Here is a 283,485-nt window from a genome sequence, read left to right as displayed (position 1 = left end):
TTTATCTCACTGTGTTGAATTCTTTCACACTCCTTTGCTTTATTTTTCACTTCACATTTATTCAGATTCTTCCTCCCCACTCACTCCTCTCCTCTTTCTCTCTACCTTTGCATCCGTCTTTCAGACACTGTTTTTATCACTTCTCGCCCACTCTTAATTTCTCGATTTAAGATTCAGCCCTAGGTTTTTTTTCTTTTTTTATTCCCTTTCTCTGTCTTTATACAATTGTCATTGATCAGTTCTCAGAGTTGGCAGTTATACTTGTTTCTTCTATAACAGAGTAATCACGTTATCAAAAAAGGAAATTATATTTTATTAGAAAAAGTCATTGGGCTCAGATGAAATATGATGAAAGTTATTACTGAATCCAATGAGAAGATCATTCAGGGAACACCTCCCCCTGTACAATAACAACTCTGCATTGACATATCAAATAACCCAAACCAGCCAGAATCCATTGCTACAATCCCAATGTTGTTATTTTTTTCATTCCTGGGAATGCTTGACTATCCAATGCCTTCAGCAGCTGTAATCCTGTTCTCTTCTTGCTAGGGGGTTGGTTCTGATTAGATTGCAAATTGTCTGCAATTCAATTTTCTAAAACCGAAGTCCCAATATCCTTTTCTAAAGGTTCCTGTGAGGACTACCTTTCCCCAGGTAATGAGTGTGAACCCCTCAATGTTAAGCACACACTAACTCTGGCAAGTAACATGTGCAACAAGTACAGTTTTTCAAAAAGTGTTGGTATGTTCCACACAAATACCCAAATAGCAAACACATTCAATATTTTAATTGCTCCTGGTTCTGTGCACCAGCCAACACTAATCTTGAACCCCTCAAAGAAATGGATCCACATTAAAGACAATATGGACATTAGAATGTGGGATCTTTGGGGCTGTTCTCTTCTTTAAATAAAAATCTTTGATATTAGAACAGCACTGGTGGATTGGATAGAGGGCAGTGTAAAGTTGGAGATCAGAGACTCCATGCCAGTACCAAGGTATTCAAAATAGAAACATACTAAATTACACAGGCACTGAGCTGTTTTCATCCTGCAGATTCTCATATCTCTAGCTCTTAAAGAAAAGGGATGGCAACACATGTGAGAACCCAACCAGTCATACCATGGATAGCCCCTCAGGATGTTCGACTTTCACAGTCACCACTTTAAGACCACCAGCAAGCAATCTCAAACTGAAAAGTTGTTCTTTGCTAATGTAAGTATTCTTATAAATTACTTTTCTTCGAAGCTAATGGGGAAATTGTCCAATTGGGTAATCACAGCTGCTCCTGGAATCTACATCTTGTGATCATTTAGAACAAGTTAAGGGTGCTAGGATTTCAAAGGGAGACTCAAATTCAGAGTAAGGAGGATTATTGGAAATATGAGACTGTTATACCTGGCAGTGAAGCAAGTCTCATTGATACTTTCATATTGCAAATGGCAAACAAAAATAGAATGGAAGAGTGTGAATTAATGGAGCCACCAGTTGGAGCTGAGCTTCTTCACAGTTTCCAATTCTGAAAGGGAAGTTTGGACATTGCAGCCACATTGTTGATGTTAATGTTGATATCAATCCTGTGGAATTACTTCTCAATGAGATGGTGTAGTTAGAGACATTTTCTAATCAACTTGCTCAGGGATGTTCTTACACACCTCTGGAGAAGGTGGAACTTGAATACTTGTGATGCATTGCCATTGCAGTACACGAGTTATCCAGGAAGCCAATATCCATGCTCATTTTATTTTTTGATAGAATGTGGGCATCATTGACAAGGTCATTACTTGTTTCCCATCCATAACTGCACTTCCCTTGAGTGATTTGCCCTATCATTTCAAAAGGCAGTTATGTGTCAACCACATTGCTTTGGGTCTGGAGTCACATGTAGGCCAGACCAGAGAAAGAGGGTAGATTTTCATTCCTTAAAGAGATTTGATGAACAGGTTTAAAAAATGTAGTTTCAGACCATTAAGAAATGATGAATTTACATCTCACCCTCTATTATGGGTGGGATTTGTACCCATATCCCCAGAACATTAACCTGGGGTTGACTAGATTGCTAACCCAGTGACAGCACCAATACACCATCATCTTTCCTCCGTCATTCAGTCTGCTTTCAAATTATAATTGGAAAATCTAGGATCATGTAAACATACAAATCTATAGAGGAGGAGCTGAATTAGACTATTCAGCCTCTGGAGTTTGTTCTACCAGTCAATAAGATTATGGCTGATCCATTTATGATTCAATTTCTATATTCCCATCTATCCACTATAGCTCTTAATTCACTATTAAGAATTAATGCACATTTATCTTAAAAATATCAATAATTCCAGCTCTCCCACCTTTTGAGGCAGAAGCTCCAAAATCATACAAGCCTTTGAGAGAAAAAGAAATCCTTATGTCTGTTCTGAAAAAGCAGCCAATAATTTGAAAATGGTGCCTCCCAATTCTGGACTGACCCACAAGAATAGACATCCTTTCTGCACCGACATTATTAAATCATTCAGGATCCTACACACTTCAGGATCAAACCACCCCTCCCCCAACTACTCTACAATAGAAACAAGCCCACCCTCTTCAATCTATCCCCATGAAACAACCTGCTCATTCCAGATATCAATCTAGCAAAACTCCTGAGGACTACATCTAATGCCTTTACATCCTTCCTTAAATAAGGAAATGAAAATTGTGCACAGTATTTGAGACGTGGTCTCACCAATACCCCATATAACTGAAGCATCTTTACTATTATGTTCAATTCCTTTCATAATAAAAGATGGCATCTCATTAGCTTTCTTGATTCGGTACACTAATTTGTTTTGCGGCTAATGGATGAAAACACCTAGATCCCATTAAACCTTGGAATTCTGTAGTTATTCTCCATTTAAGAATACTCTGCTGTTTTATTCTTAATGTCAAAGTGAACATCTTGACATTTTCCAACATTATATAGCATTTTCCAGATTTTCTGCCCACCCACTCAACCTACCTCTATCCATATGCAACTTCCTTGTGTCCTCTTCACAAATTTCTCTCTTTCCTATCTTGAAATCACACTGAATTTTCCCAAATAATCTTAGTTTTGCTAAGTGCACAGCTGCAATCTCTGTAGACAATATGATATAAGGGAAGAAATCTGTCATTCAAATCATAATAGATATTCTTCTCAACCCCGTTCCCCTGCCTTCTTACCATAACCTTTGATCCCCTTATTAATCAATAACTTATCTATGTCTTAAGTGCACTCAATGACTTGGCCTCCACAGCTCTCTGCAGCAATGAGTTCCACTGAATCACTGTCTTCTGGCTGAAGAAATTCCTCCTCATCTCAGTTCTAAAGGGTCATGCCTTCACTCTGAGGCTGTGGCCTTAGGTCTTAGTCTCTACTGCAAGTGAAAACATCTTCTCCACATCCACCGTATCCAGGCCTCTCAGTGTCCAACAAGTTTCAATCAGATCCCCTCCTCATCCTTCTAAACATTAATTGACCACAGACCCAGAGTCCTCAACCACCCCTCTTATGACAAGTCCTTCATCCCCAGGATCATTCTTGTCCACCTCCTCTGGACCCTCTCCAATGATAGCACATCTTTCCTTAGATGCGGGGTCCAAAACTGCTCACAATATTCCAAATGCAGTCTGACAGGAGCCTTGTACAGTTTCAGTAGTGCATCCCTGCTCTTATATTCTAGCCCTCTTGAAATGATCAATTTAAACCATGCCCACAAGCTAACTGACTTGCTTTCTGCCTCCTTCCCTACTTGATATATTTGCTACTTGCAGTCTGAGGGATTTTGTCATGGATCTGGGGAATTTTCAAAAGTTAACATCAATGCATCTACTAGATCATTAGTCATCTCTTTTAAGACTCAAGGACAAAATGCATCGTTTTCCTTTGATTATCCGCTGATGGGAAAATATGAAATTTTGAATCAGTGATCTTATCCTCACTCACAGCAGGATTTAAACTGTTCCAACATTGTGTCAGCAAATTCCTTCCTGGCTAGTGAAAAGAGATTGACCCTCAGTCATTCTGACATAGTTTCAGAATTGATCATTCACTTGCTGCACTATTCAATTTTTGACAGAATTACTGCCCTTTCCGTAAATGAACCTTCCTTCTCTGTCTGAGATTGCTGTGCTCCTCCTGCATCTTTTGCCCCTCCTGAATTGTTTAATGCCATTGTTTGATGAAGAACTTATCCCTTATCCTCTATGAGGTGATTCATTTCTTTTAGTGAGGCTGAGATTAGGAAATTCGAATGGTAACAACCCATATTTTTCCAGCTGGGCCACATCAAGAATTAAGGTACAAATATTGCACTCTCAACACTACCGAAGCATTTTATTCAGACATTACGATGTTTTTGTTGTGGTATCTTGCTGTTTGAAAATTGACTGCAGCATCTTCTAAATTACACTAGTGACTACACTTAAAACGTAAACCATTAAAAATTGTCCTGGTGTCAGTAAATGTGTAATATGAATGTTCAACTTTAATTCCTTGAACACAGTCCTCACCTTTTCAATCTCACTATGTTCCAAGGAATGAGACTCCGATTATAAAGTCACTCAAAAACAACAATGCACCTTTGATAAGTTAGTGACTTACTCGGAACTTGCCCAAGAACAGTTTGCAACTAAGGTATCCATCAGGGTCTTCCGAGTTGTACACAAGACAAATGCGATATTACATTGACAGACATTATCTACATTCATGGACAATTATGCTTAATTAAAACAGTTTATCAAGTGATTTCAGAACTGACCTTGATGTGGGCAAATGATTGGTAGTGCATTAATATATAAAAACAGGTATTCAGTTTTGCTACTTAAATAGTGCTGAAAATCTAATCTATTATGTGACAAAGAAATGGAGATTGAAGTGCATGTGACAGATGCTAAATTGATAATAAACGTGTGAACTAGACTGAATATATAAGGATTAGAGGCAAAGTGAAAATGGACTCAGAAGCAAACAGTAAGTATGAGAAGAGAATGACAGCTTTAATACAAGGGAATCCAAAGGCATTTAAGTAGAAAAACAGTGCTCAAAGGAGTATGGAGGATTAGCGATAAAAAAAAATGGAGATTTAAGCACGGATGAAGAAGGCTGAAATTCTAAATGATTATCCTTCATCTGTACCAAGAGATGCTGCTGAAATGATGGTGAAAGGAGATGATTGCAGGCTAAAATAGGCAAAGAGGGAGTATTAGAAACATTAACTTTACGTAAAGTTAATAAATCACCAGGACCTGATGGGATGCATTAGCGCACATAGGATGAATTAAGGTGAAGTCATCTTACTCTCATTAGAGAGAGATGACTGGCAGTGAGCTTAACCTAAGGGTCACCACACCTCAGGTCAGGAGAGAGTTTAAACAGGCAGAACCTGTATAGTAACCTCAGCTGATGTAGGAATTGAACCCAAGTTATTGATATTTCTTTGTATCAGAAACCAGCTGCCGAATTAAGTGGAGTAAATGAGGACAGGAATTGTAGAGGCAATAGCCATGATTCTCTGCTTTTCTTTGGATGCAGGGGTGTTACCAAATCATTAAAGGATTAAAAATGTCAGACCACTGTTTAAAAAAATGACTTTGAGAATAAACCAAGCAAATGCAGGCCAATGAGTTTAACATTGGTGGTGAGAAAGCTTTTATAGACTATAATCTGGGATATTGCCTACAGTTCTGGTCACCACACTACCAGAAGTGGGTGGATACTTTGGAAAAGGTACAGAAAAGGTTTAACAGGATGTTGCCTAGTATGGAGAATTTTAGCTATAAAGAAAGATTGGATAGACTGGATTTGTTTTCACTGGAACACAAGAAGTTAAGGGGCAACCTGATAGAAGTTTATAAGATTGTGAATGGCATGGATAGAGTGGGAAGTATGAGGCTTTTTCCCAGGCTTGGGGGGGCCAATTACCAGGGACATAGGTTCAAGATGTTGGCGGGGGATGATTAAAAGAGATGTGTGAAGGAAGGCAATAGAGGGATACAGATCCTGTAAGTGAAGACAGTTCTGGTATGGAAGGGCAAAATGTGTCAATGCAGGCGAGGAGGGCTGAAGGGTCATTCATGTGCTGTATTGTTCTTTGTTCTTAATTTTGTTCTAAAAAGAAACAGACCCTCGGACAAGCCTCGATTCAATAAGGAAAGACATCAGGAATCTGTTAAGGTTGGAAAAGGTTTTCATGGGTTTTGATTAGAAATAAAACATTTTGGAGAACTGTCCTTTGCTAATTGACAGTTGAATAGGTGACTGAGATGAGATAACAATCAAACCGTAGAAATAAGGTATATAAATGGCTGATTGAAGACAAAAATCTTTTTGGACAGAAAATAACATCTTATGGTGATTTCAGCCGAACAATGGAGCTCAAGACAACAGAGAAATCATCAGCCACAAACATTAGCTTCACCCACTTTGTTTCTGACCTGAAACCATCAAGTAATAGTAGTCTCAGGAGACCACCAACTCCAGAGATCAGCAACTTTTCTGAACCGGTAAATTTCTGAGGTCTTTTCGGCAGATTTACCTTGCACACCACATCTAAACGTTGCTTCTTAATCAACTGCTTTAAAAGCACTTGCAATTTCAACCAGCTCAAATCTTACAGAAAATACTTTTGAAGGCACTTTGATGAGTGCATTTTCTGACACTGGGCACATGTAGAGAAGAAGATGAGTGTTTTAAGCGAATGGGTATGAGTGCTAATCAAGATAATGTCATTGTCTTCATGGTGTCAAATGTTTGAGTGCTGGTCAAGCTCACGCATCCAGGCAAGTGGCAAGTAGTCTATCACTCTCCTGACTTATACCTTTGTTTCAAAACAAAGAACAGCAGATACTGGAGATCTGAAAGAAAAGCAATAATTGCTGGTGAAACTCAGTATATCTCCCAACCATGGTGGGGAGAAAGCAAAATTGACATTTGAGTCCATTCTGAAAAGTCACCAGACTTGAAACATTAACTCTGCTTTCCTCTCACAGCTGCTGCCAGACCCATTGAGATTCAGCAGTAATTTCTGTTTTTGAATGTTGTAGATGTTTGACTTTCAGGAATCCTGGGGTGAGGTACTTGCCTCAGGATTCCCAGCTTCAGACCTGGCTGTGTTGTCACAGATGGGATGGTGGATCTACATTTTGAGGTAATAATATATTTCTCAGACATGCAAGAAGTCTCTGTTTTAAAATTGAGGTTTAGAATGAAAATGAATGCATCTTCATTTTATAGTTTGGAAATTCATGCATTCTAACAGAGTCATATAGCATGGACTCTTCAATCCGACCAGTCCATGCCAACCATAATCCCAACTAAACTAGTCCCACCTGCCTGCACTTGGCCCATATCCCTCCAAACCTTTCCTGTTCATGTACTTATCCAAATATCTTTTAAACATTGTCACTATACCTGCATCCAACACGTCCTCTAGAAGTTCATTCACACACAGACCTCACTCTGTGTAAAAAGAGTTGCCCATCATTCTCCTCTCACCTTAATAATTTCCCCAAGTCATGAAATCCCGCACCCTAGGGAAAAGATGCCTTAGCTAGGCCCTTCATTGATTTTAAAAACCTTTATAAGCTCACCCCTCAAGCTTCTATGTTCCAGTGAAAAATGTTTTAGTCTCTCCAGCCTCTCCCAATAACTCAAACTCTCCATTCCCAGCAACATCCTGGTAAATCTTTTGTGAGCCCTCTCCAGCTTAATACTGCCTTCCTATAACTGGGCAACCAGAACTGGACACAGTACTACAGAAGAGGCCTCAGCAATATCCTATACAATCTCAACATGAAGCCCTAACGCCTTTTCCTGAAAAGTCTGAGTAACGCAGGTGAGCATGTTAAAAGCCTTCTTAGCCATCCTGTCGACATGTGACACAAACTTCATAGAATTATGTGTCTGAACCCTTAGGTCTCTCTGTTCTACAACACTACCCAATATTATTGGATACCCACATACCCACAACCACAGCAATAATATTTTTATACAAAATAAGTAGTCAGTTTTACACTTGCCTCATGTTGCTTAACTGGAGACTTGTAAACTAAAATATTATCCACATCATCAGGGTTATAAGGTCCTCTTACAATTGATGTTGAATTGAAGGAAATATCTGCCATAAAACCCCAAAACTAGCATTGAGATAGTTTATGTAAAAAAAAATATGTGAGCATGAATGTAAATGTGTGTGAGCATCTATGTGTGTACATTTGCATCGAGTGATTGTGTGTATGTTTGAGAGAGAAAAATAAGATTATATTTATACCCCTAAGCATGTGCACTTTATAACAGTATAATGGAGGTGAGGCAAATCATTAGTTTCTGCTGGAGCAGACTGATGTAAGAGATGCATGATAGATCCTGATTTTTATAAAGTGTTGCTGTTCTGGGGGAAAAAAAAACTCAATCATTAATCATTCCAAGGTCATGAAAAGTTAAGAGTATAAGAAATAGGAGCCTGAGTTTCTTGTGTCTACTCCAGCTTTCAATAAGATCATGGCTGATCTTTTGCCTCCGCATCACTTCCTCAGCTTCCCCTCATATCTATTTGATGTCACACCTGAAATGCTGCTATCTATATCTAAGGAATGATGTACTTGCCTGAATGCAGTATGTTAAAGGTTGACTAAATTGGAACCTGGGATGAAAGCATTGTCCTATGACTAAATTGGATCCATAATCTCTGAAGTTTAGGAGGAAGAGATGTGATTTCATGGTGACACACAGCTTCTGAGTGGAGCAAAAGCAGAAATTGCTGGAAAAGCTCAGCAAATCTGGCAGCATCTGTGGAGAGAAATCGGAATTAATGCTTCAGATCGAGTGACCCTTCTGAAGATTATCCATTGTTAGCCAATAATAGTCCCATTGGAAGCCATTCATTCCCCTAGGCTGATCATTATCAATTCCTTTGACTGTCCAATTGTCTTCTCTCTCTGTTCTGAGGAAGGGTCGCTGGATCGGTTTGAGCCCAGGATTCTTTCAAGGTAAATTGGAAAGTTGAGTCAATATTTAGGAAGACAAACGCAATGATGATATTTATTTTGAGAGGACTTGAATGTAAAATCAGGGATACACTTCTGGGGCTCTGTCATGCTCTGTATAGACCACATTTGGAGTAATGTGTGCAATTTTGTGACCTATATCTCAGGAAGGATGTACTGGCCCTGGAGTTTATTCAGAGGAGGTTCATGAGAATGGTCCCAGGAATAAAAAGCTTAACATATGATAAATGTTTGAGGACTCTGGATTTATACTCAATGGAGTTTAGAAGGATGTGGGAGGGATCTAATTGAAATGTACAGAATACTGAATGACCTGGACAAAGTAAGTGTTTCTAAGCTGTTTCCATTACTAAGAGAGACTTGAACATGAGGGCACAGCTTTAGAGTGAAGAGAAGACCTTTTAGAACAGAGATAAGGAAAACATTCTTCAGCTAGAGAGTAGTGAATCTATGGAATTCATTGCTACAGAAGGCTTTGGAGTCCAGATTATTGAGTATATTTAAGACTGAGATAGATAGGTTCTTGAGTCTCAAGGGGTTATGGGGAGAAAGCAGGAGAATGGGGTTGAGAAACGTATCAGCCATGATTGAATGGTGGAGTAGGGCTGAATGATCGATGGGCTGAATGATCGATGGGCTGAATGATTAATTTCTGTTTCTATGTTTTGTTATAGTCTGATGGTCTCATGGACCTTAAACAGTAACTGATTTCTCTCCACAGATGCTGCCAGGCCTGATGAGATTTTCTGATTTTGTTTCTGATTTACAGCATTTGCAGTTCTTTTGGTTTTCATTAAGTTTCTGAAGGAACCTAACACAATGGATACTGAAACATTGGTTCCATTGGCGACAGAACACAGAGCACAGTTTTAGGACATTTAAGAGAGACATGAGGCAAAATATTTGCCGTCAGAAATTTATGAACAATTGGAATTGTCTGCCTGAGAGGGTTGTGGATCTTTGAGTGTGAGATCTTTCTGATATCAGCATTTCAAAGTTTTGCAGCTTTTAAAAATGCATTCTGCTTTCCGATTCATAAGCAATCTTACAGTTTCCCACATTATCCTCCATCTACTGCCACCTCATTAACATTTCACATAGCCAGCCTGTGCATTTTACAGACTCGTTGTATCCTCTTCACAGCTTACATTCCCATTTAGCCTTGTAAACATTTTCCTAATCAACTCTGCAGAGAGATTTTAATCTCTTTTGGAATTGGTGGGATTTGAATGCAGGCTTACCATGGTAGGAACCCTACCATTCCACCATAACAGCCCTCGCATCTTTAGCAGACTTAGAGACATCATTCTCAACCTCATAGAACAAAGAACAGTACAGCCCAAGAACAAACCCTTTGGCCCAAGATGCTGTGTCAGACATGATGCCATGTTAAACTGATCCATGGTTCATATCACTTCATTCATTGCTTAGTTATGTGCTTACCTCAAAGCCCCCTGAATGCCCCTAACATATCTGCCTCCACCACAACCTCTAGCAGAGTATTCCAGGTACCTACCACTCTCTGTGTAAAAACCTTGCCCCTCACATCTCCTTTGAGCTTCCACCCCCTCCCCCCACCTTCACCTTAAATTCATGCCCCTGTTTTTTGACATTTCAACTCTAGGAAAAACGTTCTGACTGCAGTGGATGTCTTGAACACGTTGCCAGCAGTGGTGGGAGAGGCAGACACGGTAGATTCATTTAAGATGCATCTGGACAGATGCATGAGTAGGTGGGGAGCTGAGGGAAACAGATGCTTAGGAATTAGACAACAGGTTTAGATAGTAGATTTGGATCGGCTCAAGCTTGGAGGGCTGAAGGGCCTGTTCCTGGGCTGTAAATTTTCTTTGTTCTTTCTTTGTCAACCCTATCTATTTCTTTTATAAAGTTATAAACTGCTATCAGCCTCCACCACTCCAGAAGAACCCAAGTCTGTCCAGCCTCTCCTTATAGCTCACACCCTCTAGTCTAGGCAGCATCCTGGTAAAACTCTTCTGCACCCTCTTCAAAGCCTCTGCATCTGTCCTGTAATGTGGAGTCTAAAATTGAATGCAATTGTTCCCAAAATCATTAATATAGATTGTAAACAGCACTGATAAATTGCAGCACTGCGTTGATCACAACTTGTCAACTTGAAAATAGCTTGATTTTCACTTGTACTTGCTTTCTATTAATTAACAATTTCTCCAGCTATGCTGACAAACTACCCCTGCTCCCTGGGCCTTAATTATTTTGCATTCTAACCTTTTGGTTGACACCTGTCCATTTGTTGACCAACCGTGGCCACATATCCAAATATTTCCAAAATCTGTAAATGTACTAGACCTACCTCTGACATAACAAGAATGTGTTTGTCATCATTATTTTTGTCAGCTTTAGATTCTTCCATTGTCAATTGTCTGCTAAAGTAAATTGTCACACACTAATCCATCTAATGGTTCTGCATAATTCTCTCAACACTAACAATAAATAATATTCTCTTGGTCACTGAAATTTCTAATGTCCAAAAAAAGCCCACCAAAATTTTCAAACATAAAATATCTCGCAATAATATAATCACATGTATTTCATGAGTTTGTTTTTCTGTGTCCCATTTAGTGCCTCATTTATTGTCTTTATTTGAAGGCCTCAGTTATTTCTAAAAGCTGGGGTTCGAGTTGAAATGTTTTCTTGAAGCAGTGAGATGAGTTATGACTGCGCAGTATGACTCCAGGATACTTCTGTAACACTCAGTTAGCAATCCTGAGGAATAGTTTTATTTTTCTCCTTGTAGTTTCTGTCAACAGTTTACATTATTTCATTGTCACGTAGCTGATGTCAACATTTTTTTTTGCAGAGGGAATGTGCGTTTTTGCTTCTGCATGTGAGAGAGAACGAGAAAGTGCGATTTTTCTGGTTACACAATTTTCTGTGCTCTGTGAACCTTTTAGGAAATAAAAGAAAAGGAAATATGAAAGGTTAATTGTTATGGAAAGTGAAAGGAAGATTGAATTCAGAAGAGATAGAGAGAGTGACTTCAATCAGCAAAATAGAAATGAAACTGATATTGAACAGATCAAGAGGAACAAAAGTCAAGATGGAGGGAGCGAGGAAGAGGGAGAAATAAATCTCATCTCTGCAGACAACTGAAACTGCAAGGAATATAACAAGACCAGCAGCACGGCTATTTAAGCGATACTAGTGTTAAAGCACAAGACAGGCATAGGCAATGATTCAATGTCCATTTCAGTTTGGAACTTGCCCTTTCAAAAAAACCTTCTGAACTGAATGGGTTCAAGTTTAAAACAGATACCCTCACACTTTAAAATCACCAACATCCAACCTGCTTAAGCATTTCCAGAGCTGAATCAAAAATATTGCTCTTCACTTCAAACACACTAGACTTGTTTCAACATTAATGGGCACCATTTGTGGAATCAGTGGTGATTGGAGCAGCTAAGCTCTGACAAGGAAGCCTTTTCTGAAACAATTGTCTGAATTATAGAACGTTCGCAGCGATGGGTAATCTGCCTGATAGTTGGATGCATTCTTTTCTTTCCCATGTTTGTTGCATGCAAGGTGAAGGTTAATCTGTATCTGTGTCCTGGAACTTGGATGCTGTATCAAGCCCTAAACTAAAATGAGAACATTGTTGCCAGGGGTTACCCTTATTTGCAAAGAGGACATCCAATAATTCAGTGCTGACAAGATTCATTGGACAACAAAAGTTCAAATTTAATATTTCAGTAATCAAGGTAATAAAAGAAGATACAGATGTACAATTTCACTGCAGTTTGTCTTCTCATGGATTCTAGGATTTCTGGGCTCTTCTTACTTTTGTGAGCAGTTTTGGGTCCATCCTCTAAGGAAAGGCATATTAGAGGTGGCCCAGAGAAGGTTCACACAGTTAATATTAGGTATGAAGGGAGAGGTTGAGTAGGTTGGACCTGCACACATTGGAGTTTAGGAGAATGACATGGAGGTGCCAGCGTTGGACTTGGGTGGACAAAGTTTACATCTCGCAATACCAGGTTATAGTCCAACAGGCTTATTTGGAAGCACTGGCTTTCAAAGCGCTGCCCCTTCATTAGGTAGCTGTGGAGAAAGATCATAAGACACAGAAGTTATAGCAAAGCATCACAATGTCATGCATGAAACCAATATGATATATTGAACAAATCTAGATTAGATTAGATTCCCTACAGTGTGGAAACAGGCCCTTCGGCCCAACAAGTCCACACCGACCCACCGAAGAACAACCCACCCAGACTCATTCCCCTACATTTACCCCTTCACCTAACACTGCAGGCAATTTCTCATGGCCGATTCATCTAACCTGCACATCTTTGGACTGTAGGAGGAAACTGGAGCAAACCCACGCAGATACGGGGAGAACGTGCAAACTCCACACAGGCAGTTGCCTGAGGCTGGAATTGAACCCAGGTCCCTGGCGCTGTGAGGCAGCAGTGCTGACCACTGTGCCACCGGGCTTTCCCGTGCTGTTCAGTCTTCCTCCTTTTAAAATGGGATGCTCAATTTATCATCTTAGGCGCATGCATGACACTGCTCTATTGCTATAATTATGTGCCTTATGATCATGCTCCACAGCTACCTGATGAAGGAGCAACGTTCCGAAAGCTAGTACAGGTCGACGATCCTTTATCCGAAAAGGTCAGGACCAGCTGTTTTTCGGAATTCAGAATTTTTCGGTTTACGGAATAAGTGACGGTTTAATTGTGAAATTTTTAAAAATCTTACCGGAGGAGCAGACTTCTAAAGAAGAACAGGATGGTCGGTGCTTGGCCACATTACATCTGAGTTACAACTTGGGTTAACTGTTTGCATGCCAAACAACCTTGTTAATGAGAAAACAATTCACAAAATAAACCTTCAGGTTTCGGAGCTTTTCGGTTTTTGGATGTTCGGATAAAGAGTCTTCTACCTGTGCTTCCAAAATAAAACTGTTGGACTATAACATGGTGTTGTGTGATTTTTAACTTTATTTAAACATGAAAGAATATTTTGGGATATAACAGGGCAGATACAGAGAGATTGTTTCTCCCTGAGGGAAGAGTCTAGGACCAGAGAGCATAACCTCAGAATAAGGGATCACACAATTAAGATAGAGGTGAGGAAGAATTGCAGGAGGTTGTGAATCTGTCCAGTGCTTTACCACAGAGGGATGTCGAGTCATTAACTATATTCAAAGCTGAGACAGATAGATTTTAATCAGTGAGAGAATCAAGATTAACCAAACCAGAAGTTGCTGGAAAAGGTCAGCAGATCTGGCAGCATATGAGAAGAGAAATCAGAGTTTATATTGCGGGTCCGGAGGCCCTTCCTCAGAACCCTAGATTACTGAGGAAGAGAAGGGAACAAATCACAGAGGCATTGGCAAACATTTTCCAGGTTACTCTGAACACAGCATTAGTCCCGGGGGATTTGGGGGGGGAGGCGGATTGCAAATGTGACCCATTATTTAAGAAATGGACAAAGGATAATCCAGGAAACTACAGAACTGTCAGCTTAACATCAGTCATGGGAAATCTAATGGAGGCCACAACACAGGATAAGGTAGACATATACTTAGAGAGAAAAGAGTTAATACAAGACAGTTGACCTGTCTTTGCCAAGGGCAGGCCATGTTTGACAAAATCAATTGAGTTCTTTGATGAGGTGACATAAGCAGTCAATGAGGGAGGTTGTATAGTTGGACTTTCAGAAATCATTTGATATAATGTCAGTTGGTAGGTTGGTTAGCAAATTGTAAATGTTTGGGATGAATGGGTTCTTGGTAGCATGGTTTCGAAATCAGCTAAAAGATAGAAACAGAGAGTAGGTATAAATGGGCATTTCTCGGATCGGAGATGCACTAAAAGTGTTCTTCCCCAGGGATCAGTGTTGGGACTCTTGCTTTTTCTGATTTAGGATAAAGAAGAATATCTAATTCCTCTAGTTGGTATGTCAGGAACCAGCGGTCACAACTTCAAGCTCGTCAGCAACAAAGCTCAGCGTGAGATGAGGAGAAACTTACTTTATTCAAAGTTAAAAAATCACACAACACCAGGTTATAGTCCTACAGGTTTATTTGGAAACTTTAGATTTTGAAGAACTGCTTCTTCCTCTGGTGGTTGTGGAGAATAGGATCATAAAACACAGAATGCATAGCCAAATGAGTACAGTGTCATGGGGATATGATGATACATTAAACAATTTTAGATCGAGTCTTTCATCTTTTAGAATGGTATGTGTTGGTTTCTGTTCTTTGATAAGTAAATCTCAGAACTTCTTTTAAAATACATTTTCAAGAATTTTCTAACAATAGGTGCCATCTCAGCACAGACAATGCACTAAAGAATGAGGTCTGCCTGTGTCCCAATATTAAGTTAGAAGCAGCAGCGCTTCAAAAGCTAGTGTTTCCAAATAAACCTGTTGGACTATAGCCTGGTGGTGTGTTATTTTTAACTTTGTCCAACACCAGTCTTTACTCAGAGAAGTTGTTAGGATTTGGAATGTGCTGCCTGGTAGAGTGGGAGAGGCAGATTCCATTGGAGATTTCATAAGAGGGCTGGATGTATATTAGAAAGGGTGAATATATCAATTAGAGGACTACAGAGACAAGGCTAGAGGGTGGGACTAGCTGGGTAGCTCTTTGGGAGCTAGTACTGACATGATGAGTTGAATAGTCTCCTCTACCTCAAAATCCGATGATTCTATGACTCTAACTCTGCCCTGCTCACACCAATGCAGAGCAAAGATGCAGCAAAGCTGTTGGAAATGACAGAGTTTCCCGTCAATTAATATAATAACAAAAAGTGCAAATATTAGGTCATATGAATATTAAGGCCGCATTTGAGGTTTCTGGAATTACTCTACAGAAGCTGGTTTCTTGTCATCAAATCGCCCTTTATTTATTAATGAACAGTCTTCACTCGAGTTACTGCCTCGTACAGAGTCAGCTATCCGAGTGTCAGTATCCCTGACACTCAACCTTTTTGTCTGTCAGCCAGGGCTCCCTGATTGGAACAGATTAGCAAGCTCCGATCAAGGGACTCTTATTCTCTGATGTCCCGCTGGCTGATCTCATTGTAATCTCTCCAGGTTTCTTCGCACAATAGCTAAAATTCAGGCCAGTCCAGATGGCTGCAAACTGAAAAGGCAGAACTCCCTTAAAGTTGGAAATGTTATAGCAATGTTTTATTTGGAGATAGGGAATGAGTCTGATTTTCAGTTAAATTCAAGGCTTAAGATTCTAGTCTGGTCTAGCTGTTAACCTAGAGTCCTGCCTACTGCTGCTGGTTTCATGACAGACTGACTCAAGGGTTTAGAAGTACACTATTAAAACTCTTCAAATACCAAGGCTTTTTGGATCCTTGCCCATTGATGAATCATTTAGTCCAGCATGTGAATATCCATCCCTCTGGTCATAATCCATTGAGACTTTAGGAGATGGATAGTGACTATTCGGTCCAGTGTAATGAGTTTCAACGTGTCTATTTGTGATTGATCCAGGCTCAGAGACAGTGGATCTGTGACTTCATTGTCTTGCTATTTTGGAATGCATTGAAACAATGATGAGTGCAAAGTTCCACCTGTGAGATTAACCTGCTGTGAATGTACTAGCGAAGCTTTTCGCCAGCTTGTCATTCATGAGATCTGCAGCCATCGTAAAGTCCAACAAAGTCCATTTTTAAAACAAAAATAAAGTATAGGTTTTAGAACAATCTGTACACCTCTTCACGTCTGTGGGCGTGATCTGCACACTTCAAAGTGACTTGCTGAGTACTTCTTTCATTCTTCAGCAATACACTTCACTGTTGCTGAGTGAGTGCTCTCTGCTAGAAAAAGCTTTCTCACAAAGATTGCTCACTTTCCCTTAAAGCAAATTATCTTCAGCTAAAATGCTGGATTCTAAGACTCATTCTAAGAGTTCCTTAAAACACGCCCTCACAAATGCCAACTATCTGGAAAGTACTTGGAACTCCCAACTTTGTGGTGAGTGTATCATATGCCCTTTCTGTGGGCAAATATTACAGTTTCTAATCCAGCTCAAAGCACCTGCATCAAAAAAAACTTAGGATATTCACCCAAATATTTTCAATAGTTTGCCAATAGGAAAGAAAGTTCACACAGCTTCCTTACAACATCCTAACATTCACCCATCCTCTATATTTATATCTTGTCCAATCAGAACAACACACAATGCATCTTTTCACCAACCGAACATTAATTTCAACCTCAAAACAACTACAGAACTTGCTAGAAAAACTCAGCAGGTTCTGACAGCATCTGTGAAGAGAAATCCAAGTTAACACTCTCTGAGTCCAGTAACCCTACTTTTTAACTGATTTATTTCAGTGTTATGTTTGCAATTCTAGCATGAGGCAGTTCCCTTAGCCAATCCATATGACAGCTTTGACTTGTTTTACTACGAATGCTAATCTCACCAAAGGCCAGATTCAAGATATATATGCCAACTACAATCTCAGTTCGCTCCTCTGTTTTTTTCCCTAAAGTTGTATTTGATACTTTAAAAATAGGCAACTTAGAGACTTCTTAACATCATACTGGTAATGCTGGAAAATAGGATTTCAATATTCAGGTGGTTATTTTTGACTGGTACAGATTTGATGGGCTGAAGGGCCTTTTTCTGTGCTATAGATGTCTATGACTTGATATTAATTAAGGCTTTTCAGCACTGATTTTATATGCAGTACAATTCATGACTTAAGCCTTATTAGCAACACAACCTGGTGAAGTCTAACAAGTAGACACAGAAAGTAAATGGAGCAGTTATTAATTGGCATTGTATCTCAGTCAATATCGCTACTGGAGTAGAACTGAAAACAAGCAAAAGATCTTTTATATTATACATAGTTACTGGAGAGTGATGGGAAGCTCTTTCCAATTCTGTAGTGGATTCAGTATTCTGTAAGTTTCAATAAGTTCCCATCTCATCCTTTTAAATTGCATCAAATACAGACCCAGCGTCTTCAACTGCTCCTCATATGACAAGCCCTTCATCCCTGGGATCATTCTTGAAAACTTCTTCTGGACCCAATGCTTACTTCTTTAGATATGAGGCCCAAAACTACTCGCAATATTCCAAACGTGGTCTGATCAGAACTTATACAGCCTCAGCAGTACATCTCAGCCCTTGCATTCCAGCCATCTTGAAATCCAGAAAACAAATCAGTTAGTTTGTACATAGCAAACTCCCATCAACAGAAATGTGATAATGATTGGATAAAAAACTCAAAGAATTGCCGATGCTGTACATCAGAACGAAAACAGAAATTGCTGAAAAAGCTCAGCATGTCTGGCAGCACCTTTAGAGAGAAATCAGAGTTAACGTTTCGGGTCTGGAGGAAGAGTAACCGGAGCATTAACTCTGATCTCTCTTCACTTCTCTAACTTCTGCGAGACCCGCTGAGCTTTTCCAGCAACTTCTGTTAACGATCGGGCAGTCGGTTTGAGAGATGTCAGCTGGGGGATAAATTTTGACCGGGACAGCAAGAGAAATTCAAACACAAAAGGCAACAAAGGAAAAACAGTGGATTCTGGAAACCTACAATAAAATCAAAAATATTGGGAATATTCAGCAGATCTGACTGCATCGATGGAAAGGCAAACAGAATGAACATTTCAGATGCTGGCCTTTCATCAGAACTTCAAACATCAGATGTGGTGAAAGGATTGAAACACTAAAGCTGCATGACTAATCAAATGCTCCACTCAGTGTTTCCAAAAAGCAAAGTTTTTTACACCAGACACAATTCACTTGGTCTTCCTCGAAATATCACCATGGGAGCTTTCACATACACATGGGAAAACCTGGGAGGAGAAAGTCAGGACTGCAGACTATGGAGATCAGATTCGAGAATGTGGTGCTGGAAAAGCACACCCGGTCAGGCAGCATCCGAGGAGCATGAGATTCCATGTTTTGGGCATGATTACTGATGAAGGGCTTATGCCCGAAGTGTCGATTTGCCTGCTCCTCAGATGCTGCCTGGCCTGCTGTGCTTCAGCTATCTGGACAGCTGTACAAAAGGGCTATCACAGGCATGAGGGGCTGCATGGTCTTATTTGATTCCACATCATTTTACAATTCTATAGCATGATTCAACAAAGCTCAAGTCAGTTCCTTTAGCCTGTGTATCACACACCCAACCCGCCCCGCAGCATGAGAAAATTGCAAAAGTCAGTACACTCACTGCAAAGGACAGGCAGTAAAAACCTGAGGAATGAAAAGCTTATAAATAGGAGCTTGAAATAGCGAAATTGATGTTGAAAGTTTGCTGAATAAGCTGGAGAAAAGTAAAATCAATAGCTCAAGAGGATACAACTTTCTGTCCACACTTGATAACTTTTATGAATCAAAGTTTTTTTAATTATTGAAGAGTATGCAATGCTTGAGAACAGGAATACAAGTTTGGAATGGGGAATGTAGGAACTGGAGAGGCCACTCAGTCCCTTGAGACTTGGTATACCTGCTTAGCATTAGTCCCCATCCACATGTACTTCCCTGAATTTATCTAACACTGATGTCATCTACTAGATGGCTGTTCTTTCTCTCCATTGTGTTAGAGCTAACAATGTCACCTTTTCTTATCCAAGCTCCTAAGTATTGCACGGATATTACTCTCATACACAAAGATGATTACAGAGGAGTGCAGCACAATATGGGCCAGTCAGTCCAAGTCATCCATGTTATAATCCATTTAGTAATCTTCCATCATTCCTCATTCAAACTATTTTAAGTCTCTATTCCTTTCCCCCCTCATATATCTGTCTACCTTCCCAAAAATTGTAAACATATTGTTTGGTTCACACACTTCCTGTAATAGTCAGCTTCATAGTGTCAGCTCTCTTCAGTAACATTAATTCTTCTGAATTCTCCTCCTGAATTTCTCAGTGAAAATCTTATATCAATGGTCTCATGTTTTCCCATGAAATGAAATGTTCTCTCTATAACCATGAAAATCATGTTAAAATCCTCCATAACCCCTCAGTCTTCTTTCTTCAGGATGCAAAGGGACCCAAAGTGTTCAATTTTCCTATCTTCAAATTGTAAACAGTTCCACCAATGTAAGGTATTGACTATTGTAAGAGAATAATGGACATGTGTCCATATGCCAACCATATATAACACTCCCACTTGCAGCCGGGATTACGCCTGTATCCAATTCGATGCTGTGCAACCTCATGCTAAATACAGGACCCCGCAGGAGCACTCCAATGGATTTCTTACTGTTTGAGTGAGCTCAAGCTGTAGGAGAAGGTGAGGACTGCAGATGCTGGAGGTCAGAGTTGAAAAGTGTCAAAATGTCAGTCCTGATGGCGGGCTTATGCCTGAAACGTCAACTCTCTTGCTCCTCGGAAGCTGCCTGACCTGCTGTGCTTTTGCAGCAGGTGAATGATATCGTTGTCTTTTATGAGTCCTCTTGTGAATGAAGAATCTGACGCTGGATCATCAAGGACATACTGTTCTCACTCTTCTTGTCGATGTTTTGGAAGGTTTCAGCAGCTGAACCACCTCTGGCCTTCCCCTGGGTACATTAGAGGGGTTTGGTTTGGAGATGATCTATGAACCATGCTTCAGGGCTTGCCTCCAGTTGGACTGACAACTGCAGGGTTCTCCTAGGACAGAGGTGGTCGGTGACAAAGATGTTAGGAAACTTCTTATTTAGAGTATCCAACAATCATTTGCACTGACCACCTTGTTGTCGTTTGTCCTGAGACAGGTCCACAAATAAGACCTGGCCGACGATTCTATCAACAACTTCCTTGGGCTGTGTGCCTTACAAAAAAATGTACATTACAAATCAACAGAATTGCAAATATATTGTGGCACATCAGAGTGTGACACTTTCTGTTATTTCCAATTGGAAACAGTTTTGCCTGTGGGCTGTGTACCTAACGTGGAATGTATTGCATACATATTGAATCTATTACAATTGTATCAAAAGGAACATGATGTTAAGTTGAATTTTCTAACAAATATTGCAATGAACAGAATAGAATATCCGTTATTGTCACGAGTACTCAAGTACAGCAGCAGAGGGAAATGTGTATTATGTCACGCAAAATGGAACCATCTTAGGTTCAAAGAACTGAGGTACAAATGTGAGATAAATATCATAGAAATAAAGAGAAAAGTAACATTACTTTAACATTATTCAAAGCATAAGCTAGAAAAATGAGAAATAAAATTAAAAAGACAAACATTACAGTCTGTCTGCGAAGGGCCTGCAGTAGATCAGAGCAGGGAGCTCCCACACGTGGCCCAACAAGCCACTCACCACCTGCATCAGACCCCAGTCAAACATCCGTCCCCACTCCATCCCAGACTCCAGCCAACAGACCGTCCCCACTCGCCTCCATCCTCCAGCCCACTGACCATCCCCACTCCCCTCCATCCTCCAGCCCACTGACCATCCAAACTCCCCTCCATCCTCCAGCCCACTGACCATCCCCACCCTGCTCCGTACTCAAGCCACTGACCATCCCCACTCCCCTCCATCCTCCAGCCCACTGACCATCCCCACCCTGATCCATCCTCCAGCCACTGACCATCCCCACACCTCTCCATCCTCCAGCCCACTGACCGTCCCCACCCTGCTCCATCCTCCAGCCAATGACCATCTCCACTCCCGTCCATCCTTCAGCCACTGACCATCTCCACTCCCCACCATCCTCCAGCCCACTGACCATCCCCACCCTGCTCCATCCTCCAGCCAATGACCATCTCCACTCCCGTCCATCCTTCAGCCACTGACCATCTCCACTCCCCACCATCCTCCAGCCACTGACCATCCCCACACCCCTCTATCCTCCAGCCCACTGATCATCCCCACTCCCCTCCATCCTCCGGCCAATGACCATCTCCACTCCCCACCATCCTCCAGCCACTGACCATCCCCACGCCCCTCCATCCACCAGCCGACTGACCATCGCCACTCCACTCCATCCTCTAGCCCACTGACCATCCTCACTCCCCTCCTTCCTCCAGCCCACTGACCACCCCCGCTCCCCTCTATCCTCCAGGGCACTGACAATCCCCACTCCACTCCATCCTCCAGCCCACTGACCATCCCCATTCCCCCCCTTCCTCCAGCCCACTGACCATCCCCATTCCCCTCCATCCTCCAGCCCACTGACCATCCCCACTCCTCTCCATCCTCCAGCCCACTGATCATCCCCACTCCACTCCAACCTCCCACCCACTGACCATCCCCACTCCATTCCATCCTCCAGCCAGTGACACTCACCACTCACCTCCATCCTCCAGCTCACTGACCGTCCCCACTCCACTCCATCCTCCAGCCACTGACCATCCCCATTCCCCGCCTTCCTCCAGACCACTGACCATCCCCACTCCCTTCCATTCTCCAGCCCACTGACTATCCCCACTCCCCTCCATCCTCAAGCCACTGACCATCCCCACATCTCTCCATTCTCCAGCCCACTGACCATCCCCACTCCACTCCATCCTCCAGCTCACTGACCGTCCCCACTCCACTCCATCCTCCAGCCACTGACCATCCCCACTCCCCTCCTTCCTCCAGCCCACTGACCATCCCCATTCCCCTCCTTCCTCCAGCCCAGTGACCATCCTCATTCCCTTCCATCCTCCAGCCACTGACCATCCCCACACCTCTCCATCCTCCAGCCCACTGACCGTCCCCACCCTGCTCCATTCTCCAGCCACTGACTTTCTCCACTCCCCTCCATCCTCCAGCCCACTGATCATCCCCACTCCCTTCCATCTTCCCGCCCACTGACCATCCCCATTCCCCGCCTTCCTCCAGACCACTGACCATCCCCACTCCCCACCATCCCCCTGCCCACTGACCATCCCCACTCCCCCCCATCCTCCGGCCAATGACCATCTCCACTCCCCTCCATCCTCCAGCCACTGACCATCCCCACTCCCCTCCTTCCTCCAGCCCAGTGACCATCCTCATTCCCCTCCATCCTTAAGCCACTGATCCTCCCCACACTTCTCCATTCTCCAGCCCACTGACCATCCCCACTCCACTCCATCCTCCAGCCACTGACCATCCCCACTCCCCTCCTTCCTCCAGCCCACTGACCATCCCCATTCCCCTCCTTCCTCCAGCCCAGTGACCATCCTCATTCCCCTCCATCCTCAAGCCACTGACCATCCCCACACTTCTCCATTCTCCAGCCCACTGACCATCCCCACTCCACTCCATCCTCCAGCCCACTGACCGTCCCCACCCTGCTCCATTCTCCAGCCACTGACTTTCTCCACTCCCCTCCATCCTCCAGCCCACTGACCATCCCCACTCCACTCCATCCTCCAGCCACTGACCATCCCCACACCTCTCCATCCTCCAGCCCACTGACCGTCCCCACCCTGCTCCATTCTCCAGCCACTGACTTTCTCCACTCCCCTCCATCCTCCAGCCCACTGATCATCCCCACTCCCTTCCATCTTCCTGCCCACTGACCATCTCCACTCTCCACCATCCTCCAGCCACTGACCATCCCCACTCCCCTCCATCCTCCAGCCACAGACCGTCCCACTCCATTCCATCCTCCAACCAGTGACACTCACAACTCACCACTCCCCTCTATCCTCCAGCCCACTGACCATCCCCACTCCCCTCCTTCCTCCAGACCACTGACCATCCCCACTCCCCTCCTTCGTCCATCCCACTGACCATCCCCATTCCCCACCATCCTCCAGCCACTGACCATCCCCATGCCCCTCCATCCTCCAGCCCACTGACCATCCACACTCCACTCCATCCTCCGGCCCACTGACCATCCCCACTCCTCTCCAAACTCCAGCCACTGACCATCCCCATGCCCCTCCATCCTCCAGCCCACTGACCATCCACACTCCACTCCATCCTCCGGCCCACTGACCATCCCCACTCCCATCCATCCTCCAGCCCACTGACCATCCCCACTCCCCTCCATCCCCCAGCCCACTGACCATCCCCACTCCCCTCCATCCTCCAGCCCACTGACCATCCCCACTCCCCTCCATCCCCCAGCCCACTGACCACCCCCACTCCCTTCTATCCTCCAGTGCACTCACCATCCCCACTCCACTTTGTCCTCCAGCCCCATTCCCCTCCTTCCTCCAGCCCACTGACCATCCTCCCCCCCATCCTCCAGCCCACTGACCATCCCCATTCCCCTCATTTCTCCAGCCCACTGACCATCCCCATTCCCTTCCTTCCTCCAGCCCACTGACCATCCTCCCCCCATCCTCCAGCCCACTGACCATCCCACTCCCCTCTATCCTCCAGCCCAACAACCGTCCCCACTCTATTCCATCCTCCAGCCCACTGACCATCCAAACTCCCCTCCATCCTCCAGCCCACTGACCATCCAAACTCCCCTCCATCCTCCAGCTCACTGACCATCCCCACCCTGCTCCGTACTCAAGCCACTGACCATCCCCACTCCCCTCCATCCTCCAGCCCACTGACCATCCCCACCCTGATCCATCCTCCAGCCACTGACCATCCCCACACCTCTCCATCATCCAGCCCACTGACCGTCCTCACCCTGCTCCATCCTCCAGCCAATGACCATCTCCACTCCCGTCCATCCTTCAGCCACTGACCATCTCCACTCCCCACCATCCTCCAGCCACTGACCATCCCCACACCCCTCTATCCTCCAGCCCACTGATCATCCCCACTCCCCTCCATCCTCCGGCCAATGACCATCTCCACTCCCCACCATCCTCCAGCCACTGACCATCCCCACACCCCTCCATCCACCAGCCGACTGACCATCGCCACTCCACTCCATCCTCTAGCCCACTGACCATCCCCACTCCCCTATTTCCTCCAGCCCACTGACCACCCCCGCTCCCCTCTATCCTCCAGGGCACTGACAATCCCCACTCCACTCCATCCTCCAGCCCACGATCACCTCCACTCCCCTCTATCCTCCAGCCCACTGACCATCCCCATTCCCCCCCTTCCTCCAGCCCACTGACTATCCCCACTCCCCTCTATCCTCCAGCCCACTGACCATCCCCACTCCCCTCTATCCTCCAGCCCACTGACCATCCCCACTCCATTCCATCCTCCAGCCAGTGACACTCACCACTCACCTCCATCCTCCAGCCCACTGACCATCCCCACTCCCCTCGATCCTCCAGCCCACTGACCATCCCCACTCCCCTCCTTCGTCCATCCCACTGACCATCCCCATTCCCCTCCATCCTCCAGCCACTGACCATCCCCACACCCCTCCATCCTCCAGCCAGTGACACTCACCACTCACCTCCATCCTCCAGCTCACTGACCGTCCCCACTCCACTCCATCCTCCAGCCACTGACCATCCCCACTCCCCTCCTTCCTCCAGCCCACTGACCATCCCCATTCCCTCCTTCCTCCAGCCCAGTGACCATCCCCATTCCCCGCCTTCCTCCAGACCACTGACCATCCCCACTCCCTTCCATTCTCCAGCCCACTGACCATCCCCACTCCCCTCCATCCTCAAGCTACTGACCATCCCCACATCTCTCCATTCTCCAGCCCACTGACCATCCCCACTCCACTCCATCCTCCAGCTCACTGACCGTCCCCACTCCACTCCATCCTCCAGCCACTGACCATCCCCACTCCCCTCCTTCCTCCAGCCCACTGACCATCCTCATTCCCCTCCATCCTCAAGCCACTGACCATCCCCACACCTCTCCATTCTCCAGCCCACTGACCATCCCCACTCCACTCCATCCTCCAGCCACTGACCATCCCCACTCCCCTCCATCCTCAAGCTACTGACCATCCCCACATCTCTCCATTCTCCAGCCCACTGACCATCCCCACTCCACTCCATCCTCCAGCTCACTGACCGTCCCCACTCCACTCCATCCTCCAGCCACTGACCATCCCCACTCCCCTCCTTCCTCCAGCCCACTGACCATCCTCATTCCCCTCCATCCTCAAGCCACTGACCATCCCCACACCTCTCCATTCTCCAGCCCACTGACCGTCCCCACTCCACTCCATCCTCCAGCCACTGACCATCCCCATTCCCCTCCTTCCTCCAGCCCAGTGACCATCCTCATTCCCCTCCATCCTCAAGCCACTGACCATCCCCACACCTCTCCATTCTCCAGCCCACTGACCATCCCCACTCCACTCCATCCTCCAGCCACTGACCATCCCCACACCTCTCCATCCTCCAGCCCACTGACCGTCCCCACCCTGCTCCATTCTCCAGCCACTGACTTTCTCCACTCCCCTCCATCCTCCAGCCCACTGACCATCCCCACTCCCTTCCATCTTCCCGCCCACTGACCATCCCCACTCCCCTCCATCCTCCAGCCCACTGACCATCCCCATTCCCCTCCTTCCTCCAGCCCACTGACCATCCCCATTCCCCTCCATCCTCCAGCCACTGACCATCCCCATGCCCCTCCATCCTCCAGCCCACTGACCATCCCCACTCCTCTCCAAACTCCAGCCACTGATCATCGCCACACCCCTCAATCCTCTAGCCCACTGACCATCCCCACTCCCATCCATCCTACAGCCCACTGACCATCCCCACTCCCCTCTATCCCCCAGCCCACTGACCATCCCCACTCCCATCCATCCTACAGCCCACTGACCATCCCCACTCCCCTCCATCCCCCAGCCCACTGACCACCCCCACTCCCTTCTATCCTCCAGTGCACTCACCATCCCCACTCCACTTTGTCCTCCAGCCCCATTCCCCTCCTTCCTCCAGCCCACTGACCATCCTCCCCCCCATCCTCCAGCCCACTGACCATCCCCATTCCCCTCATTTCTCCAGCCCACTGACCATCCCCATTCCCTTCCTTCCTCCAGCCCACTGACCATCCTCCCCCCATCCTCCAGCCCACTGACCATCCCACTCCCCTCTATCCTCCAGCCCACCAACCGTCCCCACTCTATTCCATCCTCCAGCTCATTGACCATCCCCACTCCACTCCATCCTCCAGCCCCCTGACCATCCCCACTCCCCTCCATCCTCCAGACACTGACCATCCCCACCCTGCTCCATCCTCCAGCCCCCTGACCATCCCCACTCCCCTCCATCCTCCAGCCCATTGACCATCCCCACTCCCCTCCATCCTCCAGCCCACTGACCGTCCCCACTCCACTCCATCCTCCAGCCACTGACCATCCCCACTCCATTCCATCCTCTAGACCACTGACCATCCCCACTCCCCTCCTTCCTCCAGCCCACTGACCACCCCCACTCCCTTCTATCCTCCAGTGCACTCACCACCCCCACTCCACTTTGTCCTCCAGCCCCTGACCATCCCCACTCCACTCCATCCTCTAGCCCATTGACCATTCTCACACCCCTCCATCGTCCAGCCCACTGACCATCCCCACTCCCCTCCTTCCTCCAGCCCACTGACTGTCCCCACTCCCCTCCATCCTCCAGCACACTGACCGTCCCCACTCCACTCCTTCCTCCAGCCCACTGACCATCTCATTCCCCTCCTTCCTCCAGCCCACTGACTATCCCAACTCCCCTCAATCCTCCAGCCCACTGACCATCCCCATTCCCCTCCTTCTTCCAGCCCACTGACCATCCCCACTCCCCTCCATTGTCTAGCCCACTGACCATCCCCACTCCCCTCAATCCTCCAGCCCACTATCCATCCCAACTCCCCTCAATCCTCCAGCCCACTGACCATCCCCATTCCCCTCCTTCTTCCAGCCCACTGACCATCCCCACTCCCCTCCATTGTCTAGCCCACTGACCATCCCCACTCCCCTCCATCCTCCAGCCACTGACCATCCCCACTCCCCTCCATCCTCCAGCCACTGACCATCCCCACTCCACTCAAGCCTTTTGCTTAGTCTGCCTCTTACCTCCAGCTCTCTCTACATCCTTTGCAATGTATCTTTACAAATGGTATGACTACAGCTTATTTTGGAATAGACTCCTAATTGGAGGCTGTCTCTACACTGTTGGGACATGGGTGATGATTGGACCTCAGTGTTTGTGGTCAGATGGTTGTCCTTATGGGACAGTCCATAACTAACCAGCACTCTTGTAAAATTAAGGATCACCCTTCCTGGACAAAAATGAGGAGAACGTACATTTTCTTGTTTGATTTTGAAACTCCGCTTCAGAAGTCAGTAATATGATTGAATATTTTTGAGATCAAGGTGGGTAGTTTCTTGGAAGACCCAGGAATCACAGATTATCAAGGTAGATATGAATTTAGAATTTAAAACACAAGAAGATCGACTAAATGGTAAAGGAGACCTGAGGGGCTGAATGGTCTACTTATGCTCCTATTTCATATGTTCTCAATAAATCAGCTACCATCCAAGATACTTCTAGCAATAGTTTATTTCAGGAGACGATGCTTACAGATTGCAGTGTATCCAGACTGTCATATAAATTGTAACCAATGGTTGAAATTAAGCTAACAATGTTCCTTCTGTTTTTTACCCTTGTGAATGCTGACGTGGTCTACCTAATGTCTGCATGAACAATTGCCCACTTAGCACAGAAAGGTCCTATTCCTTTGAGCACCTTGACAAACACAGCCAGATGTTCTAGAGAGAAGGAGCCCGTAGTGCCTTTCACAATCACCGAAAGCAATTTGCAGGTTTGTAACTGCAAGTTTTGAAATCGGAGGGGCTGTATAATGCAGCTAATGGCAAAGCCAATTTTCACTCAGCAAATTTCCACATACAGCAATGTGAGAAGGTAGCTAGGGAAAGGTTAGGTGCACTCAAGGTCATGGGAGGGAATTTACACATGAAGCCAGAGGAAGTGGGTGAGGTCCTTAACAAATACTTTGCATCAGTATTCACAAAGCAGAAGTACATAGTGGATGGTCAGTCTAGAGAGGGATCTGTTGTTAAATTCTGGGACATGTCAATAGAACACAGGAGGTGGTGTTGGGTATTTTAACAATCAACAAGGTAGATACATCCTCAGATAGATCCCCAATAGGTACTATCACAGAATGCTGAGGGAGGCGGGTCAGGAAACTCTGAGCCCTTGTACAAAATTATTTGAAACACTTTACTCACAGAGAAAGTCCCAGACAACAGGAGAATAGCACACATTGTTCATTTATTTAAGGAGACCACAGGGCTAATACAGGAAATTTGTTAACTCAACCACATTAGGGAGATTTAAACAATCCTTGGAAAAACACATGGATGATAATGGGATAACATAGGGGGATGGGCTTAGATTAGTTCACAGGCTGGCGCAACATCGAGGGCCAAAGGGCCTGTTCTGCGTTGTATTGTTCTATGTTCTATGTTCTACGTTTCTGCGTCAGTGGTAGGGAAATTATTGCAGAAGGTTCTTAGGGGCAGGATTTACTCACATTTGAAAAAAAATATAGACTTATTTGTAATAGGCAACATGGCGTTGTGTGGGGAACGTTTTGTCTCACAAACTTGATTGTGTTTTTTGAGGAAGTGATAAAGATGATTGATGAAGGTAGGGAGATAGATGCTGTCAACATGGACTTTTGCAAGGCCTTTGACAAGGTCCCACATGGCAGGCTGATACAAAAAAAGGTGAAGTCCATGGTGAGCTGGTAAGATGGATACAGAGCTGGCTTAGTCAGAGAAGGTAGAGAGAGCAGTGGAAGAGTGTTTTTCTGACTGGACATCTGTGACCAGTGGTGTTCTGCAGGGATCAATGCTGGGACCCCTGTAATTGGCTATATATATGTTGGCAAAAATATAAGTGTTCCATTAGTAAATTTGCAGACAATGCAAAGATTGGGGGAGCTGTGGATGGTGAGGGGGATTGCCAAAGGATATGGCAGGCTGTAGATAGGCTGGAGGCTTAGGTGAAGAAATGGCAGGTAGAGTTCAATCTGGACAAATGTGAGGTGATGTATTTTGGAGGATCTAATGCAGGAGGGAAATATGCAGCAAATGTCAGTACCCTTTGTAGTATCACCATACAGAGAGATCGAGGCATACAGGTCCTCAGCTCCCTGAAAGCCACAACACAAGTGGATAAAGTGGTCAACAAGGCATGCAACATGCTTGCCTTCATCTGTTAGGGCATAGAGTATAAAAATTGTCAAGACATGAACTTTAGTTTAGGCCACATTTGGAAAATTACGTACAGTTCTGGTCGCCACTCTACCAGAGGATGTGAATGCTTCAGAAAGGGTACAGAAATGGTTTAGCAGAATGTTGTTTGGTTTGGAGGTTATTGATTATGAGGAAAGCCTGGACGTATTAAGTTTGTTTTCACTTGAACGTCAGAAGCTGAGGGGTGGCCTGACAGATGTTAACAAAATGATGAGAGGCATGGACAGAATGCACGGTCAGAGTCTTTGTTCCAAAGTAGAGATGTCAATTACCAGAAGACATCAGTTCATGGTAAAAGGGGTGAGTTTAAGAGAGATGTGAAAGGCAGTTTGTTTATACAGAGGTTAGTAAGTTCCTGGAATGCTCTGCCAGTGGAGGTGGCTGCAGTAACAACATTTAAAAGACATCTTGACAGATATCAGTGATAAGTGTCGAGAGTGTGTTGCTGGAAAAGCACAGCAGATCAGGCAGCATCGAAAGAGCAAGAGAATAGGAATTCCTGATGAAAGGCTCTGGCCTGAAACGTCGATTCTCCTGCTCCTCGGATGCTGCCTGACCTGCTGTGTTTCTCCAGCAACACTCTCGACTCTGATCTCCAGCAACTGCAGAACTCATTTTCTCCCAGATATCAGTGATAAGCAACATGATTTTGTGCAGGGGGAGATTGTGCCTTACCAAATGAATAGAGTTCTTTGAGGAAGTGACCAAGTTGTTAGATGAAGGAAGGGCTGTAGATGTCATATACATGGACTTTAGCAAAGTATTTGATAAGGTTCCCCATGGTAAACTAATGGAGAAAGTGAAGTCACATGATTTGCAGGGATTTCTAGCTGGGTGGATAAAGAACTGGTTGAGCAACAGGAGACAGAGAGTAGTAGTTGAAGAGAGTTTCTCAAAATGGAGAAAGGCAACCAACGGTATTCCACAGGGATCAGTTCTGTGGTCACTGCTGTTTGTGATATACATAAATAATCTGGAAGAGGGCATTGGTGGTCTGATCATTAAGTTTGTAGATGAAACAAAGATTGGTGGAATAACAGAAAGCATAGAGGACTGTCAAAGAATATAAAAGATTATGAAAAGACTGGAAAGTTGGGCAGAGAAGTGGCAAAGGGTGTTCGATCCAGGCAATTGTGAGGTGATGCATTTTGGAAGGTCTAATTCTAGAGCAGACTTTACTGTAAACAGAAGAGCCTTGGGAAAAGTTGATGGGCAGAGAGATCTGGGAGTTCAGGTCCATTGTACCCTGAAGGTGTATACACAAGTGGATAGAGTGGTCAAGAAGGCATATGATATGCTTGCCTTCATTGGACAGGGTATTGAGTATAAGAGCTTGCAGGTCATGTTAAAATTGTACAAGACATTGGTTCGGCCGCATTTAGAATACTGTGTACAGTTCTGGTCGCCGCATTATCAAAGGGATGTGGACGCTTTGGAAAGGGTGCAGAGAAGGTTCATGAGGGTGTTCCCTGGTATGGAAGGTGCTAGCTACAAAGAGAGTTTGAGTAGGAGATTGAGGGGGGATCTGATTCAGGTCTACAAAATCATGAAGGGTATAGACAGGGTAGATAGAGATAAGCTTTTTCCCAAGGTGAGGGATTCAATAACGAGAGGTCACGTGTTCAAGGTAAGAGGATAAAAGGTTAAGGGGGATACACACAGAAAGTACTTCACACAGAGGGCAGTAGGTGCCTGGAACGCATTGCTAGCAGAGGTGGTAGAGGCAGGTACGGTAGATTCATTTAAGGTGTGTCTGGACAGAGGCATGAGGAGGTGGGGAGCAGAGGGATACAGATGCTTAGGAATTGGGCAACAAGTTTAGACAGTAGATTTAGATTAGCACAGGCTTCGAGGGCGGAAAAGCCTGTTCCTGGGCTGTATATTTTATTTATTCTTTGTTCTTTGTGTATATGAATAGACAGGATATAGAGAGAGTAACTTTCTGCAAATGCTGGAATCTGTACTGAAAACAAAATATCTTAGAGAGCACAGTGGGTCAGGCAGCAGCAATGGAGAGAGAGTAAGCTAACATTTTGAGTCTTCAAAAGGGAATAGAGGAAGGTGGCCCGCATAGAGGCAACAGATTTGTAGTTCAGAAGGTACTGTGCTGTCTTTGCCTCTTCCTGTTCTGTACTGTTCTTTGTTCTTTTACAATGACTGCTGGGTTTTTTTTATGAAGTTGATTGAGAGATAAACATTAATCAGGACATTGGGAGTTCCTCACTTGCTCTTCACTGAGAGGTCAGACATCTGACATCTCCTCTGAACAGTGGCACCTGCAACAGTGTGACACTCATTCAGGACTGCGGTGGAGTACCAGGCTTGAGGTTTTACACACAAGTGACAGGATAGAGTCACTTTATTCCATTGAAGATGACTTCTGGATCCAATGTAACTGCTTCCATTCTCTATGTTTGCAGTCGAGTGAAAGACCTAAGATGACACCTACCTTTAGATGGCAATTTGTCAAAATATATTGGCCCTTAACAGAGGAAAACATCCTCTTCAAAGAAAGGAGTTGATGTAAGTGTTTTTCATAAAATCGTGAGCTGCGTTTTCTGCCTGTGACATAAACTGTATGGTGAGAGAGTTTAAAGGATGCATTACATCATTTTAATGTCCAACTATGTGTGGTAACTATTGTTGTAATGACATAATTAAGTGAGTGAAATTTTGGTTAGGTGTTAGACCAGGAGGATGGTTTATTCACTATTAAATTTGCCGTCACTTTACTGTCAAGATGATTACTGCCAGAAAATTAAACCACAGATGATGAAAACCCATTAGTCTTACTGCTGGAAGTGCAGACAGCATGCCTCACAAGTAGACTGCATACTTAACTCAAACTCCCGGAGAAGAAGCCAGTTTCCACTTGCTAACTTGTTCGAGAATATAACAATATTAGTTTGCCATTGACCAACCCATCAGTCACTATCGGTCTTATAAGGATTGCTGAACATAGGAATTAGGAATGGGAGCAGACAATTCAGCCCTTCGAGCCCGCTCTGCTATTTAACATGACCATGGCTGATCTAAACATGGATCAATCCAACTTTCCCTTAGATGCTGGGAAATCTGGGAGCCTTCTCTTATTGGTGATTGAGGCCTGATCCCTTGAGATTTTGGCTCAGTCAACTCAACTCTAACGTGCATTCAGATCTGTTTGCAACTTTAAGATTTGAACTCTTGCAGATCCGTTTTTTAATTAACTCACAGCTCCCCAGTCTAAATGCATTTGTTGGCGGCAAGGGGGCACAGTGGTTAGCACTGCTGCCTCACAGCACCAGAGACCTGCGTTCAATTCCTACCTCAGGCGACTGACTGTTTGGAGTTTGCATGTTCTCCCCGTGTCTGCGTGGGTTTCCTCAGGTCAGGTGAATTGGCCAGGCTAAATTGCCCATAGTGTTAGGTAAGGGGTAAATGTAGGGGTATGGGTGGGTTGCGCTTCGGCGGGTCGGTGTGGACTTGTTGGGCCGATGGGCCTGTTTCCACACTGTAATCTAATCTAAATGAAGTGCTGAAGTTGCACAGATCTCGGATGCTGATATTACATGTTTTTCCCAGTACCTCATAAGTCAGTAGACAATAGACAATAGGTGCAGGAGTAGGCCATTCTACCCTTCGAGTCAGCACCACCATTCATTATGATCATGGCTGATCATCCACAATCAGTATCCTATTCCTGCCTTATCTCCATAACCCTTGATTCCACTATCCTTAAGAGCTCTATCCAACTCTTTCTTGAAAGTATCCAGAGACTTGGCCTCCACAGCCTTCTGGGGCAGAGCATTCCACACACCCACCACTCTCTGGGTGAAGACGTTTTTCCTCAACTCTGTTCTAAGTGGCCTACCCCTTATTTTTAAACTGTGTCCTCTGGTTCAGCACTCACCCATCAGCGGAAACATGCTTCCTGCCTCCAGAATGTCCAATCCTTTAATAATCTTATACATCTCAATCAGATCCCCTCTCAGCCTTCTAAACTCAAGCGTATACAAGCCCAGTCGCTCCAATCTTTCAGCATAAGATAGTCCCGCCATTCCAGGAATTGACCTCGTGAACCTATGTTGCAGTCCCTCAATAGCCAGAATGTCTTTCCTCAAATTTGGAGACCAAACTGCGCACAATATTCTAGGTGCAGTCTCACCAGGGTCCTGTACAGCTGCAGAAGGATCTCTTTGCTTCTATACCCAATTCCTTTTGTTATGAAGGCCAACATGCTATTAGCTTTCTTCACTGCCTGCTGTACCTGCATGCTTGCTTTCATTGATGTACAAGAGCACCTAGATTTTGTTGTACTGCCCCTTTACCTAACTTGACTCCATCTGCCTTCGTGTTCTTGCCACCAAAGTGGATAACCACACATTTATCTACATTAACCTGCATCTGCCATGCATCTGTCCACTCACCTCGCCTGTCCAGGTCACCCTGTATTCTCCTAACACCCTCCTCACATTTCACCCTGCCACCCAGCTTTGTGTCATCAGCAAATTTGCTAATATTACTTTTAATACCTTCATCTATATCATTAATGTACATTGTAAAAAGCTGCGGTTTCAGCACTGATCCCTGCGGCACACCACTGGTCACCGCCTGCCATTCCAAAAGGGAGCCATTTTTCACTACTCTTTGTTTCCTGTCAGCCAATCAATTTTCAATCCATGTCAGTATTTTGCCCCTAATGCTATGTGCCCTAACTTTGCTCACTAATCTCCTATGTGGGACTTTATCAAAGGCTTTCTGAAAGTCCAGGTATGCTACATCCACTGGATCTCCCTTGTCCATCTTCAGAGTTACATCCTCAAAAAATTCCAGAAGATTAGCCAAGCATGATTTCCCCTTCATAAATCCATGCTGATTCTGACCTATCCTATTATGCTATCCAGATGTGACGTAATTTCATCTTTTATAATTGGCTCCAGCAAATTTCCCACCCCGAGGTCAGACTAACTGGTCTATAATTCTCTATTTTCTCTCTCTCCCTCCTTTCTTAAAAAGTGTGACAACATTAGTCACCCTCCAATCTGCAGGAACTGATCCTGAATCTATGGAACATTCGAAAATGATCACCAATGTATCCACGATTTCTAGAGCCACCTCCTTCAGTACCCTGGGATGCAGACCATCAGGTCCCGGGGACTTTAGCCCTGGCAATCCATAACACTAGATTTTTATGGCATTCTGCAGTTCTGTAAAAGTTACGTTAGATCTCAGCTAAGCATAATATTGGGTTCTTATGACAACTCCTCAATGTGTAGCAATTACTTTATCCATAAATGAAACCAAATCCTCGATTTTTTGGCAATTCCTTAACCCTGCAATTATATACATTAATGGGTACTGTCCTATGCAAATGCTAATATCCTAGCCACTGTTCTTTTACAAATTCCTAACTCTCTTGCTCTCTTTCTCCCCCCCCCCCCCCCCTCCAACAAATAGCCCTTAACAAATGTCCTGTAATGAATGGCAGCCCTTGGCCAGTGCAAAGCCTCCAGTGGTGCACTTTGTTTGCAGATAACTTTGCTACGCTTAATCCAAGCCCATGAATCAACATAATTAGCAATTCCTAAACCAATAGTTGCAACATTTGACAAGCCTGAAAAGTGCTCCTAGCTTCCCCACAATAATCTAACTTTAATTTGTACCCTTAATCAAAGGCCTTCAGTACATTTAGTGCACAGGCAATTCTTCCAGCTAATCAACATTGCAGTTTTGATTTCTGTTTACTGATGAGCTTGACTTGCTGGTGCTTATGTGTGTCCTCGTTACACCTCCACGTGTTCTATATTAAAGCTACATCACAGTATTTAGCACTTTAAAAAATGCCAACTTTAAGATTTTCTTAACAAATTGCTCAAAATTCACAGATTTTATACATATATATAATAAAATACATATAAATTAAAGCCTTTCATCACTAAGCTATGTACAATATAATTTGATAATTTAAAGTTATTAATTATGCAAATTTGCCTGGATGGAGGGAGAGATGACTAACAGGATTGAACTGTAGAGATTCCAACTTTCTCGCAGAGTCCTAGCATATAGCTACTGAAATTGAAATGCAGGAGACATGGGACACTTAACAAACTTTCCCAATCAGCCATCTGATTTTGACTAGAAAACCTGGTTGTGAGACAAATGTTACACAGGAAACATGGGGGAAGTGCTCTAGCATAGGGTCTTTGGATTTTCATACAAGCTCTGGTCAGACACCTGAGTTGTGTTGTGATAATGTTTGTTAACTGTACATGATGGTAAGGCTGCAGAGCAGCATGCACTGAGTTGTACAGTTTCCAACCTCCGAGCAGAGACGTGTATAACTATCGAGGCCATCATTACATCACAATTTACTTTGGTGGCTCATTTATGTATTCAGTAAAACCCCTTCTTTGCAGAGAGCTCTCCTGCTCCCTTTGAAACAGCATCAGAAGATCTTTACTTTCACCTGAGAGGACAGAAGAGGCCTGGATTTATACCAGGTTTTCCAGATGTTCCAATGTTTGATTTGCACTTCGTCCAAAAGACAACTCCTCCAACATCTCCCTGGGATTACACTGGGATATCAGCCTGGACTTGGTGCTGAGATTTGCAAATTTGTACAATTTGCTTTTCAGGATTTTGCACAATTTGTCAAACTCATACTGAGCGAAGATCTTTAGTTGAGGAAGTGTGAAGACATTTTTTCTCCTGAAGGATGCATTCTTTTATTGCAAGTCCGAGTTGTGTTCAGGGATCCATTAAGAAATGTGAGAGAAGTGCAAAGTCCTTCAATTATCTGATATGGCATTCAGTTACTGTAAATGCTATTATTTCTCTGCTACTTAATCAACTCCTGCTCTTTCCAAGTGCTGTTTGTGTAAATCAAGACAGAGCCACCTAGTGATGATACCAGAAACTGACCGTTTTCCCAGAAAACCAAAATTTCAACTAAATACCAAAATAAACGGATGATGGAAATGAAAAACAAATGCTAGCTTTCCTTAGGTGTACATCCCATGAAAGAGGAATCTTAAAAAAAATGAAATAAAGTGAAAAAGTGCTCAAAATACTCAGCTATGTGGTGAGCAGCGGTGGTGAGATGAACAGTGTTAGTGCTTCAGATCTGTGACCTTTCATCTGAATGGGGAAAATTTGGAAATGTATGAGATCCTGGAGCAGTGAAAAGAGGGAAATCATAGAGTCATAGAGATTTACAGCATGGAAACAGACCCTTCAACCCAACTTGTCCATGCCAACCAGATATCCTAAACTGATCTAGTCCTAATTACCATTATTTGGCCTATATCCCTCTAAATCCTTCCTAGTCATATAACCATCCAGATGCCTTTTAAATGTCGTAATTGTACAAGACCCCACTACTTCCTCTGACAGCCCATTCCACACACACACCACCCTCTGTGTGAAAACGTTGCCCTTATGTCCCTTTTAAATCCTTCCCCTCTCACCATAAGCCTATGCCCCGTCATTTTGGACTCCCTAACCCTATGTTATGAAGATGTGGGTTTACCTTTAAGAGAGTTAAAAGCAATAGAACTTCCAGACCCAGCATCAAGTGCACTCAAAAATGGTAACAAAGTAATACTGGGTCAAACCACTCAATTAGCTTGTTGCTTGGAGACTAAAGCAAGTTTGAATTTGGCCCATCCATTTAAATTATACCTGAAACATAACAAACTCCAATTAAGTTTGAATTGAGGATATTGGCAATCTTAAAAGCCAATGACACAATCCAATCTCTGCAGTATAAGACCGGGGGAAAATTGAACGTTGAGAGGAGATCTGCCATGCCGGAGCATGAAAGAGACTGCTTGAAAAAAATCCCTCTTAAAAGTCCCTTTTCGATCAGTAACCTGTAACGCATAAATTCCTAACAAGGAGAAAAGAAGACACAGGAAGATCTGTAGACCAGAACATACAGCTGCCTGGTTTTGAGGTAAGAAGTGTTATTTTGTAAATTTTAATTGGGAGTTTTATCGGAATAGTATTATAGAAGGGAAGCTAAAAGATAGGTTAGAGAAAGAAATTGTAAATAGTGGTTAGTTAATTATTCTCTGTTATACTTTAAGAAATAAAATTGTTAATTTTTACTTTAAATAGTTCTTGGCCACTCGATCTTTACAGATTAGTGCACGGTATAAATCTTTCCTGTGTGACTGAGTGTAAATTAAGCAGGAGGGTTTAACCCACGCTGTAATCATTTGGGGGCTCGGGTCTGTGATCTGAACTGGTTTCAACAGATTTGAATAGATTTGGGGATATGAAAAATCCCAACAGATTTAAACACTTGCAGGTTAGTGTCCTAGATCTTTAAATAAAATGTAGGTGAGACAATTTGTTTAATTGCAGTGACTTGTGGCTGACTAAATGAAAAGTGAGAGAAATGACTCTAAAGATTGCTAAAGGGGTTCTGGGATTTGAAGATGATTCTCAAATTTGCCAAGCAAGTTTAGAAGGAAAGAAAAAGTCCATACTTTTAGAATTTGCAAAGAAGTTAGATTTGGGTTTAACCAAGGACAAAAGTAAAGCTGAAATGGTAAGGGAGTTACTCAAACTCTTAGGTCTGTCAGAGACACAGACAAGTACAGTAGAGGTAGAAAAACTTAGATTACACTTGAGGGAAATGGAGTTAGAAGATAAACAAAGGGAGAGAGAAAGAGAAAGATAGAGTGAGAAGAAAAGGAGGGAGAGAGAAAGTTCTTGGCTGAGCAAAGAGAGAGAGAAAAAGTTGAATCAGGTGAGCTATTTAGGAAAAGTGCCAGTTAGGGAAAAAAAAGGCATCGGGTATATTATGTGAACATGTTGAAACTGTATTATACCAGAGAGAAAGAACTGGAGAAACAGATGTTAGTTTACTGCCCGCAGAATGAGGAATCAAATCCAGATGGTATGGATTTTGAAGCGCCTCAAAAATAGATTAAAAAATAAAGAAGTGCTTGAGGATAGATTAGTAAGCTATCTGTCTCAGGAGCAGAGAACAGAGTTGAACTTTTTGCGACTGCAGTACAAGGACATATGTAAGGATCATATGGGGAGGACTAATGCAATTGTACATAAAGTAGATGTAGGGAATACTGTTCCGATAAAACAACACCCCTATTGGCTTAATCCTCACAAAGCCAGAGAGGTCCAGATGGAGGTGGAGGCCATGCTTGATGAGGACATCATCAAACCAAGCCAGAGTGAGTGGAGTTTGCCAACTGTCTTAGTTCCCAAACCGGACAGGTCTCAACGAGTCTGAGTGGATTATCGGAAGATCAACACCATTGCAAAATCCGACTAATATCCAATTCCTAGATTAGAGTACTGTATCGAGAAAGTTGGACAGGTCAGTTACATCACCAAGTTGGACTTAATTCATGGTTACTGGCAAGTATATCTATCAGAGACGGTGAAAGATATGTCTGCGTTTGTGACCCCAAATGGACTATATCAGTTTAAAGTGATGCCCTTTGGAATGAAGAACGCACCCACCACATTCCAAAGACTCATGAACAGAGTTGTGGCTGGGTTAACAAACTGTGCAGTCTATTTTAATGATGTAGTGATCTTTAGTAAATCCTGGAAAGATCACTTGGTACAGTTGGCAGGGCTCTTTGAACGACTGCAAGAAGCAAAATTGGTGATAAACTTAAATAAAACTGAATTCACAAAAGCAGAGGTGACTTTCTTGGGACATAACATTGGTCATTGTTGACCCCATGGAATGCAAAGATGAAGGCCATTGAGGAATTTCCCTGACCAACCTCGAAGAAAGAGGTGCTTCGATTCTTAGGACTCCCTGTATTCTATTGGAAGTTTGTTCCAAACTTCAGCAGTGTAGTAGCACTGTTAACCAATTTTCTGAAGAACACAAAGTTTCAGTGGACAGAACAATGCAGAACAACCGGACCCATCACCAAGTATCCTCAAAAATGGTAACAATGTAACTCTAGGTCAAACCACTTGATTAGTGCATTGTTTGGAGACAAAAACAAATTTGAATTCGGCCAATCACATTAAATTACATTATACCCGAAACATATCAAACTCCAATCAAGTTTAAATTGAGTGTATTGACAGTCTTGAAAGCCAATGACACAATCTGGAATATAGGACCGGGGGAAAATTGAACAGTTGAGAGGAGATCTGCCATGTCCTAGCATGAAAGAGACTGCTTGAAAAACTCTCTCTCTTAAAAGTCCCATTTTAATCAGTAACCTGTAATGCAGAAATTCCTAACAAGGAGAAAAGAAGACACAGGAAGATCTGTAGACCAGAACCTACAGTTGCCTGGTTTTGAGATTAGAAGTGTTGTTTTGTAAATTTTAATTGGGAGTTTTTTCAGACTCATATTATAGAAGGGAAGCTAAAAGATAGGTTAGAGAAAGAAATTGTAGATAATGGTTAGTTAATTATTCTCTGTTGTATTTTAAGAAATAAGATTGTTAATTTTTACGTTAAATATTGGACATTCGATTTTTATAGACTACTGCATGGGATAATTTTTTTCTGTATGGCTGATTGTAAATTAAGCAGGTGGGTTTACCCCGTGTCATTACACCTGGGGAAAAAATACCTTGTCTCTTCAACCTATCCATGCCCCTTATGATTTTACAAACCTCTATAAGATCACCCCTCAGCCTCCAACCCTCCAGGGAAAACAGCTCCAGCCTATTCAGCCTCTCCCTATAGCTCAAATCCTCCAATTCTGGCAACATCCTTGAGAACCTTTTCTCGAGATCCTTTCAAGTTACACAACATCTTTCCTGTAGCAGGGCGACCAGAATTGCAGGCAATATTCCAAGATGAAAAGAAGAACAAATGGAAATGACTAACTGATAAAGCGTTTGATGCAAGATCTAGTAGAATGTGACCGTGATAAGTTAAAAGGCCATGCGTCTCAAGGACCACAAATAGCAAGTTGTGAATAGTTACTGTCTGAAAGGAGAGGAAAACAAGTGAGGGGGGGTAAAACAAACCAGCAAAGAAAAAAGGAAATAAAATAATTCAATTTAGTATTGAGTCTGGAAAGATGAGATTCTGTTCATTAATTTTATATTGATCCTAGTTAGCACAATGCGGGATGTCAGACTTGGAGAGGGCAGCGTATTAAAATGACTGGTGGGTCATTAAGTATACTCAAGGGTGAGATACATTTTTTAGTCACTAAGGGAATCAATGGAGAAACAGCAGAAAACTGAAGTTGAGGATTATCAGATCAGCCATGATCTTGTTGAATGGTGGGCTGAACGGTCGCCCTTTGCTCCAATGTCTTATGGGTTGTCAGTATTTCTGTAGAGCTATCAGGTGGGTGGGGTTTTGTTTTAATTGCTCGAAGGATGTCGCTGGCTGGGCCAGTATTTATTGGCCGACTGTAGTTGCCTTTGAGAAGGTGGTGATGAGCTGCCTTTTTGAACCGCTGCAGTCCACTTGTAGGAGGATAGTGCATTAGCATCTCTGAGCGAGGATAAGAGTTATCTGAACAGCAAGAGACAACCACATTGCTGTGTGCCTTGAGTTACATATTGGACTAACCAGATCAGGGATGATTTGATTGCCTTTTCTAACCTTGTGAAGCAGGTAGGTTGTTAGGGCAAGCATTTCAGGCACACCATTAATGCGGCCATATTTTAATTCCAGATTGTGTTGCGCTTATATTCCGTCAGCTGTCTGAGTGGGATTTGAACCCATATCCCGAAAGCATTCTAGCCTGAGCTTCTGGAACATGTGGCCAGTGACTAGACCACTGGTTGGTTAGCTTAGTTGGCTGGATGGCTTGTTAATGATACTAACAGTGGGGGTTCAATTCTTGCACCAGCTGAGGTCATCATGAAGGTGCCACCTTCTCAACCTTATCTCTTGCCTGAGCTGTGGTGACTCTCAGATTAAACTCTCCACTCTGGACTTTCTCTGACCATAGGTTGTTGACTTTGGTCTTACATCACCAGCTTCCTGTAAATATTTGATGTTGCTGCTTCTGATCCTTCTGGATTTTGTGTGCAGATAAATCTCCTGACACAGGTTGGCAGACCGGAAAACTGAGAACTCCTGAAATGGCAATGGGGAATCACTGGAGAAACTCAGCAGGTCTGGCAGCATCTGTGGAGAGAGAAACAGTTAATGGTTCAGGTCCAGTAAACCTTCTTTGGAATTGGCAATTGGTGGGTTTTTTTGAATGCTGTAGAGGAGAAAGCACATGGAACTGAGAACAGACAGTTTCTGGTTTGTTTGATTTGCACTGTTGGGTGCCCGAACATCATTGAGGATCCTGCCGCCGACAAGCCCAATTCAGTACTGGAGGAAGTGGCACTTGCAGCTTGGCACATTGAGGTTGAATGTTGAGGTTTATTTCTGGTCGCCCTGTTATAGGAAGCTGGAGAGGGTTCAGAGAAGAGTTACCGGAATGTTACCAGGAATCGAGGGCTTAAAATAATAAGGAAAAGTTGGACAGGCTGGGACATTTTTCACTGGAGCATAGAGGTTGATGGGTGACCTTATAGAGATTTATGAAATTATGTGGGGTATTAATAAGATGAATGGCAGGTTTTTTTCCCCCCGTGCAGGGGTGGTGGTGGGGGGGAGCGGTGGTGGATTTCAAGAAGGGGTGTATTTTTAAGTTGAGAGGAGAAAGATTTAAAAAAGACAAGGGGGCAATGTTTTTACACTGAGAGTGGTTTGTGTGTGGATTAAACTTCCAGAGGAACTGATGGATGCAGGTACATTTGGATTAGTACATGAAGAAAGGTTTGGAGGAATATGGGCCAAATGCAGGCAATGGGACTAGTTTAATTTGGGGTTATGTTCGGCATGGACTGGTTGAACCAAAGAGTGTGTTTCCATGCTCTATGACTCTGTGACACTAACAATTATTGACTTGTAAAGTAGGTGCTGTTGGGGTGGGATTGTGTCCCGTATGGATGCAGCCTCAGATCAGTCTGTGTGTGATACCTAACAATCTCCATTTTGGGCAGAGAGAGAGAGAGAGAGAGAGAGAGAGAACTAGAGAGAGAATAGTGAATGCCAGATGATCAAGTGCTTTATCCACGTTGCTCTGAGAATAGGCAATGAGGAGGGGTGTGGGAGTTACATGGGAAGGCATCAGCTCCTCGTTTGGACTCGGGTTGGTGTGTGCATTTTACTCCCTACACTAGTGATGTTACCCCAGTCTATGGTGATTGATTCTAAAACTGTTTTGGGTGGGAGCTGGACTGATATCAATAGTACTAAGATATCAATATTGAGAATTAACAAAGAATTTCTGTCCAAGATCCTGGGGAGTGCTCCAGACGCAGGCTGTGATCTGTTATTTATCAGATTGTGGTTTTCATTACACATGATTTTTCTTAGCTGAGTTTTAAATTCAGACTATAACTCAGGCCAGTGGATGTGTTTTATTACATTTTAAATCAGCCGTTTTGGACCTGCTATTACATTCTCTAGGTCAGCTGTGACTTGAAACCATATACTTTCACATGAAGGCAGAGAGCCTGACTGTGATTGTAGGTATATTTGTTCAGTGATGTTATTTCACATCTCTGGAGCAGGTGGGACTTGAACCCAAGTTCCCTCACTCAGGGAGTAGGGGCACTATCACACTGTTCCACAAGAACCCTAGCTATGTTGGTATATGATGGAACTGAACTGTCTGCATTTGCAGTGAAGTTAATGCTAAGGGTGGCGGAGATGTTATGAATGAACTGTTGATACAAGTATTTCATGAGTTGCAAAGTATTCAAGAAGCTCTTGTTGAGAAGTGAAAGGCCTGAGACCATTCTTTCTCTCATGTCCAATGTCAATCTACCTGGCGGTGACACAACATGTAGTAAAGCAGCGTTCTGAACTCTCGGTCTTCCCAATAACTCCCCTTTCAGGAGTGATGCCCAGTGAGATGAATGTGAGCACAGGTTTACTGAGAGTTTGCTGTATTTTTTTTTTGGTTTGTGGTGAGTTTTACAGGTGGCGAGGGGCAGACAAATATTCAAATTATGAAGGGAATAATCACTTTACTGGAGCTTGAAAGACTCTGGGGTGCAAGCCATTTCAATAACATTTCGCTTCATTTTGATCTCTAGTCAGTAAGAGTCCCTAATGCTCAATGCCATCTCTCCCTCTTCCACTGTGGACCTGTGCTGACTGTTGGAACAGAATGAATTAGGGGAGAGACCACATAGTCCTCTACCCTTTGTTTCCATCCCTCTGTTGGGCTATGTTTTGTTCTTGATTCTTTTTCTCTCCTGAGAGGATATGGCTGGGCTTAGAACTCTGGCTCACTCCCTGTCTTCTCTCTCCCTTTCTGGGCAGAGAGAAATATCAGATCAGGAGCTTACTGCTACAGCTGTAGAGAAAGTGTTCAACTTTTTCTGTGGCCAGTCCACCAGCCAGAACTGGTATCTGGATCTGCTCCATTATATTTATGCTGTGACAATATGCCCTTGAATTAAATCAGAAATTTCTATGTAGGATGTCTAAGTATGAAAAACAACTAGCATATCAAATGCCTTCAATACCCATTAGTTCATGTCCATTGTTTGTCTTTAGAGAGTCTCACAGTATGGAAACAGGCCATTCGGTCCAATTCGTACATGCTGACTGAGTTTCCCAAACTAGCCTCACTTTCCTGTGTTTGGCTCATATCTCCTCAAATCTTTCCTATTCATGTACCTATCCAAATTTGTTTCCAATGTTTTAACTATACCTGAATCTACCGCTTCCTCTGGCAGTTCATTCCACCTGTGAACCATCATTTGTGTGAAAAAGTTGCCCCTCAGACCCCTTTTAAAACTTATGATTTTATCAACCTTCATAAGGTCACCCCTCAAACTTTGATGCTCCAATGAAAAAAATCCCAGCCCATCGAGCCTATCCTTATAATTTAAACACTTCATTCCCGTCAACATCCTGGCAAATCTTTTCTGAGCCCCTCCAATTTAATAATATCCTTCCTATAGCAGGGCAACCGGAACTGTACACAGTACTCCAGAAGAGGCTTCACCATGGTGTCCTGCACCACTTCAATGTACCGTCCCAACTCCTTTACTCAAAGGTCTGAGCAATGAAGGCAAGTGTGCGAAATACCTTCTCAACTATCCTGTCTACATGTGATGCAACTTTCAAAGAATTACGTTGATACTCGGGGAGAAGCTTTTCAGCTCCTGGGAGGGGATGGTTGAAGAGGATGCTCACGATGACCATTCCTGTGGTGGATGATGGGAAATTCCTCTGGAATTTCCACAGTCCGACCTGTCTCTTCTCTCAATGATGATCACAATTGTGATGATGATGCTCCTTTACCAAGGTTATGTTGTCCTTGGGTTTTTTTTCAGGAGGTTGTAAAGACACAGGTTCCAAAATGTCTGGGTTTGATCTACTTGAAAAGGCTCTTAAGTTTTAAAAAAGGCATTGTACAATGAAAGGTGAATGGCCAGTTCTTCCAGTTCAGCTTTTCTCTGGTTTGGTTTGGCATTAGCAAACAGTCAGTTCTGAAGCTGCTGGAACTAAAGAAGCCAGCCCACACTGGTCCTCCCTCTCTCCAATATCTCTCTTGCAAGACCCTATGTTGGATTTTTCCTTTTTTTGCCAAGGGTTTATGGGGATTATCATAAGCATTTGGAATAGCATCATTAGGTTGGGAAAATCTGTTAGGTTTTCGGAGAGGTTAAGTTATTCTGTATTCTGTTCTCTTTTGTTTGTGTTTCATTCGGTAATCTTGCACATAAATTCTGATTGGTTTTGAAAAGTGATTATTTTTTCGTAAATTGTAATTGGGATTTTTTATTGGACTAGTATTGTAGAGTGGGAGGTAAAAGATAGGTTTAAGCAGGTGTCATCTGACTCTGGCCATGTACATGTGAGTCTTTCTTTTCTCTGTACAACCTCAGGAAGTCTCCACAGATTGGAGCTAATTTGTCATCTCAACTCTTATATTGCTTCTCAAAACAGTTGGTCTAGTCACTTGTGGGAAGCATGCATTGTTGACCAGGCCCTTGTTTATTGGCCATCTCTAATTACTCTTGAGGAGTTAGAGGTGAATCAGTCACTGAACTGAATGGGTTTACTCAACTGTTACAGAGAGCAGTTAGAAGTGACTCTTATCATTGTAGGTGTGGGGTCACATGTAAACTTGACTGGGGAAGGGCAGAGGGTTTTGGTGAACTAGTCTTTTATGGCATCTGCTTCTTTCATGGTCTCTATTTCCCAGCATTAGCCTTTTAGTCCAGGTTTATTTAACCAATTGCATTGAAATGCACCCCAGCATCTGTGGTGCAATTTGAACTCATCTCTCTAGATCATTTGTCCAGCTCTCTGGATTGCTGGTCCAGTAACATAAGCTTACAGTAATCCCAATTAAAAGGGTTTGAAAATTTAAAACTTTAATTTTCAAGAAAAATTCTAAGCAGGATTACATTTATGTGGATTTTATTGGTTTAGAGTAATTACAAATGGCTCAAAGTACTTGAATTGTGCCAATAGGAGAGGTGGCAGAGTGATTCAGTGATTAGCACTTCTGCCTCCCAGCACCAGGGGCCTGGGTTCAATTCCGGCCTCAGGGGACTGTCTGTGTGGAGTTTGCACATTCCGCGTGTTTCCTCTCTCAATCAAAAGATGTACATCCTGGTGGATTAGCCATGCTAAAGTTGTCCATAGTGTTCAGGGATGTGCAGGCTAGGTGGGTTAGTGGTCAAAGGTATAGGGTGGCTCTGGGTAGGGTTGCCTTCGGAATGTTTGTGTGGGCTGAATATCCTGCTTTCACACTGTAAGAGTTCTATTAAACACAAACAAAGCTGGAGTAAGCCCTTCAAGCCTACTATCACATTCAGTATGATCAAAGCTGATCAGATAACTCAGTCCTCAGTTCCTGACTTTCTCCCCTTACCCATGCCAGTGTCAATATCTGTCATTACTTAGTTTTGTGAATATCCATCGATTGAATTCTCTTTGCTTAGTTTTTGTATGTGCAGTGGAACTGGAAAACTCCACAAGTTTTTGGTTAAAAAAAAACCAAATGATTCTTTAAAATCTTTTGCCCAGGTGTTTTTGGGCTTTATGGCTGGTCTCTGTTCTATTCCTCAGAGTAGGTTTGCATCTCCATGCTGCTTGCCACATCACTGATCCTCGAGAGGCCAGCCTCCACCACCTCCTGCATCTGTCCTGTCTATGATCATCTTCAAGGCACCAGCTTCAGTCACCTTTTTGGGTTCCAGGTTCATCTAATCTTCAGGTGCAATGCCACATCCCTTGACAAGCATTTCACCGTCACCAGGTGTATGGTCTCTGAGCACTTTGAGAAGACCATACCCCTCAGTGCCATATACAGCTTCATTGCTATCATTTTTCTGGTGTGTACTGCAGACGTCATTGAGCTCCTTCGCAAGAGACTGGGTAACTTGACCAGCCTGTGATGAGCCCACTACCAGCCCACATCCATGCCATGGTCTCACCAGCATCAACATGCCTCCTATGTGCCAATTAACTTAAGAGATGCAATTGAAAACACCTTTATGTACTTGAAAAGGAAACATTTTCAGGACTATGTGAAAAAGGCTGGGAAGGGGTGTGACTGTTTGGATAGCACAGCACAGATTAAATGGGCTGACCAGCCTCTTTTTATGTTGCATGACTCTATAATTTTCATCAGGAATTGGGAACATTAGCAACCTCTTTTCCCCTTCAAATAGACATCTACTGTCAGAAGATGATAATTTGTAGTTCCCCTGGTACATTATCCATGCAATGCCTGTGACTAGTCAGAGTTGACTTTCCAACCAATTAGCATTCTTTTTCTCATGCAGTGGACACTGTTGCTCTGTTTGGCATTTGGCATTCTTGCAATTATGTCCTGATGAGTGAAATACTCAAGTATCAGACTGCCAGTCATTTTTCACTTTTGAAAAACTACAACATTTTAAAAAATCATCAGTTTACATTAAGCAGTCAGGAAAATAGTTTAAAGAGTGTCAACCCGGGTAGAATTTGGGATTAGTACTGATAAAATTCTCTTAACAAAATGAAGTCAGATCATGTGTGTGCATAATATTAAAGGGACGTGATGGCCTAGTGGTATTATTGCTGAGACCCAGGTAATGCTCTGGGACCTGGGTTTGAATCCCACCATGGCAGACAGTGGGATTAAGATTCAATAAATATCTTGAGTTTAAGTGTCTATAATGACTATGAATCCACATTGATTGTTAGGAAAAACCCATTTTGGTCACTAATTTCCTTTAGGGAAGGAAACTGCCATCCTTACCTGGTCTGGCCCAAATGTGACTCCAGACCCACAGCAACGTGTTTAGATTAGATTAGATTAGATTACTTACAGTGTGGAAACAGGCCCTTCGGCCCAACAAGTCCACACCGACCCACCGAAGCGCAACCCACCCATTCCCCAACATTTACCCCTTTACCTAACACTATGGGCAATTTAGCATGACCAACTCACCTAACCTGCACATCTTTGGACTGTGGGAGGAAACTGGAGCACCCGGAGGAAACCCATACAGACACAGGGAGAATGTGAAAACTCCACATAGTCAGTCGCCTGAGTCGGGAATTGAACCCAGGTCTCTGGCGCTGTGAGGCAGCAGTGCTAACCACTATGCCACCGTGCCACGTGGTTGACTCTTAAATGCCCTCTGGGCAATTAGGGATGGGCAATAAATGCTGGCCTCGCCAGAGATGGCCACATCCCATGAATGAATAAAATAAAGTTCCATATGTGGACTAGTGACTGGGAGTAAGGCAGCGGGATCAGCATCAGACAGTGTTTGTAAGGACCTCAGATGATTCTTTCCGTTCCTCTGTGATCCAAAGAAAAACCTTATTTTTAAAAGTGTTTGTGAAACATTTCACATATGGAACTCCAGTTTGTGTTCGAAGGCTGTGGGATTGGAACCTTCCAGAGTGGTGCTGGAAAAGCACAGCAGGTCAGGCAGCATCCAAGGAGCAGGAAAATTGACGTTTTAGGCAGGAGCCCTCCATCAGGAATGCCCTTCATCGGGCAGCAGCCCTCATCCCTGATGAAGGGCTTTTGCTCGAAACGTCGATTTCCCTGCTCCTCGGATGCTGCCTGACCTGCTGTGCTTTTCCAGCACCACTCTAATCTTGAGTCTGACCTCCAGCATTTGCAGTCCTCACGTTCACCCAGTTGGAATCTTCCATCCCAGGGGCAGCCTGTAGTAAAAGTCTGGCTCAGTCAAGGTGATGCTGTCTCCACGTTCAAACACCCAGTGATCATGGCATTATCATTGGCTGGACAGAATCTCCTGTGCACAAAGTTGCTATTAGTTAAGCAATATCTCCTTGGAGTTCTGGAGTACAGAGGGAAGAAAAAACAAATAGAATTAATACAACTCCTCCCTCACCCCAACCACACAATGAAAAAGATAGCTCAAGTTAACCATGGGATCATGATGAGCCACAAGCAATTTGAATACACTTTACTAACTTAACCAGTTTGACTCATTCAGTATGCTGAGGCCAGTAATCTATTCCCAGGCATCAGTCAGAGGTTACCATTGTTCGATTTCAAAATAGATGCTGCTGTTAATAGGTAGAATTTCCACATAAATAAGTAAAAGCTCCCTTTAAAGAAGAACAATGTGGCATGATGTTGGCAATCACGCTCAAAGAGGCCATGCAATGGCTGGTACTTTTTCTTAGATTATTAGATTCCCTACAGTGTGGAAACAGGCCCTTTGGCCCAACCAGTCCACACCGACCCCCTGAAGAGTAACCCACCCAGACCCATTTCCCTCTGACTAATGCAACTAACACTATGGGCAATTTTTCAGCATGGCCAATTCAGCTGAGCTGCACATCTTTGTACTGTGGGAGGAAACCCACGCAGACATGGGGAGAAGGTGCAAACTCCACACAGACAGTGCCCATGGCTGGAATTGAACCCGGGTCTCTTATGCTGTGAGGCAGCAGTGCTAACCACTGAGCCACCATGCTGCCCAACTGGGGCTGGAACGTTGTAATACTAATGTAATGGAGGATGCTCTTCTGAGATGGAGAGATAATGGGGGCATATTTGGATTAAGAATCCCTCTGAGAGTCCTGTTTTATGACATTGTAATTTATTTCTCTATTTTTGCTTGTGATTGTGATTCCGCTGGCATTCCTGAAAGAGTATTAACTTCAAAGCAAAGGAATATTGAATTCCGTAAGTGCCCACATGAGTAAGTTACCATGTCATGACACATGGACCCCAAGAATCTGAGACATCTCCTGGCATGCTGCTTTTCTCGAATTTACCCATATCTTTCACCTCAAAAGCCTTGATTTTTTTGCACCATCCATTGCTGGAAGAATGAACTGATAATGGGGACAATGAGGCATCAGGGCATTTGGTGATTGAGTAGGCTCTTATTCTTGGAGAAAGTGAGGGCTGCAGATGCTGGAGATCAGAGTCGGGAGTGTAGTGCTGGAAAAGCACAGTCAGTTAGGCAGCATCCGAGGAACAGGAGAATCGATGTTTTGAGTACAAGCCTTCCTCAGGATGATGAAGAGCTTATTCTGGAAACATCAATTCTCCTGCTCCTCGGATGCAGCCTGACCTGCTGTGCTTTTCCAGCACCACACTCTGACTAATACTCCAGCTTGTTCACCCATTAAGATTTAAAGAGTAAGTAAGAACAGGAATAATGGAGAAGGAAAGTTAATTACGTTCAAGCTAATTACAGAAAGAGCAATAAAGCAAGGGGAATAAATGATTGAAGCAAGTGACAGAAAAAAAGAAAAATATAGTAAATTACAAATGTACAAAATTTCTCAGATCAATTTACACCTGAATGAGGTGGTACAATTTCAGATGGTTACTTTCTGCATCAGAGAGGTTGAGTGACATTTGCAGGGATAAGTAATTCATTGTTAAAAGATCTTTGTGCCATTGAATACCAGCCACAAAGTTAATGGATATCCACAGGACAAATGCAGTAATTGCCCGAACCTGATGGAGAGGTTAAGAATTGAGCTTCATTTCTTGTTGGGCTAATGGCATAGTGGTACAAATTGTCCAGCAATTTGTAGCAGTTTGCAACTCATGCTGTTTCTCGCTGTGAAATTGTTTTTTTGTATGATACAATAGCAGTACGCGCAGCATTATTTGATCTGTAAATTCTGGGCTGTACTGATGTCAGACTTAGGGTGGTGCAGAGGGAGATTGATTCCTGATGAAGGGCTTTTGCCCGAAACGTCGATTTCGAAGCTACTTGGATGCTGCCTGAACTGCTGTGCTCTTCCAGCACCACTAATCCAGAATCTGGTTTCCAGCATCTGCAGTCATTGTTTTTACCTCCAGAGGGAGATCTACTCTGTCCCAGATCTAGAGAGCTTAATACTAACACCAGGTGCTCAACTGGAACAAATTCCATTTCCCAAACCTAGCCTAATGAACATAAACATTTCACAGGAACATAGGAGGCAACCTTACAGAGGTTTATAATATAATGAAGGGTATGGATAGGAATAATGGTGGTCGTGTTTTCCCTAGGGTTTCAAGACTCGGGGGCACATTTCTAAGGTGAGACGAGAGAAATTTAATAAAGACACGAGGGGTAAATTTTTATAGAAATGGTAGTTTGTGTGTGAAATGAACTTCCTGAGGGGTGAATGTGGGCTCATTTACAACATTTAAAAGACATTTGGATAAGTACATGAACAGAAAAGGTTTGGAGGGATATGGACCAGGAGCAGGCAGGTGGGACTAGTTTAGTTTGGGATTATGTTCGGCATGGACTGGTTGGACTGAAGCGTCTGTTTCAGTGCTCTATGACTCTATGAAACAAAGCATCACTGGGTAAAGAGTCACTTAGACCTGAAACATTAACTCTGCTTTCTCTCCACAGATGCTGCTAGACTTGTTGAGCTTCTCCAGTAAGTTTTGTCTATGTTTCTGATTTCCAGCATCCACAGCCTTTTTTTTTCAGTAGAAACGAAACTTACTGAGAAATATAGAAAATAGGAGCAGGGTAAGGCCATTCAGCCCTTTGAGGCAAAAGTGGGCACTGCAAATGCTGGAGATCAGAGTCAGCATTAGAGTGGTGCTGGAAAAGCACAGCAGGTCAGGCAGCATCCGAGAAGCAGGAAAATCGAAAGGGCTCCTGCCCGAAATGTCGATTTTCCTGCTCCTCGGATGCCGCCTGACCTGTTATGCTTTTCCAGCACCACTCTAATTCTGACTCTGATCTCCAGCATCTGCAGTCTTCACTTTCGCCGAGTTGATTTTAACCTTACTGTGAATCCTCTTGCAAGGATGCCTACCTTGAGGAAGTTCTCCTCCTCTCTCTACAAAGATCTCAGTGGGTGTCTCTCTCACTGCAACCCCCAGGTCATCTCCTCTGCCATTCCTCCTTTCTGATGAAGGGCTTTTGCCCGAAACATCGATTTTCTTGTTCCTCGGATGCTGCCTGACCTGTTATGCTTTTCCAGCACCACTCTAATCTTCATTCAGCCCTCTGAGTCTGCTCCACCATGCAATATGATCATGGTTGATAATCTAACTCAGCACCCTGCTTTCTCCCCATACCCTTTGATCCCTTTAGCTCTAAGCCCCCAATTTACAAAGGCTTGTTGTTATGAATTTAAACCATAGGGGAGTGTAATTTTAAAGATCTGACATGTAACTAGTTCTTGTATTTATGAGCAGTTACTTTATATTGTCCTGCATTGTGTTTTGACTTGTGCGAATCAACTTGTGAACGGACTCCAAAACAGAATCTGTTTGCAACCTGGGGACTGCCTGTCCAATGCATTTCCTTCTTGTTTTTGCCTCAACCACTTTCTGTTGTAGAGAATTCCGCAGGCTCACCACTCTCTTCAACGCAAGCAAGCAGCGACAGCAATATTCAGGTTGAAATTCAATTTTAGATGCAAATTTTTATCTTGAGTGTTTATAATAATCCCCTGTATAAGAGACCACAGTCTCAAGGACAAAAAGAGTCACAGAGTTCACAGCAAAGAAACAGACCCTCAGTCCAACCAGTCCATACCAAACATAATCCCAAACTAAACTAGTCCCACCTGCCTGCTCTTGGCCCTTATCCTTGCAAACCTTTCCTATTCACATACTTATCCAAAAGTCTTTTAAATCTTGTACCTGCACTCACATTCACCACTTCCTCTGGACGTTCATTTCTGAGTAAAAAAATTGCCCCCATGTCTTTTTTAAATCTCTCTCCTCTCACCTTAAAAATGGTTGTCTAGTTGAGAGTGAGATGAGGAGAAACCTTTTCACTTGGGTGATGTGCATCATTGGGATTCCCCATTCCATTGAGTCATGGATGTTCAGTTATTGACTATATTCAAGATTGAGATGAAAAGAGTCATAGAGATGTACAGCACAGAAGCAGGCCCTTCAGTCCAACTCGTCCCTGCCTACCAGATATCCTAAACTAATTTAGCCCTATTTGCCAGTAACTGGTCCATTTCCCTCTAAATCCTTCCTATTCATGTACCCATCCAGATGCTTTTTAAATGTTGTAACCCTACCAGACTCCACCACTTCCTCTGGTAGCTCATTCTATCCACGCACCACCCTCAGTGTGAAAAAGTTGCCTCTTAAGTCCCTTTTATATCTTACCCCCTCACCTTAAACCTACATCCTCTAGTTCTGGACTCCCCCACTCCAGGGAAAAAACTTTCTCTACTTATCCTATCCATGCCCCTCATGACTTTATAAACCTCTACAAGGGCACCCCTCAGCCTCCAACTCTCTGGGAAAACAGCCCCAGCCTATTTAACCTCTCCCTATAGCTCAAATCCTCCAACCCTGGCAACATCCTTGTAAATCTTTTCTGAACCCTTTTACATTTCACAACATCCTTCCAATAGGAAGGAGACCAGAATTGCATGCAATATTCCAAAAGTGGCCTCACCAATGTCCTGTACAGCTGCGACATGACCTCCCATCTCCTATACTCCATGCTCTGACCAATAAAGAAAAGCATACCAAACACTTTCTTCACTATCCTATCTCCCTGTGACTCCACTTTTAAGGAACTATAAGCCTGTACTCCAAGATCTCTTTGTTCAGTAACACTCCCTAGGACCTTACCATTAAGTGTATAAGTCCTGTTCTGATTTGCCTTTCAAAAATGCAGCACCTCACATTTATCTAATTTAAACTCCATCTGCCACTCCTCAGCCCATTGGCCCATCTGATCAAGATTCTGCTGTCCATGACACCTCCAATTTTGGTGTCATCAGCAAACTTACTAACGATACATCCTATGTACACACCCAAATCATTTATATAAATGACAAAAAGCAGTGGACCCAGCATTGATCCTTGTGGCACACCACTGGTCACAGGCCTCCAGTCTGAAAAACAACCCTCCACCACCACCAGTCTTCTACCTTTGAGCCAGTTCTGTATGCAAATGGTTGGTTCTCCCTGTATTCCATGAGATCTAACCTTGTTAACCAGTCTACCATGAGGAACCTTGTTGAATGCCTTACTGAAGTCCCTATGGATCATGCCCACTGCTCTGCCCTCATCAATCCTCTTCATTACTTTTTCAAAAAACTCAACAGATTCTCAGAATCAAAGGGAATGTGGCAGAAAAGTGGAATTAAGGATAAAAATTGATCACAGTCTGTGCAATGGTGGGGCAGTCTTGAGGTGCTTTATTTCGACATTATTTTGATTTTTAAAACATTTTTAAGCTTGGGGCTGGGGCATAGGTCTTGGTCTGTGATGTGGCATACCCAGAAACAATCTTCACTTGATCCAGCTTCAGTAAACGATTGCTAATGCAGGTAAAGTCATTCAACTGCATTGGCATTTCAGCCATTAGCTGAACATTCTCTCCATTCAACAAAGGCACACAGTAGATTCATTGAGTCATAGAGATGTACAGCATGGGAACAGACCCTTCGGTCCAACTCGTCCATGCCGACCAGATATCCCAACCAATCTAGTCCCACCTGCCAACACCCGGCCCATATCCCTCCAAACCCTTCCTATTCATATACCCATCCAGATGCCTGTTAAATGTTGCAATTGCACCAGCCTTCACCACTTCCTCTGGCAGATCATTCCGTACATGTACTATTCTCAGCCCCTTAGGTCTTTTTTATATTTTTCCCCTCTCATCCTAAACTTATGCCCTCTAGTTCTGGACTCCCCCACCCCAGGGAAGAGACTTTGTCTACTTAACCTATCCATGCCCCTCATGATTTTATAAACCTCAATGCAGCGTGTACCATCTATAATGTTAATGTAGCAACCCACCCTCCAAGGCTCCTTCAATTGCACCTTCGAAACTACCATTTCCAGCACCTGGAAGACCAAAGTTCAGACATAGCGACTTCTAAGCACCTCTCCAAATCCTGGATCATCCATTTCATCATTATCCTTGGGTCAAAATCTGCACTCCTTGTGTCATGGAATACTCTCCACTTGCCTGGTTGAGTGAAGCCCCAATTATATTCAGGAAGCTTGACACCATCCAGGACAAAGCAGCCCACTTGATTGGCACCACATCCATAAACATCCTCTCCCTCCACCACCGATGCTCAGTAGCAGCAGTGTGTACTATCTATAAGATGTTTTGGGCAAAAGCCCCTTCATCAGGAATACAGGCTGTATTCCTGATGAAGGGCTTTTGCCCGAAACGTCGATTTTCCTGCTCCTTGGATGCTGTCTGAACTGCTGTGCTTTTCCAGCAACACTCTAATCCAGAATCTAGTTTCTGCATCTGCAGTCATTGTTTTGACCTACTATCTATAAGACGCACTGCAGAAATTCACCAAAGATCCTTAGACAGCACCTTCCAACCCATGACCACTTCCATCTAAAAGGATAAGGGCATCAGATATGGGAACACCACCAGCTTCAAGTTCCCCTCCAAGCCACTCACCATGCAGACTTAGAAATATATCGTCATTTCTTCACAGCTGCTGAGTCAAAATCCTGGACTTTCCTCCCGAATCGCATTGTGGCACAACCCACAGCAGGTGGACTGCAGGGGTTCAAAAAGGCAGCTCACCACCACCACCACCTTCCCAAGGGGCAACTAGGGACAGGAAATAATCACTGGCCCAGCTAACCATGCCCACATCCCACAAATACTGAACTTAAAAAACTCCTCACTCAACAGCACGGTGAGTGTAGGTCAACTACATGGAGTGCAGTGGTTCAAGATGAAAATCCTCAAGCGGCAACTCTAGTTGGGCAAAATAAACTGGCCTTGACAATGGTACCCACATCCAAACAGTGAATAAAGTATGTGGAAAATTGTGGATGAAAGGAATCACATTTAGGCCTGACCAGAAAAGGGCAACAGATGTTTTGAAGTTGTTCATCTGATTTATAATCTCTCGCCATCCACTGTTCACCAGACTGGTCAGGGCTAAAGATTGATGTGGTCTCAAAACCCTGGATAGATAAGGTTTTGTATGGATTATAAGAATACTCCTCTGATTGTATAACAATTGAAGGGTCTGCGATTGTCCCTGCTTTCTTGTCTGAACGGTCACCATCCACATCCTCTTTGCCAGACAAATTGTGTTGTCCCATAATGGGGCCTCAAATGCTTCAGGCCTCCTAGCATGGGGCAGCCTTTCTGTATGTTACCCATCTATTTTACCCCTGGAATTTACAACAAGCCATCGCTTTTGAGAGCCAACTGAGAAAGTGGTTGAAAGGTGCCATGAATTAAATTGTTTATCTTCTAGCTGGAGACCTGGAATAACCTCTGTAGGCAGATAGTTAACTCCTCGCTGTCAGGAGAATCTTTATTTTCATTATAGCCAAGGTTGGAGGGCTGATTTCAGCCTCCATGCTTGCCCACAACAAAATATCAATTAACAAAGGGCAGTGATATTGTTAATTATATAATGACCAGATGGTACTTAGTTTAATTTCATTAACAAATCAGCCAGGTTTCTGTCATTAACAAATAAGAGTTTGTTTTACAAAAATACTTAAACAAAGGGGTAAAGCTTATTGACAAAGGGAATAAATAGGGAAAATCTATGAAGCTACCCTCTATGAAAACAAGCATGCACACACACTGATTAACACACACATACACAATGGTACACACATCCAAATAGGTGCACAAACACAAATATGTGCACATATATACACACGTGCACATATACACACAGAAAGACACAGTGACACACACAGGCACATACAGACATGCACATGTGCATACACATACACACAGAAACACACACAGGCGCATACACACACACACACACACACAATCTATTAGAACAGAATTATCAGAACTTCCCAGTTTTAAAACTGAACCACTGCAGATGCTGAAAATCTTTAAGAAACAATAAAAAGCTGGACAAATGTGTTAGGTCAAGCAGCATCAAATGAGGCACAACACCAACGTTCACCATCAGAGCCAGAAATATTTTAATTTATTTCTCCCTCTGTCAATGTGGCCTGACCTTCATGAGTATTTCCAGCAATCTTGACTATGTTGTTATCCACCTCTCTTACAGGCAAATTCAGGAAAAAGTGATTGACCAAAGCTCCAACTTTTATAGATTGACAAGACAACAGATTTACAAACAGCTTAGCAAGGGCATAAACATTGCAAACTAAAATGGATTTTAAATTGAGAGGATTAGAACTGAAATAAAACAAAAAGAGAGGGTTATGTTGGACTAATAGAATATTGTGAAACTGTGTTATCTTGGAGTATTGGAAACAATTCTGTTCTTCATTTAAAGTACTGGTGAAATTGCATAAAGGATTTATTAAAATATATTGACATATATTTGTTTTTTAGAGAATGTGAGAGGGTAGGTGCATAGCGATTGCTGCCCCTTCTGAAAGGGTTAGGGGCCAAAAGGGTATAATTACAGAATAAGGAGTCAGCCATTTAAGACAGAGATGAGATGGAATTTCTTCTGTCAGAGTTTGGAATTCTTTATGGTAGAGGGCTGTCGAGTCTGGCTCATTGAGTATATCCGAGACTGAGTTAGATTTTTAATCCATGAGGGGATGAAGAGTAATGGGAAAAAGGCTCAAAAGTGGAGTTGAGGATTAACAGATCAGTCATGATCTGATTGACTAGCAGAGCAGACTGAATGGGCTGAATGGCCTACATCTGTTCCAATATCATATAATCTTAGGGTCAAATGGACACTAGAATTGAGAGGTTTCATTTTTGAAAGATTAAAGAGCTTGAGCACTTGAATAAGGAGGGCTGTTGCATAATCTAACAAAATCTTTGAAATGATGCATTAATTTTTAAAAATGGATGCTGAGGAGACTTTCTGCCTGAGGGAGAAATTTCCAAACAACTGCTTTGTCCTAGTCGTATATTAGGCAGGCAGACCGCACAGTAATTGCTGTTTCCAGAGTTGGATTTTACCTGAGACAGGTCACGAGCCGTAAACTATGGCTTGAGGCGTGAGTGGAGCAATAATCCATATTTCTTTCCTTTTACCCAACCCCTACTTTATTTCTCATCATCCATTCTGAAAAAGGGCCCCGTAACCTGAAACATTGACTCTGTTTTCTCTCCACAGATGCTGCCAGACCTGTTGTGTTTCTCCAGCAATTTCTGTTCTTGTTACATCTCATTCCTCAATGCAGATGTCACTGGTTAGGCTGGTGTCCCATCCTTAATTTTCCATTACAGTTGATCACACTGCTATGGGTCTAAAATCATGTGACGACATTAGTGAGCCAGACTTTTTTTTAAATGGTAGCCCTTAGTCTAACTTTATTTCCAGATTTTCATTGAATTCGAACATCACCTTCATATCATGGTAGGAAATGAAACCATGGCCCCAGACAGGAACATTGTTCTTGATTAATAGTCCAATAACATTACCACTTTACCACCAGATCCCCTCAAGACTTGCTTGCTTTTACCACCTGCCATCAGAAGGATCAATAGGTGGTTGGTCAACATGTTTGGGTACATTAGATTACTTACAGTGTGGAAACAGGCCCTTCGGCTCAATAAGTCCACACCGACCCGCCGAAGCGCAACCCACACAGACCCATTCCCCTACATTTACCCCTTCACCTAACACTACAGGCAATTTAGCATGGCCAATCCACCACACCTGCACATTGTTGGACTATGGGAGGAAACCAGAGCACCCGGAGGAAACCCATGCAGACACGGGGAGAATGTTCAAACTCCACACAGTCAGTCACCTGAGGCAGGAATTGAACACGGGTCTCTGGCACTGTGAGGCAACAGTGCTAACCACTGTGCCACCGTGCCACCCATTATCATAGAGTTCCTACAGTGTAGAAGCAGGCCATTCATTCCTACAAGAAACACCAACCCTTCACAGGGAATCCCACCCAAACCCCTATCTCTGTGACCCTGAATTTCCTATGGCTAATCCAACTCACCTGCACATCACTGTGGGCAATTTAACATAGCAAATACACCTCACCTGCACATCTTTGGATTGTAGAAGGAAACCAGAGGGCACCCACGCAAACACTGGGAGAATGTGCAAATTCCACACAGTCACCCGAGGGTGGAATTGAACCTGGGTCTCTGGCGCTATGAGGCAGCAGGGCTAACCACTGAGCCACCATGTCTTCCTTATGGCCTATTATGGAGGCGCGTTCCTGGGCCATCAAGTGCTGGATTGGGTCTTGAACCTGGAGCCGGATGGACATTACCCATTGTGCCACAAGACCTCACATTATAAAATAAGACAGTCACTAACAAATCCAATAGGGGACTAAGGAGGAACTTGGTTAATGCAGGGAATGGGTAGAATGTGGAACTCTCTGCCGCAGGGAGTGATTGAGCTGAACATGGCGGAGAAGTGGATTAAGCACAGGAAGGGAAGAGGAGTGGAAAGATTGAGTGTGATAAAGAGGAATGAGTGGAGGTGCTGGTGGAGAAGAAATACCATGGGAACGATTAGCTAGAGTGGCCTGGTCCTGTGTTCTAAATGGCACGTAACATCAGGAATATCAGTCAGAAGGAGCTTGGCTGATGTGAAAGCTATCAGGGCAAGTGACAGAAGGAAGACAGCTGTCTGACTGTACCTCAGAAATGCTCAGCAATTTCTCTTGGGAGAACAGCAAAGCAATTTGCAAAACAAAAACTCGAAGCCAGCCCTGCTTGACAAACAGATGGTTCCTGAACAAACACAAAATGGGCGTCTGCAAGGTGACAAAATGCTCAATCAGTCACGAGGCAGGACTGACAGCCCTGCCTTCCACAAAATTGGCTGAGTTGCAGTACACAAACTGAGTGAAGCATCAGTGTGGGGGGGGAGACTAACTCCTTACTGCCGTGCTGTGCTTAGCAAGTATGACGTTTCACTTTGTGACAGTGCAATATGCTGGCACTTTGGGGCGTTGGACACATCTGTTGGTACACCTATGATTATTCATAAGGAGGAACCTAGTTGCCAACTGAGCAGGTGCTCAAATCTGCTGGTACAGACAGAGACTAAAATCTCTGTGCAGCTCTCAGTGCTGATAAATGGGATATATCCATCCAACACACAATGACAGAGCACAAGTGATACGAGGTGACACTCGTGATTTATGTGCTGAGGAATTTTTAGAGTTGGGACACAACAATTTTATGAGGGAATCATAACAACAATAACTCTTCCATGTTCACCATTTATAATCCTGAAATCCCTTGATTGAAGAGCTAGCAGTGGGGCGATTTATCGAAGGTACTTAAAATGTTGACAAGATTTGACAGGGTAGTTTTAAGGAAAAGATATTGCCTCCAGTGGGGGAACATCAGAAGTAATGGGTGGACTGCACAATTTTACAGTCAGGCCTGGAAGCAAACTCAGGAAGCACTTCCTCACACACAAGGTCGTGAAAATTTGGAATTCTCCTCCTGAAAATCAGTCAATTGAATTGAATTGAATTGAATTGAATTAACTTTATTGTCACATGTACTCAAATGAGTACAGTGAAAAGTTTATAAGTCACCACTTACAGAACCATCTTAGGTACAACAATACCTAGGGACAGTTTCTTCAGTTACAAGGTTAGTTATGACAGAGGAAATTAGATTTTTTAGGACACATACCAAGGCAACTCAGAGTAAAGGTGAGAAAATAGAGCTACAATATGATCGAAAACAGTGTTGGAAAAGAGACTGAAAGGCAGCCTCCTGTTCCTGATGCCCTCATCATTCATTTTGAAGAGTATGGCTGTGGGAAGATAATCACTGTTCAGCAATGTGGTGCTCCCTATCTTCATCAGGCCACTGAGCATTGAGGATCTCAATCACTTCTGCCCCTCACCAGCATCCCCAGGATCAAGAATCAGTAGAGCACCATCTGTCTTCCTGCAACTCTGCACGATATGGGGATGCAACATCAATGATTGAGACATGAAGCTGAGGTTCAACATGTTGATTGTCGCACCAACTACAGGGCATGGAAAAGAACATCAAAAGGGTGGCATTAGTTGGATGACTTCCACCAGCGTTGCTGACAAAGACCCTGGGCATCACTGCGCAATGAGACAAAAGCACCATTGAAGAAGTAAATGTGGGACTGGTCAGACACTTATAGAGCATATGGGAGACAGAGAGACTAAGACTGGCATGTCACCTATTTACCCCTCAGAGATCCACTGTACCAGAGTGGTGATAGAATATTTACCATCAGGTGGGAAAGATGGGCCAGCCAAAGGAAATTTGGCAAAGTACAATTAAGGAAGACCTTCAAAGGTGGGACACTACTGGCATGGAGCAAAAGAGATTGGGATGGACTCAGGCAAATGGTGGAGTCTTGCTGGCCATTGTCCCACATAGGAACTAAATCTCAGTCAGTGAGCAGTAGACACTCAAAGTTGTAGAGTGGGTGAAAAGATCCACAGACTAAGGGGTGTAAGTGATGAGGACTGATGCAGTGAGTGTCTGCACAAAGGGAATGCAATACTGCAACCCAAAGAATGGAAAAAGGCAAGACTGATTAAAATCCAGAACAGCAAAAAGTGCAGGAACTGGAATGAACCACAAGTTCCAATGGACCTGCTCACTAATTTTTATGATTTGATTGTTCCTTCTTATTGTGCCCACTGAAGTGGTTTGGTGGAGCAAAGACCATGGAGAAGGGGCAATGCAAGGGTCCTTCACTCCCACCCCCCAATTTTTCCTTTTCTAACCCATTTTACTGCAGCTTGCTACTTTGTTAAATACACTCAAGCCTATCAGCAGCTTCAAAGGGGCTTATCGTATCTTCCTTTTTTTTTGATTAGATTAGATTACCTACAGTGAGGAAACAGGGTATTGGGCCCGACAAGTCCACACCGACTCTCCGAAGAATAACCCATCCTGCCCATTCCCCTACCTTATACTTATCCCTGACTAATGCACCTAACACTTTGGCAATTTATCATGGTCAATTCACCTGGCCTGCACATCTTTAGATTGTGGGAGGAAACCAGAGCACCCGGAGGGAACACATGCAGATTTGGGGAGAATGTGCAAAGTCCACACAGACTGTCGCCCAAGGTGGGAATCGAACTCGGGTCCCTGGCACTGTAAGGCAGCACTGCTAACCACTAAGCCACCAACAGGTACTAAATGCTGAACTGACAAAAAAAAATCATAAAATATTATTTGACAGAGATGCAGTAACAGAAGAGTGGACAGAATATATGAGTGAACTGTCTGATGATCCAAATCCAGGGAGGCTTCAAGATATTGAAATAAACAATAGATGAAACCGCACAATATCAGAGTTTAAAGAATGCTTTGAAATTGATGAGAACAGGAAAAACTCCAGGCATAGATGAAGTAATGATAAATGCCTGTGGAGGAACAGAATTTGAAGTGATTACAGAAATTTATGATCAAGTATATACCAAAGGATATACTCCAAGTGAATTCAGACCTCTTTATTCATTAAGTTATGTTAGGAAACTGAAGCATTGCAGTGCAATCATCTTAGGAAAAGAAGATTAAGGAGTCACCTATTTAAAATGGTTTTGAAAATCAGAATAGAAAGAAACAATAACATTTTTCATGCAGAGATTGATGAAACGCAGTCTGAATTTCAACCTGAGGTAGGAACAAGTGATGGAATGACTAACCTAAGAACATCTGGAAAGTGGGCAGCACAGTGGCACAGTGGTTAGTACTACTGCCTCACAGCGCCAGAGACCCAGAGACACTTTGTTCTTTCACCAAAGTGTGACGTTGAAAGTAAAGATATGGGATTCATCCGCAGCAAGAAGAGGAACAATGTTTCCAGTGGAGAGAGGAGCACTGTCACCAAAACTATTCCAAATCTGTACACAGAACAAATGTTCAGAGAATTAGATAAACCGCTGGGCTAAAATATTAGAGGCGGGAATGTAACAAACTTACCGTACACCAACAACACCACAAAACTTGCTGTCAGAAGGGGCTCTGCTAAAAGAAAATTCTAATAGTTTAAGTAAATTCTAATAGTTTAAAATAGGAATTGAGCATGAACAGCAAAGCATCAAAACTAATACATAGTGATTGGAACTAGGTGGATCTTATTGACTATGAGGTCCTTGATTGGATTGTTAACTTGGGGGCTAATCAGGGAGCCCTGAGTGAGATATAAACAAGAGACTCCGAACCTCCGCATTTCAGGGATTGACTATGAGCTGGCTGGCCACAGCCCATTTACTACATACATGCTGCCTTATCTGCTGTGCTTTCCCAGCACCACACACTCACCATGTAAGTAACGGGTGACTTAATGATGGGATACCAGCCTCTGTGCAGTCATTTCGTAATAATTGTTGGAAAAAATAGAACACAAACAACTAGAGTCAAGATTGAAGTGGATGGCATCCCACTGGAACAAGGAGATAGGGACAAATGATAACAGAAATTGGAAGGTATGATGCTGAAGCTTTCAGGAGGACAGAGATAGTCAGGAGTTATTTTATGAAGATGAAGGATATGTTGATGACAAAAAAAACCTGAATCCCGTAACAAAGAAAATACTCAAAAATTCCTTCATTTCCTCGCTGCCTCAGAAGTCTGGGCAATAAACAATCATCAATAGGAGAAGAAAAGCTGTTGAAAAATGGATGCTAAGACATAGGCTAAAAGTTTCACGTACAGTCTGTCAGACAAATGAAGAGGTGCTGGAAAATGCAAGATCAAAAAGAGCTCTGAAAAGTGACAACAGGGAAGGCATATATCAGTATCTGGGCTATTTGATCAGAGCTGAAAAAAACCAGAAATCTCTGCTGGAGGGTAAAACGAAGGGCAGCAGGGAGAGGCGTGAACCTTGGTGTATTTGGATGACAGATGTCACAGTGGGATTGCAGACGAGTTACTCTGGATGTGATGACAGCAGGTCTTCCAACTGGAGCAGCTACAAGCAGATGGAACCTTTATCCACAGCAACATGACCATGTGTTCAGCATAGCCTAAGAGGGGGCGATGGCTTTGACTTGCTTTGATTCTTGATTTGTCCAAATATCTCAGTTCACATCTAAATGACTTTTCCTGTATCTCTTCTGCTTTTACCCTCAATTTCTCCTTTAGTTATTGCCAGGAGGAGGCTATTCAATCTTTCTTTCCAGTTTCTGAACTTTACCATCTTTCTCTGTCCAACTGTACTTAGCCATCCTTTTGATTCCTGAACATCAACTCTCACTCCATTCCATTCCTTTGCCATTCTGTTCATCCAGCTCATTCTGACCATCCTGTGTCTTAATATGTTACAAAAGTTCTGACCCTCATTTCATCTCTTTTCCCAGACATCTGCAGAATGCAACACTAGTGATGATACTGAATGCTTTTTTCAGCTTGAAACCCAATGTTTTTAAGACTTCCACATGCTGTTTAACTCACTCTTCACACCAACACTGATAATTTTAGTAAGGGCAGATCTTAGAGTGATGGACTCTTTGAGGAAAGTTGCAATGTCCCTCTCTCTAAGCCATGCAGGCTCCAGGTTCAATTCCCACATGCTCCAGAGGTGTGTAATAATGTCTCTGGACAGGTTGATTCAAAGATATCTGGATCCTATGGTTACAATAAAGACATTGAGCGTTCAAGTTCCACCCTGAATTCAGTAACTAAGACCACTTTAAGGGCCTAACCAGAAGGAATGACTGTAAAGTTATTGGATGGCATGGTGGCTCAGTGGTTAGCACTGTGACCTTACAATGCTAGGGACCCAGGTTCAATCCCAGCCTCAGGCAACTTTCTGTGTGGAGCTTGCACATTCTCCCTGTGTCTGTGCAGGTTTCCTTTGCCTCATTCCCACACTCCAAAGATGAATTAGCCATGCTAAATTGCCAATTCAGGGATATGTAGGTTAGGTGCATTAGTCAGGGGTAAATGTATGGGCAATAGGGCAGGAGAATGGGTCTGGATGGGTTACTCTTCAGAGGGTTGGTGTGGAGTTGTTGGGCCAAATGGCCTGTTTCCACATCCCAGGGAATCGATAATTATAAAGTAATCATTTTGGTAATGGCCTCTCCAGTATGAGAGCAGATTTAGAGTTGCATAGGGCTATAGTGAGACTATATCTGGAATACTGTGTCCAATTCTGGTTTCCAAACTTATTGATATACTTGTACAGGTATTGAGGAGCTCCAGTAGAACATCAGTGAATTCGTCCCTGGGGTCAGAGGGTGTTCGTATGATGGGAGGCTGATAAATTTGAGTCTGTATTCTGTGGAGTTTTGGAGAATAAGAGCCAATCTCATTGATCTCAGATGTAAGTTACTCAGCCCATTGAGACTGTTCTGCTATTCTAAGTGATCATGTCTGATCTGATAATTCTCAGCTCCAGTTTGCTGCCTTTCCTCCATCACCCTCGATAACCTCACTGATTAAGAATCTATCTCAGCCTCGGATATACTCAAAGACCCAGCCTCGACAGCCCGCTGCGGTAAAGAATTCCACAGATTCCCTACACTCTGGAGATGAAATTATTCCTTATCTCAGTCTTAAATGTGTGCCCCCTTTACTCTGAGATTTGCCCTCTGGTCAGAGACACTCCACAAAGGGGAATGATATTTGTATTATCCTGCACTTAACCACTTTAAATTGTGTCAGTCTCCTACCTTCCCACTCTCTTACTGATCTCCTGGATTATTGAGAAGTACTTTTCCCAGTGGAAATCATTAATGACAGTCAATTTGCTTCCTAACTATTTCACATAGTCTCAGAATAAAGGGGTTGAAAATGTGTTGCTGGAAAAGCGCAGCAGGTCAGGCAGCATCCAAGGAACAGGGAAGGGCTGATGCCCGAAACGTCGATTCTCCTGTTCCTTGGATGCTGCCTGACCTGCTGCACTTTTCCAGCAACACATTTTCAGCTCTGATCTCCAGCATCTGCAGTCCTCACTTTCTCCTCAGAATAAAGGGGTGCCAGTTTAAGGCTGAGATGAGGAGGACTTTCTTCTCTGTGGGGGCTGTGAGTCTTTGGAACCCCTTGTCACAGAGAGAGCTGTGGGGCCAGTGTCCCTGCGTATATTTAAGGCTGAGATAGAGAGATTCTTGATTGGTCAGGGAATCAAGGATCATGGGAAAAGGGCAGGAAAGTGGACGTGAGGAACATTGGATCACCCATGATCCTATTGAAATAGTAGAGGAGGCTTGAGGGGCTGAATGGCCTGTTCCTATTCCTATTTCTTATGATTTTATGGTCCAACCTCTCTCAAGATCCAATGGTGCCTTTTGCTGAACTCTTGGTTTTGCATCGCTTCCTTGGAGATTAGATGATGGGATGGGATGTACAAGGCATAATGTACAAAGTAGCCTCATTGTCTGGAACAGGTTGCAGGAATATTTTCATCATGAAAAAAGCCCCATAGCACTTTCCAAGCAATAGTGAAAACATAGGTAATTAAACAAGTGGTTGCTCCTTGTAACACATGTCTTTTTGCTGTTATTAATTTCGATTGCAATATTTAGTTATTCACCCAGGAGAGGTTCAGTTTGCCAAGATTGACCAGATAATTATCGAGCCTAGAATTAATTTCGGAGTCACTGTATTGCAAGGGATTGTATACGGTTAGTGCTTCAGACATTGCACTGCATGGTAGCAATGACTGGCATTTTTAAATGGATTGATACATGTTATAAAATAGTGTAGGTAGAGGTATAGAGTCATACAGCTCAGAAATAGACCCTTTGGTCCAACCTGTCCATGCCAACCCAAGTTTCCCTAACCTAAACTAGTCCCAGTTGCCTGTGTTTGGCCCATATCCCTCTAAACCTTTCCTATTCATGTTCCTGTCCAGATGTCTTTTTGACGTTGTAACTGTATCTGCCTCCACAACTTCCTCTGGACATCATTCCACATACGAACCACCCTCTGTATGAAAAAGTTGCCTCTCAGGTCCCTTTTAAATCATTCTCCTCTCAACTTAAAATATGCCCCTGGTTTTGAACTCCACCACCCTGGGGAAAAGACACCTGCCATTCACCCTCTCTGTGCCCCTCATGATTTTATAAACTTTTATAAGGTCACCCCACAACCTCCTATACTCCAGTGAAAAAAGTCCCAGCCTAACCAGCCTGTCTTTATAACTAGGTAAAAACAATGACTGCAGATGCTGAAAACCAAATACTGGATTAGTGGTGCTGGAAGAGCACAGCAGTTCAGGCAGCATCCAACGAGCAGCGAAATCAACGTTTCGGGCAAAAGCCCTTCATCAGGAATAAAGGCAGTGAGTCTGAAGTGTGGAGAGATAAGATAGAGGAGGGTGGGGGTGGGGAGAAAGTAGCATAGAGTACAATGGGTGAGTGGGGGAGGAGATGAAGGTGATAGGTCAAGGAGGAGAGGGTGGAGTGGATAGGTGGAAAAGAAGATAGGCAGGTCGGACAAGTCAAGGAGACAGTAACTGAGCTGGACGTTTGAAACTAGGATGAGGTGGGGGAAGGGGAAATGAGGAAGCTGTTGAAGTCCACATTGATGCCCTGGGGTTGAAGTGTTCCGAGGTGGAAGATGAGGCGTTCTTCCTCCAGGCGTCTGGTGGTGAGGGAGCGGCGGTGAAGGAGGCCCAGGACCTCCATGTCCTCGGCAGAGTGGGAGGGGGAGTTGAAATGTTGGGCCACGGGGCGGTTTGGTTGATTGGTGCGGGTGTCTCGGAGATGTTCCTTAAAGCGCTCTGCTAGGAGGTGCCCAGTCTCCCCAATGTAGAGGAGACCACATCGGGAGCAACGGATACAATAAATGATATTGGTGGATGTGCAGGTGAAACTTTGATGGATGTGGAAGGCTCCTTTAGGGCCTTGGATAGAGGTGAGGGAGGAGGTGTGGGCACAGGTTTTACAGTTCCTGCGGTGGCAGGGGAAAGTGCCAGAATGGGAGGGTGGGTCATAGGGGGGTGTGGACCTGACCAGGTAGTCACGGAGGGAACGGTCTTTGCGGAAGGCGGAAAGGGGTGGGGAGGGAAATATATCCCTGGTGGTGGGGTCTTTTTGGAGGTGGCGGAAATGTCGGTGGATGATTTGGTTGATGCGAAGGTTTGTAGGGTGGAAGGTGAGCACCAGGGGCGTTCTGTCCTTGTTACGGTTGGAGGGGTGGGGTCTGAGGGCGGAGGTGCGGATGTGGACGAGATGTGTTGGAGGGCATCTTTAACCACATGGGAAGGGAAATTGCGGTCTCTAAAGAAGGAGGCCATCTGGCGTGTCCTATGGTGGAACTGGTCCTCCTGGGAGCAGATAAGGCGGAGGCGGAGAAATTGGGAATACGGGATGGCAACTCACAACCTCTAGTCCTGGTAAATCTTTTCTGCATCCTCTCCAGTTTAATAATATCCTTCACTGGCAGTTGTAATGGATATGACATATATTTTCACCATTAACAATCCTGTTGTTATCCATGATCAGTGTTAGGCAACCATTTCCTAATGTTTTACATCAAATTGCATTGAAAACCATGAGAAACCCAGGGCATTTGACTCAACTGGTTTATCTAGAGTAAATGCTCAATATGACCATTCATTCCTCTTCATCTCACTCTATCAGCATATCCTTCTGTTCCTCCAGTTTACTTAACATTACTGCATCGCGTCCATGGTTATTTGCTTTGACCACTCCTTAATTTTTAAACCATTAAGTTATATGATGTGGACTTGGCTGGCTGGGCCAGCATTTACTGCCCATCCCACGTTGCCCTTGAGAAGGTGATGGTGAACTGCCTTCATTGATCTGCTGGAGTCAGTTTGTTGTAGGGACACCCATAATGCTGTTAGGGAGGGAGCTTCAGGATTTTGACCCACTGACACTGAAGGAATGGTGACATAGTTCCAAGTCAGGACGGTGAGTGGCTTAGAGGGTGTTGGTGGTGTTCCCACGTATCTGCTGCCCGTGACCTTGTATACAGAAGCGATCATGGATTTGGAAGGTTCTGTCTACGAATCTTTCCTTTATTTTAGAATGAGGGTGTAGTTGGCTAGGCCAGCATTTATTGCCCATCCCTAATTTCCCAGAGGGCAGTTAAGAGTCAACCACATTGCTGTGAGTCTGAAATCATATGTAGGCTAAACTCAGTAAGGATGTTTCCTTCCCTAAAGGGCATTTGTAAACTAGGTGGGTTTTTCCCAACAATCAGCGATAGACTCATGGTCATCGTTAGACTCTTAATTCCAGATTTTTATTGAATTCAAATTCCATCAACTGCTGTGGCAGGATTTAAACCTGAGTACCGAGTTTCTGGACTAACAGTCCAGTGATAGTATCATGACACCATCACCTCACCATTTTGGTGATCTTTGGTGAATTTCTGCAGTGCACCTTGTAGGTAGTCCACATTGTTGCTGTTGACTGTCAGTGTTAGAGGGAGTGGACGATGGTGGGCATGGGGCCAATTTGGATTTTGTAGCAGAATTTTTTTTTAATCTCAGAAGGGTTTTGAGTGTTTGGAACTCTCCTAGAAAGCAGTGAAGGCTGGGTCACTGAATACTTTGTGACTGAGGTAACAAGAGATTCAAAGGTAACATGATGAGATATGTAATTAGAGTTGAGTCCACAAACATAGCAGCCATGATTTTAATAAATGGCAGAGTAGACTGCACGTAAGAATCCTACTTATTGACCATAGTTCAGCCTTCAACACTATTATCCCCTCGAGACTGATTACTAAACTTCGTGATCTCAGACTAAGCCCCACTCTCTGCAACTGGATCCTCAGTTTCCTGACCCACAGGACACAATCTGTGAAGACTGGGGACAATATTTCATCCTCACTAACACTCAACACTGGAGTCCCCAGGGGTGAGTACTCAGCCCCCTACTGCACTCACTGTATACCCATGACTGCGACACCAAATACCAGACTAATGCCATTTACAAGTTCGCTGATGACAACATCATAGTCGGTGAAACTCAGATGGCAATGAAACAGACTACAGACGGGAGGTGGAAGACCTGGAAAAATGGTGCACTGAGAACAACCTAGCTCTCAATGCCAGCAAAACCAAGGAACTCATTATTGACGTTCGGTGGGATGTTACTCATGGCCCCCCTACACATTAACAGCACAGAGGTGGAAGGAGTGGAGAGTGTCAAGTTCCTGGGAGTGGGACATCCACAACAAGCTTTCCTGGACTCTTCATGTGAACGCACTGGTTACAAAGGCCCAACAACATCTCTTCTTCCTCGGGCAGCTGAGGAAATTTGTCATGACGGTGAATAATCTTGCCAACTTTTATAGGTGCGCCATTGAGACCATTCTGTCTGAATGTATCACTACCTGGTATGGCAACTGAACCTTTCAAGATTGGAGACGGTTATAGAGAGTGGTAAACTCGGCCCGGACAATCACAAAGGCCAACCTCCCATCTATAGAATCCATCCATCAAGGAAAGGACACCAGCATTCTCAATGTTTTTCTACAACCTCTACCACTGGGGGGAAGGTACAGAAGCCCGAACACACGCACCAGCTGGTTTCGAAATAGTTTTCACCCTACTGTTGTTAGAATACTGAATGGACTCACAAACTCTTAACATTCCCCTGTACCTGTGTTTTGTTTTTGCTGCTGTTTACCTATTATTTACTATCTATGCTACTTAACTCTGTGATCTGCCTGTATTGCTCGCAAGACAAAGCTTTTCACTGTGTGTCGGTACATGTGACAATAAATTCAACTTGATTCAATTCAGCTTCCAACTTCTAGCTCAGTGAGTAAACCTACATCCAGATCAATTCAATTCAATTCAATTCAATTTAAGTAGCCAAATTCCTATATCCTGTCTACCTGAGATGGCAGTTTCTATTTGACCCACACTCCTTATTTTTTGACTTCCAAGGCACAAGAATTCCATGGTTGTCATTTATTAAAAGGAAGCCCATAATTTTGATCTCTGGCATTGCTGTACTCTGTATCATCTTGTGCTTGAAGCCAATACTGCCACGTACTCATTGAGGTAAAAAAAAGGCAGTGTGAGAGAAACTCAGCAGGTCACTGTGGCTCAGTGGTTAGCACTGCTGCCTCAAAGCGTCAAGGAACCGGGCCCAATTCCAGCCTTGGGCAACTGGCTGTGTGGAGTTTGCACATTCTCCCCATGTCTGTGTGGGTTTCCTACGGGTGCTCCAATTTCTTCCTGCAATCCAAAAATGTGCAGGTTAGGTGAATTGGCCACACTAAATTGCCCATTGTGGTCAGGGATGTGTAGGTTAGGTGCCCATAGTGTTCAGGGATGTGTACGATAATAGGGTAGGGGAATGGGTCTGGGTGGGTTACTGTTCAGAGGGTCAGTGCAGACTTGTTGGGCCTCATGCTCTCTGTCTTTATTCCTGATGAAGGGCTTTTGCCCGAAACGTCGATTTTACTGCTCCTTGGATGCTGCCTGAACTGCTGTGCTCTTCCAGCACCACTAATCCAGAATCTGGTTTCCAGCATCTGCAATCATTGTTTTTACCTTGTTGGGCCGAAGGGCCTATTTCCACATTGTAGGGATTCTATGAAACAATATTAACATTTTGAGTTCAATAAGGCTTCTTCAGAATCCATATGCCAGCACTGATCCGCTAGTTACAGGTTGCCATCCTGAAAATGCTCCCTTTATCCCAACTCCCTGTTCTCTATTAGCTAGTCACTCTTCCTTACATACTCTTACATAATAATCCCAACACTATGGACTCTTGTCTTACTAATTTACCTAATGTGTGATACCTTATTGAATTCCTTTTAGACATCTAAATATATTATGTCCATTGATTCTCTGTTATCTATCCAGATTACCATTTCCTTAAATAATTCCATTCAACTTGTCAAGCATCATTTCCCCATTATGAAACTATGCTGACTCTGCTCAATTATTTATGTATTTCTAAATGTTCTGCTATGTAATCCTTTCTAAAAGATTCCAACATTTTGCCCAATTATAGTTGTTATGCTGAATGTCTTTTAATAACTGTTTTTCTTCCTCCATTTTGAATAAGGGTGTTACATTGCCAATTTCCAATCCTCTGGGACTTTTTCAGAATCTAGGAATTCCTAAAAGAGTGCATCCATTATCTCGGTATCTACTTCCTTTAATACCCTTTGATGCACACCATCAGGTCGTGGGATATAGCAATCTTTAGCTCCATTCATTCTCCTTGTATATTTTCTTTAGTGATAGTTATTGTATTTATCTCTTCATTTAGTAATTCTGAATGTTATTAAAGTCTTATAACGTGAAGACCAACGCAAAGTATTTATTTAACTTCTCTTCCATTTCTTAGTTCCCCATTATTATTTCTCTACCCTCATTCTCTATGAAAGCCAACTTTTGTTTTGACCTTTCTCTTCTTTTTTATATATTTAAAGAAGCTCTTGCTGTCCATTTTGATATTACTTGTCAGTTTCCCTTTATTGTTAATATTCAGGTTTTTTTTCAGTTATCTTTTGTTGGTTTTTAAAACTTGCCCAATGCTTTAGCTTACCATTCACTTTTGCCACCTTATAGTTTTTTCCTTTCAATTTGACTGCATCCTTGACCTCCTTGATTAACGATGGTTGGTTTATCGCCTTCCTGAAATCCTTCTTTCTTGCTGAGATAGACATCTTTGCCGCGATTCATTAGCTTTTAATCACACATCTGCCATTGTTCATCAACTATCCTTTCCCCTAAACTCCTGCCCCAGTCTCCTCCAACCAACCATTCTTCATTCCTTTGTAATAATTCCTTTCTTATGTTCAGCAGAGATATTTCAAACTCTAGTTCCTCTTTCACAAACCGAATGCTGAATTTTGCCATCTGATGGTTGGTGTTCCTTATGGGATCTTTTCCTCTACGTAATCATTTACGTAACCTGCCTCATTACATGTCATTCAATCCAAATTGCTGGCTTCATAACACAGTGTGTTTGGGAACATGGGAAAGGCGAAAGATTTGTGCAATTGTTACTATACTGATCATCCAGAAACGCAGGTTTAGATCCTGCTATGGTAGATCTTGAATTCAATAAAAATCTGGAATGATTGTCACAAAAAGCCTATCTGATTGGCTAATGTCCCTAAAGGAGGGAAGATATCATTCTTAATTGCTCTGTCTGGCATCCATGTGACCCCAGAGCCACAGCAATGTGGTTGACTCTTAACTGCCTAGGAGAAAGTAAGGACTGCACATGCTGGAGATCAGAGTCAAAAAGTATGGTGCTGGAAAAGCACAGCCAGTCAGGCAGCATCTGAGAAGCAGGAGAGTTGATGTTTTTAGCTTAAACCCATCATCATGAATTTGAGGGGGTCCCAGGGGAGCTGAGAGATGTGTGGGGTTGTGGGAGTTGGGGCTGGGGGAAAGGTAGCTGGGAATGCAATAGATAGATGGAGGTGGAGGTGATGGTGATAGGTCAGAGGGGAGGGTGAAGCGGGTAGGTGGGAAGGAAGATGGACAGGGAGGACAGGTCAAGAGGATGGTGCTGAGTTGGAGGTTTGGATATAGGATATTCACTCCACTCTTCACTCTGCCCACTCCATCACCAACCACCTCCATCTACCTGTTGCATTCCCATACCTTCCTCCCAATCCCAACCCCCCTATTTACCTCTCAGTCCCCTTGCACCCCACCCTATATTCTGATGAAGAGCTTATGCTCGGAACATTGATCCTCTTGGTCTTTGGATGCTGCCTGACCAGCTGTGCTTTTCCAGCGCTACAATTTTTGCTCTGAGTCTTAACTGGGCAATTAAAGGTGTGCAATCATTGTTGGTCCAGTCAACAATGACCACTTCCCATGAATGAATTAAAAATTAACCTGTCTGTAGGAAACCGCTCCAGGAATTCTTCCTTGTGGCTACCTTTGCCAATTTGACTTTTCCAATGTCTGTGAAGATTAAAGAACCCCCTTGATTAATGTTCGGCCTTCATGACTTATTCTCAGTCTTACAGTTTCGCTTGTTAGTGTCTTGCTTCACATCGACTGGTGTCTTCTCTCCTACGGAAGACAATGTGACTCAGTCAGTTGTATTATCATGATTTTTCATTGCACTGCAGACTCCTCCAAATCTGATTTCTTGACAATGTCCAAGTTTAAACACTTTTTCATTGGAAGCTGTGTCTTCCACAGCATTGACCTTCAACTCAATAAGTCCCTCTGTAAGTTACCCATGAAATACCTTTGGTTATGTTACTAGTTTAATAGTGAGATATAAATGTGAAATGTTATTATTTCTGGTTATGTTTAACTGATAATATTTTGATCAATAAAGCAAGTATTGAAATTCAAGCTTGTCAAACCAATATCTGGATTCTACTTCTATCCAATCCATTTTCTCACTTGATGTTCTTGAACTTTCATTTCAGTTGCAGGTTGTTGCCTGGAGGAGGCGCAGTGCTTTATGTTGCCGGGTCCTCCGGCCGGGCGGCGGCACTGTGTCAGGGCGGTGTGGTTCGGTTCTCCGGCCAGGCGGCGGTGCTGTAACGCTAGGTTGTGGTTGGGTCCTCCGGTCAGCAAGTGGCGCTGTGCCCGCATGGTGTAGCCTGGGGCCGCCGGACGGGCGGCGGCACCGTGTCACCAACAGGGTGCGGTTGAGTCCTCCAATCAGCTAGTGGCGCTGTGCCTGGAGGCTGTAGACGGGACCTCCGGCCAGTCGGCGGCGCTGCGTCGGGAGGTCTGCCACCTGCTCCCGGAAGCGGTTGCTGGGAGGGTTCAGAGCCCTGGTAACGGAGTCGATGGCGTCCGATCCGCTCCCTGTGCTTCCCCCGGCGCCTCAGCAATTCAAACCGATCCAGCACTACCTGCGCACCGCCCAGGAACATGACAAGCGCGATCCGGTGGTGGCTTATTTCTGTAAGTTTGTGAATAATCACACAGCGGGGATGGGATATGGGGGATGGGGGCCTGAGAGCTTTGGGGATGGGGGACTGTGGGCTGGGGCTCGGGCTGGGGCTGGGGCTGGGGCTGGGGCTCGGGGATGGGGATGGGGATGGGGATGGGGATGGGGATGGGGATGGGGCTGGGGCTGGGGCTGGGGCTCGGGGATGGGGATGGGGATGGGGATGGGGATGGGGCTGGGGCTCGGGGATGGGGCTGGGGCTCGGGGATGGGGATGGGGCTGGGGCTCGGGGATGGGGATGGGCTGGGGCTCGGGGATGGGGATGGGCTGGGGCTCGGGGATGGGGATGGGGCTGGGGCTCGGGGATGGGGATGGGGATGGGGCTGGGGCTCGGGGATGGGGATGGGGCTGGGGCTCGGGGATGGGGCTGGGGCTCGGGGATGGGGATGGGCTGGGGCTCGGGGATGGGGATGGGGATGGGGCTGGGGCTCGGGGATGGGGCTGGGGCTCGGGGATGGGGATGGGGCTGGGGCTCGGGGATGTGGGGATGTGGGGATGGGGCTGGGGCTCGGGGATGGGGATGGGGCTGGGGCTTGGGGATGGGGGATGGGGGCCTGAGAGCTTTGGGGATGGGGGACTGTGGGCTGGGGCTCGGGCTGGGGATGTGGGGCTATGGGGCTATGGGGCTGTGGGGATGTGGGGATGTGGGGCTATGGGACTATGGGGATGGGGGACTATGGGGATGTGGGGATGTGGGGCTATGGGGATGGGGGACTGTGGGCTGGGGCTGGGGCTGGGGCTGGGGCTGGGGGGCTGGGGCTGGGAGCTGCCCTCGGATCCTGGGTCCTGTCACCTGACTCTAGCTCTGAGGACCTGGCCCCTTGGCCACAGACTATGGGCCTTAGCCCTGGGTCTTCACTTGCCTTGGCCTCTCAAGTTATTCTATTCATCATATCCAGGCATGGACACGCACCTACAACACTTGAACCCTCAGATATTCTGGCTCAGAGGTAGGGACACTACCACTCTGCCACAATTGCCCATATTGGCTCTGGTCCCCAGGCTGTGGCCCTTGTTCAGCGCTCGCCCCCTGGGACCTGCATCTGGCCCTGGGTGTCTCTATCCTCGCTTTGGAACGTGTGACCTGATCGCTAATCCTCCAGCCTCTTGAGTTCAGGTCCTGCACCTGGCCTCTGGACGTCTGATACTTTTCAAATTAAAACCAGCCATTACTAGAGAAAAAAGGTAAAAACAATGACTGCAGATGCTGAAAATCAAATACTGGATTAGTGGTGCTGGAAGAGCACAGCAGTTCAGGCAGCATCCAACGAGCAGCGAAATCAACGTTTCGGGCAAAAGCCTGATGAAGGGCTTTTGCCCGAAACGTTGATTTCGCTGCTCGTTGGATGCTGCCTGAACTGCTGTGCTCTTCCAGCACCACTAATCCAGTATTACTAGAGAAACTCAGCAGGCCTGGCAACATCTGTGGGGAAAAAGCAGAGTTAATGTTTCGGGTTCAGTGACCCTCCTTCATAACAAGGGTCACTTGACTTGAAATCTATAGGCCTTTAAACAAAACAACTCAAAGAAGTGTGGATGTTGGAAATTGGAACCAAAATCAGAAATTTCTGTAAAAATTGCTGCCAGATGTGCTGAGTTTTTCCAGCAATTTATAATTTTGTATCCATCATCCTTTGTTATATTATTGTGACATGTCCTGGTGATAGTTTTGGAGTTACATTTTTCTCTTTTCTCGCTCTTCTATGTCATCATCTTATTCTCTATCCCTTCCCCTGTGGCTATCATTGTTTCTTTATGTATCAATGTATATGTTTATATGACAGTTATGATGTTCATTCATGTTCAGCCAGGGCTTGGCAGTTTGCATCCTCACTCTGAGTTAGATGATTTTAGGTTCATTCTCGAGACTCGAGCTCAGGAATTTTGCTTCACAGTCTTGTGTTACCCTGAGGGAGTTCTGCATTTTTTCACAAGTGCTGTCTGCTGGCTGAGATATTAAACTATGTGACTTTAATATCAGAGAGGATCAGGGTAGTTATTCCTGGTGTTCTGACCAATATTACATCGCCACCAAAAGTAATATTGAAAAGACTATCTAATAATTGTCATATTTCTGAGAGTGGCAAATAATTGTGTGCTTTTATTTCTTACATTGCAGCATCCAATGGACAGGAAATGTCTTACGTAAATACCATTGCTTTTTGGTGCATTGTAAAGCATTTGGATTTTCTTCTTTTTATGGATGTCTACTTTTTTATTCACTTAATCAGAAACTCTCAATTATTAGTTTAAATTTTTTTTTCCATGTACCCTGGTGTTTGTTTTAATGGGTATACGCTCTGTCTCCCCAATATTTCTCTAGCCTGCTATTTCATTACAGGATCATGTGTTTAATTGAGATTTGCAGTGTATTGAGTTGTAATGACAGTATGGTATGTCCTTTAATCCATGGTATTTATTGCCCATCTCTATTATGTAGATTCAACAGTCTTGTCTGTGCTGACCACCAGTGACGGTGACCTTCTACAGTGTTCTATAGCTGTCAGATGTAGTTATAATATAAACACCTTATGACAGGAAATGAGGTTTTGCAAGAATACAGTTCCTTTTTTTAAACTAATAGAAAAATCATTTTTATTTCAGAGGTAATAAAGGTGAAATTTTTGCTGTTTCTTCAAATAAACAGGTTTTCTTTCTAGTTTAGGTTATGTTCGTCACTGAACTGTATTCTATGGTGTTGGTTACCCAATTACAGCAGATCATGTGTTAATACCGAGATAGTTATCACTTAGTAGTCTTGCTCCACAGTTGTTCCTCCTCCTTTGGGAATGTCACCAGACATCCACTACACCAAGTTTCACTAATAAGATTGGCCGTCAGCTGTGAATTTGAGGTTGATACGATAATGCTTTTCAGGCAGTGATGTGATGTTGGGTGTGGCTGTCTTGTGATTTGTGAGGAGGTATGGATGACATGATTACCAGTTTATCCATTGTTCTTTGTTTAAGTGTCAGCCTTCACGTAGTTGGTAACACTGTCACCCCAATTCACACAACTGAAACTTCAAGCCTCACTTCAGAGATGTGAGCACATGATTTTTGTAGTTTTGAGGAAGTGTAGCTCTGTTCCAGGTGGTTTATGATGCTTTACTTGTCCAGTTCTGAGTGGACCAAAGCTGCACGCAGTACTTTCCCTGTCCCTTCAGAAAGCCATCTCAACCAATTTGGGTGTGCGTCACAACTAGCAATATAACAGGTTCTTCCAGCTATACTTAACATACGACAGTGTTTTCACTCTGAGAGTGTGTTGCAGTAGATATGAAACCTGAATTTCATGCAGAACATTTAATATGATAGACCATGCCAAGGTGTTTTATAGGAGCATAATTGGATGAAAATTGGCAATATACATGAGCAGTATTTGGACAGGTGATGGAAAACTGGCTCAGAGTTAAATTAAGGCAAAGAGGTATAGGGGACAAATTCTGCAGTGTTAACTCACTTGAATCCATATATTTATGAATTACCTTTCAGGAGTATTTCAGTGTTTAAATTTGATAGTTTTGGTTTGTGAGTTGTCATCAAGATTACTAACATGGTAGAGGATGGTTTCCTTGTTTGGTTTTGTCTTTTGGTTCATGAAGATTTTCCTGCTATAAATGGGATAGACAAATGCAACAGGAAGCAGGAAAATTACAAATGGAGTGTCAATTGTGATTCCAGGCATAAAAGAGGTATTAGAGATTCTGTCAGTACACAAGAACGTAAGTTGCAATTGATAATTTCTGCTGGTTTGGGAAAGATGTATTCAATTAATCACCAGAGCATCAGTTTTAGATTTGTTCATTGTAATTAGTTCTATGATTTACTTTTGCTCACCATACATGAAATGTTGAGGCTGCAGGATCATTGCAACTAGATAATGGAAGACTATTATGTTAGTTTGGAAACACTCCAAGTAGAATGTAACTCAAACCCTCGCTATGCTGTATAACTCTAAAAGCGAGTGACGGTGAATGTGGAAAATTTGAAGTAAAAACAGAAAATATTGGAAATATTTATAAGGTTGAACATCTCCTCTGCAGTTAAACAGTCACTGACCTGAAACATTAATTGTTTCTTTCTTCACCGATGCTGCCATACCTGATGAGTATGCATAGAACATAGAACAATACAGCGCAGTACAGGCCCTTTGGCCCTCGATGTTGCGCCGATCCAAGCCCACCTAACCTACACTCGTCCACTATCCTCCATATGCCGATCCAATGCCCGTTTAAATGGCCATAAAGAGGGAGAGTTCACCACTGCTACTGGCAGGGCATTCCATGAACTCACGACTCACTGAGTAAAGAATCTACCCCTAACATCTGTCCTATACCTACCACCCGTTAATTTAAAGCTATGCCCCCTCGTAATAGCTGACTCCATACGTGGAAAAAAACCCTAATCATCTTGTACACCTCTATCAAGTCACCCCTAAACCTTCTTTTCTCCAAAGAAAACAGCCCCAAGTGCCTCAGCCTTTCCTCATACGATCTTCGTACCATGCCAGGCAACATCCTGGTAAACCTCCTCTGCACCCGTTCCAGTGCCTCCACATCCTTCCTATAATATGGCGACCAAAACTGCACACAATACTCCAGATGCAGCCGCACCAGAGTCTTATACAACTGCAACATGACCTCAGGACTCCGGAACTCAATTCCTCTCCCAATAAAAGCCAGTACGCCATATGCCTTCTTCACAGCACTATTTACCTGGGTGGCAACTTTCAGAGATCTGTGTACATGGACACCAAGATCCCTCTGCTCATCCACACTACCAAGTATCCGACCATTAGCCCAGTATCCCATCTTTTTGTTACTCATACCAAAGTGAATCACCTCACACTTAGCTACATTGAACTCCATTTGCCACCTTTCTGCCCAGCTCTGCAGCTTATCTATATCCCGCTGTAACCTGCCACATCCTTCCTCACTGTCAACAACTCCACCGACTTTCGTATCATCCGCAAACTTGCTCACCCAACCTTCTAGCCCCTCGTCCAGGTCATTTATAAAAATGACAAACAGCAATGGTCCCAAAACAGATCCTTGCGGAACACCGCTAGTAACTGCACTCCAAGATGAACCTTTACCATCAACTACTACCCTCTGTCTTCTTCCAGCCAGCCAATTCCTAATCCAAACCTCCAAATCATCCTCAATGCCATACCTCCATATTTTTTGCAGTAGCCTACCATGGGGAACCTTATCAAACGCCTTACTAAAATCCATATACACCATATCTACCGCTTTACCCTCGTCCACCTCCTTCGTCACCTTCTCAAAGAATTCAATAAGGTTTGTGAGGCACGACCTGCCCTTCACAAAACCATGCTGACTATCCTTGATCACATTATTCCTATCCAGATGTTCATAAATCCTATCCCTTACAATTCTCTCTAAGACTTTGCCCACAACAGAAGTGAGGCTCACCGGCCTATAGTTACTAGGGTTATCCCTACTCCCCTTCTTGAACAAGGGAACCACATTTGCTATCCTCCAGTCTTCTGGCATTATTCCTGTAGACAACGAGGACCTAGCATTTCCTATTTTTATCCTAAATAAACATTGTAGTCTGATTCTAGCTGGGTTTATACTGTGAACACTTCTGGTTATTATGAGAAAGCTACATAGCTACTGGATGGTATTTGAGAAATGACTTATGAAGATGGGACCAGACAGGTTATATTTGCCAGGGAAAAAATGCACAGGCTGGAACTCCTTCCCTTTGGCAACTGGGAATCTTGATGGAGATTTTAGCATTTTAGAATTCTGAAAGACTTGAAGAAGGTAGGCATAGTGCAGATGTTTCCACTTGGAATGTTGAAACTAGAGGTCAGAAATATGTGAATTACTGATGTGTGTGTTAGGGGTTTCACGAGTAATAAGAATACTCACAGTCACAGGGAGTGGTTAAAGTAACTAGCACAGGTGTATTTGAGACGTTGGATAAAACATGAAAGGTCGGGTCAGTAGAAGAATATGATGGAATTAGATGAAAGGGGATGGGAAAAGACTGGTTTAGAGATAGCATCGATTTACTTGTGAGATATATCTTTGCCACTAAGTTTGATTAGAGTATAAATCTAAGTTCACAACAAAGTTGAATGCTATATTCACCCTCTACAGTTTTGTGAAGTGGAAGTTGATTTATAGTACTTTGTAGAGTTCATTTGTCTGAAATCTTTGTGATATAAATCACACTCACTCTACCTAAATTTACTGGATGGTTTTCATACTGTACTTTATCAACCATCAGCCAATAATTGTGCTAAAATGACATACAAATGTATACATTTTGAGCAAAAGTAGCCCTCCCACCTCCTGGAAGCTGCTCTGCCATTCTAGAAGATTACGATTGATCTGTTAGATTTTGAATTCTACGTTATCGTGTGTTCTGGATAACCTTAGATTCTCGTTAGGTCAGGAATCTATCACTGCCTTAAAATTATTCAGTGACCTCGCTTCAACTGCCTTTTGAGACAGCATGTTCCAAATTTGTACAATCCTCTGGGAGCAGTCAATTTCTTCTCACCTCAGTTCTAAAAGACTGACCCATAATTTTAAAACTGTGCATCTAGTTTAGGACTGACCCAGAAGAAGAAACATCTTTTCTGTGTCCATCTTGTCAAGACCATTCAGGATTCACTTCAACAAAGTCACCCTTCATTCTCTGAACCTCCAGTGAAAATAGGCTCAGCCTGTGCCTCTTGCGTTCTTAAGGCAACCTACTCAGTTTACATATCAATCCAGTAACCCTCCTCTAAAATGTCTCCAAAGCAGACTCCTTCCCGAAAGAAGGAGACCAAGATTGTACACAGTATTCAAGATGTGGTCTCACCGATGCCTGTAGAGCTAAAGCATCACGTACTTTTATGTTCAATTCATCCTTCTTGAGTATGTTCCATACCTGGACATTAACCTTTTATGACCTATGCACTGGAACACCTCAAACCCTCTGCGTCTCCATATTCTGAAGTTAGGAATAACTTCGTATCAACTAGTCAGTTCTTCTATAACATGATGGTTGCACTCTTATGCAACCCGCTTCATAGAAAAATCATGTTTTAGAAACACTTCTTAAATGTTGATGTTGCATTTGTATTACAGTCAACGCATGGTTTACAAGTTCACACTTTACCGATAGCGCCCCCAATTCTTCAATGGCATTACAGCAAATTTGTGTTGAAGAAATGCACATTATAGCAGAACAACCTATCTGCAACTTTATATAATAACTATAATAACTTTATATAACAACTATGTATCATCCTTCAGTTTAGCTACCATGCTTTTACTTCTGTCATGCAAGTCAACGTAAATTGTAAACAGTTTGAGGGCCCAGTACAATCCTGTGGGGTTCCATTTGCTATATTATGCCTGTCAAAGACTCATTTATGTGTACTTTCCATTTGCTGCTAGCAAGCCAATCTTCTAGCCATGCAAATATTTTACCCTTACACCAGGAACTTCTGTTTTTTGCAATAAGCTTTGATTTAGCACCTTTTCAAATACCTTCTGGAAATGCAAGTGCAGTATGTTTACAGGCTTCCCTTTTGTCAAAGCACATGCTGTTCCTTCATAGTCTAATAAATTTGTTAAAAATGTTTTCCATTTCAACAAAGCATGCTGATTCTTCCAAATTATTTTGTTTTCCAAGTGCACAGCTGTAATCTCATTAATGTTTGATCTCTTAACTCCTTACCATATCAGGCTTCAAGCTACCAGGCTTGTGGTTTCCTGTTCACTGCCTCTCTCCCTCCTTGAATAGAGGGGTTAGCTTTGCTACTTTCTAGTCTGATGGAAATATCCTGAATTTAGGGACCTGTGGAAAATTGATGCCAATGCATCTAATACTTCATTAGCCTCAACTTAGACTCATCGAAGATCATGCTGTGTTTAATGTTGACAGAATAATTTTCTATTTAGCTGTTTAAACTATTTAAACAATGCCTCTGCTTCCTTAGGAGGCTAAGGAAATTTGGCATGTCTGAAGAGACTCTTAATAATTTTTAAAGATGCACCATAGAAAGCATTCTATTCAAACGCATCAGAGCTTGGTACGGGGAACTGCACTACCCAGTACCATAAGAAACTGCAGAGTTGTTAACACAACCCAGTCAATCATGCACACCAATCTTCCATCCATTGACTGCATCTACACTTCTCGCTGCCTCGGGAAGGCAGCCAACATCAACAAAGACCCTTGCCATCCCGGTTATAATATCTCCCAACCTCTTCCATCAAGCAGAAGATACAAAAGCTTAAACACATACTAACACATTCAAGAGCAGCTTCTTCTCTGCTGTGATTAGACTTCTTAATGAACCTTTCAAGTTTCAAATTGAAATGTTGACCTTGCTCTTTGTGCACTTTCTCTGCAGTCGTAACATTGTGTTCCTTGCTCTGTTCTATTACCTGAATGGACTTCATATGGTATGATCTGCCTGTACTACACGCAAAACAAAATGTTTCACTGTGTTTAGATACATGTGGTAATAACGAATCACGCTAACTTTTATTCTTGCTGTGATTTGAGTCAGTCAATGTACAGCTGCACATTGATTCTCTTGGACTCTTAAAGGCACTTTGTGACATTAAATTATGGGTTTTACAAGATCACACTAACTTACTGTAACTGATCTGGGAAAGTGAGCATTACTATTTCTTTAAATTACATGCACTACTCAAAAAGAGAGCAGACTATAAACTTCTATAATCACTGCAGTTTGCTCTAAAGTGTTAGTTGCCTTATCGGCATCACTACTGCTAATTCTTGAGGTAGTGTTGCCATCATAATCTTCCTGCAAAGATGTTCCTCCTTCAGGAATGTCACCAGGCGTTAGATACTGATAACATCAATTCCCAGCTATGAAAGAAGCTTATGACTGCATAGTTTTTGAGGTGAAGATAATAAATTGGTGTGATTTCTGAGCAGTGGTGTGATATTGGTTTTGTGGTTTATGAGAAGCTCTGGCAGGGATCAGTGCCAGCTTATACATCAATCTCCATTTAGGGCTCAGCCTTGGTATATGGTCATTGGTTTAAGCCCCAATCTAGGGCTAGTTGCTGAGTATCCTTGGTGCTGGAAGAGGGAATACTATGATGCCATTGGTGCCAAGGTAGTATGAAATGTTTAGTTTTAGTCCTTTTGGATGAACGTAAAAGAGCTCATGGATTTTAATAACAGAGGGGACTATCTTATTTTATGGCCATTATGTATTCAACAACTGCCAGCATCATATAAAACAAATTCTGCACCTTAAGGGCGGCACGGTGGCTCAGTGGTTAGCACTGCTGCCTTGCCACGCCAGGGACCCGTGTTCAGTTCCCGCATCGGGCAACTGTCTGTGTAGAGTTTGCAAATTCTCCTGGTGTCTGCGTGCGTTTCCTCTGGGTGCTCTGGTTTCCTCCCACAATCCAAAGATGTGCAGGTTAGGTGGATTGGTCCCAATTAAATTGCCCATAGTGATAGGTGCATGAATAGGGGGAATAGGTCTGGGTGGGTTACTCTTCAGAGGGTCATTGTGGACTTGTTTGGTTGAAGGGCATGCTTCCACACCGTAGGGAATCTAATCTAACCTAATGGAAGATTGTGCACATATAGGCTACGTGGTGATTGGTTCACTCAGTTGGCTGGACGATTGGTTTGTGAATGCAGAATGATGCTAACAGTGAGAGTTCAATTCCTGTACTCCCTGAGGGCTGTGTGAAGGCACTGCCTTTTCAACCTCTGCCATCACCTGAGATGTGATGACCCTCAGGTCAATCTCTTCTACAACTGTGGCAACATTTGCTTTCACAATGTGGTTTCATTTCAAGAACATTTCGCCACCTGTAAAGCACTTTAGGATTTCCTAAGGGTAATAAAGGTGATGTGTAAACATTTGTTCGTGCTTTATTTTTGTTGTTGTCTTTGTGAATTGGAACTCTACCACTTGTCATGACACACTGTAATAGGCTGGAAATCAAGCCCCTTTAGTTCAACTATTCAAAATCCGAAATCACTTGATCAGCTCAGGTTAATAGGAAACATTCTACTTCATAAAAATAGCTTTATTATGAGCAATTGTCTTTAACCAATGGAAATTAGGAAATATGAAATGCTGACTTATGTTAAACTCTGCCTCTTCTTATCTCTCTCTGCCATACAAATGGACAAACAAAGATAGGCAAGATATGTATATTAAAGATGGAAAAAAAATGTCAGGGGAACAGTTTGACAGCACAGGCTGGACCACAGACGCAATGAGTTGTTTTCTTTCTCTTTCTTTCAATTCTATGATATTGACACCTACTTGTCTGCACATCTATGTTCAGTCTTTCACTAATTGGTTGAGCATTTGTTTTTTCATTGAATTAAACACATTTAAACACATTGTTTTAATGGAGGACTTGCAGAGAAAAGCAAGTAGAAGTGAGCTAGCTATTACTGGAGACTTGCTCGTACCTCTGTTCAGGAAAGAGCGACACAAATGTTTTGATGCTTTTGCTCTGAAAGCCATGCTGCACTAGCCCTGCACAAGCCATGGTCTAGGGCCAGTCAAAATCTTAATTCAGAACCCAATGGCTGCATTGTGTCTGCTTTTGCTCTTGCTACTCCAGGAAAATGCTAATTGTATAAAACACTCAATATGCTCCACTAAACATTGCAGCCATCTCTTTGCACATCTCCTCAGTTTAAAATAGTGCCTTCCTTTTATACATACCAGAAGGAAAGGCAATGAAAGCATGTGGTCCTTACAAACAACCTCCCCCAAGGAGCAACCATTCTATATGTGGTACCTGATTTCATCATATTTGCCTTCTCTGACTCTGATATTCCAGAAAACTGATTCTAATAATAGATGTCTGACGATTGAAGAACCTTCAAGGCCATACAGCGTGCCGTTGCCATGATTAATGGGTATCAATGGACTGTCGAGACTGAGAAAAATAAACTGGAATAGCATAGGATCCCTACAGGCCAGTCAGCTCATTGAGTGCACATTACCCCTCCAAGCATGGCCCACCCATCCCCTTTCCCATTCCCCTCCTACCCCATCCCTGCTACTCTGTATTTCCCATGACTAATCCACTTAAGATACACATCCCTGGTCACTATGGGCAATTTAGCATGGCCAGTCCACCTAACTTGTACATGGTTGGACTGTGGGAGGAAATCAGAGCCACTGGAGGAAACCCACGCAGACACTCGAAGGATGTGAAAACTCCACACAGACAGTCACCTGACACTGGAACTGAACCCAACTCCCTGATGCTGTGAAGCAGCAGTACTAACCACTGAGACACCATGTATTTAGTGAAGATTCTGTAGCTCAGATCGTGGTTGACGTTGTTGGTCAGTTTGCCGAGCTGGTTGATTTTTCTATGAGCATTTCGTCTCCCTCCTGGTTGACATCTTCAGTGTTGGGTAGCCTCTGGATGAAGCGCTTTCATTGTAATCTGTCCCAAATGTACACAGTTCTGTGTGTTGTGGCAGGTGGATCCATTTCCGGTTTTGTCCTGTCGTGGTCTGTCGCTGGTGTCTATTCCAGCGTGTTTGTTTATGGAACCAGTGGATGAATATCAGGCCTCCAGGAATACCTGAGCTTGTCTTTATTTAGGCTGTCCCAATATGGTAACATTGTCCCAGTTGAATTGGTGTCCTTCATTGTCAGTGTGTATTGATATGAAGGAGGACTGGTCGTCTTGTTTTGTTGCTTGTGTGTTCTGGTGGCGAGTTTCCTTCCTGTTTGTCAGATGTAATGCTTCTCACAGTTGCTGCATGGTGTTTTATATATCTCATTTGCCCTGGATGTTGTGGATATGGGTCTTTTGTTTTGGATAGTAGCTGGCAAAGTGTGGCTGTCATTATTCCCAGAGGACATAGAACATAGAAGTTTCGGCATTAGTTCTGACATGTTTCTAATGTAGGGTAGGGTGGTCACTGTGCTGGGGGAGCACAGCTGGTGTTGTTTGTATACCAGGCATTGGCGGATGATGCTGATAGGGTACCCACTATTGGCAAAGACTTTGTATAGTGTTTCTTGCAACAGAACGACACAACCAGTCCTCCCTCATATCGGTACACACTGACAATAAAGGACACCAATTCAGCCAGGACAGCGTTATGATACTGGGACTGGCTAAGCAAAGCCAAGTTTGGGAATTCCTGGAGGCCTGGTATTCATCCGCTGGTTCCATAAACAAACACGACAGTACAAAACCGGAAATAGATCCACCCGCCACAACAGACAGAACTGTGTCAATTCGGGGCAGATGGCAACAGTAACACTTCATCCAGAGGCTACCCAGCAGTGAAGGTGTCACCCAGGAGGGAGGCAAGAAAATCAACCAGCTCGATGAACCGATCAGCAATTGCAATACAATGGATCAGGTACCAAATGAAGGCTGCTCCTTGGGACTGCTCCAACCTTACTTGTGCTTTTCCCCCAGTTCATGTCAACTGCTGATAAGAAGACTGTTTTCCATCATTGAAAACCCAAGCTTAGCAAATAAAAACTTTTTCAGTTCTCGTATTGGAATCTAGGGTGAATAATAATTTTCCTCTGGGATATTGGTGTCACTGGTAAGGTTAGTATTTATTGTCTGTTCTTCATCGCCCTTGAACTGAACCACATTTCCAACGGCAGTTTAGCATTAAGTACATTGCTTTGGTCTGTCGACTTCTGAAGGCCAGACCAGGTATGGATGACCGATTTCCTTCCCTAAGAGCCTTTCGTGAACCAGATGTGTTTTTACAACAATCAATAAACACCATTGCTTATTTGTTTTATTAAATTTAATTTCCATTAACTGCTGTTGGTGGCATTTGAACTCAGGATATTAATATTGATCTCTTGATTATTAATATAATGACATTCCCATTGCACCACTTACCCTCCTAAGCGTGATTAATATCAATTTTAAAACAATGTGCTTTTCCTTCCATCTGTTTGTGCACCCCAACAAGAATTATCTGCTCATGTTTCCATACCTTTCTCAATCAGAACATTACTACCTACATCTCATTTGCACTTTACTTAGCTATTGATATCTGCCTCCAGTTCTTTTCTGCTACTATAAAGCAATGGAACTGTTAACACACTGTCTTCCTGTGAGTGTGTGTTCTCGTTTTGAGTGCCTGTGAATCTGCCTGTTGTGTTTATATGCAGAGAGTGTGTTTGACCTGTAAATGTGCTTACATCATTTGGAGGTCATCACCTCCCCATCCCATAACCTAGCCTCTAACTTGTTGGCAGGTGAATCAACTATCTGGATTAAGAACAGAAATCTGATCTCAATACTTAGAAGGATATTACAATGCTATTGGATCTCCCAATTGTACTATAGAGTAATTGCACAAAGTTAAATATAACCAATATTATTGTGGCTCATTCAAGCACTCCAAACAGTTTAAATGGTGTGATTCATTCCCAGGAGCTTGCTATCTATAGCTGTCTGTTTTGATGTTCAGCAGTGGCTGAAAATAGAAACTCACCCACACGGTCTCCACCTGTATTTATTGTTTATGGGCTAATGCTAGCTGTGGTATCTTTTCAAGGTTGCAATTCATTCCTGCTTCAGAGCAGAAACTGTTGTTGCAACTACAGGTTGTTCGTGACAGTTGTATTCGTCTGTGATCTTGTGCTATAGAAAATTGCGCTATGAAAACTGCTATAGAAAATTGCACTGTAGAAGATCGCTAATAAGAAAATCGCTACACCCGTTCAGTAGAAAGTTTGTATTATCCACACAATGTCCGCAATTTGTCAATTGTGTGATAATAGAATGACCTGTAGTGTGTTGTCCTCTACAAGAAACCGATGCCAGCCATCTCACCAAGTCAGCGCTAGCTTCCCCCATCATTTCACATTGCTGTTTTTTGCCAAACTTTATGCTCAATCATAATGTGCACATGGTATGGACATGATTCCAGTTTCTGGATTAGTGGTGCTGGAAGAGTACAGCAGTTCAGGCAGCATTCAAGTAGCTTCGAAATCGACGTTTCGGGCGAAAGCCGTCATGTGTGAGCTACTGTACATAGATCAACTTGTCAACTCTTAACCGTTGGTGAACAGTGGCCTGAAAGTGCCTTGATGGGCGAGTAAACACACCTGGAGCACCTGATAGCCTGCACACTGACTATAGGTGATAGAGATACAAGCAGAAAAAAAGTATTTGTACCTTTCATTGTTCAGGAAATAGCACAGTGTTACCCACAGCCTACAAACTACTTTTAAAATGTAGCCACAGTTGATATGTAGACAACTTTTGCACACAGCTGGTGTTCTTTCAAGGACAGAGCAGTGCCATTTGATGGTGGAACTGCATATTCATGCAGCGATCAGTATTAGGACTGTTACTCCTCAACAAAGGCATCAGTGATTTGGATTGAAGGATTTTGTTTGGTCAGCAAGTTTATAGTTATGCTGAAATCTAATCAAATTGCATTGAGTAAATGAGTAACAGCAGTTACTGTTAAATGATTCCCATAGTATGCAACATTGTGATCACACTAATAGCAAGTATAGAACAATATGTCGAACTCTAAGTTGAATTCAGTTGAGAGGGAAAGATGCCCTGGTGTCACAGTGTTCAAGTCTCAAAAGATCCAAAGCCAATTCTGAGAGGCCAACGTGTTGGTTATTAGATGACTTAGGGCAAGATAGAACAAGGAACACTGTCCTGTCCCTGTACAAGATTTTGATTGGGCCCCAACTAGGACAGTGTCTCCTGTTCTGGGTTACTCAGATTGTGAGTGATATGGAAACCTTCAGAACTTTAGAGAGTCTCCAAATCATTGCTTGACCTAAAAGTCCTCAGCAATTACAATAGATTCAGGAAGTTGGAGTCATAGAGTAATACAAGTTATATAGATTTCATTGCAATTTGTTTTGAATATTTAAAGTAACTTTATTTAAGTGCTCTTTAATGGGATGTGGGTGCCAATCTCTCATTGCCCTTAGACTGAGTGGCTTTCCTCAGCCATTTCAGAGAGCAGTAAAACTTCGTTACTGTGAATCTGGAATGACATGTAGGCCAAGATGAGTAAAGATGGCAGGTTTCTCTTCCTGAAGAACAGTAAGTGAATTCAGTTAGGTTTTGACAACAATCTGTCATTGTGTCATGATCACCATGGCTGAGACTAGCTTTCAATTCAAGATTTTACCCAATGAATTAAAATTCCTCCAACTGCCATTGTTGGATATAAACCCACATATGCAGAGCTTCTGGATTACTTGGCCAGTGACATTGCCTTTATGTCACCATCTCCCCACACATGTACACATGAAGTATTTGAAGCGAATCAGTTGCGGTGAACAAGTTGGCGTACATAGATTAGACATTGGGAGGTTTTTATGAATTCTCCGTTCGCTGACTTTAGTAATAGGTTGCTGGCTGATGCCATGGATTTGTTTCAAAGCAGTCAAAAGAGAGCAGCTTGTTCCAGGAACCTGCTGACACCTCACTGTACAAAAGGTAGGTGAGAAGTTGACCCACAGCGTACTTTTCCAGTATTCTGTCTTCCTGAATGAGGCTAGCTCTCCTTAAGTGCTTTTTACCTCATGGGTGATGGGATAGCTGCTGGTGACTCTGGAGTAGTCTGAGGCCATATTCCTTATTTGCAGTGTAGCAAGAATGGACTGAATGGATTGTCCAGTCACTTTCTGTCTAATCATATGGACATATGTTGGACAGAACTTCCATGAATAATGCTGTAGAATTATTTTTATTTCCACTAGAACTACCAGAGGGGAACCTCACTTTAACATCTCATTTGAAAGGTGGTCCTTCTGATAATGTCAAATTGAACAGGGATATATTTACTGCTAGGGGTTAGACAGCGCAAATAAGCTGTAAGAATTATGTTCTTGGCACCTGTCATAGAGGCATATTTTATATATAGGTTGCTTCACATTCTGTGTGAAGTTGGGCTGAAGTCATAGATTTGCTTTGATGCACATTGTTCATCCCCATTACTTTGTTGGGTAACACATGTAACCTATGTGATAATTTCAGCTCAGCAACCCAATTTGAGCATAATTAACTGCACACTATTAAATAATACTACTATTGCATTAAGAATATAAACAGGAAATTTAAATTGTTTTAAAAAAAATTGATTATTCATTTCGTGAAGAGCATCACTCTGAGTAGGATGTTAAGAATCCCTGTTTAACTGGTGCTTGTCGTATCTGCGAGATTAAAAATCACACAACACCAGGTTATAGTCCAACAGGTTTATTTGGAAGCACTAGCTTTTGGAGCGCTGCTCCTTCATCAGGTGGTTGTCGAGTATAAGATTGTAAGTCACAGAATTTACGGCAAAAGTTTACAGGTGATGTAACTGAAATTATACATCAAAAAAGACCTGGATTGTTTGTTAAATCTCGCATCTTTTAGAATGAACAGGTTGGCTTCAGTTCTTTCATATGTAAATTGCAAAACCTTTTTGAAGTTACATTCTCAAGTGAACTTTAACAACTGATGTCAGGTCTGCCCAGATAATGTATTTAAGGTATGACGTGCATCTGTAAATCCACATTTTAGATTAGAATCAGTCTGACCATTGTGGCACAGACAGTCTCATACAGGGCACCTCACACCTTAAATACATTATCTGGGCCAACATGACACCTATGGTTAAAGTTCACTTGAGAATGGAACTTTAAAAAAGTTCTGCGATTTACATATGAAAGAATTGAAACCAACATGGTCATTCTAAAAGATGAGAGACTTAAACAATCCAGGTCTTTTTCAATATATAATTTCAGTTAAAAATCACAACACCAGGTTATAGTCCAACAGGTTTAATTGGAAGCACTAGCTTTCAGAGCCCTGCTCCTTCATCAGGTGGTTGATGAAAGAGCACAACCACCTGATGAAGGAGCAGTGCTTCCAAATAAACCTGTTGGACTATAATCTGGCATTGTGTGACTTTCAACTTTGTGCACCCAAGTCCAACACCGGCATCTCCAAATCATGGTATCTGCAAGGTTCTTCCAGAGCTCGTCAATGTCGACTGTTGATCCGAATGTTGTGCTGTAGTTGTGGTAGTGAAAAAGTGATCCGCATAGATTCAAGCGGAATATATAACACTGTGCAGGCACGCGAATGTCCCTATTCGCTGGTCTCTCTTTTTCCCCTATTCCTTGGAACAGAGAATCACGTCATACTCACAAAATCAGTGTCTGAAGAAGGTCAATGGACCAGAAATGTTAACTCTGCCTTCTCTTCATAGATGCTCGCTGACCTGTGTTTTCCAGCAATTTCTGGTTTTGTTAACTCTTATCTCTCACTCTCTACAGATGCCAGACCTGCTGAGATTTTCCAGCGCTTTTTGCTTTTATTTCAAATCTCCAGTATTCACTGAATTAGATGGAGATTGGAGCCTAAGCATGCCTTGTCTGGGGGTCATTTACTAATTACACTGAACCAGGCGAGTCCCAGTCTCAATTGTTGCTGATAAAAAGGCGTTTACCAATAGCAAGACAAACAAAGAGTTACCCTTCAGACTTTCAGATTACAATTTGAATGCAAATAATTGCACTAGCTTGCACTAGCTGATTAGAAGTTCTAATTATGTGCAATGGATCCCCAGTGCATGTTTACAAAGGATTGCAGGCCATGTTAATGAGTGGAAATGCAGTGTGCTGTTGCAGATAGCCTGTGAATGGTGGGGAGAATGACTCATACTGTGAATCACCGTTGTCAAACTCAGTGTCGAATGGTTTACCAACATACTGTGTTGCAGAATGACTAATGGGTCAATGAATTAAACAGCATCTGTTAGAACTTATGGTCCACACAGAATAGAAAGTGACATAATGATTGCCTTTTCACACCTTGGGAAAGACTGTTTCACTTCCTTATGTGCCTCCTTCTGATCGTCAGGGAGAGTGTTGCTGAGGATTGTGGGGTGGTTCATGGGGAACATGTGAAATTGGGGAGACAGAAACTCATTTTGGGTTAAGGTTTATGGAAATTCCAGTTCTGGGTTGCAGCACAGAGCTGGCCTTGGAAAAGAGAGACATCCAAAGTCTTGATTTTATTCCAGCAGCAGTTTTTAAGGAGTGTGACCATGATGTTTAAAGAGGCAAGATGTCATTAGCCCTCTCTCTTTCAGAGGGATTAGAGGTGGGGAAAATATCTCAGCATGAAAGGAAATAGTATATTAATAGACTAGCAATCCTACAGACTATTGAACAGTTTGCTATATATTTTTGTAGTTTTATTGTTTGCATGTCCAATCTGCAAATCTCTCCCTGGATCTCTCCATATTGCTGTGCATAATTCTGTTTTTTGATGCTTTCTGAACTATGCTTTTTCTCAGTGCTCCTGATTTCTCTTTGCTGCTTTGCATTGATTTCTCTGTCAAGAGCCTTGGAACACTAACTGCGTTCACAATGCAGTTTTGAATATGTTAATTAGCTTGAAAAATCTTGTTGCAAATTCTGTCTGAGACATTATAGTCATTGGTCATGATTCACCATGGCCTGGCAAACGTTGGTCAAAAAGAAAAGATTGTTGAATTGGAATTAACATCAGTATCCTTTTCATTGTATGTTTTACCAGGCATGATGGTGTACTGTATTTTTGTTATATGTAATTACACAAATCTATCACCAGGTGGCAATGAAAGTATGTGTTTTTCAATGGAACTTGTTATAGTTTGAAAATAATGATTCAGGACATCTTGGAGAGACAACTGGGAGAGCTGAGCAATTTGATTTTCTGACCCTGTGCATTTTTTTTCTTCAAATAGAAATATTTGTTAAGAGACCTATTCAGAATCCACAACCAAAATGGACTTAGAAGAAAATAAACATAATTAGAAGTAGCTGGAAAAACTCAGCAGGTTTGGCAGCATCTATGGAGAGAAATCAGTTTACGTTTCAGGTTTGGTGACACTTCAGAACGTTGCTGTACCCAAAACGTTAACTCTACTTTCTCTCCACAGATGCTGCCAGATATGCTGAGCTTTTCCAGCAATTTCTGATTTTGTTTTTGATTTCCAGCATCCGCGGTTCTTTGGTTTTTAGGAGAAAATAAAACTTGTACTTAGGGCATTTCACCATTTACAAAGTGCTTTGCAACTAATAAGCATGTTTTGAAAGAATAGTCACTGTTATAATGTAGAAAACACAGCTGTTAATTTATTCGCACCAAACTCCCGCAAGCCACAACAATATCTTAATAAAATCCTTTGGTGAGCTCCTTTCTCTTTAATAGTACTGTGGGCTTGTAAATGTCCAGCTGAAAGGGCAGATGATGCCATTGCTGCTGTAGCACTTGCTCAACACTACATTGGAGTGTCAGTTGAGCGAATATGTTCAAGGCTGTGGCATGGAACTTAAACACGCAACCTTATGACACCGAGGCAAATGGATTTATTAAATCGTGTTCTCACTGCATTTTATGGGAGAAATTGCTCTGCTTTTTTTAATCAGGAGTTTTGGCTGTGGTTTTGTGCATAATTAAAGTCACGAGGTACTGGCTCTGATTAAATAGGCCTTTTACTGTAAAACAGACTCTACTTTCGAAAAATATTTCATTCACATAATATCAGAGTCACATAGCACAGAAGCAGATCCTTTGGTCCATTTAGTACATGCCAACCATGTTCCCAAACCATACTAATGTCACCTGCCTGCATTTTGCCCATTATCACTCCAAACTTTTCCTATTCACACGTATTTGTCCAAATATCTTCTAATCATTATGATGTTGGTGTCACTGACAAGGCTGGCTTTTATTGCTCCCTGTAGTTTATTCTTGAGATGGTGGTGGTGAACTATTGTGTGTAACTGCGTGGCTTGCTAAGCCAAAAGCAGATATCCTTCCTAAAATGACATTAACGAATCTGATCGGTTTATGTGACAATCTGCTTATTTTATGATTACCATTACTGACACGAGCTGTGTATAGTATTCTAAATTTCATGTAAACGATTTCATGTTCCTTAGCTGCTGTAATAGAGTATCAGCTGAAGTCTTCAGATAATTTTTGTATCTGGATTAAAAGCAGATTGAAACCTCAATGCTACTGTGCTGTCACCATAAACAGACTCTTTGATTTACGTCCTGTCCTGTCCCTAATCCCTCGCTGAAACCAGGATATCTATATTCACTTTGATTGTAGTTGATACTGTGAAAGCATGAAATGTCAATGTGTAAATTGACTTTTGAAACTTCAAAAGAAAAGAAAGTTAATTTATATACTGAGTTAAAACAAAGTGTGAGTAGTCGCCATTTTTAAATTTAAAAAAGCCCCCAGTAAATCATAGATGAAAATGACATGATTTAATACATAAAATATCATTGCACACTTGATTTAACTATAATCAAAGAGCTTTAAAATCCATAAAATTCATTGTCTTTGGAGAACAATGTGGAGTTCACCACATTCATTGAATTATTTTGGCCATTATGCTATTGTAAGGTTTCTATTCTGGATCAGATTTTGTACTTTCAATCCTTCCTCCATGAACGTCCCTGACAATGTGATTCAATGATACTGTAAGATTGCTTTTATATTTTTGGACTGTGGACTTGAAAATGGAAGAAATACTGTTTTAACCTGAGCGTTAGTGGAAAAAGATGTTACAGTTTCAACAAAAAGCTCACTCCTGGAACTGATTGTGTGTCATATTTAGAAGGTTGCCTTATTTAAGCAGTTGGGCAGGAGGCCAAGGTGTTTCCATGCAGTTTTGCCCAGTAGCAGATTTTTTTATTGAGTTTTCAACCACAACCTATACTTAGCTAGTAACAACTCCTACATTGGTTGCCAGGCAAATAGCTACAGCTTTGTGTTTTGACAATATACCAGATCCAACCTGTGACAGAGAAAATGTCTCTCTTCTGTGAGTGCAGGAGTAAAAGAAAATCACGAGCAGCTAGCTACTCTCTTCTCACTGTAAATTCACTCTTGAAAGGAAAAGGAGAGAAATCACTTTATTTTTAAAAAATTTATTCATGAGGGCGTCGCTGGCTAGGCTAGCATTTATTGCCCATCCCTCATTGCCCAAAGGACATTTAGTGGGTCTGGAGTCATATGTAGGCCAGATGGCAGTTTCCCTCCCTAAAGGACATGAGTGACCCAGGTGCGTTTCTCCAACCCTCGACAACAGATTCCTGGTCATCATCAACTCAATTCCAGATATTTATTGAATTTAAATTCCACCATCTGCCGTGGCGGGATTTGAACCCAGGTCCCCAGAACCCTGGTCCTCTGGATTAAGAGTCCAGCGATAATACCACGAGGCCATTGCCTCTTTGAGATACCGAAAGGGCAAAACCTTAACTGGCAAATGAAAGATTGAGACTCAGTCTCTTCAAAACTTAGTGTCTTCATCGAAGTATTGAAGGAAATCAGAGGGGAGTTGAAGGAGAATGTCTTGTCTCCAATCTGGACTGATGCCAGGGCTATGCTTCATTGACTTTTTTGTGTTTGTTCCCCATCCATAATAATTGAGTCTTGTCTTTGTGTGTTAATGGTATTGTTTTTAAACAATGGATGGAGTTTAAATTGTAGAAATTTGTGAGTGAGTAATCCATGTTTCTGTTTGGCCATCGTTTAAAAACAGTTTGTTTGCGTTATGTAAATAGTTGTTTTCTTTTTAAGTACTGAATCCTGAGAGTGTTTTCACTTCAGCTGAGTTTTTCAGTTAGGTAAATTGGGGACTTTTGATGTATTTAAATTGTTCAACATTTGTCATGCTTCCTGAATAGTGGAGCTTGATTTCCAGCAAGCTGTGAGTCTCATCAGAACTTATGTTTTTGCCACTTCCTGATTAAGAATTGTTTGAAAGGGATCAGGGTTGCATGAAGGTCTTTGGTAATCTCTTAGCAAACTTATTTCTCTGTATTTTATTCCATAAAACAACCTCCATAACAAGTTGTTGGTTTGAAATCTTTGCTGAGCTCTGTTTGATTTGGCCCACTTAAATTTATAAATATGCATTGCATTTCTGGAGAATATGAATGTTCTGCCATTTTCATTCTGGTGCATGCTTCTCAAGATCAGATCAGTAACTGGTCTGTGTGCTTTTCTTTAATTTAGCTATTTTTCTAATCAACCTGTTCAAAGGTGTTATTACACAGCTCTGGAGCAGGTAGGACTGTCTAGGGGTAGATAAACTACCGCTGTACCACAACAGGGCCCCAAGAATAGAACTAAAAGAATGTCATGCATTGGTCAGGAATCAAACACAGGTCTTCAGTGAGGCAGGCAAGAATTCTGCCATTAAACCACCAATGGAACCACTGCTACTTATGGCACATTTGGTCTTGGGTATCTTCTTCATTCCTGAAGAAGGGCTTATGCCCGAAATGTCGATTCTCCTGCTCCTCGGATGCTGCCTGGCCTGCTGTGTTTTCCAGCACCACATTTTTCAACTATCTTCTTCATGGTATAGAAACATAAGAACAGGGGTTACTGATTCAGCCCATGGAGTCTGTTTCATCCTTTAACACAGTCATGCCTGACTGAATACTTCAGTGCCTTTTTGTTTACACCTTTCAGTTTATAAATCGAAAATACTTTAAAGATACTCAGAACTGAACTGTCGGAGCCTTCAGTGGGAGAGAATTCCAATGATTCACCATCCTTTGAATAAAAATATTTCTCCCTCCTCTTGGCCATAATGGCCATCCTCCTTATTTTTAATGTCCACAGCCCAGTTCTCCTCAACCAGCCGAGCATGTGCCCTGTCCATTCCTTGAAGTATTTTGTAGGTTTCAATACTTAAAAATTCTAGAGAATACAGGCTCACTTTGTCCAGTCTCTCACAGAGAGCAAGTATGGCAACTCTGTGTTCCATTCCCTTTATGGCAACAGTATCCTTCCTGAGGTAAGGAGACCAAAACTGTATGCACCATTCTGGGTGTGGTCTAACCACGCTCCTAAGCTCCTCTTCTTCTTGCACCAGTTTTTCACTAACACCAACTTTCATTTTGCAGTATAATTATTTGCCAATTTAGTAAATGTTGTGACTTTGAGCTCAAAACCAGGATCATGTTGAATGTTTTGTTGAAAGACCCATTTCTCTTGTTATAGCCAATCTATAGACTAGGTTCCCAACTTGTTACAGTTCTGGATGGAATACAATGAACCGTTAAGCTCCTGGGTGAGCAAGGATGAATTGGCTCCCCTTGGTTTATTGCAACAAGATTAATACTGAAATGATCCTTTACCTTGTGGATAACATTATGTTTTAAACTGAGCCAATTTAAGCAAACTTTCTTGAAATAACAGTGAGTTTAATAATTACTGAATGCAGGAAGAGATAATAACTCAACACGCGCACACTCCGTTGGAATAAGAGACAAGCTCAAAAAGACAGAGGTTGAAAAATACTTGCAAATCTGCTTTGACTTATGAAGAGTGGATGGTTGAACATTGCATCTGTTGAAGTGGATATTATCGATAGTTTTGAAGTTGATTATCGATCTTAAGTTTCATGGCTTAATGGGACAACTGAAACTTGATGATTGTTCTGGTCGCTTTCAGCAGTGGGTAACTGGCAACACTGTCAGATAGAGTCTTTCTTTTCTTTCTGTTTGCCTGCAATGCAGAGGTGTTTAAAATTGCTGTTCTCAGACCTGTGACCATCACAATGCAGTAGCCCACGCATGAGGATGTCAGGCCACTAATACACACAGACTAATGTTAAATTTGGTTTTTAGCCTTCCCTTCCATATTTCAGATATTTTGCAAGAGGTGGCCTTCTGCTGGGAGGGAGATTAGTCAACCTTGTGAATATCTTTTACTGTTTCCCAGGCACTTTATAGTTGCAACATTCATGGGTCCAAATCCAAACTTGCAGGATATTAGATTTACATCTGCAGTCATTTATTGACTGTAGTAGATTTCTTTTAACAAAACTCAGTTTTGGAGTTAAAGTTAACAAATCCATAGTATTTTGGGGTTTTGATCCATCATTGTGACACTTTGCATCATTTGCTTGTGGAGTTTGTTCTTTGTGAGTGTGTTTTTAACTCTTGCACATGCTCTCAACGCAGCCCATGATGTTTACTTGATCTTTTGCACCTAGTAATAAGGTAATGGTAAGTAAAAACCCCATATGTTGGGGTGAGAATTTTAGGCTTAACACCAATGGGAATATACCTGTTGCTGAAGAAGGGTGTCAGTTTATATGCTGAGTAATTGCAAAAAGATGAGTTTCTCTTGTATGCCTGGTCAGTTTATCTACTGCAATCCAGGTAAGCTCTTACTACACACACTTCATTTTTCCTTACTTAACCCTGAGAGAAATAATGAAGATGTAACATCAAGCATGTGCCTTCACTGCAGATAGTTGGGACCACACGAACGCACATGCTTAGCGTTAAATAAAGAGTATACAGCTTAGATTCTTTTGGGTGAATGTAAGGTTTTAATCTGAGAATGTGGTTGATTAATTGGATCCCTGCAGTGCTATAAATAAGGAATATGTTTCAAGGTCTTAACTTTCTTTCCCATGCCCAATCAGAGATGGCACCAGCAATTTTGGTTTCTTTTGAGAGAGAGGCAACATTTTCCAGCCTGGGTTTGGTTCTGCAATCTAAAATCCATTGCCCTTTCTCTACTAAAAGGTCCTTGAAATAAGATCAGAATTGTACATTCCATATCTACTGAAATTATTAGGATTGGTAATTGCAACAAGATTTTCATCTCTAACATTCAAAGGTTTTCAATGGTGTGAATGAAATAGGAGATGGGGACCTCTTCACGTTTCCCCTGGCGAATGACTGACTGGTTTCATTGCTTGGGGAAATGTTAATTTTAGTTCATTCTGTCTTTGATCAAAATCACGTCTACTTCGTGCTCGTGTTGGTTAGGTAATCCCTTTGATCATTTTATGTTTAGCTTCTGGTTCCATTTTAAAACCATTCCAGCCCATAAAAGTGGAATTAAATCAAGAATTTTATATCATGTTAAATGTAGAAAGAACTTTCAACAGTTTTCAGATGAAAGGAATCCAATCAAAAAGGAATGATAGATATATTCACAGTAACAGAAGTCAAAAGAGAAAACTCTGGAATGTAAGGCCAGCAAATCAGGCAGCATCTATGGAGAGAAAGAATTCTTGTTTTGGGTTGAAGGCCTCTGAAGTTAACCGCAGGTTATATAATGAGGGTCCATTGTAGACTGATTCTGAATAATCCCTTACAATGTTTATTGTTTCAAATGTTGTTTCTTGCAGTGTGTGTGAATAGGCATATATCTTCGGGCTTTTGCCCGAAACGTCGATTTCGAAGCTACTTGGATGCTGCCTGAACTGCTGTGCTCTTCCAACACCACTAATCCAGAATCTGGTTTCCAGCATCTGCAGTCATTGTTTTTACCTATATATCTTCCCAAAGCTGGCCTCTTGATCAGCCCAGATGTTCTGCCTTAGAGGTGCAGACTGGCAGTGGCTGAGGTGAAACTTCTTCTGAGCCAGCCAGATAACTGCTACTCAATGCACACCATGAGCCTTGTCTCAGCCAGTGGGGTCTGTTAAAGCAGTTTAGTATTCTTAGAGCATGCAGAATTGAAAATAAGTTGGATATCATTGCCAAAATAATCCTAAATCACTCTAAAATACAGTGAAAGCTACTACCTCTGTTCTGACTGAATGCCTTTGATGGAGTACAATCCAAGGGCACTTCACAGAGCTGTTATCAAACAAAACTTAGTGCAGAGTGATGTGAGGTGTGAGGACAGGCCGTAATGAGCTTGACAGGAAGGTATGTTTTAAGGGAAGAGTGAGGGAGGTGGAGAAATCTAGGGACGACATCTTGGATCATCCCACAGGGCTTCCCAAAGTATTAGGTCACTATCCCAGTGACTCCCCCACCCCCACCCCCACCCCCCTGAAATTTTAGGGTTGTGACTGCCAAGGCAGTAGTGCCTGCTGTGGAACTCTTAAGTGCTGAAGGCTGCAAGGCCCCTTTAAATTCTTAGTTTTGTTTAACAAGTGGATGTGTCCTTGAGGCCTTGAAACTCTGTGGAAATGTAGAGATCCTTAGCCTGAAACTCTGCAAATTAAAAAGACTCTTTTCATGTCCCCCAACCCATGCCCACGTATTGGATATCAACCGTCAAAGTGGAGGTACAGTCTGTTCTGATATAAGGCGATAGCTCCATTCCTGTATGATCCTGCGATATAAAATTGCATAATAGCAGCACCGTTTAAATTAGTAGGACTGGAATCATATTACAGCCAATACAGGTAGGGAAAGTTCGTGTTCTACAAATAATAGTCTAAATTCTTCAATCGCATTATAGTCAATTTGCATTGAAGAAATGTGTGTTACAGCAGAACCGACTGTACATTAGGAAGTACTGGCCAAGCCCCTAGGCCTCTGAACACAGCAGTGCGTTTACCAATGAAAATCTGATTTGTGGGAGGCTGGAATTACAGGAATGCAATGGTCTGAGTGGCTTTTGGGACTGGAGATAATTAGTGATTGGAAGGGTAAGGCAATGGGGAAAACCAGAATGAAAATCTTTAAAATAATATTGCCCTTTGCTAGATTGAGAGCGGGGAGGTTTGGAGAAATGTAGGTCAATAGGTGCCTGCAGAAATGCTAGAATGAAGCTATATCACTTCACATGTAGGCAGCAGAGGTTGGCATGAGCTCAAGTTTACAGAAGATGCAAAGTTTGAGACCCCTCAGGAGAAAATCAGAATGGTCAGTCTGGTGATAATGAGACATGAATGGTGTCAGCAGGTGTGCCATAAATGAACAACAGATTGATCAGCTTCTGAGAGTGATAAGTAATGACAGTGGTTTGATCTTTTAATAGAACTGAATTGTATCTATAGGAGAAGTGTACTCCATTGGAATACCATGTACCCAGCTGATTAAAATAAAAACTATAAATGTTAGAAATAAAAATTGCCTGGAAGACTTGCACCAAAATAAAGTTGGAAGCGCAAATGAGATGTGCAGGCTGAAACTGACTCAAAAACAAGTTTCAAAGGGGTGCTATTTCAAGGTTCCTCATTGTGCTTTCTTCTGATCCGATTGGGACCTAGTATTCATCGTGTTGTTACACTGAAACAGAAGCTTGATTCACACTATTGCTACTGAATAACTACTGTTCAAAGAGATATAATCCTTCCCCCCGCTCCCCCCCAAAAAGAACTAACTTCAGGAATATAACAGTCTTTATGAAGGGTAATAACTCAGGCGTTGGAAGCTATTAAGGATTTTTCCTCTTAATTATGGCAGGGAAAATCCTAACCAGCATTCTTCTGAACCTGGTCTGTTCCTGTGGAAGAGGAAATGCTGCCAGAGACCTTCCAGGGGAATTTCTGACATGGTCTTTGCTGTCAGAAAGATGTGGAAAACAACACTAGGAACTGTGCATTATGTTTATCAATGTCTTGATTAGTTTGGACGCCCTACAGCGTGGAAACAGGCCCTTCGAACAGAACATTTGAGTAATTTACCAGGCTATATGGATTGTTCCAGAGATATTTGAATGTTTAAGAAACTTCTTCATCTTCCCTAACTGCAGCATGATGGAACTGTCTTGAGTGGGAATTCTGAAACAGATGCTTTCAATATTTGACTCATGTCAAGCAAGCCTGTGTGGTAGGCTCCCATACTAATTACAGTCAACCTATCAGTGGTTATTTATCTCAACAAAGATCAACTGTTCTCTGGTGTGACTATTAAATACCACCTAAATGAAAAGCTCTTTGATGTCAGTTGCTTATATGCCAAAACTAAATTGTCTACCATTGGCATACATGTCCTACAGTATGCAGGTGACTGCAGTGTAATTTCCACTTTGCAGCAAGCTTGTAATTAACCTTTCAATTTTGCATATAAAAGTTGATCCTTGGATGTTGCTAAACTAGAATTACTTTCTCAGCCGTAGCTGGTCCACTAAATATTCCACATCCCACATAGGTTGAAGGACAGACCCTGGAATGTATTGACCCCTTTCTAATGCACAGACCAGTAGTCAGCACCATCCTGCTGTATTGCAATGAACCCTGGATTGTTTATCAGTGATACAGAAGAGTGTTAGAGAAATCACAACAGCAGTGCCCCTTATGCCTTCTCCAGATCCAATCGGAGGATCATCAAACAAATAACGGTGTCTTTCTTGAAGCCAGCTCCAAAGCATTCTGGCAAAACACTGTAAAACAAGTTATGATGAAGTAGACACATTGTTCATTTGGCTGAATGGGATCTCTCCCCACCCTCACCCTAAAAAAAATCAGTTTTCTCAAATTTCAAGCGTACTGTGGGATGATGAAAACTCTGCAAAAGTACTCTGAAGCTCTCCTCCAAGCAGCATTGACTTTAGTAGTAAAATCCTTCCAGCTATCAGTCATTCAAAATGGTGATAACTGGCCCATCAAGTCTAGTCCCATACGACTATGCATGGTTTAATCTTAATGTGCTCTGAAGTAGCCTTGCAAGCCACTCAGTTGTGAAATCAATCGGTCTGAACAAAAGCTCACCGCAGTCTCCTTAAAGCGACTGGGAATGAGCCAACATTCCAAGAACTAACTGGGGAGAAGAAGTACTCTATTTCTCTGCAAGACAAAACAGACTGTAGACTTCAAACATTTCGGCAGTACAAAGATTGAAAATGTACCACTGAAAATGTTGGACTGGCACTTGACATGGCTAGTGCCTCACCAGAATAATTAGAAATCAAAATTGTATTTCATTAAGTGTTACGTGCACCTATACCCACAGACAAGAGTCGGGAGCATTGTATAAGTGACTAGATTTGTGGCCAGAGCAGCGTGGCGCAGTCAGTATTGGCATTGGAATGTGAGATCTCCCATTTGGACTCCCACTGACACTGGTCCCAGTCCAATGGACTGGAGCTAATTCCATCATGTTGTTAATAGCTCACAGGTGTTCTGAATGTTTCTGAATCTGACCTGGACTGAAGAAAGTTGTGTGCTAGTTGAAGGCTTTCAAACTGAACTTAATTTGATTTATTTATTGTCATAGGTATCTTGTTACAAAATACAGTGAAAAAAGTTGGATAGTGTCACCACCTCTGGCGCTATTATAAAACACAGAAAGATAAACCAAAACACAGAATATAAAGGCAGAAAAATGAAAAAATAATGAAAGTGTCCAACTTTTCAGTCCTCCTTGTTAAGTGCTCCGTTGTCGGCCATGGGCCTGGTGGCCAAGCATGAGTCATTTTTGCCACTCCGCTGCTGCTGGAACAAAAGTCGCCACTCTTCTGGACCATCTTGCCTTCACTGATGCCTCCGACACAGTGTCCTCGCAGGACCTCATCAGTGCCACTGATGCTGTCAAGTATCACATCTGTCCATACTTGACTTGGCTGCCACCATGAGTCTGCTTCAGGCTGACCTCATCGATGCAGCCACTACTGATGCTGCCAAGTCTCGTACTGGACCCAAACTCCTCTGTTGCTGTGAGTCTGTGCTGCTGGGCCCACTCACCACCTCCGATGCTATCGCCATGACCCAGCAATTCACCAAGAGGTAAGTAAGATAAAATTGAAGACAAAAGGGAACTAGAGAAGAGAGAGAAAAAAATAAACAAAGCGAAAAGAAAAGTGGAGCAGATGAACCCTGTGCTTTGGTTATGTGTTTCAAACATATGACCGTATACATGCACCATCCTACTTGAATATCTTTTCCCTCAAATAATTGTGCTGCAGCTTTTTGTATTCCAATTAATCTTCATCAAAAGGTTAAAATTGAACTTTTAAAATGTGTACAATGTATATAGTGGCATGCAACATCAGTGACAAGCTAACAAGCTTTTGAATCAAAACACTCAGTAAAGCTTCATTGTAACTTCACTCAACATGAAAAGAGATATTGCTTGATCTGTGTGTCAAAAGGGAGATGTGCTTGATAATCTTTCCCTCTTTAAAGAATGATGATCTGTGCTGTAATGGAAATGTCAGCTATTGGGGTAAAAAAATGAAAAGTGGCTGTTTAGTAACTCCATACAATGCAATCGCACTCAGTGACCTTAGGTTTCCCTTCCTTTGCTGGCAGGCATCCAGCCTTCCAATGATCTAAACTCAAATAATGGTATCCTTGTGCCTGAGCATGGAGAACACATAGGTTGTGATTCCCTAGCCTAGAATTCCACAGCAGTCGCTCAGATTGAAGTGTGCATTGGTGAATGTTGTACTTGATTTAGAAGTTGAAACAGCCGACCCTGGCACTTCGCACACCATGGAGAGCATTGTCCCTTTGTCTCACCAGTTCTTCAGCCTAGCCGTTTAGTGCTCGGAAGATGAGTATCTCAGCAACAAATCTCAAGGGAGACAAAACATAAACCATGCATTGCCCAGGATCTGCAATCGGTGTGTATAAACAACAAGTCCACTTGATGCCAGTTGGAGATAGAAAAGATAGATTTCCATTTATTTAGCACTCTTCACGTCCTCAAGACATCCCAAAGCAATTTATCTTTAGGGAGGTGCTTAGTTGGCTGGGGCTAATTTCCCTGGTTCATTGGGGGCTGTGGGGTGATCTTATAAAATGACGAGGGGTGTGGGACAGGGGGCATAGCTACAGTATTTTTCTCTTGAGTGGGGGAAGTCCAAAACTAGAGGGCATAGGTTTAAGGTGAGAAGGGAAAGATTTAAAAGGGACCTAAGGGGCAACTTTTTCACATGGAAGTGCATGTGTGGAATGAGCTGCCAGAGGGAAGTGGTGGTGGCTGGTACAATTACAATAATTGGGTGGCACAGTGGTTAGCACTGCTGCCTCACAGTGCCAGAGACCTGGGTTCAATTCCCACCTTAGGTGACTCTTTGTGTGGAGTTTGCGCATTCTCCCCGTGTCTGCGTGGGTTTCCTCCGGGTGCTCCGGTTTCCTCCCACAATCCAAAAATGTGCAGGTCAGGTGAATTGGCCATGCTAAATTGCCCGTAGTGTTAGGTGAAAGGGTAAATGTAGGGGAATGGGTCTGGGTGGTATACACTTCAGCGGGTCAGTGTGGACTTGTTGGGCCGAAGGGCCTGTTTCCACACTGTAAGTAATCTAATCTAATCTAATTGAAAGGCATCTGGATGCATACATGAATAGAAAGGTTTTAAAGGAATATGGGCCAAAAGCTGGCAAATGGGACTAGATTCATTTAGTATATCTGGTCAGCATGGACGAGTTGGACTGAAGGATCTGTTTCCATGCTGTACATCTCTGACTCTGTAAGTATTTCTGAAACGTAGTTACTAATATAGTTGGAAATGTAGCAGCCACTTAGTAAGCAGAAGCTCCCGTTAACAGTAACACAGTAATGACAGAATTTTTTTGTGATGTTGTTGGAGAGGTAAATATTGACTAGGGCAAGTATCTAGTGTAGTGTGTTACAAGTGGAGATGATTAGGTAAGAAGAGGTGTTCTCAAGGCTGTCAATGTATTCTCAGTTAAGAGGGCATATCACACTCATTTGCCCCATGTAAACCACTCAGTGACACAAACACCGCTTTTAACCACAAAATGAGTTTGTTGTATATAAACATGCATAACGACTGGGTAAAATGTGAAGGTGGTCCAAACCTGTCTCATTCAGCTGTTTGAGATATGGCTGAAATCAGTGGCCAACATAGGCTTCTTCCATTGTTACAAGGATGACTACACATTTCTATGGATATTGTTAATGCAATCTGCAAAATTGTGTATTTACTTGTTTTATTAACCTTCTTTGTCCAAACTGTTGTTCTTTTCCACATTGATGACTTTAATGTCACGTTAACCAGCTCTTCATGTCTTTTCCTATAAAACCTTCAATTTCTTTATTTCTTTGAGAAAGGTGCTAACACAAAGGCACACTTCCTTGTTTTACTTATAATCTGCTCTGACTTTCAATTCTTCACTGAACCCACAGTGCAGAAATATCCCAATTAGACCATCAACTCTGAGCTTTGCTCTATAGGTATCTCTCTCTTTGTCTGAGCTCTTTGTCTTTCCAACAGCCTTACTTTGCAACCTCTTGAGCCCCACCCAGGTGGACTGCACCATGAAACAATTGTCTGGGCAACACTGGGACTATTGTCACTGGAATGTAGGAGGTTGAGAGGTCACCTTATAGAGGTATGTAGAATTATGAGGGGTATAGACAAGGTGAATGTCTTTTCCCTAGCATAGGAGAGTTCAAAGCTTGGGGTGGTGGGGGGGGGGGATACAATTTCAAGGTGAGAAGAGAAATATTTAAAGAGGACATGAAGGGTAACTATTTTACATAGTGATTTGTCTATGGAATGAACTGGCAGAGAAAGTGGTAGATGCAGGTACAGTTACAATGTTTAAAAAACCTGGACAAGTACATGAAAAGGAAAGGTTTGGTTGGATATGGGCCAAGCGCTGGCAGGTGGGACTAGTTTAGTTTGGGAGCATGGTCGACGTGGACCGGTTGGAATGAAAGGTCTGCTGATTGACCCTGACTTAAAACTTTGCTCCTCACTTCAAAATATTCCTGTTTAACTTTCTTTCTACTTTCAGTTCTTACTTCCTCTTTCTGATCCTCTGTTCTGCTTTACTGCTAATAGCCAACATTAAAAGTGCTCAGTTTCTTTTCTGTTGCACGAAATCCCAGGTAGAAGATTAATTTTCTAATCCACTACAGGAACTAGTCTTTTGAAGGTTTATATCTCTCCATGTGGCAACTTTGAGGCCTTGTAACGAGCTCTAATTTTTATTGCATGGCACAATGTAATGTTATGAAGTACATTAAAAAGTTAACAGTTCTTCATTCAGTTACCTGCTTAAGTAGTCAGGCAATACCAGGGCTGCAGTATTCACATCAAACAAAGCCCTCTTTAATGCAGCTTGGGATTTTGAGCTTGACTTCTGATGAGGCACAAACAAGCACAAAGTTGACTTTTTCCAGTGTTTTTGGAAGGGATTCCATTCACTGAAAAATCCCTTCTCAGCTTTTTACTTTGGCACGAGGGTGGAGTGGTGTATGACAAATACAGACTTATTTTGCTAACTACTATGTTGCACCTGTGCCATGAGATTTTAATTTGTGCTTGGTTTATCTCCTGCTAGAACAACTTCCCAGTAAATTTAAACCTTTTTTTCCTTGTCCTAGCCTTGGAATTCATTAGAGCTAATATTTCAGATTGACTTTCCTATTCAATGAACTACTTTATGTAATTCTGTAAGATCATTTCTCAGATTTTTCTTCCCTAACTGAGCTTCTAACTCCATATCCTCTGCATTGCAAGGATTTCCTTTTTCCACATTCACTATATTATCTTCACCCTGTCACTGCTGAATGCTGCCAATATCCTCACCCCTCCTGTGTTGCTCCAGATGTGACCAGACCCATAATTGTCGTCTTCATAAACTTGTGGTTATCTAAAACTCTCCCCCATGCATGCTAACTAGCTTCAAATTTCACTGAAGGATATTATTAAACTTGCAGAATAGCTAAATAATTAGAAGTGAAGTTCAACCCAAATAAATATGAGGTATCACATTTTGATAGAGAGAATAGAGAAATCACTTATTACATGGAAGTTCACTAGTCTTGGTCAGATAGAGGAACAAAGGGTTCTCAGAGGATAAACACATGAACTGCTAAAAGTTGTCTTACGCATTAAACGAGTTCATTTAAAGTCAAACTAAACACTTGGTTTTATTTTTAATGTGATAGAGGCCATCAAAATAAGATGGTCAATAAGCAATCCACAAGGGAATTCAGAAGAAAGGGCTTCACCCAAAGACTGATGAGAATATGAAACTCACCACCAGAGAATGGTTGAAGTGAACAGAATAGATGTATTTAAAGGAAAACTAGACAGCCATAAAGGAAGAAGGGACTGGATAGTCACAGTGCTAGATCTGTAAAAGAAATGCTTTTTTTTCCCCAGAATCATACAATCATATGGTACAGAAGAGGCCCTTTGACCCATTAAACCTGCACTGACCAGAACTATTATAAATGTACACTAGTTCTGCTTCCTAGCACCAGGCAAAGCCTTGAATGTTTTGTCATTTCAAGTGTTCATCCAAATATTCTTCAAAGTTATTGAGTTTTTGCTACCCTCAGTTCATTCCACATTCACAACACCCTCTGGGTGAAAATGTTTTTCCTCAAATCTCTTCTAAATGTCTTGCATCTTGTTTTAACATTATGCCCCCTGTTATTTAATTTGCAGTTAAGAGGTGTAGCTGTTTTCTATCTGTCTATGTCCCGAATAATCTTGCACCTCAATCAGGTCCTGCCTCAGCCTTCTCTCCTCTTAAAACAGCTTGAGCTTATCTTGTTTCTCTCCTTGGCTAAAATGCTCCATCTCGGGCAACATCCTGCTGAATCTCCTCTGCTTTCTCTTCAGTGTGGTCACTTCCTTCTTATAGTGCAGTGACCAGAACTACACACAGTACTCCAACTGTGGCCGAACCAAAGCCCCGTACACCTCTAACCTCCCTGCTGTTATAATCTATGCCAGAACTGGTAATGGCAGGTATCCCTTTTTGTCACCCTATTAACCTGTCCTGCCGCTTTCAGGGATCTGTGAACAAGTACCCCAAGGTTCCTCTGAGCTTCCTGGCATTCTGCCACTCGTGAGGATTGCCTCATTACTTCATCCAAAGTGCATCACCTTACACTTATCAGGGGTAAATTCCATTTTTAAAATAAATTTTCACCCTCTCAATGGAGAATCCATCTTGGTTCACCTTGGCACTTGCTTCAGTTGTCTTTCGGAAGCTGTGATTCTGCCCAGCAAGGAATTCCTCAAAGAACTTTTGTTGCATTATGGCAGAGGTAATGTCAAAATTTGATTGCTAACACTCCTGGAAAGTGCATTGGGGCATGCTATTATGTTTAAAAGCATGATTTATGTGCAATTACAACATTTAAAAGGCATCTGGATGGGTACATGAATAGGAAAGGTTTAAAGGGATATGGGCCAGGTGCTGGCAACTGGGACTAGATTAATTTAGGATATTGTATCGGCATGGATGGGTTAGACCAAAGGGACTGTTTCTGTGCTGTACTTCTCTATGACTATTGTTGCATTCTGTCTCATCTGCTTGACTCCAACATGTGTCTTTCTGATTAGATTATATTAGATTCCCTACAGTGTGGAAACAGGCCATTCGGCCCCATCGACACTCCAAAGAGTAACCCACCCAGACCCATTTCCCTCTGACAAATGCACCTGACACTGTGGAGCAATTTACCACGGCCGATTCACCTGATCTGCACATATTTAGATTGTGGGAGGAAAGCCACACAGACACTGGGGGAATGTGCAAACTCCACACAGTTGCCCGAGGCTGGAATTTGAACAGCGTCCCTGGCACTGTGAGACTGCAGTGCTAACCACTGAGCCACTGTGCCGCCCAGACCTCAGGAAGGATGTAACTCTGGGAAGGGCAACACCAATCTTCGATCTCATCAGAGTAGGTTAGCCAGTTTTTAGATTAATATTAAAGTCTCAAACGAATATTTTAATCAATTTCTCTCACCTTCTGCACTGCCTTCTGAATACAATCATCAGATGCCTAGCAGCCACACAGCCAACAAATCTAGTAGCCTAAACAAAAACCAAAGAAATGAGAATGCTGGAAATTGGAAACAAAAACAGAAATTGCTGGAAAAAGACTCAACAGCATCAGTGTAGAGAAAACAGGGTTAATATTTTGAGTCCAGTGACTCATTTTCAGATCATATCTGGCAGCCTGTTTGGTCCATGCAAAAAAAAAGTAAATCTGATTTGATTAGATGGAAGTAAGTTGGGCAATTTATATGTAATGATGTGCAAGCCATCTGCTGGTCACAGATTTTACATGTAAAGGGATATTCTGGTTTGCTCTGGATTTGGCTGCAAAGGCAAAACCAAGAACTGAGCTTATATTCCAGGCTGACAACCGATGGAGCACTCAGAAGATTCTGGGTTATCTACATACAATTCATTGAATGGGACCTTGAGATGAGGTTATAGTTATTCTGTTTAGAGTAGCGCTGTGGAACCCCATGCTTAATTCATTGACGAGCTAGAAATTCTGGTGTCTGGGCCAGCATTCATTCATCAGCCAACACCATATGAGAATAAAGCAATTCATCTTGTTGTTCATGGGCCTTTTCTGACACAGAAAAACTGTCACATAGAGATTATAGGTAATGCTCCTTTAGCAACAAAATACATTAAGTACTTAAGAAATGTTTTGATGATTCGATAAGGCCATGTGCAAAAGCAAGTCCCCTTATTATAACCGTGCTCTCCTTTTGCCAGTTTATGGTTGGCTCCTTGCCTAGTTCTAGCTGTGACTGCTTTATCTTATTTAAAAGTTTGATTGTTAAAGATTTTTTAAAAATTACTAATTTTTCTCCCATTTTCTTTCATTACCTTCTGAAGGAAAACATAAGACCAGCCTGAGTAGACTCACATCCTTTCTGTTTGAGCATGATAGTTCGACATAAGTATATATAAACCGGTTTCTTGACTGTAGTAAGGGGGACATGGTAATACTCTTTCCTGTAGGGTATGCAGATTTTCTGTCCCAAGCCTAGTCAAGGCAAAGCAATACAATAGTCTGCTGCTGGTCCAGGTGACCTCTGACAGAACAGAAACATGGAATTGAGCATGGCCGTATATCACAGAGTCCATGCCACACGGTTAAGTTACTGAATGAACCTTGGCTTGGCAAGTAAGCGGGCAGACTGCCCAGAGATCTGCATCAGTGCATCTCTGAAGACAGCTGCCAGGAATGTGTGGCAGAAACTTTTCATACACTTCTCCTTTATTCCCCTACAGGGGGAAAGAGGGTGCAACAGATTCTCTAAAAGTCAGGGGGAGAGCAGCAAGGACAGTTTTTGAAAAGGAATGCTTCCAGGCTGTGGGCAACACTAGCAAAGCTGCATTTAGTTGCCCTGAGGTGATGGTACTGGCCTGCCATTTTGAAACATCATTGTTCTCCCACACAATGATATTAGAATTAGTTTTGAAAGAGTTTTCAGAGGCAAAGAATAATGAGTTGATTTAACTCTGATTTAGTTAAGGGAGCATTCATGTTCAAGGGAGACCATAAGAAAGACTGCATGCTAGCGTGCATGGCTGAAAAAATAATGACCTGAATAGTTTCAGCTGAAGAGGCTTAAGGGTTTGAAAAGAAGCTTTCAAGTTCGATTTCTGCAGCGCTTAATAAAATCGAGAATTGTTCCATTTCCGATGATAGATGTTTTCTAATCAACCAGTTCAGAGATATTCTTACACACCTCTGGAGCAGGTTCATCCTGGTCACAAGGTAGGGTCACACACTGTACTGTAAGAGCCTTTTCATTGTCAGTATTGTTTCATTGTTTAAACACTGATCAGATGTTTAAAACTCAGGGTGCAGGTTACTAAAGATAGGCTATGCTACACCTACTTAATTACACAGGTCTATTTAGAAAGCAGAATGCTGTGTGAATTTTCATCAAATCTATTTAAGTAAATGGACTGTGGTATTTCTACTACTTGAACTGACATTTGGTTTGAGTGCGTTAAATATTGGCAGGGGAATGGATTTTTTATCAAACATTAATCTAAAAACAGACATTGTGAAATACAATGCAGAGCTTCGAATGAAGAATTGTCAAGTTACTGAGGCCAGTTATGTAACTACTCTTCTCTGGGATGCCTTGTAGCTCTGCTGGTTGCTGTGTTAACATGATAACACATTGTACCTGTTAAGTATACTATTTAACTTGCTGCATTTTGTATTGTATCTCATTTTCACCAACAGAGGAATAGAACAATGAAGCTTGCCTGATTCCCAAGTTCTGTTTTCAACAATTATTCACTTAAGACCATAAGAAAAAGGAACATGAGTAAAACATTGGGCTCCTTGAGCCTGCTCTGCCATTCAGCAGGGTTATGGCTGATCTGATGTACCTCAGGTCCACTTTTCTCTCCTTTCCCCTAACTCTTGATTCCTGACTGATCTACTTACCTCAGCCTTCAACATCCACAAGGACTCTGCTCCCGCAGTTCTTTGTGGCAAACAGTTCCAAAGAGACTCAACCCTTTGAGAGAAGATATTCCTCCTCATCTCAGTCTTAAACTGGCATCCTTTTATTCTGTGGTTGTGCTCTCTGGTCCTAGACTCTCCCATAAAGGGAAACATTCTCTCAGCATTTATCCTGTGAAGCTTTCAGAATCCCATATGTTTCAATGGGATCAACTTTAATTCTTCTAAATTCTATTGAGTAGTTGAGCTTTTGCATAAGAGAATCCCTCCATAACAGACACATCATAGTGAACCTTTGCTGAACTGTCTCCAATGAAATGATATCTTTCCTTTAAGAAGGGGCAAGTAACTGCTCACAGTATTCCAGATGTTGTCTCTCCAACCTTGTTCAGTTGCAGTAAGACTTCCCTACACTTGTACACCAACTCCCTTGAAATAAGGGCCATCATTCCATTAATGCCCCAGGTCCCTGTGCAGGCAGCACGGTGACTCAGTGGTTAGCACTGTTGCCGCACAGCGCCAGGGACCCAGGTTTGATTCCAGCCTCAGGCGACTGTCTCTGTGGAGTTTGCACATACTCCCCCTTGTTTGCTGGGTTTCTTCTGGGTGCTCCAGTTTCCTCCCACAATCCAAAGATGTGCAAATTACATGAATTGGTCATGCTAAATTGCTCATAGTGTTCAAGGATGTGTAAGTTTGGTACATTATTCTGGATTAGTGGTGCTGGAAGAGCACAGCAGTTCAGGCAGCATCCGAGGTGGATGCTGCCTGAACTGCTGTGCTCTTCCAGCACCACTAATCCAGAATCTGGTTTCCAGCATCTGCAGTCATTGTTTTTATCAAGTTTGGTACATTAGTCAGGGGTAGGGGATAATAAGGTAGGGGAATGGGTGTGGATCGGTTACTCTTTGGAGGGTCGCGTGGACCCAATAGGCTGAATGGCCTGCTTCCACACTGTAGGGCTTCTATGTTGCAGCTTTCTGTGATTTTTCTGTATTCAAATAATATTTTGTTCTTTTGTTCTTCCTTCAAAAATTAACAACTTAATACTTTCATACATTATATTTCATTTGCCAACTTTTTGCACACTTAATCTATCAATATTTCTCTGTAACCTGTATCCCTTCTCACATACTGCCCTCCACCTATTTTACTGTCGTCTGAAATTTTGGCTGTAGTTCACTCACTTCCTTCCTCCAAATCATGAATATGTATTGTAAGCAATTGCAAGGCCAATACTGAACCCTGTGGAACTTCACTGGTCACAGGTCACCAGCCTGTACAAGAACTCCTTTTTCCCCATTTGTAGTTTCCTGTATATGATAAATTCTCTATCCATGCCAATATACTGCCTCCAACACTGTGGGCTCTTATCCTATGTCTTTTGTGAGGTATCTTGTCAAACACCGGCCGGTGTTTGACAAGAAGGTATGGTGTTACTTACATGAAATACTTTTCCTATTTGTGAAAATTATATCATATAATTATTGAAGAGGTTATTAAACAAGAAGAAACAACTGAGGCTCCTGACTTCGCTGCATCATTGGATCAAACATGGACAAAAGAGCTGAATGTAACAGCCAAGTTGGAAGTGTTTGCATTTAACTAGGTATGGCGAAAGTGAGGACTGCAGATGCTGGAGATTAGAGTCAAGATTAGAGTGGTGCTGGAAATGCACTTTTTTTTCTTTATTTCTTCGCGGCCGCTTCCGCAGCCACTTCCACACCCATTCCTGATGAAGGGCTTCTGCTCGAAAAATCGATTTTCCTGCTTCTCAGATGCTGCCTGACCAGTTGTGCATTTCCAGCAGCACACTGATCTCTATTTGACTAGGTATGTCATTTAAGGAGGTAAAAACAAGGACTGCAGATGCTGGAGACCAGAGTCTAGATTAGAGGTGGTGCTGGAATAGAGCCTGATGAAGGGCTTTTGCCCGAAACATCAATTTTCCTGCTCCTCGGATGCTGCTTGACCTCCTGTGCTTTCCAGCACCACTCTAATCTAGACTCAGATGTTATTTAAGGACAGGCAAAACTACAGGCAAAAAGAACTATGGAGAAAACTGCGGTGGTTGGAGTCATACCTAGCATAAAGAAGAATGTTTGTGGTTATTGGCGATCAATTATCTCTGCTGGAATTCTTCAGAGTTGTGTCCTCTGCCAAATACCTTAGTGTGTTTCATCAATGACTTTCTTTCCATCATAAGGTCAGAAGTGGTAGTATTCTTTGTGCAATCATCAGTGTTCAGCGTCATTCACAACACCTTAGATACAGAATCAGTCTGTGTACATATATAGCACAATCTGGACAATGTCCAGGCCTGTACTATAAGACCATAAGACATAGGAGTGGAAGTAAGGCCATTCGGCCCATCGAGTCCACTCCGCCATTCAATCATGGCTGATGCGCATTTCAGCTCCACTTACCAGCGTTCTCCCCGTAGCCCTTAATTCCTCTAGACAACAAGAATCTATCAATCTCGGCCTTGAAGACATTTAGCGTCCCGGCTTCCACTGCACTCCGTGGCAATGAATTCCACAGGCCCACCACTCTCTGGCTGAAGAAATGTCTCCGCATTTCTGTTCTGAAATGACCCCCTCTAATTCTAAGGCTGTGTCCACGGGTCCTAGTCTCCTCGCCTAACGGAAACAATTTCCTAGCATCCATCTTTTCTAAGCCATGTATTATTTTGTACGTCTCTATTAGATCTCCCCATAATCTTCTAAACTCCAACGAATACAATCCCAGTATCCTCAGCCGTTCCTCATATGCTAGACCTGTCATTCCAGGGATCATCCGTGTGAATCTCCGCTGGACACGTTCCAGTGCCAGTATGTCCTTCCTGAGGTGTGGGGACCAAAACTGGACACAGTACTCCAAATGGGGCCTAACCAGAGCTTTATAAAGTCTTAGTAGTACATCTCTGCTTTTATATTCCAACCCTCTTGAGATAAGAGACAACATTGCATTCGCTTTCTTAATCACAGACTCAACCTGCATGTTTACCTTTAGGGAATCCTCGACTAGCACTCCCAGATCCCTTTGTGCTTTGGCTTTATTAATTTTCTTACCATTTAGAAAGTAGTCCATGCTTTTATTCTTTTTGTCAAAGTGCAAGACCTCGCACTTGCTCACGTTAAATTCCATCAGCCATTTCCTGGACCACTCTCCCAACCTGTCTAGATCCTCCTGTAGCATCCCCACTTCCTCAGTACTACCTGCCTGTCCACCTAACTTTGTATCATCGGCAAACTTTGCTAGAATGCCCCCGGTTCCCTCATCCAAATCATTAATATATAATGCGAACAGCTGTGGCCCCAGCACCAAACCCTGCGGGACACCGCTCGTCACCGGCTGCCATTCTGAAAAAGAACCTTTTATCCCAACTCTCTGCCTTCTGTTAGACAGCCAATCCTCAATCCATCCCAGCAGCTCACCTCGAACACCATGGGCCCTCACCTTGCTCAGCCGCCTCCCGTGTGGCACCTTATCAAAGGCCTTTTGAAAGTCTAGATAGACCACATCCACTGGGTTTCCCTGGTCTAACCTACTTGTCACCTCTTCAAAAAATTCCAACAGGTTTGTCAGGCATGACCTCCCTTTACTAAATCCATGTTGACTTGTTCTAATCCGACCCTGCTCTTCCAAGAATTTAGAAACCTCATCCTTAATGATGGATTCTAGAATTTTACCAACAACCGAGGTTAAGCTGATTGGCCTATAATTTTCCATCTTTTGCCTTGATCCTTTCTTGAACAAGGGGGTTACAACAGCCATCTGCCAATCATCCGGGACCTTTCCTGACTCCAGTGACTCTTGAAAGATCTCAACCAATGCCTCTGCTATTTCCTCAGCCACCTCTCTCAGAACTCTAGGGTGTATCCCATCGGGGCCAGGAGATTTATCAATTTTAAGACTTTTTAACTTTTCTAGCACTATCTCTTTCGTAATGGCAACCATACTCAACTCAGCCCCGTGACACCCTTTAGTTTTTGGGATATTACTCATGTCTTCCACTGTGAAAACTGACGCAAAGTACTTGTTAAGTTCTCCTGCTATTTCCTTATCTCCCATCACTAGGCTTCCTGCATCAGTTTGAAGTGGCTCAATGTCTACTTTTGCCTGTCGTTTGTTTCTTATGTACTGAAAGAAATTTTTACTATTATTTCTAATATTACTGGCTAGCCTATCTTCATATTTGATCCTCTCATTTCTTATTACACTCTTTGTTATCCTCTGTTTGCTTTTGTATCCTTCCCAATCTTCTGATTTCCCACTGTTCTTAGCCACTTTATAGGATCTCTCTTTTTCTTTAATACATTTCCTGACTTCCTTTGTAAGCCAAGGTTGTCTAATCCCTCCCCGGTTAATCTTTCTTTTCTTGGGGATGAACCTCTGTGCAGTGTCCTCAATTATACCTACAAACTCCTGCCATTTTTGCTCTACTGTCTTCCCGGTTAGCCTCTGCTTCCAGTCTATTTTAGTCAGTTCCTCTCTCATGCCCTCATAATTACCTTTATTCAACTGTAACACCACTACATCCAATTTTGCCTTCTCCCTTTCAAACTCCAGACTGAACTCTACCATATTATGGTCGCTACTTCCTAAGGGTTCCCTTACTTTAAGATCTTTTATAGAGTCTGGTTCATTGCAAAGCACTAGGTCCAGAATAGCCTGCTCTCTTGTGGGCTCCATGACAAGCTGTTCCAAAAAGCCATCCTGTAAGCATTCCATGAATTCCCTTTCTTTAGATCCACTAGCAACATTATTTACCCAGTCCACCTGCATATTGAAGTCTCCCATGATCAATGTAACCTTGCCTTTCTGACATGCGTCAATGTAACCTTGCCTTTCTGACATGCACTGTCTGTACTGACAAGTGACAAGTTATATTTGTGTCACATAAATGACAGGCAGTGACCATCTCCAAAAGAAGAGAATCTAAAGACCGTTCGTTAATGTTAAATGGTATTATCTGCCCTGAATCCACCACTATCAAAATGTTAGGGCCTTTCCTTGACCAGAAGCTGAATTGGACTAGCTATATTAGTCCTGTGATTGCATGAGAAGGTCAGATGCAAAAGATTCTGTGGTGAATAACTCCACCTCCTGTCACCCCCATGTGTCAATCATCCACAATATACAAGTCAGGAATGTGAAAGAATACTGCACCACTGGGTACAGCTTCAACAGCACTCAAGCTTAATACCATCCAAGACAGCAGTCCACTTGATTGGCACCCTATCCACCACCTTCAACATTGATTCCTCTCACCACTGACAGACAGTGGCAACAATATGTGCCATCTCCAAGATCAACCTCAGTAACTCATCAAGGCTCTTTTTGACAACAACTTCCAAACCTGTGATCTTTACTATCCAGAAGGTCAAGGCAGAAAACACATGGGAATACCACACCTACAAGTTCCTCTCAAAACCACATACCACCCTGATTTAGCATTGTATTGGTATCCATTTAATTAATGAACTTGGAAAAATGTGTTCTCTTTAGCTAGTTTGGTTTGGCTCGTAAACTATGTACATGTTGGTGGGTAACTTGACTTTTGAGGCCTTCAACATACCTCCCAAAACAAAGTTCTACTTGGCCCCCAATTATAAAAGTAAACATAGTATGGGTGGTTGTCAGCTTTGTCATTCACCATGCTGGCTCTAACCTGTTTGGATGTGTCATAGAGATGTACAGCACGGAAACAGACCCTTCGGTCCAACTTGTCCCTGCCGACCAGATATCCCAACCCAATCTAGTCCCACCTGCCAGCACCTGGCCCATATCCCACCAGACCCTTCCTATTCATATACCCATCCAAATGCCTCTTAAATGTTGCAATTGTACCAGCCTCCACCACTTCCTCTGGCAGCTCATTCCATACCCGTACCACCCTCTGCATGAAAACATTGCCCCTTAGGTCTCTTTTATATCTTTCCCCTCTCACCCTAAACCCGTGCCCTCTAGTTCTGGACTCCTCGACCCCAGGGAAAAGACTTTGTCTATTTATCCTATCCATGCCCCTCCTAATTTTGTAAACCTCTATAAGGTCACCCCTTGACCTCCGATGCTCCAGGGAAAACAGCCCCAGCCAGTTCAGCCTCACTCTATAGTTCAAATCCTCCAACCTTGGCAACATCCTTGTAAATCTTTTCTGAACCCTTTCAAGTTTCACAACATCTTTCCGATAGGAAGGAGATCAGAATTGCACGCAATATTCCAACAGTGGCCTAACCAATGTCCTGTACAGCTGCAACATGACCTCCCAACTCCTGTACTACACTGCAGATCTTTGCAATATGGTCTTATCTCCTTCATCCACCTGATAAGTAAAACATTTATTTGTTGGGTGAGAATTTGAGGCTGATTCTTAATGCAAGTATTGAATGAGGTGATTGAAAAAAGAAGTCAATTGTTGCAAAAACAATTTTGGTGTTGAAATTGTGGTTGTCTTATACAGTATCAATTTAACTGCCTAATCTGTGGTATTGTAATGAACCACTTGATTGGGCACAATTTGTGTACAGGCTTAAATCTGAGTTATTTTCTATGTACCCGAGATACTTCAAGGTTGGTTTTGACAAAGCCCCCTATTTCCATCTTTGTAATATGGCCCTGCCTCAGAGTATGGACTGTTGAAACCCTCATGTATGATTTTGTTACTTCAAGATTTGATTATTCCAGTGCAGTCGTGGTTGTCCTCTCATCTCCATCCATCCATGAACCTAAGTTCCAGTAAAACTCTGCTGCCCTTTCCAAATGTATACTAAGTCTGGTTCACTGTGTTTGCTGACCTACATTGGCTCCTAGTTAATTCTAATCCTTTTGTCTTAAAATCTCTCCATGACCAAGTGCACCATTGTCTCTGTACTCACCTCCAACTCCAACAACCTTCCATTTTTGGCTTATAGTTGTTCCACCTGTGTCTTTAGCTGGCAAGGCCTTAAATTCTAAAATTCCACCCCTCAAATTCTCCACCTCTCTTATCAGACACTCTTGAAGCCTACCTCTTCAACCAAACTTTTGGTCACCTGCTTGAAGATGTGTTTTGATGTTAAATGTTTGATAATGCTCTTGTGAAGCACATTGAGATGTTTTATTGTATTAAAGGCATTATATAAATGCTTGTTAATAATGTCATGGGTCGCTTTCTCAAGGGGAGTGGCCTTGTGACTTTGGAATTAAATAATCAATATGTGATCAGGTTGTAGATGCATACAAATTGTAAACCAAACTACCTTTCTCAAGATCATTTAACAAGTGGCTGTTTCCATTGCCAATGAAAGCATGTTTGCTGGATTCAAGATTAGATTCTGAATATGAAAGAACAAAATACGAAATTGCAATTCAACTTAGTTGCTCCATAATGCTACCTTACAACTTCTGGTTTTTGAGCTAAGTATTAACTTCAACTTATTGTCAGCAGCCACTCCTATAAGTGATTCTTATGCATCATGATAAGGAAAGCCTTTTCTCTCTCTGTACCTAATTAAATAATATTGTGACCCAGGGATCCCATCAAAATGTCGTACAGCACAGAAACAGACCCTTAGATCCAACCAGTCCATGCCGAGGATAATCCCAAACTAAACTAGTCCCACCTGTCTGCTGCTGGCCCATGTGCCTCCAAATCTTTCCTATTCATGTATCTTTCCAAAGAGCTGTCACTCTGTTGACTGGCAGATCTACCATGTGACTCTTCCTTCCTGAACAGAAGACGATTATAAAACAATACGTCAAAACAAAAAAAATTACTTTATTGATATAATAAACATGATACAGCCATTGGCAGTTTTCCAAAGACTTTTGACTATAATAAAATTGGATGTCACTTACTAGACCCTGATTGTGGACATACCTTCTCCACTAAGCCTACAATGTGAGATTAGTTCAAGAAGCAGGTGGTTTCTTGCTATTGCTGAGGAAACAGATCATTTTATTAGCTGCTCCCTCATGGCACATGTTTTTCTGAACTGGCACTCAGAGGTTAATGTCTACTGTTTGGTGTAGGAGTTGCATATTCTTTAGCATCTGCTTAGTCAAGCTCCTCCTGCTAATGGCATGGAACCTCACATGTTGCATTTACATAGTGTCTTTAATGTCGTAAAATGTTCCAGTGTGCTTCACAAGATCAGCCTAAATGTTTTCAGATCTTTTTGAAAGACTTTCATAAACTCTGGATGCCACAAAGTACTTTACAGTCAATGAAGTGCTGCATTCTTGAAGTGTAGTTGCAGATATAGGAGTTGCAGGCAGTCTGTGTCCAAACAGCTGTATGATAATGACCAGACAATGTGATTTAATGGTGTTGGTTGAAGGATAAATGTTGACCAGATGCCCAAGGAAGATGCTCTGCTGTTTTCAGAATAATGTCGTGGGATTGATTCCATTCAAATTGGAGAGCGAATGGTTTTAAGTTTACATGTCATCAAAAGACAGTATCTTCAATATTACAATACTGTACTCCCTCTGTACTGAACTGGGTGACAGCATTGATTCAGTCCTCAGTATGAAGTGAGATTTGAACCCATGACCTTCTGCCTGTTCTAGAATGATGGCTTCCTCTCAAGGAAAATATTAAATACAGCATTACAAAAATATTTTTTTTAGAAAAAGCCAACTGTGGTAATGTGGGCAAAATCCAACATGGCACAGCCGTCTTTAATAATAATAATAATAATTGGCACAGAAGTGAGTTGAAGAAACATTATCCTACTTCATGTTGCAGCATGAAGCAGGCTTGAGGAGTGAAAGTAATTTATAAAATCCAACTCATTATTTGGTAACAGAAGCATTTGTAATTGTGTTCATAGGCTACCCATTGAGGAAAAATGTTCAGTAATTGTAAAACTGTTCGTAGTGGAAGTTGTGAAGGCCCAGTGGATAAATGTTGTTTAGCAAGGAGACAACAAACTGTGATTAGCTATGCTACAGAGTTTAGAATTTCATACTGAAAATAATGCTTTCCTTATTGCTTTGACTATTTCCCCTTGCTGGGTGTATTTCAGTCAGCTTTTCTTCACCATTTACTCCCTTCCCTCAGTACTTTCCATAAACATAGTCCCTGTGGAAAAGAAAGTTAAGCTAATCTGTTAATGGAACATCTTTCTGGCAAACAAAATCTTCTTGTCATTCCAGTCAGTAAGTCATATGCTCGACTTCATATTTCAATGTTGCAGTCCATTGGAGGCTGTTAAACTTGTTTAAAAAAAAGTACATTTAAAGGTGGAAGATATTAAGGGCAGTTTACAAATAGATATGAATAAATCTAAGATTACACATGCTTTACGTAGATCTGTGACCCGTTGCCCATTATTTCTGTCATCTAAAATTTTTAGAGCTGTTATTAGCCTTTTCCATGGCAGTCTGACAACAGTGTAAGAATAATGAGTTGGTTTCTGGGTATGTTTTGTTATCCAAGTAGCCACCAATAGTCTAATCTAAACTAAAGTGGTAGAGTTGTTGTGGTGGTATTACCTAGTGATCCATAGAACTGGGCAGCTGGTGGAATTAAAATCCAGTTGTAAATCTGAAATTCAAAGCTAGTTCCATTGAAGCTATCATTATTGTAAAGATCATATGATCATTTATGTTCTTTAGAGAAGTAAGTCTACCATCTACATATAACTCCAGAGCGACAGCAGTGTCGTTGACTTTTAATTGTGCTTTGGAGTGGCCTTGCTACAAGGCAGTAGGATGTAGGTAATGAAGGATGCAATGATGAATGTTGGCTTTGCCAACAACATCCACATCCCATGAAAGGATGCAATCTGAAATTTAGCATTTAAGAACATACCAGAAAAGAAGCAGTTTTGTGATTAAGTTGTTTTTGTTGGCTGCAAGGCTGCATATTGCATTAAAATTGTTTTTTTTTGACCTGTTATTAATTATTTTTTCTGTTATTTCTTTATTCCCTTCCCTGCACGAAATAGGTGGGTAAAATTAAATTTTTCAAAAAATGCCATTTTCTTTTCCACATATTATTGGATGTTAGTTTGGAAGAACTGAAAACAGAGCTTTAAGAGCAAAAATGTTTAGACTTCCTCCAATTCTCCAATGCATCAAAAGAAGGATCTTTTGATTTTATGCAAGTCATTATAGGTCAGCAGGCCCAACGAGTCCATACCATTTTGCTAACTAAAGTAGCTCTTCAATTCCAATTTATTGTTTGTCATCTATCTCCATTTTAAAAAGCAGTTAATTCTGCTTTCAGACCTTTCTGGAGCAGCGTTTCCAACATCTTCATAATCTGTTCAGAAATTCTTTTTGGTTTAATTTTGATTCTTGAAGCAATGTTGTTTTGGAAAAGTACAGTGTAATATTCTAAACAAAAACAAAACCGAAAAACTGCAGATGCTAGAAATCAGAAACAAAATCAAAAATTGCTGGAAATCTCAGCAGATGTGGCAGAGCAAGCAGAGTTATCATTTCGGCTGCAGTGACCCTTCTTCAGAACTGAGTTCTGCTAAGCCTTTTTAACAACTTCTGATCTTGTTTACAGGGTTTTATTGGTTTTTTTTGGAAAAGAAACCTTGAATGCTGAGAATCTGAAATGAAACCAATGTCACCACTTCCACCTTGCCCTTGACACCCACGAAACCTTTATGTTTGCCCACCTGGCTCCCTAGTAATGCCCTATCTTTGGTCCATTAAAGCCAAATATTGCAGAATTGTGGTGTTGTCTAATTCACAGCTGTTTACTTATCTATACCAAATCTGCTGACACACATAAAGATTATCTGACCTCCCCCACTGTGCCAGAATCACTCACTATTGCTGTATCATCTGACTTTTTTTATATAGAATCCCTACAATGTGGAAACAGGCCCTTTTAGCCCAACAAGGTCTCACAACCCTCCAAAGAGTAACCCACTCAGACCCATTCCCCTGCATTTACTCCTGACTAATGCACCTAACCTACACATCCCTAAACACGATGGACAATTTGGCATGGCCAATTCACCTAACCTGGACATCTTTGGATTGTGGGAGGAAACTGGAACACCCAGAAGAAACCCATGGAAACATAGGACGAATGTGCAAACTCCACAAAGACAGTCGCCCGAGGCAGGATTTGAACCTGGGACCCTGGCGCTGTGAGGCAGCAATGCTAACCACTGAGCCATCCTGCCTCCTTTCCTCTCCTCCTAGTTGAATGCTATCTTTCCACACATAGCCAACTACATTCTTGCTATTGCTAGCTAGACGGGGTAGAGGTTTGACTCCTACTTTTACAGTAGGCACAGATTTGATATCTAATTTTCCCCTAGTGGGAGCTTATCAACGAAGAAGCTTCAGAAGAATCAATTGGGGCTGGTAACAGAGTAACTTTGCATTAACTACATGTAGGAAGTGCTAAGCTGTCTTCGTAGCTCATTTGTGGTGTGCAGTTATAACCACAAATGTATGTGCCTATTAATATTTCCCTTCATATTCCTTATCTTCAACATTGTGCTTTACTAACTGCTTTTGCTATCTGTGTCCATTTCAGAAATCTGTGATCGAACCTTTTCTGTTTGAACTTCAATGAAGTGATTTGTTAGCAGTAATCTCTCTTCATTCTTCTCATCAAAATGCATTACCTCACTTTTTTATTTTGAATTTCTTCAGTGTGTTTATGTCCTGTTGAAATTTAATGATTATTCTCACTGTTTCCTACTTTCAAATTTTGTTTTAGATTTCCAAATTTAAGCCATTATTATGTACTAAAAAATGTGATTAAAGCACTAAACTTCGGAGGAACTCTATTGTATTAATCCAAAACAACAACCATTCACCATCACTTCCTTAGTCAGTTTTGTATCTGTCCTCTACCCTCATGTAGAAAAGTATTCCAAAGCCGTTCACAGGAGCATTAGCTAAATTAATATGATGCCAAACCACAAAGAGATTAGAACAGGTGATCAAAACTTTTTGTCAAAGAAGTCCGTTGTAAGGATGTTTTAAAGACAAAGGAGAGGCAAGGAAATTTTTGAGAATTTGAGGTCATAGGCTAGTCAATTCCTCGTCGTAGCATAGCTACCGTTGGTAAAATGATATAAATTGGAGCTGTGCAAGAGGCCAAAAGTGGAAAAACTCAAACAAATTCTGAAGTTCATAGAATCTGAAAGACATGGACCACATATTGACTGCCACGTATCCAACAGTACAGCAATGACTACACTCCAAAAAAAGTACTTAGTTGGCTGCAAGATTCTTTGTATTTTGGAAGCTTCTATATAAATGCAGTGTTTTTAAACTAGTTATCCATTTCCATTTAAATTCTTCCTGTTATTTTTGTCTTTGTGTTAACCATTGTATTAGAAGACTTCAGTGATCTGAAGTCTCTTTAGCTTTAATCAAAATCAGATTTTTCTTTACTTGCACAGGACGTAAATAATTATTTCAATTGATTCCACTGTAGAGTATTATCTGTCGTGACAAAACACTTCAGGGAAATGAGCAGGGCCTTTTTGTCCCCTAGCCTATTTGACAGATCAGCCAAACATTCTGGGTAATATATATGGATAATATGTAGTCTTTGGAATGTCTTCAGTCAGCAGTTAGAAAGTGAGCCACAGCCGCAATATATTGGCATAGTTTTCCTCTAATAATCTTTTCCTTCCTATTGTATGATGTAAACAAGTGGCTTTAAAAGATAAATTGATTCAGTGTTCTTAATGAGTCCTCTCGAGGGCACATCAATCCATCCTCCTAATAGGAAACCAACAGTATAATTAAAAAACATACAATATCAGATCAATATGGCTTTTCCTATAGGTTCTAATGATTGATTAGATTAGATTCCATACAGTGTGGAAACAGGCCCTTTGGCCCAAATAGTCCACACCGACCCTCCGAAGAGTAACCCACCCAGACCTATTCCCCCTGACTAATGCACCTAACACTATGGGCAATTTAGCATGACCAGTTCACCTAATCTGCACATCTTTGGACTCTGGGTGGAAACTGGAGCATCCGGAGGAAACCCATGCAGACACGGGGAGAATGTGCAAGCTCCACACAGACAGTCGCCCGAGGATGGAATTGAACCCGGATCCCTGGCGCTGTGAGGCAGCAGTGCTAACCACTGAGCCACTGTGCCGCCCTTGTATGTAAGAGTATTGATTTGTGTGGCCCCTCTCTGTCCCCCAAAACTGTACTGTAGTTTAGGATGTAACTTCACTTGCCCTATAGGTGATCTATATTTGAGTGAGAGAAATCTTTCCTGTTGCAGAGTGACATTCAGTTTGGAGTCGATGCGAGAATGTGACATGTAAAGTGATAGGGTTATGAAATTTGACAAATTTCTGTAGATTAGATCGACTTTCATCTGAATTGACACCAGCACAACATCCTGAGCGTGGCCAACAATTAAAACTGTCCATACAGCTGAAGTGTTAAAATTGTCATATGGAAGTCTGACTTTAATTTAGATATGACCCTGCTGTGTTAGATACAGGAGGTGGATTGTAATGTTTTTAATATATGGCAATTGTGTCCTGCAATTCAAAGTACCTTGCCTGGAGGCATGCACGTCATGTCTGTAACCCATAGTGATATTTTCATAGCATGATGCTTTGAAACCTATTGTGCAACTTTTAAGCAGCAGAGCTCAACTTCTTCTATAACTTAAAAATGGAAATTTCACCACCTAAGCCTTTTAAAACTTGCATAATTATACTTAACATCCTTCTTTGCTTCATTTTTTCTGGAGAAATCTGTTCAAGCAGCAAGTATGAATGGTACAGGGTCTGCTGAGGCCAATGAGCACATATGGGTGAGGCCGTTGAATTAACCTGCATGGTTACAAAAATGACCACCCTCTTTACAGGTTACCCCCAAATTCCTGCAACCAGAGTAATATTATTGGAGATTCAAAATATCCTTAACTTTACAGAATTCATTAATTGTAAAGTTAGTATTTTTTAAAAATAATTGATTATTTGAGATATTTTGATAGCTTTTTTTTCTCGTGATATTTTCCTTCTCCTCTGGTTGGGTTGTAATGTGAATTCTAATCAGAAGAACTTACTTGCTAGGAACCTTCTGTGATCTGCACCAGCTTGACGAGAGGAAGCTTGTGGCTGAGGGAGAGAAGGAAGAATTTCCTGATTACTGGCTGTGAGGATCTTTATTAAAAATAAACTGCAGAATTCTCCACTTGTGACAGCAAGGTCCTACAGACAACAGTGTGATCAGTTTTGGGCCCTTTATTTGCCTGTACTACTAGGATTACAGAGAATAAGGAGTGATCTTCTTGGAACATACAAGATTTAAGGGGACTCAACAGTGTAGATAGAGAGATTGTTTCCCATTGTGGGAGAGTCCAGGACCAAAACGAATAATCGCAGAATAAGGGGTCACACATTAATGACAAAGATGTGGAGGAATCTCTTCTCTGAGGGTAGTGAATGTGTGAAATTCTTTACCATCGAGGGCTGTTGAGGGTGGATTATTAAGCATATTCAAGATGGTGAAAGATAGAATTTAATCAGTAAGGAAATCATAGGTGATATGGAAAAGACAGGAAAGTGGAGTTGAAGATTGTCAGCACAAGCATGATCTCACTGAATAGCAGAACACTTGAGTTGAAAGGCCTACTTCTACTCCTATGTGCTATGGTCTTCTGGTGAGAGGTGAGGTTGTTACCCATTGAGCTACAATTACCGTAGACACAAGGCCTCAAGAGGGCTTAGATACAGTGCCAAAAGGAAAATAACAATTGCTTCACAGTGTTAAATAGGTTTCTTTACGTGTTGGTGCCAATGAGAACACCAGGGATCATCAGCATCTCCAAAATAAATGCTGTTTCAAAGTACATAGCAGAAGGCAGATATGTTTGTGTTAACCAAAGGCATATTTTTAGACTGAGTAGTGATAATCCCAATGTGTGCATGTCTTCAAGATGGGTGGGGGGGTGGTGGGAGTGGGAGTCCTGTGTGGTAATGGAGAGAAGATCAAGAAGAAACAAGTCATATGCTGTAGCCTACGTTTCTTTAAAGTCTTGTCACTTCCATCCTTTACTAGAATCTGATGCTGAGCCAAATTGTTCCAATCGTTTTTACAACTTATTCAATAAAAATTATGCTCTGCACCCTTTCTGACTGCAGCACTAATCTGACAAAGACATTAACTTGTCTGCTTCTCTGACAAGTTGAATTAGTTTTTGCTCCAATAAATGTTCTCCACCCTTCTTCCACTTATCCTCTTTTCCTTCCCATGTTTATCTAATCTGTCCTTAAATGGATCTGTGCTATTAACCTCAGTAACTTCATGTTCTACGTAATGGCTACTCCCAGGGTTAAGAAATTTCTCCTGAACCTGATGACAAAAAAACACCATTGTTTTCTCATTTAACTTGCTTCTATCTGCTGGTTCTAAGTTTTATTTCATGACTGCAATCATTGAAAAATAAATAAGCCAGTTGTTTCTCTGCTACATAAAGTTGAACCGTCCAGAGATTTGCTGATTTACAAATTCTGTTTCCCACATAAAGCGCAACTCAAATATTTTGATTTTTGAAGACCCCTGTGGTGCCCATCCACTGACGAACCAACAATGAAAAACAAAGAAAATGTCGGAAAGCATTTTCTGTTTGGCTTACTTCTGCATTGCAAATCCACCCAGAAGTGCTGCTCACAATAGAAAAGAAAGCATGTTGGAAATAACTTAGCAGGTCTGGCAACATTAGTGGAGAGAGAAACAATCAATGTTTCAGGTCCAGTGTGGTAACTCTTAAGTATATCTGCTCCTTGAATGTATTTCTCAATCTCCGAACAAAGTGATGCTCTTGTAGGAATAGCAGGAGTAATTCAAAACCCCAAGCTAATATTCTAAAAGGTGGTGTTGAATCCTATGACCTGTGGTGAAATTTGATTTCAGTGAAAACCTGGAATAAAAAGCATTACCTTACTGCAATCATGTAACCATTGTAGATTGCTGTCAATGCCTGTCTGTTTTACTAACATCCGTTAGGGAAGCAAATCTGCCATTCTAAACTAATCTGGCCAATGTGTGACTGCAGATCCATAGTAACATGATTGATTCTTAACTGCTCCCTGGGTAATTGGGATAACTTTCAAACCACAACCCGTGGAAATAATAAAAATAAAAAAGTTACTTTTTCAGAAATTCATCTGGTTTGTTTGCTATCAGCATTGTTTTGGTTTGTCCAAAATAGTATTTAATGGCAGCATCTGTGGAGAGAAAAACAGTTAATGTTTCGAGTTCGATATGACTCTTCAGAACCTGATTCTTTTGTTTCTCTTCAAAATTTTGTTTTATTTCAAACTTGCAGTATTTGCAGCATTTTGCTTTTCATAAATTCTGAAGTAAATTTGGATCAAAGTTTGAAAAACAAAAGTTTTAAGATGATGACTTGAATTCATTAATACAGACTAAAGATTGGATTGCAATCAAAATTTAGTAAAGGTGATCAAAATTGAGGGTTTCCAGGCAAAGTAGATTGAGAAACTACTTCTGCAGCATTGATCAGAATTTAAGATAATTGGCAAAAACAAAAGCCCAGGAAAAATACTGAGTTTATTTTTTAAACTCGATGATTGAAAAGTGCATATAGATACAGTAATAAAGAGAGCTGGATATAGATTATTTTTATCAGCACGTTCAGATGTGTTATGCCACACTTCTCTACCATACTTGGAGAAAAGTTTATCGGGTACTAATAAAAACAAGCAGATTGCTAGCTCATACAGAGAACTGGCACAGGCATAATGGATCAAGCAGCTTCTTTCTTTGTTGTCTGACTTTCAGGACAGCTGTCAAACATCCAGTCAATTGCTTAATTCCCACTTACTCCAGAGGGGTGTAACAATGTACCTGAACAGGCTGATTATGAAAATATCTTATGCAGTAATAAGTGGCCGTCTAATCTTGTTAAAGGAGTTTACAGAGCTGGGAAGTAGCAGTGAAGTTGATTTGTTCCACTGGCACGATAGCTGTCTGCATTGAAATTTCTGATTCCGTGAAATCTGATGTTGATTTTCCCATTGGGATTGTAAACAGTCCAAATGGAAATGTCTGAGTTCAGATTGGAACTGCTGTTCTTTTAGAGTTTGCGTTTATTTGGCATTACCATTCATATTTCAACCTTTGTCTATTCTGGTTTCTTTCTACTGCTTTTCCCTGGTTTGTTCAGTTCAGCAACAACATGATCTGATCCTCCATCTTGTATTACAAGTTGCCTTCTTGTTACTCATCTGAACCGTTGGGGGAGAAAGGGTTCTTGTTCCAGCAGCATGTTCACCAGTCCAAGGGTCAGAGATACTCAAAATAAGACATGAGCTATACTTCTCTGATTAGTTTACCACTTGACTCCGAGTTTAGTCATAACAGGTATGCCAGTACAGGAATCAATGAGTGGTACTTTTGTGATTCACCTCAAGCCAGTAGTTTACCAGTTTTTCCCATAATGCATCAAAATTTGCATTTTTTTTGTTGTTTCAAGTAATTCCAGTCTTTACCTGGTGCCATTTCCCTGAGAAGGTGCTGATTCATAATGCAATCATCTTTTGCTATCCACAGTGAGGCCAGTTCATGCTGATTGTTGTGACTGATTGAAAATGCAGGTACAGTAAAAATCTGATAGGAGAACAGCTCCAGCGTGCCACTGGACTCTGATACTGCTTTGATCTGGTGTTCATGATGATCAGGAGCTGGTAGATTGGATCAAATACATAAGGTGATTAATTGCCAACTTTTTGGGAAGTGCAACCAGCTCACTCCATCTTGAATCACCACAGTGAGCCATGACATAAACTGGAATGCTGACTGAAGATTCCTAGCATTTGTTAATTATGTGGATTCATAGAGAACTGGAGTTGTCGTTATTCACTGCTGCAGTCTGTACCTGTCCAAATACTTTACTGAAGGTGATGCATATAGAGTCATATAGTCATACAGAACTACAGCACAGAAACAGACCCTTCAGCCGACCTCGTCCATGCTGACTAGATATCCTAAATTAATCTAGTCCCATTTACCAACATTTGGCCCATATCCCCCTCAACCTTTCCTATTCATTATACACAGCCAGATGCCTTTTAAATGTTGTAATTGTACCATCCTCCACCATTTCCACTGGCAGCTCATTCCATACACACACCACCCTCTGTGTGGAAAAAGTTGCACCTTAGATCCCCTTTCCCCTCTCTTCTTAAAGGTGTGCCATCTAGTTTTGGACCCCCCTGTGCCAGGGAAAAGGCCTTGTCTATTTACTCTAACCATGGCCCCCCTGATTTTATGAACCTCTGTAAGGTCACCCCTCAACCTCCAACGCTCCAAAGAAAAGACCTTCAGCCTATTCAGCCTGTCCTCTATACACACAGGAAATGGAGAGAATATGAGCCAATGAAAGGTAAGGCTTTACTGAATTTGAAAAAAATTGTATTGAAAAGTAAGCAGTATGTATCTTTCAAAAAGAAAATGTGTCTTATTATAATCTTAGTCCTACAACATTGTTAGACTTTAAAAAAGCACTTAATTGACTTGAAAGTGCCTTGAGTTGTTCTGACGTGATAGGAAGTGCTGGATAAATGTGGTCTTTTTCTTCATATGGATATGTCCTTTACATCAAACACGATGTATTATTGTCCGTGTCTGTTTTGTAATTGTTGACATACTGTACCAAGCTCAACAGTGCATTGCTACCTATGCTTGGATCTAAATCCTGATGTTTTAAAATTTAGTAATGAGGTGTGTTTACACAACATTGTGACTGAGTAACCCAGGCAAAGGACACTCATTGACACTGTGCAGGACACGATTGAGGTTAAGGAGGGTCGAAAAGGAGGATGTAGGACCCGTTGACCTGTGGTCTAGGTTTTAAAAGCCTTGCAGAAAGAAGAGAGAGAAAATCTTTTACCACTTTGAAAGCACTATATTAGCCGATGTAGTTGAGTCGAGTTGGCCTTGAAGTGTTAGAAAATAATACATTCAAGTAGACCATGGTGTCGTGACTTTTGATTTCAACATCGAGGAGAAGACTATGTGGTGAAGAACTATATTACCAAAATTCCTCGGTGAAAATCAGTTCATGGTGATTTTGATATTCAAATTCAGTGATTATTTGACAGCATTGTGGAATTTTACTCTCCTCAGGCATGAATTGATTCCATTTAGTTTTCCATCAAAACCATATGCGAGTTGTTTGCTTTGAATCTGCAAACTTCTAAAGTTTCTGTATGTAATTGTAAAACCGTGTCAATGAAAAGGCTGAAGTTAAAATGGAAATACCTATGTTTCCAAAATCCTGTGATTTTGAACTTTTATTTTAACTTAATCATTTAGTCATGTAGTTTTTAGAGGCCTTTTGGCTCTTGAGTCTGTACTGCCAAAACTACGCTAAATCCATAGCCGTGAATGTTATGACATCTCAAGTGTTCATCTAAGTACTACTTAAAGGTCGTGAGGTTATCCACTTGAACTACCCACCCAGGCAATGCATTTCCGACCACCTCCACCCACTAGGTGAACCAATTTTTCCTCAAATCCCCTCGAAATCTCTTGTCTCCCATCTTAAAGGTGTGCCCGCTTGTTACTAACCCTTCAACAAAGGGGAACAACTGCTTTCTATCCGTCCTGGCCATGTCTGTAATAATTTTATAAACCTCTCTCAGGATCCCCTCAATCTTCTCTGCTCCAAAGAAAATAACCTAAGCTTATCCAACTTCTTTTCATCGCTAAAGTACTCCATCCCAGGTACCATCTTGGTGAATCTCCTCTGCACCTTCTCCAGCACAGTCACACCCTTCCTACAGTGTGGTGACCATAACTGCTAGTTCTGTACAGAGTCACAGAGCATGAAAACAGACCCTTCAGACCAACCCGTCCATGCCGACCAGGTATCCCAACCCAATCTAGTCCCACCTGCCAGCACCCAGCCCATATCCCTCCAAACCCTTCTATTCATGTACCCATCCAAATGCCTTTTTTCCCCTTGCATTGAAATAAATGCAGTTTAATTTATTAGTCCTACCTTGTTCCTGCCTGCCCTGAATGTTTGACTCGCTTCTGTTCTCAACTGTACCAGTCTCGGATTGATCTCTTTCCTAACTATCTCCTTCGTTATCACTGAAATGCTCTCCCACTGCTGCCTTGTCCACATTTCCATTTTTTTTCCCCCCAGAATAAGATCCAGGACAGCACCATCCCTGTATGGCCATCTACATGTTGATATAAAAAGCTGTCCTGAATACATTACTCAACCCACTCTAAACTTTTTATACTATGATTATCCCAATTAATGTTGGCAAAGTTGAAATCCCCCCTGTATTATCACTCCATTATTATTTTACCTCGGTGAATTGTCTACATAACTGCTCCTCAATTGCCCATTGGCTGTTTGGGAGCCTATAACACACTTGTATCAGTGTGACTGCCCCATTTTATTTCCCCTAAGTTCTATCTATAAAGCTTCATTTGATGACCCTGTAGCGATGATTCTTGCTGTGCCCCACTAGTCATTCCCTGCCACTCAGAAAAAGACCCACTTATCTCCCCCAACTCTGTTCCAGTCTGACAACCAATTCTCAGTCCATGCCAATATATTACACAGATATCCTATATGCTTTCTACTTGCCAGCTAATCGAATAGCTAAGGTCTTTTTCCAAAATAAAATTGAGGGTTGTAAGGAGAGGCAGGATACGGTAGGGTGGATAAGCTGGGACTTTTTTCTCTGGAGGGTATAGAAAAGATGAAAAGGTGGGGGATTTCAAGATTAGGGGGGATGTTTTTAAGGTGAGAGGAAAAAGATTTTATTTAAAATTAGCAACTTTTTAACACAGATTGGCTGGTGTGGAATGAACTTCCAAAGGAAGTGGTGGATGCGGGTATTGTTACAATGTTTAAAAGACATTTGGATAAGTTCATATGTTTGGAGGGATATGGGCCAAGTACCGGCAGGTGGGGCTAGTTTAGTTTGGGATTATGATTGGCACGGATTAATTGGACCGAAGGGTCTGTTTCCATGCTGTATGACTTTCTGACCTGAGGGGTAACTTTTTCCATGCAGAGGGCGATGTGTGTATGGAATGAACTGCTGGAGGAATCCATTGAGGCAAACACAATTGCAGCTTTTAAAAGGCTTCTGGATGGGTATATGAATAGGAAAGGTTTAATTGGATAATGGACCAAATGCTGGCAAATGGGACTGAATCCAATTATGATGTCTGTTTAGCATGGACGAATTGGGCTGAAGAGTCTGTTTCCATGCTGTGTGACTCTGACTCGATTATCAAAAGTGTTCTGAAAATTCTTGAGGGCATGCTTGAGACTGGAATGGGTTACTCCTTTTCATGACACAGGAGAGTGAAGGGAAAGGAACAGGTTTGAAGAATTGCAGGGCTGTTAAGGTCATGTGAACTTCTCCATGTACAGAATTTCATGAACAGTAATGAGAAATGCAGACTGTTTATATTGTTCAAGATTGGAAATAATTTGCAAGCTGTGCATACAGGCACACATGTATTTTGGAAGAACAGGTTGAACCAGCTTTGGTCATAACTCTTGAGAACGAGTCTTGAAGCAGATTTATTATGAGCTCTATCACACCCTGTTGGAAATCAAATCTTTTTAAAAGGACTACAAGACTTATTAACACCCATCCTTCAGTTGTGGCAAATCTCATGCAGTCTAGTGGTATGTACACTTGGCTGTCTACTTTACATTGTTAAATTGTAAAAATAATAACAAGTTTGGAGCAGAAGCAGTTTCAGTTCACAATCATTCACTACCTGAAATACTTACCAAATCCTGTAATATTTCCACACTATCTGTCTACATTTCTCCCTTGGCAGATCATTCCGTGTTATTCTGTGTAAAGTGGCCAATTCTGAACTGTTTCTCTATCTCTCCTCATCCTGGAGGTGGATTTGATGTCCTACGGTTTTGATTTTGAGGCAATAGAAACTCTGAGCAGGAGTGAGCCATTCAGCCCTTCTAGCCTGCTCTCAATTCAATATGATTATGGCTGATTCTCTGTCTCAATGCCAATTCCTGATTTCTCTCCAGACCCTTTAAAATCTAAAAAAAATTATCAGTCATCTTCTTGAATAAACTTAATCACTTGGTCTTCACAACATACTGTGGGAGAGAATTCTGCAGGTTCATTACCCTGAAGAAAGTTTTCCTCATCTCAGACCTGAATAGTTTACCCTGTGCCTTGAGACTGTGTCCATTGGTTTCAGGCTCCCCAACCAGAGAAACATCTTCCATGCATCTAGTCTGTCCAACATTATTAGAATTTTATTCATTTCAATTAGATCCCCTTTCATCCTTTTAAACTCCAGTATATACAAGCCCAGTTGAATCAATTTGTGTTCATTTGACAGGTCTGCCTTCCCTAGTGCCAGCCTAGTGAATATCCACTACATTCCCTCTATGCCAAGTATATCCTGTCTTGAGTAGGAAGAGCTGAAAATGTGTTGCTGGAAAAGCGCAGCAGGTCAGGCAGCATCCAGGGAGCAGGAGAATCGACGTTTCGGGCATGAGCCCTTCAGGAATGAGGAAAGTGTGCCAAGCAGACTAAGATAAAAGGTAGGGAGGGGCGTTGGAAATATGATAGGTGGAAGGAGGTTAAGGTGAGGGTGATAGGCCGGAGTGGGGGTGGGCGCGAAGAGGTCAGGAAGAAGATTGCAGGTTAGGAAGGTGGAGTTCGAGGGTTGGGACTGAGACAAGGTGGTGGTCGGGGCGGGGGGGGGGGGGGGGGGGCGGAGGGAAATGAGGAAACTGGAGAAATCTGAGTTCATCGCTTGTGGTTAGAGGGTTCCTAGGCGGAAGATGAGGCGCTCTTTCTCTAGCCGTCGTATTGCTATGGACACCTCCATCGCCAGACCAAGGACCTGCATGTCCTTGGTGGAGTGGGAGGGGGAATTGAAGTGTTGAGCCACGGGGTGGTTGGGTTGGTTGGTCCGGGTGTCCCAGAGGTGTTCTCTGAAATGTTCCACAAGTAGGCTGCCTGTCTCACCAATATAGAGGAGGCCACATTGGGTGCAGTGGATGCAGTAAATAATGTGTGTGGAGGTGCAGGTGAATTTGTGGCGGATATGGAAGGATCCCTTGGGACCTTGGAGGAAAGTAAGGGGGGAGGTGTGGGCGCAAGTTTTGCATTTCTTGTGGTTGCAGAGGAAGGTGCCAGGAGTGGAGGTTGGGTTGGTGGGCGGGTGTGGACCTGACGAGGGAGTCACGGAGGGAGTGGTCTTTTCGGAATGCTGATAGGGGTGAAAAATATATCCCTGGTGGTGGGGTCCGTTTGGAGGTCGCAGAAATGATGGCGAATGATACGATGTATATGGAGGTTGGTGGGGTGGTAGGTGAGGACCAGTGGGGTTCTGTCCTGGTGGGGATTGGAGGGGCGGGGCTTAAGGGCGGAGGAGCGGGAAATAGAGGAGATGCAGTGGAGAGCACGTCGACCACGTCTGGGGGGATATTGCTGTCTTTGAAGAAGGAGGCCATCTGGGTTGTTCGGTATTGGAACTGGTCCTCCTGGGAGCAGATGCGGCGGAGACGAAGGAATTGGGAATATGGGATGGCGTTTTTACAGGGGACAGGGTGGGAGGAGACGTAGTCTCGGTAGCTGTGGAAGTCGGTCGGTTTATAGTAAATGTCCGTGTTGATTCGTTCGCCCGAGATAGAAATGGAGAGGTCAAGGAAGGGGAGGGAGGAGTCTGATATGGTCCAGGTAAATTTGAGGTCGGGGTGGAAGGTGTTAGTAAAGTGGATGAACTGTTCAACCTCCTCGTGGGAGCATGAGACAGCGCCGTGTAGCGGAGGAAAAGGTGGGGGTTGGTGCCAGTGTAGCTGTGGAAGATAAACTGTTCCACATATCCTACGAAGAGGCTGGCATAGCTGGGGCCCATGCGGGTGCCCATGGCTACTCCTTTGGTTTAGAGGAAGTGGGAGGATTGGTTAGAGAAGTTGTTCAGAGTGAGGACCAGTTCAGTCAGTCGAAGGAGGGTGTCACTGGAAGGGTACTGGTTGGTATGGCGGGAAAGGAAGAAGCGGAGGGCTTTGAGTCCTTCGTGATGGGGGATGGAGGTGCACAGGGACTGGATGTCCATGATGAAGATAAGGCGTTGGGGACCGGGGAAGCAAAAATCATGAAGGAGGTGAGGGCGTGGGTGTTGTCCCAAACGTAGGTGGGGAGTTCTTGGACGCAGGGGGACAGGACCGTGTCGAGGTATGCAGAGATGAGTTCAGTGGGGCAGGAGCAGGCTGAGACAATGGGTCGGCCAGGGCTGTCAGGTTTGTGGATTTTGGGCAGGAGGTAGAAACGGGTGATGCGGGGTTGTGGGACTGAGGTTGGAGGCGGTGGATGGGTGATCCCCTAAGGAGATGAGGTTATGGATGGTCTGGGAGATGATGGTTTGGTGGTGGGAGGTGGGGTCATGGTCAAGGGGGCAGTAGGAGGAGGTGTCCGCGAGCTGGCGTTTAGCCTCAGCGATGTAAAGATCAGTGCGCCAAACTACCACCGCGCCTCCCTTGTCTACCAGTTTAATAGTGAGGCTGGGGTTGGAACGGAGGGAGTGAGAGGTTGGAGTGGGTGAGAGGGATGGAGAGGTTGAGGCGGTTAATGTCACAGCGGCAGTTGGCTATGAAGAGATCGAGGGCAGGTAAGAGGCCAGCACGGGGTGTCCAGGTGGATGGGGTGTGTTGGAGGTGGGAGAAGGGGTCGTCAGAGGGTGGGTGAGAATCCTGGTTGAAGACGTAGGTGCAGAGGTGAAAGCGGCGGAAGAATTGTTCAATGTCTCAAAACTACATGTAGTACTCCAAGTGTAGTCTCACCAAGCCCTGTATAACTGCATTAAGACATCTGAATTACCTTCCTACAATGACCCCGTATCCCCTTGTACATTCACAGTTCTCAGCATGTCACCACTTAAACAATATTGTTTGTTTCCTTTTTTCATATTTAAATGTATAACTTTGCATGGAGCCATTTGTACTGCATCTGCCATGTGCTTGCCCACTCCCTCTACTTGTTTTAAATGACTTTGAAAGCTCCTTGTATCCTCCCCACAACTCTCTGTCCCTCCTAGTTTTATGTTGCCAGCAAACCTAGAGATATTGTATTTGGTTCTCTAATCCAGGTAATTTTTGTACCTGCATTTGATTCCTGACCTGTTGTCTCTGTTAAGAGTTGGACTGAATAGTCTGTTTCCATGCTGTATAACTCTGACTTTATGTCAGCAGCTTGTTTGGGCAGGTGGAATACCCAATGGCATTGGTGGCATCTGCATTGGTGAGGCCCAGCGAGGGTACATAGTGGCCAGGATGTCAGTGAAAGTAAGATAGCCCCAAGGTGTGGTGACTTGCATTCTAGCAGAAGGGATGAGGCAAGGGGGACTCATGCCTGGCCATCAGGCCCATGCAGGAGCACTTAAGAAGGGCTGTAAAGTTGAACACTTTTTCTTTATCATTATTTTATTGTTTTTCTTCCTTTGCATTTTATGTTTTGATTTATTTTACTATGTTTTAAGATGGTGCCGGACATTTTTCACTGTATTTTGTAACAAAATGTCAGTAAAATGTCATGAATGACTGGTGCCCAAGCACTGATCCTTGCTGTACCCTACTGTCACTCCCTGCCGTTCAAGAAAAAACTTATTTATTCCCACTCTGTGTTTTCCTGCCTGTCAACCAATTCTTGATATTACTCCCCTATACCATATGCTTTAAGTTTGTCCACTAACTTCTTGTGAGGGAACTTATCAAAAGCTCTCTTCAAATCAAAATACGCCACATCTACTGGTTCTACCTTATCTATTCTCTTCATTACATCCTCAAAAAAAAAGCTTGAATACTTTTGTTAATCATTATTTGCCTTTCATAGGCTCATGCTGGCTTTATCCAATCCCATTAATGATTTCCAAATGTTCTGTTATTACATCTTTTATAATAGACTCCAGTATTTTCCCCTCTATTAGGCTAACTGTTCTGTATTTCTGGTCTTTAGCATTCCTCAATCTTCAATGTGTGAAGTTAAAGGGCAAGTTTTGAGGTGAGTCAGCACCTAAGGTGCCAGGCAGTACGGGAATCTGTCTGAGCTGTAGGGTCTAGGATTGATCGACAGAATATTCCTAACATGTTGCGGGTGATACATTCAACTTGTTTTTTCTGCTTTTCTTATCAGTTGCTATACAGATAAGAAAGAAATTGTGACAGGAACTAAAAGTTATCAAACTTTTTTTAACACTGATATCTACAGAATGTTCAAAAATTGCAATCCCAGCATACAAATGAGTTAGTCAGGCAACTTGTCTTATGATACGAGAAACATTAGCATTATTTAGGTAAACACAATTTAGTTTTTAAACTTTTAAACTTTTAAACCTTATTCACGTCTCAGAATGGACAACGGCAGCAATTTTCTTGTCATGGACGCACTTTGACATTTACTCTGCTTAATTAAATATTATCACCTTGGGGTTGTTTAGAATAATAACTTGTGTCTTTTTGACCAGTCAATGCAGTAACACAGTATCCATGGTGATTCTTTGTACTAATTAAGGTCAGGTGGATAGTTTCTGCAGTTGCTCCTCCCTAACTTCCCTTTCAATTCAGGTGCGGTGCTATAATGTAAAATGTGCACTATTCCAACTCTGCACAACTGATGATGGCATAAGTGGCATTCTGCCTTGATCCTCTGTCATTGCACACAAGCACGTTGGTTAAAAATAGGAACTTGGATTTAAGTGGCACCTTTAATTCAGTAAAATACAGTCAGTTCTTCTATGATGCAGTGATTGCATTATTGTGCAACCATGTTATAGAAAAATTGTGCTTTAGGAAGTGCTTAAAGTGTTGGCGATGTAATCGTGTTACAGCCAACGCATGTTTTAAAAGTTTGCGCTTTAGAAACCGTGACCCCAGCTCGTGAATCGCGTTACAGCAAATTCGTGTTAACGGAATGGGCATTAAAGCAGAACGACCTGTATCCTGAGGTGCTTCGCAACAGCATTCTCAAGGAGAACTTTGGTAACCGAGCTATATAAGGAAATATTACGACAGAAGTTTTGTCAGAAGAATAAGTTTTCAGGTCAGTCTTAAAGGAAGAAAGGAGGACAGAAATGTTTAGGATGGGAATTCCAGACTTATGGGACCATGCAGCTAATGGTATGGTTGGTGGTGCAATTGTTCTTGGAAAGCACATTATTAGTCTCTGTTGTTACCATAAATCTGAACATATCATTGAGTAAATAATCTGAAAATGGAGGAAATCAATCGATCCAAGTTGTTGAGTTGTGGAAGATTTTGTAAATAACCAAAGGCTTGTGGCACAGTGGAGAAACCATAAATGAAAACAGCCAAATTTCTAAAATAAAACTCCCAAATGAAGAAATTGCTAATATGGTTTCACTTATTGCAACTTCTACTTCAATATGAATCAGAATTTATGCATATTAGACATGGATTAACAGATGAATGATACTTAAAAAAAAACACACATTTCACTAGAGGCAGTCAATTCAGTGTGTCTGATACAAACATCTGCATTACTTCCCACTGACATGTGGCACCATGTGTGGTTCAAAAATTCTCCAGTTTGACCTTGACAATATAGAATCTCTCAACTGATTCAAACCTCCACTCATATTAACCACTAGCTGGTTTATATCCCAGGTCCCAAGAGACCACTATCATTCAAACTGCACATTTTTACAGAACAAGTTACATGATAACCTGATGGTATATATTCCACAGAGACATCTTTATCTGACTTCGCGAATAAATCCATTAAATGGTCTAGTCAGTTTGACTAAACTAAATCAACACTAATAAAGTTGTGCAATAAATAATTCATAACACTGTCTTCAGCTCTCTGTCCTGTTTAACTGTGTCTCTTTTTCACGCATACAGCTGTTTATAAATGGTCTGCTTTGGTCTCCCCTCTTCTCTAGCTCCTCTTTGTTTCAGGTCACATGACTTTTGTATGTTAATGTCCTGTTGGTAGTACTTCCATGTCAAGGGCCAAATGTTACATGGAATTGCATTTCTAATTATTCAAGAAAATTACAGTCAATGCCATTACAATTTCCAAACAGTATTAAAACCAATTACAGTTTCTCCAGATAGAGTCATAGAGATGTACAGCACGGAAATAGACCCTTCAGTTCAACTCATCCATGCCGACCAGATCTCCTAACCTAATCTAGTCCCATTTGCCAGCATTGGCCCATATCCCTCTAAACCCCTTCCTATTCATATACCCATCCAGATGTCTTTTAAATGCTGCATTTGTACCAAACTCCACCACTTCCTCTGGTAGCTTATTCCATACGTGCATCATCCTCTGTTTGAAAAAGTTGCCCCTTAGGTTCCTTTTAAATCTTTCCCGTCTCACCCTAAACCTATGCCTTCTAGTCCTGGACTCCACCCATCCCAGGGAAAATACCTTGGCTGTTTACCTTATCCATGACCCTAATGACTTTATAAACCTCTATAAGGTCATCCCTCAGTCTCCAATGCTGGGCCACAGCCTATTCAACCTCTCCCTGTAGCTCAAATCCTCCAACCCTGACAACATCCTTGCAAATCTTTTCTGAATCCTTTCAAGGTTCATAACATCTAGTAGGAAGGTGACCAGCATTACACGCAGTATTCCAAAAGTGGCCTAACCAATGTCCTGTACAGTTACAGCATGACCTCCCAACTCCTATATTCAGTGCTCTGACCAATAACGGAAAGCATTCCAAACAGCTTCTACAGTATTCTATCTACCTGCAACTACACTTTCAAGGAACCTGAACCTGTACTCCAAGGTCTCTTTGTTCAGCAACACTCCCCAGGACCTTACCATTAAGTGTACAAGTCCTACTCTGATTTGCCTTTCCAAAGTGTAGCACCTCACATTTAACTAAATTAAATCCATCTGCCACTCCTCAGCCTATTGGCCCATCTGGTCAAGATCCTGTTGTATACTGAGGTAACCTTCTTCACTATCCACTACACTTCCAATTTCGGTGTCATCTGCAAACTATACCTCCTAAGTTCGCATCCAAATCATTTATAAAAATGACGATGCCTTGAAGTACTTATAAGCATTTTCTTGCTGTCTATCTACAGAGTCAAAGGTGGTCATCCTGTGTGTTTGCACCTTGTAATAGGGAAAGGTTATTGTTCTGAGACATTATCTACACCTGAAATCAAATTTGTTGTCCTTTTCCCCACATTTATTTTAAGTTTAACTTCTCTCTATTTGTACAGGTCGCCTATATGCTATGCAGACTGGAATGAAAATTGATAGCAAAACGCCAGAATGCCACAAGTTCTTGGTGAAACTAATGGATCAGCTAGAGACTGTAAGTGTCAATTTGTAACCTTATTCTTAGACAAGTCAATCTCCTTCACACAGTATGTCATGACCAAACATAGTTTCTGGTTACATTTGTGTCAGAGGGCAGTCAGTCTTTGGATTAGATAGAAATGTAAATTACTTCTCATTTTAAAGTTAACATTCCTCACTTCAAGTCGCAGAGTGGTCCTGAGGGAAATAAATACCTAAAATGCTTAAGTTTCAAGTAGCACCTTTCCTAACATTTCCCACAGTTTGTGCCAATTGGCAGACAGAGGCTGTGGTAAATGGAATTACAGGGTCTTCCTGATTTGAATCAGTTGATGGGCTTTCCTTATGCATTATTTGGTTCTGTGGGAGAGAGAAGAGAAGCAGCAGCATACCGATCTTTAGCTCTCCAATGGTGCTACATAATGCCACTGACACTTTATTATCCTTTCTGATTCACATTGGTCTTCAAACAATCTTACAAAATGTGTGATTGAGGGACAGGAATGATGATTTTATCTGCAGCTTGTTCTGCTCGTCTATTTTTGTTAATGTCTTTGATCTTTTGACAGCACCGTACTGGAAAAAACATGTTTGTCATCTTTATATCAGTTGTGCACTGGCAGAAAGGGAGCATTTTTGATGCGACACTGTTTTCCTACAGCAAAGTTTCTTCTTCTGTAGCCCATTAAAATCTGAGCTGTAGTGAATGCAGGAGTTGTTGTTGAAGTTTATTCCCATAATGCAGGCATCACTGGCTCAACCAGTAGGATTCTAAAGGAGAGTTGTATTGGGCTCAGAAACAACAACTGTCTCTCTCTCCGTCTCTCTCTCCGTCTCTCTCTCTCTCTCTCTCCCTCCCTCCCTCCCTCCCTCCCTCCCTCCCTCCCTCCCTCCCTCTCTCTCTCTCTCTCTCTCTCTTTTTCTCTCTCTCTCTCTCTCTCTCTCTCTCTCTCTCTCTCTCTCTCTCTCTCTCTCTCTCTTCTCTCTCTCTCTCTCTCTCTCTCTCTCTCTCTCTCTCTCTCTCTCTCTCACACACACACACACACACACACACACACACACACACACACACACACACACACATCTGCCTGTATAGCATGCAAAACAACACTTTTGACTATCTCGATTCATGTGGCAACAATACATTGACCAATCAACTTGCAGGTGGTAGCGTCCATATGAATCTGTTGCCCTTTTCCTCCTAGGTTGTAGTGTTTGTGGGTTTGAAAGTGCTTCTTCCTGTTCCCAAGTCCAGCACAGACTAGCATAGAGGCAGCAATGGAAACAGACCCTTATGTCCAAGTCGTCCATGCTGACCAGATATCCCAACCCAATCTAGTCCCACCAGGCATCACTTGGCCCATATCCCTGCAAACCCTTCCTATTCACATACCCATCCAAATGCCTTTTAAATGTTGCAGTTGTACTAGCCTCCACCTCTGGTAGCCCATTCCAACATGCACTATCCTCTGCGTGAAAACGTTGCCCCTTAGGTCTCTTTTATGTCTTTCTGCTCTCACCCTAAACCTATGCCCTCTAGTTCTGGACTCCCCCATCCCCAGTAAACGACCTTGTTTATTTTATTCTATCCATGCCCCTCATGATTTTATAAACCTCTATAAGGTCACCCTTCAGCCTCAGCCCCACCTATTCAACTTCTCCCAATAGCTCAAATCCTCCAACCCTGGCAACAACCTTGTAAATCTTTTCTGAACCTTTTCAAGTTTTACAACATCCTTCTGATAGGAAGGAGACCAGAATTGCACGCAATGTTCCAACATTGGCCTAACCAATGTCCTGTACAGCCGCAACATGACCTCCCAACTCCTGTACTCAATACTCTGACCAATAAAGGAAAGCATACCAAACATCATCTTCACTATCCTATCTACCTGCGACTCCACTTTCAAGGAGCTATGAACCTGCACTCCAAGGTCTCTTTGTTCAGCAACGGTCCCGAGGACCTTACCATTAAGTGTATAAGTCCTGCTAAGATTTGCTTTCCCAAAGTGCAGCATCTCACATTTATCTAAATTAAACTCCATTTGCCACTTCTCAGCCCATTGGCTCATCTGATCAAGATCCTGTTGTAACCTGAGGTAACCTTCTTCACTGTCAACTACACCTCCAATTTGGAGGATGGGCTTATGCCCGAAACTTCGATTCTCCTGCTCCTCAGATGCTGCCTGGCCTGCTGTGTTTTTCCAACACCACACTTTTCACCTCCAATTTTGGTGTCATCTACAAATTTACTAACTGTACTTCTTTTGCTCACATCCAAATCATTTATATAAATGATGAAAAGTAGAGGACCCAGCACCGATCCTGGTCACAGGCCTCCAATCTGAAAAACAACCTTCCACCACCACCTTCTGTCTTCTACCTTTGAGCCAGTTCTGTATCCAAATGGCTAGTTCTCCCTGTATTCCATGAGATCTAACCAGTTTCCCATGGGGAACCTTACTGAAGTCCATATAGATCATGTCTACTGCTCTGCCATCATCAATCCTCTTTGTTACTTCTTCAAAAAACTAATCAAGTTTGTGAGATATGATTTCCCATGCACAAAGCCATGTTGACTATTCCTAATCAGTCCTTGCCTTTCCAAATACATGTACATCCTGTCCCTCAGGATTCCCTCCCACAACTTGCTCACCACTGACATCAGGCTCACTGGTCTATAGTTCCCTGGCTTGTCCTTGCTACTTTTCTTAAACAGTGACACCATGTTATCCAACGTGCAGTCTTCCTACAGTTCATTAGGAAAACAAAACTCAGCATTAAAAAGTTGTTATGCCTCTACTTGAACACTGCTGTGAGGTGCCTAATTTTGATGTGTCATTCCACAGTATTAAAGTGCAGTATTGAGTTTGTTTCTAATCTGCACTTAGCTTATTTATTAGATGTTTGCAGATGAATTTCTGACTGCTACTGAGTATTTTTTTGTGTTTTACTGCACAAGCAATTTTTGAGCACCTAGCAGGAGGCAGATATCTTTTGCTGAGCTGCAAGAAGAACCTGAACACTGAGTATTAATCCACCTGGACCCTGCACAAGTCTCACATAATGTGAAAAAAGCACAAATGTCTGACACATTCTATACTTTAACATAGTAAGGAGTTCTGAGTAATATTGAGAGTTGTGGTCTATTGGAATTTACCTTCTGGTCCTTATAAGGATCTGAACATTTGAATCCAATCTTGTGCGAAAGGAAGTTCATTTGTGACAGTTCACATTGTGAGATAAGACAATAACCCTAAAATCATTAAAACTTCAAAGCTGAACAATTTGGTTAAATGGAAAATGTCAGAAAACATTTTGCCTATCTGAGAATCTCAAAAAAAAATTGGTAAATATTGGTGTCCCAAATAGAACTGTCGTATGGTCAGAAGATCATGACAGGCAAACGATTGGAATTTTCAAGACTTTTTTCAAAACGCCCAACTGTTCTTTTATATCTAAATCTTCTATTGTGTGGTGCTACTAAGCACAAAACCAAACTATTGCTCCAGATATTATGTGATTTTTGGCCCTGGATTCGTAATCCAGAAATTGAGAAATTAAATCCCATCATTGCCCATTGTTATTGGACACAATAAAATAGGTATTTTGTCAGCTAGCATAAGAATATGACAGTAATGCCAGACTGTTATTAAGAATAGGGAAATGAGTGTGATTCTATTGTACCTTTTATCAAGACCCAACTAGTGCTTCGTCAATGCTTGTTCAAACTCTAGTGTACACTACATGGTTGACATGTAATAGACACTGAATGACTTGGTAACCGTGATGTGGCGATGCCGATGTTGGATTGGGGTGGACAAAGTTGAAAATCACATGACACCAGGTTATAGTGCACTAGGTTTATTTGAAAATACAAGCTTTCGGAAACTTGTTCGACTATACCCTGGTGTTGTGTGATTTTCCACTGTGACTTGGTAGGCTACACAAGCAATAAATATGAAAACTGTGTGTTAACTTATAGAATACCATAAAAGAAGTGGACTTGTGCTATTAGTAAATTGATCCTTGAAACTTTCTAGTCTGTGAGAGATCACTAAATTAAAGCAAATAGGATCTTGGACAAAAACAAGAATTGCTAGAGAAACTCATCAGGTCTAATGGCATCTGTGGGGAGAAAGCTGACTCAATGTTTTGAGTCCAGTGAACTTTCGTCAGAGCATAAGATCAGAACAAATCAGATCTTGGATTCTGTTGTACCTCTGCTGGAAGATAAGTCAGAGTTTACAGAGCTTGGGGCACTGATTGTAGGGTTTGTTGTCATCTTTATTTATTCATTCACGACGAATAAGCATCACTGGCCAGGCCAGCATTTATTGCCCAGCAGACAATTAAGTGTTGACCACGTGGTTGTGGCTCTGCAGTCAAGTATAGGCTAGACCAGGTGAGGATGGCAGCTTCCTCACTGTGGCACCGTGGGCGGCACGGTAGCACAGCAGTTAGCACTGCTGCCTCACAGTGCCAGAGACCCAGGTTCAATTCCCGCCTCAGGCGACTGACTGTGTGGAGTTTGCAGATTCTCCCCGTGTCTGCGTGGGTTTCCTCCGGGTGCTCTGGTTTCCTCCCACAGTCCAAAAATGTGCAGGTTTAGGTGAATTGCCCGTAGTGTTAGGTGTAAGGGAATGGGTCTGGGTGGGTTGCGCTTCGGCGGGTCAGGCCGACTTGTTAGGCCGAAGGGCCTGTTTCCACACTGTAAATAATCTAATCTTCCTTCCCTAAAGGATAATAGTGATTTCAGAAATTATGATTCTGGTAGACTAAGTCCAAATAATTTGCTGAACGTGGATCAGGAGGGAGATGGAGATGGAGATTATATTTAATGCAAGATTTGTGAAGGTTTGTAACTCAGGTTGAGGTTTAGGGTGTAGGTTTGCTCGCTGAGCTGTAGGTTTGATATCCAGACATTTCATTACCTGGCTAGGTAACATCATCAGTGGCAACCTCCAAGTGAAGCGAAGCTGTTGTCTCCTGCTTTCTATTTATGTTTGTCCTGGATGGGGTTCCTGGGGTTTGTGGTGATGTCATTTCCTGTTCGTTTTCTGAGGGGTTGATAGATGGTATCTAGATCTACGTGTTTGTTTATGGCGTTGTGGTTGGTGGTCCAGGCCTCTAGGAATTCTCTGACATGTCTTTGCTTAGCCTGTCCCAGGATAGATGTGTTGTCCCAGTCGAAATGGTGTTTTTTTTTCATCCATGTGTAGGGCTACGAGGGAGAGAGGGTTGTGTCTTTTTGTGGCTAGCTGGTGTTCATGTATCCTGGTGGCTAACTTTCATTATATTTAATGATTGCGTGTGGTACATGATGAATATGATTGGGACTGATGGCAGCAGCACTATGGGGACTGAATTAGAAAGGCTCATTTAGATGATTGGTAAGATACAGTGAGTTAACTTCACATTTGATTTCGAAGCTGGGGGGGGGGAAGCATGATCTTCAGGCACTACACATTCCTATGTCATTTGCTCTTGATTATTGTAAGGCTGTTTAATGTGCTGACTCCATACTGTTCCCCTCCTAATGGGGTTATTTTCATTCATCTCTTAGATCTCTGTGCCAAAAGCTTATACCACTCTTCCACCAAATGCAATAATTGTCTGACTGCTTTCTCCCTCAATCCTGTCTCCCAACCCATGTTCGAAAGCCCTGCTGCTGCTCACATCTCAGCTAGCCAGTGTGAAAACAAATTACGCAATTAATATCCTCTCATTGCATGTCCCTGATTGCAAACTTGTAGTTTGCACTCAAGTATCTGCTACTTAGTCCTCTGTTAATATCCCTTACTTGACATGTGATTCATTCTCAAGAATCTGTTATCCTACAACTTATTTTTAACCATTCATGATTTTCCACTTACTTTACACTTGCTCATTTTAAAGAGTAAGAGCTCGTAGCATTTGGGACGTTGCTTCCGAGCTAGAATCCCTACAGTGTGGAAACAGGCCCTTTGGCCCAATAAGTCCACACTGACTCTCTGAAGAGTAACCCACCCAGACTCGTTACCCCTGACTGATGCAGCTAACCTGCACATCCCTGAACACTCTGGACAATTTAGTGTGGCCAATTCAACTGACTGGCTAAGAGAGGAAACCCACACAGACACATGAAGAACGTGCAAACTCCACATAGTCGCCCGAGGCTGGAATCGAACCTGGGACCCTGGTGCTGTGAGGCATCAATGCTAACCACTGAGCCACAGTGTTGCCCCCAAATGGCTTACCAAGATGCCATCTGGTTTGGAGGGTATGAGCTACAGGGAGAGATTGGACAAGTTTGGGTTTGTTTTTCACTTGGAGTCATTTTATTAGATCCCATACAGTGTGGAAACAGGCCCTTCAGCCCAGCAAGTGCACACCGACCCTCCGAAGAGTAACCCACCCAGACCCATTTCCCGCTGACCAATGCACCTAACACTATGGGCAATTTAGCGTGGCCAATTCACCTGACCTGCACATCTTTGGACTGTGGGAGGAAACCCACGCACACACGGGAAGAATGTGCAAACTCCAAATAGACAGTTGCCCGAGTTTGGAATCGAACCCAGGTCCCTGGCACTGTGAGGCAGCGGTGTTAACCACTGAGCCACCGTGCAGCCAACTCTTCTCTGATATGACTGTATTTTAGTATTCAAAGAGCAAATAAAGAAAAGCAATAAAACAGAAAATTAACATTCAGTATACAGTTATTAAAGTTTGTGTGTTATTGATCAACACAGTGTGCAGCATATAAATATGAAACTCTTGTGACGAAAATTCCAGGCTGTAAGTCCATGCCTGCCTCCATCTCCGACACTTTGAGAGTATTTAAACTTGTAACAGTATGCCTGATCAGACATGTTGCAGCCAAAGTGGGCAACACTGTCAGTTTATTTTGTAATTGGTTACTTCCACTACCAGGGCTATATAAAAGGGGGAAGATTTTATTTCCCATTACCCGATTCACTGTCTTTACAAACATGCTTGGGGCCAGGATTGACATTTGGAACACCCTGTCTTCAGATATGTGTGTGTGTAACTGTAAGGCTACTTCGTGTTAGTCCACCAACACCGCATTAAAATGTGACCATATAACTCCACCAGTTTAACAATTGTTGGATGTGACAACATAATAACTCAAAACATAAAGCATTTAATTGTCTCCCTTCTTAAAGGAGGTTTATATGTAGAACTGAGCACCTCACTTTACCTTTATTTGATTCTGGCTTCCATGAATAAAGATCCTGTTTATTTTCCCTCTCTATAACTCGACTGTTTCTTTTTTTTGCAAAGTTAACCTGTGGCCAGGAATTCCCAACGTGGTGAAATATCAGCAAGGATATTCATCAGTTGTGGCTAACAGTTTTTCCACCCTCGCTGCTTGCTATACACGTACAGCTGACTGTTCCTATAAATGATTGAGTTCAGGTAAAAGCCTTGGATTTCCAGGTAGAGTAAAGCAGCAGCAGCCATCACCAGTGAAAGGGGTCATTGAGCATTTTCACAAGAAATGTACTGTTTTTTTTATTTTTAGTCTCCATCAATCCATCAAAGAAGAATTCAACCATATAAAGAAAAACAAAGATAATTCTGTACCTCTGTTGAACAGTGATGTTGGCTACAAACCCATTTGTACTGAGTTTTATTTTGTTAACGGATTCTGTGGAGAGGTCAGACAACTCTTTTTCTGCAAAAGCCAGTGGACAAAGAGATCACTGAAATTGCTAATAAAAGTGCATTGCGAACGTGGGACAATCCTTTTACAGAGGGTGGATAGACAAGCAATCTGAACTGAAAGGGATGGGCGTCTTCCCAGTTATGTTGTCTTTCTGGTACTTTCTTAGCCACATGCTTAAAGTTCTAACATGGTGCAGCTCGAGTTGCATTTAACCAATGACCATGCTACCAATACAGCCTTATGAGGACACTGACCCGGTAGACAGTTCCAAAAAATAAATTTAGCTCCATACTGCAGCAGCACAATCAAGTTTGTAGCTTGGGGATTAAATGTGTCTCCATGCTCCAGAAAATATAATCATTTAATTGCTGATAATGAAATGCCTTTTCCTTATGTAACATTCTTCTCTGTGATTGTTCCTGGAAAGTGGGCACTGCTGCATTAAAAATTGCCAATCCCTCATTGTCCTGAGGAAATAGAGGCCTTTCTCCCTGACCACTGTAGTCGTTGCAACAGTAGTGCTCTTTCATTGGGTTGGGCGAGGTCGAGAATTCTAAGACTGTGTCTCAGTGGTGAAGAAGAAACAGTACTATTTGCCTGAGTGAGGGTAATGATAGCTTACCCATGAATCCTGTAGCTCAAGAGCAGCACCGCGTATTGGTGAGTCGCTGCAGTGCATCCTGTAGATTGCACACACTGATGTGGCCTGGCAATCAAGAGCATAAGTAGTTAGCCCAGAAAATAGCCATTGATTCTTGTGACCTCCACTTTTCTGAATAGTTTGGTAGTTTCCAACCAGTAAGGTGATTAAGTTCTTTTTATCTCACTGAGAAGGAATGAAAGAAAGAATGGCACCCTTGCGTTCTCATCTTTCTTTTTAATTCTTATCTGTGTCCTCTACTGTCATTTCCGCATTACCATGCTTTTTCCTTGGCAAGGAAGATGATGGCCTTTCACATTTAATCTCTTCACTGTGATATGGTGCTGAACTTCTGAGTAGGCACTTGCTCATTTCCTTTAAGATTGTAACTCGTAAGGTCTCAGAAACAAGTACTGATTTTATATTGTTCCTTGCTGATTTGTTTTTTGTAGCCATTCTCATTGAGTAACATATCATAGAAGAGGCATTCCGACCCATTGTGTCTGAGCTGACCTAATCTCACTTTCCAGGACATGGCTCATAGCCTTGAATGTTAAAATATCGAAAGTGTTCATTTACATACTTTTTAAGGTTGTGAGGTTGCCTGCCTTTACTGTTCTCCCAGGCAGCGAGTTTCAGATTCCCACCAGCCTCTGAGTCAAAGAAAAACCTTTCTTCACATCCCCTCGAAATCTCCTGCCTTCACCTTAAAAATTGTGATTGTCAACTGAATTTGAAACCGATCATTTCAGATTGTCCAAGATCTTATTATACCATTTGCAGAAGAATAGGCACATCCAATATTTATCCCTAACTAACACCTGAAACAGATTATCTGGTCATTTACTCTTGTGAGGTTCTTTTCCCAAGATTTCACATATGAGAATGCAATTTGTGCACACCAACGTCTGCAAGCAGTTAAGATTAAATTGGATTACCTACAGTATGGAAACAGGCCATTTGGCCCAACAGGTCCACACTGATCCTCTGAAGAGTAACCCACCAGACCCATTCCCCCACCCTACAATTACCCCTGACTAATGCACCTAATATTATGGGACCATTTAACATGGCCAATTCACCGAACCGGCACATCTTTAGATTGTGGGAAGAAACCGGAGGACCCGGAGGAAACCCACGCAGACACTGGGAGAATGTGCAAACTCCACACAGACAGTCGTCTGAGGTGAGAATTGAACTCAACTCCCTGGCTCTGTGACGCAGCAGTGCTAACCACTGGGCCACCATGCTGCCTATAAAGTTAAAGTTTATTAAAGCCTGTACAAGCTAGGAGACCCCTTTGACACTCTTTGCAGGCGTGTGAAGTCGAGTCAATCAAAGAGACCTCGTATAAAGAAAACCCATTCCCTTTACACAGGTCAGTTGGTAAGGCTCGCAGATACTCTGGCCACTCCTCCCCATAACCATGTTACCCCAGGTACAATGGTCAGATGAGGTCATCCTCGGAGATAATGTAAATGCACTCATCGTGGGGAATCGTTATGCAAATGATTTCCTGACTCTGTGATTCCCCAAGACAATGTAGGTGTGATATGCTTCAATATCGGGGGATGATCTTGCAAATGAATTTGGTTAGCTGGGGATGGCTATGAAAGCATTTCCGAATGGAAGAAACTGAATGAGAGTATAATTTGATAACAGCAGTAGAATAGTTGTAAATGGCTGCCCAAACTCCGTGTGAATTACAATGGATAGTCATCCACATTCCTGCACGCTCTCTGAGACACAGGATGTCACCCCTACCCACTTCCAGAATGTTCAGCTCTTGGAGAAAGACAGGGCAGTTTAACCCTTTACGTGAATGCCTAGAGAGAGAGTACAATTTAATCTTATAACACTACACTTGCATGGTTGTTTATGGGACCTTGCCATGTATAAATTTGCCATTACATTTCCTTATGATACAATAGTGGCTGCATTTTACTGGAAATTAATTAGTGCAGGTTTATGTCTTTCAATCATTTCGTTTTGGAGTTTTTGGTTTTGGATGTATTAGGTGCAGGTTCAAGGCCCACCTGCTTATGAGTTGTCGTAATACACCAGAACTAATTGCTTTAAATAAAATGCTGTGTTCTTTCACACTGCCTGTGGTGGGAGGTTTGGCTTCTTGTCAGGGAAAGAATCCAGAATGGAAAGGTAGAACAGATTTACAATAAAATCCAAAGTCTTTTGTTGCTGAATTTGATGCGTAGATATCAGTTTTTTTTATAAAGGGTTATGTCCTTCTGGTTCACTAGTTTGTCCAAAGCAATGCCTGTAGTATTTGCTTTCCACTGGTAAAATTCATGAAATGCATGAGGTACTAAAATAGGTTTGATCCTAAACTTGATGCCCAGTTTGGTTCATAATTTTTGACAAAGTGTACTTCATAAGATCCTATACCACAAGATCCCCAATACTGAGCTTACTCTTCCTGTCCTCAGCAGGGAAAGTAAATCGGGGTTCCCATTTGGGAATTCTCACTCTACTGACATGTGTAGACTGGACCAGGTTGTGTTTGAGCATCTCATTCAGTTTCTTCCATTCGGAAATGCTTTCATAGCCATCCCCAGCCAACTAAATTCATTTCTCTATGCTTGCTTTGCTTTCTGACGTAGTGTAGATTTTTGTTTGGAAATGTTGTGATCGGTATATTTAAGGAAAGAAATTCTTGAGTTGGAGGAGGCCCACGTTTCTGGGCCATGGATGCTGTCATCTATTGAGAGGCTGAGTAAATGGAGCCTAATCCTCTGAAAATTAAAAGACTGAGTGTTGATTCTACCAAAAGATAAAAGACGTGAGAGGATCAGGGCAAAATTGCTATTGCTGTTCAGTGGATCTTAATACAAGGGACAGCCTCAGGTTATAAGGCTGGTCATTTAGCACTGTGACGAGAAGCAATTATTTCATATGACCTACTCCCTCCTCTTGTCCATTAAGCCCTCCTTGTCCATTAAGCCTCTTGAGTCTACTCTACCAATGAATACGATCGTGGCTAATCTGGTCGTAGCTTCCTCTGTGTTTCCAACTATCCCTGATAACCTGAGAAGAGTCTATATTTTCCTTTAAAAATATTCAAGGACTTTGCTTCTGCCTCCTTATAAAGAAGAGAGTTCCAAAGACAACCAATCCTCAACAATGTCTTCATCTGTTTAAATGTCAACTCGATTTCCTCGTTACTTTGACCCTCAAGCAGGGCACCTAGATCCCTCTGCATCTGCAATGTCTCACCGTTTAGATGATATGCTTGCTTTTTTCTTCCTGAAAAAGTGGATTTTTGACATTAACCCCATTTCAGTCCATTTGCCAGATCTTTGTCCACTCACTTAACGGATCACTATCATTTTGAAGCCTCTTTAAGTCCTTATCGTAACTAAGTTTCCTATTTTTCTTTGTGTCTTCAGAAAATTTGGCAACCCTATCTTCCATCCCTTCATCCAAGTTACTTACATAATTGTAAGCAATTGAGGTCTGCTCCTGATCATAGATCATTGTGGCACATCACTTGCTGCAACTTGCCAGCCTGAAAATGACTCCCTTATGCCAACTTTTTGATCCATATTAGCAAGCCAATCTTCTAACCATGTCAATATGTTCCCCACTCCACCATGAACATTTATTTTCCACATTAAGCTTTGATGTAGCACTTAATAAATGCAATTGATCACTCAAATGTTTGTGTCACTTTGGAATTTTTGACACCAGATGCTCTATCATTTAACACATTTAAAGATGGGTCAATAACGCTTTTGGTGTTTCTGGAAATTGAGTGGTACAAATAGCAGGCAGAAAAGTGGGGTTAAAGATTTGCCATGATTGTACCGAATGGCAGGGCAAGTTTGATAAAATGGGTTCACATAAGAATGGCCACTTGTGCAAAGACCCCACTGAATTGGTCTTTCGCTGGGTAAGTTGGAGCAATAGGAACATTACCTCCTTGTCCACTTCATGCAAGCCAAACATAGAAATGGGGTCTCTTTTTCTGACAAATTCAGAAATGCAGCTTTCTGGCAAAGGTGTTGCAGGGTGATAATTTGGAGTGAGAACCTTTTGTGGATTCTTCCTCCTCACCCCTCACAAAGCACCTCCACAACCTCAGAATGATGAGTTTGAACAGCTGTACTCCTATTTCACTTCTGGCTAATAGCTACAGTCTTACCTCAGAGCTGTCCTTAAACCCAGGGTCACTCGAGTCTGCATGTCTCAGATTCACATGCGCTGCTGTGTTTAATAAACGATGTGTGCCAGTGAGAACTTAACATCTCTTTGAAAACCAAGAAGTGCACCTGTGCTGTATTGGAATTTCTGTACCTGCAAATTAACAGGCTGCTGAAAGTGCACATAGTAGTTATCTGGAATAAGCTGTCAATGGATATAATAAAGTAGAGATCTTTCCTAAGCTGTTGATACACATTCTTGTAAGGTTTAGTACCCCAAAACAAAATACAATGTCTGCATTGAAAAGAGCTAGATTGTTGTCCTCTGCAACAACCTATTCAAATATGTTCATAATATATTCAACTAGATAGAGTACTGATTTTGAAATGCTTCTCAAATGGGTGAATTATTCTGCTGAACATACCTTCTGATTTTGGAGGATAAAAATTTAAGAATAGTGGCTGGTTTTTTGATTTTGGAGGATAAAAATTTAAGAATAGTGGCTGGTTTTTTGATTTCTTTGACTTGTCAAAATTTCTTACCCCAATGGTGATGTCTCATTGTCCTTGAATCTTTACTGCAGAACTTTGATTAAATACAGCTATAGGTCTGACTAAGAACCAACTCAGAACTTGATTCAGAGCTGTTCGATTCCAGGAAACAATCCATGCATTTTTTTAAAAATCGCCATCTGTTAAGTCCTTCACATATAAAGTTTTCCATAGACTACACTCTTGCATCAAAACACTTTTAAAATGCATGCATGCTTTTTCTGATATGGCTCACTGGTTCAGCCTCAACTGGAGGATTGTGTGCAATTCTGGGTGCTGCACATTAGGAAGGATGCAAAGACAATAGAGAGACTGCAGAAAAGTTGACTAGAATGGTCCCATTGAAGAAGACCTTCCATTATTGGATAATTGGAGAAGTTGGAACTGTCCTTCTTGCAGAAGAGAATCTTGAAGAGGAGACTTGATGGAGGTATTCAAAAACATAAGGGGTCTAGACTCAGTCGTTAAGAAAGTACTATTCCCCACTGGTGGAATAATCAAGAACCAGAAGACAGAAATTTCAGGCAGTTGGCAAAAGGAGCAATGGCAGCATGAAAAATCTTCACACAGCGAGTGTTTAGGATCTAGACTGCACTTTCTGAAAGTATGGTTGAAGCAGATTCAATCAGGGTTTTCAAGAGGGTGTCAGGTTCAATATCTGATAAAGAAGGATGTGTCAAGTCACAAAGAAAAGGCTGCCGAGTAGCACGAGGTGAATTGCTCCTTAACAAACATGGCAGAGTTAGTGGCTTCCTCTGCTGTCACCATTCAATGATTCTGTACTTACTTTGCACTGATTTGCTTCTCATTCTTCTCTCATTCCACTCTTGCATTGATGTTCTTTTCTTTAGCTTTATTGCCTGCTTATTGCTTGCAGTTCTCCACTTAGGGGAACTGGTTAATCCAAGCAAATGCACTGGGACTGAGGATTCAAATGCCACCTCAGCCGCTGATGGAATTAAAATGAAATTGGTAGAATCTGGAATGTAAAGCTAGTCTCTGAAATGGTGACCATGGAATTATCACTGATTGTAAACCAGATGGATCTTGACAACAATGTGCCACAGAGAAGGTAATCTGTCACCCTTGCTCTCCATGTGATTGCAGATTCATAGTGATATGGTTGCTTCTAGGAAGCAACTCAATTTAAGAACAAACAGAGTGCAGGAGAAATTCAGCAGGTCTGGCAGCATCTCAACTGGGTTCTGAAGAAGAGACATAGTGGACTTGAACTGCTAAATCTATTTCTCTCTCCACTCATGCTGCCAGATGTGCTGAGCTCCTCCAGGATTTTCTTTGTTTCAGATTTCCAATACCTGCAGCATTTTGCTTCAATTCAAGAGCAATTAGGGATGAACAATAAATTTTGGCCTTGCCAGTGATTGCATATTCCATGAAAGAATAAAGGAAGAATAAATTGAAAAATAAAAATGTCTGGTTATTTGTGCCCCACTGTGGTATGATTGAGAGAGAAATGTCACTCACTCCAAAAAAATTGAGTTCCTCTAAGAGCTGCCTTCTACTGGCTCTGTTCAGCTTGTTTGTTTAATTCATTCACAGGATGTGGGCCCAGCTGGCTCGGCCAGCAATTGTGGGCAATCCTTAGTTGCCCTTGAGTAGGTGGTGGTGGAGCTGTCCCCTTCAACCACTGCAGACAGTTCTTAATTTTTCTTGAGTTGATGTGGTGCCAATCAAGCAGACTAGTCTAAATAAGCTTTGAGATGAGTTTTCTCCTGTTGAGTAGGATTTTATTTGTTCCACCTTTTTTATTTCTTTCTTCCCATCCCTCCTCACCAAATAATTCCACCTACAGTCTGAAATGAGACCTGCTTAGCCAAGGAAGATACGTGAGTATCAGTTGAATTTATTGCAAGGAGTTCAAAAGTCACCAGGGTCTCTCACATTTTTTTGTCATTTCCCGCCTGTTTTTTGTTCAGATTTGACTGCCCCAAGTGTTATCAACCCAGGCAAGCTAGTGCTAATTTTGTCCAATGGTCTAACAGTCGAGGGTACCTTGTAATCCAAAAGGGACAGTGTGTTCCGTGACTCACTTCTCTACTTAGTGGCCTCTCGAGCAGGAAATAAAGAAGAAATGGGGTTTGTATATGACACTGAGTTCAACAATTTCCTTGGAGCTGCTCCACCATAGTCTATACACATGAATTGGTTGTTTTTTTCTGCATCAGCATCAAACTTAAAGTGGTGGAGTGCAAGAAAATGGCCCATTTGAGACCCTACTTCATTTGTTAAAGCGTTACCAATAGTAGAATGTTTGCTTGGTTCAGTTGGTGGTTTTGCTTGTCTGAACTGAAGGAATATGGCTTTGAATCCTTTTCCAATTCTTGAACCTATAATCCAGATGGCATGTTGACTTTGCTTGGCCTCATTCCTGGAGATCTTACCACGTGTCCCGAGTTGCCCTATCTGCACAATCTTGTTATTTTTGCAGATTTCTGACTGTGTTTCTGCCCTGTTTCCAACTGACAGGCTTATGCATAAAGCCAATGTGAGTACCATTGAATATTGGGCACCCAACAAATTCATACCTGTGCTGCACATCTTTCCCACACCATTTGGAAGGCAACACCCTTTTAACTTAGTGATTCTTGACTGTCAAATCAAACCATCTTTTTTTCTCTTGCCCCTCACCAATCTCCTAATTTTTTATATAACAAATAAACAAAAGTGTTCAAAGTAAATGGAAAAAATATGCACTTTAATTGTGCGATTTGTTTTTCTTCCAGTTGTTGTTCACAATGATTAATTTTTAATCCTGGAAACTTCTGGACAATCTGGAGAGTTTGCAACTAATTCCAGCGCGAGTGAAGGCATGTTATAATTTTGAAAGTAAATCGAAGGGCTGCAGTGAAATTGTCAGTACTGCGTCCTTTTGTTTTGCAAACAGAGAAAATCTGGTGCGCTCAGGTTTTCAAGTCTCCCTCATTATCTCACAAGTCACTTTATTGCACCATGACAATCTGGAAGTTACTTTTTGAGTGACAAAATGTCTTGCACTTAAATCGCACCTGACTAACGCACAGATGAGGAGAGAAAAAAAACGTGAAAATGAGTCAACACTTTTCAGTTAGAATTATAATTTTGTTCTAAGGAGACATTGAGGCTCAGTTTCTGTGAAGTGGGATCCAACTTTCGCTTATCTTTCATTGCTTATATTTGGATTTGCAACAAATATTGCAACACCTTATTGAATGAAGGAATATTAGAATACTGATGACAGGCTGGAGGAGTCTGTGCCAAGTCAGTTTTCTATTATTTCCAGGTCTAAATATCTCGCCTCAGTGGGTAGTTTTCCTGAATCCCTGATTGTTATGATTGGTAACCTGCCCATTAACAATATGTTTCTGTTTTTTTTCATTGCCAAGGAGAAGGTTTAGGCACTGTTCCTTCTTCAAGCTGGGTGCATATAGCCAGCCCAACCACACCAAACACTTATTAGGATTCAAGAGAGCAAGTTCAAAGATCTGTTAATCATTCAATTACTTTTCTCCAAATAGGATAAAAGTGCCAGGCCATCATTCAGTGAAATTGTGTCTTTAACCTTGTGAAGGCAGCTATTGAGATTTCATGCCTGTATCACCCAATGTTGCATTATTGCAAGAAACTTGCAGTTGTGTTAAATATTTTTGGTCATTTTTAAAGTTCTTTTGTTCTGGATGTTACATGAAGATTTTCCTTTCAAGTCATTTAGTGACCATTTCATTTTCAATTCTCAAGTTTTCATCAATAATGCCCTGATCAGATGAAATACTGCTTCCCTCAATTCATTTGTAGACAATCCTTGATTACATCTCCAGCAGCAGATATCCGTGTTTGTAGGTTGTTGAAGTGCAGTTGAATTCAAGTGCAGATCTCTCTTCACTCAATATCTATATGTACATTTCAATCCAGAAAGAGTGACTGGGTAGCTGTATTGAATTGGATAAGCAGAAGAAGTCAGAAATATGCAAGATTGGTCAGAAGCTGCAGAGAATGAAGACAGTTAATGTTTCAGGTGGATGACCTTTTGTTAGCATGACTTTCAGCGTTAAATCCAGTTTTCTTTCTACTGTTGCTGAATATTTCCAGAATTTTCTATTTTTATTTCCAATTTCCAACTTCTGCAGTGTTTTGCTTCTCTACTAGAAGTGGGAACTCTGATATTGTTTTCCCCTTTTCCAGCCCAACAGAGCAATTCTAATACATCTGCTTCATGTCCTGTCTCAAATTCCCTCCTAACAGAATGGTATTGTTTACTATTGTGGTACAATTCACCAGTGGCTTTTATCATTCAAAAGATAAGTAATTTAAGTTTATGGCAATTTGTTTTGTTAGAAGTTGTTGCATTTAACTCGGCTGGGAGCTTTGAAATATATACTGTCAAGCAATATGGATCCTTTGAGTTCTGAAGGTCTCAAAAATACATGCTTGAATCCTGCAATGTCTTCTGAAATACTTTCTGTAAGCTTTTGATTATTTCAAAGAAGATCTTTCAAATAATATACCGAAACATACGTCATTTCTCAATTAGCATCATTCCAAGATTGAAACCTCATAAGTATAGTTATTTATGCAAAAGTTTCCTTTTGTTGTGATGAAATGCAATGGTTACATAAGATATATAGCATTGTAGTTGTTTTGCTAATTCTGCCATTTTATTGCGAAGTCACTTATGGTTTAACACTGGTTTATGCGAGAGCTTTGCTTTCAAATAAAAAGTTTAATTGTAACTACATGGAAAATGTCAGCCTCACCTCCTACTTGAAAGTACCACTTCCAAGGCAGGCTCTGAAATACGATTCTCTATCTCATCTCCTGTTAGAGTCCTTATAAAGCTCAGAAGGGCTACTTTTACGGGCTGTTAAACTTCACCAGAATTTTAAGGACTCCTGGTGGAGCTTGCAATTTATGCTCTTTGCACAGTCAGGTTTCAATCCATTCAAAAATTATGAGTCTAATAGCATATTTGGATCCAAACGTCATGCCACATCCGTTCATAATTAACCATGCTCATTGAGTGATGTCTTCTGCCACTCAGTAATGAATAGCAATCCTTTTGGTCATGGTGCAAGGCCAAGGTCTTGTAGTTATCGAGAATTAGAGGGAATACGAGGTAAATTAGGGATCAGTGTTAATGTAACACCAAGCAGTTTATATTTTTGCAACTTGCTGGAAGGAAACCTTTCACTTCAAATCACTCAGAGCCAAAAACCTTTCCACCCAAAGCTCTTCACCTCACTGTCAAGAAAATGCAATTACCTGAAAAAAAACTGCTGTTGTGATATTAAAGCCTGTCGCTTTTTTTTGGTCTTCCTTTCAGATGAAGAAGCAATTGGGTGACAATGAATCCATTACACAGGATGTGGTGGGGAATGCCCACATTGAGAACTATGCCTATAAGATGTTTCTGTACGCAGACACTGAAGATCGTGCGGGAAGATTTCACAAGTGAGTCCACTGATACGTTATTTCAAAAAGAAAAAAAATTATACAACATAGCATAGTAAGTGGTGCAATATTCCAATGTTTGGAAGAAGCCAGCTGCAACATTTCTTCAAAGACTTGTTAAGTCACTGCCCATAAGTAACATATATAGCCATAAGAGTTGTAAGAAATGCGTAGTTTCAAGTTTTTATTTGTGTAGGAAAATGAATGGTCTCTTCTACCAGTCTGAGTACCAGCTGTAACGGATGTTTCGTCCTCTCTCTCTGTCTGAGATGTGCATATAACAAGGAGGAGATATCTTGGGTTCTCAAGGATTCGATCACCTGTGCATCCAAAACCAATTTGTATCATTTTCAAGAACAACATGTCTATGGATTTAGGCATATGCAGAAAATTCTTATAGAGCCACTTGATGAGATATGCCAGCTGATCTTGAGTCTGATATGAAGAATAGTGTCACAAGGAAAAAAAGTTATATCTTCAGTTGAGTGGGCATTGATGAGAAGAGAGAATTTTCTGACAGCAAAGTAAAAGGCCTCAAGTTCATTTTTTTTTCTGCATTGCACTGCTGTGAGAACTTGATTCTGCCTCCATTTCCAAAAGTCCCTGGGGATCCCACACTTGCAGTTGGTCCAAACCTTGTCTGGTGACTAAATAAGTGATCTGTGGTCATATTTTTCTTAGCAGTGACTTGAAGGTAGGCATATGAGACAGCTTTGTAAGTGTTATCCCTTCACAATTATAAAGTCAAGATTGAGAACTTGAAGAATTTGTGGAATTAAGTCCAAACCATACTGCTACAGCAGTACATTATTCTGTGACGATGTTGCATCACCAACAATTAAAAATGATTGCTAACATGTTTTCAATTTTTTTTAACATGTTTGATTTTTGAAGAGAAGAAGAATAGATATGGCTCATTGCTGCATGTGAAGCATTTTGGGCATTTGATTGTGGTGCACAAGTTATGTTGCTGATACCAATATTAGTCCAGTGAAACTAGACTACAATCTAGAGTCAGGTTTTTAAAAGACAGCCTGCTGTATCTTTTAAAACAGTGAAGTACTGACTGAATCAACCTGTGCATCTTAACTTCTGATGCTGATGGTATGGTTGATAGAATGAAAATGACTATTTGCACTTACGCAATACTTTTGAGTGCAAAGAATCATCCAAAGTGCTTCATGTGGAAGAGAGGAGAATGCAAGTGCATAACCTGAGCCATGTTGAAAGCTGGAAATGAGGAGAATAGGTAGGTGTTGGAAGGTAAAGTAGAAGCAGAATGAAGTTAGTGAGAAAATTCCAGAGAGTCGGATCAAGGTGGCTAAACCATCTGCCACCTTGGTAAAAATAGTGCAGGAAGATACGTAAAAGGGAAATGTTGGTGAACAGAAGTGTGTTTCTGTGAAAATTAAGTCCAACATGGCCAATGGCAAGGCTGAAAATTTAGTTGGTGGGATGTTGCTTAGAAACGGGGAGGGATACATTGATGGAACAATTTATTTACAGCAAGGAATCCCAGTTAATGAGCCCAGTCCACATTTTTATTAGCAAGACATATTACTTGGCTCCTTCAATCTGCTGTAACTAAATCCAGGTTTCTAAATTTTACATTAATTTAGACTTTTTATGGCTCCTTGTATAGTTTAAACGGGAGGAAAGAGAAAACTGTTTTTAGTGTTGCATGGAGAGTGCGAACTCTGGAGTGTATAAGTTAATGAGAGGGACTAAAAGAGAAAGAAGTGTTCACTTAGTTATGCCCTTCCCACAAGGCTCAGATTCCCTGCAGGGTTCCCAGAAATGGCCTTTGAAACAGTTTTCATTTCTGATGTTTTTAGAAGCTTTAACAAGGTCTCCAATTAATTTGCTGTGCAAAATAAGCTTGCGTGCTCACATTCATCTCAGAAGCGTGAATCATAGTTCGCACTTTTGAACTTCTAGCACCGTTCTGATATAAATGCATAGACGCCTAACAAAAGATTTAATGTCAGCGTTTAAAAATTATTTTCATTTAAGAAGTATTTTCATAGAGGAAATAAGGGGGAATCTGTTTCCAGTAGCACATGGTTTGGTAATCAGAGAGGACAAATTTAAGATAATCTCCTAAAAAGGTATAGCATCAATGAGCATGTAATTTTGCATGCAAACTGTTAAGATCTGGAATGCACAACCTGAAAGGATGGGAGAAGATTTAATAGTAACTTAAAAGGAATTGAATGCATACTTGAGAATGAAACATTTGCAGAGGAATAGGGAAAGAACTGAGACACTGGGCTTAATTGGATTGTTCTTTCAAAAATTCAGTACAAGCACAATGGGCTGAATGATTGCTGCTTCTACTGCAAGATTCTGTTGTCTATGAAGGGTCGATCAATGACGGCAAGGAGTGACGGTGACCTGAGACCTAGCTCTGAAGCTGTAGCGGGACTCAAATTAAACAGTACCCATCGTTCACACCCCACTTTACTGCACGTTGCGCAACAATGTATGGAATGTACATGACCAACACTTATCCAGCAACACATTTTGAGCTCCGATTATAAGAAATAAGCTATATACAGAGGAACCTCCTGAAGGAAGCAGGCAGGGAGTATTTTGTTCGGTTAATTGAATGCCAGATAACATAGCTAGCCATGCATCAGCACCTTGCAATCTTGTTTGGATGATCCGAAGTTCAGTTAATCGAGGTTCCTCTGTACTTCCAAAACAATCTAATGTCCTTCTTGCAAACTGTACAATTGACATCATAATTTGCATAGTTAAGCTGACTGACCCTGTGAATGATGCTTTTTAAATCATCTTGTAGACAACACCACAACATCAATCAGGGTGCAAGGGGGCAAGGACTCGCAATGGCTGTGCCAGCTCTTCAAAATTCCACATTGAGTGCACCTACACAGAGCATCTAGCACAAAGTAAAGTAAGCTGATTTTAATGCATGCTAAAATGATACAGTTGGACACTAGTGGCTCAGTGGTTAGCAACTGTTGCCTCACGGTGCCAACCTCAGGCGACTCTGAGTGGAGTCTGCAAATTCTTACTGTTTCTGCATGGGTGTCCTCTAGATGCTCTGATTTCCTCCCAGAATCCAAAGGTGTGCGGATTAGGTGGATTGACCATGCTAAATTACCCATAGTATCCAGGACCTGCAGGCTAGGTGAGTTAGCTATGGGAAATGCATGGTTCTAGGGTTAGGGAGGGTGAGTCTGAGTGGGATACTCTTCAGAAGGTCAGTGTGAACTCGATGTACTGAATGGCCTGATTCCACATTCAATGGATTCTATGATTTTTATGATACCTAAAGAGCTGGCCTTCGTTTATCTATCCGCTTCACCTGATGAAGAAGCAGCACTCTGAAAGCTTGTGATTTCAAATAAATCGATTGGACTATAACCTGGTATCCTGTGACTTCAGACTTTGTCCACCTCGGTCCAATACCAGCACCTCCACAGCATGGCTTCATTTTTCTGCCAGTGTGCTTGGGAGAGATGCTGTGTTTTTGCATCAAATTAATTATTTGAAAGCACGTGTCAGCCTTTTGCATGTAGTATGAACCTACAATGTGATGTATGACCCATTAGCTTGTATTTGCTGTTGTTGAAGACAGAAATGTTAGGCAGAACACCAGGCAGTCCAGTATTGTCCTATAAGTTACCACATGAAGGGCTTCAGCTGCCTGTTTTGTCTTTTGGATGACACATCTGACAATTCAGTACTCCAGCATCTCATTTGAGGTGTCACGGTTGGTTTTGAGTTCCAACCCATTCTGGAGTTTAAACCAACACTCTTCTGGTGCAGAGGTTAGAATGCCAGCTGAGACAATAGGAATTTATTTTAAAATGAATACCAAACCAACAGGCAAGGACCTCCCAAGTATTTGAGCCACTGCAGATTTGTCCGTCATAACTGTTGAATGTTTATAGTGGCACTCTGAATATTCTTTGCTTGATATTTATTCTGATAAGACAAATTTTCAAAGGATTTTGACAGTAACTTGGCTGACTGCACAGGGAACTCGCAACCATCCCACTGATTTAAATCCATTGTACTGCTACATGCAGGAACTAAGGAAAATATAGTGTAAACAAGGCAACGGACTTCACTTAATACCAGTTGGCTCAAAGATGCTGAAAACAGTTCAAAAAGAATGTTTCTGTGTCTCAAATCTCTTTCAGCGATGGTCAGGAAAATGTGTTCTGGAAAACCTGTTCTGGCATTCATTTTCCTTTTGAAAAATATAGATTATGTTGCATGGTAACCTACCAAAATAAATAAATTGCTATGTTTGTGTACCCTAGACCGCCACCTCTAGGTTTTTCCTCTGTAAACATTAGTTAATGTGTATCCAGTCATTTCTAATGGTTCTAAACTGTTCAGAATGTATGACCTTATCAATCCCAATGTATACGGAATAAACAACTCCTGAGAAAGATTGCAGGGATCAGCAATGAGAGAGACTTTTTTAGTTATTACTTTATTAAAATGGATTCCTATTAGGATAAACTCACTAGTTGGTTGATGGTTTTTGATGCAAATAAACAGTCAACCCACAAACCCTGCTTGGCTTGGCCTAAATGAGGCTTCAATCTGTGGTCGACTCAGGGTCCTCCCAGTCAAGAGGTATAGCCTTAGAAATGTTGGCCACATCCTGAAAACAGATGAAAGAAACGTTAGTGTTGGGCTTTCAGACTTAGAGTTGATGCGTGACTATATAAACTAATAATATAACAGTGATACTTTGTGTGCAGGTGTTTGATGCTCACTGCGCAAGTGTTCTTGTTGAACAACAGATCTATTATTTTACATTCATTTTCCAAGAATACTTGCAATGCATGTCCAATCTTAACTAGCAGTGGCAAGGATTAGGTCAGCCATATTTGTGTGGAAGAAATAATAAAAGTGATTTTAAAAAACATCCATCTAATAATTTTAAACTTTGGATTTAAAGTTTTGACAAGGTACAGAGGAACAAGCTTCTCCCCTTGGTGAAGGGATCAATGACCAGGGCATAGATTTAATGTAAGGGTCAGGAGATTTGGAGGAGATTTGCAGAAAAGATTTACAGAGGAACCTTGATTGTCAAAAGGGCACAGGCAGGGAGTATTTCCTTTGGTTAAACAAATTCCGGATCATCGAATTTCGGATAACATAGTTTAGCCGAGCATCGGAACCTTGCAATCTTGCCAGATAATCTGATATTCGGATAGTTGAATGCCGGATAGTTGAGGTTCCTTTGTGCAAGGATGTTGCCAGGACTGGAGGGTTTGAGTTTAAGGAGGGGCCCAATAGGCTTTTTTTTTTTCTCTGGAGTGTTGGAGGCTGAGGGGTGACTTTATTGAGGTTTGTAAAATCATGAGGGGCATGATAGGGTATATAGCGAAGGTCTTTTTCCTAGGGTGGGGGAGTCTAAAACTAGTGGGCATAGGTTTAAGGTGAGAAGGGAAAGACGTAAAAAGAACCTGAGGGTATAACGTTTTCACGCAGAGGGTGGTACGTGTATGGAACAAGCTGCAGAGGAAGTGGTGGAGGCTGGTACAATGACAACATTTAAAAGGCATCTGCATGGGTACATGAGCAGGAAGGATTTAGAGGGATATTGCCAAATGCTAGCAAGTAGGACTAGGTCTGATCCGGATGTCTCGTCAGCATGGATGAGTTGGATCAAAGGGCCTGTTTCCGTGCTGTATGACTCTATGGAAAGTGAAGATTTTTTTTTCATCTAGAGGCTGGTGGAATTCAGGAACAGATTGCCTGTAAGAGTGATAGAAGCCAATACCCTCATAAAATGTAAGAAATTTTCAGATGTCCACTTGTGATGCCAAGGCATACAAAGCTACACGCCACGTACTAGAAAATGGGATTAGACTAGTTAGATGGTTACTTTGATTGGACAGACTCAGTGGGTTAAAAGGTCTTTTTCTGCAGACCTCAGCAATTCTGTCAATATCGCTTGATATTATAAAACTTAAAACACTGGTGCAAGGAGACAAGGAGTCAAAGGTTTTTGTCTTGCACTCATCAGAACTCGGGCACCAAAACCAGACTTCAGACAAGGGACTCCAATTTGTGCAGCAGGAGACAATGCTGATTTGTAGGGTCATTAATAGCATGGAGATACAACAGGAACAGTTAACTGTCAATCTTTGTTCTTAGACTAGGAAGATAAACTATGACTGATCAGTGTTGTTGTGGGAATGCAGCAAAGTTGGCAGACTCTATAATTCCTTGCTCTGTCCTAATGACATAAAGACAATGTATGTAAAAATTTCTTTTGCCTACCTAACATTTAAAATAGAATATGTAGCTCATAGCATATGTAAATGCATAACACCGCAACCCTGACTGATAGTCTTAAATTAACTTCTGGAGTTATTTTTTATGCAATCTGGATTATTTAATAAATAATGTCCAATAGCAGAATCATACCTAATTGTGGACATATGAGCATGCTGCCCACTGTAAATAGTCACTGGGGAGTATTGTTTGATACATCCGACAATTGTTGGGATATTTGTCTACATTCCTGGCACTAAAATTTGTATCACATTACACATGTGTGCTAGACAAACAACCTTTTCTAGCTTAACGGATATATTCACTTGTAAGTTTCCTGCTAAGTAACAATGTGAGATACCTAACTTCATCTTTTCTTCAAATTTTTGAGAGACTTTCCCCTTTCAAGATGCACTTTAATAAATTCCAGATGATGCTGAAATGAGATGGGTGATTTGTTTGCTTAGTGTGTCAGTTTAGAAGTCTACCACTAAGTTCTCGCCTCCTATCTACCAAAAGCCTGTGTTCACTGACTGATATTCACGTTAGGATTCCTACAGTCCATACACTACAAGATTTCTGGTAATCTCATGAATATGACCCTTGCCATCTGCTACAATTTGAGCTTCATGCTGAGATGAGGTATGTCAAAACTATTCCATGCAATAATGTCTAGCTACCCTGATCAAATCATCACTTGTAAAAACACATGAAAGGGCCTCTGCCCACCACTCTTGGCCCTGAGCGGGGCCCAGTTCTACCCTAGATTACTGCACAAGGAGACAATGTCACAGAAACTTGAGCATCAAGTGAAACTGTTTTGCACTGCTGCTTTGCAGTAAATGCGAGTGGTGTATCAGTTATGCCCCCAATTTGATGCATTTGTGCATGTCATAACCTATGTATATTAACTCACAGGGCTCTGTTTTATGTAGATAAGAAGAATTTTAAAAATTTATTGCACCTTTTAATTCTGAAACAAAGGGGGATCATGGAGACTGCTAATCTTGTGCCATATTTCTATGACCGAATCCTAACCAGTCAAAGTCTGCCTTTTCTAAGAACTATAAGACCATAAGACATAGGAGTGGAAGTAAGGCCATTCGGCCCATCGAGTCCACTCCGCCATTCAATCATGGCTGATGCGCATTTCAGCTCCACTTGCCAGCGTTCTCCCCGTAGCCCTTAATTCCTCTAGACAACAAGAACCTATCAATCTCGGCCTTGAAGACATTTAGCGTCCCGGCTTCCACTGCACTCCGTGGCAATGAATTCCACAGGCCCACCACTCTCTGGCTGAAGAAATGTCTCCGCATTTCCGTTCTGAAATGACCCCCTCTAATTCTAAGGCTGTGTCCACGGGTCCTAGTCTCCTCGCCTAACGGAAACAATTTTCTAGCATCCACCTTTTCAAAGCCATGTATTATTTTGTACGTCTCTATTAGATCTCCCCTTAATCTTCTAAACTCCAACGAATACAATCCCAGTATCCTCAGCCGTTCCTCATATGCTAGACCTGTCATTCCAGGGATCATCCGTGTGAATCTCCGCTGGACACGTTCCAGTGCCAGTATGTCCTTCCTGAGGTGTGGGGACCAAAACTGGACACAGTACTCCAAATGGGGCCTAGCCAGAGCTTTATAAAGTCTTAGTAGTACATCTCTGCTTTTATATTCCAACCCTCTTGAGATAAGAGACAACATTGCATTCGCTTTCTTAATCACAGACTCAACCTGCATGTTTACCTTTAGAGAATCCTCGACTAGCACTCCCAGATCCCTTTGTGCTTTGGCTTTATTAAGTTTCTCACCATTTAGAAAGTAGTCCATTCCTATATTCTTTTTGCCAAAGTGCAAGACTTCGCACTTGCTCACGTTAAATTCCATCAGCCATTTCCTGGACCACTCTCCCAACCTGTCTAGATCCTTCTGTAGCCTCCCCACTTCCTCAGTACTACCTGCCTGTCTACCTAACTTTGTATCATCGGCAAACTTCGCTAGAATGCCCCCGGTTCCCTCATCCAAATCATTAATATATAATGCGAACAGCTGTGGCCCCAGCACCGAACCCTGCGGGACACCGCTCGTCACCGGCTGCCATTCTGAAAAAGAACCTTTTATCCCAACTCTCTGCCTTCTGTTAGATAGCCAATCCTCAATCCAACCCAGCAGCTCACCTCGAACACCTAAAATTGACAGTTAACCGTTCATGCTGCATCTCAATGATAATGATGGCCCAACCCATCAGTGCCCTCTTCTAATTTTTTTTATAAGTTGGTGCCCTTTCTTTGTGTCCTAATTCTGATAAGCACAAGGAAATACCTTTGCTAAAAGGAGCCAAAAAAAATCAATGTTGTAATATGGATTTGGAGCCTATTCCTGTAAGTTTGAAGTAATATTTTGTTTTTCACAGAAACATGATCAAATCATTCTACACCTCCAGCCTGTTATATGATGTCCTTACTGTGTTCGGAGAGCTCACTGAAGAGGCAAGTATTGTGTACAACTATGATCCAGAAATGTGTTGTGTGCCTGTGATTTAAGGTTAGATCTTGCATCATGACCACTGTTACGTGCCCAATTAAGAGGAGAACTTTTGAATCAATCCTAAGGATTGTTTGTGTTTTAAAAGTTGCATTGGTATAGCAGCATCAACATTCCTTTGTTGTCTCAAAGTGCTTCACACCATTGAATTAATTTTGAAGCCCGGATAGGTACTGAACAGTGTAAAGGTTATGGACCCCGACAAAAATGGTACTGAGACTTGTGCTCTGATATTGACCATACATCTCGGCAAGCTGTTTCAGTATAGGCAACTGTCCAACAATGTGGAAAATAGCTCAGATATGTTCTGTCCATGAACAGCAGGGCAAATCCAATTCTATAAATTACAGTTTGATTAGTTTGCTCTCAAGTATCAGTAAAATAATGGAAGGGGTGCTGTCAAACAGCAACTGCTCAGCAATACTTTCTCCTTTGGCATTCTGTCTCAAGATGGAAGATGACATTTTCCTGCTCTGGAGATGTGGGTCCTGAGTGGCCGAACAGTCACATCAGTGGAACAGTCATTTGGCATTTTGAAGAACTTGCATTTTCATGTGTTTCCCATTGTTTTCAATTTTTCTGCTTTATTGAACCCAATACACACAATGATGGAACCCACGATAAGTTGCGGGGGCAGAGGCTAGATTGGATTATAGACTGTCATCTTATTTAGCTTCCCATAGAAATTTGTTGCCTTTCTTCTCCGATCCTCACTAGTGAATCCACCACACACCCAAATGTCTGCAAATTTAAATACAGCCAGGCTGCATCATCACACACACTCTCCTCCACTGTACCCACTGTGGCACTCCACTGTGTGAGTGAAGCATGAAGCTTCTCTATAGGACCAGTAAGAAAATGGCTGGGACAGCATTTATTGCCCATCTCTAGTTGCCCCTTGAGTAGGTGGGTGGTGAGCTGCATTCTTGAACCACTGCAGTCCATGTGCTGTAGGCAGACCCACAATGCCATTAAGGAGAGATTTCCAGGATTTCAACCCAACAACAGTAAAGTAACAGGGATCTATTTCCAAGTCAGAATGGTCAGTGATTTGGAGGGGAATTTGCTGGTGGTGGTATTCCCATGTACCTGCTGCCTCATCCTTCTCAGAGGTAGTGGTCGTGAGTTTGGAATGTGATGTTGCTGTGCTTTACTAGGCCAGAGCACTGTTGCTGGAGTCATTACAAAAGTAAAATGTTTTAACAAAAGTATGCAGAATTTCCCTAATTTAGCTGTCTGTTTAGGCCCAGGTTGACAGAAAGCACGGCATGTTTCTATGTTTATCAACGATTATTCTGTCGGAACAAATAAATTCAAGCTAGTGATAAACTGTTATGAAACATTGACATAAACTCTACCAGGAGAAAGTGAGGACTGCAGATGCCGGAGATCAGAGCTGAAAAATGTGTTGCTGGAAAAGCGCAGCAGGTCAGGCAGCACCCAAGGAGAAAAGCTGGAAGGCATTTCAGTGGGCCCCGTCCAAGTATTCACCAAGGTGGTCCTTTTGGTTATCCAGGACTTTATGTTCATTGGTTTCTCTGTCTCTTTCTTTTTTCAGGAGCCTTGACTTCCTTGAAGGAAGCATAGAAGAATTAGTTCACAAATTATAACGTTTCTGACTTACTGGTTCAAACCTACAATTTACTGTAACTGATAAGGGGAAATAAAAAGGCTTTCTGTAGCTTCTATTGTTTATTTACAGAGGAAAGAATAGCACCTTCTCTTCTGGAAGTCTGAAGGCTTCTGAGTATCTTAGTCACAGCCCCAAGCTGTTCAGCTACCTGGGAGCCAGTCACCTAGTACAAGGCCTTCGTTATTGACAACTGGTGACTACTTCACAGGCTGTTCAGTTATTTGCCGGCCACATTTCAGTTTGGTACCTGCTTATCTGCAGTAACGTGTCTAGAACGCCTTCTCACCACTGCTGAACAAACAGCAATGTAAACAGTATTTGCCATCAATATTGGTAACCTGCTTTTAAAAAGTACATTATTCTGTTCCACAATCCTTGGTTTTTAAAACAATTCTTTTTCCATTTCAGTCCATAATCAAAAATAAATAAAAATAACAAAGATACGGTCTTCATGATGTTGAAGGAGACTTGGTGAATTGTGCCACTTTTACACATAGACAGGCCCATGCTCAGTAGGCCAAGATGCTCAAGAAGGTTGCACTTTCCTGAAAACTTCTTTAATTCAGTCTGTTTTGAGCAAGAGATTCCTGCATGTTGGTGAGAATATTGCAGCTTTACAGGATGTCCTTGAAGTGTTTCCTCTGCTCTCCTGCTAACCACTTGCCATAACAAAGCTTGGAATAGAGGGCTTGCTTGGGAAGTCTTGTGTCATGCATGTGGATGATCTGCTTTACCCAGTGTGGTTAATCAATAGACCAGTGCTTCAAGGCTAGAGATGTTAGCCTGAGGGAGGACATCGATCTTGGAGACCTGTTTTGCCATTGGGTTTGCAAGGTTTTGCAGAGGCAACACCAGTGCTTTTCTGCCAGGATGGGTCAGTCTACTGCCCTGTAAACTATGTGTTTGATGTCAGATTTGTGATCTTAGTCATCAAATGCTGTCTTTCAAAAGACCCAAGACTGTGCTGGCAGACTGGAGGTGATGTTGAGTTTCATTGTCAATGTCTGTCCTCTCTGAAATAGAGCTTCCACATTGTCCAGTGGCTATGAATTTTAATAGTTGGGGTCAGTGTTGTGCAGCGGGAGTTCTCAGGTAGGGGATCCTTGTCTTCTGAATGTTTAACTTTAGATCTGTTCTGTCAAATGTCTCTACAAAGAGTTGCTCAATGGTTAGCACTGCTGCCTCACAGTGGCAGGGACCTAGGTTCAATTCCAGCCTCGAGCGACTGTGTGGAGTTTGCACATTCTCCCCGTGTCTGTGTGGGTTTCCTCTGGGTGCTTTGGTTTCCTCCCACAATCCAAAGATGTGCAGGTTAGATGAATTGGCCATGCCAATTTGCCCATAGTGTTCAGGGATATGTAGGTTACGTACCATAGTCGGGGTAAATAGTAGGGTAGGGCAATGGGTTTGAATGGGTTACTCTTCAGAGGGTTGGTAGTGACTTGTTGGGCCACACAGCCTGTTTCCACACTGTAGGGTTTCTATGATCCATGACTTTGAAGACAAGGGCAACAAATGCACAGGAACAGCACCCACTGCATGTTCCCTTTCAAGTCTCACACCTCTTCATCTGGAACTATATCACTGCACCTTCACTGTCACGGGTCAAAATCCTGGAATCCCCTCTCTAATAGCACTGTTGCTGTACCCCTACATGAAAAACTGCAGTGTTTGAAGAAGACTGCTCACAGACAACATTTCAGGCAATTAGGGATGAACAATAAATGCTGCACCCACATACCATTAACAAATATTAAAAAAATTCTCAACTGGAGCAGCTAATTTACATGCAGCAAATGCCCAGAGGCCCTTCGAGGATGAGCACCTGGTTACTCTGTTTGGTGAGACTCATTAATCTTACCCCTTTGTTATCAGAAAGGAAATGTTGAGATAGTTTATGGAAATTAATGTAAGAAGAGATGAGTAGTCATTTAGACTCAACGTTAGTTTGCTGTCTCTCCATGGATGCTGTCTGATCCACTGTGATCTCCAGCATTTGTTGTTTTCAGCATAGATTGCAGCATTGGCAATAATTTGTTCCTAGAATATTGAAATGGTGCTCTGGACCTCAGCAAGTGTGTTTCCCGACTAACCAATAGAGGTGTCCTTGAGGAAGGTTTTAACCACAACAAATTGAAGATTTTGTGTTCAGAAATATATCTGTAATTGACATTATCATTTTGAAACGTCACTCACTTTGGAAAATTATTCAGTAGCAGAGAATTCTAGTGTATTAACAAAACTGAGTAGACTCCTGACAGACATTTCTCCACAGGCTTAACAATCTTTCAATCGAGTCCTTTCAGGAATAAAGATTTGAAGATTAACTTCTTCCTCTTGCTATCCAATAACTCTCACTCATGCTAGCAACTAATACAAAATCATGTTTGCGATGTTTGATGTCAAAAGCACTGTATCTCGCAAATGGTAATCTAAAAAAGATATGAGAGGGGAAAAGTGGGATATTGATGTTCTCAAACCTATTAAAAGCTCTCCTTCCATGAAAGCATTTTTATATTGATTATTTAAAAATATATTTAGTCAGTACGTTTGATCGGAGAGCCTGACTCTAAGGTTGATACTGAATCTCACCACGGCCATTGAATTTAATTTATTGTCACGTGTACCGAGGCACAGTGAAAAGCCTTGTCTTTCGAGCAATACAGGCAGATCACAGAGTTAAGTAGCGTAGATAGTAAATAATAGGTAAACAGTGGCAAAAACAAAAACACAGGTACAGGCAAATGTTAAGAGTATGAGAGTCCATTCGTATTCTAACAACAGTAAGGTAGAAGCCGTTATGAAACCGGCTGGTGCATGTGTTCAGGCTTCTATACCTTCTCCCTGATGGTAGAGGTTGCCAGGGTGGGGTGGATCTTTGAGAATGCTGGCAGCCTTTCCTTGACAGTGGGCCTGATAGATGGATTCTATAGGTGGGAGGTTGGCCTTTGTGATTGTGTGGGCCGAGTTCATCATTCTTCTGTAACCATCTCCGATCTTGAATGGTATACCAGGTAGTTGCCATACCAGGTAGTGATACATCCAGACAAAACGCTCTCGATGGCGCACCCATAAAAGTTGGCATGAGTATTTGCCATCATGCCAAATTTCCTCAGCTGCCTGAGGAAGAAAGAGATGTTGGGCCATTGTAACCAGTGCGTCTGTTTAAAGAGTCCAAGAAAGCTTGTTGCGGATGACCACTCCCAGGAGCTTGACACACTCCACTCCTTCCACCACTGTGCTGTTAATGTGTAGGGGGGCCATGAGTAACATCCCACCAAACGTCAATAATGAGTTCCTTGGTTTTGCTGGAATTGAGAGCTAGGTTGTTCTCAGTGCACCATTTTTCCAGGTCTTCCACCTCCTGTCTGCAGTCTGTTTCGTCACCATCTGAGATTCGCCGACTATGGTGTTGTCATCAGCGAACCTGTAAATGACATTAGTCTGGTATTTGGCGACACAGTCATGGGTATACAGTGAGTGCAGTAGGGGGCTGAGTACTCACCCCTGGTAGGCTCCAATATTGAGTGTTAGTGAGAATGAAATATTGTCCCCAGTCTTCACTGATTGTGGCCTGTGGGTCAGGAAACTGAGAATCCAGTTGCAGAGAGTGGGGCTTAGTCCGAGATCACTAAGTTTAGTAATCAGTCTTGAGGGGGTAATAGTGTTGAAGGCTGAACTATGGTCAATAAGTAGGATTCTTACGTAGCTGTAATGGTGTCAAGATATTCTAGGGTGGAGTGAAGGGCAAGTGTTATGGCATCTGACGTAGATCTGTTCGTCCGATAGGCAAATTGGAGTGGGTCAAGAGTAGCAGGGAGGCTGGAGTTGATTAATGTTCCATTAGACTTTTCCATCATTCCCTCTATTTTACTAACCAGACTGGATCCTCCTGTGGTCATTTACAGTCAATAGTATTTCTCTTTTTTTTTAAACAGAACTCAATGTAAAAACCAGGTTTCAGCTATTTATAATGGGAGTGACCCATGATAACTTGTTCCCTAACACTGCTGTTTCCTTCCCCAATGCTGTTGCACGCAGTCCCTGACCTTTCTTTAAGATAAAATCAGCATTGAGGTTGCTTTAGGATATTAAGGATAGTTTTCTTATCTTTTTAGCCTTTAATTACAAAACAGAAAATAATTAGAATGACCCATGCTGTGCCTTTTGCAATGCTTTATAACTAATAAAGGACTTTTGCAATGTAATTGCTGTTTTAATATAAATAAATAAATTTGTTTTACTGATTGGAACTCAAGAAGAATGCACTGGCCATTGTGCAAAATCATGCCATAAGATTTTGTCCACTTAAGGAAATGTAGTCTGTCGAATTGATTGACTCAAGGATTTGTGGAATGAATCTTCTTTGTACTGCATCAGTTTGTTTACCTTAATAGTAACTGTTTTTTTTCCATTCTGGAAATTGTTTTGGAGCAGGGGCTCCTGCTGCAATTGTAAATTCTAAGAGATCTTGACACCTAGATTTCCATCATAATGCAAACACAGGGACAGTGGAATGATTGCTCTTTCTGTCTGGTGTCCACATGTGGGCACAGGCTTTTATCGTGGGGATCACTGGCTTGGGATGGAGTTGAAACTCTGATATTATTTGCCATCTGCTGGGACTTAAGAATCAATCAGCAAGTTGATCATTTTGACAAATCTGATTCACTTTTGCCTGATATAGTAGGGTCCAATATGCAGTGATCCTTAAAAACGATTTAATCTAAGTGTTTAAACGTGAAGGAGGACTAAATTGGCACAGTCGGTTTCCACTGGTTGAGACCTTTACAGCATTGACTTATAGCTGTAAGAATAAATCTAAAAGATTTATGAAAAACAACAGGCAAAATGTCTTCTTTGGTGTGGGGGTGAATTGTCCTCCGAGTTAGTGGCTGAACAGAGACTACAATAAAATTTAAGAACAGGTCTACTTCAAAGTTGGAGTGGGAACAAATCGATACAGGAACATGTTAAGTGAATGGCTAATATGGAAAACTAGTACCACTATTATTCCCAGATTATTAGTTGCTGTGTTGCATTTTCTATGTAATGCAATAAGATCACAAGGAAAAGGGAGATGAGTAGACCATTTGGCTGCTTGAACCTGCTCTGCCATTCAATAAGATCATGAGTCATCCAACATTCCTCATGTCCATTTTCCTGTGCTTTCCCCATGACCCTTGGTTTCTCCACTGATCAAGAATCAATCTCTCAGCCTTAAATATACACAAGGACTCTGCCCCCACAGCTCTCTGTGGCAAGGAGTTCCAAAGACTCGCCCTCTGAGGGAAGAAATTCCTCCTCACCTCAGTCTTAAATTGGCATCCTTTTATTCTGAGATTGTCCCATGAGAAGGGGCATCCTCTCAGCATTTACCCTGTCAGGCCCCTTAAGAATCCCATATGTTTCAATGCAATCCCCTCTCATTCTTCTCAACTCCAGAGAGTAGAGTCCCAACTTCTGTACCCCACACCTGATTCTGTATATCGTCCAGTCTTCCCACTAAAGCCTGTCTCTTCACCCAGCCTTAGTTGTCAGTCAAGGAGATTAGGCGTTACAAGGACCAAGTCAGGTAGTTAGAGTTAAAAAAAATATATCAGCAGTGATAATATTGAAATGGTGGAACAGGCTTGGGGACTAAATGGCCTAGTTTTGTTTGTATTAATATATGGAAAATACTGGGAAAATTTAGTGTAGCTTTTTAAAGTTCTACTATTCAGTACAGTGAGTCGGGTGTTGAACAGTCAGTAATATATACATCAATAAGAAGGCAGTGGAGTTGGGCTTGAGAGGCTGGGCCATGTCCACTCCAAAGGCTTTTCTTTTCATTTCTTCTCATTTCTCTCTTTTCTTTTTTGTTCTTTTCTTTTTTGTTTTACTTACCTCTTGTTGAATAGCTCAGTTGCAGTGACAGCATTGGTAGCAGCAAGCGAGTCCTGCGCAGACTCGCGGCGGTGTGGAAGGTGAGTTTGGGTTCCCGGTGGCTTCTTCAGCAATGAAGCTGCCCTAGTGCCGACTCGTGACTGCTGCGGCAGAGGTGAGTTTGGGGTACTGCGGTACCCGGTGGCATTGGCCAGGTCCAGTGAGAACTCATAATGGCGAGGGTGTCATTGGGGGCAAGATGGCATCGAAGAGGGGTGACATTTGTGCATGAGGTTGCAGCATGGTGAAGGGGACTCATGCCTGTCCATCAGGCCCATGGTGGAGTACTTAACCAGAAGGACTGTAAAGTTGGTTTTTATTTCTTTATTTTCCTGCCTTTATATTCTGTGTTTGGTTTATTTTTCTGTGTTTTAAGATGGTGCTGGAGAGTGGCAGCACTATATAATACTTTTCACTGTATTTTGGAACAAAATACACAGGACAAAAAATAAATCAATTCAAAAAGACAAATTTGTGGCAGGAGTAGGCCACTCTCCCCTCAAGGCTGCTCCACCTATCGGTTACATGAGGGTTACTCCACATTTCCCCAATCATCTTCCACTTGCCTATTTAAGAATCTGTGTAGCTCTGCGTTAAAAAGATTCAAAGGCTCTGCTTCCACCTCCTTTTTAAGATCACAGAATGATCACAGAAGTGCTATGTCAATATATGTTTGTTTTTTTAATTTAATTGGATGGCGCAATGGCTCAGTGGTTAGTATTGCTGCCTGATAGCATCAGGAACCCAGGTTCGGTTCCAGCCTCGGGTGACTAATTGATTGGAGTTTGCACGTTCTCTCCACGTCTGCTTGGGTTTTGCCCCGGGTGCTCTGGTTTCCTCCCACACTCCAAAGCTGTGCAGGTTAGGTGGATCAACCACGGGAAATACAGGATTGCAGGGACAAGGTAGAAGGGTGGGTCTGGGTGGGATGCTCTTGACAAGGTTGGTGTGGACTTGATGAGCTGAATGGCCTGCTTCCACATGGTACACATTTTACAAAATGGAAAATTGACTCTATGCTGGATGATCTACTCTTATTTCTAAATTTGGTCATCAAAGTGAGTTGAAATAGTCATTCTACTAAAAGCACAAAATGAGTACAAGTTTTTATTTAATCGTAATCTATGCCCAAGTGTAGCACAACACAGCAGAGTTGGTTCTATGCTGGAGGAGAGTTCTTTCTGTTTTCAATAGCATTGATTTTTTTAGGTCCATTAATGAAGGATGTAAAGAAAGCCTTTTTCTCAGGCCCCTGTGTAGCATTAGCCTGTTTACAATGGACCTTCAGATTATTGTGCAACTACTTTGCCCTTTACAAATACGTTTGTGATTGACATTTGGAAATTAGATTAACCATGTAAGCAAGACGTTCTGCACAATGTTGTTCAACCTGATCAGCCAATTGACATTGTGTACATGCAGAGATACACATCAATAAGTCTACTTTAACTGACAAAAGCATTCAACATGCTATAAATTGAATCCTAATATCTTATTCAATATTACAATCTTGTTTGTACTTTATTTAAATGGATTATTGTAAGAAAAGTGTTTTAGATTCTTTGCATTTAATGTGAAACAGATTGACGCAGTAAAGGCTTGAAGTATGGCCCTTTTATGCCTTTAAGACTTCTATTTCCAACTAAAATAAAGTGGCACTTTTTATTAATTTTCACAGCATTTCATTTAAATAAAAAACAGCTTTAAATCAGAAACAAAAATAAAGTGAAGGAAACTTCCTTTTCTATTTAAGTTGGAAATGAAAAGATGTTTTTCCATTACATTGTGCAAGAATTTGGGCAAAGCAGGTTCATTGCAGCTGTATCCATGAACTTGTTCAACATTAAGTACGTTGGGACTCCTGTTCCCAGTATAAGCTCTCACTGCCTGCTGTCTATGAGCAGCTGTGACACTAAGTGTCCTAATCCACAGAGCAGTAAGCAGTTAGGAAAAAGTGAAGCAACCAAATAAAACATCGGGTGTTTAATGTTGTATGGAGTTGAGTTAAAATAAATGATGCAATGACATTGATCAGCTCAATGGATTTGGTTGTTCAAGCAATAATATACCTTCATGAGATGTAAATGGAACATTTTAAAATTTTGAGGTTTTGAAATGGCCTGCCATTCACCCATGAACACATTTGAAGTTCAAGTGTCCTGCTGTGGTACAAGTTCAATATCAAAAGAGGCATTATTCTTGCATTGGGATGTTTTAAGTAGGTTGAGTCTACGAATAGGTCACAAGGGGAAAATGGGCTGAAAGTGTAACATTACTCAGTGGGTACAATGTATGTTGCGTGGTGAATGGTTATGATAGATTTTTTTTTAACCTGAACATGTTTTTTTTAATGTTGTAGGGCCCTACTGTGTTTGGTTTATTGAAAACCCAGGAAAGTATCTTTCAACACAATTCACTACATTACAGTGCTTCTTTCATGCTTATCTATAATTGCTTTTTGAGGGAAAGAAATTAATATTCATTTTTTGTAAGGCAAAACCTGAGCCAGATGCAAGTGTTACCATTTAAACAAGCAAACTAGTTTTACAACAAGGAATCCCAAACTCCTGTGACACTAAGTTCCTATAATAGTATTGATCCACACAGCAAGAGTGTGGCAGAAATTATATCAGGACTGTATTAACAGTGGCCTGAAAGGTGCTATCACCATCTCTGGCCATGTGTAATTGAGTTTATTAAAGATGTTGAAGGGTAATTCTCACTGGAAGAGAGATGTGATTATATTCGAATTGTGCTATTTCTGTTTCTCTACCATTTAAAAATGAAACTCAAGGATAGTAGTGTCTTGCCTGCTGTTTTCAAAGTTCTTCACATAGAATGAGTTACATTTGCTGCGTTGGATGCCAATTTTCTGACTCAAGAGTGGTAGCATTACAACTAAATCAAGATTGGCATCTGTTGCTGGTTTGAAGAAGCAGAGCAGATGCTTTGATACAACCTAACTTTAAAAAATGAACAAATTGGGATGCTGTAAATCAGAAACAAAAACATAAATTACTGGAAAAGCTCAGCAGATCTGGAGGTATCTGTGGAGAAAAAATAGTGTTAACATTTCAGGTCATATGACCCTTCCTCAAAACCCTTCCGTTGATCTGACAACTAGCTGAGAAACCGGAGAGAGCTAATCTCTGGTGCTAGATCTTTGCCTCCCTGAAGTCATTAAAGCAAGTGCAGGGAGTTTCCATCTGTCATCCCATCCAAATGACAGCAGTTGTTATAGTGCCATATTTCTGTCAGTATTGCATAAGTGTCGACCTAAGTTCTATGCTACCTCCTAGATTAAGCCTCAGTGTTCAAAATTTTCTTACTATCAATAGATCAGCAACTCAAAAGTATGATTCAGTTTTTTGAGAAGTTTTGAGATGTGGTCTCACTGGCTGAGCCAGCATTTATTATCCATCCCTAGTCACTCTTGAAAGGACAGTGTCAGGCTAACTTCTTCAATTGTTGCTGTCCATTTCTGTATGTGCACCAATGGTGCTGTTAAGGAGATAATTCTAGGATTTTAACCCAAGTCCAGATGGTGAATGGACTGGATGGGAACTTGCAAGTGGTGGCATTATTGTATACTATATATCCAGATGGTACCTGTCATTGGTTTGGAAAGTGCTGTACAACATTGCCGAATTTCTGTGGAGTGTTTTGTAGTTGGCACAGACTGCTGCCACTGTGCATCAGTGGTGGAGAGCACAAATGTTCGTGGATGTGGTTCCAGTCAAGTGGATTGCTTTCTCCTGGATGGTGTCAAGTCTCTTGACTGATGTTGGACGTGCATTCATGCAAGCAATTGGGAGTATTCCATGTACTGTATTCCATGTACACTGACTTGTGCCAAGTACATGAAGAGTCAGAAGATCAGTTACTTGCAGCAGAAATTTTAGTTTCAGACCTGCTCTTGCAGCCATAGTATTTATATGGTTAGTCCAGTTCAGTTTCTGGTCTGGTAATCCCAGGATGTTGGTCTGCTGATAGCAGGGAATTCAGCTATGGTAATGTCACTTAATATCAGGGGTGATAGTTGCATTTTCTTTTGTTGGTGATGGTCATTGTTTGGCACAAATGTTACTTGCCACTTGAAGAAATTATGCCTGACAACTTTACTGGAATCCTTTGAAGAGATAGCACGCGGATAGATAAATGAGGAGCATCAGGAGATGGAGTAGTCAACGTTTCTGAAGAAGGATTTCACCCAAAACGTCAACTTTTCCATCTCCTGATCCTGCCTGGCTTGCTGTGTTCTCCCAACCTCCTGCTTGTCTACTTAATAAGATAAGCATCCATGCTTTTGGAGGTAGTGTATTATCATGGATAGATGATTGGCTAACTAATAGAAAATAGAGTTGGGATAAAAGGGGCATTTTCCAGATGGCAGTTATAACTAGTGGAATGTCACAGTTATCAGTGCTGAGATTATTTCTAATACTTGTAATAATTTGGATGAGGAAAGTGAGTGAACTACAGCCAACTTTGCAGATGACAAGTGGAAGGCAGGTGGTAAGGATAACAGAATCTGCAGAGGGATAGTAATTGATAAAGTGAGTGGGAAAAACTTGCTATGAAGAATATAATGGGGGGAAATGTGATGCTATGTACTTTGGCAAGAAGAATAGAGGACCTTAAATGGAAAAAGACTGCAGAAAGGTGCATAACAAGAGTGATTTCTGAGTCCTCAATGATGAGTCTCAAAAAGATAGCATCCAAGCTCAGTGGCTAACAGGAAAGGCAAGTGGAATGAAGACCTTTATTTCAAAGGGAATGGAGTATAAAAATAGGGAAGCTTTTCTAAACTCTACAAGGTACTAGACAGACTATGAACAGTCTTGGGCCCTTCATCTCTGGAAAGATATACTGGTATTTGAGACTGTCTAGAGAAGGTTCACTAGATTGATACCAGGTATGGAGGGACTGTTTTATGAGAAGACATCAGGTAGGTTGGTCCTGTATGTATTAGAATTTAAAAGAATGAGAGAAAACCTCTTGAAACATGCTAGATTCTTAGGGGACTTGAGAGGATAGATGTAGAAAGATTATTTACCCTTGTGGGAAAAGTCTAGGACCAGAACGCATAATCCCAGACTAAGGTCATGCATTTAAAACGGAGGTGAGAAGGAATTTCTTCTCAGAGAGTAGCAAGTCTGTGGAATTTTTTTACCACCGAGGGCTGTTGAGGCTAATTTGTTAGATTTATTCAAGGCTGCAATAGAATTTAATCAATAAGACAATTATACATCATGGGGAAAAGGCAGGAAAGTGGATTTGAGGATTAACAGCCATGTTCTCATTGAATGGTCTGCATTCAAAGACTTTACTGCTATGTCTTATGTTGTAATTGTTGTCAGCCCAAACATTGACATTGTCCAGGTTCTGCTGCATTTAGACATGAACTGCATCAGTACCTCAGGAATTGCAAATGGCACAGAACATTATGCAACCATAGTGAATATCCTGACTTTGCATCTTATGAAGCAACTGAACACAGTTGGGCCAAGGGAACTACACTGAGGAACTGATGCAGAGATGTCCTCGAACCGAGATGACTGACCTCCAACTATCACAACCATCCCCCGTAAGTGCCACGTATGACTCCAACCAATAGAGTGTTTCTTCCTTGATACCCATTGACTCTAGATTATAGAGAGCTCTTTAATGCCAAGCGTGATCAAATGCTACCTTGATATAAGGATAGTGATTCCCACCTCGCTTGTGGAGTTCAGCTCCATTGTCCATGTTTCAAGAAAAGCTGTAGTGAGGTCCGGAGCTGAGTGGCCTTGGCAGAACCCAGACTGAGCTTCAGTGAAAAGGTTTTTACAAAGCAACTGCCACGTGATAAAACTGTTGATGACCCCTATTATTTCTTGAATAGTGCCTTGAGACCAAACCGATAAGGCAGTAATAGGCCAAGTTGTATTTACCTTGCTTTTTTGTATACAGGACATCCCAAGGCAGTTTTCTATGTAGGGCATTGTTGTCGCTGTATTGGAACAGCTTGGCTAGAGACATGGCGAGTTCTGGAGCATGAGTTTTCCGTACTATTGCCAGAATGCTAACTGAGCCCATAGCTTTTTCAGTATCCAGTGCCTTCAGCTATTTCTTGATATTTTCTGGAGAGAATTGAATTGGCTGTAGACTGGCATCAGTGCTCTTGGCATCTTTGGAGGAAGCTGAGATGGATCATCCACTTCAGCTTTGTCTTTTGTGCTCATGCGTATAGGGATATTTGTGGAGTGTTCTCCTGCAGTGAGTTATTTAATCATCCATGATCATTCATGCTGGGGTGGCAGGACTGCTGATCTTGGATCTCATCCAATTATTGTGGAATTGTTTATCCCACTTATCAGTTGCTGCGAACATTGTTTAGCATGCAGGTAGTCTTGTGTTACAGGTTAACTCTTGATTTTGTTCATATATCTGGTGCTGTTCCTAGCATGACCTTCTGCACTCTTCATTGGAACAGAAGCAACTTGAAAACCTGTTCAAAAGCCTGTCAAAAACTAGAATGGTAACGTATGATTAAAAATGGTGATATATTAGGAAGTGTGGATGTACAAATGGATCTAGGTGTCCTTGTGTTGCGGCCAATGAAAGTAGACAGGCAAGAATGGGATAAATAACGGCACGGTGGCTCATTGGTTATCACTGCTGCCTCACAGTGACAGGGACCCGGGTTCAATTCCAGTCTCAGGCAACTGTCTGTATGGAGTTTGCACATTCTCCCCGTATCTGTGTGAGTTTCCTCCAGATGCTCCAGTTTCCTCCCACAATCCAAAGATGTGCAGGTTAGGTGAATTAGCCATACTAAATTGCCCATAGTGTTAGTGCATTAGTCAGGGGTCCATATGGGGAATCGGTGTGGGTGGGTTACTCTTCGGAGGGTCGGTATGGACTTGTTTGGCTGAAGGGCCTGTTTCCATACTGTAGGTAATCTGATCATAACTCTAAGGCAATTGATATTGGCCTTCATTTCAAGTTCAGAAACAATGATATCTTACTGCAGTTATAGAACGTGAGACACCCGGGGTATTTTGTGTAGTTTTGGTCTTCTAACTTGAGGAGATATGTTTCCTACAGAAGGAGTGCAGCAAAAGTTCACTCAACTAATACCAAGAAAGACAGGACTCTGTATGAGGGGAGATTGGTTTGACTAGGCCTGTATTCACTAGACTTTAGGAGGATGAAAGGCATTCATAGACTAGATGTAGAGAGGATGTTTCCTCTGGTTGGAAAGTCTCAAATCAGGTTACAATCTCAGAATATAGGTAGGCCATTTAGGACTGAGACGAGGAAATATTTCTTCACTCAGAGGGCAGTCAACCTGTGGAATTCACAACCATAGAAGGCTGTGGAGGCTGAGTCACTGAGTATATTCAAAAAAGCCAACTGTTTAATTATTAAATGCATCAAGGATCAATGGAGAGAAAGTAGGAATACAGTGTTGAGAAAGAAGAACAGCTGTGATCCTGTTGAATGGTGGAGTGGGTTTAAAGGCTTAAATGACCTACCGCTGCTTCGAGTTTTAAAATCTTGTGGACCTGAGATTGGGTAGAGAAGGAATTATAGGGAATCATGCAACAGCCCTTTCTCCATCTACCCTGTGAAGCTCCTAAAAGCTTCATACGTTTCAATATATTCGCTGCTCATTCTTCTTAATTACAGTGAATACAGGCCCAAGCTACTGAACTTGGCCTCAGAAGACTTAGGATCGACATAGTCGAACCGCCTGTGGACTACTTCCCATACAAGGGCATCTCTCCTTGGATAATGAAACCAAAACTGTTCACAGTATTCTAGGTGTGATCTAACTATTGCTTTGTATCGTTTCAACAAGACTTCCCTGTTTTGCATTCCATTCTGTTTGAAGTTAAGGTGAATATTCCATGTACCTTGCCTATTACCTGTTGAACTTGCCTTCCTTATTACCTATTGAGCCTAAATGCCAATGTTTTGTGACATTTTTTTTAGATTAGATTAGATTAGACTTAGTGTGGAAACAGGCCCTTCGGCCCAACAAGTCCACACCGACCCGCCGAAGCGCAGCCCACCCATTCCCCTACATTTACCCCTTACCTAACACTATGGGCAATTTAGCATGGCCAATTCACCTGACCCTGCACATCTTTTGGACTGTGGGAGGAAACCGGAGCACCCGGAGGAAACCCACGCAGACACGGGGAGACGTGCAAACTCCACACAGTCAGTCGCCTGAGGCGGGAACTGAACCCGGGTCTCTGACGCTGTGAGGCAGCAGTGCTAACCACTGTGCCACCGTGCCGCCTTTGTGCTGCAGCTTTCTGCAGTCTTTCACCATTTAAATATTTAGTTCCTCGATCTTTCTTGCCAAAGCACAAAGCCTCACATTCAACTTGTTCCATATCCCTCTGCAGACTCCTTGTGTCATCATCCCCCATGTCTCCTCACATTCGGAAACTGGGCTATTTTTCAACCAGAGTAGAATGGCCCAACTGAGGTTTTGGCATATTCAAGGTTATTCATTTCTTCATTTTGTTGCAAGTTATTAGCAGGATATGCTCTTTACCAAGTCAAATTGATGTTTACGTATCTTTGTATAAATTTAGTAGATGTATAAGATTATTAAGAGAACTTTGTATTTCATTTGGCCTGAAAATGAGCCAAGGCAATCCAGTTCCCTGATCGATGATTTTCCTCTGAGTTCTCCAGTGAGTAATTTGTATCCCTGAAGAGGATTGTTTTTGATTCAAGCTTGTTTACCACGAGTGAGTTGTGTCAGAATTTTCGAATCAACCAATTTGTTTTGCTGAAGCTGGCCATCTGGAGGAAAGGAGCACTTATTGAGCTGCAGTGCGGGTCTCAATTATTTAAACCACATGTCCCAAATAGAAATGTAGATAATTAACCCAACTAAACCACTGCTTCATTTAGCTAATTATTAGCCAAAGTCGATCTTGAAAAATGGTCATACTATCAAGTGCATTGTTATTCTGTAATTCAGTGATTTCCCAGATGGTTCATTTTAACAGTTAATACGATTTCATTTATTTCTGAACTTATTGTTCTTCTCAACACTGAGTACATACTGTTTTGTTCTGTTGTTATCATTCATTTAAAATGTGGCCCGTGTAACTATGATGAAGTCCCCCCCCCTTCTGTTGCTCTGCCCAGTATGAAATAAATTGAGCAGTCTGTCGGTTTTTAGTGGTCACATAACCACAGTACAAACTTGTTCTGGTAGATAAAACTCCGTATGGGTAAATTACTGGGGGGCTATCATCTGAAACAGAGTGACAGCATTTGGACACTAGTGAATAATCAAAGAGACTTGAGGCAATATCTAGGCCAAAGTGAGGACTGCAGATGCTGGAGGTTAGAGTCAAGAGTGTGGTGCTGGAAAAACACAGCAGGTCAGGCAGCATCCGATGAGCAGGAAAATCGATGTTCCGGGCAAAAGCCCTTCATCAGGAACTAGGCCGGGAGCTTTGGGGGTGGAGAGATAAATGGTCAGGGGAGGTAGCTGAGATGGATGGATGTGGGGGTGAAGGTGATAGGTCAGAGGGGGGAGGATGGTGCAGATGGGTGGGAAGGAAGATGGACCAATGGGACAGGTCATGAGAATGGTGCTGAGCTGGAAGGTTGGAACTGGGATAAGGTGGAGGGGGGGGGATGGGGAAATAGGAAACTGATGAAATCCACATTGGTGCCATGGGGTTGGAGGGTCCTGAGGCAAAAGATGAGGTGTTCTTCCTCCAGGCATCAGGTGGTAAGCGAGTGGCGATGGAGGAGGTCCGGGACCTGCATGTTCTTGGCGGAGTGGGAGGGGGAGTTGAAGTGTTCAGCCACGGGATGGTGGGGTTGATTGGTATGGGTGTCCCAGAGATGTTTCCTAAAGCGCTCTGCGAATAGGCATCCTGTCTCCCCAATGTAGAAGCGACTGTATCAGGAGTAACAGATGCAGTAAATGACGTGTGGAAGTGCAGGTGAAACTTTGACAGATGTGGAAGGCTCCATTGGGACTTTGGACAGAGGTGAGGGGGGAGGCGTGGGCACAGGTTTTGCATTTCCTGCGGTGGCAGGGGAAGGTGCCAGGAGGGGAGGGTGGGTTGTTGGCGGGGGAAGTGGACTTGCCGAGGTAGTCACAGAGGGAATAGTCATTGCGGAAAGTGGATAGTGGTGGGGAGGGAAAAATATTTCTGGTGGTGGGGTCCATTTCTAGGTGGCAGAAATGGCAGAGGATGATGCGATGTGTACGAAGTTTGGTGGAGTGGAAGGTGAGGACCTGTATGGTTCTGCCCTTGTTGCGTTTGGAGGGGTGGGATTCGAAGGTGGAGGTGCAGGACGTGGGTGAGATGCACTGGAGGGTATCACCAACGATGTGGGAGGGGAAAATTGTGGTTTTTAAAGGAGGAGGCCATCTGGTGTGTTTTGTGGTGGAACTGGTCCGCCTGGGAGCAGATATGGAGGGGGTGGAAGAATTGGGAATACGGGATAGCATTTTTGCATTAGATCGGTTGGGAGGAGGTGTAATCCAGGTAGCTGTGGAAGTCGGTGGGTTTGTAGAAAATGTCAGTATTGAGTCAGTCACCATTGATGGAGATGGAGAGGTCCAGGAAAGGGAGGGAGGTATCAGAGATGGTCCAGGTGAATTTAAGGTTGGAATGGAATGTGTTGGTGAAGTTGATGCACTGTTCAACATCCTAGTGAGTGCACAAGGTGGTGCCAATGCTGTTGTCAGTGTAGCGGAGAAAAAGGTGAGGAGTGGTGCCCGGTGTAACTGCAGAAGATAGATTGTTCCACATAGCCAACAAAAAGGCAGGCATAGCTGGGCCCCATGCCTGTGCCCATGACTATCCCTTTTCATCTGGAGGAAGTGGGAAGATTTGAAGGCTAGATTGTTGAGTGTAATGACCAGTTCAGCCAAACGATTAAGTGTCCGTTGAAGGTACTGGTAAGGACGTCAGAAGAGGAAGAAATGGAAGGCTTGGAGGCCGTCATCATGACGGATGGAGGTGTAGAGGGACTATGTCCATGGTGAAGATGAGGCATTGGGGGCCAGGGAAACTGAAGTCTTGGAGGAGGTGGGGGGCATGGGTGATTTCTGAATGTATGTGGGGAGTTCCTGAACCAGAGGGTTCAGGACAGTATCGAGGTATGTGGAGATGAATTCGGTGGGGCAGGAGCAGGCTGAGACAATAGGTCCGCCACGTTAGTCAGGCTTGTGGATCTTGGGTAGAAAGTAATTCATGACCCGTACTGCCCAATTCTATGAGGTCGGAAGCTGTGGGTGGGAGATCCCTGGAGGCGATGAGGTTGTGTACAGTCTGGGCGATGATGGTTTGATGACGGGGGGAGGGGCGGTTCAGATCGTAGTTGAGGGAGCAGTAAGAGGAGGTATCTTCAAGTTGGTGCCTGGCTTCAGCAGTGTAAAGGTCAGTGTGCCAAACTACAACTGCACCCACCCTTGTCCGCTGATTTGCTGGTGAGGTTGGGGTTGGAGCAGAGGGAGTGGAGGGCTGCGCATTGTGAGGGTGAAAGATTGGTGTGGGGGAGGGGGGTGGACAGGTTGTGTTGGTCAATGAAGAGGTCGAGGGCGGGTGATAGGTCAGCATGGGGTGTCCAGGTGGGTGGAGTGTGTTGGAGGTGGGAGAAGGGGTCCTTGGAAGATGGGCAGGAGTTTTGATTGAAAAAGTAAGCTCGGAGATGGAGGTGGCGGAGGAAGTGTTTGATGTCATACTGCGTATTGAATTTGTTGATGCCTGAACGGAAGGGGATGAATGTAAGGCCCTTGCTTGAGGCTATGTCTGACTAACCGTGCTTTCAATGTTTTTAAAGACATAGTGAATACACTAGACTCCAAAGTTAAACCTACTACTGTAAGCACTGTAATTTACAAGGTTACAAGTCAGATGTGGGGCAGTGGGATTAGAATGGGCAGCAAGTTTATTCAGCAGAACAATTACAATGGGTTGCGTGGCCTTTATCTGCATTGTAGCTTTACTATGACTGTTATTCTCAAGAACAAGAATACACTGGATAACCTTGTGATCTGAACTAATAATTATTGTGAAATTGAAGATGTGGAATAGGAATAACGCATTCATACTCTGAAAGGGATGTGATAAATTGTATTCCTAGGAGATTTGGCTGTGGCTTCAACTCTTCATGCAATATAGTGGCTTGAATAAAGAATGGTGGGCAGCATATCCAAGTCAGCAAGTGACACTAAAGCACAGTAATTTGAGAGTGGGTGGAGAGAATTGCAACGGAATATAGAGGGAATTTAAGTGAGTTAGTAAAACTATTACAAATGGAATTTCAGTATAGGAAAGTGTGATGTCATCCACTTAAAATCTGAGAAAGTCAACTGGAATATTTTCTTCATGATAAGAGTCTCAAAGCTGTAGAGGAGCAAAGAGATTTGGGTGTTCAAGCATACAAATCACTAAAAGCTATTTATAAAAATAATAAAAAAGACTAATAGACATTAATCTTTGTCTCAAGGTTCTAGGGTTCAAAAATAAGAAAATGTTTCAGTTTGCACTCTTGGGCACATCCTGATTGTAGTACTGTATTCAGTTTTGGGTGCCTAATCTCAGGAACTGCGTACTAGCCTTGGAAGGGAACCATGCAGAATATACCAGTGTGCTTTAAATAGTTAAATGATGAAGATTGATTGCATAAACCAGTCTAGTATTCCTTGAGTTTAGAAGAATGCAGAGAAATTAATGGGTTGAATTTATGAATTTGGAAAATGAGGGGATAATATTAAAAATAGAGTTTGATTATTAGGAGTGAAATCAGAAGCATATTTTCGTATCAGCAATTGATCTTGTTTCATGTTTTTGTTTCAGGGAGTTTTGGGTTCTGCATATTAGTACTGATGTACTAGCTTGGAGAAGGTCTACAGGAATGATCCTGGGGATGAAGGGTTTGTCATGAGGAGCAGTTGAGGTCCCTGACTCTGGACTTTGAGTTTAGAAGGATAAGGGAGATCTCATTGAAACTTACAGAATATTGAGAGAATTGATAGAATAAATATGAAAAAGATGACTTCACTAATAGGAGAGACTAGGACTTGAGAGCACAGCCCCAGAGTGAAGGGATGACCCTTTAGTACTGAGCTGAGGAATTTCTTCAGCCAGAGCGTGGGGAATCTGTGAAATTCATTGCTGCAGAGGGCTATGGAGGTGAAGTCATTGCGTGTATTATAAGAGAGAGATAAGTTCTTGATCAGTAGGTGGAGCAAGGGTTACAGGGAGAAAGAGGAGAATGGTGCTAAGAAACTATGCAGCCATGACCGAATGGTCAGCTACATCCGATGGGCTGAATGGCCTAATTCTGTTCCTATATCTTGTGGCCTTATGGAAGGTGCTTTATAAATATAACTTTTTTTTTGTACTGCACAGGTAAATGTGATAGATTTTCTAAGTTTCCTCATTGAATTAACCCTGGGACAACCTGCACATCTCTGTGTGCAAAAACAGAATTATTCAAGTATATAAGGCCACAAGGTGAACATATTGATGTATGTTTATACACAAACATATTGTAAAAGCCCACAGACTTGCTTAACTGATTTAAACCTTCGAAAACTAATAAATCTCAATACTTGCTTGAATAGCTCGTCTTTCTTTATTCTAGCAGCATTACTTAATTTAACCATTTTTAGAAAGGCAGAGTTGGCAAATGGTCTCGATGCAACTGGTTGTTTGCTGGGCTATTTTCAAGTAAATATCCCCCCTGCACTGAAGCCTCCATGACGAGTGGTGGAAACATTAAGTAACAAAGAGTCGCTTTGTGTTAAATGAAGACAAAAGAACTACATTGTACATTATCACAAATCAAATCCTTTCATCCTAATGTTTTTCAGTTGCATGTCTGAAAGCAAGTGATATTCACACCGTTTGGGATTTTTGCGACTGGTTAGGTGCAGATGAATGTTAATTGTCTGTCCTGACCATGGGTATCAAGTGAATAATAGATATGATTTTCTGGATTTAGACTAAGGTATTTGTTTGGACTTTTAAGTTTTATCATGTTTAGGCTCTTGTGTTTTTTAATACTTAGGAAAGTGAGGAATATTTGGCCCTGGAAGAGGAAAGATTGTTATAATTTTGCATCCAAAGTAGATATAATTTAGATTAGATTGGAGTCCAATTCCCTTGATTAATTTTGTATTATCTTAGCTCATTTATAAATAATCTCATCACGAGAGCAGAAAGTTGTGGCCTTGAGTTCCAGTTCAGGAATTAAGCAGGCAATTTTTACCTGACTTTGCAGTGAGGATATCCTCGGTTTTCAGAAGTGTTGTCTTTAAGCTAAGATGCCTCATCTACTTATTTCATTGGTTGAGATAGTTGTTAATGATCCCACAGCATTACTAAAAGAGCAGTAAGGAGGTCTGTTAGTTTACTGGCCAGCATTGCTCTCTAAATTAATCTGGATATGAAAGGATTAACTGCTGTCAAAATCCTTCATTTACAAAAGGTTTTTCTGCATAAAATGGCTGATGGATTTGCCAGTGGTATTGTATTTGCTGGTGAGACATTGAATAGTATATGAAGCACTTATGAGAGATACATAAAATGCTATTTCTAAATGTACAAAATTAAAAACCACAACACCAGCTAGTCTAGCTACCTGATGAAGGAGCAGTGCTCCGAAAGCTAATACTTTCAAATAAACGTGCTGGACTATAACCTGGTGTTGTGATTTTTAACTTTGTCCATCCCAGTCCAACACCAACACCTCCACATCTCTTTGTGTGCCATTTACATGAGTGGATATGATATATGCAGTCGCGAGAGTTGTCATCCATGAGTCTTGTTGAAGGGCACATGTAATGGCAGAGTTAGAGTGAGTAATGGTCCTGTGAGTGTGAGGTAGCAGAGAGAAGATGTTGGTACTTACCCTTGGAGAGGATTTGACCTTCTCCCTGCTTCTTCACCCAGGACACAACACCGATCCAGGCTGACTTTTGGATCAGGTTGGCTTAGTTTGATGGATTGGTGCAGGAGAAAGAACTGGGCTCTTTCTTCCGTCCTGTCCACTAAGACCTCTAAGTTCGTTTTCTTTGAGCAATGTCCTTCGTGATAACAGTCAAGGCCATGGTGTGAGGGGCAGTTCCTGGCTTGCAGTCTGAAGTGGTGTACAGCTGCGCTTTTAATATGGCACTATCAGCATGAAGGTCCTAGCTGTAGGAAGCACTTTCATATCTCTGGCTAGGCGATTTCTCAAGAAAGGTGCCTGAAGTCTGGTTGCTTAATTAATTAAGTTTAGAGTGGAAGGTTGCATGAGAAAAAGCATTCTGAACCATGACAGATACATCAAAAATCTCCTTTGATAAAACAACTGAAAATGGGAAATTTCTGCAATAAAACTATACACAACACTAGATATGTCTGGCCAGTGTCTTTTGCAACTGTAGCAAACTATCCTTACTTGTATTTTCCGTTCCCTTGATAATTCCAGTTGCTTTCCTAATCACTTGCATTCTAAGGTATTGGAATTCATACACCAAGATATCCAAGCACATATGTGCCTCAGATTTCTTTAATCCACCTCCATTTAATTAATATATTGCTTTGATATTCGTCCTGCCAAAGTGGACAAATTTTCCACATTTTACTCCAACTGCTGAAATTTTGTCCCTCCACTAAACCTATTGCTATCCCTTTGCCGATTCTTTATCCTTTTCCAAACTTATTTTCCTACTTTGTGCAACTTTTATAAATTATTGATAGCACAGCAGTTATCTAAGCTTCTTGTGCCTTGAATTGCTGTAGCCTGTGGGATAAAGGTACTCCCAATATTCTATTAGTAGGGAGTTTCAGACCTTTGACCTTGTGATGATAAAATTGTTGCGTCCATGACAGGATAGTCTGTGACTTGGATGTGTTGCTGTTCCCATGTACCTTTCCTTTCAGGTGAAGAAGCTTTATAGGTTTGCAAAGTGCTGCTGAAAAAGCCTTTCCAGCCACTGTTTGAATTAAAGATTGCTGCATCAAATATGGAAACCACACAGGCCGTTGTACCTACGCCATGACTGTTCTCACCAAACATTTGGTTTCTTCAAGAGATAATTGAGCACTAATTGTAGTTGGGACTCGAGGATCCTGCTGCACTGTAGCATCACTGTGCACCATCTACAAAGGTACACTGCAAATGAGTGCAGCTCCAACAATACTCAGAAGTTTGATGCCACCCAGAGTAAAGCAGCCGCTTGATTGGCACCACATCCACAAGGATCCACTCACTCCTCCACAGACACTCAGTAACAGCAGTGTGTACTATCTACAAGATGCACTGCAGAAATTTGCTCAAGATTCTTAGATAGCATCTTTCACTTGTATCTTGAAGGACAAGGGCAGCAAATACATGATTGAACCTCCACCTGCAAATTCCCCTCCAAGCCACTCACCATCCTGACATGGAAATATATCGCTGTTCCTTCGCAGTCACTGGAACTCCTTCCTTAATAATATTTTATGCCTACAGCACAAGAACTGCAGTTTAAGAAGGCAGCTCACCACCACTACCACCTCAAGGGCAACTGGAGGCAGACATTAAATTCTGGGCATTCAGCAACACCCACATCCCATGAGAGAATAAAAAAAATTCTTCAAGGCTCCTTAGACAGAACTTTCCAAACCCTCTAGAAGGACCAGAGCAGCCAATACATGTCAACACAGCAACAGTAAGTTCCCCTCCAAGCAACTCACCACCCTAACTTGGAAATTTATTGCCATTTCTTCAGTGTCACTGAATCAGAATCCTGGAGCTCTCTCCCTAACAACGCTATATCTATACCACATAAACTGCAGCATTTAAGAAGGTATAGATATCTATCAGGGGTGGACTATAAATACTGACCCAACCAGTGCAGCCCACATCTCATGAATGAATAGAAGAAACTTAATATTTTATGATGAAAAACTGTTGATGGTTGGTTGGTCTGATTGTCTGGGCAGAAATTACATATTTTTAGCAAGGATTTTGGATTTAGAGAATTGGCAGTGTGATCACTTTATGGGTCACTGTGATTTGTTTTGCGAATGCAGTAGTTTGCCAGTAATAAGTCATGTATTAAACCTTTTGATTGGGAAGGTGCAGTTCTAGTCCCATGGTAAATGTATGATTAATATATTAAAAGGTGCCACTTAACACCATCTCTGTACCAGTTTATCAGGGTGCAGTTAATTCTGTCTTTTTAAATAAACTTACAAGCTATTCTATGTAAATCTCATCTGGAAGGGAAATGCTTCTGTCATGTGTCACTTCCCAAGGGTGAAATTGTAGAGTATGTAAATATTTAGGTTCCTGTTGTGATTTCCTTGCAATTTGCCCAACTCAAAGCCTATCTATCTTTGTCTTAAGTATATCGAATGACTAGGCGTTCACAGCCTTCTGCAGCAATGAGTTCCACAGATTAACCACACTGTGGCTGAAGAAATTTCTGCTCATCTCACTTTTGAGGGTCTTCTCTTCACTCTGAGGTGGCGTAGTGAAGATGTTCTGAATGGTGGAGCAGACTCGATGGGCTGAATCTGTTCCTGTATCTTATGGTCTTATATTTATAGTGTTCCATTATACCACTTTGAGTTGCAGATGTGGCTGACAGTGCAAATTCAAGTACACAATTGAGAAACTAGATGTGAACAATGAGGAAAAGCAGCATTTCTCAACAAGTTTTCTTCTGTTTTTGTCAATTTGAAGGATTTGTGCAAAGCATATACAACGAAATGGAGCAGGAAGTGTGAAAAGCACTGTGCATGCTGCTGAACAGTAGAAACCATTCATTTCTTTGGAACATTCTAAGCTAACATTTGAACCACTTGAACTGTTCACATTTTATCCCGTTGGGTGACCGTTCAGATGTCGAAATCTGTGCCATCATTGCATGTCACCCTGGCAATTTCCTTAAGCAGAACCATAAAGTTCAGGGCAAGAAATTGGCGTTCTGCCATCAAAATTCCTTCATGGGACACCATGTATGATTGATATACTAAAAATTGCCATTTAACACCATCTCTGATGTCCAAGTGTATCAAGGCACAATTAATTCTTTCTTTTTAAATACTTTAACTTGGAAGGGAAATGGTTCTATCCTGTATCATTTCCCAAGGGTAAAATTGTAGCATATGAAGATATTTAGGTTCCTGTTGTGATTTCCTAGGAATCTGCCCAACTCAACAAAGCTTTCGTTGCTTTAACAATTCTAAAGAGGTGGGCAACTATTAATGTGTTTAAGGTAATGGTGTTATTGGCCACACTGCGTTCAAAGCAGCAAACTCCCTTGAATGCTGTTCAGCACAGGAGAATGAAACTTGTGTATCAAAGATGATGATAATTCCTGAATACTTACCTTCCAATGATTAGCTTGTTCCCACTTTGCTATGTTTCACTTTGGGAATGAACTGATCAACTGATGTCAACTGTGGGAACAAAACTAAATGCATGATTATTAAAAGACTATCTTAAACCGTTTTTACTCTTAAAAATAAAAGCTAGGTAAAGTGGGCTCCCTGGCTTATATTGAAAATAATTTTGCTATCTTTTAAACAGTTGGCTTGGATTTTGAGGGTAAAAATTGTAGTGAAGCAATTAGCACTCACTTCATTATGAGTAAACTGGGAAGCATGTGTGCAGTTGGATGCAGACATCAGGGAAATGCTGTTTCCCCAGAAACAGAAATGACAGAATCATATCACACCAAGTGCATTTCAAATCACTGCTAGTTCTCGTATGAAAGCCCATGGGCAAGTGAAATGAATGTGTGGAATGATTGGCTGGCTAGCACTGTATGTTTGCCAATTCAGGCCATTATGTATTTTGGAAAGACAAATGGAAAATGGAGAGAGATGCAGGCGGCTGCTTAGTACATTGTTGAGGTCATTCCCGTTATGTACTTTTGAAAAGCTCAGGCAGTTCCTACCCAGGTTAAAACTCATTGATTTATATTATAGGATTTTCTGTGAATGGCTGGATAGCCTGGCCACTGTATCAACAATGGACCCCAATGTAGCATACTTGTATAGTTTTTGAACCGCCAGTTCTCTGGTTGAGCTCTCCATTTTGAAATCTTTATTACACTGTGACTATTGCTATGTTTGGTTTCTATTCTTACTCTCCTATATTTCCACTGAAGTTATTAGTTTGTTTCTTTTCATCCCAAAGCTACTTACCCTTCTCATTGATTCCGTCTCTTTCCCTAACCAGCTTCTCTGTTTGAATCAGACTGTTTGCAGTAATGGTGTCCTGTCAAACTGAGCTTCTATCCTTGTATTTTCCATTACAGACTTACTGCCTCCATTATTGTAACTTTGCCACCTGTATTGATCCAAACTTCTATCAGAATCTTATTCTAGAATTGGCACTGAAAATGTTCTCATGATCGAACCATCATCCATTTATCTCAGCTGATTTCTAACTCTATTATCTGCTGTCTCAGCTTACCCAATACTCAAGTGATAGCACTAAACATACTCAGTAGCGTATGACTAAAGTCTTGAGAGAAAAATTGGCATTGATGTAGCAACCAATCATTATTTATGCTACAGAAAAAGAACTTTGGTTTTATCTCAAGCTGGGGATACAGCTTAGGATATCTGGTCAGCATGGACGAGTTGGGCTGAAGGGTCTGTTACCATGCTGTACTCTATGACCTTGTAGCAGTTCATTTAATCCTGGCATCCTCTGCTAAATATGGGAAACCTGCTATAGTGATCAGAACAGACTGTTGCTGTTACCAAACTCAAGCAAAATTACTTCAGTTTGAATAAATTATTTGTAAACGTCTAATTTTCTTTCAGCCAATAAGGAACTTTGGGATATCTTCTTATGTTAAGAGTGCCGTATTAATGTTAATTTTCCTGTAGACAATTAAACTCTCCAGTTTCTTTGCCTGCCCAAATCCAATGTTGTGTTTTTCAGTGTATGTGCATCTTATGACCCAGTATTGCCATTTAAAATAAACAATTGAAAGATTTGTTCTGAGTGCAATGCTTGTTCAAATGTTTGAGCCTGTTTACTTTTGGTCTAATGGAAGGGCAAATAGGTTATAAAGTGTCTAACCCATTAAATAATTGTCTGCTGCATAGTAAATCCTGGTCTGTTGATGCATGAATAACATCATGTCACAGGTTTTTTTTACTGGCAGTTGCATGTACAATATTCATCCTAAAACTTGAACAAAAATTAATGCTCACCTTAAAGATCAGTTCAGTAAATGTATGTCATTAGGAGCCAGCTGTTTATGACAAGTCTTGTTACTTTTTTTTAACAGTAACTGATGTTAATTTTAATGGAGTCCATTTTTTTCTTTAACTGTGCACCATGATTGATTTTATTATCCTTTTGCCTTCTGTGCTAGAATGTTCAACACAGGAAATATGCAAAATGGAAGGCAGCATATATCCACAACTGCTTGAAAAATGGCGAAACTCCCCAGTCTGGTCCCGTAGGGATGGAAGACGAATTATTTGGTAAGTATTAACTTTTGGTACTTCAATACAAATGGGGGCTAACAGCATCCAGCCAGAATGTAAATGTGCATTTGCAGAAATAGGAAGTGCCCCTTCTGTCCAAAATTGATTTAGAACAAAACAAAGTGAACTGGACCAGTGTTGAAGTCTGGTGCACAAACATCTGCTGAATGTTGCTGCTCAACTTTAAAAATGTTCAAATTGTGTATATGGACAAATTATTGCATTGGAGTAAAATGACGGTTTTGTTACTCACACTGTGAACTTTCAAGGTTGAGTGGTATCTCAGGGGAGGATGCGCTGTAGGAGTGACCACATTACTCAAAGCAGAAGACTGCGTCCTAGTAGTTTACTTGCTGGCCTCTTGTACATCATTTCTGAGGTCATCCTCTTGTATGGCTTCAGGCTTCCGAAATTGTTAGGAATGATAAGACAGGAAGTAGCTAAATTAGGCAGGCAGTGTAAACAACAAATTAAAGAGCTTTCTGGAGTATTTTCCACAGATCATTAGGGACATTTAGATGGGTGGCTTACAAGTTTTTGTAATATTGGCCTTTCTCAGTTTTTTTTTAACAGCATATTTTTCCCCGCAAGAAAGCAAATCTGTGGCATTCATTTTTGATCAGAATTGGGGCCCAGCAGCAAACTTGAAAGTTATGTGTCTGTAATTGAAAACTGCAAAACAAAAGATGCTGAATGGGTTCAGGCATCTTCAAGGAAGGGAAAAAAAATGAGTTCATGTTTCAAGTTGATGACCTTTTGTCAAAACTGTTCCAACAACCTGAAATATGCACTTCATTTTTCTGTACCCAGATGTTTGTTGAGTTTACAGTAATTACTGGTTTGATTTTAGATTTCCAGCAACCACAGTACTCAGCTTTTGTTTTGATGTCTATAATTCTGTTTGTTCAGAGCTTATGCTTCATTTGATGGTGCTTACTAAGTGTATTGAACATCTGCATGTTCAGCATTTTTCTGGATTCTGATGGGAGGCGAAAGTTCCAGTTTTCAATGAGGCTAGCTTCAAAAGTGAACCGCAATCATGCTGCTGATATTTCAATAACTTCAAGCAAGTGAAAATATTATTGGAGCACCTTCATTGAGCTGCATTGCAAACAGTTGAAACAGAATCCCCAGCATTATTGGCTTTGCTAGGTTAATGTGCCAAGTAACTTAGGGCATTGAAATAAAGAAAGACTTGCATTTATGTGATGCCTTTCATGACTTCAGGAAATGTAGCAGCACATTGACAGCTACATTTGAAGTGTGGTTGTTGTGGTAAGCAAGCAATCACCTATACCAGTGTATCAATGACTAAATAACCAGTGTTTCAAAGGATAATTAATTGTTGGCTTGAATACTAGGGAGAATTCATCTACAATTCTTAAAAAGTCTACTTCAGGATCTTCTACAGTCACTTTGGAGAGCTTTGCTTAGTGTAGAGCAGAGAATTTCAGTTTGGATTATAGGCTGAAGGTACTAATAATTTAAGTTCACTAACACAGGTGAGTGCGCTAACCATGGAGTCAAACGATGCATTTCTTCCAGCATGCATTGTTATTGCACTTCTGGTTTAAAAATATTTCTTCATTAGCCAAATGTTGCTGATTTTAAAAACAAAGCACCCAAATTACTAATAATACTTAAATCCTCCAGTATTACCATACTTATACAGATCATAACTTTAAATCTTGGTTGTGATATTCTTCAGCCCAGTGAGTAAATGCAGTAGAGTCATTTAACCTCTGGAACTTGGGTCTTTCTGCTCCCACTCCTGCAAAGTCTGAAGGTGAAATTAATTGCTGTTGGTCATGATCGACACTGCATAGTACTGCACTCATGATTTCATCAGCACTTGGCACTAAACCTGGCATTTGACGGACGAGCAGGTTCTCTGGCTTAGACAAGACCACGGTGGCACTGCTGCCTCAGCGTCAGAGACCCGGGTTCAATTCCCGCCTCAGGCGACTGTGTGAAGTTTGCACATTCTCCCCATGTCGGCGTGGGTTTCCTCTGGGTGCTCTGGTTTCCTCCTACAGTCCAAAAATGTACAAGTTAGGTGAATTGGCAATGCTAAATTGCCCGTAGTGTTAGGTGAAGGGGTAAATGTAGGGTAATGGGGTCTTGGTGGGTGCACTTCGGCGGGTTGGTGTGGACTTGTTGCCGAAGGGCCTGTTTCCACACTGCAAGTAATCTAAAGGGTAGTTAATGTTACAATAGGAAGAGGAACAGGAAATTCTCGTTGGCATCCTAACCAATATCATAAAAACAGATCATCTACTCATTATCACATTGTTTGTTTGTGGGAGCTGGAATTGTTCTAAACTGGCTGCCAATATGTATGTTTCAATAGTGACCACTCTTCAAAATACTCCTTTGGTTGTAAAATGTTTTGGGATTTTAAAATTGTTAAATTCTGTATTAATGGATATCTGCCTTATCTTTCTCTTTCACAATTATTGTAGGAATGACTTGCATTGTTGAAACTGTTGACTGCAGTGATGGATGTTGACTGGCAACATCTATTGATGTCCAGCAGAGCTGATAAAAAAATACATTGAAGACTTTGCTGATGCTTTTGTCACTTGAATTATTGACTTTGGCATATTGTTTAAACAGTGTCAGCTTAAGAAAGAAGTTAGCTGCAACGTTTGTGCAGTGCAGAGCAGAATATCAAATTCAAATAAGCCAACTTTGGAAGATGTTTGAAAGATTCTTTTTGATTCTTTTTCACTTTCGTGGCCATTACAAGAACTCTATTGTTTGAAAGTATAGTCTGTAAGTCTCGTTCTTTTTCCATGAGCAAGCGGAGGGAACTAATGAGTAATTAGAATGGAATAGGAGAAAGGTCCATGTTGAAACAGAGCATAAGTAGTGCTGTAAAACCTCACTTATAAGCATGTATTCCATGTGCTTCGTTTACATGTTTGGACATTTTTGTGGGAAAACCTTCGGAGCACCTCCTGAAACCTGATAACTTCTAAGCAACACTTTTGTCAGAATTCTGCAGTTAGGTGTCTCTGAAACCTCAAGCGTTATTTGGTGCTGTAATCTTAGCTGTAGCAGGCAGTCACAGATGCACCATATTATCATACATCACAGAAGGAAGCCATATGAGACACCATTGCTGTGCCAACTGTTTTAAAGGGATACTCAGTTAGACTCACTCGTTTCATCTTCCATAGTCCTGGAAAATAAATATTTTCGGTTCCATGTCCAATTAGAGGCTGCGGAAGCAACAGCCAAATGGTATTATTTCTGGGCGTTAACCAGAAGCCCAGGTAATGTTCTGGGGGCTAAGGCAGATAGTGGAATTTGCATGCAATACAAACCTGATATTAAAATTCTAATGATGACCATGAATCCATTGGGAGGGAAAAAAAAAATCTTGTTGATGAATGACATTTTGGGGAGATATCTTCCTTCCTTACCTAATCTGTCCCTACAGGTGACTGCAGACCCACAGCAATGTGGTTGACTCTTAATTGTCCTCTGGGCAATTAGTGATAGGCATAACTAGCAATATCCTCATGCTATGAATGAATTGTTTGTTTTTAAAAATTTGCTTTTAAAAGTTACTGTTGAATCTGCTTTCACCACCAACCCTTCAGACAACACACTCTGTACACCACAGGTGTCATTCATATTAGGCTTTATGGTGTGTTGTTAGTACAGATTAAGCAGTGTGCCTTAATTTAAGTTGCATCTGGTTTCTACAGCAGTTTAACTTTGTACTAAATCTAGGTGCCAAAGAAACTGAAAGAAGGAAATGTCCTTCTGAAGATGGATCACTGGAACCGAAATGCTAAATCTGCTTTCTCTCCACAGATGCTGCCAGTCCTGCTGAAAATTTCCAGCAATTTCTGTTTTTTTGCCAAAGTGCTATACCCATTGGTTTATTTGGAGGGGCGATATTATTGTAACTATTGTCATGAGTTACGTTTTGGCCAATGTTTCTCAAGAGCAGCGTCAGTAATTTGAGGTGTCTAAAAGCTGTTGACTTGAATTTCACATCTGGATTTAGAATATTGTTTATTTTTTCTTGTTCTGATGGCAATCTGTACCGTATTGCCCATTTTTGAAGATCATAGTTTTTTATTCTTTATTTTGGATTGTGGACAAAAATGGAAGGAGGATTGTAGGAAAGGTTTAGAGTGATATTTAGAAACGAATGGGCTTATCAGTGATAGGCAACATGGTTTTGTGCGGGCGAGATCGTGCCTTGTTCTATGTCTCTCATTCCATTCACGGTCTAAAAAAACCCTCAACAATGTGGCCACACTTGGAGTACTGCGTCCAGTTCTGGTCACCGCATTACAAGAAGGATGTGGAAACTTTGGAAATGGTTCAGAGAAGATCTATTCGGATGTTGCCTGGTATGGAGGGAAGGTCTTGTGAGGAAAGGCTGAGGGACTTAAGGCTGTTTTCATGAGAGAGAAGGTTGAGAAGTGACTTAACTTAGACATGAGATAATCAGAGGGTTAGATAGGGTGGACAGTGAGAGCCTTGTTCCTCGGATGGTGATGGCTAGCACAAGGGGACATTGCTTTAAATTGAGGGGTGATAGACATAGGACAGATGACAGAGATAGTTTCTTTACTCAGTGAGTAGTAGGGGCATGGAATGCCCTGCCTGCAACAGTAGTAGACTTGCCAACTTGAAAGGCATTTGTTCATTGGATAGGCATATGGAGGAGAATGGAATAGTGTAGGTTAGGTGGGTTTCAGACTGGTTTCACAGGTCGGCGCAACATTGAGGGCCAAAGGGTCTGTTGTGCGCTGTAATGTTCTATGTTCTATGTTCTATGATATGGGTCAATTGCAGGCAAATGGGACTAGATCAGTTCAGAATACTTGATCAATATGGACAGGTTGGACCAAAGGGTCTGTTTCTGTGCTGTATGACTTTGTACACGAAACAGTTTTAAAAACAAGTTACTGGAACTTGGTGTGAATTATGTTTACACTGTTGCTTTGTTCAAGCAGTGATGATGACATATGATGCACGTGGATTTGTGTGCAGAACAAGATTTGCCTGGAGACAGATTGCTGACAGGTTTGTGCAGTCACAACCCAGTTTTGTGGATCAGGAGTTATCAACATGAGAATAATTCTCTGGCTTCTGGGCAGATGAACAGCTTGTGTGTGTTCAATAGAAAGACAGAAGCCTTCAGACTGTAAAACAGTGTGTTTCTGTTTCTCCCCCCTCTCTGCAGTGACATGGTGAAAATGAAGGATAGCTAGTTATTCACTCCCACCATTTTCAATTAACTCTTTGCCTCTAATCAGTAACTGAAAAGCTGATCAATTAACATGTCAATCACCTTGTGTCTTCAGAGAACAACTAATAGGATCTGGAAATAGAGATCAAAGGGACTTGGAAGAAACAGAAAAGACTAATACTCTTTTTGATTATTCACCAATTCCCACAGGCTTGACCTGTCAGTCTCCAATATTCCCTTTGCCTTGACAACGTTGTATGTTTATTTCTCTGTCAGCCTGCATGTATCTTGAGGTTTAGGAAGGGATAGAACTTTAAGCTATAAATTGATAATTCAGATTTTGTTTTCTTGTAGCTAGAATTGATCTCTTTATAATAAGTAGTAGTTCCTTCTTAAGTACAGAAACCTAATCTGTTTTTTTTTGTTTACCTGAGTTCATCAAACAGATAAATTGGAGACATTAAGTAAGTTGATTAAATCTTTAACACTTATGACAACTCTAGGAGTTGCAGAGCTCAAGTATCAGCACATTGTCCCAAATGGAATGTGACAATATAAAAGGAAAGAGTAAATCCCACAGCTAAACAACCTAAGGTTATCAGTATCCACTAAATGAATTAGACGAGAAATATTATCTTTTTGCTTTTCCCTTCTGTGCATCCCCAATGTTTATGTTGATTTTATTTTTAATTGCTAATGCCAGTTTTTCATATGAGTGGAGAATTTACTCATGATACTGGACAGTGAAGGAGGTTATCTAAGATAACTAAGACTACAAAAAGGTATTGATCAATTGGGTCAATAGGCTAACAAGTGACAGATTGAGTTTAATTTGGAGAAATGTGAGGTATTGCATTTTGGTTTTAAAAAAAACAAGGAGAAAGTGAGGACTGCAGATGCTGGAGATCAGAGCTGAAAATGTGTTGCTGGAAAAGCGCAGCAGGTCAGGCAGCATCCAAGGAGCAGGAGAATCGACGTTTCGGGCATGAGCCCAAGGACAGGATTTATACAGTTAAAAAGCCTGGCCTAGAGTAATGTTGTAGAATAGACAGACCTAGGGTTTCAGATACATAATTTTTTGAAGTTTGCATCACACGCAAACAAGGTGGTTAAAAAATTGTTCAGCACGGTTGCCTTCATTGCTCAGACCTTTGAGTAGAGGGGTTGGGGCGTCATGATGAGGTTGTACAGGATTTTGGTGAGGTCTCTTCTGGTGTACTGTGCCCACTTCTGCTCACCCTGTAATAGAAACGCTGTTATGAAACAGGAGAGGGTTCAGAAGAGATTTGCCAGGATGTTGCTGGGAATAGACGGTTTGAGTATAAGGAGAGGCTGGACAGGCTGAGACTTCTTTCATGAGCACGTAAAAGGTTGATGGGTAACATTGAAATTAAATCATTAGTAAGAAACGAAGTAGGGTCAGATGCTGTAGAATCTGTGGGTAGAATTGAGGAACTGCAAAGGTAAATTAACCCATAGCTGGAGTTATGTAAAGGCCTTCAAATAGTAGTCTGGAGCTGGGGCGCAAGATACACAAGGAGATAGAAAAGATGTGTAGGAAAGGCAAAGTTACAATGATCATGGGGGATTTCAATATGCAGGTGGACTGGGAAAATCAAGTTGGTAGTGAATTGCAAGAAAAGGAATTTGTAGAATGTCCACGAGATGGCTTTTTGGAGCAGCTTGTGGTGGAACCCACTGGGGAACAGACAGTACTGGATTTAGTACTGTGCAATGAAGCAGATTCATTAAGGGACCTTAAGGTGAAGGAATCCTTAGGAGGCAGTGATCATAATATGATTGAATTTACTTCTGCAATTTGAGAGGGAGAAGATAGAATCAGAGATAGTAGTATTACAGCTGAATAAAGGCATCTACAGAGGCATGAGGGAGGAGCTGTATAGAATTGACTGGGAGAGGAGCCTGGCAGGAAATACAGTAGAACAGCAATGGCAGGAGTTTGTGGGAGTAATTCAGGAGACACAGCAGTGATTCATCCTGACGAAAAAGAAGCATGGTACAGGGAGGACGAGGCAATAATGGCTGACTACAGAAGTCAGGGATAGCATAAAAGCAAAAGAGAAAATGCATAATACGGCGAAGGGCAGTGGGAAACCAGAAGATTAGAAAGCTTGCAAAGACCAACAGAGGCACCAAAAAAGAGGGAGAAGATTAAGTAAGAGGGTAAGCTAGCCAATAATACAAAGGAAAACTGTAAGAATTTGTTTAGATATATAAAGGGCAAAAGAGAGGTAAAAGTGGACATTGGGCCACTGGAAAATGATGATGGGGAGATAATAGTGGTGAACAAGGAACTGAATAATTACTTTGCGTCAATATTCATGGTGTTAGATACAAGTAATATCGCAAAAATTAAAAAGAGTGAGGGAATAAAGCAGAATATGTGGCCACCACCAAGGAGAAGGTGCTAGAAAAGCTGAAGGGCCGAAAGATTGTTAAATCACCTGGACCAAATAGACTACACCCCAGAGTTCTAAGGGAGATAGTTGAAGAAGAGTGGAGGCGTTATCAGGATCCATCAGGAGTCACTAGAATCAGGGAAGGTCCCAGAGGACTGGAAAATCACTTAATATGACACCCTTGTTTAAAAAGGGAGTAGGGCAAAAGTCAAAAAAACTATAGACTGATTAGCCTCACTTCGGTCATGGGTAAGATCCTGGAATCTATTGTGAAGGATGAGATTTCTGAATACTTGTAAGTGTATGGTAAAACAGGGCAAAGTCAGCATGGTTTCATCATGGGGGAGGTCATGCCTGACAAATCTGCTGGAATTTTTTTTGAGGAGCTAAGAGTTGTTGGGAGGTCATGTTGCGGATGTACAGGACATTGGTTAGGCCACTTTTGGAATATTGCGTGCAATTCTGGTCTCCTTCCTATCGGAAAGATGTTGTGAAACTTGAAAGGGTTCAGAAAAGATTTACAGGGATGTTGCCAGGGTTTGAGCTATAGGGAAAGGCTGAATAGGCTGGGGCTGGCTATCTTCCCTGGAGTGTCAGAGGCTGAGGGTGACCTCATAGAGGTTTACAAAATCATGAGGTGCATGGATAGGGTAAATAGACAAAGTCTTTTCCCTGGGATTGGGGAGTCCAGAACTAGAGGGCATAGGTTCAGGGTGAGAGGGGAAAGATATAAAAGAGACCTGCGGGGCAACTTTTTCACATAGAGGTTGGTACGTGTATGGAATGAGTTGCCAGAGGAAGTGGTGGAGGCTGGTACAATTACAAAATTTAAAAGGCATCCAGGTGGGTATATGAATAGAAACGGTTTAGAGAGATATGGGCCAAATGTTGACAAATAGGACTAGATTAATTTAGGATATATAACATTAGAACAATACGGCACCCTCGATGTTGCGTCAACCTATGAACTATTCTCAGCTCATCCCCCTACACTATCCCATTATCATCCATGTGCTTATCCAAGGATTGATTAAATCTCCCTAATGTGGCTGAGTTGACTACATTAGCAGGTAGGGCATTCCATGCCCTTACCACTCTCTGCGTAAAGAACCTGCCTCTGACATCTGTCTTAAATCTATCACCGCTCAATTTGTAGTTATGCCCCCTCGTACAAGCTGCTGTCATCATCCTAGGAAAAAGACTGTCACTGTCTACCCTATCTAATCCTCTGATCATCTTGTATGTCTCTATCAAATCCCCTCTTAGCCTCCTTCTTTCCAATGAGAACAGACGCAAATCTCTCAGCCTTTCCTCGTAAGACCTTCCCTCCAGACCAGGCAACATCCTGGTAAATCTCCTCTACACTTTTTCCAATGCTTCACATCTTTCCCGAAATATGGCTACCAGAACTGTACGCAATATTCCAAGTGTGTCTGGTATAGTTGCAATATGATATTGCGGCTCCGGAGCTCAATCCTTCTACCAGTGAAACCTAACACACCATATGCCTTCTTATCAGCACTATCAACCTGGGTGGCAACTTTCAAGGATCTATGTACATGGACTCCAAGATCCCTCTGCACATCCACACTACCAAGAATCTTTCCACTAACCCAGTACTCTGCCTTCCTGTTATTCTTCCCAAAGTGCAACACCTCACATTTAGTTGCATTGAACTCCATTTGCCACTTCTCAGCTCTATTCTGCAGTTTATCCAAGTCCCCCGCAACCTGTAACATTCTTCCAAAATATCTGGTCAGTATGGACAAGCTTGACCGAAGGGTCTGTTTCTGTGCTGTCCATCTCAATGACTCTAAGTAACAAGCAGGCTAGACCAAGGAGAGCCAACGGATGTTATCTAGCTGGACTTCAAAAAGGCATTTGACAAGATACTGTACAGGAGGCTACTGCGTAAGGTAACAGCCCATGGCAGAAAGCAGAGATTAAGGATAAAAGGGTGGCAGCCGGTGACATACGGTGTTCCGTAAGGCTCAGTGTTGGGACCACAACTTTTTACTTTATGCATTAATAATCTAGATGAAGGAACTTGAGGGTATTCTGGCTAAGTTTGCAGATGATACAAAGATAGGTAGGGGGACAGGTAGCATTAAGGAGGCGGGGAGGCTGCACAAGGATTTGGACAGTTTAGGAGAGTGGGCAATGAAGTGGCAGATGGTGTACGACGTGGGAAAATGTGAAGTCATGCAGTTTGAAGAATAGAGGTATGGACTGATTTCTAAATGAGGAACAAATTCAGAAGTCTGAAGTGTAAAGAGACTTGGGAGTTCTTGTCCAGGATTCTCACAAGGTAAACTTGCAAGTTGAGTCAATAGTTAGGAAGGCAAATGCAATGATGGCATTTATTTTGTGAGGTCTTGAATGTAAAAGCAGGGATGTACTTCTATGGCTCTATAAGGCTCTGGTTAGACCACATCTGGAGTATTGTGCGCAGTGTTTGGTCCTATACCTCAGGAAAGGTGACACTAGGGGGTGTTCAGAGAAGGTCCACGAGAATGGTCCCAGGGCAGAAAGGCTTAACATATCAGGAGCATTTGAGGACTTCAGGTTTATATTCGATGGAGTTTAGAAGGATGAGGGGGGCATCTAACTGAAACATACAGAATAGTGAATGACCTGGACAGTGTGGACATTGGGAAGTTGTTTCCACTGATAGGAGAGACTAGGACCAGAGAGCACAGCCTTAGAGTAAAGGGAAAACCTTTTAGAACAGAGATAAGGAGAAACTTCTTCAGCCAGAGAGTGGTGAATCTGTGAAATTTGTTGCCACAGAAGGCTGTTGGAGACCAGATCATTGAGTATATTTAAGATGGGTTCTTAATTGTCAAAGGGATCAAGGGTTACAGGGAGAAAGCGGGAGAATGGGGTTGAGAAACTTATCAGACATGATTGAGCAGACTCGATTGTCTGAATGGCCTAACTTCTGCTTCTATGTCTTGTGGTTAACCTTGTAGAGGTTTAAAAAGTCATGAGGTGTGTAGGTAAGTTATAAGACAAGTGTCTTTTCCCTGGGATGAGGGATTTCAAGACTAGGTGGCATATTTTTAAGGGAAGAGAAGAGAGATTTTAAAGGGCAACTGTCTACACAGTGTGTTTGTGTGTGGAATGAACTTCCAAAGGAAGTGGTGAATGCAGGTCAAATCACAATGTTTGAAAGACATTTGGATAAGTATATGTGCCAAACGCAAGCAGATGGGACTAGTTTGGAATTATGGTCAGCATGGACTGTTTGGGCTGAAGGGTCTTTTTCCATGCTGTATGACTTTGTGACTCTAAGATGAAGCACAAACATGGTAAATGAAGTTATGATACATGGAAGCTGCTTTATAATAATTACAATCAGAACCACCTGAATGTTGCTTTACATGGATGAACAATGGCTAATTTGCTATTTTTCCAACGCAGGAGTCTCAGACCAGCTGTCAAATATGCTGCATTATTTTTGATGATTAGAAAGCTCTTTTAAATTGCAATATTGAGTAACCAAATGTAATATCTGTTTACAGAAAATGAGGGTAAACATGATGGTTCAGAGTCGCCAATCTTGAAGAAACCCACTGAATCCATGCCAGCTGCAGACCTCTCCAACATACCATTGCACCCTGGCGATCACCCACCATCAAATTTCTCAACCATTCAGATCCCTCCTGGTGCACATGCTCCAGCCAATACTCCAGCAGAAGTGCCAGGCAGCTCAGGTACGATACACCACAGCAATTGAATAGAATTCAGGGAACAGGCTTAAAGGTGCATGTAATGTACTGCCAACGCGAAGCTCTATTTTCTGATTGTTCAGTTTTGACACAGCCATTCCCTAGTACACACAAATTGCATGCATATATCCCATGAATTTGCTGGATGGAAAATGGCAGAGTGCACTCAGCTGACCTACTCAGTGACATAGAGTGAAACCTGGTGCTATCAAGTAATTAGCACTAGTCGCATAAGGCTTGGCTGAGAGCACATTTGGTTTCCTTGTAGACTTGTAATTGTCTCAATTTCAGTGTCAACTTTCTAAGGACAATTCATTAATTACAGGGCGACCACAGTATCCGCGGGTTCAGTTTCCGCTGTTTCAGTTACCTGTGGTTTCTCGCGGCCTGAATATATTATAGAGAATGTTCCAGAACCAGAGACCAGGAGGCTTGCCAGGAAGGTACGTTTCCCATTTCAATGAATGGGTTAGTACCTATCAGCAGTTTCAGGCTTCCGCAGTAGGTCTTGGAACATACCCTCGCAGATACGGGGAGACGGGGTGGGGGTGGGGGGAGGGGGGGAGAAGGTGGTGGGGGACTACTACATATTCACAGCAATACAAGGCACACGTCCATTGACAAATCCTTTCCTGCTAATAATATGCAAGAATTCTGAAAATTGGGTTATATCCCCATATATAAAATCTACAAGCTCTAGGTAAATGTCTGTGAGTGTGCATCATCCACGCTGTATTCTCCCAAACTGTTGGACAGTGCAGCCTTGTGCATTACCCAGTTTCCATTACTAGTCCTCATGTGGAACAGAATATTGCAAAACAAATCTAGGAGCAATTTCTAAGTCCGAAATGGCTAAACTAAACTTAACAAGACCTAGACATTCCCTGGGAGCCCCCACAAAATTCATTCTAGCTTTCTTATTTTGTTGACTTTATAAATACCATACCTTTTCATTTTTCTGTATGTCAGTCCACACATTTTTTAAAAGCAAGCTACCTGATATTCCTTTGCACTGCCCAAGTTGCAGTTGAAAGACTGCATGCAGACTGAAATCAAGGGTTGTTTACAAAGATTTGGCCAGCAACAAGTATCTGATTGATCTATGGAATGATGACCAGTTGTCAATGACAAAAGCCTTCTGCCTGACAATGATATGATTGTCTCCCACATAGTATATGGGTGAGTGTGTTTGGTCTCAAGCCGTCGGACCCCCTGGAAAATGGGGTGCTGTTCTTCTCTGCCCAAAAAAGCACCTTCAGCCTGAAGAAAGACATTTCATTTCCCCTAAGCAGTTGCTGTAAGCTATGGCTTTCAAACACTTAGTAAGAGCATTTGAGAGTATGAGCCAGTAGCTCTGTGTATCTTGCAAGCAAGTGCAGGAAGGTTGAGGAGCAGTAAGATCTGGGTGATCTTAGCAAAATCCGTGGACAGGGATCAATGAACTTCTTTCCTGCTCTTTCCCTCCACCCATGATATCCTTTCTTATTGTGCGTCTATCTATATGTGTCTGTACGATGAGTTTTGTGTAGGGTTTTATGTTGGGTTGTAACTAGTAGAGGTATTTGCCTGCAGCCGATAATTGCTTTTTACCTGCAGCAGGAATCTATTTTTTTTTAAAATAGTAATTCATGTTTTGTGCACAAACTTGTCCATGCTTTCTGTCAACCTGGATCCAAATGACAAGTAAATTGAAAAGTTTTACAGATTTTCATTAAATCACTTATTATTGTTGCAACTCTGGGAAGAACAAATCTTGATTTCCACCATACCTCCACAGTGAGGTTTGGCTATATGAATATTCTGGTCTGGAAATGTAGGGAGCACTGTTTTTGGTTACAGCTGCTGCACCTTTGTATTCCTAAATCAACAATGACATCTGTTTATATTAGTTCTTAATTAATTTCAAAATTCCTTTGATTTAAGGTTTACATGTGGTCTTTAATTGTCCATGGTATCTACACAAGTGATCCAGAATTCTCCAGTGTTGAATTTTTGAGTTCTTGTTCACATTATAACATTGCATTTAGCAGTCCTTTTGTCTCAATACTTTGCAATAGGGTATAAAGCTGATTTCTTTTAATGCTAAAGAAATTTCATTACTTAAAGTGATTTAATTGCTTAACTTTATGTCGGAAGTGTGGTCTAGCATCTGACAATGAACATTTCAGAACTTGCATCTACTTTTGAGACATGACTGCAGCGTTATACAGCTATAGAGTCATAGAGATGTACAGCATGGAAACAGACCCTTCAGTCCAACCTGTCCATGCCGACCAGATATCCCATCCCAATCTAGTTCCACCTGCCAGCACCTGGCCCATATCCCTCCAAACCCTTCCTATTCATATACCCATCTGAATGCCTCTTAAATGTTGCAATTGTACCAGCCTCCACCACATCTTCTGGCAACTCCTTCCATACATGTATCACCCTCTTTGTGAAAAAGTTGCCCCTTAGGTCTCTTTTATATCTTTCCCCTCTCACCCTAAACCTATGCCCTCTAGTTCTGGACTCCTTGACCCAGGGAAAAGACTTTGTTTATTTATCCTATCCATGACCCTCATGATTTTGTAAACCTCTATAAGGTCACCCCTCAGCCTCCGACACTCCAGGGAAAACAGCCCCGGCCTGTTCAGCCTCTCCCTGTAGCTCAGATCCTCCAACCCTGGCAACATCCTTGTAAATCTTTTCTGAACCCTTTCAAGTTTCACAATACCTTTCCGATAGGAAGGAGACTAGAATTGTATGCAGGATTCCAACAGTGGCCTAACCAATGTCCTGTACAGCCACAACATGACCTCCCAACTCCTGTACTCAATATTGCGACCAATAAAGGAAAGCATACCAAAGCAGTGAAACACAAAGCAATCCTGTGTAGTGGGCATGATATGGAGTTTATGGGTGACTGGTTTATGCAAGTGATTTTATCTGGTCATTAGTTGCAAGCCACTTGATACAGTGAAAAGTGACAGAATAGAGAAGGTATTGTGCTGTGAAGGTGATGATGAGTCAGCATTGTGCTGTATCTGTACTCGCTTTGACTTGATTTTACTAACATGTTGAACACAAAAAAAAAAGCCGTAATCTGAAAATATCAGAGTTTTGGACATTAGAATGACTGCAACCCCAAACTTGGCTCAGAAAGGACAGTTCTCCTTTTCCTTTGTTGAACTGTTAACATATAATCTGAAGCATTCTCTTGGTAACTTTATAACTGCAATATTACTCCCACCTATTATAATGCGATCTCAAAATATTGGGGCACTACTAAAAGATAAGTTGCTACTTAAGGTTGTCATAATTGAATCTTCGAATGATCAATGCAGAACATACTTTAGATTGGTTCATATGGCAAGTTGAAAGAATGAGATCAAGATTTAAAAACTGATTGGTAGTTAACATTCAGACAATCAGGAATATATTTCACAAATCAGCCCATCTATCTGGACAAACAAGTGAACAAATGTGTCAACCCAGCAGATCTGGCAGCATCTGTGAGGAGAGAAAAGAGCTCACGTTTCAAGACCCTTTGTCAAAGCTTTGACAAAGGGTCAGTTAGACTCGAAACGTCAGCTCTTTTCTCTCCTTACAGATGCTGCCAGACCTGCTGAGATTTTCCAGCATTTCCTCTTTTGGTTTCAGATTCCAGCATCCGCAGTAATTTGCTTTTATTAAGTGTGTCAACCCTATTGTTCATCCACATTAGAGAAATGGACTGTAAAACACCTCTAATGAGTTGAAAGTTTTCTCTATTCCTTGATGATTTTATTTTGAAATTGCTTTGCTCAGACTTGTTGCAATAGAGTATACCTAAGTTTGGGAGGGAGTAGAGCAGATTTACCTGTGCTGAAATACGCACGACAGGATTTCCTCAGTGGGTCAAAACCATGAGACTGGGCTGTAAGTATGGTTTGACACTCGTAATGAATGGCAGAGAGAGTCCCTTTCAGATTAAATCCCCTCCCCCCCTCCATACCATTTGTTGGGAGGGTACTGTCTTTCAGCTGACCATAGTGCCTGCTCGCTGACTGGCAAGAACCACTTGCTGAAGTGTAGCTCAGGCACCCAAAACCAAATTAGGGAAATTAGTCCCAGCAAACTGGCATGCCAGCATGTAGCAAGAAGTTCCACTCCCTGCATCTCATTTTGGCCCCCATTCTGTATCTAAAACTCTTGCCTTAGGTGTCCTAAATGTTAATCCTGACTGAAAGGCCGTTGCTTCTGATGCAGAGTTCATGTATTCAAGCCACATTCCTATGTATACACTGTTGAAGTGACACATTAGCTCTGATAGGAGGTGTGTTTTGCTTCAGTTGGGTTTATTAGTTGGCCAGTGTACGGAGAGCTTTATTTCTGCATCGAGCACTCTCCAGCTACCAAGCACATTTGGAGCTTGGGAGAGTTTGATGTTTATACGCATAAAATGAAAAACATTCTGTTCCCAGAAAACCAGCTTTAAGGGGAGGAGGGGATTTGGGAACTACTGAAAAGGACAGGTTTTGATTTATAGTGCTGTCTTTAAGATCCCCAGGGTCACATAACAAGTTTCAGATTGCATTTTGTAATTTATTTTCCTGGTTGAATACTTTGGTTTTGAACAACAAAGTTTAATTACATATTCTGAATCCCCATTTCTCTTGGTTTCCTTCTGTTACGTGTCATCTGGAACTAACAGGCTGCGTAGCCAAAGTAGCTCTGAGAGCTCTAACAGTCTTTCCACGAAAGGTGCTTCTCAGTCTGTCTCCCTGCCCCTGCCTCTGCCTGTAGCTCTCTCAACCTTTCAGACAGTTCATTCGAGATTGTCATAACTCACTGTAGAAAAATCTCAATTCCCCATTGCAAAGATGCTAAAATAAGAGGTGCTTCTGATTGAGACAAGTCAAATATTGGACTCGGCAGATACAAGATGGAATTTACGTTGGAACAGTGGGAGCTGATAATAATGATTAGGAAAGAAAAGGAGAAGAAATGCACCATAAGATGATAAAACTGTAAAAGCAGTGGAGGAGAAACGAGAGCTAGGGGGTTCATAGTTGTCATTTTTCATGGTGTTAAGTAATAGGTCAATAAAGCTAATTTTTTAAAAAGAAGCTCAAGGGATCCAATGACTTGTAAATAGGCATTGTAAATACACAATTGAAATGCTAAACTCAAAACTATACAGCTCACAGGCCAAAATGTACTTAGAACAATAATTGCAGTTTTGAGTGCCCTGCTTTAGAATTAATGAGGATTAATGTTGATGATGAGGGTACTAAAAGCAATGCACTAAATATTTCCAGGGATCCACTGTTCACAATAAACTATTAATAACTAGAAAGCATGCATTTTGTGAAATACTGGCTGAGGCTGAAAATGAACTATAGATAGAAAATACTGGCAATATTCAGCTAGTCAGGCAGTATACAGTGAGAAGTAAGACTTATTTCAAGTCAGCAAACTTTTATTGAAGCTTTATGATGAAAGAGCATTGACCTTAAACTTCATTTCTGTTTTTCAATTCATGCTGATACTTCCTGACTCTGTATTTTTGGTTAGTGTTTCAGATTTCCTGATTCAACTTGTATTGCTGCACACTATTGCCAACATTTTCTATTGTCGGTTCTCCAAAATGGTGGTGAAGGCAAAATCCATAGCAATCTTTTAAAACAAAGAGGATAAGTAATTTGAAAATATGAAACTTAAAAGGGTGTGGGAGAGGGCAGGGAGCACAGGGTGGGGGCTTACAGGAGCACAGTTGGCAAAATGGATTGCAGTTCAGATATAAAATGGTCTGTAATTATTTATGTTAGGAATATGGCGACACCTCTATTTTAGAATCAGAAGGAGAGTTGCATGTTGAAAACTTAAACGGATGTTTTGATTTGGAAAATCTTCTCCAAATCAGTGGTTTTCATGAACATTGATGCACCATGGGGAACTTTCAGGAAATACGCAAATTCTTGGAACCATAACTAATGCTGATACTCCTGTGGGCACCCTCTGCTCCTAATTTGCCCAAGAAACATGATAACTTTCATGAGGAGAACAGTTCTGAGCAAAGTATATTATTAATTTAGCAACAATGGATTAAGGCAAGATTCACTCTTACAGGGAAATTAATTGACTAGCAGTGGATACTTTTTTCAACCTACTAGTTTCTGGGTTGGATATCATGCCATCTTAAAGGTGTACGGCACAGAAAAAGCTCTTTAGCCATTTAAACCTGTGCTGGTCTAAACCAACTTCCTAACTATTCTAATTCACTTTCTAGCACTTGGCCCAAAGCCCTGTATGCCTTAGCATCGTAAGTGTACATCTAAATATTACTTCAATGATCTGAGGGTTTGTGCCTCTGCAACCTTTGCAGACAGTGGCTTCCAGCTTCCCACCACTCTCTGGGTGAAATAAAATATTTCTCACAGCCCCTTAAACCTCCTGCCCCTTGCCCCCTCATTATTAATCCCTCGAATGAGAGAAAAAGTTTCTTCCTGTCTATCCTGTCTGTGCCCCTCAATTTTAAACACCTCAATCATGTCCCCCCACCTCAGTCCCCTCTACTCCAGGGAAAATATCTATCCAATCACCTGTCATAACTAAAACTCTCCGGGTCAGGCAATATCTTGGTAAATTTCCTTTACACCCTCTCCAGTTCAATCACATTCCAGAACTGCATGCAATAGTTGTGGCCTGGCCAACATGTTATACAGTTCTAGCATCACCTCCCTGCTCTAAAACTCTATGCCTCGGCTAATAAAACAATATCCCAAATGCTGACTTAACAGTATCTATCTCTGCTGCTGCCTTGAGAGACTGTGCACCATTGAGGATTTTTGCGAACTTACTGATCAACCCTCTTCCTTCAAGTCTCAATGTTTATACAGACCAGAAACCGCAAGGGCTCCATTACTGCAGAACTCCACGAGTCTCAGGCTTCCAGTCTCGAAGACATTCCTCAACCATTGCCCTCTGCTTCCACCACTCACATTTCTGTATCCATTTTGCTCAATTTTCTTGGATCCCATGGGTTCTTACTTTCACTATATGTCTCTCCTATAGCTCTTATCAAAAACTTTCTTGAAGTCTAAATAGACTATATGGAATATATTGCCCTTATCTATGCACCTAGTTACCTCTTTGAAAAATTCAATCAAGTTGATCAGGCAGGGGTACAGTCTTCACTGTATGTTGGAAGTACAAGTCGTGGCTACTTTCTCAATTTTACTGTCTTAAAAAATAAAGAACTCCAAAGCTAATGTCGAAGGAACCGGATTTGAACATTGTGGCAAATTGAAAATTTGTAAGAGACCAGCTGTGCTATCAGAATGAGGATCAATAGTTCATTCCACTCTCTACTCAACACTGCCCTTTTTAAGTTGGTGAAACAGCTTGGCATAACTCCTGAGAATTCAAAGGCCTTTTCTTGAAACTGGTTAGTTTGTAGTAAATAATACAAACAAGTGATTATGGAATTTGTTGCTGCAAAATGAATTAATTTGAATTGAGACCAGATTGCAAAGCTTTTCCCTCCCTGCCCCCATTCCCAGAGCAAGCACGATCTTCCAGTAAGTCATGTTAACCCGATGAAGATAGCAGTCAGCTTTCTACAGAAAATAGTAGGCTATTAAAATATCGTCGTATTTCTCAGACGAGGTCATTCATGCACACAATACCTCATTTGTCTTTCTTTCACATTGCAGTCCATTCTGTTTAGCCCTGATAGAAATCTGCTTTATTCCAATATTCTGCTGAGTGGGCATCAAGCGTTTTGTATTGTGCTCATACTAAAAATCTACAGTTTCAGGTTCTTAAAGGGGCCCTGCATTCATAGCTCTACAAATAATCATGATACAATGAGAGTAATTGCACAAATATTGGAGTTTTCACAATCCTCCAACTATCCAGGAAGTAAATCACAGCCAGTTGAGTATTTTAGCATTAGCAGTGATGAAATAACTAAACCTGTTTTAAGGATTCTAACATAAATTCTGATCAGGGCAGTAGGAGAACTCCCCTGTTGTTCTCTGAAGAATCTTTGTTGTTCTGAGATGACAGATTTTAATATATCATTCATGCAACTGTCTTTTTTTCTTGTCCTTTAGCCATTCTTTGGGTTTTATTTATTCTTCTGCAGACTGTGGGCACCACTGTCAAACTCTCAATTACTGCCCATCCCTAATTGTCCTGGAGAAATCGATTGAAAGTTGCTCTTTGAAACAGTTGCATTCCATGTTGTGTAGGTGCACCCACAGTGCTGTTATGATGGGAGTTTCAGAAGTTTGACCCAGCAGTTTTGAAGGAACAGCAATATAGTTTCAAGTTTGGATAGTGTTTGACTTGGAGGGAAGCTTTCACGTGGCGGTGTTCCCTTATATTTGCTGCCCCAGAGCTTCTAAATGGTCGCAGTTTGGAAGTTGCTATCTAAGGAGCCTTGGCAAGTTGCTGCAATATATTGGCAGGTGGTACATGTTGCCACTGTGTGCCTTTGCCTGAGGCAGCGAATGTGTGTGCTGGTGGATGGGGTGCCAATCAAGCAGGAATATTTTGGCCTGGATGATATTGAGCTCTTGAGCATTGTTGGTGCTGCACCATTCCACGCGAGTGGAAAGTATTTCATTACAGTCCTAAATGTGCCTTGTAGATGATAGACTGGCTTTCAAGAGTCAGAAGATGGTTTACTCTTGCCACGATTCCTAGCCTCTGACCTGCTTTTGTAACCACAGTATTTATATGGCTTGTCCAGTTCAACTTTTGATTAATGGTAACTCCTAGGATGTCGATAGTGAAGAATTCAGCGATGATAATGTCATTGAATGACTACAGGACATAGATAGACTTGCTTTTATTGAAGTTGCTCATTGCCTGGCACTTATGTGGTACAAATATTATTTGCACTTATGTTGTCCAGGTTTTTTGGAATAGGTACAGACTGCTTCGCGGTCTATGGTTTTGCAAATATATCACATACTTTCTGATTGTATAATGGAAAGAATGTCATTGTTGAAGAAACTGAAGATTCTCAGACCTAGGACACTATTTTGAGGAATTCCTACAGCAGATTCTTAGGAAGGAACTGATCAACCTTCAACAGCCATAACAATTTTCCTTTGTGCCAGCTATGATTTTAACCAATGGAGCATTTTCTTCCTGATTCCCATTGACTGAATTTTGGCCCAGACTCCTTGATACCACACTGCATCAAATGCTGCCTTAATATCAAAGGCACTCTCACCACAGCTCTTGAGTTCCGTTCTTCTGTCCATGTTTGGACTAAGGCTGTAATGATTGGTGGAACTTAGTAGCACTGAAAATGACAAATCCATCATTTTACTCATGATCAAGAATAAATTGATGTGGTTCTAATTGAAAGGATTGGATTTGTCCTATTGTGTGGACATCCCTGAGCAATATTTCACATTGCTAGTTTAATGCCCGTGTTGTAGCTGTACTGGAGAAGTTTGACTAGGGGCCTGTCAAGTCCTGGCATACAAAGTCTTTAGTGTAGTTGCTGGAATGATGTCAGGACCCAAAGTCTTTATTGTACCAGGTGCCCCCAGCATTTCTTTATCAATAGAGTGAATTGAATTTTCTGAAGTCTAACAGCAATGATGGTGGGATCCTCAGGAGGAGACTGAGGGTGGTTTATCCACTGGACACTTCGAACTGAAAATGGTTGCAAATGCTTTGTCTTTTTCATTGATGTGCTACACTCTATCATTGATAGGGATATTTGAGACAATCCCTTCTCCTATCAGTTGCTTAATTGTCCACCACCATTCAAGACTGGACATAACACGATTATAATGCAGCGTGCTGCTGCTGTTGGCACGCAATGTGTCATGGATCCTATACCTGCTCTGAATCTATTCCATTTAGCACAATGGCTGTATCATTTAACAAGGCATTCTCTGTGTGAAAATAGGGTTTTGTGTTTTGACTCCACAAGGAACGTGTTGTAGTTACTCCCACCGATACAAAATGAACTGCTACAGGTAGATTTGTGAGGGCTAATTTCCTCATATTGACATTCTCACTGTCCTTCAGTTCAGTTGGTAGTGGATAACTCTCTCTTCGATAGGCTTTGAAGTCCTCAACTAGAATATATTCTGTGCCCTGTTTACCCTTAGTGCTTCTTCCAAAGGCTAATCAATGTAGGAAAGTACTGTTTCATCAGCAAAGGGAAGACCATAAGTGTTAATTAGCAGGAGATTTCCTTGTCCATTCACCTGATGCAATGAAACTTCAAAGGGTTGAGTCAATTTAATTGATTCAATCAACTTTGAGGACTCCAAGGTTGTACCTGATTGTATACCACTGTACCCCTCAAGTCTCTGGAGAAGTGCTTTTGACCAAGTTTGGCACCCTACCCAAACTATGAGTGATTTTACCCTTACAATTTTGTTTTCTGTAAACTCAAATACCAGGCTCCTTGAATTCTTTAATTTGATTTTTTTTGCCAGAATAACACTTTGTAAATATGCATGAGGGAATTATCCTCAACAATTTCCCATCATAATTACAATTAATCCCAGTTGCCCGCTAAATTAGCTGCAACAATTGCATGACAATACAAACTGAATTGGCAGGAATCTCTTGGTGGATTGCTAATTAAGTAGTGATGCTTATTTAATTCCCTGTCCCAGTATGATGTTTGGAAGTGGCCAGCACTGCATTCTCTGATGTCTTCTGCCTAATTGTGCAGGTGAAGCTTCTCCCCCATCTTATGTAGGTCCGAGCCCTTGGTAAAAATGATAGTTCATGAAACTGTGGTAATCCTTGGCATGGTCTGGTTAGGTATGTTCAAAGTTGCCCTATGTTCAAAGCATGGTTGGAAACTCACAGATACAGATATTCTTTTTTAGTGCTTACTACTGTTTCTTTTCAGCTACTTCTTGACCACCTACTGAACAGGTGATACCTATTATTTCTCATTTGCACCATTTTTCTCACAAGCATTACCATCAGCATTGATAGCAAGTGATTCTAGCAGGCTGTCACCACGGTTGATTCTCCACTTGCAGTTGGAGGCAATGCTACCCAAGTGTTGTCATTGTCTCTTCTGCTCCTTGTCCTCATGAAAATCAATAACTATTGCGAGCAAATTTGGCTATCATCTTTTCTGGCTTTTAAGCAGCTTTCCATTTGGGATGTTCAAAGGAATCCCAAGGATAATATTTTGGCTACAAGATGTATGCCAATTGGAACAATTTCAGGAAGGAAATTGCTAATCTTGGCTGGCATTCCTTTCAGTGCGAAGATTGAAACAATTTTCTTTGAACATGGAAGATCATATTGAGCAATGTAGAATGCCCGAGCAAAGCAACTGGAATCTGGCTGTGGCTTGCATTTCTGATTCTATCAGTCTTCATGATGTGACAACAGGAGCCTTTGACATTAATACAGTTTATCTAGGTTGCTACAGACTTGTGCTATTGAGAGAATTACTTTTCAAGTCACACCAGGTATATCATTGAACTGAATTTTCAAATTTCCTCTGAACTTCTGTACTAATTTCCAAGCAACAAAACTAGTTACAACTCTATTGCACAGGTTAAACCTGTGTTGGTCCATAAGACATAGGAGCGGAAGTAAGGCCATTCGCCCCATCGAGTCCACTCCGCCATTCAATCATGGCTAATGGGCATTTCAACTTCACTTACCCGCATTCTCCCCGTAGCCCTTAATTCCTTGTGACATCAAGAATTTATCAATTTCTGCCTTGAAGACATTTAGCGTCCCAGCCTCCACTGCACTCTGTAGCAATGAATTCAACAGGGCCACCACACTCTGGCTGAAGAAATGTCTCTGCATTTCTGTTCTGAATTTACCCCCTCTAATTCTAAGGCTGTGTCCACGGGCCCTAGTCTCCTCGCCTAACAGAAACCATTTCCTAATGTCCACCCTCTCCAAGCCATGTATTATCTTGTAAGTTTCTATTAGATCTCCCCTTAATCTTCTGAACTCCAATGGATACAAACTCAGCCGTTCCTCATATGCTAGACCTATTATTCCAGGGATCATCCGTGTGAATCTCCACTGGACACGCTCCAGTGCCAGTATGTCCTTCCTGAGGTGTGGGGACCAAAACTGGACACAGTACTCCAAATGGAGCCTAACCAGAGCTTTATAAAGTCTCAGTAGCACAACAGTGCTTTTATATTCCAACCCTCTTGAGATAATTGACAACATTGCATTCGCTTTCTTAATCACGGACTCAACCTGCATGTTAATCTTTAGAGAATCCTCAACTAGCACTCTCAGATCCCTCTGTACTTTGGCTTTATGAATTTTCTCACCGTTTAGAAAGTAGTCCATGCTTGTATTCTTTTTTCCAAAGTGCAAGACCTCGCATTTGCTCACATTGAATTCCATCAGCCATTTCCTGGACCACTCTCCCAAACTTTCTGGATCCTTCTGCAGCCTCCCCACTTCCTCAGTACTACCTGCTTGTCCACCTATCTTCGTATCATCGGCAAACTTCGCTAGAATGCCCCCAGCCTTCATTCAGATCATAAATATATAATGTGAACAGCTGTGGCCCCAACACTGAACCCTGTGGGACACCGCTTGTCTAAACTTTAGCTTGTCCAGCTTGTTTAAACTCTAGAAGTATCTGGATGTGCCCTTTGCACCTCAGTTTGATTTCTTTGAATGAGCTGCCAGAGGAAGTGGTGGAGGCTGGTCCAATTGCAACATTTAAGAGGCATTTGGATGGGTATATGAATAGGAAGGGTTCGGAAGGATATGGCCTGGGTGCTGGCAGGTAGGACTAGATTGGGTTGGGATATCTGGTTGGCATGGACAGGTTGGACTGAAGGGTCGGTTTCCATGCTGTACAACTCTATGACTCCGCATTCTTCTATTGTCCCTGTCAAATGCTTTGATTGTAAAAACCCTCACCTCTCTGCAGTTGCCCTTGGCAATAAACTGTTATGATACTTAATTTATTTTAAAAGGAGAAATGAAACACGAAAGAATACTGAAAGCCACAAAATGAAAATAAGACATTTGGTCTTGTCACCACTTCCACTTTTGTGAAGAAGAAGTTAGTGATTTACAGCATGAAGATTTGACTGACTGTAACCCAGGAACGCCTGAGCAAAAGTAACTGAATTCTGAACATTTTTTTTTCTCCCCCACTTAGCTTCAGTTCTGCAAGTGAACATTGTTCATCTATAATCCTGCTAGTGCTATCCTAACTTGGACTGAGTGCTGTTCACTCATCCCTACTGAGCTCATTGATCTAAATTGGCTTCTGGTCCCTGACCACATTACTTTTTGTATTTTCATTAACCACCTCTTGCCCTACAAATCTGTAACATCACTGCACTCTCCCAATTCTAGTTTGCTTTACAGCTGTAGTCATCTTTACTCCATCATTGGCACCCATGCTTTCAGCTCCTCAGACAAAGCTTTGGAACTTTCTCCCTAAGCCTTTCTGCATCTCTCTCTCTTTAAAACCCTCCTTAAAACCTACTACCAATATCTTCCTCATGGTTGTGTCAAAAGCATTTCGATCATGCTGCTTTGACATTTTTTTATGTGGAATATTTTGGTATGTTAAAGGCAGTATGTGAATGTACTTTGTTGTTAGATAGTAGTGTGGGCTGCCTTTTGAACGTACATAATGCAACTGAGATCAAACCTGTCTTTACTCTGCTCACGAAGGTAGGTATTTTCCACTATATAGTGATCAAGAACGGTGCCCAGGCCCAGTATGTTTGTTTAACTCTGCGTTCCTTCAACTCACTCACCAACTAACTCAGGATGAAAACAGGATCTAAAGCTTCTGGTTGTGCGTGACTGTGTTACAACCTAACCTTGCAAACTGCCCACAAGTTATACACTTTCGGTCCCTGGTTTCATGACTCGATGGTTCATGAGGTTGTCAGGTATATATAACAAGACCAGAGTGGTGCTGGAAAAGCACAGCTGGTCAGGCAGCATCCGAGGACCGAGAAAATCGACATTTCGGGTAGGAGCCCTTCATCAGGATTTTCCTGCCCTTCGGATACTGCCTGACCTACTGTACTTTTCCAGCACCACCTCTAATCTTGACTTTAACCTCCAGCATCTGCAGTTCTCAGATTCACCTAGGAATATAATCCAGCCATGTTCCCTCGCTCACTCAGCTGCTAGTCTCCCAATGAAAAAGGAAGCCAGACTGTTTTTGGCAATATTGCTGGATCCAGATTAATTGCCGTTAGCAGATCATTTTGGATTGGAAGTGGAGAAACAATTGGGGAAAAGCAAAAGTCTGAGCAAATGAACATGAACCTCTTCCTGATTTTAAAAAAGTCCTTGGATTGATGCGTAAATTCTTATGTTGCATCAAATTACATTTGGAGACACCGCATTTATGGTTGTGAGAGCAAGTTTCATAGCCTAGACATTGTTCTACAAATAACTTCTTACTGCAAGATTCCGAGGAATGAATCAAACTTTACTTGTCTTATTTTAAAGGAGAAATGAAACAAATAAGAGAACTGAAAGTCACAGGTTTTCCTAAGTTTTGGCAGACTTACTAAGGTTATGAGTAAAGAACGTATGTCTTATTGCATTTCTCTATATTGCATCTTGCTTTGAGATCTAATAATGTAGAACAGAAATGTTAATGAGCCTCCTGTATTTGTAGAATAGGGGATTATCTTGGAGGTGCTAAACAATGATAATGAAGATCTTCTGTGTTTTTTTTAATTGTTGGTGTCATATCAGATTTCAGGAAATCTGATCAGTTTGAAATTCATGATATGTGCAACCAGCAATCACTTTTTCTGGGACTTCATTTTAAAAGTAGTGTGACTTCCATAGAAATTGGTAAATTGTGACTAAATTATGACATTAAAATTGCACTAATGGTACATTTTAATTAAAATGGATATTTCAATCCCATTTAAACAGTAGTAAGGATCCATTTCAGAATAAACTGACTTTTGAGGGAGTAGTTTCCACTAGGCTACTCCTCATTGTGGAATCCCTGCTTTCTGCTGTTACTCTGGATTTCATGCGTTCTTTTTCCAATAATTATCCTTTCCTCTCTTTGCAGTATTGCCGAATACTCCAACAATACAGCCAGTGCCACAGAATGTACCAATAATTGACCCAGCGTTGTACAGCGTAAAGCCTCAGGGTAAGATCAGAATTTTTTCCAAGTTTTCCAGCAATAAGATAATTGATACTGTGCACAACAAGATGTAATGATCTGATGCTATACATGTGGCCTGGGTGCGAGCAACAGCACAACATAACATGTTTCATTCATTCAGAACATTTAATGAAGAATTATGTCAATTTGACAGCAGCAACCAGTAGCTCAATAGCCTGAAGCTGAATTTCCAGTATATCTAATCAAGAACATAATCACATAGCAAAGCCATGAAAACTTGGAGGCAGTCAATAGAGAAAGAATGGTTTGTGTAACTATGTTTCAAAAACATCATTTCTGAAGTGTTTCCATTTCATGGAAGTGGCAAGCATTCTTTTTTAAACAGTGGGCTCCTGCGGCCAATTGAGCTGAATTTGTTTGGTATTATCAATGCAGAGAGGAGTATCGGTCTTCAGGGCAGATGTCCATCCTCCTCTTTTACATGCATGCCGAAGGATTTTCAAATACCCTTCTCAGCTGCAGGAGCAGCAATTCTTAATTTAAAGTTATACCCATTGTGCAGTTATGGGTGGCATTGACACTAAGCTTTTCAATGATAGGTTATCCCTGTGTCTTCTCCAATATCTATAGTGGTACAATGGGATTTCACTATTCAGTGTGTGTAAATAGTGAATGCTTTCACTCATAGGCTATGAATAAAGGACTCGGTTCAAGTTTTTTCAGCATTTCTTCATTACCTGTGCCCCCCCCCACCCCGAGTTAAAGTATATTTTATGAAAATCGTATCATACATCTCTTTCTCCTGCCCTGGTTTTGCCATTCCAGCAAAAGAAATAAACCCTATTCGTTTCCAACTGTGCAGGAATATCTGTTGCAAGATAATTCTCTCACCTTAGGTGAATGCAGTCACGTCTGTGGGAGCTCGAAGATTAACTGTTCTTTGGCTGTTTCAGGACCAGATTCTGAGAGGCAAACTATATCCACACAAGGAGAGACACTGATTTGTTAAGTGAGGGTTGTAGAACCTTGGAATCCCTATAGGGTGGAAGGAGGCTACTTAGCTCATCGAGACCGCACTGACCCTCCGATGGGCATCCCACCCAGACCCAGATCTATGCCACATCCTGCTACCCCATATTTATAATCCACTTGGCCTACATATCCCTGAACAGTGCAGGCAATTTCAGCCAATCCACCTAACCTGCACATTTTTGGAGTGTGGGAGGAAACTGGAGCACCCAGTGGAAACCCACATAGACAAGAAGAGGAAATGATAAACATGTCAGGTTTGACAAACCCGATCAAATCTTTTCGAGGAGGTAACCAAGAGTGTTGATAGTATCAAATATTTGGTGTGGTCTAGAAGGACTTGAAGGCTTTTGATAAGGTTTTTTGTGGTAAGTCCAGACAAGAAAATAAGAGTCCATGGGATCAAAGGCAAAGTAGCATGTTGGATCTAATATTGTCTGAGTGGCAGGGAACAGAGGGTGATAGTAGAAGGATGTTTCTGTGACTGGAAGCCTGCTTCCAGTGGGGTTAAGAATGGCATGGTGCCACCCCTAGATGTATAATCAAGAGTTTTGTTAATGAGAATGAAAGTCGGTAAGGTATACATAGTGAGGAGGATAACTGTAGGCTGCAGGAGAATATTAACAGATTGTTGGGTGACAGAGCAGTGGGCAAATGGAATTTATCCTGGAAATCTGAGAGATGGTGCACTTGTGAAGGGTAATGAAGTAAGGAAGTGCACAACGGATCCTGGAATATAGATCATTAGAGGAACCTTGTTTTGCATATCCATGGATCCATGAAGGTAGCAAGGCAGGCCGATAAGATGGTTAAGAAGGCTTATGGGATATAATAGAATAAGATTGGATAGACTTGGATTATTTTCCATGGAGCAGTGAAGGTTGAGAGGGCACCTGATAAAGGTCTACAAGATTGAGGGGCATTGGTAAGATGGATAAGAAGACATTTTTTTTCCATGAGTAGAGGGGTCAATAACCAAGGCACAGATTTTATGCAAGAGATTAACAATGTTTTTCACCAAAGTGTATTAGGAGTCTAGAACTCGCTGCCAAAATGAGTGGTTGAGTCAGAAACTATCATAAACATTTAAGTAGTATGTAGACATTTGTTTGAGTTGCCATAACCTCCAGGGCTATGGACCAAGAGCTGGAAAATGGAATTGGTATAATTAACTGGTGTGGACACAATGGGCCGATTGGCCGCCTCCTGCGCTGTGAGTCTGAGATACTCCTTAAAACTTATTTCTTTGATCAGCTATCCTTATATCTCCTTATTGGTGTCAAACATTTATTTTATAACACTCCTGTGAAACACCTTGGGGAACTTTGTTATGCTGGAGATAATATGCAAGTTGTTGCTGTCAGAATAATTGAGTTTCCTGTTCCAGGCAATCTTCTGCACTTTTGGGAAATAATCCAAACAACTTGAAGGTCAATGCACTTTCACTACTACATAGATCCAAACTTAGCCGCAGTTGAATGTCTATGAAGATACTCATTGAAGTTGCCAAATCTTACCTATCCAGGTTTCTTCTACTTTTCAATAAAAACCTTCTTTCTGTTCACATACACTTCTTATTGCAAACCTTCCAATAGAATAATTAGGTCTGGCAATATCTTTGCAGAAAGAATTAAGTTAGAAGTTTACACTTAAACAATTCTGATGAAAGTTCATCTGTCTTTAGTGATGTTGATTTTGGGAAGGAATAATATGCAGAGAACTAAATTGCTTTAGTTTGAGTGATATCATGAAGTCTTTAACATCCTTCAGAATAGGCGCAGCATGGTACAAATGTATTAATTTCTAAGATTTATTAACACACAACCTGTATAATGCAAAGTGTTGAGTATGTTACAGGATGTATAAAATATACAATACGAAAGCCCAATCTGCCTCCAAGGCTTTTCCTTTTGCGCACATCTATCTGCCTGACAACATTTCCTGTTCTTGCCCCATGTAGTTTTGAGAGACTCTACATTATCAACCTAATTTAATTAACATCACTCGACCCCAAACAATGTTTTTAGCTTCTAATCAAATGTGTTTGGATGTGGTCTGGTGTTTCTAAGTCTTATAGATTAAAGTTTAGCATTCATTGTATTTTTAAAGATTTACTTCATTTGTAAAACCAAGTCTTTTTCATTATTGCATTTCTGTGAATTACAGCAAGTCTACAGTGTAGTGAGAATCAGTTATCACTGTCATCGGTCGCTCCAAATTTTAATTCAGAGCCAAGTCTCCACATTAATGGTATGGTTTGGTTTGTGGTTTGTGTGTGTCATCCCCTCTTTATCGTACACAATGAGTTGACTGAAACTTGAAGTTTATGAGAAGGAAATCCCTATGAGCCTGTGTAACATATCGTTTTCTTTACCTGATGAAATCTGTTTGAGATTCCTATGAAGAGCATTCAATGTTATTACTTGTCACAAATCTTTCAGATTTGTTTGTCAGAGGTTGTTAAGTTATGTAATCTGTTTAAATAAAAAGCTTTGCATGTTTCTCTTTAGAATTCCCCCTCTACCTGTCATTGGACTATAGTGCTTTCTTTGAAGATTAGAATTTTTTCAGGCCAAAATAATTGTGAATGGGATTTACATCAAATGAGATGTGCTGGTTCTCACTAGTATTTTTCAACTTAATAACTTCACACTTTTCTGAATGTGTGGTGTTTGAACTAACTCAAGTTGTCCCAGGCGCACAGTCAGATTCCTAAAAGTGTCTTCCAACTGATATCCAGATTTTGGGAAGTCCAGCTACAAAACGAATCCCAAACAATAGCACAATATATGCACAAACTGGCCATGAGATTTTGCTTTTTAGTATAATCAGTAAAAAGTATTGTCATTGTATCTAAATGTGCAAAGATTCCATTGCACTATGACTGCAGTAGAGCCATAGAGATGTACAGTATGGAAACAGACCCTTTGGTCCAACCCGTCCATGCCAACCAGATATCCCAACCCAATCTCGTCCCACCTGCCAGCACCCGGCCCATATCCCTCCAAACCCTTCCTACTCATATACCCATCCAAATGCCTTGAGTAGGAATGACTTACTTATAGAAGTTATAGACTAGGAGCATGGGTGAAACCCTTTTTTAAACCAGAAAGGGGTCCTTGGTCTATGCTAATCTGCCACTGTACCTTAACCAGAACTATTAAAGCAAGTCTTTTGGTTGTTATCTCTTTGCAGTTTGTTGGACTTTGTTGGATTCAATTTGACACACAGCTGCATATTGAAAGAGTGCTGCTGTATGTGCCACCTTTCGAATGTGATTTCAAACTGAGTTCATTCTGTTCTCAAGTTGTTACATAAGATTCCACAGTGTGATGGCCAATATTTATCCCTTACCAGTGTTTCAAAACATAATTGGGCACTATTGTGATTCCTGTTTGTGGGCATGTGCTGTATGCGGACCGGCTGCCTCATTTCCTTCACAGCCATAATGCACTTTGGGGCAACTTGAGGTATTGTACACACCCACACACCCATATCAGTCTCGGGGATTGTATTTGGAGTATTGTATTTGCACATCCATTCCATTTTGCTCAAAAAGCACACAACCTGCAGACAGTCAATCCATGTGACAATTTATAAATTCCTACTTTGGAAATAGAACCAGTCTGTCTCAAGGTTTGAATACAAATAGACTCTAACTTCACACCTTTAATGCATATCTGAGCTGAGATGTCACTTTTTTTTTAAAAAACTTGTTATCGCGGGAATGTGACTTGAAAGAAGTTCTGAGATTTACATATTTATGAATGAAAGCCTGTAATCCATTCGAAAAGGTGAAAGACTTAACAACAGTCTAGGTTTCTTCAATATATCATATCACTTCCATGACACTGTGATCTTGTGCTATAAATTCGGTGTCTTAGGATCCTGTCCCGCTAGCCACCTGATGAACAAGCAGCACTCCGAAGGCTAAGATTTCCAAATAAACCTGCTGGTCTATAACCTGGTGTTGTGTGATTTTTAACTTTTACCATTGTACATTGACAGCATGGAGTTTCATAATCCCTTAACGTCTCTCTGCCTCAGTGAACTCCCCAATTAGAATTGCTCAAATTGTATTTCTCCAGGTGATAGCACTATATATTTTACCTGGCATTTGTAACAACCAATCACCTTGAGATGGTTTATGGCACAAAATAATGAAGAATGAGTATCAAGTCGCATGCATAACATAAGGAAGGTGACAGGATATTAAGCGAAAATGTTGTGTTCTGGGAAAGATTTGTGTCATACAACTGTGATGTGTTGAACAAATGTAGATTGCTGTTAAGCCTCTAATCACTTAGAGTGGGGCTGCAGTTTTCGATTTATTAATATGTAAATCCCAGAACTTCTTTCAAGTCATAGTCCCAAGGTAACTTAAGGTTTTATCAGTATCTTAAAAAAGTGACATCTCAGCTCAGACAATGCACTAAAGGTGTGAGGTTAGCATCTGTCTGTATCCCAAACTGGAGTCAAAGTGGTTCTGTTTCCAAAGTAGGAATTTATAAAATGTCACATGGACTGACTGTCTACAAATTGTGTGCCTTTTGAACAAAATAAAATGTATCTGCAAATACAAATCTGCAAATGTAAATTCATCCCATAGACTTTTGTGTGTGTGTGCATGCGTGCGCGTATGCGTGCAGTGTGACGGAGTGTATGCCTATGAGAATGTGTGTGTGTGTATGAGTGTATAGTGTTTTGGGGTCACCTGTAGTGTGACATGAACCCAAGATCCTGGTTGAGGCCCTCTTCATGGGTGCTGATTTGGCTATCAGCCTTTGGGCAATTCTGCATTGTTACATATCACAAAGTCAGCCTTGGAGGGTGGTGACCTAAAGCTCTGAGAGCAGAGCAATTTAGAACATGAATTTCAAAAAGTAAAGCAATACATATGAAATAACGAAGAATGGGAATGAATAACAATATCTTTATTTTTTTGTCATTTCACACTTGAATCTTTTATCTTGATTATTTTGGTGAACCCTTCCAGAATCTCCTGCACAAAAGTGAATTTGAATGTTCTCTGAGCTCTTTGTATTCACACAAATTCCAGTCTGCACTAGTTTAGCACATTCTGAAGCAATTCTTAGTATTAAATAGTGTAACCACTATATGGCACAATTAAATACAAGCAATGCACTTAAGTAATAGAATATATGCCTTTGTTCCATTATTACTTTATTTTTGAGAAAGCATTGCTAAATTGAGCACGTATTCTTAAGTTGTCTTTAAAGTTAACTTAACTCTGGGCATAACCCGGGTTCAATTCCCGCCTCAGGCGACTGACTGTGTGGAGTTTGCACATTCTCCCCGTGTCTGCGTGGGTTTCCTCCGGGTGCTCCGGTTTCCTGCCAGGGGTCCAAAGATGTGCAGGTCAGGTGAATTGGCCTTGCTAAATTGCCCGTAGAGTTAGGTAAGGGGTAGATGTAGGGGTATGGGTGGGTTGCGCTTTGGCGGGGCGGTGTGGACTTGTTGGGCCGAAGGGCCTGTTTCCACACTGTAAGTAATCTAATCTAATCTAATAACCCTCTTTCTTCTCTCAGCATCTTTTCACCACTTCCAAGCAGATTATGTTCAAGCAGAATCTTGATTATCTTCATCTTCTAGCTTGTAAGAGTTTTCAGACTCAGGGTCACAGGGAGTTGTATCTGGTGCCACTAAAACACAGTCACTGACCAAGGATGTTTCAGTAAGCTATTCTGTCTCTTCTGTCAGTTTCTGCACACTATCACACTTGATAACTTCACCAAGCCAATCAGTTAAATATGAACAAAAGGAATGTCAAATTTCTTGAAATCTTTCTGTAAATGATTTTATTTTTCAAGAGAAATTTGTTTTTCAAAGATCTGAGAATGTTTCTATTCTCTCCCCATATCTCACACCCCCCATCCCACTGCCCCCTCAAATGTAGTGTCATCTGCATTGGGGGAAGGTACGCAATTGTGAAAGACGTTTTCTGTTGTCTGACAGTGTTGAGAGCTGAGATAATATCTTGGGTCACAGGTTCAACTGCAATCAACTTTGGTTGTCAGCTACTGGCTGTCAATAGATAGTTAACCAAAAAAAGATGAATATATTTTATTTAGCTTCTGTACTGTTCCTCACCCATTCAGTTTTGCCCCATTGCATTCTGTTCCTAAGGCAGGATTCCTTCTCTGTCTCAGTGTCTTTCCACACGTCTTTGCCCCATAACTGCCTTGTGAAGATCAGGGCCTCTTTGAGTTTCAGACATTATGGTCAATAAGGGGAAAATAATAATAAAGGTAAGAATGCACATAGGGTATTTGAGACCACGTAAATGAATTAACAGCACAAATAGAGGTTAATGGGCATGCTTTTAGGGCATTACAGGAACAAAGTTAAAATGAAATCAAAGCTAGGGACTAAATATTCAAGGGTATATGGCTTTTCCAAATGCAGTCAGGAAGAAAAAGGAAGTGGGATAGTTGTGTTGGTACATAATAGAATAAGTACAATGGAAAGAAATGATCTTGGGTCGGAAGGTGTAGAATCCTTTTGGGTAGCGGTAAGAAACAAGGGGAAGAAGACACTTGTCGGAGTCATTTTTCATCTCCTCCCCTCCTCCCCGCCCCCACCCCACCCCGCCCCAACCATAGATATATTAAGGATAGAAGAAATCAGGAGATCATTAGGGCATATAAAAAAGGTAATATGTTAATCATTAATTTTCATGTACATTGGCAAAGTCACCACAAGGAAGAATTCATAGGATAGATTTAATACAGTTTCCAAGGACAACCAGGAATCAGGTTATTTTGGATCTGGTAATATGTAGTGAGTCTGGTTTGATAAATAATGTCAGAGTAAAAGATCCCCAAGAAAACAGTGACTATAACATGGTAGAATTTAGCATTCAGTTTGTCAGTGAGAAACATGGGACAGAAACAACTGTGCTGAAACTAACTGAGGGCAATTACAAAAGAATGAGGGCAGAACTAGCCAGAGTGGACTAGGAAGGGGGTTTAGCAGCAAAACTGTTGAAGAACAACACATTTAAGAAATAAATTGTGACTCACAACAAGGATGTATCATAGTGAGAATGGAGTAAGTCAACCATGGTTAACTGGGTAGTATAACATGGAAAGAAAAAGAACAATGTGACAAGATTAGTGGTAAGCCAGAGGACTTGGCAAGTTTGAAAAACTAACGAGATGACTAAAAATAAAACAAAGAGGAAGGAAATGAACTTTGAGGATAAATTTGAAAGTAATATCAAGACGAACAGCAAGAGCTTCTTTAAATACATGAAAAACAAGGGAAAATTCAAAATGGAAGTAGGCCCCTTTAGAGAATGAGGTTGGGGAATTAATAATAGGAAACCAAGAAATGGCAGACAAGTTGAATAAATACTTGATGACAGTGCTCTCCACCCTAAAGACTCAAAACCTTCTAGAAAGATGAAATAATCAAGGGCCTGAGGTGGAGCAGCAATTCAATATAGCAAATATCACTCGAGAAGCTAATGGGGCTAAAAGCTGATGATTCCCTTTGTCCTGTTGGGAGTGCCTCCTTGGATATTCAAGGATGTGGAGATGCCGGTGTTGGATTGGGGTGGACAAAGTCAAAAGTCACACAACACCACGTTTTAGTCCAACACACTTATTTAAAGTTCCAAGCTTTTGGAGCACTGCTCCTTTGGCAGGTGAAGTAGAGGGAAGTGCAGAGGCACAGAATTTATATTTTGTTTTTTTTTAATGTGTTTTGGGTGGAAGCTGGAGAGGTGAAGCATCATGAGATTATCTGTGGGCTTGCGGTATATATTGAGGTTATAAATTCTGCACCTGTGCACATCCCTCCACTGCACCTGATGAAAGGGCAGCACTCCGAAAGCTTGTGATTTTAAATAAATCTGTTGGGCTATAACCTGGTCATGTGACTTTTGAAATTAAATGAGGTAAGTTTTAAAGATTATAAATAGATGGTAGTAATCTTCCAAAAATCCTGAGATTTTTTAAAAAGTCCCAGAGGATTAGAAAAATACCAAAGTAACACTCTTAGTCCAAAAGGGGAACAGCCAAAAAAGCAAGTAACTCCAGTCCAGTTTTGTTACCGTCTGACGTTAGGAAAATGTTAAGCCATAATCAAAGACAGCACAATTTCATGACGTATTGCCTGGCAACTTGATGGGAATTCTTTGAAGAGGCAACAAGCAGGGTGGATAAAGGGGACCCAATGGATGTGATATATTTGGATTTCTAGAAAGTTTTTGATAAAATACTACAGGTTTAACTGTTTAACACCATCGACTTCTGTTTTGTTAGGGGTAGCATATTGGCACGGGTAGAAGATTGGGACAATAATAACTTTAAAAAACAGCAAGCTGGGATAAAGTGGTGTTTTCAGGCTGGCAACCTGTAACTTGTTGATTGACATAGGGTTTGTCCTTGGGCCACAATTATTTAGAATACATAAGACCATAAAATATCCAAGTTGAATTGGGCCATTTAGTCCATCAAGTCTGTTCCATCATTCAATCGTGGCCAACACATTTCTCAGCCCCATTCTCCTGCCTTCTCCCATGACCTTTGATCTTATTACTTATCAAGAATCTCTGTCTTAAATACACTCAGTAATTTGGCCTTCACAGCTTTCTGTGGTAATTAATGCCACAGATTCATGAGCCTCTAGCTGAAGAAATTCTTCCTTCTCTCAATTCTAAAGAGTCATCAATTCACTGTAAGCCTTTGCCCTTGGGTCCTAATCGCTGATCCTAGTGGATACAGCTTCTCCACATCCACTCTAGGGCTCTCAGTATTCTGTAAATTTCAATCAGATCTGGATGTTGGTTTGCTCGCTGAGCTGGGAGGTTCATTTCCAGATGTTTTGTCACCCTACCATATAACAACTTCGGTGGGCCTCAGGTGAAGCAGTGTACATGATTCCTGCTTTCTATTTATATGTTTGGGTTTCTTTGGATTAGTGATGTTATTTTCCATGGTGATGCCATTTCCTGTTCTTTTTCTCAGGGAGTGGTAGATGGGTTCTAACTCGATGTGTTTGTTGATGGAGTTCCAGTTGGAATGCCATTTGTTTAGGGATTCTCATGCATGTTTCTGGCTTGTCCTACGATGGATGCGTTGTCCCAATCGAACTGGTGTCCTTCCTCATCTGTATGTAAGGATACTAGCGAGAGAAGGTCATGTCATTTTGTGGCTAGTTGGTGTTCATGCATCCGGTGGCTAGTTTTCTGCCTGTTTGTCCCGTGTAGTGTTTGTTACAGTTCTTGCACAGTATTTTGTAAATGAGGTTAGTTTTGCTTTTGTATTTGAAAAGAATGGGTACCCAGTGAACACAGTCCACCGATTTTTCAGCAACAAATCCAAACAAGCCAACGAAACACGTCCAAAAACCCTAGCCACTCTCCCCTGCATCAAAGACATCTTGGGAATGACTGCCAGACTACTCAGACCCCTTGGCATCATGGTAGCTCACAAGCCCACCAACACACTAAAACAGCAGCTAATGAACGTGAAAGACCCTATACAGACAACAAGCAAATGACATCACCAACCCAAAGAAACCCAAATATATAAATAGAAAGCAGGAATCATGTACACTGCTTCGCCTGAGGCCCACTGAAGGTATTACCTAGTAGGGTGATGAAACATTTGGAAATGAACCTCCCAGCTCAGCCAGCAAACCTACATCCAGAACCTCAACCTGAGCTACAAATCTTCTCAAAACTCGCTTTCAATCAGATCCCCTCCCCTCCTTCTAAATTTCATTGAATACAGATCGAGTCCTCAACGGCTCTTCATGTGACAAGCCCTTAATCCCCAGGATCATTCTTGTAAACTTCCTCTGGACTCCCTCCAATGCCAGTATATAATTTCTTAGATATCTGGCCCAAAGCTGCTCATAATGTTCCAAACGCACCCTGACCGAAGACTCGTATATCCTCAGTATGCATTTCTGATGTTGTATTCTAGCCCTCTTGAAATGATTGCTAACATTGTATTTACCTTCCTAACTGTCAACTGAACATGTGTATTAACGTTAAGATAATCCTGAACTAGGACTCCTAAATCCTTTTGTTCTTCAGATTTCCAAAGCCTGTCCCTATTCAGAAAATAGTCTGCACCTCTATTCTCTCTACCAAAGTGCATTACTTCACACTTTCCCACATTGTTTTCCATCTGCTACTTCTTTGCCCACTCTCCTAGGCTATCTAATTCCTTTGGCAGCCTCCCTGCTCACTCACTGCTGTCTGTCCCTCCACTTTGTGTCACTTGCAAACTTAACAACAATGCCCTCAATTCCTTCATCCAGATCATTAATGTATAACGTGAATAGTTGTTGTCCCAACACTGAACCCTGCGGAACGGAACTAGTCACTCGCTGCCATTCTCCAAAAGATTAATTTACCCCCCACCCCTGCCTTCTTCCAGTCAGCCAATCCTCTATCCATGCCAGTACCTTGCTCCAACATCATGGGTTCTTGTTTAGCAGCTTCCTTTGCGGTACTTAGTCACAGGCCTTCTGGAAATCTCTCGCTCTGCTTTGTCTAACTTGCCCGTTACCTCCTCGAAGAATTCTAACAGATTTATCAGACATGACCTCTTCTTAATGAAGCTGTACTGACTCAGCCCGAATGTAACATGCACTCGCAAGTACTCCACAATCTCATCCTTAATAACAGACTCTAAAATCTCACCAACAACCGAGGTCAGACTATCCAGCCTGTAATTTCCTGTCTTCTGCATCCTTTCCTTCTAAAACAGGAATGTTACATTAACAATGTTCCAGACCTCTCGGGCTCTCCTTGACTCGTGATTCCTGAAAGATCACCGCCATAGAGTCAAAGAGATGTACCCTTCAGTCCAACTTGTCCATATCAACCAGATATTCTAACCTAATTTAGTCCCACCTGCCAACACTTGGCCCATATCCCTCCAAACCTTCCTATTCATATACCCATCCAGGTGCCTTTTAAATGCTGTAATTGTACCAGCCTCCACCACTTCCTCTGGCAACTCATTCCATACATGCACCACCCTCTATGTGAAAATGTTGCCACTTAGATCCCTTTTATATCTTGCTGCTCTCACCTAAACCTATATCCTGTAGTTCTGGACTCCCCCACCCCAGGGAAAAGACCTTGTCTATTTACCCTATCCATGCCCCTCATGATTTTATAAACCTCTATGAGGTCACCCCTCAGCCTCTGACGCTCCAGGGAAAACAGCCCCAACCCATTCAACCTCCCTCTATAGCTTAAACCCTCCATCCCTGACAATATTCGTGTAGATCTTTTCTGAACCCTTTCAAGTTTCACAACATCGTTCCAATAGGAAGGAGACCAGAATTTCACGCAATATTCCAATACCTTCACAGTTTCCTTCAGACTTATTAATGACTTGGATGAGGGAGTGGATAGCACTATAGTGCAATAACACAAAAATAGATGTATACGGTTAAAAATCACACAACACCAGATTATAGTCCAACAGGTTTAATTGGAAGCACTAGCATTCGGAGTGCTGCTCCTTCAGGTACCCTGATGAAGGAGCAGCACTCCGAAAGCTAGTGCTTGCAAATAAACCTGTTGGACTATAACTTGGTGTTGTGTGATTTTTAACTTTATACACCCCAGTCCAACACCGGCCCCTCCAGATCAAAAATAGATGGAATGACAAGTGGTAAGGATGAGACACAATCTGCAGAGGAATAAAACAGATTATGCTAGTGAGAAAACACTTAGCAGATGAAACATAATGTGGGAAAATGTGAGGTGATGCACTTTGGTAACAAGAAAAGGGGAGCTGAATATTATTTAAAAGGAAAAAGCTGCAGCATCGAGAGTTTTGGAGTCTTAGTACATAAATCACAAGGCTAGCATGCTGGTTCAGCAGGTAATGGGGGAAGGCAAATGGAATCTTAGCCTATTTTTCAAAGGGAATGGAGGATAAAAGAATGGAAGTCTCGCTAGAATTATGCAAAGCGCTAGTTTGATCACATCTAGAATATTATGAACCATTTGCTTTTCCTTACCTAAGAAGATATATTGCAGCATTGGGACAGTGCATTGAAAAGTTTCACTAGCTTAATCCTTGGTATAGAGGGACTTCCTGATCATGAGAGGTCGAATAGGTTAGATCTGTACTGATTGGAATTTAGAAGAGTGTGAGACAACCTAATTGAAGAACCTTAGAATATTCTCAAGGAGCTTGACAGGGCAGATGCAGAGAGGTTGTTTCCCCTATGGGAGAATTTGGATTAGAAGACATCCGAGAGTCAGGGGTTGCCCTTTTCAAACAAGATGAGGAACTTCTTCTGAGGGGAGTGAATCTCTGGAATTCTTCCACACAGAGGGTTATTAAGACGGGATAATTAAGTATATTCACGTCTGAAATTGACAGATTTTTAATCAGTAAAGGAATAAATGGTTTTGGGAAAAAGGCAGGAAATTGAAGTTGAGAATTATCGGATCAGCCATGATCTCATGGAATGGCAGAACAGACTGGATGGGCTGAATGGCCTATTTCTTCTCCTATATCTTGTGGTCTTATTTGTTCATAGCTTTTCAGAAACCAACCCATATGATTCCGCCTTAATCAATAACATCAGATTGCTATGCCAACTCTTTTCTAGATAATTAATTCCACTCTGTGCATTGTTTCCTTCCCTAATCCCTTAGGAGGCCATGATCTTGCAGAGTCATGTTAATCTGAATGGAAACCTGTCAGCCAATCGTTTCCCGAGGGATCTTATTAGCATAGATGGAAATATTGTCACCTCAAAGCAGCACCAGTGGACTGCGGCATTTACTGAAAAGTCACTCCCATAAATAACAAATGTGTGTAAGGACAAAAGAGGTGCACCCTTGAAAGATAATTTCTAGAGAAACTTGCAACTGGTTGCAGAATCTAGCCATGGTGCTGTGATTTGGCCTTTTTATTTAACTGTAAATTTATTTTTCCCACGCTTAATTGCAATTTTTCCACAGGTAATTGTGCTGGATAATTCTGAGAGTTGGTGCTCAACAAAACAGCACTTTACACTCATTCAACGCTTTTCTAACAAGAAATTCCTGCAATTAGTTTGATTTAGGTTACGTCTGTATGCACTACACCTGCTCAGATTCTCAAACCCAAATATACTGTCAAACCCAATCTATCTCTTCACCTTCGAAAAAGCAAGTCTAAAAAAACAAATAATTGTTGGGGAGGCAATCTTTAGCCAATGAAGTTGCTTTAAATGGCCCTAAAACTGGTCAATTTTGGAGTTTCAATTGTACAGGTGTCAAAATTGCACAGCCTGCAGCATATGCTAAGACTATTGTTCTTGCCTGGACTTGCAAAACCAACTGTTCCAGAGAAGTTGTGCTTAAGGACTCAGTGACATGATACTATAACAATAGAGCTGTTGACTAATCACAGCAATGAACCTCTATTCATAAGTCTACAACAGAGTCGGACAAGAGATGAGGAAAACACCCTAGTGGTGAAGAGTTTTGGGAACCATTAGTCAAAAGTAACCTGTTCATCACAAGCTGCATTTACCAGATGCCACCTCTTGTATTACTCGTATACCATGTCCCCATGTAATAGATAATGGTGGTGTAGTCATAATGTCACTGCAGTAGTCATTCAGACATCGGAGCTATTGCTTTGGTGGTAAGAGTTCAAATTCCACTATGACAGCAGGTGAAGTTTAAATTAACGTTATTAGTCGCCTTTAGGAAAGGAAATCTGTTATCCTTCCTGTTTACACGTGTCTTCAGGTCAACAATAATGTGATTCACTGTTAGCTGTCTTCTGAATGACATAGAAAACCACTAGGGACAAGGACAATTAGAAAAGGGCAACAAATGCTGGCCTTGTCAACAACCCTCATGTCGCGTGAAGGAACAAAATATTATGCAGGTTCCTGAAAGGTGTTTTGGCGTATCAGCTTCCCATGCTGCACGCATTCCCATGTTTCAATAGTATACCATTGACACCTGGAGCATTCTTACACTCTGTATTGAAGCACAGTGTTGGACTATAGATACTGTTGAGGATAACTGACCCTGTTTGAGTTGCGCAACAGATAGTGAACCATATTCTGAACCACAATAAAACCTTAAGATATAGCAGAATTAGGCCATTCATTCCATTGAGTCCTCTCCATCATTCAAACACGACTGATATGTTTCTGAAACCAATTCTCTTGTCGTCTTCCCATAACCTTTGATCCCCTTACTCATGAAGGACCTATCTACTTCTGTCTTAAATACACTCAGTGATTTGGCCTCCATAGCCCCCTGCATCAATGAGTTCCATAGATTCACCACCCTCTGGCTAAATAATTTCCTCCTCCTCTCAGTTCAAAAGCATTGTTGCATCACTTTAAGACTGTGCCCTCAGGTCCTAGTCTCTCCCACTAGGAGAAGTGTCTTTTCCATGTCCAAACTCTACAGGCCTGTCAATATCCAAGTTTCAGTGAGATCCTATTTCATCCTTCTAAACTCCATTGCATTCAGACCCAGAGTCCTCAGCTGCTCCTCATATGATAAGGCGTTCATCCCTGGGATCATTCTTGTGAACTTCCTGTAGTGCACTCCAACACCAGCACAACCTTCCTTAGATACGAGGCCCAAAACTGCTCACAATATTCCAAATGTGGTCTGACCAGAACTTATACAGCCTCAGCAGTCCATCCCTGCTGTTGTATTCTCGCCTTCTCGAAATGGGTGCTAACATTGCATTTGCCTTCCTTCCTGCCGGTCTTTCAAAACATACTTTTTCAGTCTTTTGTTTTGTATTCATAGCTAGCTGAAACTGATATGTCATCATTCTCATCACAACCACCACCACACACCCCCCCTCACCTTTCATTGTCCTCTGCTGGTTTTTAAAGGTTTCCCAAGCCACTGGCTTCCCAGTGATCTTCACCACATTCTAAGCTTTTCCTTTTGTATTTTTCCTGCCCTGACTTGCCTTGTCAGCAATAGTTGCCTCGTTCTCCCCTTTCTTCTTCCTTGGGACGAATTTCTGCTCTGTTTCCCGAATTACCCCCAAAGACTCCTACCGTTGCTGCTCCACAACCAACCTTGCTATTCCATTCCAACTTGACATCACCTTCTCATTTGTTTTTCTTGTTTACCTGCTATGATGGATTCCATCTCCTTGTTGAGCTTAGACTGTAAGTTTCCAAGGTGCTATTGAAACACTTGAACTGTATCAAGTCAGCATCTTACAAATTGGAGGCTGCCCAACTGAGAGCACCTGGAGCATCCATTCTCAATGCAAGCTGAATTGGGCTTATCACTGGTAACTATCCCCCATGGTATGTTAGCACTGCATTGCAAGTGAAGAATCCCACTCCAGAATGCAAACCTGGCCCAATATTTGTGGAGATGCTGACATCGGATCTAAACGTCGGGAAACCCTTTAGAGCTGCCCAGGTGAGTCCAAAGCAATGCAAAGCACTGTGTTTAACACTAACCTGGTTGCAGGGCTTGTTGGAACCACAAAATTTATTGATTTCTATCCATCTTTGGACTTCACTCAAGATTTTTATTTTCAGGTATTACTCCCTTAGCTTTCAGCTCTCCGAAAGAATCCACAAGGAGATGGTGTTATGTGCCTATCGTTGGAAAGTTTGTTTTGAGTGTCCACATGCTGGTAGCCTCGGAAAGTTCTTCTGAACTTATGGCTTGCCGCTTCGAGGGACTTCGTTTCCAAGATCCATCACGAGAAGGCACGGCTAAACGCTTGACAATGGAGAGGCTGTGTACTAACAGAGACTACCACATTTGTCTCTCTTTTATGCACTGCTGCTCACCAGAGAGGGCAGGTGAAAACGAGAAGCAAACCAAAGCACAACAGTAGAAAGCTTCTGATTTTTCCTCATCCATGCAATAAATGTATTACATAATGCAGTGGTGAAATATTTTTGCCCAAAACATTAAAGGCCCACAGTTCAAATCCGTATTCTAATTTGTACAAGAGTTGAAATAATTTGCTGCAAACTTGCTGAGCTGTAAGAAAACAATTCATTCAAGAGAGTTTTGGTTTTAAATTGAAAAATTGACAAACTTCACCTCTGATGCTCGTTCACCAGAGGGAACAAGAGGAAGTATATTACATCATTCAGTCAAGTGCCATGTGTTTACTAGCTTGAGAACACAGCCAGTCAGCGAAGGAGAACAATTTGCCACGAATAGGCTAAGAACAAAGAATTGCTCAGTGTTTCGCAACATTCTCTTTGTACCACTCTATAGAAGCCAGAAATAGAAGTTTGAAAAGATGATTCTGACAGATACCACATGTTGGATTGGTTCCTCCTTTCTCTCTCTTCCATCCCCTACTTCTCCTCCATTCAGACTCATTCATTCATGCAAGTATTCAGTTCACTTGTTTCTTGTAGCCTCTGCTTTCTGTTCTTTTTTTTTAGCTGACAGATTAATCCTCTCAAGATGGGTGGAGGAGTGGAGAGAGAGATGGTGGAGCAGGGGAAGAAGGATTTCCAAAATCCCATTAAGTGAGAAAGGAAATGAAGTGTAATCAGAAAGAATCTCACCATAATACTGTAATACTGATAAATTAACAAGTAAAAGCAACACAGAAATCTGATGAAACCCAGTTCTCTGGACTCCCAGTTTGAGCAGCTAGGTCTTTATCTCATCATAGGTAAAGGGAAGGTTCTGTAATTACACGATGACATCTTACGTTTATTTAACTCCTTTAACATCAGAAAATGTCCCAAGTGCTTCACTGCCATTTGTGGAGCAACACAAATCAACAATATATAAAAGGCCAAAATGAGGAGAACACATACCTTGGAAGATCTGAGACCAGAGCAGGTTGCAGAGATATTGAGGGATTTGAACTCCAGGATGAACATTTGAAATTGAAGCTTGTACGTCAGTTGGCATGAGGATTTTGAGAGTTTATTTATTTTCTGTATGCCTGTTCCATAGTTCAAAGAGAATTCGGTGTGGTTTTTTGGAGTCAACTGTCAATGTTTTATTTCACTCATCAAGGAACAGTCTTAATTGCGAGTAGGCAAGTTAGCAGCTCAATTGAAAACCATTGTCCAAAATAAATCATGTTTTGTTTGTTTTTCTTAAATGTTTGTCTTCTCTCTTTAATTCAGCCTTTTGTTTTAAACAAACACCGAATGCTGGGAAACTCAGCAGATCTGGTAGTATCTGTGGAGACAGAAACAGAGTTAATGTTTCAAATCTAGTATGTCTTTGGACTCGAAACAATAACTCTGTTTCTCTTTCCACGGATGGCTGCCAAGACCTGCTGAGGTTTGGAACCCTTAAGATTTCTTCATTCTGATCCTTGCTCTCCAGCATTCTTCAGAGAAGAGCTATTTTTGATATTGTTGCAGCCATCCACAGCATAAGATTCTCCAACTCATTATGGTTCTAGCCAGGATACCTCAAACTGTTGGTTATTGGGAGAAAGCAGAAACAGGGTACTGAGTTGGATGGTTAGCCATGATCGTATTAAATGGCTGAGAAGGCTCAAAGGGCCGAATAGCCTCCTGCTCCTATTTGTGTTACTCCCAAGTGAGGACGAATAATAATGGTTCCCCTTCTTTATTCACCCAACCCTTCAGTTGGTGTACCAATGTTAACCTAAAAAAGAATCTGTTCCCTTGTGAATACCTTTCTCCCAGACACCATGGCCTTTTTAAAAAGGAGCCAATTTATCAGGTCTTTGTGAGTTTATTGATGACTATATATGAGATGAATTAGCAGGCAACCACATATGGTTGAAATTGGAGGTGGGCTCAAATGGATGGAAATTTTAAAAAAAAGGTTTTATTAAAATGGATCTAAGGATCAGTCTGAGTTGTCCATGAAAAGCAGATCATTGAACATTGCGGCCATTGCAGTGAAGGTTACCGGTAGTGTTGACATTTGGCATTGAACAAACCAGTAGGGTATTTGAGGTGTCTGAGAGTTAGCTGTAAGCGACAATTCCATGAGTATGAATATTTCAGGCTGTTGCTTAACTAGAATGTGAGATAGCTGTGAACTAGATGGGTCTTCTTTTTACAATAAAAACCAAAAGAACTGCAGACGCTATAAATCAGAAACAAAAATAGAAATTGCTACAAAAGCTCAGCAGGTCTGGCAGCATCTGTGGAGAGAAATCAGAGTTAACGTTTAGGGTTGAGTGACCCTTTCTCAAAACGCACTTCTGATGAAGGGTTGCTCAAACCGAAACGTTAATTCTGATTTCTCTCCACAGATGCTGCCAGATCTGCTGAGCTTTTCCAGCAATTTCTGTTTTTGTTTTGAATTTTTACAATGACTGGTTTATGGAATAACCAACAATACAAACGTGATTCAGATCAGCACAACTAGTTGGATGGAATCTGCAAATAAACATCAAAGTGATACTGAAATAGTGCTTATGTGAGGTTGTAGTTCGGACCTCTCGCAGCAGTTTGGGATGCACCTGAACAACAACGGTGAATCTTGAGTATGAGAGGAAGTGTGTGCCAAACTCCCATTGTGATCCAACATAGTGACAGGAGTCCTGGCTTTGAGTTCTATCAGATTCTAAGAAAATAAGTCAGTTTATTTTAAATAAGATATTGTTATATTTGACAAATCAAAACATTGAGCTTTCTTTCCAGTGAGGTCAAAGGAGGCTGGTTGTTAGCTTACTGATATTGACAAATAATTAATTCTTCAGCATCTTCAAATAATAGTGAAAGGTATCTAACAGGCAGGGAAGGTGATAATGCAAAGAAGCAAACAGAACTTTGTCAGGATAGTTCATCCTGTCTAAAAGCAAATTACTGCGGATGCTGGAATCTGAAACCAAAAGAGAAAATGCTGGAAAATCTCAGCAGGTCTGGCAGCATCTGTAAGGAGAGAAAAGAGTTGACGTTTCGAGTCTAACTGACCCTTTGACAAAGCTTTGACAAAGGGTCAGTTAGACTCGAAACGTCAGCTCTTTTTTCTCCTTACAGATGCTGCCAGACCTGCTGAGATTTTCCAGCATTTTCTCTTTTAGTTCATACTGTCATTCAATTTTGAAAAGGTACATAGACAATGATAGTGTATGAATGTACATGGAGTGACTAAGATATTAATCTGGAAGAGGACATGGTTCTTTGAAGGAAGAATAATGAATATCAGGGAGTGAATTGCAGGCTGGAATTGAATTGAAGGTTTCAGTTTTATCATTTTGCATGTGTAACAAATGAAAAGTTGATTGCATACTTAGACTGCTTTTGTGAAGATATACGATACTTTTAATCACCTTGGATGACCTACATGCTAAATATTCTATTTTCTAGTGGCTCCAGTCATTCTTTCTACTTAATTATGTCTTTGGCGCTGTTTCATTAAAGGCAGGTAAATTGCACAAAGTTTGGAGTTCAGGCTATGTCTTGGAAAATGTAATTCCTTTGAGGGATTCAGGTGGAAGAAGAAAGGCATTGAACTCACTCTGCCGTGTGAAACATGGGTGCTCATTTTAAGACTATGCCTTTGTAGTGAAACCTGGGAGGGGCTTGTCATACTCGTTTTTTTTTATTATTGCCAAGTTGTAAACCTCTATTCTTCTCTGTCAAGCAACTCTTCGTCCTGCCCAATTAAGTGCCCCCCCACCACTCCCCAATTAACTAGCCCAGTTGCCCTTTGGTTTGTGGCATGTCAGTTGTAGAATGGTTGCTAACTCTGCAATTAACAAGTAGCTACATTTCAAAGAGTAACTAATGGTGAGAATGCTTGGATGTTTTGGAGAATAAGATGGTTTGTAAATGTGAGGTTTTCCTGTATTGTACAATCAATTCACACTTCTGTGTTTCCCATCCATTTAATGCTAGTCTTTGAAGCCATCTTTGAAACGGAACCGTGTGGGAGTTAGGAGCGTTTTAAAATGTCCTTCAATGTTGGCTCTTACTCGTTGCTCTAATCACTCAGCCCTTTTCATGTAACAGACCCAGTCGCAGGGCACAGTGAATTGGGGCATTTCAACTTCATCTGAACAGCCTCTTCATCAATCTCAGTGATAGCACTGTCATTGTAATCTCCTCCTTCCCTGCCTCCCCTCCCCCTCCCCCCACCCCCATCCCATTCCTCCTTATTCTGATGGCCTCTCAGTGATTACCAGATAGTTTCTGAGAGCACAGCAGAAGGTGACTGTTCAGTCCATTGTGCATGTGATGGCTCTTCGAAAGTGCTATTCATTAGTCAACCTATCTCATTAGTTACCCATGGCATTCCAAGTATATCTAGTGCTCTTTTTTTAAGTTAATACTGATTTTTTTTTTCCACCATCCCATCAGGCACTGACCTCCATCCTTCAAAACGTAATAAATTAAAAATGTTTTCAATATCCTCCCCTCCTCACCCACCCCCATTATCTTAAATCTGTCTTAAACTGGCTACACCACCAATAGAAGAGGCAGTTAGACTGCAATTTAAAAAGCAGTAACATATGGGGTTACAGGTGGAAGACGAGAACAGCACTTGGTGAAATACCGGAAAGCCAACTAAGATGCCTCTGTGCTGTAATAACTGTGTGATTCAGCTCATCGTGACCATGCTGACTTTCAGCAACAGGAATTCAGCTTGTCCCACACACTGGCCCTTTTCCCATAGCCCTACAATTATTTGTCCTCTTCAGGTACTTATTCAATCATTTTTTGTAGCCAGAATTAAATCTGCCTCCAACATCCCTACAAGCAGTGCGTTCCAGATTCTAACCACTGACCTATTTTACTTCGTTTTTAAAATCCACATTCCCAAATGATAATTTATTAGACCCAAAATCATTGTACACACCTATCCCCAGATCTCTCTGATCCTGTCCCCAATTTCTTTTCTATTGCCTCTCTTTGTTCGTTCTCTCCATCAAATATCTCTCATCATATACCTCTGCAGTAAATTGTCCAACTTGCCCATCTCCTGTTGAAATCTGTCATTAATCACAATTCTTCCAAACTTTATGCTCCATCACATTTTGAAGTTGTGCCCCTTATACCCAGGTTTATGTTGCCAATATGCTTCAAGGACAGCAGTGGTCCTAATACTGACCACGGGAACCTTGCTGTATACTATCCTCCAATCTGAAAAATGCTGTTCTGTGCACCACTAATGTCTGTTTCCTGAGTCTCAGCCAACTCTTATATCCATGTTGCCATTGGTGATCCATGGAGTTTATCAAGCACCACATCGATTCACTATCCTCCATCTGTACCCTCATCAAGCAAACAACTCAATCAGGTTAGATAAACATAATTTGCCTTCACAGAAAATCACTACATCTGTGGAGAGAGAACAAGCTAACATTTTGAGACATCTGGACTCAAAATATTAGCTTGCTGTCTCTGTATGGATGCTGCCTGTCCTGTTTTTTCCAGCATTTTTTAATTTGTCTTCAACAATTTCATCCTTGATCAGTCCACTATTGTTAAAATTGAGCATTAATTTTGTCCTGGATTATCAATTCTAAAAGCTTTCCTAGCACCAATGTTAGTTGCCATCCTTGCAACTTTGTTGCACACTCTTTAAAATTTACAATATTCCCATTGTCTGATTGTTCTGTTGTCCTGCCGATGAAAACAGCTCCCTACAACACTAACAGAACCCATCACTTTTTAACACTTCTACTAAATCTCCTAATGATTGAGTTATTATTGTTTTTCCCATAGGGGAGGTGCGCCTGACCCCAGAAGACTACGCCAGAGCTCAGAAGTACTGCAAATATGCAGGCAGCGCCCTACAGTACGAAGACGTGGGGACCGCCGTGCAGAATCTTCAGAAGGCCCTCAAGTTGCTCACCACAGGGAGGGAATGAGTCCCAGCCCAACTGTACCCACACGTAATTCGTGTCCTCTCCACTGGCACAAAGAACTAACCAGTACGTTGCTCCACTCCACCCTTGCGTAACTAAAGAGCCTTTTGTTTCCCCATTGGCATCCCACTTTGATCAACGGGCCATGATGCATTATTTTATCCCAGTGGAAAGAAGAATATGCCTTGGGTGCCAGGTGTGAATATTAACGGCTTGTGTCTCCTAGCTAAGGACTTTTTTTTAAAATGGCACTTGTGATGGCAACACTAAAGAAAAGTGCATCAGGTTCTTAAATTCTGCTGCTTTTTCTGTGATCTAACTGTCTTGTCTACGGGCATTACAGTAATTTAATGTAACTATAGTATTCCCTTTTACAGCACTGAGCAGGTTAAGTAAGGGTATCATGTCCTACTTGGCTCATTCCAACAGCAGAGCATAATTCACACATCAACAACCCCTCCCTTCTCTTTCCCAACTTCCTGACATCTTGTCTAAGATGGGCCAGGTTCATAGCTGTATGTTATGCAAGTTAGCTTGACTTTCAAATCCAGCTCGCTTCTCAGGCTTCAGATATCATGGGGCTTTTACAAATGCAAAAAGTGCAAATGCACCTCAGAACAGTGGGACACCATGTTCTTCCAAGCACATTTGAAAGAAGGGTGGTGGGTATCTTAATTTTGTGCACAGTTGTTTTTGAAGCATATCTTAGATGTTATTTGCACAGACAGCCAAACCTCATGGTGCCAGTCAGCAGCACCTTCCACTGTCTTTTGAAACCCAATTTGAATGTTTATCCAAATATCCATTCAGAGGAGTAATGTAGCTTTGGAGCTCATATAACCAGTTGCCAGAGGAGATGTTCAGTATGCATGGAGAAGTGTCATTAAGCATGATGTCTTGTAATAAATAAATGTGTATCAGACTGTTTCTCTTTATTTCTGGGATGTAAGGTGAGATAAATTGCACTAGCTGTTAAGAGAGTGTGTGTGTGTGTGTGTGTGTGTGTGTGTGTGTGTGTGTGGCTAACAATAAAAATTACCATTCATTAATTGTTTGCAAAATAAAATAAGCTTACTGCAACATAGAATCAACGTATAATAGGTTTAACATTATACAATTGTTCTTGACTTGCTCCTGACAAAGAAATTTAATAAAGAATCATTGCCCATTTGGCGGTATTTCTCAAACCAAGCAAAATGCCATGATCAGTGAGTACATCCACTTCCCATTGGCAACCAGATCGTGACAGATGTGAAGTGGTTCCACCTTTTTGTTACTTGTGCTGATCAAACCAGAACAGAAATAAAACGAATGCATTGGACTTGTCACTTTATTGTACCATTCTGTCTATGACAATGAGGCATTCACTCTACAGTGCACATTGTGACTATGTTGCCCATCTTTCATGTTTGTTATATCTGTCTCTAATAAAAGTAATCAAGTCTCCAGCATAATATGTGATAATTTTTTTAAAATCATGTGTGTTAGGCATGGTTCCTAGGCAGTGTTCTCAATTCTGGGTGTTATTCCCACTCCAGAGATTTGAGTGCTATATCTAGGTTGATATTCCAGTGTAGGGTATTGCACATGTGAAAGCAGGCATCAGGGTCCCAAATATGGGGAGAGAAATGTGCCTTGAGCAACATTCATTTGTCGGTCTAAATATCACTCAAGCTATCTTGTCATTTATCTTGTTGCTGTCCAGAATAGCTTACTATGTGCACATTGGCTGGTGCATTCCACTGTTGCAGATCAAAAGCATTTTCTTGACTGTAAGGCATTTTGGAGCATTGTCAAAGGTTCTTTGTATTCACAGAATGGTTCCAGCACACAACTGTTTGTGCCATGTCATGTTTATGCTGGCTCTCTGCAGGAGTAATTGAATTAGTCCCACTCCCAGCCTTACAAATTTAACATCATAGGATCAGTTAGTGTTGTTGGCTGGACCATCTTTTATTGACATTTCCAAATGCCCTAGAGGCTAGTTAAGAGCCAAACACATTGCTACAGCTCTGGAGTCACGTGTATTCCAGACAAGGTAAGGGATGGAAGCTTTCCTTCCCTAAAAAACATTAGTGAACCAAATGGGTTTTAAATGACAATTGTCAGTCATGACATGGTAGCCAAATGCTGTTTTGTTTATTGGATTCATATTTTACCATCTATCGTGGTGGGATTCAAACCATGGCCCCAGAATAATAATCTGGTTCCTGAGCGACCAGTTCAGTGACATTGCCTTGACACCACCTCCTCCCCAAGTTATAAATCACAACACCAGATTAGAGTTCAACAGCTTTATTTGGGAGCACTGCTCCTTCATCAAGTAGCTGTGGAACAAGTCAATAAGACACAAAATTTATAGCAAAAGATTACAGTGACGTGCAACTGAAATGATACATTGATAGATTGCTAGGCAAAAGTGAGGACTGCAGATGCTGGAGATTAGAGTCAAGATTAGTGTGGTTCTGGACAAACCCCACATGCTGCCAAACCTAGATTGCTATTAAGTCTTTCATCTCTGAGCATAGGTTGCAGGTTTCGGTTCACTCGTATATAAATTCTAAAACTTCTTTTTCATCACATTCTCGAGATAACTTAGAGTCCCGTTTGAAAGCCACAACTGAACCAGCTTCTGCCACGCAGTGTTTTCAAGGTGCTAAACACCCGCTGATAAAAAAGGATTTTCATTATGAAGGTAATGTTGTCATTGACCCCAAATTGCTGTTCTCTAGATCTGAGGGTCCCAGCTCTCCTGTATATTCATCATGTTGATAGTTTATATACTTTGTTTTTATTTGCATAGAGCAATTATCAATGTCACACATCGGATAACCAATTATATTAGAGGAGGCCTCTGGTGGCGGCGGCAGCAGTAATGCCAGGCAAAGCCGGGCACAGCTCCACCCTAGCCCGGGGTTTCCGGCAAGTGAGAACCAAGTCCCAGACTGAATTCCCCCAGCCCAGACTCTCGGACTAGGCTGGGGATCCATGTCCACAATTGGTCCCGGGCACCTGAAGGTGAAGAAAGACTGTCACGGCCCCCGTGTTTCCGTCTCCCAATGTGGTGGTTTCCTGGCGTGGTGGTGTTGTGCCAGTGCAGTTGTCACATTGCTGTGTAGAGGTCTTCTCCAGTGTCCAGATATTCCAGAGGCCCGTAGGCAGTCTTGGCCTGGCATGGCGGCCATCTTCAGAGGAGGCTTCTGGCCCAGTATCCAAATGCCTGGCATGCCCTGCTCATCCCAGTATCCAACTGCCTGGCGTGGTCAACTCATCCTGGTATCCAACTGCCAAGTGTGACTGTCTCACCACAATAGCGTCTTCAGGAAATTCCATCATTCCTGAATCGGCTTTCGGCCCAGTATCCAACTGGGAGCCATTCACCGAACTGTGATGAAATTTGTCTTAATTTCTCTTCTTTTTATTAATATGTATGACTTCTGTCATTGATGTGAGAGCCATGGCGGGGCAACTTCTAAAACTTTCCACTGTATTCTTCATGTATAGGTTCAAGTGACAACAAATTTCTATTCTATTCTGTATGTACTACAGGTCATTCTGTTATAATGCTCATTTTGTAAATGCAAGTTCGCTGTAATTCGATTGATGAATTGGGGGCACTGTTTCTAATGCATGAACTTTTAAAACATGTGTTCACTAACATGATTACATCGCCAACACTCTAAGCGTGATTTTTATATAATGTGGGGTTGTACAAGTACAGAACCGTTGCGTTATAGAGGAACTGACTGTACTTGAGGAACATAAGGGTTAAGAGTAGAAATGGGGAATTGGACCCCTCAAGCCTGCTCTGTTATTCAATAAGATCATGGTCGTTCCAATAACTCCACATTCCTGCCTACCCATTGTAACCTTACACCCCTTTACTTATCAAGAATCTATCTCCACTGTGAAAATATTCCAGTACTCTGCTTCCACTTCCTTTTGAGGGTGGCACCCCTTTGAAAGAAAGCATTTCTCGTCACCTCTGTCTTAAATCGGCAACCCCTTATTTCTACACAGTGACCCCCACCCTCCCCCTGTTCTCTAATCTCCCACAAGAAAAAAATACTCTCCACATCCACTCTTTCAAGGCCCCTTGGACCTCGAATGTTTCATATAAATCACCTCTCACTCTTCCAACCATCAATGCTGTTCAACTGCCCTTTCTAACCTGTAACTGTGGGCACTCACTTGCAGTTGTCACAAGAGTTAAATCTATTTGGGTAATCATTTCTAGTCCTATGTAGTAGTGAAATCTAACTAATCACAGTAGTGCAATGACAATATTCTCCTGTTTGTTTCCCGTTTTCACAGAATAGAATCACTACAGCATGGAAGTAGGCCATTCAGCCCATTGGGTCCACCCAAACCCATCCCTCCAGCCCTCCCCAACCTTATTCCCCATCATCCTGCTTTTCCCATGAATGATACAGTAAGCCTAGGCATCCATGGACATCATGTGCACTATAGTATGGCCAACCTACTTAATGTGCACATCTTGGGACTTTGGGAGGAAACTGGAGCATCCGGAGGAAACCCGCGCAGACACGGGGGGAATATGCAAACTCCACACAGATAAGTGGAGAGCAGAGGGAGTCAAGGATCAAGTCCTGGAGTGGGTGCAGAGCGAGTCCTGGATGGAGGGCAGTGTGTGGAGACAGTGTGGCCTCGTGTTCTGAAGTCAAGCGGACATAGACTCAGGTTGGAAAAGGACTATAACTCAAGTACTTTATTGATACTTTATATTATCATTCTGGACTTTTAACCTCTGTATTCCCATGCTAACTTTTTTACTATTTCAACGCTGCGAAACACTGAAAGTAACTATACCTGGGTACCCTGTATTTGAGGTGCTGAGAGATGGCACTACAAACTTTTCACTGCAATCATTCGAGACCACATGACAAGAAAGGCTATTCTATGCTACACTACTCTATTCCATTCTATTGTTCTAGAGACATTTATATGCCTTTAAGTATGGGTGATGTTCTGATGCATCTGATCTGAAGTAGACTCTGTGTTTGAGTCCCATCTTGGGCAAAGGAGCGTGTATCCTTAACACAACCAAGTAGCTTGAATATCAACTTGCAATGCTTTCTGAGACAGCAGTGGCAGGCATGAAGAAGACCAGGAGAGATTCCCATTTGAAAGCATGACGGAAAGAACATTAGAGCCACTCCCATCCCTATCTGCAACTCCAGGCTACATCCGTGTAAAAGGTGTGTGTTACTGCAGTAGTTTGGACTCCAAGTGAATTGTCAGATACCCAGCTGCCTTTAGCCATGTACCCACTTTTCGAAGACATGACAAAACATTCCATCCTCTGCAACGACACTCTGGGTAAATAAATTTCTGCCAAAAGTCTGATGATTTATTGAAATAACCCCCCCCCCCCCCATACCATAGTCTTTACATTTCCTTTCACATCTCTTAATCATTTTAAATTCTATTAAACCTCATGTTAACTTGACTTGCTCCAATAACAAATCTAGTACTTTATTGTTATAAGACCTGAGGGCAGAATGAGGCCATTCAGCCAATCGGCCCTGCTCTGCCATTCAATTAGGTAATGGGCTGTTTTGGCTCACCTCTTTTCATGCCTATCCCTCAGCACCATTGGTTTTGTTACTGTCTACCTCTCCTTGAATATACTCAATGACCATGACAGCCCTCTGTGGGAAAAATTCCAACGTTTCACTTCCCTGGAGGAGAATAAATTCCTCCTCATCTCTGTCCATTTTGTGACTGTTGAGATTGTGCCCTCTAGTCCTGGACTCCCAAACAAGGGAAGACAACCTTTCCCTCATCTGCCCTGTGCAGCTCCCTAAGCATCTTGCATGTTTCAAAGAGATTGTGTCTCCTAAACTCCAGTGCGTAGAGGCACAAACCGCTCAGCTTTTCATAAGAAAACCTCCCTATGTCAGGTTCAAATTTGTAAACCTATAGGCCAGTTGCAAAAATGTTAGAGTCTTATTATGAAGCATGAAAGATTTTTAAAGGATTTGACAGGGCTGATGTGGAGAGTTTATTACCCTTTATCCTTTTAAATTCAAAAGCCTGCTTTACTTACGGCCCAAAGACTGCAGCATTACACCACCAGCTCCATCTTCCCCAGGGCAAATGATGAGGTCCATAAATGCTGGCCCCACTGCTGACATGTCTCTACCGTAGATACATAAAATTGAAACTTGCCATTTACACCTGGTTGTTGTTGCTAGGCACTCCTACAAAAGACGTGAGTCAAGAGTGTGGCGCTGGCGCTGGAAAAGCAAGGCAGGTCAGGCAGTATCCGAGGATAGGAGAATCATCGTTTCGGGCATAAACACCGCCCCCCCCCCCCCCCCCACCCCCCGCAATTCCTCATGAAGGGCTTATGCCCAAAACGTCGATCTTCCTGCTCCACGAATGCTGACTGACCTGCTGTGCTGATCTCCAGCATCTCACACTCAACTCAGATCTCCAGCATCTGCTGTCCTCACTTTCTCCCACAATAGAAGTGACCCCGACCAAGTGCCTGGGAGTTGCTATGTCTCAGCTACTCACCGACTCCATTAGTAGGAGATACACCTTTTGATCCTTTCTGCCACTTCACAGATTTCCTACCATACACCGCTCCAACCCCATAATGACTGCTGTAACACAATATAGATCCAGGTCTATGAGGTCTTTTCAGGTATAGTGATAATGTCCAGGAGGCTCTGGCTCAAGACCCATCTGCTCCCACAATGCGTCAAAACATTGATGAACTGGTAATTTGAATATATATATATATATATATATATATAAACACATGTCTTTGAGGATTCTTGAGATGTCATGGTAATGTCCCTAACTCTGAGCTGTTATTAACACCTACCTACCTAGTCATAACACTTATGAACAGGTTGAGTATGGATATGTTATGCTTGAAAGAGCTATTGTGGTGCAATGGTAGTGTCCCTTCTTCTGGGCCAGAAGTTCTGGTTTAACAATTACCTGCCCCAAAAATATGTCATAATGTCTCTGAAAGAGGTTGATTAAAAGTGGGTCCACTGCAGGTTAGCTGGTGTAAGCACAGAGAAGCTGGAATGTTGACAACTTGCTGAAAATTTCATCTGATAAAGGAGAACCGTATCAAATTTAATTCACTGAATTCGACCAAATGTAGGTCTTCTCTTCCATAGGCGATGCATAGCACACAAAGGTCTCTCTTGTTCAGAAATTCAAATGAAAGAGCATTTAATTGCAAGGTCAGCTGTAATGTGCATGGACTAATCTCAAGTGTTCAGAAGCCTGATTACTGCTGGTTTTAGTTTTATTAATATGTTCCAGCTGATGGGAAACCGGAGCTGGTTTGTATTTTACCTGTGTGCTTGCAAAGCGAGGCAAGGGTGCTCTTTGCTTTTGTTTATTGTGTTCTGTCCCCAGTGCAAAGTGGAGTAGCAGAGTACAGCTTCCAAATGCTGGGAAATGAGCTGTGTTATCGACACGGCTGATATCCTGGGCCATACAATGTCCTTTGAGAAAGCTGTCTATCTCTGAGCAGGGATCAGGTTGTTGCGTTTACTTCATGTTTCAGACTGTGACCATCTCACAAACAATGGGAGGAAGTATCTTCTCCATTTCCAAATTTAAAAGGCCTGATTTTAAAACTCAACTGGGTCACTCGGTGATCCTTCACTGAGCGTATTGTGATTATTCATTGTTTAGGTCCTTGCTACTACATTACGATTACAAATACTGTTAATTTGAGTGTACCAGATAATATGAACAAGCCTGCTCCACAATCACTGACAAATGTCAATGTTTCTGAAGAGCTATGCATTTCAATCTTAAAGGTCAATCCACATGCATGTTACAAAAGAATAAATGGGGGGCGGGAGGAGGGGAAGGAGGTGTTTTCCTTGCAAAATATAAGATTGAGTGGAGTAGTGTAATCCCTAAATTATGGAGCGAGTCCACACCAACTCTCCAAACGGCATCCCACCTAATCCCTGTATCCTTGCATTTTCCATGGCCAATCCACCTAACCTGTACTTCTTTGGACCATGGGAGGAAACCAGAGCACCTGGAGGAGACCCACGCAGACGCAGGGTGAATATGCAAACTTTACACATGATGTGGAGGTGCCAATGTTGGACTAGGGTGGGCAAAGTCAGAAGTCACAGAGCACCGTTGTGGGTGGCACAGTGGCTCAGTGGTTAGCACTGCTGCCTTACAGCGTCAGGGACCCAGGCTCGATTCCAGCCTCGGGCGACTGTCTGTCTGGAGTTTGCATATTCCCCTCCCCCAGTGTCTGCATGGGTTTCTTCCGGGTGCTCCAGTTTCCCCTCACAGTCCAGCGATGTGCAGGTCAGGTGACTTGGCCGTGCTCAACTGCCCAGAGTGTTAGCTACATTAGTCAGGGGTAAATATAGGGTAGGGTTACTCTTGGGAGGGTCGGTGTGGAGTTGTTGGGCCGAAGGGCCTGTTTCCACGCTGTAAGGAATTTGATCTAATCTAAAACCAGGTTATAATCCAACAGGTTTATTTGAAATCACAAGTTTCAATCGCTTTGACTTCACCTGATGAAGGAGCGTGCTCCGGAAGCTTGTGATTTTAAAAAAGCCTATTGGGCTATATGCTGATGTCATGTGACTTCTGACCTTGTCAAGGTGCAAAGAGACAGTCACCCAATGCTGGAATTGTACCTGGGTCCCCGACATGATGAGGCAACAGTGCTACCCACTGAGCCACCGTGCTGCCCTTGGTGATTATGACAGCTATGGGTAGGGTAGACAGGAAAAGAAAAGATCAATAACCGGGGGTTTGGGGGGTGGGGGGGGCGGTTGGTTAAGGCAAGTGGCAGAAAGCTTAGAGAAGATGGGAGGAAAATCCTTTTCAACCAGAGGGTGGTGGGAATCTGGAACTCTCTGCATGTAAGGTTGAGAGAGGCAGAAACCCTCATTACACTGAAGAAATATCCAGATGTATATATGCATAGAAGACTACATGCCAAGTGGCTGGAAAACGGAATTGGAGCAATTAGGTGATTACTTTTGAACATATTCTATGCTGTGCAGTTTTTAGCCTCCAGACAGAACTGAAAAAAGCACAAAGTCGTCATGGTCTGTAACTCAATAGGGAAGTTTTATTCTGTACCTGTGTACTCTGTAAAGCCCAAAACAAGTCTGAGCAAGCCCAGGAGCACTGGCTGAGGACCTACCTGCATCACATAACTCACCTCTTAAAAGGACAATATCTCAAAATAATATACATCAACTATAATACATAACACTCCCCTTTATTTTCAAAATTTCCCTTGAACAAACCATCCCAATGTCTACATAGTTCCAAACACAACATGGGTGTACAAACAACAAAACTATTAATATGGTCATGATAGCCATCTCCATTAGGTACAACAATAGGAGGCGCCATTTCATTAGAGAGTTCTATTCAGTGGGTATCTGTCATCCTACCTCTGATGGAGGATTCACCTTTGCAATCTTAGGAACCTCAGGTAAAGATGGCTCACCCCAAGTGAACAAAGAGACAGTCTCTTCCCCAGGGCTGATACCCGAATTGACTACAGTAGCTTAACTCCAAAGGCATTGTGCTGCCTTATTCAGGCTCTATGGTGATGGCTGGTTCCAACACTTGGAGGTGTGCTGCTAACAGCTGGTCAGCATGCCGTGGCCACCAGGATCTCATCCTGGGTTTGGATTGTGTTGGATATGGCATCAAATCTAGCCAGGTGCCCACTTGGCAGTAGCATTGTCACTCTAGGCTGAATATTGGTCACCCTGATGAGATAAACGGAGTCCGTTTCCCTTCTGGGCATCTGGGATTATTGATTCTTCTCAACAATCTCGTGCACATGTTCAGGTAGCAACAAGTCAAATGTGGTTTGTAACTTCCTTTTAAATAGCATGTGCACCAGAGGTGTGTTTCAGAACATGGCCAGAAGTCTGTCGACTCAATAATGAGTGACCCCTACCTCGGACACGTTGGATGAGTGTTTTAACAACTGTACGAATCATTCTGTAAGACAGTTGATCCAGTGAAGATAGTGCACCAGATGAAGGCCTCTGGCTCGAAACAGCGATTCTCCTGCTCCTCGGATGCTGCCTGACCTGTTGTGCTTTTCCAGCACCACACTCTTGACTCTGCTCTCCAGCATCTGCAGTACCCATTTCTGCATCGGCCAATTGCAGGACACCTCAGGTCCACACCCAAGCATGACCCCGACCTTTCTGTAGCCTGTCATTTCAACACAGCATCCTGCTCGCATGCCCCCTTGTCAGTCCTCGGCATGCTTCCGTGCTCCAGTGAATCACAGCACAAGCTGGAGGAACAACATCTCATCGTTAGACTATGTTATGGACTAGGCCAGGCCACTCAAAACGCTCTTAAGCAGGCAGCCCAGACCATAACTTGGAAATTTGTTTCGCTGAGTGTACAGTGAAAATTACCCGGAATAAGTTAGCTAGGTTGACTACTAGATTTTAAAACAGACAAAAATTTATTCACAAGATTACACAATGAAACATAAAGAACAGGATAAAGAATCCCTACAGAACTCAGTCTATCCAAACTAGACTTAAGTATGCTGTTCTGAATATACACAACATTCCCAATAAGCAAACGCCCTTTAAAAACCAACATGAATGGAAAACATGCTTACAGGTTGAAATTGAAGAGCAGAGAGAGACAGAGAGTTTCCACACAGCTCACTGTTGCACTCCCAACCAGTTCTGGACTGGATTAAACTGCTCAGCTCAGCTAGAGAGCTGACTACTCCCCTTTCATTCTACAGGTCACTTCTAAAACCTGACCACTTTGGCCTGAAGTCTCATCTGTTTACATATAAACAAAAGGCCTCTCAAAATCCTTTTCATCTCTGTACCAAACCAGACTGATCGGAGCCCAGCCTGGTTTATTACCCCTCTGAAAAAAAGCAAGGATAGAGTCTCCTTGATCCAAGGGACAGCCTTTAGGGTAAAAAAGGACTAGCTTAGTGACAACTCGGCACTTTGCAGCCTTCTGGGTTTAATATTGAGTTTATCACCTTCAGATTGTGAACCCACTCCCATTCCTTCCCTTTCTTTTAGCTTTACGTGTTGCATTTTCTGTCACCATGTCCTTACCTCACCACCTGACACCACCACCCCCTCCCCAAACCACCCCAGAGGGACTGTCTTCATTCCAGTCTGGCTTATATATGCCATTAGAACATAGAACATTACAGCACAGTACAGGCCCTTCGGCCCTTGATGTTGCGCCAATCTGTGGAACCAATCTGAAGCCCATCTATCCTACACTATTCTATTTTCATCCATATTTTTATCCAATGACCATTTAAATGCCCTTAAAGTTGGCGAGTCTACTACTGTTGTAGGCGATGCGTCCCACAACCCTACTACTCTCTGAGTAAAGAAACTGCCTCTGACACCTGTCCTATATCTATCACCCTCTCAACTCATAGCTATGTCCCCTCATGCTCGCCATCACCATCCAAGGAAAAAGGCTCACACTGTCCACCCTATCTAACCCTCTGATTATCTTATATGTCTCAATTAAGTCACCTCTCAACCTTCTTCTCTCTAACGAAAACAGTCTCAAGTCCCTCAGCCTTTCCTCCTAAGACCTTCCCTCTATACCAAACAAAATCCATTGCATTGTTCTGCCATTCTCACATTCTGATCACTTAATCTGAACTATCAACACCATTTCTCTGCCAGCACTCCTACTCCCCATCTCCCAACTATAGCATATATGCTGGCCTCTCAGCACTTCACAATAGCTGTGATGAAGAGGCATCTAGACTCAAAACGTTAGCTTGCTTTCTCTCCATGGACGTTCCCTGACCCGCTGTGATCTCCAGCACTTTTTGTTTTTAGTCATGATCATGCACCAATGCACCAATGTAGTCAATAAATTCCTGAGTGAGGAGCTGAGAACCATTGTGAGTGACAACCTGCTCAGGGTTACTGAACTTGATGAGTATTTTGTCCAGTTTCTTGATCGTCAGCTGTCCACAAGTAGACTTCATTAGTGCCATCTCTGGCCACCTGGAATGAGCATTAACTACCACCAGCAGCATCTGACCCCTTCAAGGGGCCAGCAGAATTAATGTGGGCACATTGCTGTGGACCCTTGGGTCTTTCCCAAGGGTGTAGCAATGACAACTTTGGGGTGTTTCTGATTTTGGTGCAAGTTGGTCTTCTTCTTCAATCTGGACATCCAAATCGGATCATTCAAGATCGTTCCTGGTGAGTCCTTCCACCCTGACTACCCCGAGATGGTGCAACCGCTCCAGCACCTTCCATCATAATGTTCAATCCCCGTAGTGGGCACTTTTTCAGAACTGGCAACTCCTCACCTCCTCAACTTGAGTTCAGGTTGCCTCCTGCTGGCTCTTTGTCACCTGACATAAAATGGGGGCATTTCTGACATCATCCCTCACTTGGGCCAACGTCATCGGCACATTTTCTGATTGCGAGAAGTAGAGAATCTTTGACCCAATTCTGCATGGCCCTCCACTCCAAGGCAGGGACAGCCTGGACAATGCATTTGAGGATCACCCTGACTGCCCTGTAGTTTATGTGCTGAGAGGTGTAGGGCCCCATTCTGGAGTTGTTTGGGCGCTGTTGAGAGAATTCCAGTGTATGGACGGAAGCTGAGCGCAAGGAGACGCCGATCGGTTGGTCGGATCAGGTGGCAGCTGGATAACCAACGGTAAAATGTCCCCACACTGAAAATGGTGCTGAATGCCTCCTTGCCCATTTTGGATGTCTCTTGTCACTGGATTAGTGAGAGAATGCGAAGCTGAGACAATCAGACTCTGCTCTCCCGTGGGTCAGGTGTGTACCAGAGCTGCACCAATTCCACAAGGTGAGACATCACACATGAATTGTAAGGGCAACCTGTGAGCCAAGCCATCTGACCCCTGAAATGCCTGTTTGACAAGCAAGACACGTTCCCTCACATTCTGGGATTCATTTCCAACACTGACCTTTGCAGAGAAGGTTGCGTAACCGTTTCAATCGAGTCATCAAATTTGAAAAAGGTTTCTGATAATAATTCACAGGACCCAGGGAAAACTTTAATCAGGGTATATTAGTAGGAGTTAGTGAGGACTGCTGATGCTGGAGGCGAGTGTGAAAAAGCACAGCAGGTCAGGTAGCATCCGAGGAGGAAGAGCATGGCTGTTTCGGGCATAAGCCCTTCATCAGGACATTAATGGGCTGAGGAACCTCCATGATTGCCTCCATTATCTCTGGTGCCTTGTAGAGCCCCTGCTGTCGATGATGTTCTCTACGTATTCATTCCTGATGAAGGGCTTTTACCTGAAACATCGATTTTCCTGCTCCTCGGATGCTGCCTGACCTGCTGTGCTTTTCCAGCACCGCTCTGATCTTGACTTCTCCACATATTCGGTCGAGTCCTGGAAGAAGTCACTTTTTTTTTACAGCTCTTGTGTTTGCAGCTGCTTTCGGCTCTTCTCCAGATTCCTCCAGTACACTTCTTCTGCACAGCCAGATGTCATCAAGGTAGCATTGTACCTCCTTAGTCCCTGCAGGATTTGGTTCATGGATCTCTGAAATAAGGCTGCAGCTGCCATGATCCCAAAGGGGACAACTTGCTCAGGGTTACTGAACTTGGTGAGTATTTTGTCCAGTTTCTTGATCGTCAGCTGTCCACAAGTAGACTTGTATAGTGAAACAGGCCCCAGTGCTTCACTGTAGTCAATAGGCATTAGGATGCAGCAACTATAACAGATCGGCCTGCAAAAGATTAATCTTTGTTCATTTTTGACCCATTGAACAGATCTTCAATCCAGGGCAATGAGTATTTACAGTATTAACAGTAACTGTGAAGTCACCACTTATTTGGATTGATCCCCTTACTTACGGAAAGACGTTATTTCACTGGAGGCAGTTCACAGATGATCCCTGCTCTGGAGGGTTGCCTTATGAGCAAACATTAAACAAATTGCGACTCTAATCACTGGAGTTTAGAGGTGATGTCATTGAAACAGAAAAGATTCTCAGGGGTCTTGACAGGGCCAATGCTGAGAAAATGTTTCCCCTCGTGGGAGAGTCCAGCATCAGAAGCCAGAGTCTCAGAATAAAGGGGCACCAATTTAAGACTGAGATGAGGAGGAATTTCTTCTCTCAGAGGGTTGTGAGTCTTTGGAACTTCTTGCCACAGAGAGAGCTGTGGGGGTAGAGTCCTTTTGTATAAAGTTAAAAATCACGCGACACCAGGTTATAGTCCAACAGGTTTATTTGGAAGTACAAGCTTTTGGAGCGCCGCTTCTTCGTCAGGATCAAAGGACACCGAACTTACCGCAAAAGATCATAGTGTCACGTACTTATTCAATACATTGAACAAACACAGCAAACTAGGTTTGTTCAATATATCACATCTGTGTGTGACACTATTTATGGGCTTAGGCCTGAAACGTCGATTCTCCTGCTCCTCGGATGCTGCCCTGACCTGCTGTGCTTTTCCAGCACCACACTGAAGCTATCCTGCACTGAAGGTGATGCAGCCAAGGTTCCACTAGACTGTTATAAACTAATCAGCTGCAGATGTTGGCGATCTGAAAGAGGAACAGACATTGCTGGGGAAACTCAACAGCTCTGGCAGTATCCGTGGAGAGAAAGCACAGTTCACATTTTGGGTCCAGTGACCCTTCTTTGGAACCACTTGCCTGGTTCCTGGCAATGAGAGGATTGCTGAGGGAATTGAGCTGTTAGTTTCTGGAGTTTATTTGAATGAGGGACATTCCCATTGAAACATATAAGGCAGTAAGAGGTTGTTAGCCCCAGCTGAGGACTCTAGGCACTCTCCCAGTATAAGGGAGTGGTCTTTTAGGACTGAGGTGAAGAGAAATCTCTTAACTGAAAGGGCTGCAAATCTTCGAAATTCACTACCCCAAAGGATGTAAATGACCCATAATTAAATGTATTTAAAGCTGGGATAGACAGATGTCAGATCTGTCTGGGAGTCAACAGATATGGGAGTGGGCTGGTCAGAACCAAGGGACCACCGTCTGAGGATACAGGGTAGGACATTTAGGACCAAAATGAGGAGAAATTTCTTTGCCCAGGTTACATAGATCTCCTCTCCACCACCTCCAATCTCATAGTCCCCCAGCCCCGCACTGCCTGGTTCTATCTGCTCCCCAACTACCCCGGCTGACTCATCTCTGCATGCTCTTGCCCCACCGAACTCATCTCGTCCTATCTCGGCTCCATCCTCTCCCCTGTGGTTCAGGCACTTCCCACCTACATCCGCGATACCAACCACGCCCTGCATCTCTTCAGTAGCTTCCAGTTTCCCTGCCCCCAGCGCTTTATCTTCACTATGGACATGCAGTCCTTATTACACATCCATACCCCATAAGGGTGGCCTCCAGACCATCCAGCATCACCTCCGCCAATGCCCTCCTCTGCCTCACTGAACTGGTCCTCACCCTTAATAACCTTTCCTTTAACTCCTCCCATTTCCTCCAAGTCCAGGGGGTGGCCATGAGCCCCAGTTATGCCTGCCTCTTTGTCAGCTATATCTAACAGCCCCTCTTCAGTACCTACACAGACACTGTACCCCAACTCTTCCACCATTACATCGATGACTGCATCAGCGCATGGTCCTGCACCCAGGCTGAACTGGAGCAGTTCATCGACTTCGTCCACAACTTCCATCTCAGGCACTTCCCTCCCCTTTCTTGACCCCTCTAGTTTCAGCTCTGGCAACAGTCTTCAGACAGACATTTACTATAAACCCACAGACTCTCTCAACACCTGGACTATACATCCTCCCACCCAGTATCCTGCAAGAACTCCATCCCGTCCTCCCACTTCCTCCATCTCAGCCACATCCGCTCGGATGGGGAGACATTCCACTCCCAAACATCCCGGATATCCATCTATTTTGAACAAAGTGCTTTGCCCCACTTTGTCATCCAGATAGCCCTCCGCCACACTGCTTCCATTCCCCTGCTCTTAAACCACTTCCCACAGCGCAGTAAAGACAGAGTACTCCTTGTCCTCACTTACCACCCCACCAGTCTCTGCATCCGACGCATCATCCTTAAACATTTCCGCCAACTCCAACCAGACCCCATCACCTAGAACATCTTCCCCTCCTCCACCCCTCTCTGCCTTCTGCAAGGACCGTTCCCTCTGCCAATCCTTGGTTTGTGCCACTATCCCCACCAACTCCCCTGAACCCCCAGGTACCTTCCCCTGCAACTGGAAAAGATGCAAAACCTGCTAGTACACCCCCCCCCCACTCACCTGCAAAACAGTCCTTCCAGGTGAGATAGAGGTTCACCTGCCTCTCCTCCAACCTAGTTTACTGCATCAGATCCTCCCAATGTGAATTTCTCTACATCGGGGAGACCAAACGTAAACTTAGGGAATGGTTGGCCGAGCATCTCAGCCAGGCCCGCAGGGGCCAACCAGACCTCCCAGTCATCACCCATTTTAATTCCCCTTCCCACTCCCTTTCTAACATGACCATCCTCAGCTTCCTCTATTGTCACAATGAACCGAATTGTAAGTTGGAGGAACAACATCTGCCTGGGCAGCCTGCAGCCTAGAGGACTCAATATTGAGTTCACTAATTTCAAACAGTCTCCTTCCCCATCCCCCGCCTCCCTTCCCAGCCCCTCCCCTCCCAGCCACCAATCAGATTCATTCCTCCCATTGACTAAATCAGGTCGTACCCTCTACCTGTCTTCACCCATCCCCACTTCACCACCCTGCCCCACCACCCCCTTTATCTGCAGCTCCCCCCCCCACACCCACCCACAGTTCTGAAGAAGGGTTACACTCGAAATGTCGACTTCTCCACCTCCTGATGCCGCTTGGCTTGCTGTGTTCTTGTAGCCTCCTGCTTGCCTATAGTTGGAATTATGGTGTTGAAGGCGGAGCTAAAGTCAATAAATTGCAGTCCTTGTTATCTAGATGTTCCAGAGATGACTGTAGGACCAAGGAGATGACATCTGCTGTGGATCTATTGCAATGGTAGTCAGGTTGTAGTGTATCAAAGCAATCTGGGAGGTTGGAATTTTAACATCTCGAAGCATTTCACAATGATGGGTGTCAAAGCCACCGCATGGTAGCCATTAAGGGTCCTTCCATTGACTGTATACCTTCCTCTTGCATTTGACCTCCCAAATTGCATCACCTCACACTTGTCTGGATTAACTCCATCTGCCATTTCTCTGCCCAGCTTTCCAACTGATCTATATCCTGCTGCATCCTTTGATAATCTTCCTCGCCAACCCCAACTACACCAATTTTCATGTTGTCTGCAAACTTGCTATTCAGACCACCAAAACCTTCATCCAAATCGTTTACATATATGACAAAGAACAGAGGTCCCGGAATAATCTTTGCAGAACACCACTGCTCAGTGACCTCCAGGCAGAAAACCCCTCCATAACTATCCTATGACTTCGACGGCCAAACCAATTTGTATCTAAGTTGCCAACCCATCATGAATTCCATGTGATTTAATTTTCTAGACCAGTCTACCATGAGAGACCTTGACAACTGCTTTAGTAAAGTCTATGTAGGCAACATCTCTTATCATTCACTTTTATCACTTCTTGAAACAACTCAGTCAAGTTTGTGAGACAAGACTTCCTCTCCATAAAGCCATGCTGACTATCCCCAATAAGTCCATTCTTATCCAAATATGAGTAAACCCTGTCCCTAAGAATCTTTCCCCAAAATTTCCCTACCACTGATGTAAGGCTCACCAGCCTATAACTTCCATGATTATCCCTCTGTTGTCTTTCTTAAACAAAGGATCAACTTTGGCTATTCTCCAGCTTTTCAGGACCTGGCCTGTGGCTAAAGAGGATACAAAGATCTCCATTATGGCCCTAGAAATCTCCTCTCTTGCCTCTCTGGGATAGATCCCATCAGGTCCTGGGGACTTATCTACTTCAGTGTTTCTCAAGACACCCAAGGTGTCTTTCTTAGTATTGACAGGCATTAGAGTATTGTGATTTTATAGGCTTAAGAATTTTAATAACTGTTCATGGATTGAAGGAATCAACAAAAGGTAAATGAAACGAAGCAGCAATAACTCTGTCTGGAATAAGGTGGAATAAGGAACAAAGACAAGCTGTTACATAGAGACTGAAAACAATTAGCCATGCCTTAGAAAGAGGAGTGGTAATTCCATGAACAAAGCCGCTTGATAAACTGGATCCTTTTTTTTGCCAGAAAGGACAATAATCGTCCTGCAGTGGAATGTAAGGAGGTAATCACAGGAAAGCTGTGTCTTTGGTCAGACATTTAAAGACACATTAACAAGAAACAAAAAAAGCTACAGTATATCTGACAGAAAGGCAAACTGCAGACTTACAGTAATTTGGCTGAACAAATGTGAGTACCACCCAGCCCTCCCACCTTCTGGCCACTCTCAGGCAGCCCGCTCCCATGCTGCGTTGGTCTGCCCCATGCTCCTTCCGGCTCTCAGTCTGCCCCATGACCCTTCCGCTCTCGGTCTGCCCCATGCCCCTTCCGGCTTTCGTTCTGCCCCATGCCCCTTCTGGCACTCGGTCTGCCCCATGCCCCTTCTGGCACTCGGTCTGCCCCATGACCCTTCCAGCTCTCGGTCTGCCCCATGACCCTTCCAGCTCTCGGTCCACCCTGACACACCTTCCGGCCATCTCTAGGACAGCCTGTCCTGTTTCTCCATCCCCTCCCAGAGCGACAATGCTCAGAACAGCCCATCCACCTTCCGGCTTTAATGGAGACTAGCATCGGGATGGCCTACGCACCTTCTGGCTCTTGGGGCAGCCTACTCACTTTCCAGTTCACAGGACGGCCCACCCACCCTCCAGCTCGCGGTCTGACAGCTTTCAGGATGACCTATGAGCCTTCCAACTCTCAGTAAGGCCTTCCAGACCCAGGGACACAAGACAATGCAGGTGATAACCCCAACAAGCAATAAGACAGAGTCAATTACCAACAAACAGAGTCCTTTCTGGTACACAGAGTCCATTACCATAAACAGTTCTCTTCAGAATGCAGAGTCCAATCCCAGGAACAGAGTCCACTCCAGTATCCAGAATCCATTGCCAAAAATAGAGTCCACAACCGAAGGCAGAGTCCAGTCCTGAATGCAGCAAATGCATACCCAACAGCACACACACCGGTGTTCAGTCACTATAGAGGCCTGGTCCATCCATAGAGAACCAGGCCCACTCACAGGAACACAATACATTATAAAAGGTGCAATTAACTCACAGGGGATGGTCCACTCCAACTGGCAGCATTGAATGACCAGCCATGATCATATTGAAAGGCGGAGCAGGCTTGTGGAGTCAAAGGGGCAATTTTATTCTGTTTTTATTTTCTGAAGGGTGTGTAGGTTGGGTTGATCTTAGATTAAGATAAGTGCTCGGCGCAACATTGGGGGCCGAAGGGCCTGTACTGTACTGTCCTATTTTCTATGTTCTACATCCATTAAGAATCAAACCACAACAGATTAATAACAAAATCGCAGAATAGTTATGATGCAGGAACAGGCCATTCAGCTAGTGCCAATCCTCTATCTTTGCCCCTTGTCCTTGCCCCACCATCACTGTTGAAAGAGCCATGTAATACTTTTTTGAAATATGATTAATGGGTAGGTACTCAAATTGTCAGGATTTGACCAGTGACATCCCAAAAGGATCTGTGTCAGGGCCTCAATGATTCACATTATTTATTAACAACTTGGATAATGGCATAGAAAGTCATATATCAAAAGTTGATGATGTCAATAATTCAAATGCAGGTTGTTCTGCTATAATGCGTGTTTTGTTAACACAACTTCACTGTAACGTGATTGTCAAATTGGGGACGCTGTTTCTAAAGTGCAAACTTTTAAGAAGTGTGTTGGCTGTAATGCGATTACATCACCAACACTTTAAGCTGTTTCTAAAGTGTGTCTTTTCTATAATGCGAGGTTGCACTAGAACACAACCATCACGTTATAGAAGAACTGACTGTCTCATCATTGTCCATGATAATAATCCAGTGACATTATCATCACCTCTGAGGCAGTTGAGCAATGACACCTTCTCAATCACATGAGTTATCGATACTTGAAATGGGAATGGAAAGGTCAGCTACAGCCAGCCTCTTCCAGGCTCAACATTGCCAGGAGCCTGTGTCCACCCAGGAGGCTCAACTGGGTCGAGCATTCACAGGCACGAGTACCAGGAATGTCATTCAACCACCACCATTTCAACCAGCGATGGACAAATACTGAATAAAAAAATGAAAGATATTACCATATCAGGGAATTCCACCTCATGCAATTTTGGAATGCTACGTTTAGAATGTCATATCCAGAGTTGAACGTTTCACTCTAGATAGAAACAAACAGGAGTGTACCATGCAGCCCTTCAAACCCATTCTGCTATTCAATATGGCTGATCATCCAGCTCAGTCCCTATTCTCACTTTCTCCCCATACCCTTTGATCCCCTTCAGCCCTAAGAATGAGATCTAACTCCTTCTTGAAAACGTTCAATGTTTTGGCCTCAACCACTTTGTGGCAAAGAATTAGATTAGATTACCTACAGTATGGAAACAGGCCCTTCAGCCCAACTAGTCCACACTGACCCTCCGAAGAGTAACCCACCCAGACCCATTCCCCCTCTGACGAATGCACCTAACACTATGGGCCATTTAGCGTGGCCAATTCACCTGACCATGCATATCTTTGGACTGTGGGAGGAAACCCATGCAGACATGTGGAGATTTGTAAACTCCACATAGAAAGTTGCCCGAGGCTGGAATCAAACTTGGGACCCTGGTACTGTGAAGCAGCAGTGCTAACCATTGAGCCACTGTGCCACCCAATTCTGCAGGTTCCCCATTCTCTGGGTGAAGACATTCTTCCTCATCTCAGTCCTAAACCCATGTCTTTAAACTATGACCCTTGGTTCTTGATTCGGTGGTCATCAGAAACATCTTTCTTGTGTTCACCCTGTCTAGTCCTGTTAGAATGTTGTCGGTTTCTATGAGATCCCTCTCATTCTACTAAACTCCAGTGAGTATATCATCCTAACCAGTCCAGTCTCTCTTCATGCGTAACCTGAGAATAAGGGGTCCTCCAATTAGTCCTGCCATCCCGGGATCAAAGAATGTGGAGATGTTTGAGATGGGGACTGAAAAGGGGATTGTGGGTAATGTGGGACCCAGGACTTTAATGAGGAATGTACAAAACATAAACTTTCTTTACATCAGAACCTGCAAAAGACTTGGTCAGAAGTTAGGAGCAAATTACTGCAGATGCTGGAATCTGTACTGAAATCAACAAATGCTGGAGATCACAGCAGGTCAGGCAGCCTCCATGGAGAGAGGGCAAACTAATGTTTCTAGTCTAAATGACCCTTTGTCGGAGCACTGCTCTCTCTCCACAGTAGAGGCTGCCTGACCCGCTGTGATCTCCAGCACTTTTTATGGATCACAAGTTACATTTTCTCGAACTGAAACAACGTCAGAATGTAGAAGAAAAGCAGAAGAATATAAAGATGGCGTGGACAGTCAAACAAGGCACGAGGAAGTAGACTCATGGAGACAGGTCAGTCAGAGAGGCCCCCGTGGGGAGGGTGGGTCTCAGTATCAGCTGGCGTTTCAAGCAACAAGACAAAGATATTTCAGTTCCGTAACGCCTGGATCATTATCCAACAGTCATCCTTCTGATCAAATTGTGCAATGCCTTATTAATAACGAATGTGCAAATAAATTACAATGAGCTGAGTTTTCTTGCTGTTATATCAAAGGTGCTAGCCTGGTTATTACTGATGACTTCTCTCTGAGGCATTTTAAATATGTGCCATATGTTATTTTAACTTGAATTCCTCAGGTATTTGGAGCACACTCTCATGCATGAACTTGTGTAAAAACTGGTTTTCGGGGTTATTTTAAGTCAGAATTTGTGGCAGCAGAAGCAGGCCAATCAACCAGTCAAGTATCTCCGCTATTCAATGAGAGCACGGCCAATCTGAGAGCCACTCTCATTCTTGTGTTTGCTTTTAAAATAGACCCTCTGCATAGAACAAGGGATTGGGATGTTAAGATGAGGAGGTGGGGAAGTGGTAATATCACTAGGCTAGTGACCCAGGCTAACATTCTGGGGTTCATGGGTTCAAATCCACAATGGCAGTGAAATTTGGAATAAGTTAACTTAATGGCAGCACTGTGACAATTGTAGTTCATCTGGTTATTTAACCTACTTTAGGGAAGGGGGAAAGCATCTGCGATCCTTACCTGGTCTGGCCTACATGTGACTGCAGATGCACAGCAATGGGGTTGACTCTTAACTGGACACTGGGCAATTAGAGATGGACAATAAATGCTGCCACATCCGATGAATCATTTTATAGACAGCATAGTGGCATTGTTACTAGACTAATAATCCAGACACCCAGGTCATGTCTGGGGTCCTGGGTTCAAATCTCAGCACAGCAGATGGTGGAATTGAAATTCAATTAAAATCTGGAATTAAGAGTCTAATAATGACCATGAATCCATTGCTGATTGTTGGGAAAAAGTGAGGACTGCAGATGCTGAAGAGTCAGTTGAAAAGTGTGGCGCTGGAAAAGCACAGCAGGTCAGGCAGCATCCGAGGAGCAGGAGAATTGACGTTTCGGGCATAAGCCCTTCATCAGGCATGTGGAGGGGGAAGGGGGCTGAGAGATAAATCGGTTGGGAAAAGGCAGGTGGGAAGGCGATAGGTGGATGCAGGTGGGTGGTTGATTGTGATAGGTCGATGGGGAGGGTGGAGCAGGTAGGTGGGAAGGAAGATGGACAGGTCAAGATGGTGGTGCCGGGTTGGATCTGGGGTGAGGCTGGGGGGAGGGGAGATTTAGAAACTGGTGAAGTCGATGTTGATGTCATGTGGTTAGAGGGTCCCAGGCCTATCTGGTTCACCAAGTCCTTTGTGGAAGGAAATCTGCCATAATTACCTGGTCTGGCCTCCATGTGACTCCAGACCCACAGCAATGTGGTTGACACTAAACAGCCCCAAGCAAGCTAAGGGAAGGTTAATTAATGCTGGCCCAGTCAGTGATGTCCATATCCTATGAAGGAATAAACAAAACTTATTGCAGATAAATGTTTAGGAGGGAAATGAGGATTAATTGCTTTACACAAAGAGTGGTGGGAATGTCAATGTTATTGGTGTTATGTTAATGTCACCGGGTAATGTGGATCCAAATCCCACCAGAGCATGAGGTGAAATTTAATAAAGCTGAATTTGAAAGCTAGGTCTAATAAACAGTGACAACAGCAAATGGCATTGGTTGTTAAAAAAGCTTCATTCCTGATTGAAGGGGTCTTGCCCGAAATGTCCTGCTGTGGTTTTCCAGTGCCACACACTCAACTCTGTTATAAAAAGCCCATCTAATTCACTAATGTCCTTGAATGAAATCTGCCGTTGTTACCTGGATGTGACTTCCATACCAATAACAACGTGACTGATGTTTAACTTCCCTCTGAAATGGTCTGAGCAAATCACTCCGTTTATGGGCAATTAGGGTCGGGCAACAAACACTGGCCTTACCAATGACTGACATCCTTGAAATATTTTTTGAAGAAAAGCTGTGAATACCATGGTTCAATTATAGTTTACAAGACAGAATTTGACAGTGTTTGTTCGGTAAGAAAGGAAATTGAATAGATGTATCATGTAAATACAGAAAATACGAGCAAGGATAGGCCATTGGCCCATTGAGCCCTGCTCCACCATTCAGTCTAACATCGGCTGTTCCTCTATCTCCATACCACATGCCAACTTTCTCTTACACAAAGGAAAATAAAGATTGCTGGAAAAGCTCAGCACGTCTGGTGGCATCTGTGGAGAGAAATCAGAGTTAACGCTCAAAACAGTTTCTGTTTTGTTTCTGATTTACAGCATCCTCGGTTCTTTTGGTTTTCCAACTTTCTCTTCACTGATGCCTTTAATATCTAGAAGTCTATTTTTTTATGCAATATATTTAGCGGCTTGGCCTAGTCATTGACCTGTACTCACTAAGGTTTTGAAGAATGAGGTCTAACCTTATTTAAGCCGGAAAGATTCTTAGGGGGTTTGATGGGGTAGATACAGAAATTCTGTTTCCCCTTGTGAGAGATTCTAGGACCAGAGAGAATGACCTGAGAATAAGGGGTCCTACATTTAGGACAGTTATGAGGAGGAATTTCTTCTGTCAGAGAGTAATGAATCTGTCATATTCCTTATTGCAGAGGGCTGGCGAGGCTGGGTCATTAAATATATTCAAATTGGAGATTTTCCTTTTAATCTGTCTGATGACCAAGGGGTAATTGAGAATGATTAAGTCAGCCATGATCACAGTAAATAGTGGAACAGATTTGATTGGCCAAATAGCCTGTTTCTGCTTCTCTGTCCTCTGGTCTTATGACCTTACATGACAGAGAATTTCACAGGGTCACCGACTTGAAGAAATTTCCCCTCATCTCAGTCAGAAATGATCTGCCCAGGATCCTCAGAGCGTGACCCCTGTTCTTCTCGAACCTTCAGCCAGCTCAGTTGAGTTAAGTTGTAGATCCCAGTTGTGATTTAATTGAACAGCAGACCAGCCCCGAGGTGCTGAATGATTTATTCCTGTTCCTGTTTTTGTTTGCTCTCTGTTTCTATGACAAATATTGGCCAGTGTACAAGGTCTAACTGGCTCTTCTTCAAGTGGCTACCAAGCCTGGAGCCAAGGCTGACACCTCAATAGAGTACTTGGATTTTGGTCTTTTCTCTGAATGGGGTGAGAAATGGTTCATGTGAACGTTTGAGCCTTAATATTACAGAGCGTGTGTCAGGAAAGCACTAATTACAGGGAAATGTTGAGCGGACTAGGATTCATCTCGCTGGAGAAGAGAACTTGAGAAGGCTTGCTCCACCAGATCGAGAAAATGATTAATGGCTTTGACAGCTAGTCACAGGGAAACAGTTCCACTTTTGCTTAAATCCAGTGTTGAAAAACGAGGACTGACCTATTTGGAGTCATACAGTCATAGAACTGTAAAGCACAGAAACAGACCTTTTGGTCCAACTTGTCCATGTTGACCAGATATCCTAAATTAATCTAGTCCCAATTGCCAGCACTTTGCCCATATCCTTTTAACCCCTTCCTATTCGTAGACCCGTCCAGATGCCTTTTAAATGGTGTAATGTATCAGCCTTCATCATTTCCTCTGGCAGCTCATTCCATACACGTACCACCCTCTGCGTGAAAAAGTTGCCCCTTAGGTCCCTTTTAAATGTTTCCCCTCTCACCTTAAACCTTTTCCCTCTAGTTTTGGACTCCAGGGAAAAGACTGTCTATTTATTCAATCCATGCCCCTCATGAGTTTATAAACCTCTATAAGGTCACCCCTCAGCCTCCGACGCTGTATGGCACGGTGGCACAGTGGTTAGCACTGCTGCCTCACAGCGCCAGAGACCTGGGTTCAATTCCCGCCTCAGGCGACTGACTGTGTGGAGTTTGCACGTCCTCCCCATGTCTGCGTGGGTTTCCTCCGGGTGCTCCGGTTTCCTCCCACAGCCCAAAGATGTGTAGGTCAGGTGAATTGGCCATGCTAAATTGCCTGTAGTGTTAGGTAAGGGGTAAATATAGGGGTATGGATGGGTTGCGCTTCGGCGGGGCGGTGTGGACTTGTTGGGCCGAAGGGCCTGTTTCCACACTGTAAGTAATCTAATCTAATCTGCCTATTCAGAAAAAACATCCCAGCCTATTCAGCCTCTCCCTGTAGCTCAAACCCTCCAACCCTGGCAACATCCTTGTAAATCTTTTCTGAACCCTTTCAAGTTTCACAACATCCTTCCTATAGCAGGGAGACTGGAATTGAATGAGTATTCCAAAAGTGAACTGACCAATGTCCTGACAGAGACATGGAGAATATTTTCTGTAGGTCTTTGGAACTCTTCTTCAAAAGACAGTGGAAAAGTCTTTGAATATTTTTAAGGCAGAGGTAGATGTATTTTGGATAAAGGTAGGGGTGACTGGTTTCAAGGGGTGCTTGAGAATGGAGAGTAACCAAATTAGCCATGATCTTATTGAAGGGGGTAAATGGCCCACTCCTGTTCCTAATTTGTGGGTTTGTGATACGGCAGTGTCAAAATAAGCTGCCCACTAACAGACAATCTAGGAATAAGCTGGAAATGAGGAGAATTACTTCTATTTCACAGGCCTTTAACTTCAGTCTGTGGGAATCTGCTCCCCAGAGAGTGGCTGGGGACTGGCCCATTGAGTTTATTTGGGGCTGAGTAACGCAGATTTTTGACACATGACGGAGTTAAGGGTAACAGGGATCAGGCAGGAATGTGGAGCTCAGGGCCCTAACCCAGTGGGTGGCCCAGTGGCTCAGTGGTTAGCACTGCTGCCTCACAGCACCAGGGACCTGGGTTCAATCTGTCTGTGGAGTTTGCACGTTCTCCCCGTGTCTGCATGGGTTTCCTCTGAGTGCTCCAGTTTCCTCCCAGAGACCAAAGATGTGCAGGCGAAGTGGATTAGCCACACAAATTTACAGGGATAGAGTGGATTTGAGTGGGATGACCTTCAGAGGGTTGGTATGGACTCAATGTGGGCGGCACGGTGGCACAGTGGTTAGCACTGCTGCCTCACAGCGCCAGAGACCTGGGTTCAATTCCCGTGTCAGGCGACTCTCTGTGTGGAGTTTGCACATTCTCCCCGTGTCTGTGTGGGTTTCTTCTGGGTGCTCTGGTTTCCTCCCACAGTCCAAAAAAAATGTGCAGGTTAAGTGAATTGGCCACGCTAAATTGCCTGTTGTGTTAGGTGAAGGGGTAAATGTAGGAGAATGGGTCTGGGTGGGTTACGCTTCAGCAGGTTGGTGTGGACTTGTTGGGCCGAAGGGCCTGTTTCCACACTGTAGAGACTCTATTCTATGAAATGTCAAAGGGTGGAATGGCCTTATCTCAGTCCAGAAATAAATAATTTATGAAGACTGTCTTCACCCAAGCAGTGCTGAGAACAACAGTTTGTGTATGTGTATTTATCTAGCACCATTAAAGTCCTGAAATCTTCTGAGAACTGGGAAGTGATTGTTGAGACATAAGGGAAAGATCAAAGTTCAAAGATATGCAAAGGTGGTGCTTTCTGGCTCTGGACAATAGCAGCAGTGTGTACTATCAACCAAATCCATTGCAGAAATTTACCAAAGTACCTGGAATAATATCTTCCAAATTCATGGTCACTACTATCCAGAAGGTCAAGGACAGCAGATACATGGGAACACCCCACCCCTGCAAGTTCCCACCAAGCCAGTCACCATCCCAGCTTGGAAATATATCGCCGTTCCTTCGGTCTAACTGGGTCAAAATCCTGGAATTCCTTCCCTCACGGCATTCTGGGTCTATCTATACCACATGGACTGTAAATGGTTTAAGAATCATAGAATCCCTATGGTGTGGAAGCAGGCCATTCTGCCCATTGAGTCCATGCTGACCCTCTGAAGAGCAGCAGACCAAAACCACCCCAACACCTATCCCTTTAACCCTACATTTCCCCATGTCTAATCCACCTAGCTTGAACATCACTGGACACTGTGGGCAATTTAGCATGGCCAATCCACCTAAACTTCCTATCTTTGGACTGTGGAAGGAACCGGAGAACCCAGATGAAAACCACACAGATGCAGGGAAAACATGCAAATTCCATGCAGACAGTTGCCTGAGGGTGGAATAGATCCTGGGTCCCTGATGCTATGAGGCAGCAATTCTAACCACTGAGCCACCACGTAATCCCAAGAAGGCAGCTCATGGTCACCTTCTCAAGGGTAACTCGGGGTGTGTAATAAATGTTGGCCCAGCCAGCAATGCACACATCCCATGAGTGAATAGAAAGTGGGCTGTTGGAAGGACCGACACAGCTGGTCTCTTGTTGGCAAAATGTCCTTGTGCTCCTTGCACATGAGGTTGGAGGGTGATGGGAGAGGGATTTAAGAAAGCAGTAGGGTAAACAAACTGGGTTTTAGGCTGATCCTGGAATAGGGTTTGGGTTTAGCAAATAGAACAGGACCCAATAGTGTTTCAAATGGTGGTACAGTCAAACACTGGCAATGGATGACTAAGCCAATTGTCCATTATAGCCTTTAAAGTCTGCATTCCTTGGACTTAAGTGAACAGGAATGAGAGTTGTGTGAGGAGCAGCCAGGATTGGGACAGAGTAGCAGTGTCACTGGGGACTCAGATTTTGAAGAGGGAGGTAGGGGAATCATTGAGCAGAGAATGAGGAATTCACTTCCACGTGGACTTGATGCATTTGTGAGGACGAAAAGAGAACTCACAGAGGGATTGGAAGAATATAATTAGAAAGGGATGTGGAACTGAGACAGCTAGACCATGTCAAATGGAGTGAGGATTCAATATGTTTTATTTGTGTCTGGTCTTAGTTATGTCACTGGTAAAGAAAACATTTTCCACGCCATAACGTTCAGGACAATGGTCCACACTGAAAACACAACTGAGAGTTTCCCTGCAATGTTTAGAAACGGAGTCCAAATGTGGTTTGAGCCACATGCTGCCTGCTCTGGTGGGGGAGGGGAGTGTGGGGACTGGGCAGTGTTGTGCAATGAATAAGCCAGTGGTTATAACACTGTCGGCTCTATTGATGGAGGAGTACAGCCAAAGTATTGGTCTCGGCTCAGAGTTCCGTCTGCGTGTGGTCAGAGGCGTGCTTCAAATAGCTGCTGCTGACATGGAAACTGCTGGAGTTGCAGAAGATGAGGTAATAACATCTGTGTTTCCCCAGCTCAATTCCCAGTGGCTTGGTGAACTGGCATCCAGCAACTGTGCACATCGATTAAAAAAAAAGGAGGAGGAGTAAGCCATTCGGCCCATCCAGCCTGCTCCACCATTCAATAAAAGAATGGGCCTTAACTCCACTTTCCTGCCTTTTTGCGTAACCCTTGACCTCATTAATCCAAAAATCTCTTGGATTATGCTTCCAACATATTCAGGGATTCAGCTTCTCCCACCCATCGTGGGAGCGTATTCTAGAGATTGAAGATGCTTTGGAGGAGCAAATTCCTCCTCATTTCCATGTTAACTGGGGGATCCCTTACTCTCAAACTGTGGTGTTTGATGGTAATTTGCCCTGAATGTGAATCTCCGTCTGACCCCGTTTAAACAAGCATTGCAATCAAAACAAACAACCACCCAACCCTACAACAAATGCTTTGAGGGCCTGAAGAGTAGTTTTCTAAATATTCCTTTATGGCTTATGGGCATTTGCTCAGCATTTATTAACTTGTCCTTACTTGTCTGTGAACTGAGTGGCTTGGTTGGCCAGGTGAATTGCCCATTGTGTTAGGTGCATTAGTCAGAGGGGGAATGGGTCTGGGTGCGTTACTCTTCGGAGGATCGGTGTGGACTTGTTGGGCTGAAGGGCCTGTTTCCACACTGTAGGGAATCTAATCTAACCTAATCCTTAGTTAGCACCTTCCGAACTGACTACCATTTCCATCTAGAAGGACAAGCGCAGCAGATACATGGGAACACCACCCCCCTGCTAGTTCTCCTCCAAGCCACTCACCATGTGTCACTGGAACAATCCTGGAATTCCATCCCTAACAACATTGTGGGTCAATCAACAGCACATGGACTGCAGCAGTTGAAGAAGATAGCTCACCCCCACCTCCTCAAAGGCAGAAAGAGATGGGCAATAAATTCTGGCATAGTCAGGGACAACCACATCCCATGCGTGAATAAAAGAAATGAAAAATGGTTTGCAATACAAAAGAGGAAATAAATGAAAACCAAGCTGTTTGAATTTCTTAATACACTGCAAACGAATATTTCCATCTGTTTCCTGCCACTATCTACTATATAGACTCAAATCCTGATGAATTTCCTTGTTATATCAAATCAAATTAACTGAAAATCCCCAGTTTCAGTCCAGTGAACTGTGCTATTTTCTTACGTGAATGCTCATTAAACAGAGCTTATACTTCCTCAACGTATACTAACTCGCTTATTTCCACCCAAACCATTTTGGTTTGGAAAATGTGCAAGCTCCTCTTTTCTAGTGAGGTGACTGTACTTTTCCTGCGCTGTACAATACTTCCATAACGGGAGAAAACTACACTTGCTTCTCACCTTAATCAGGCCTCTCCGAATGCCTTTAAAACTTTCAATCTCTGGTTATCACAACAACATTCAGCCCTTGATTATTCCAAACTGAAAACGAACTAATGACCTTGCATGTTAATTCTACCTGTCCTAACTCTACAGTATAAACATCTTATTCCAGAAACACTTGAGGGGTTTTCAGTCATCTCCTCTCTGATACATATTGAATTAAGTCACTATTCCACAAGACTGTCTGATTTATTTAAAAACTTACTCTTCACAAAGATAGCACCCATATTCCACTACTTTGAAATCCAAACTCTAAAAGGTAAGTCATGTAAATATCATATGTACATATATGTGTAAATGCTCATATTAATCACAGGGATTTCCTCACATGTCTCATTATTAACCAACCTTGTCTCATTTGTATGTAGCTAACAATTCTCCTAATCTTACCTGAGAAAGTAGCTGCCACCAAATCATTGCCATGAATTGGTGGCAAGGTGGCTCAGTGGTTAGCACTGCTGCCTCACAGCGCCAGGGACGCGGGTTCAATTCCTACCTCGCACAACTGTCTGTATGGAGTTTGCACTTTCTCCCCGTGTCTGCGTGGGTTTCCTCCCACAGTCCAAAGGTTAGGTGAATTGGCCATGCTAAATTGCCCGTAGTGTTAGGTGCATTAGTCAAGGGTAAATGTAGGAGAATGGGTCTGGGTGGGTTACTCTTCAGAGGGTCAGTGTGGACTTGTTGGGCCGAAGGGCCTGTTTCCATGCTGTAGGGAATCTTAAAAAAACAGCCACTGGCAACGTGGACTTAGCAGTTACATCTTGGGGCCTTCATACAGCGCTTGTCTTCAACACAACATCGCTGCATGCTTTATGGATACTGCGTTCTTCCACATTCTGTCCTCACAAGTCTACCAGCCACATCACATAATCATTTCTGCTTTCAGACAAACTTTTCCAGCACTTCAACCCTTTAGGATTTCAGTTTGGAGCTCGAAGACACCTATGATTTGGCAAGTTTGTGACAAAAGAACACACACACACACACACACACACACACAAACACACACGCACACACACGCGTACACACGTGCACACACACGGACACACATCTGCACACACGCATGCATACACACACACGAACGCACACACACATGCACACATTCATGCACATGCGCACACATGCAAGCATACACACACACACGCATACACACACATGCGCACACACAAGTGCACGTGCTCACACACACATGCGCACACATGCATGCACACACACATACACACACGCACGCACGCACATGCACGAGCACACACACGCACACACACACACCCCTCATGCATTCACATACGATGAATCTTATGGCTCTTAATCTTATTTCCTTCCTGGTGTTTATTCACTTTGTGTTTATTTGAAGGATGCTAGCCTCTAGAATCATCACTTATTAGTACAGAGGGAGAGGCAGGCAGCTTGTCACAGTTCAAAACCATGGAATTCACTGTTATGGAGTGCAGTGGAGGCCAGTACGTTAAATGTCTTCAAGACAGAGATTGATAAGTTCTTAACCACGCAAGGAATTAAGGGCAATGGGGTGAGTGTAGGTAAGTGGAGTTGAAATGCCCATCAGCCAAGATTAAATGGCGGAGTGGACCTGAATGGCCTTACTTTCACTCCTTTTTTTTTAATGGTCTTATGGTCTAAAACACTACACAGTTCAGGTGGTGGACATGTTGCTGTAAGGCACCCTTCAATAGATCAATCTTGGAAAGGAATGAGGAAGTGCCAACCCGATCCATGCAGCCTGTGGAACTGGGTATGAATCTGTCTTCATAACGACATTGACCTTCCTCTACTCTATGCAGGATTGAGCTGGTCCATCTGGTTGAGGAACTAACATGAATACCAAACCCTAGCTTCTTTGACTAGGCTCAATCAAGCGTTTCTCAACACGTATTGAATAGTTGTCTCGACTTGGGCTTGTTTTCTTTGGAGGGTTGATGAATAAGGGTGTAGTTTTATTGTTTCTGACTGTCCTCTATTCACAAAACATGCCTAGCTAATATTGTAAATCCAGATATATCTCTAAACATTACCTTATAGTTCCTAAATAGTCTTTCAAGATCCTTTCTCTAAATATAAGAACAAATACTGGGATAATAGTTCTGTGGAAATGCAGATTATTATTCCACCTAATTGGAATATGTCCATGTAACTCTTCCATCTCTTTAACCTCACTTGGACTTTCCATGATTATGGACAAAACTATAATTCACCTCCAGCCAATCCTTTCCATGGAGTATGTCAACTAATTACAGTTAACTTCTTGACAATTGTTAATGCCACTGTGCCAGAGAATAAATCACATTCTAAGTGCACTTTGTATGATGAAACTGGTATGCACCCTCCATTTACCCTGCCTTTTAAGACTCTGGATTTCTTTGCATTCTGTGGAAGAAAAATAATGAGGGAATCAAGAGTTCTGGGATAAAGGTAGGAGAATGGAATTGAGGATGATCAGATCAGCCATGAATGGTGGAGCAGACTTGATGGGCTGAATGACCTAGTTATATTCCTACTTCTTTTAGTTGAAAAAGCATGTCCTCCTCTAACTAAAGAGTTTGAAGAGCTCCCATCTCCCTTAATATAGCACTGAGGTTGAATGGTCAGAGTGGCCTCAATGGGTCAGAGGGGGAATGGGTCTGGGCGGGTTACTCTTCAGAGGGTCGGTGTGGACTGGTTGGGCTGAAGGGCCTGTTTCCACACTGTAGGGAATCTAATATAACCTTTGGATTGCCTTAAATCAGGTAATTCCTGTTAAACCTACAATTTGATTGGTGGGAATTTCCTTTTGAGCTCTCTTTTCAGAATCATTTTTCTGAACCCCAATAAGTTCGATGGGTTTCCCAATGCTTCTTGGAGCATTCTGAACAGAGGAGTTTGACTTTATCACAATGGAAACACTTGGAGCTTAAATTTCACCTTCGCCCTTACCACCTTCCTTTCTTTCTGATCTGAGGAAGAGATCAAGGAACAATTCCATCTGTCCCTTCTTTACACTGGCGACTTACCTTTCCTGTTTTCCATCTTCAGATTTACTAGATTGATAGAGATAAGGCATAATTTTATGGATCAGCAATTACTGCTGCCTGTCTAACACTTAAAACCCTCTTCTTCAGCAAGTGTTCTGATGATGAAAGGTAGTGAGTTTTTAATTTATTTTGATAATATGTTCTTGGCATGCTACATACATGGTATTTACTCCTAATCACTGTATCAATCAGACAAAATGACTTTAATTTAGTCTTCCAGAGTCAATTTATGCTTGGCTAAGGAATTTTATAAACTTTTGCCTGTATGTCACAGGAATTATTTCACATGCATCTAGAATACCATTTTTTAACAGTGTCATAATTAATGGATAACTCCTCTGACAGTGATGCATCAATTTCATGTGCTCGACCTGTCAACTTGCTCTGCATGAGCAGTGTCCAGTTTTCTATTGGCCACTTCATTTATTACTCTATAATGTCAAACAACATAAAGAATACCTCTACATCCTATTCTTCAAATTTCAATAGTGGTGTGAGAAGTTTAGATATTTCCTTACTGCCTTTAGATTAAGTCTGGGGCTTTCCTCAACATTTGTAGTCTCTTGCTTTGGTCTCCTACCTATCAGAAAGATGTTGTGAAACTTGAAAGGGTTCAGAAAAGATTTACAAGGATGTTGCCAGGGTTGGAAGATTTGAGCTCCAGGGAGAGGCTGAACAGGCTGGGGCTGTTTTCCCTGGTACGTCGGAGGATGAGGGGTAACCTTATAGAGGTTTACAAAATTATGAGGGGCATGGATAGGGTAAATAGGCAAAGTCTTTTCCCTGGGATCGGGGAGTCCAGAACTAGAGGCCATAGGTTTAGGGTGAGAGGGGAAAGATATAAAGAACTTTTTCACACAGAGTGTGGTACGTGTATGGAATGAGCTGCCAGAGGGAGTGGTGGAGGCTGGTACAATTGCAACATTTAAGAGGCATTTGAATGGGTACATGAATAGGCAGGGTTTGGAGGGATATGGGCCGGGTGCTGGCAGGTGGGACTAGATTGGGTTGGGATATCTGGTCGGCACGGACAGGTTGGACCGAAGGGTCTGTTTCCATGCTGTACATCTGTATGACTATGACTATAACTCTCATTTTAAGCCGACATTCCCTGCCTCTCTCCTATTCCCCTATCCCATTCCCTTTTTTTTCTCTTCGTGCTGAGTCCCTAGTGCACCCTTTAACTTGTTACTCTTCATTTTTGTTCAAACTCAAGTTTTTAAAACTCTTCCTCATGTTGAAGCTGCATTTTCATTCTTACTAACTCTAGTGACTCACCACTCTGTATGCCTGGTCCCTCCTGTATTTCCATAGTCGTAGATATTTTGGCGATATTTCAATTATCTCTGCCTTCTTAGTTCTGTCAAGTAATTCCACTTCAAATCCATTTGCCAATTCTGTCCATCAGGGGCACCTTTTCCAACTGCAGGATGCCATCTTATTTTATTGGTCCTTTTATCATTTCTGAACTATCCTTACTCCACACCCTTGTCAAAAGATCCTGGACTCTGGCCCCAAAGTAGAGACAGGAAAATCAGTTTTTGTAAACCAGATTTCTGGATTACAAATTAGTGCATTAGTTCTCACAGTTCTTTTGATTTAAGCAATGACAACATGATGTTCCACGGGGCATAATTTTTTAAGGTGATTGGAGGAAGATTTAGAGGAGATGTCAGAGTTAGGTTCTTTACACAGAGAGTGGTGGGTTCATGGAATACGCTGTCGGATACATTAGAGAGATTTAAGCAACTCTTGGATAGGCACATGGAAGAAAGTCCAATGAAGGGTATGGGGGTCAGTTTGATCTTAGAATAGGATAAAAGGTCAGCACAGCATCGAGGGCTGAAGGGCCTGTACTGTGCTCTACTGTTCAATGTTCTAATAACCGATCAAATGAACCTACATCTTTACTTGTACACATTAACCTATGGAACCATAGAGTCATAGTGATGTACAGCTTGGAAACAGATACTTCGGTCCAACTCATCCATGCCATCCAGATATCCCAACCTAATCTAGTCCCATTTGTCAGCACTTGGCCCATATCCCTCTAAATCCTTCCTATTCATATATCCATCCAAACGCCTTTTAAATGTTGTAATTGTACCAGCCTCCACCACTTCCTCTAGCAGCTCATTCCATATGCATACCACCCTCTACATGAAAAAGTTGCCCCTTAGGTCCCTTTTATATCTTTCCCCTCTCACTCTAAACTTATGTCCTCTAGTTCTGGACTCCTACACCCCAGGGAAAAGACTTTGTCTCTTTATCCTAGCCATGCCCCTCATGATTTTATAAACCTTTACGAGTTATCCCTCAGCCTTTGACACTCCAGGGAAAATAGCCCCAGCCTATTCAGCTTCTCCCCGTAGCTCAAATCTTCCAACCCTGCCAACATCCTTGTAAACCTTTTCTGAAAATAGTGGACCCAGCACCGATCCTTGTGGTACCCCATTGGTCACAGGCCTCCAGTCCGAAAAACAGCCCTCACCACCACCCTCTGTCTTCTACCTTTGAGCCAGTTCTGTATCCAAATGGATAGTTCTCTCTGTATTCCATGAGATCTAACCTTGCTAACTAGTCTCCCATGAGGAACCTTTTCAAACGCCTTACTGAAGTCCATATAAATCATGTTTACCGCTCTGCCCTCATCTGTTACTTTTTCAAAAAACTCAATCAAGTTGTGAGACATGATTTCCCACGCACACAGCCATGCTGACTATCCCTAATCAGTCCTTGCCTCAGGATTCCCTCTTGCCCACCACCAACATCAAACTCACCAGTCGGTAGTTCCCTGGCTTGTCCTTACCACCCTTCTTAAATAATGGTGCCATGTTAGCCAACCTCCGGTCTTCTGACACCTCAGCTGACTATCGATGATGCAAATATCTCAGTAAGGGATCCAGCAATCACTTCCCTAGCTTCCCACAGAATTCTAGGGTATACGTGATCAGCTCCTGGGGATTTATCCACCTTTATGCATTTCAAGACACCCAGCACTTCCTCCTCTGTAATATGAATATTTTTCAAGATGCCACCATCTATTTCCCCACATTCTATATCTTCCATGTCCTTCTCCACAGTAAGCACTGTTGCAAAATATTTGTTTTGTATTTCCCCCATCTCCTGCAGCTCCAAACAAACTCTGCATTGCTGACCTTTGAGGGATGCTATTCTCTTCCTAGTTATCCTTTTGTCCCTTAAAGTATTTGTAAAAACCATCTGGATTCTCCTATTTGCCAAAGCTATCTCATGTCC

General features: G+C 42.2%; 1 protein-coding gene across 1 annotated transcript; it reads left to right on the top strand.

Annotated features, from left to right (window-relative positions):
* Positions 1-75,035: 75,035 nt before the first annotated feature.
* vta1 (vesicle (multivesicular body) trafficking 1) lies at positions 75,036-248,500 on the top strand. Its single transcript, XM_072580318.1, has 8 exons — positions 75,036-75,209; positions 142,386-142,480; positions 160,803-160,930; positions 169,613-169,688; positions 197,664-197,775; positions 208,941-209,132; positions 224,173-224,256; positions 246,904-248,500. The coding sequence occupies exons 1-8, from the start codon at positions 75,092-75,094 to the stop codon at positions 247,047-247,049; spliced, it is 951 nt and encodes a 316-aa protein (XP_072436419.1). The 5' UTR covers positions 75,036-75,091; the 3' UTR covers positions 247,050-248,500.
* Positions 248,501-283,485: the final 34,985 nt, after the last annotated feature.

Source organism: Chiloscyllium punctatum, chromosome 11 (assembly GCF_047496795.1).
Source record: "Chiloscyllium punctatum isolate Juve2018m chromosome 11, sChiPun1.3, whole genome shotgun sequence".
Classification (NCBI taxonomy): domain Eukaryota; kingdom Metazoa; phylum Chordata; class Chondrichthyes; order Orectolobiformes; family Hemiscylliidae; genus Chiloscyllium; species Chiloscyllium punctatum.
The sequence above is the reverse complement of the archived record's forward strand: the minus strand, read 5'-3'. Positions and strand labels throughout refer to the sequence as shown.

Coding starts and splice junctions, on each gene's coding strand:
- vta1 (XM_072580318.1), top strand. CDS start 75,092: ATGGCGTCCGATCCGCTCCCTGTGCTTCCCCCGGCGCCTCAGCAATTC. Junction 209,133..224,172: donor AGAAGTGCCAGGCAGCTCAG/GTACGATACACC, acceptor CTCTCTTTGCAG/TATTGCCGAATACTCCAACA. Junction 224,257..246,903: donor GTACAGCGTAAAGCCTCAGG/GTAAGATCAGAA, acceptor TTTTTCCCATAG/GGGAGGTGCGCCTGACCCCA.